The sequence below is a fragment of the Tursiops truncatus genome, chromosome 2 (assembly GCF_011762595.2).
Source record: "Tursiops truncatus isolate mTurTru1 chromosome 2, mTurTru1.mat.Y, whole genome shotgun sequence".
Taxonomy (NCBI): Eukaryota; Metazoa; Chordata; class Mammalia; order Artiodactyla; family Delphinidae; genus Tursiops; species Tursiops truncatus.
The window spans coordinates 121,839,364-122,127,721 of record NC_047035.1 but is presented as its reverse complement, the minus strand read 5'-3'; the positions used below and the strand labels follow the sequence as shown (position 1 = coordinate 122,127,721).

Here is a 288,358-nt window from a genome sequence, read left to right as displayed (position 1 = left end):
ACCAATGTTTTTCGTTCTTATATTTGTCTTCCACACTCTGTCTGCCTTCTGTGGTTTTGATTGAGCATTATATATGATTCCATTTTCTCTCCTTCTTCACTTATCAATTATGCTTATTTTCTACTTTTTAATTTGTTACTCTAGAGTTTGCAATATACATGTGCAACTAATCCAAATCCACTTTCAAATAACACTATACCACTTCATGGGCAATGCAAGTACCTTATAATAACAAAATAATCACACTTTCTCCCTCCAGTTCCTTGTATTATTGCTGTCATTCATTACACTACATACATAAGCATATATAGAAGCATATACATAAACATACATAAACATGTAATGTATTGTTCATAATATTGTTAATAGTCTAATATATTGTTGCTATTATTATTTTTGAACAACTGTTATCTGTTAGATCAATTAAGAATAAGAAAAGTAAAGTTTTTTATTTTATCTTTACTTATTCCTTCTGATGCTCTTCCTTTCTTTATGTAAATCCAAGTTTCTGACCTATTTCATTTTCCTTATCTCTAAAGAACTTCTTTCAACATTTCTTGCTCACCTTGTCTACTGGCAACAAATTCCTTCAATTTTTGTTTGTCTGAGAAAGTCTCTATTTCTCCTGCACCTTTGAAGGATAATTTTGCAGGGTACAGAATTGGTGACCTCACTTCTCTGATGGATCTGAAAAGAGTTGTTGATTTTTTAAAAAATTTGTTCAGCTGTTTCCTTGCTGTTAGAATGGACTGGTGACTTCTAAACTTCTTGCATGGAAGTCCCATGCTGTTTTTAAAATGTTGTCTTTCTCTCAAAAAAACAGTGTAATTATGGTTGACTCAGTTCACAAATCTCCCCTGCCTCAGATTGTCCTAAATGTACAGAAGTAGTCTTTGGACAGCCTAACCCACACAAAGGGTGGGCACTGACTAAACTGAATGACTAAGAATCTCCACCCTAGGAACTTGGTCAGAGAAAGTCTGTATCCCCTAATAGACTATCTTTCCTCCTTGTGAAGGGTCAAAACAAAAATTGGTCTTGAGTGATTTTTTTTTTAATGAATAAATCAGAAAGAAAGAGTTGCAAGACAGATTCAGGATGATTTTCCTGTTCTTGGGTCAGTACAAGCCTGGTCTCCAGCTGTGCATCCTTATTTACTTAGGACATAAAAGGACTCACCTTTTTTACTCAGCTTCTCCAAGAAAATTTCTGTTTCTTACAACCAAGAAGTCAAATTCAGTGAGTCTGAATCTGTCCATAAACTAAAGTGGGCACGAGTACCACATTTCCATATTGTCTGAGGTAGTGGGAAAGTCATCCACCATCTGGGTAGCTCCAAGGTCTAGGGTCTTCCCTAGCCCCAGACAATGGGAAAGAGCCAGCTGCCAAGACCAGAAGAGCCAGGGTAGCCACACACACAGCTCCAGGATCACCTATTGTGTGAAGTCAGTGGGAGACGTGAACACAGATTGTGTGGCCATCAAATGAACTACTCTGGAGAGAAAGCAGGAAGACTGTTTCCCAGAAGAGAAAACCATTTCTAGAAGGAAACCAGAAGGCTCTGCCTAACTGGACATCTGAGTAATCCTGAGGGCAAGGGAGTGTAATTGCCCATGGTTTTGCTGAATCTGAAGAAATAATAGATATATCATGGCAGGTCACATGCAAGAAGAGAATTGCAATGAACTACAAGGGACCTAAGACATCTTGGAGTTTGAAGGTTTAGAAAAATACAAAGACACCGCAAAGTCTCTCAGTTCCACAAGACTCTAGGCACTGTTTCTCTTCTCTCAGATCAGATGCCATCAGCCAGGAAAGGGAATGAAGAAGAGGCTGGTACATGGTGATGCCACCATGCAGGCTGTGGGGCCTGCTCCCTTCCAGCCTCACCCCTAAGGGTCAGGACATTTAATTTAAACATTCATTTGTGTTTGGTTACCTAATATAATAGTATTCCCTCCCTCTGAGGCAGAGGGGCCCTTAGTCATCAAAAATGCTGGGAGTCTCTTCTCATTTTCATAAGAGCTACACACTCATTGAATATGTCATTCTTAGGGTCTGAGTGGAGGTGGAGGCACAGAAGAGAGCATGTATTAGTACTTCATTCCTTTTTATTTTTTAATTGTTTTTAAATGGTGAGTTAGGTTCCTTTTTTAAGAAAAATATTTATTTATTTGGCTGTATCAGGTCTTAGTTGCAGCATGTGGGATCTTTCACTGCGGTGCACGGGCTCTTCGTTGCAGCATGCCGGCTTCTCTCTAGTTGTGGCACGCAGGCTCTAGGCTACAGCACGCAGGCTTAGTTGCCCAGTGGCATGTGGGATCTTAGTTGCCTGACCAGGGATTGAACCCACGCCCCCTGCATTGGAAAGCAGATTCTTAACCGCTGGACCACCAGGGAAGTCCCAACTTCATTCCTTTTTAATGTTGGGTAATTTCCATTGTGTGGATATACCTCATTTTGTTTATCTATTCATCACTTGATATACATGTGGGTTGTTTCTAACTTTTGATTATTATGAATAATGCTGTTTTGTGTAAAGTTTTATGTGAACATATGTTTTTATTTTTTCATTTGTAATTTTTCTTGTGTATATATCTGAGAGTAGAATTGGCAGGTCATACAGAAACTATGATTAACATCTTGAGGAGCTACCAAATTGTTTTCTGTACTATTTTAAATTATGCCAACAATGTATGAGGAATCCAATTTCTCCTCATCCTTGCCAATACTTGTTATTGGTTTCTTTTTTTATTTTAGGCAACCTAGTGAGCACAAATAGGTATCTCACTGTGGATTTGATTTGCATTTTCCTAATGAATAATGACTAATGCTGTTGAGAATCATTTCATGTTTTTATTGGCAATGTGTATATCTTCTTTGGAGAAATGTCTATTCAAATCCTTTCTCCATTTAAAAAAATTGAATAGGCTATTTACTGTGGACTGTAAGATTTCTTTATATATTCTGGACACAAGACCCTTACCAGACATGATTTGCAAATATATTTTCTCATTCTGTGGGTAGTCTTTTCACTTTCTTGATTGTATCCTTTGAAGCATGAAACATAAAAGTTTTATTTTCATGAAGTTCAAATTAGTTTAGGATTTATCTGTGAATGGAAATTATTTTACTTTGTCCTGTCTACTCTGAACACATTTCTTTCTTTCTTTTTTTTAAATTACAAGATAACTTGCATGCTATTTTTTTTACTGAAATATAGCTGATGTACAATATTATGTAAGTTACAGGTGTACAATATAGTGATACACAGTTTTTAAAGGTTATACTCCATTTTTAGTAATTATAAAATATTGAATATATTCTCCGTGTTGTGCAATAAGCTACAATCCTTGTGGCTTATTTTATACGTAATAGTTTGTATCTCTTAATCCCCTACCCCTATATTGCCTCTCCCCACTTCCCTCTGCCCACTGGTAGCCACTAGTTTGTTCTCTATATCTGTGAATCTGTTTCTTTTTTATTATATTTACTAGTTTGTTATATTTTTTAGCTTCCACATATCACAAATACTGTGATGTCATACAGTATTTGTCTTTCTCTGTCTTATTTTACTTGGTATAATACCCTCCAAGTCTTTCTATGTTGTTGCAAATGGCAAAATTTCATTATTTTTTATGGCTCTGTAGTATTCCATTGTGTACATATACCACATCTTCTTTATCCATTCATATGTTGAGGAACACTTAGTTTGCTTCCACATCTTGACAATTGTAAATAAAGCTGCTATGGGGACTGACATATATACACTACTATATATAAAATAGGTAAACAATAAGAACCTTCTGTATAGCACAGGGAACTCTACTCAATACTCTGTAATGGCCTATATGAGAAAAGAATCTAAAAAAGAGTGGATATATGTATATGTATAACTGATTCGCTTTGCTGTACACCTGAAACTAACACAACATTGTAAGTCAACTCTACTCCAATAAAAATTTTAAAAAATAAAACTGCTATGAACATTGTGGTGCACGTATCTTTTTGAATTTGTGATTTTGGTTTTTTTCAGATATACACGCAGGAGTGGAATTGCTGGGTCATATGTGTCTCTTCCTTGACTAATTGCGGAGGCTCTAACCTCCAATACAATGTGGAATAGAAGTGGTGAGAGTAAACATCCTTGTCTTGTGCATGATCTTAGGTGGAAGGCATTCAGTCTTTCACCATTAAATATGATGGTAGCTGTGGGTTTTTCATAGGTCACTTGGTTAGTTAGAGGAATTTGCATTCTTTTCTTTGTTGAATGCTTTCTCAAGAAAAGCTGTTGGATTTTGTCAAACACTTTTTCTGTGTCTATTCAAATGATCATGTGGTTTTTGTCCTTTATTCTATTAAATGGTATATTATACTGATTGATTTTTAAATTTTAAACCAACATTACATTCTGGGAAAAAAATCTCACTTGGTCATTGTGTATAATCCTTTTTATATATTTGTGGATCCAAACTGATAGTAATTTTGGAGGATTTTTGTGTCAATATTCTTGTGATGTCTTTGTTTGGTTTTAGTATCTGGGTAATAATTGTCCTTGTAGAATGAATGGAAAAGGTTGTGTTCTTTTTATTTATTTATTTTTTGAAGAGTTAGTGAAAGAAAAGTATTAGTCTTCGCATGTTTGGTAGAATTCACCAGTGAAGCCATCCAAGCCTGGAATTTTCCTTGTAGAAAGTTTTTAAATTACTAGTTCAATCTTTTTACTTTTTAATAGGTCTATTCACATTTTCTATTTCTTCTTGAATCAGTTTTGGTAGTTTGTATCTTTCTAGGAATTTGTCCACTTCACCTAGTTTATCTAATTTATTGGCATACAGTTTTCACAGTATTCCCTCATAATGCTTTTTATTTCTGTAAGTTTGTTTCTGTATTTTAAAACTTGTGTCTTCTATCTTTTGTCTTGCTCAGTCTGGCTAATGGTTTGTAAATTAGGTCTATTTGTTTCACAGTGTTGTTCAAGTGTTCTATTTTCTTGTTGATCTTCTCCCTAATTGTTCTTACCATTATTGAATGTGATACTTCAAAAGAAGTCTCCAACTATTGTTGGATTATCTGTTTCTTCATTCTATTCTGTCAGTTTTGCTTCATGTACTTTCAGGTTTTTTTACTGTGATCTGTTATATATTTGCATATATAGGTAATTTTGTTGTGTCTTCTTGAGGAATTAACACTGTGTCAGCATTAAATATCCTTCTTTGTCTTTAGTAACAAGTTTTGTCTTAAAGTCTATTTTGTCTGTTGTTGGTATAAACACTCCAGCACTATTTTGATTACTGCTTGCATTGTATACATTTTTCCAAGTTTTCATCTTCAATCTGTTAGACTTTTTAGTCTAAAGTTTCTCTTGTAGACAGGTTAGATTATGTTTTTAAATTTTTCTTCTAGACTCTGCCTTTTTTTCTTAGAGTGTTTAATTCATTTTTATTTAATGTAATTACTGAAAAGGTAAGGTTTATGTCTGCCATTTTGCTATTTGTTTTCTATATGTTTTATGTGGTTTTTGTTCCTGTACTCTTTCATTACTACCTTCTTTTATATTAATATGCATTTTCTAGTGTGCCATTTAAATTTCCTTGTTCCTTTTACTGCAGATTTTTTAGTTATTTTTGAGTGGTTAATAACCTGATTACTTAAAACAATCTCATTCAGACTAATATCAACCTAATTTCAATAGTATGCAAAAGGTTTGCTCCATTATAGCCCCATTCTCTCTTTTTTTTGCATTATTATCATATAAATTATATTTATACATTATAAGCTCATCAGTACAGTTTTAGAACTGTTGCTTCATGAAGTTGTCTTTTAAATTAGAGAGGAAAAGGAGTGTTACAAACTCATGTGAATTCAAGTTACTCTCAAGTGTTTTTTAATTTTAACTGAAAGACTACTTTCTTATTTCTTATAGAGCAGCTCTGATAGTGATGAACTCTCTCAGTATTTATCCACGGTTCCCTTAATTTCTCCCTTGTTTTTGAAAAATACTTTTGCTGTCTATAGAATTCTTGATTGACATTCCTTTTCTTTCAGCACTTTGAATATATCACTTCAAGGCCTTGGTTTCTTATGGAGAGTCTGTCATTAATCTTATTGAGGATCACTTGTATATGATGAATCATTTTTCTCTCTCTCCAAAATTCTCTCTTTATGTTTTAACAGCTTGACTATGATATGCATATGTATCAGTTTATTTCCATTTATCTAATTTGATATTTTTGGATGTGTCCATAAGTGCTTTTCATTAAAATTTGTGAGTTTTTGGCCATTATTTCTTCAGATAATTCTTCTACCCTTTTCTCTCTGTTCCCTTCACCTGGGACTTCTACTGTGGACATGTCGGTATCCTTGATGGTGTCCCATAGATTTCTGCAACTCTGTTCATTTTTTTTTTCTATTCTCTTATCTTTCTTTTACTCAGACCAAATAATTTCAGTTGCCCTGTCTTTTAAGTTCATTGATTCTTTCTTCTGCCACCTTAAACCTGAAGTTGGATTTCTCTAACGAATTTTTTCATTTAATTTATGTATTTTTAGCTATAGAATTCAATTTGGTCCATTGTTTTTATAATTTCTGTCTCTTTATTGAGATAGAAATTTGAGACTTGGTGAAACATTGTTCTCATACTTTCCTTTCATTCTTTAAACATGCTTCTTTCAGTTTTTTGAGCATATCTGTGATTTAACGTTTTTGTCTAGCAAGTCCAGCATTGGGGTTTCCTCAGAGACAGTTTCTATTGACTGCCTTAGTCATGTATGTGCCATACTTTCTTACCTCTTTGAATGACTTTGTAACTTTTTGTTGAAAATTGATCATTTAAAGTAACATGTAATGTGGTAAATCTAGAAATCCTATTCTCCCCTCCCATACCACAAGGTTTTTTTTTGTTGTTGTTTTTTGGTTTTGCTCTTTGCTGTCGCTGTTTGTTAATTTAGTGACTTCATGGAATAATTCTGTAAATTCTGCATTCCTTGTAGTAGGCAAGGAACGTCATCTGCAAAGTGTTGCGTTTGTGTGTGTGTGCACGTGCGCGTGTGTGTGTATGTGTGTGTGTGTGTGTGTTGGGGAATGCCTTCTTTCAATGTCTGGCAGTTTACAACTCTTCCTTAGCCTTCACTTAAAGATCTCAAGGTCTTTCCTGAGCACGCACACATGCTTACACATGTGTGTACATTTTAGATCCCCTAGAACAGAGTTTTTTAAGACCCCTGTGACATCTTCATTTTCCTGACCTTGATCTTCCTTTTAAGTTCTGGCCAGGTTCTTTTTGTCCCAACTTGTTCTGCAGTGTTGGGCAGCTGCAATGTTAAATACTTGCTGCTGTTTGTTTCTGACAAATGCCCTGGGAATAAGACTTTCCCATGGAGCAGAACTCCAAGTCAGGTCAAATGACAATAATACCCTGAAAAATGGGGTTTTCCGGGACACTGTGAGACAAACCAAATAGTGATACTACTCTGAGGATGGAACTTTTTAAGGAGTTCCAAACCTGGTGTCTCTCCTCCAGTGGCTACAAGGTTACTGCCTTTGACAGCTACTGTGGTTGTAAGGCTGCTGGTTTTCAAGTTTACTGCCCAGCTGCATAGAGGGAGATGGGTTTAGATTACTTAACAAAGTCTAAAACCCTCCTGTTCTTACACATTTTCAGCAGTTTTTCCTGAGTAAACCCTCTTCAGATTAATGCAGGGCTCTGGTTAATTTCAAGAGTTCTTTTAATGGTTGATTTTGACAGTTTTTGTCAGTGTGTTCATCGCTTCTTTGGAGAGGTACATTTGCAGAATTCCTCACTCTACCACTCCAGAAAAAAAATTTTAATTCATTAAATTGCAGGAGAATAGACCCACAAAGAGTATGTAGTTTACTTAATAAATGTTTGTTGAGCAGCTAGTATTTGCTGGGCACTGGATTAAGTCCTAGAGATTTAAATGTGGGAAAGAAATAGCACTTGCTCTCAAATGTTTACCATTCACAAAGGAAATGGACACATGGATGGAGATAAGTGAGCTGAGGAAGGAATCAGGCTTCTCCTTCAGGACTAAAAGAGCAGTAGTCTGGCCAGGGAATGGAGTAAAGGGGCTGACGTGTCTGCTTCTATTTCCATTTTGTGCATCCCAAATAAGAACTATAGGGACATTGTGAGTCTATTTACCTGTTGAACTTTGCCCACATCATTGTATTTTTCACTTTATTTCTCTTTATTTCCACCTAAAGGATAATAAAATTCTTAAAATTTAAAAGTCTACAATATGCTTTGATCAGAACAGCAGAAAAGGACTGGTAGATGCAGAAAAAGGAATTTATTCCATTGCTAGACTTAGAGGAGACAGAAACCTCAAGAACAAAGCGGAAGTGGCAGCAGCTGTAGAATACAGATAGAGAGAAAAGATAATGGGTTTGATGCTCCATGTGTGGAAAAACAGCACTTTGGGTTCAGCCATGAATGGGGAGTTTGCTCCAGGGGCTTAATAGGCCAAGGTAGCTGTGGTTCCCTGATTCAGAGGTCCAAGTGTCATCTAATTTCATTTTGAAGTGATTTCACTTTCACCAATTCAATATTGTAAAAAGGTGCAGTTTCCTTTGTCACAATTTGACAGAAAGTATTTCTGCATCCTCATAAAAGAAAACAGGCTATCCTTTCCTCCGTACAAATTACATTAGGAGCATTACAGAATATCTCAAGGCCAGCTTAACCTAATAAACACCACCTAGTAATAACATAAATGCTGTGGGTTTACCTAAGGGTTCCTAGAGAAAACTTGATTTCTCTCCTCTAAGATGGTATTCAGTTTCCCTACCTATGGCCGTGTTCATACCTGGAGGCTGTACTTGTGGTCTGGTACAAGCTGAACTGATCCTGTCACTGACCTGTGGAGATCCCAAAACAAGCTATGAGATGGAGACAAAATTTTGCAGAAGAATGACAAAGAAATGCAAATGCTATGGGTGGAAAAAGTTGGGGGATAAGCACAGAGCCACAAAGTCAATGCTGGAGTCCATCCTGGGAGTAGTATCTTTGTCCACTTGGGCTGCTATAACAAAATACCAGAGATGGGGTGGCTTATAAACAACAGAAATTTCTGGAGTTCTGGAGGCTGGAAGTCTAAGATCAGGGTGCCAGTACAGTCAGGTTCTGGTGTCGCAGATGCCAACTTCTTGCTATGTCCTCACATGGTGGAAAAGGAGTTCTCTTGGGTCTCTTTTATAAGGGCATTAATGTCATAATTAATGCAGAGCCCTCATGACCTTGTCACCTCCCAAAAGTCCCCACTTCTTAATACCATCGCATTGGGCTTTAGGGTTTAATATATAAATTTGGTGGCGGGAGGACACATTTAGACCATAGCAGGTGGAGACAGAAATAAAGCTTTCCTGGAAAACAGTCCTGCCCTCCATTCTCTGACTGGAAAACACACTATATTGCAAATGTCTTCATAGACCTCTCAGGGACTCTAATATAGACAGATGTTGCCTCACCAAATTTATGGATTCTCATTCCTCTACAGTAAAATCCCATTTGTTATTGTAAACTAAGGAACAGAAGCTAAATTATAAAATGTTTAATTTATATAATATTTAAGATGTATGGTTTTATGCATTTCTAATACCCTCCAGGGCTATCAAGATTTGCCTCTTCCCTCAATTTTTTCTTTAAGCAAAATTCACTGCAGAATAAGCCAGGTGATGTGGTGGTGACAAACAATGCCCCAGATCTGCACAGTTCACACACAAAGGTTCCTGCTCATTTACATCATTCACATCACATGTCCTCCCAGCCCTGCGGGGGCTCTGCTCTAAGCTGTCATCATCCGCACTCTGGGACGTGGGCTGATGGAACAGCTGCCATCTGACACATTGTCAGTGATCATGACAGGGAAGAGTACGAAGCGAGCTCCTCCTGGCTCTCAAAGCTTCCGCCTGTAAGTGACATTCATCATTCCTGCTTGCTTCTCATTAAGCAGGTGAGTCACAGGAATAAGCTGACTCTCAAAGAGGTCCTGGGTGTTGGGGAACAATACACAGCCAGCCTACCACACACACCATCACACAGTATGTCCTGTGCCACACACACTGAGGCTACAGCTGCATAACTACAGCCAGATGTGGATTTCCCCACAGGTTTACAGCCCAGTGAAAATATAAACAAGAGACCCCACTCTGCAGAGACTCACCCACATACCTGGTGTGTGGGCAGAACCAGAAGAGGGCTGCCACCATGGCAAGTGGCCCAGCTCAGGAAGCTCCTTTGTCCCCATATACCTGAGACCACCCGCTCTTCCAAGACACTTGGTAGTCCAACTTGGGGAATCCTGTTCCACTCCCTCAGACAGCACTAAAACGGAGAGGGACTCCCAGCACCAGCAGATAAATCAGGAGACCAAAGATTAAAATATAACTGATTTGGAACCACAGCCTGGAAAAATAAGCCAGAACTTGAGTGCTAAACCTAAACAGGGTGACTGCCTGCTAAAATTAGAGGTTTAAATAGGACCCTGAGTCTCCTAACACTATAGACAAAATGTCCAGGGTACAATAAAAAAATCACCTGTCATGCCAAGAACTAGGAAAATCACAACTTGAGTGAGAAATGACAATGAACTGACATTAACACTAAGATGAATTAAGATGCTGAAATTATCCGATAAGGATTTTATTTTTTTTAATTTTTTTAATTTTTAAAAAAAATTTTTTAGTTTAAACTGAATTAACTTCCCCCTCACATTCTTTTTTTAAGACCAAATTTTATTTTATTTATTTATTTATTTTAACCCCTTTATTGGAGTATAATTGCTTTACAATGGTGTGTTAGCTTCTGCTCTATAACAAAGTTAATCAGCTATACACATACACACGTTCCCATACCTCTTCCCTCTTGTGTCTCCCTCTCTCCCACCCTCCCTATCCCACTCCTCTAGGTGGTCACAAAGCACCGAGCTGAGCTCCCTGTGTTATGTGACTGCTTCCCACTATCTATTTTACGTTTGGTAGTGTATATATGTCCATGCCACATTCTCACTTTGTCACAGCTTACCCTTCCCCTCCCCATATCCTCAAGTCCATTCTCTAGTTGGTCTGTGTCTTTATTCCCATCTTACCCCTAGGTTCTTCATGGCCTTTTTTTTTTTTCCTTAGATTCCATATATATGTGTTAGCATACAGTATTTGTTTATCTCTTTCTGACTTACTTCACTCTGTAGGACAGACTCTAGGTCCATCCACCTCACTACAAATAACTCAATTTCATTTCCTTTTATGGCTGAGTAATATTCCATTGTATATATGTGCCACATCTTCTTTATCCATTCATCTGATGATGGACCTTAGGTTGCTTCCATCTCCTGGCTATTGTAAATAGAGCTGCAATGAACATTTTGGTACATGACTCTTCTGAATTATGGTTTTCTCAGGTATATGCCCAGTAGTGGGATTGCTGGGTCGCATGGTAGTTCTATTTGTAGTTTTTTAAGGAACCTCCATACTGTTCTCCATAGTGGCTCTATCAATTTACATTTCCACCAGCAGTGCAATAGCTGTTATAAAAATGCTTCAACAATCAATAGCAAGAACAATTACAAAAGCTCAGCAGATAAACAGAATTACAAAAAAAGAACCAAAGGAAAATCAGAGCACTGAAAAATATAATAGAAAATTTTGAAAAACTCACTGGATGGGCTCAACTGTAGCATGGTGATGACAGAGGATAGAATCACTGAACTTGAGGAAACAATTTGCCCAATTTCAACAACCAATCTAAACAACAGAGAAAAATAGACTTCAAAAAATGAACCGAGTCTCAGAGACCTAAGGGGCTATTAAAACAAACAAATGAACATTTCTGTCATTGGAGTACCAGAAAAAGAGGAGAAAGAGAGTGGAGCTGAAAGAGCATATGAAGAAGTAATAACTAAAAATTTCCCAAATTTGGTGACACACACAAACCTGGATTCAAGAAGCTGAGTGGATCCCAAACAGGATCAACTGAAAGAAACGCATGCAGAAGACAGAGAAAAAAGAATCTTGAAAGAAGCTAAAGAGAAATGATGTGTTATTATCTGGAGGGGAAAATGATACAAATGACAGTAGAGTTCTCCTGAAACAGTGGAGCCAGAAGAAAGTGCACAACACTTTTCAAGCATTGAAAGGAAAACAATTCAACCACAAATTATGTCTGGGAACACTATCCTTCAGGAATGAAAGGAAAATAAAGACATTCTCAGGTGAAAGAAAACTAACAGAATTTGTTGATAAGCAAACCTACCCTTTAAGACTGACTGAAGTAATTCATCAAACAGAAAGGAATGGATGAAAGAAAATCTTGGAGCATCAGGAAAGAAGGAGCAACAGAAATAACAGATATGTGTACACACAGTGAACTATTCTTCTCCTCGTGTGTTTTATAAATCATCAATCATGTTTGATAACTGAAACAAAAATGTTGACACCACCTGATATTCAAGCCAATGAAATTTAAAAGAGGAGAAAGTAAAGAGATCTAGATGGACGTGAAACTCCACAGTTAACACAAAGTAAAATGTTGTTACTGGTAGACTCTGATAAGTCACATATTTCTATTATAATACCCAGAACGGCCACTAAAAAAAAAACTATACAAAGAAATATACTCAAAAATATTATAAATAAATCAAGGTGGAATAAAAAAAATTGTTCAAGTAACCCCAGGAAGGCAAGAAGAGAGAAATAAAGGAACAAGAACCAGAGAAACAAACATAAAACTAATAATAAAATGGCTGACTCAAGCATAACATATATTTACCTTCAATATAAATGGTTTAAATAACAGCGATAGACAGAAATTGGCAGAACAAATAAAAATCACATAACCCCTTTATATGTTGTCTGGAAGAGACTCACTTCAAATATAACATAGGTAGCTTGAATGGGTGAATGATTAAAGAAACTGGTTTATCCATACCCTGGATAACTATTCAACAATTAAAAAGAACAAATTATGTATGTTCACAATGACTTGCATGGATCTCAAGAGAATTATGCATGCTGAAAAAAAAATCTCACATGTTACATACTGTATGATTCCATTTACAGAATAGGTTTTTAAAAATATTTATTTATTTATATATTTAGGCTGCGCTGGGTCTTAGTTGCAGCATGTGGGATCTTAGTTTGCAGCATGTGGGATCTTTAGTTGCAGCATGCAGACTTCTTAGTTGCGGCATGCATGCGGGATCCATTTCCCTGACCATGGATCGAACCCGGGCTCCCTGCATTGGGAGCTTGGAGTCTTACCCACTGGACCACCAGGGAAGTCCCTACATAATAGTTTTGAAATGACGTAAGTTTAGAAATGGAGAGCAGTTGTTGCCAAGGGTTAGGGGGCGGCATAGGAGTGGAGAAAGAGGTGGTGGTGAATGTGGTTATAAAAGGACAACATAGGGGATTTTAGTGATGATAAGGCATTCCGTATCTTGACTGTGGCGGTGGACACACAAACATATGCACGTACATGTACAGTAGTCAAACTGTATAGAACTAAACACACACACATAAATGGGTACAAGTAAAACCAGGGACTCTGAACTAGATGGTGGATTTTATCAATGTCAATATACTGGCTGTGATATACTATAATTTTGCAAAATATTATCATTGGGGAAAACTGGGAAAATGTATATAGGGGGGTCTCTCTGTATTATTTCTTATAATAATTTGCATGTGAATCTATAATTATATCAAATTTTCAATTAAAAGTAATTTGTACGTTCAGTTGTTTTAAAACACATGTGCGCATGTGCTCTCGCACTCCCCATCTTCCCCCTTCCTCCCCCGCAGTAAAGCCTGCAATCTTCCCTTCTCAATGAAACAGTATTTTTCCCCTTGGGAGTTCACACCTATCTAATTGTCCCTGACCTCTCCACTCAGGCATCTGTAGGAGATTGAACAAAGAGAAGCACTCTAGGAAGCAGGCCTGGCCCAAGGGTTTGGTCCCTTTTCTGTCCTCAGTTCTAGGTACAGTGCTGATCTGGCCCTTTGGTTCTGAGTCAGCATGAGTTGGCTCCTTAAGAGCTGCGGTATTACCACCACAGCACTGACTAAGCCCAAATTGGGAAAGCCAAAAGAGGGGGAAAGAACAGAGAGAGGAAAGCCAAGACAGCAGGGAGGCAGGGTTGAGAATAGGATTTAAAGACAAAGCTGCACCAGGCAACAGAGTTGCTTTTACAGGTCTTTCAGGGCTGCTGGCTCCTTTCTTGGCGACAGGAAACAACAGAAGGACCAACACTGTTTGTTCAGCTACATCTTTATGATTAATTATAACCGTCTGTATTTTCAGGACAAGCAGAAGGCACAGGTTTCCCCTCAGGCCACTTAAATTCTCCATAAGTCTAACAGGTTAGATCAGTGACTTGGTGTATATGTAACTATGGTGCAAGACTGTATCCCCAGCGGGATAGGATTGTTATTAATTGCCTTTATGCATTTGGTAGTTTATTAACATTGACAGCCATTATGGATATAGTTTATTCAATCCCTGCCCCTTAATTAGGGCAGTAACCTCTCCTGCAGTACAGACATTGATATAAGGCAAGGGAGACGCAGGCATCCCAGGGAAAACACCACCAGGAATATGCGCTTCTCTAGGCTGATTCTGGCTACAACCTGCTCGCCACCAGCACCTGTGAGGAGGAAGGGACAAGCAGATGAGGGGGAAGGGGAAGCATCACTGGCCCTTGAAATGGCATATCTCCTTCCAAGGATATAGAGGTCTTAGTCTCCTAGTCTCCTGTCCTTAAAACCTTTCTTGTTCCCCCCTGGTTTTTCTTGCCCTTTCTGCCACCACTTATCTCCCCAGCCTAGGTCATTTTAAATCACTAGACTCTTTGGATCCTACAATTGCTGCTCTTCCAGCCTACCATCCATTTCTTGTCCAAGAATTTCTGGAGGAAGTCACAGAGCTCTGCTGTTTTGATTCTCGGAATGTGTGCTGACTATAATTTGGCCCTCAGAGGAACTGCACAGCTTTGTTCATCTTTTCTTAACTTTTTTGTGCATTGTCTAAAGTGACTGCTCTAAGCATGTGTCACTGCCTTCAATACCCTCAGCGACACCTCTGCCCCTTCCACTTCTATCAAATTACCTGTCCTCCCAATTTTGTAAAGTGATCGAGGACACCCAAGGAAAGCCTTCCCTCTTTTCTCTTCTCTCTATCTCATCTCATGTCTTCTTATCTCTACCAATCTTTCTCCTTGCTTTCTACTGCAGTCCAGCCTCCATGTGGAGAATCACCCATCATCTCCCAGCATCATCAGTCTCACTTACTCCCACATCCTCCCTTCTATCTACCACCAACATCGCCCAGACCAGAGCTCTTGCAGCCTCCACCCTTCGAGCCTTGACTCCTTAGCCCTTGGCAGAGACTTTTCCCCTCCTCCCTCTGATGAACAACTGTCTCCAGCATCTCTCATCACAACATCAAAGCCATTCTCTGGACTTGCTGCCTTACCTGCTACTGATGTGTCCTTGTGCCCAAGCCTTCATGGAACTCGCCCTGGCCCTGTTTCCTGGGCACTTTATTGGCCCTCACAACTTTTCTAATGACCTTGGCTTCTTCTCCACTGTTTTATTTCTTCCTGAAGCCCCCAACTCATAAGCTCTATTCAAGTTCTGTTCTCAGGAATTTCCCCCTTTTCTGTGTGAATTTCCTTAGGGAACTAGCACCAACTAACAGAACTTCAGTGACGGCTTTGGGCCTGGCTCTGGAGTCCATCTCAGACTCTGGCCTCTGTCTCTGATCCAGTCCCTTGTTCCCAGTTGTTTATTGGGCATCACCCTCTGGATTGCTCTTTGGAAATGCAAGTCCTTGGTGTCCAAGTCTGAACTCACTACCTTTCCCCAAAACTCTTTCTTATTCTGTGAATCCTACTTCTGTTCCCATCAACAAATCTGGGAGTTTCGGCACACCTTCCGCTGTATGTCCCTGGGGTAGCACTGGGTCTTTGTCACTCCAGTCCAGGCATCTAGCACAGAGCCTAATACAGAGCAATGATGTTAAGTATATTTATGAATGATCCTTTGTCCTCATTTGATCAGCTATTAAGTCTTAGTAATGGGAATAGTTCACTTCCAATAATTCAGATAAAATATACGAAGGGCCTGGATTAAGTTGCCAGTGATACTGGAAATTGCAAGAAATATCAAAGACTTACAAGGAATTGACTTGTGTAAGCATTGAGCTCCTCTATCTGTTCAGCATAATAGAATGATATCTATAAGCATATAGTAAGTAAGCCATGTTATAATGATTTTTAATATTTGTTTTATTTCACATCCAGCCACTCTACTAAACTAGTTCTAGGCAAGTGATTCTTATGGGTTTTCCAGCCCTGTTATTTAGCAATAGTGGTCATTTACTTTCCTCTTTTGAATAATTATATGTCTTATTTCTGTTTTATTTGTATTACATTTCAAAACATTCCTGAATAATAAAGGAAACAACAAAGTGTCCAGTCTCACCCAGAGTGTCTCATCTGCTAAGAAAGCATCTTGAAGGGCAGTTCTAATGATCTATTAAAGTTTTTGTTGTAGGATGTGTGTGTGCATACACTTTAGGGATCTAGGTAGGCTCAGCTTTTTTTTAAAAAAAAAAGGTTTTTAAGGGCTCCCTTCAAAATAGCAGTTAAATCCCATCAACATTTAACATTGTTAGGAACACTGATAATGTACATTGCATATGTTATTACCTGGTTGGCTATTTGTATTGCTAGCAGATTTACATCCCCAAAGAAGGAAAGGTAAATGCGGCAAAAATGAGAACATTGTAGGCACTGCACTTGGGAGCCAGGGTGGCACATGCAGGGATGCTGAGCATCAAAGCCCTCGAATCCAGCAACTCTTCACTTCTAAGGGGACCATGGGAATCACAGCTCCACATGGGAGGATGGCACCTGGTGGGTGCTGCAGTGCTCCCTTGGTTTCATTCATTCATTCATTCTGCAAAAACAAGCAAACCAAGATTTCAAAAGATTTATTGAGGTTATCCTGTAATCACAGAGTAGCATCAGCAGTACCATCTTTCTGTACAGAGGAAGAAACCAGACTTTGGGATTTTTTTTTTTTTTTTTTTAGAGTGAAATCATTAAAAACAAAACTCCCAAAGGCTTTTCCAGCTGGGCGGGGGTGGGGGGTTGAGAAGGTGGGGGTGTTGCTGAGTCATGGATTTTCTGCTAGCTCACTTATGCATCCAGGCACAGAACCTGGAAATGATGGGGTCCTTGGTGGCCTCTGAGAAAACAGCTTAATTCATTTGCTCTTTCTACAAGTAAGGCAACTACTGTGTTCTAGGAACCGGGCAAGGTACAGTGATAACCAACACTAATGTAACCCCTACCCTTTTGAAGTTCATAGTCTAGAAACAGACAGTATAGATAAACAAGTAAAATATATATAAACTAGGAAATGCACTCTCAAGGAAAAGAACAGGAGCTGAGCTGAAAAAAAGGAGAATTAAAGGGAACCTTACTTTAAATCAGATGGTCAGGCAAGGCCTCACTCTGATATCCAAGTGACAAGCTGGGAGGAAGAAGCAGGGAGAGGGCATCATAGTCCAGACAGCAGCAGTGCAAAGGCCCTGAGGCAGGAAAGAGCTCTGCACATCAAGAAACTATAAGAAAGCCCAGGGCTGTAGGGCAGCAAATGATGGGAAATGGGACAGAGCTGCATGAGGGGAGGTGGCAGGCTGAGTCATGCAGGGCTCTGGGGGCTTCATTAGGGGGTTTGTGTTTGGGTTGGTTGGCAGATTTTGTTTTAAGCGTATCAAGAGTATATGTGACGTGGTGGGAACAGACACTGGATTGCAGAGAACTGAAGAGTGAATGAGAACTGAAGAGACAAACAACATGGGCTTATTTTTTCAATAGATTTTGGCTATAAAAGCAAAACGATTGAGCAAGGATTCTCTTTTTAGTGGGGAAAACTTGAGCATACTTACAGACCAAGGAATGAGTCAGTAAAAATAAAAAGAATGCAGAATGGATGTTTCCTCTCCCGGGAGCAGGAAGCGTTTCTCAAGGAAGGCCACCAAACTCTGTGGGAGGATCCCCTGAGGGGCTAGTTAAAAATAAAAACCCCTGGGCAACTCCCAATATCTAATGAATTTGAGGAGAATGTAAAAGAAACAAAAGTCATAAATGATTCTAAGATCCCCAGTTTGAGTCGCAGGATAGATGATGGAGTCAGTAATCAACACTGGGAATTAAGGACAAGAATAGGTTTGAATGGGAAGTGTCATGAATCGGGGTTTGGATGTGTTGAGCAGGCTTTGAAGCATGAACGCAAGTTGTAAATATGTATCAGGAGCTTAAGAGAGGGATGTGGGCTGGAGCTACAGATTTAGGGTAATTGAAGACAGAAGAGCATATGTTTTAAAAGCTTTGAAACAACGGGATGAAAATACCATACAACTATTCACTTAGAAATACTTCTCAGAACGATTTTTTTTTTTAGATTCCATATATATGTGTTAACATATGGTATTTGTTTTTCTCTTTCTGACTTACTTCACTCTGTATGACGGTCCATCCACCTCACTACAAATAACTGAGTTTTGTTTCCTTTTATGGCTGAGTAGTATTCCATTGTATATATGTGCCACATCTTCTTTATCCATTCATCTGTCGATGGACACTTAGGTTGCTTCCTGTCAAGGCTACTGTAAACAGAGCTTCAATGAACATTGTGGCACATGACTCTTTTTGAATTCTGGTTTTCTCAGGGTATATGACCAATAGTGGGATTGCTAGGTCGTATGGTAGTTCTATTTTTAGTTTTTTAAGGAACCTCCATACTGTTCTCCATAGTGGCTGTATCAATTTACATTCCCACCAACAGTGCAAGAGGTTTCCCTTTTCTCCACACCCTCTCCAGCATTTATTTGTAGAGTTTTTGATGATGGCCATTCTGACTGGTGTGAGGTGATACCTCATTGTAGTTTTGATTTGCAATTCTCTAATGATTAGTGATGTTGAGCATCCTTTCATGTGTTTGTTGCCAATCTGTATATCTTCTTTGGAGAAATGTCTATTTAGGTCTTCTGCCCATTTTTGGATTGGGATATTTGTTTTTTTGATATTGAGCTGCATGAGCTGCTTGTATATTTTGGAGATTAATCCTTTGTCAGTTGCTTCATTTGCAAATATTTTCTCCCATTCTAAGGGTTGTCTTTTCGTCTTGTTTATGGTTTCCTTTGCTGTGCAAAAGCTTTGAAGTTACATTAGGTCGCATTTGTTTATTTTTGTTTTTATTTCCATTACTCTAGGAGGTGGGTCAAAAAGGATCTTGCTGTGATTTATGTCATAAAATGTTCTTGCTATGTTTTCCTCTAAGAGTTTTATAGTGTCTGGTCTTACATTTAGGTCTCTAATCCATTTTGAGTTTAGTTTTGTGTATGGTGTTAGGGAATGTTCTAATTTCATTCCTTTACATGTAGCTGTCCAGTTTTCCCAGCACCACTTACTGAAGAGGCTGTCTTTTCTCCATTGTATATTCTTGCCTCCTTTATCAAAGATAAGGTGACCATAGGTGTATGGGTTTATCTCTGGGCCTTCTATCCTGTTCCATTGATCTATATTTCTGTTTTTGTGCCAGTACTATACTGTCTTGATTACTGTAGCATTGTGTATAGTCTGAAGTCAGGGAGATTGAGTCCTCCAGCTCCATTTTTCTTTCTCAAGGTTGCCTTGGCTATTCGGGGTCTTGTGTTTCCATACAAATTGTGAAAGTTTTTGTTCTATTTCTGTGAAAAATGTCATTGGTGGTTTGATAGGGATTGCATTGAATCTGTAGATTGCTTTGGGTAGTATAATCATTTTCACAATGTTGATTCTTCCAATCTAAGAACATGGTATATCTCTCCATCTGTTTGAGGGCAGGACAGCAATAAAGACGCAGATGTAGAGAATCGACTTGAGGACACGGGGAGGGGGAAAGGATGAAGTGAGAGAGTGGCATGGACATATATACACTACCAAATGTAAAATAGATAGCTAGTGGGAAGCAGCCACATAGCACAGGGAGATCAGCTCAGTGCTTTGTGTCCACCTAGAGGGGTGGGATAGGGAGGGTGGGAGGGAGATACAAGAGGGAGGAGATATGGGGATATATGTTTATGTATAGCTGATTCACTTTGTTATACAGCAGAAACTAACACACCATTTTAAAACAATTATACTCCAATAAAGATGCTAAAAAATACTTTTCACCCTGTTATCTAGCTTGTTATCATAAAATCATATGAGCTCTTCCATGGTTCTGTCCAGCTCCTCCATGCCATCAGCCCGGCACCAGGACTCTATGGCCAGTTCAGAGTCTGGAGCTGGATTTCTGCACCTTTAGGAGCAGAGAAAAGTGCAACTGCAGCTGTGGGAGGAGAGGTGGGAGCTGGAGAGAACCAGGTAAGTTCCACTGGAACGGAGGAAAACTAGGACTTGGCTAGTGCACAGAGGACTTCTCTCCCCACTTGTCTGGGCATTCCTCTCAATGCATATATCAGACTTTTTTGACTGCAGACTGATTTCATATTTAACCAACGAGTGAAGAGCCTCTTTATACAGACTTAGGATTGGTTATAGTTTTCTCAGGACTTAGATAGGCCTGAGTGAAAATTACAGCTCTCAGTTCCTAGAGCTGAAAGCAGCTGTGGAAAGAAAGAATTCATAATCTTTCCATCTAGAATCTTTTTTCAACATTTTCTGCCAAGTTTATACACACTGTTTTTGGTTTTCTATTAAAAGACAAAATATGGAAAAATTATGTCCAATTCTCACACTGACAGGCTATACTATATTTTATAATTTCTGTTTCTCAGAAATGTTTTTAGAAGGAAGAATCAAAGCAATAATTTTAGTTATAGCCCTTTTCTGAATTTTATTTTATTTTGTCTTTAAACCACTTTATTGAAGTATAATTGACATACGAAAAGCTATACATATTTACTGTATACAACTGGATGACCTTGGGGATAAGGGCACACCTGTGAAACCATCACCACAGTCAAGGCCATAAACATATCCATCACTTCCCAATGTTTCTTCCCATGCCTTTAATATTATTATAAGTTTTTGTGGTAACAACACTTAACATAAGATCTACTCTCCTAGCAGAGTTTAAGTGTACACATGCTATTGCTAGCTATAGGCACCATGCTATTTAGTGGATCGCCAGAACTTATTTATTTTGCATAACTGAACACTTGTAGTCCTTTTTTTTTTTTTTTTGGCTGTATTGGGTCTTCGTTGCTGTGCTTGGGCTTTCTCTAGTTGCAGCGAGTGGGGACTACTCTTCGTTGAGGTTCTCTTGTTGTGGAGAATGGGCTCTAGACACACGGGCTTCAGTAGTTGTGGCACGTGGGCTTATTTTCTCCGCAGCATGTGGGATCTTCCCTGAGCAGGGCTTGAACCCATGTCCCCTGCACTGGCAGGCGGATTTTTAACCACTGTGCCACCAGGGTAGTCCCTGTGTCCTTTTGCTTGATGAAATTATGACAGCACTCCTTCTCTTTCTAGTTTTATTCCATCACTAAAAAATTAGCATTTAAAAATAACCAGAGATTAATGGTGAAAAGCATTTCCTCTAAGATCAGGAACAAGACAAGGATGTCCACTCTCGCCACTATTATTCAACATAGTTTTGGAAGTCCTAGCCACAGCTATCAGAGAAGAAAAAGAAATAAAAAGAATACAAATGGGAAAAGAAGAAGTAAAACTGTCACTGTTTGCAGATGACATGATACTATACATAGAGAATCCTAAAGATGCCACCTGAAAATTACTAGAGCTAATCAATGAATTTGGTAAAGTTGCAGGATGCAAAATTAATGCACAGAAGTCTGTTGCATTCCTATACACTAATGATGAAAAATCTGAAAGAGAAATTAAGGAAACACTCTCATTTACCATTGGAACACAAAGAATAAAATACCTAGGAATAAACCTACCTAGGGAGACAAAAGACCTGTATACAGAAAACTATAAGACACTGATGAAAGAAATTAAAGATGATACAAACAGATGGAGAGATATACCATGTTCTTGGATTGGAAGAATCAATATTGTGAAACTGACTATACTACTCAAAGCAATCTACAGATTCAATGCAATCCCTACCAAATTACCAATGGCATTTTTTACAGAACTAGAACAAAAGCTCTTAAAATGTTTATGGAGACACAAAAGACACTGAATAGCCAAAGCAGTCTTGAGGGAAAAAAACAGAGCTGGAGGAATCAGGCTCCCTGACTTCAGACTATACTACAAAGCTAGAGTAATCAAGACAATATGGTACAGGTACAAAAACAGAAATATAGATCAATGGAACAGGATAGAAAGCCCAGAGATAAACCCACGCACATATGGTCACTTTATTTTTGATAAAGGAGACAAGAATATACAATGGAGAAAAGACAGTCTCTTCAGTAAGTGGTGCTGGGAAAACTGGACAGCTACATGTAAAAGAATGAAATTAGAACACTCCCTAACACCATACACAAAAATAAACTCAAAGTGGATTAGAGACCTAAATGTAAGACTGGAAACTCTAAAACTCTTAGAGGAAAACATAGGAAGAACACTCTGACATAAATCACAGCAAGATCTTTTTTGATCCACCTCCTAGAGTAATGGAAATAAAAACAAAAATAAACAAATGGGACCTAACGAAACTTAAAGCTTTTGCAAAGCAAAGGAAACTACAAACAAGATGAAAAGACAGCCCTCAGAATGGGAGAAAATATTTGCAAACAAATCAGTGGACAAATGATTAATCTCCAAAATATATAAACAGCTCATGCAGCTCAATATTAAAAACACAAACAACCCAATCAAAACATTAAAAAAAATAAATATAACCAGAGTATGAGTAAATGCTTCAAAATTAAAAATAGGTTGTTTTCCTGTTGTCTTATATTTGGTGTGTAAAATATCTACATTTCAGACTTATCATCAAGCCATTATTGCCCAACCTAGCCATGGTAAGTCACTGTCTGAGGAATTACTCCCTGGTGAAGAATTCATGGGCTGGCTCGCTTTATAAACACATCCATCATGCTGCAAGCACTGAAAAGCCCAGATGCATGCATTTTACCACAGCACCTTGACTACTGCTTGCAGTGTAATTGCAAGCATTCTTTGGATCCAACACATTTGGATTTGAATGTTTTTACTGTTATAATTGTGCTCCTGGTAACTAAAAGCCTTACTAAATGGAGAGATTAATAGTACCCACTGGGGTATTGGGAGTCTGCTTTAAAAGCCACAGATAACACATAAGTACATGAAAGAAAATGTAAGTTTATTTTCTGATACAAGTGTTGTTCGTTAGCAGCATCATTTACAAATATTTTCCATCAGTACAATTTTGCCATCAAAGAGGTGCTTTGAACTGTTTCCTAAGGTTTTACTTCACAGAGAGAAATAACTTTAATTCATGTGTTTTGCTGATAAAGTACTATTCAGTATGAAAAAAATACCTTTTAACTGAGAAGATTTCCACTTAGAATCATTTATCACTGGAAATTTGAGGCAAAAACACATTTATTTTTCTGGTAAAATAAGACAGAAAATGTCTTATGAATCCAGAGCTGCCTGTCTAATATGGTAGCCCCTAGCCACATGTGGCTATTTAAATTTAAGCTACTTAAAATAAAATTAAAACTTCAGTTCTTCAGTCTCACTCGCCACATTTCAACTGCTCAGTAGCTACAAGTGGCTCATGCTACTACATTGGACACTGCAGTAACAGACCATATCCACCATCTCAGCTCACTGGGCTACTCCAGACACTACATTTGACATTGCGTCTCTACCCAGGTGGGTTACCTGGGAGGTGTGAGTTGCATCACATTGTGGACACTGCTGCTTTATCAAGCAGTCCTCAACGATAGCTGCACAATAGAGTCACCTGGGGAGCTTTTTAAAAAGCTTGATGCCCAGGACTCACCCTTAGAGATTCTGATTAATCAGTCTGGAATGTGACCCAGGCATCAGCATTTTTTTTTCTTGCGGTACGTGGGCCTCTCACTGTTGTGGTCTCTCCCGTTGCTGAGCACAGGCTCCAGACGCGCAGGCTCAGCGGCCATGGCTCACGGGCCCAGCCGCTCTGCGGCATGTGGGATCTTTGGGGACCGGGGCACGAACCCGTGTCCCCTGCAATGGCAGGCAGACTCTCAACCACTGTGCCACCAGGGAAGCCCGGCATCAGCATTTTTAAAGCTCCCAGATAATTCTAGTATGCAGCTCTAGCCCTACACAAAATGTGTATGTGGTAAAATCAAGTTAAGTGGAATATCAAGAGCAGTTGTAATGAGGAAACAACACCAAAGGTTATAACATTAATAATAGAACTGCCAGACAGAAAATTATTAAGAATATAGAAGAAATGAACAACACCATCAGCCAATGGGACCTAATAGATATCTATAGAACATAATGATCAATAACAACATAACAGTCAATATGGATAGGATACAGATGGTCCCTGACTTACAATGTTTTGACTTACAATTTTTTGACTTTACCATGGTGCAGAAGCTATACACATTTGGTAGAAACTGTACTTTGCATTTTGAATATTGACCTTTTCCGGGGCTAGTGACGTGCAGTACAATACTCTCCCACGATGCTGGGCCGTGGCAGTGAGCCACACCTCCCAGTCAGCCATGCAATCATGAGGATAAACAACCTATACTTAATAATAATTCTGGTTTTTACTTTCGGTACAGTATTCAATAAATTACATGAGATATTCAGCACTTTACAATAGGATTTGTGTTGGATGATTTTACCCAACTGTAAGCTAATGTGAGTGTTCTGAGCACATTTAAGCTGGGCTAGGACAAGGTATAATGTTCAGCAGATTAGATGTATTAAATGCATTTTCAACTTGTGATATTTTCAACTTATGGTGGAACATTCATCAAGGTAGACTATAGTTGCTCCTTGCTATAAATGGGGGATTGGTTCCGGATGCCCTGTCCCCAAACAACAGATACCAGTATCCAAGGAGGCTCAAGTCTCTTATATAAAATTGTGAAGCATTTGCATATAACCTACAGCAGTCTCCCATATAATTTAAATCATCTCTAGATTACTTATAATACCCAATAAAATGTAAATGCTATGTGAATAGTTGTCAGCCTACATGGCAAATTCAAGTTTTACTTTTTGGAACTTTCTGGAATTTTTTTCTTTTTATCTCATATTTTTGATCCATGGTTGGTTGAATTTGCAGATGCAGAGCCTGTGAATATGGAGGGGTGAATGTATCGATATATCCTGGATCATGAAACAAACCTCAACAAACTTAAAAGAATCAAAATCATGTAGAGTATATTCTCTGACCATAAAGAAATCAAACTAGAAGTCAATAAACAGAAAGATATGAGAAAAATCTCCCCAAACTTGGAAATTAAACAATGCACTTCTAAATAATCCATGGATGGAAATGGAAGACACAGAGGAAATCTTTAAAATACATAGGGCTGAATTAAAATAAAAATACAACATCACAATTTGTGGGATGCAGCTAAGGTGTTGCTGAGGGAAATTTATGGCACTAAGTGAACTAAGAAAAAAAGTTCTCAAATCAATAATAATAAGCTCCCACCTCAAGAAATTAGAAAATGAAAAACAAAATAAACCTAAAGCAAGCAGGAAAAAAGAAATAGAGCAGAAATCAATGGAATTGAAAACAGAAAAGCAATAGAGAAAATCAATCCAACAAAAAGTTTGTTCTTTGAACACTTCAATGATGACATACTTCTGGCAAAACTGACAGAAATAAAGAGAGAAGAGATACAAATTACCCACCTCAAAAATGAGGCAGGAAACATCATCATCTTATCCTGATTGTGATATTGTGTCTATTCATACAAGATCTTACCACTGGGTGAAACTGGGTGAGAGGACCTCTCTGTACTATTTTTTGCAGTTTCCTGTGATTCTACAGTTATTTCAAAATTTTTAAAAATTCAGTTTAAAATAAAAATTTCATGAAATTCCAAAATAGTTTATAATAAAATTAAGATTAATTGAAGATTAATTGAATCAATTGAAGATTCATAAACTTTAGAAAAAGGTGAATGAATTTTCTTCTTTTTCTTCATTTTTTTCAATTTGTCTAGCGGATTAAAGACAGAGTGATGTGTAGGCTGCCTCCTTCCCCAGGAGCTGCCTTCCAGCGCAATTCCTGTCCACCAACAACAGGAGACTGAACCCTGAAACACAGGGCCCAGAGGAAGCCCAATTCTCCATGCTTGATGCATAACTCTGTCCCAGTGGAAGGGGGTTCGCAGGACCGAGGTGTCCCATCCTCCCATATGAACCCCTCAAACAGCATAGCTATCAGGAAATCGTGTAGTAGCTATTTTTGTCATAGACCTTACAATTTAGCAGCTGGAAAGGCCTGTCCTCATCCGCAGAAAGTCAAAGGCCAAGTCCCGTCTCCTTGGCCAAACCCATCCCCCCAGCCAGGTGGACACTAGACCTCGAAGAGGTGGCTTCCTGCTGTGACAGTTGTTGGCTAAGCCCTGGATGAGATGCTGCAATAACATGACGATCGGTTAGCCCTGGTCTGTGTCCTGGAGGACGAATAATCACATCAAAAAGACAGAAAGAGAAATACTTACACTCTGTGTTTAGTTCCAGAGGGAAATGACAGTGTGTCTCAGAAAACAATGGGAAAGGGATTCTTAAGTCCCTACCAGAAAGTGGAGTGTTCCTTGCTATGAGGTGTTTCCAGGGGAAAAACAAAAACAGAAACTCTGAGCATTTCTGGCTAAATAAGATTTAAAAACACTTCTTAACCTGAGGACTTCTCAGGGCCCACAGTGAATGTCTGAGGAGGCTTCTAATGCTGCGGTCAGTGTTATTTGACAGGATCTACCCTGGGGCGATCCAGGGGCCACTGGTGTGGAGAATACAATTGGGAGCACGTTGGAGACCACCCCAGGGTGGTCCGCACATCTGGGCTCCATGTCACCACATCTGTGGGAGGAGCCTAGTGTTGTCAGGCCAACGTGACGTCTACCTGCATTGATTGAACAGTAAATCTCTCTCTTTTTTTTTATCAGCAGCTATATTTCATCTGCATATCACGCCAATAAACCCTGAAACAGGATACAAAGATTGTTTTAAATGCAGTCCTTTCCTGGGTCTAGAAATAGTGTAATGGCTACTGAATTCATTTAGTTGTTAAAACGTTGGTTGAACATGTTCTTTCTGAAATTTTATAAATTCTGTCCTGGGGAAGGGGGATCTGAAAATAGTACTCTCTCAGTAAATAAACTCTTTCTCAGGAGAGCAGTCTTTTTGTTGATTTGGTCATTGACTTTAGCACCTGTCCTGAGGAAGCCACCTATGGCCACATCAAGATGACAGGTCTTCAGATGTCTCACCAAAACCGTGGGCATCACGTTGACCTCTGGCCTGATCTGCATTCAAGCACAGTCAGGCTTCCCCAGTCACATCAGGAAGTTCTTATTCACGTGACAAACGTTTCAATCAATTTTTGCTTCACTTTAATGCACCTGCCCTTGGTTTGAATGGGCTGTAGCAAATGGTCATGACCTTGTCTTTAACAGGGAGGTGTTTTCCTGATGCTGCAAGCCTGCCTCTCCTTAAGTCATCTTGGGCCGGCCAGGCAGTTGGCCCATCTGCCAATTTCCCTCACAAGGACCCCAGCAACCACCAGCTGCTTTGCCAGCTGTGGTACTTAGCAGGACCATATAACAAACTAAAAACTGTGCCAAGCTTTAGGCTGAATTCCAATGGTTGTAGAATTCCTTGCTCAGTCATAAATGCATCATCTTTCAGGTGTTAGTAACATAACCTCTCACTGAGCCTCCATCAGCCTTTGATCACAAAACAAGGCCACCCTTGAGGGCTTGAAATGAGTTGGCCTCAAGGTTTGCCCTGTTATTCTGGGTCCTGAGAGGAACCTCATTCTCACCCCCACAGGAGCTGTACCTGCCCTGGTCTTCAGCTGCAGCTCCCACTTGTCCAGACACCTGCCCAAAGGGGCCTCACTCTGACCTTCTCACCCCAGCCTTGCCTATCATCCGACAATGCCCACACCAAGCCTGTGGTCCCAGGATGCTCTGATGCCAGACAATCGCTTGGCTTTTGTAGAGGGAAGAGTGGGTTCCTCCCACTGTTGTGCCACCTACAGTCTCTCAGGCCCATAAACAGTTCTCCCTATGGCAGACCCAACCAAAGTTTTCCTTTGGTAGTTCTGTCCACTTCTGACCTCTCATCTCTACTGAGTCTTCCATGGAAAGTTGCTCTGTCCACTTCTTGTGTCCCTCCTCCTGCTGCAAAAACTCAAATCCAGCCTCTGTCCACTGACTCAACCAAGAACTCCCCTCTAATAGAACAAAAACTCTCGTGCATAGCAATGGATACAAATAAATACCTAGAGTTCAATAGTTTAAGGGGCAGTTAGAGAAATAACGGAGATTTTTTTTCATTTATAGTTCTGGGCTCCAATTCAGCCAGATAAAATTGTCCTCTTATAAAAGTAACAATTTTATGATAAAAATCATTTGTTTTCATCCTAGAAGAAAGATCTAAAGAAGGGATAAACATTGCTTGTCTCCCACCTCCCAGAGATAAACAAATTTGTTCTTTGATGTGCCTTTCATACATAGACAAAATTAGATTCACACCATCCCCTGCAGGTGTCATTTCACTGGGATCACTTTCATCTCCTAATTTTCCTAAACCTCCCCACATTAATAGAATAAACTGTTCTTACTCTTGCACTGAGCCCCTTTACCATCTTTTGTAGAGTTACAATGGGGCAAGCATTTGCTCAGGCATGAGTATCTCATGGAAACTTGGCCAGCACCTGGCACGCAGAAAAATGCTCAGTAAACATCAGCTGTTATTATTTAGCCACAAAATTGACCTATCATTCGGGAGATAGTTTAAACAGATTAAAGAGTGATTAAGATTTGGAAAGAATCCAGGAATTTCTGTCCCAGTACTAGTTCATTATCATCTTATTTTTTTAACTCTGAGTAGTCCCATTTCCTATTAATGATATCTCTCCCATCATCGTCTTCTCTTCAGGTGGGACAGGTATGGTTCCTTGGATGTTCAGCCTGAGGCTGAACATTGAGACATTGTGTTTTTCTGGCTTGTTTTCTGTGTTAAGGTTTCTTTTGGTGGAAGGATGCTAACTGTAGGGTACAATGGTACTGCCTTGAATTGGGTTGGACACAGAGGCTACCGCAGCTCACATATTACAAAACCCAGATTAGTCAATGGGATTAGGAACAAAGCCTAGAGCAAACCTATGTTTTCTATGTTGGAGGATGGCTATGTCATCTGAGTCATCTGTTAGAAAGTTCCCTTTGCATCTGAAATCAGGTTCATGCTCTTGAGCACACAATGCCCTTCACAAGCTTGCTCTCTGATTCACTTCTCCAGCCTCATCAAATGCTAGTGTCCCTCTTCCAGCCAGAGAAAATGACTGCTTGGACTCGCCAGATTCTCTTGCACCTCCACGCCTTTTCACATGCTGTTCCCTCTGCCTGATGGGGCTGTCTCCTCCCTATCATGCCACTTCATTGTAACTTGTTTCAAATTCTCTCTGTCCCAAGAAGCTTCTCTCACCTCTCGCTCTTCTGATCTTCCTCTCTGCTATCACAGCATGGCCAGTTCCAGCCTGTATCCTCTGTAGGATGCACACTTCTGAAAGATGAGAACGGTGTATTTTAAAGTTTGTATCCCAGCATCTAAGAGTGTATCTAGCACACAGTAGAGGATCAATAAATACTTGTTGAATGTGTGAATGCTCAAATACATTATTTTCTCTATATTAGGGAAGTAGATCTCTTTGAAGATATTTTCTTACTTCTCTTCATCGCGGTGCGCAGGCCTCTCACTGTCGCCGCCTCTATTGTTGCAGAGCACAAGCTCCAGACACGCAGGGTCAGTAGTTGTGGCTCACGGGCCTAGTTGCTCCGCGGCATGTGGGATCTTCCCAGACCAGGGCTCAAACCCATGTCCCCTGCATTGGCAGGCAGATTCTCAACCACTGCGCCACCAGGGAAGCCCCCTGTTTTACTTTTATAATCAGAAAAGCATAATAATATAAGCCTTTACTGCTTTTCTAATCAGATAAATTATTTTTATAATAAACATCCAAAAATTAACGATAATCATTTATAACATTTACACAATTTGTCCTAAAATTGGACGATTATTTCAAGGTTTGTGGCATTTTTAACACTTATGCTTCAAAATGTATTTTTCTAAAAATAAGAATATAAAAAATGTTCTGATAACTAAATATTACATGACACAGTCTAAACACATACCCACATAAATCTACCCTTTCCAACCTAAAATTTTCCTGATAATCCTCATTGAGGATAAAGAATTTTGTTCCAAAGTCTATTTTATTTTCTTTGAGCACATCTTTTCTCTTTACTCTTCCATTTATTATACATGTTCAAGTCATATCCTGGACAGTTCTTTTCAATAAGTGCTCTGAGAAGGTGCATGTTGCTGGGGAATTTTGTGTACTCAGGTAGATGTTAAACTTAGCTAACTGGGCTTTCCTGGTGGCGCAGTGGTTGAGAATCTGCCTGCTAATGCAGGGGACACGGGTTCGAGCCCTGGTCTGGGAGGATCCCATATGCTGCGGAGCAGCTAGGCCCGTGAGCCACAACTACTGAGCCTGTGCATCTGGAGCCTGTGCTCCGTAACAAGAGAGGCCGCGATAGTCAGAGGCCCGTGCACCGCGATGAAGAGTGGTCCCCGCTTGCCACAACTAGAGAAAGCCCTCACACAGAAACGAAGACCCAACACAGCAAAAGTAAATAAATAAATTACTAAATTCCTACCCTCAACATCTTCTTAAAAACAAAACAAAATAAAACAAAACTTAGCTAACTGCTTTCTTAGAGTTTCTAAAATAAGTTTCTTTAATTACATCAACATCTTCTAACATGCCCTGATAGACTCATCTGCTGACTCCAGAGCAGACACCAGGATGACTTTCAGGATTCTGATCAGAAAGAACTCCAGTTGCTCTGTGCTACAGAAGCTGCCACTGGTGGGCATGGCGTCTACAATGAGGTCCTCAGGCAAGGGTGACCCTGCCGAGCCATCACTGTGATGCCCCTCGGGGCAGTGATGCCTTTGAGGGCAGTCTTATTGCCTTGATTCGGTTCCCTTCTCTGAGATCTACTGATTCCAAGTGCTGTTTGACACTGTCACTGATTTAGACACACTGTGTGCTCTGTGCTGACCTGACCTTCACAAGTCACTGGACACTGTATCACTCAGGATATGGGGCACTGGAGCGTGGTTTCCGTTTCCAGCAATTCCACTACAGATTTTAGTGTGAGAGTCATAATATATCACTAATCTCTTAACCTCTATTTAAAAATCCTCCAGTGGCCAGGCTGCTGTAACCTGTTCCTCATCTAAGAAAAAGCATAATCATCAATACCAGCCACCACAGCCAGGCCTGAGAAAACAGCTCAGAGAAAGTGCCAGCAGACACACCCTTCCTGCAGGCTGGTCCTGTCTGCTTTGTGAGCTGCTTCACGCTGGGTCCAGTGGAATTATTTTGGGATTATTTCTGAGGGTGGAGAGAACATTAGACACCCAGCCTTCTCTCCTGGTTTCTGTGCCAGAGGTTGGCTGTGTTCTTTGGCAGTGGATCAAGGAAGTGTGATGCATTCTTAGTAAGCTAAGATGGCTGGGTGATGTCAGGGTTTATTTCCCGGGCACAGTTTTCAGCAATGTGCCAAACTCAATGGCTTCACCTGCTACTTCCTAAAATATGTGCTGGGGACTCAGATCTGATTCTAGACCATGGTTAAAGTGACATTCCACATAATACAAAACATCCCAGGTCTTAGTAATATAAATTAACTTTCAATACTATAGGATTTCAGTCCCCAAAACTAATGTGGACAATACGTTAAGCTTCACTGACTTCCTCAAGACCTTTTCCACTGGCACAACCCTCACATTTTACATTATATAAACTTTATGCTTACTTTTTTTTCCCTATTGGGATATTTAAGATTGGAGAAAATGTTTAAGCCTTATAAAACCAGTCTCCTGGAATCCATGCCCCAGTTATTCTCTTTTTCCCAATTCTCCACCTATACATGCAAAGCAACTGTCCTGTCCCCTGCTGACAGCAGGTGCTCCTGTCCTATGCCACTCACGACCCTATCAAAGATGTTGGCATCTGCCCCACCATGCACACCATGCCCTGTGGAGATGCTCGTTCCTTCCTCCCTCCCTCCGGTGGTCCAAAGAATAATAATTCATAGTTTATAATCAACACATGTCTTCCTGGTACCATCTCCATGAGGCTGCGTGAACAGAGTTATCACATGGGATCTCAGTGCTCACCAGTCAGAGCCTCCCAAGATGGCAGCTTCTGCCAATGGCATTCTCATGCTCTTTGTCAGTCAGTGCAAAGCTTTGATGGGACCTTGAACTCTCTCCCTCCTCTTTGTCCAAATATGCCATCAGCCACCCGTGTTGGCAGTTCTTCCATCAAAAACACTTGTTGTATCTCTTCCTCTAACCTCAGGCTTCCTCTCTAATTTGGAACCACATCTGTTTGCTCCAGTATCATTCCCTGAGTAGTCCTGACTCCAGGCTCTGCTTTTAAACTGTCATGATGATGATTATTTTTTAAATACATTTATTTATTTTATTTTATTTTTGGCTGCATTGGGTCTTCGTTTCTGTGCGTGGGCTTTCTCTAGTTGCACGAGCGTGGACTACTCTTTGTTGCGGTGTGTGGGCTCTAGGCACGCGGGCTTCAGTAGTTGAGGCTTGTGGGCTCTAGAGCACAGGCTCCGTAGTTGTGGCGCGTGGACTTTGTTGCTCCGCGGCATGTGGGATCTTTCTGGACCAGAGCTCAAACCCGTGTCCCCTGCATTGCCAGGCGGATTCCTAACCACTGCACCACCAGGAAAACCCCTATAAATTGTCATGATTATTATCACTTTCCTCACACCCCTTCTCCATGCAACAATCTGGGCTTCTTAATTTCTACTGCTTACATTTATATAATAATTTCATATCATGAAGAAAATAATTTAATACCCAATTATTTTGGACCTAGAAACAATTTTTTCCAGGGACCATTCTACCCGCTCTACAATAGCTTTAATGATTTAAATACCTTAAGGACCTGGAGAAATTCTGCTATAAACATGTTTATAAATTGTATGCATACTATGCTGGCCTTTCAACTTAACTATTTAACCTGCTATTCTACATTATTGAATTATCAGCTTGAAATATTTTGAAGCTGTTTTATCAGGTGCATACATGTTTAAAACTGAGATAGCAACCTGGTGCGCTGAAGTTTTTACCATTATGTAGTGACCTTTCTTATCTAATAATATAAGAATAGGGTTTAAGACCATAAGTATTAGTGGAGTTGGAGAGGGTCATTATACAATTGTGTCTTTTTTCCATTCTTATATTTTCAGCTTTTACACATCCATGTAGTTTTCACTGTAGGTTTATTTCACTTATATTTATTGACATTATTGATCAATTTGCACATTTGTAGCAGACAATGTCGTGTTCTGTCCAGATCCATTCTCATATCAGAGTGTGCTTTGGGGGAATCTGATCTAACAAAACCTATTTTTACAGTCTCAGTGTATTATTTTAGTTCTCTCTCACATTTTCCATTATTTTAATGTCTCACTTTTTTGGGGGGATATTGATGTTTACATTTCCTCCACCCCCCAAAAGAAAGAAGTTTAACACACTTTTAAATATTCCAGACTCTTCAGTCCTTATGTTGGTAATACCTAGATTTAAAATTCACAGATATTACGGTATATTTTTCTTTCTCTTTGATCTTATTTTTAAAGACAAATATTACCAAGGTATGAAATCTCTTGTTCCCTCATATATCTCCTATAGCACCTCCTAGACTTTTCTCTCCACTTATACAAATACTTCACCCTAGTTTCCAATGCAGATCTTTGTTTGGCAAACCTTCTAAGACCTTCTATTCAGAGAATATCTTATCATGTCTCCAAGTTTGAATGACAGTTTATTTGGATATAAAATTCTAGATCCTAACTTGTTTCCCTTCAATATGTTGAATATCCTACTTCATTGTCTTCTTGCAGCTAGTTGGTAGTGAAAAATAAATCTAATGTCAATCTGATTCTTGGGCTCGTCTGTGATTTGTTTTGTCTATGAAGCCCTCTAATTTCTCTTTACTTTTGATATCTTATGTTTTACTATAAGGTACCTTCATGTCAGCTTTTCTTTACCTCTCTTTGAGGGCACTCTATGAGGCCTTTGAAACAGAGGTCTTTCATCTTTATTTAATTTGGGAAAATTTAATCTCCATTATTCCTTCAATTATTTCCTCATCTCCATTTATATTTTATCTTTCTGGGACTCCTATTCTCTGGATATTGGCACTTCTATTTCTCTCCTTCATATATTAAAAAAATTTTTTTTTGGCTATTCTTCCAAGAGATTTCCTCAGTCTGTCTCCTAACTCATTAACTCATTCCTCAGACACATTCCATTGAATGTATTCTTTATTGTAAGTATTATTTTTGTTACCTAATATTTCTGCTTATTTTCAGACTTTTTTTTCTTGTTTCACATTGCCAGTTTTGTCTTTTGTCTCACTGAGTATGTTTATTGGGATAATTTGATTTATTTGTCCTCTTTTAATATTTCTACATCTGACACAATCTATAATTGAGTATGTTATTTTTAGTTTTGAAATAATTGTGTTCCTCAAATGACTTCTTCTTTTGGTGTAAGTACATGTAACATTAAAGTTTTAGCTCATCTACTAGGCAATGTGGAAGGTAAAACCCTAACTTGCCTCAGCCCTGGTGTGGGAGGGAGATGTGTCCAGAATGGAGAATCCTGGGTACTAATCACTTCACACGGTCAGGACTTCACCACTGTGACCAGCAAGAAGTACAGTTGGTTTTCTTGTAATCTTCCTACATCTTTTTGGTCTTCTATGGTTTTCTCCTCCTGTTTTTGTTTATTGACAGCTCTGCCACAGCAGGGTCCAAAGAACACTTGCACTGATGTCTCCTCTGGGTGCTTGTTAAAAGTGTGTTATCTGGGCTCTACCTCAGACTTGCTGATCCAGACACTGAGTAGAGCCTGGGAAGCTGAATGTCAGCAAACTATCCAGGTGAATCTTACAGATGTCTACAATTCAGTCATTGCTAGTTCTTACTATTAATTTTGCTCTCAGAAGGTTTATTGAGAAAGTTGGAGGAGAATATACTGTATGACTGAACTGTATGACTGAAATGAGATTTTAATGTGTTGATATCACGTATCTGTCCTACACCTGGATCCCATTAGTATAAGTAAGCAGGGAGTGAATCTAGTGCATGTCTCCCAAGGGGCTCAAAGGACTTCAGGAATCTTAAATCTCCTTAATTATCAAAATATTCTCTAGTGGGCAAACATATTAATAGAGCAATAAGGAAAATAAAGCTTATTTTGTGTTGATGAATTATGCTGTCTATGGAAGAATATAGTCAGTCAAATAGCTATTGAAGATCATAAAACTGGATGGTAATAAGCAAGCCTGGAGAACCTGGGACACTGTTTCTGTGGCAGAAGAGTCCTTTGGTCATGATTCAAGCAGAAGCAGTTTACATCCACTTCAAGAATCTTCCTAGCAGCATATTCATTATATCCAAAAATAAGAAAGAACTCAGATGCCCATCAACAGTAGAGTGGATTAGCAAAATGTAGTATATTTGCAGTGTATGACAATAGAAATAAACTACAGACCCATGACACAACATGAATGAATTTCACGGACATAGTTTTGAGTGAAAGAAGATAGGATTCCAATTCCATTTATATGAAGTTCAAAAAACAAGAAAACTAAACTACAGTGTTTAGGAATTCAAACTTGGGTAGCTAAAGTATAAAGAAATGCAAGGTAATTATCTCCATAAATGTCTCCTTTAGGGAAGAGAGAAGGTTATGTCAAGTTTGTCTATCATTTCATACTGGCCTTTCCTGGCCAGGGATCTTGCCTGTTTATGCTGATGGGGGAGCTGAGGATACTGTGTTTGGGTTATATCAGCAATTCTCAGTGAATGTCCTCCTGACTGGAAAGGGAATTCGAATCCTCCTTTCTTTGTATAAAGGACAGCGCAGGTTTGAAGTGAGCAGTCAAAAATCTGCCACGGTTACCAGAACACCGAGTAGAGTTCCCTGTGCAGTGTAAAGCAACTATACTCCAATAAAAAAATACATACAGAAAGAAAGAAAAAAAAATCTGCCAGGGTTTACTTATCATGTCCCACTTCTGAGGCCACATTTCTTACAGAATGATTGAAAGTGATTGAGTTATTCTTCATTCATGCACATACCTTAATGTCACTTCTGGGGCTTTTAGGACTTTCTAACTTAAAGTGCTCTTCCCCATCATTTATTCACAGACTCGACTGATAGTTATGAGTACCTACCCGATGCCAGGCAGTCTTCTGGCTGTGCTAAAGATACAACATGTGGAAGAGACAAAATTTCAGCCTTTATAGAACTTGCAATTGAGATGGGAAGATAAAAGGCAAATAATAAATAATAAAAATTATGTATAGATGTAATTTAAAGTAGTAGCTAGACTTGAAAAAAATGTACCATGGAAAAGAGGTAGAAGTAAAAGTGTGTGTGGGGGAATATGATTTCGATTTTTACAAGCCAGGGGAGACCTTTCTGAGGAGGCAATGGAAGTTTTCCATGATTTCCTTGTATATGCTATGAGGTGATTTTGTTCATTTTTTTGCCCTAGTCCTTAGGGTTGAACAGATAAACTGCTTTAGATCACTAGATCTAAATAGTGTGCATTATTCATAGTTCTTTTTAATATTAGCCTGCAAACTATGGCCTGTGGGCCAACCTGGCCTGTTGGCCAACCACCTGTTTCCTAAATGTCTATGAATGTTCTTACTCTACAATGGCAGAGACGAGTAGTTGAGACCAAGACCATATGACCCAAAAGCCTGAAACACTTACTATCTGGGCCTTTACAGAAAAATTTTGTTGGCTTCTGGCTCAGATCATTGATTTTTTTTTTTTTTTTTTGTGGTACGCAGGCCTCTCACTGTTGTGGCCTCTCCCGCTGTGGAGCACAGACTCCGGACGCACAGGCCCAGTGGCCATGGCTCACAGGCCCAGCCACTCCGTGGCATGTGGGATCTTCCTGGACCGGGGCACGAACCCGTGTCCCCTGCATCGGCAGGTGGACTCTCAACCACTGCGCCACCAGGGAAGCCCAGATCATTGATTTTTAAATTTCATTGTATTTAAAGCCATTAATCTCCCTCTAAGCATTGCTTTAGCTGCATTTAACTGGCTTTGATATGACCTACATGTTACCATTCAGTTTAAACTATTTTTTAAATATTCACTATAATTTATCCTTTTAATCATGGTTTAATTAGATGCAAGTTGTTTAATTGCTAAACTATTAAGGATTTGTCTATTTATCTTTCTGTTCTTTATTTCCAGTTTAAATTCAAAGTGGTTAGAGAGCACACCTTAAATCTTTTCATTTATTTTTTTTTTCTGAGGCTTTGATTGAGGGACCAGCATATGGTATATTTTGGTCATTGTTCCAACTAATAAAAAAATGGATCTAAGTCTCCAATAAAAAGAAAATTGATATGCAACTGTTAAGCATGGTATTTTACATAGGTAAATTTGATTAATTTGATTATGTTGTTCAAATATTCTATATCCTTGTTGATTTTTTGACTGCTGTTCTAATACTTACTTAGAGATATGTATCAAAATCACCAACTGCTATTACATGATTTTAGCTGTTTCTTCTTTTAGTTCTGTTAAGTTTTGCATTGTATATTTTCGAGTTATTACGTACACATATGTGAAACATTAAGTACAGAAAATTTTAGAATGACTATCTGTTTAGTTGATATTTTTATTGTTATGAAATATTTCTCTTTGCTTCTAGTGATTTTTTTTGCCTTAAAGTCTATTAATTTGATATTATATACAAATAACCAGTTTTCTCTTGGCTACTGTTTACATGATATAATTTTTTCTATCCTTTTACTTTCCATTTACCTGTGTCCTTATATTTAAACTTCTCCTCTTATAGATAGCACATACTCAAGTCTTGGTTTTGTGTCCAGTGTGACAATCTCTGTCTTTAGTTGGAATATTTAGTTATTCATACATGATGCAACAAATAAAATAAATGGATCTAAGTCTCCAATATTGCTATTTATTTCTGTTTATACTATCTGTTCTTTGTTTCATATTTTTTCTTAGCAGGCTTCTTTTGTATTAGTTAAACATTTTTTGTTATTCGATTATTCATCTCTATTAGCTATTCTCGAAAATTTTAGTAGTTACCTAGAGATTCAATATGAATCCCTCACTTACTATAGTTTACCTTAAGTTAGTTATTTTTACCACCTGAGCAATGCAAAAACTTTGTAGCATTTTTAATCTATTTAATGTTCTTGTTTATTGTGCTATTGTTGTCATATATTTTTATTTATTCTGCTTAAGGTTCACCAGTCTTCAATCTATGGGTTGATAGCTTTCAACAGTTTGAAGAAATTGTTGCTAGTCTATTTTCAAATATTCATTCTACTTCATTTTTTTTCTCTTCTTTTCTGCTGGAATTCACATTAAATGTACAGTAATTAGTTGACTGTTTAGATTAGTTGATTACTTATTTCACATATATTTTATGCTCTTTATTTCCATTCTTCTTTTCTCTGTGCACTTTAGTTTGGATACATTTTATCAACTTATTTTCAACTGCATTGTTCCTGTCTTCTGCTATGTCTGGTTTGCTATTAAATTCATCCAATGAGTTCTTAATTTTAGACGTGGTATTTTTCATTTCTAGAATATACATTTCATTTCTAGAATATTCATTTCTAGAAATGTATATATATTTTAGAGTTTCAGGTCTCTGTTGAAAGTATTCCTTCTATAGTTTCAATTCTCTGTTGAAAATCTTCAATTTTTTGGTCTTTTCATCTCTTACTTTTTTAAAAAAATCTATTAATCATAGATGGTCCTCCCAGCCCTTTGATTAAGAGACTGTAAAATTTTCCATCTCCTCAAACCTGGAAATTTTGCCCTTCGTAGGGTTTGAACTTAGCTATTATTTTACCCTGTGCAGGGTCAAAATCTGGCCAATGTCATGAGGTTCAAAATCTAGACCAATTATCTGTTTATTGCAGGTCTCTCTCTCTAATGGAATTTAGCACCATGAGACCATGGGAGACTCCATTCTGCCTTTCAGGCTCAAGTTTCTGGTCGCATACATTGTCTCATAAATCAACAACTGCCCTGTGAGGAAAACCGATATATATGTCAATTAGGTTGGATTTGCTAATTGTGTTATTCAAATCTTCTATATGCTTATCAATTTTTGGTGTACTTGTTTCATGAGTTACTGAGAGGATTATATTAACATGTTCCACTCTGAGGATTTGTCCTTTACATACTTTGAAGCTCTATTATTAGATACATAAATATTTAGATCAATTCTACACTCTGAGTAACTTGAAATTTTATTGTCATGATGTATCCCGGTTTATCTCTATTTAGTATTTTGCCTTAAAGTTTATTTTATCTCGTATTAATATGGTAATATTAGCTTTCTTTTCATTAGTGTGTATGTTTTCCTTCCTTTAACTTTCTCCTATTTCTTTTTATCTGTATCCTTATATTTAAGATAATAGCATAAGTTGGGTTTTATTTTATTCAGTGTGACCATTTTTTCCCCTTTTCTGAAACATTTGGTCTATTTTCATTTAATGTATTTACCAACAAAATTATTTTTGTTCTCCCATCTTTTTTTTCCATCTTTTCTGCTTCTGTTTTCTCTTTTTCTCTTATATTTAATTGATTGGTTTTATATTGCAATTTTCACTCTAAATTTTGAAGTGTTTTTTTTTCTACTATTCTATAAGTAGTCATGATGGAAATAATCCTGCATCCTTGCCTTGTAACATTTTTTGTTTTGGTCATCTTTCTGGACTCTACAGGGATTGTGGAACACTTTAACTCCATTAACCCTCTCCAAACCTATAGGTATTGTTGTCATGTATTTTAATTCTATACATATTTTTAAACCCCACTAGATTTTCTTATTTCTTTATTATTTCAGCATCCATTTAGATTTGCCACTTACATTATATTTAAATCCTTCCTGAGGATACTAATAATCCTTGGTCAACTTAATTAAATTTCAGGTTTGCAATTTTATGGAATATCTTGGTTTACTTATGTTTGCCCTTACATGTAAGGTTCCATCCTTCAGGGTCTCATCTCAAAGCATGGTGACTCCATCCATGATAGGCCCTGGATTCTAACTTTTGTCTGCCAGGCTTACAAGTTTTTAAAAAGTGATGCTTATTTTCAGCCATTTCTTCTGGTATAAAAGTCTCCCTGGTAAGAAGTTCCAAATGCCAATTTTACCTCTCTAGATTTCTGTTTATTCCCAGATACTTCTCAGCCCTCTGATGCCTTCAAGAATACACTCTTCCACTATAAAAGAATTTGGGGAGACTGTGAAAAAGATTGGAGATTACTAGAGGAATGTTGGGAGAGAGCTGTTGGTAGGCTGCAGAGTATTGCATCCCACTTCATCATCAGTCAAGAGTTGAGCTTAATGCATCTCCTCACAGTCTCACAGAGTGACCTGGTAGCTAATTGTTATGCATTGAGTTGTGTCCCCTCCAAAAAGATATGTTGAAGTCCTAACCCCAGTACCTTGGAGTGTGACCTTATTTGAAAATAGGATCATTTCAGATGTCATTGTTATGATGACGGGATACCAGAATAGAGTGGTCCCTTGGTCCAATATGACTGCTCTCCTTATAAGAAGATGACCAACTGAAGACAGAGACACATAGGAGGAGGCCATGTGAAGACAGAGGCAGAGACTGAATTATGCTGTCACCAGCCAAGGAACACCTGGGGCTACCAGAAGCTCAAAGACTCAAGGAAGGGTCTTCCCTTGGAGATTTCAGAGAGAGCACAGCCCAATCAACACCTTGATTTCAGACTTCTAACCTCCAGAACCATGAGAAAATAAATTTCTGTTGTTTTAAGCCACTCAGCTTATGGTACTTTGTCATGATAGCCCTAGGAAACTAATACACTTATTCATACCTAAAAATCTTAAAAGGGAAAATGGTTAGCTAGTCACTCTGTGTGGCAAGAAAGTGTGACTGGGTTGGACAACCTTCAGGCCTATATTTCTCAGGGAAAAGAATGGATAAACATTTCCCAGGGATTAGAGATGGGTCATACCTGAGAAAGAGCTGTTGTGGAGTTATCTTAGATCCTGTCCAAGAGAGCCACGAATATGTTAGGAACTCAACAGCAGAGCAAAATTCCAAAATCCCAGAAGCTAAAAAACAATCAGTCACAGAAGATCTATTTTTCTATATCAAGGGACCTACAGGGGAGAGATCCTCAATGATGTGGATCAACAGTCTCAAGGCAACCCACTGAAATATCCCTGAGATAGTCAGTTAAAAAAAATCCATGTATCTCCATGCCATCTCATAACTAGTCAGGTAAGAATTCCCTGCTCCTTTTGTCTGAGTGAAGTAAAAACAGATTTGAGAGATGGAAGGAGGAACAGTAGAGGAGGATCAGTAGAAGCTCAAGGAGATGAAGACAGAAGATGGAAATCACACCTCCTTTTCCAATGCAGTTGGTCAGTCTACAATAAACCTAAGTTGGAGGAGGAGGAGAATATGCCACAGCAATAAAGTTTGGCATTTCTGATTACTACCTTGGATTAGACATTTTAATTATTAAACTGAGACTTTGGAGGAACTGGGGTGATCAAGGAATATTTTCTTACCCAAGAAGGGCCCAAGAAGTCATTGAATCTTCCATAAATTTCATCCAGGGACAGAGAAGAAACAACCCTACATTAAAAAATGCAAGGAAAGAGAGAGCGATGAAAATAAAAGTAAATTTGCCTGCCTCTTGAATGTAACACCTACATGAAGCAAGTAGAAAATTTTGGAGTCAGCCTACTGAGAGAAGTAGGTAAGAGACAGAGTCCAGTGACATTTGAATTTCAGCTTCTGGTTCTCCCTGCTTCTAAGTTGTGCCCCTCCCACCTTGGTGCAAGATAATTGTTCAAGTGGTCACAAATAATCTAAAATAATTTTCCTCTTTGGGAAATCACTCCTTTTCTGTTATGGGCTGAATTGTGTGCCTCTCCCCACCCCCCACCCGCCATGCATATGTTGAAGCCCTAACACCCAGGACCTCAGAATGTAAATTTACTTGGTGATAGAACCTTTAAAGAGGTGATTAAGTTAAAATGAAGCACTAATCCATTATGACTGCTGTCCTCATAAGAAGAGGAAATTTGGACAGAGAGACACCAGGGATGCATGTGCATGGAAGAAAGACCTTGTGAACACACAACAAGAGGATGACCATTGGAAACCACAGAGAGAGGTCTTGGCAGAAACCAAACCTGATGACAACCTGATCTGGAACTTCTAGTCTCCAGAACTATGAGACAATACATTTCTGTTGTTTAAGCCAACCAGTCTTTGGTACTTTGTTATGGCAGCCTGAGCAAACTAACACATCTTCCATGATTCTATCCATGTGGTCTGAATGGCAGCTTTCATTTTCATAAAGATCTTATTCTCTTAGTCACAGACATAAGACATGACGTAGGCCAATCATGGTACTTCATAGGCCCCAGTGATTAAACCAGGATATGGGTTTGTGATCCAAATTAGGACAATCAGGGACATTTTCTGTAATTTTTCAAACTGGAGCTGGGATAAAGGATTTCCAATTTCCTTTCAAAAGTGGGTATTTAATCCACTATTCATTTTCCTCTCCATGATGGAATAGGACAAATATATTTTATTGCCATCAGGTGGTTTTTGCCTTTTTGCAGGGCTCAAAGTTGTTCAGTTGTTCTTTGCTGTTGACAGATTAGGCACTCATTACTAATTATAGCCAGACAACCCTGGTGAGGATAATTTCATGTTGTTGGGTCCATGCATAATGTCCACCCTTGCCACATTGGCTGATTGTTCATGAGTCCATTGAGGAAGCACTTGAGGTGGCTGAGGAGAGAAGACTGACTTCTACAGAATAGTTCGCTGTGTTCACCAGGTCATTGACAACTTCTCCTAGGCCTATGATTTATTGCCTCTCAGCTCCAAATTTACTCTTTTTTGCCTACTCTGTGAAAATGGATCTGGACCCTTTAAATTTTCTTTCTTTTCTCTTCCTTTTATTTATTTATTTATTTTGCCAGCTGGTATATATTAAACTTTTTCAGTAAAGGGTACTGAAGAGATATTTCAGGAGGAAAGGGTTCTAGTGCTGACACAGTGGGCTCCTGTAATGTGGGCAACTTTTCCATTGCCCAGTTTCTGTAGTGCTTTGTAGTCAGCCACCCAGCAACTTCCATCAGCATCACTCTCCATTAGGTGGTGCCTCTGGTGAGACACCTTTCCTGAAGAGCAGAAGGTACCATCAGCACAGCACCACAGCAGCTTCTCTGCTCTTCAGTGAGCCATGGCCATGCCATCTCCAACAAGGTCTGCATCCTCAGGCTCTGGGCTCTTCATCAGCCCAGGGTCAGCAGATCTTCTCTTTATCCACTATCCATGTATACTTTAGTGTTCTTTTTACTTCTAATTAGCCAATTCCTCAGTACTCCAATCCCCTATATAGTTAATAATTCTTTACACTCAACTTTCCCTGCTCCAATTATTAAGTGAATTTTCTCCTGATTGGACCCTGACTGACACACTGCACAAGGGGTCTTTTTGGTGGCATTCACAGGGGACACTGATATGCTCACAATGCAGGCACATTCTTAGAGTTCCACCCTCAAACCAAACCATCTTGTCACTGATATATCCATGTTGTTCCTTACAAGTCCCTGGCCATCTAGCTATCCTTTAGCCACTGCAGTTGACTCTATAAGTAGAGGAACAACTCAGTGAGCCACTCAAGCTTCTTCCCATCTGAAAGATTTATTTCCCACTAATCTTCAGAGATTCTCTGTAGTAGAGATAAAACAATGCAATGATTAATCATTTCTGGCTGGTGAGAGCATCTCATGCAGACCAACTGTATACTAGGCTCAGATCAACTGGTAATGGTAAAACCTTCCATAAGTCTGTAGGTGAAAGTTGAATGAGAGGTGGCAATGGGTCAAGAATTGGCCTACTGGGAATGTGAGCCAGCTGCTCAAGCAACTTACCAAACCCTCATAGCTGCTTGAATTCATTGTCCTGTAGACCACCCATATGGTGGAACTTTATTGTTTAGTGGGCCAGATAACCTGCAGAACAGGAAGGCCACTCAGCATGGACATATGATGTCCCATCTACCTAAGCTCAATTACAAGAGAAGAGCTCTTTCTGAAAGGGAGAATAATTACCAAAGAAAACTTAGCTTTGTTTCAAAACCCTGGGTTCTTTGCAGTGATTCTCTAATTGTGACTTGCCACAGACTCCATGTAGTATCTAGTCAATCACAGGCACTCAAGTTTAACTGGATCCATTGCCTCTTAATGGCTAGATGGCAGAGATGCTTTCTTGAAGCCTCCAGCTGGAGAGCCTTCTCTTGCTCAAGATCACTAAGAGCTGGCAGCCTAATTGATTCCTCAGTAAATAGTTTTTGGAGCAGCATGCTAAAATGTGGCATATGTTGCCTCCAAAACCCAAAGAAGCCCAACAACCACTCTTTCATCATAGCCCTTCCAGTTAGGAGATTATTTTCAGAAAAAGCAGATAGTCAATAAACATACAAAAAGATGCTCAATTTCATTAGCAATCACAGGAATGCAAAGCAAAGTCATAATGATATAAAATTACTACCCTGCCAACTTGGCAAAAAATTTAAAGTCTGAATAAAACAAGAATTGGAAAGGCTGTAGACTAGTGAGTATTTTCATGCTTTGCTGGAGGGAGTATAAATTGGTAAATGACTTTGAAAACAGTATGTCATCACCTAGTGATGTTGGACACATACATAACCTATGAACAAGCAATTCTACTCCTGGTTACTTACCATAGAGAAACTCTTGCACAAGAAGTTTGTAACAAGACCCGTAAATAAAAATGTTCATGGTAACTTGTTTGTCATAATAAAAATCTAGACAATAACACAATTGTAAATCAACAGTAGAATGGTAAATGAATACTATAGATATAATGGGATAACAGAGCAATTAAAATAAATGAAGTATAAATATCATGTTTAGTGCTGTAGGCAGAATTCTAAGATAGCCCCAAGATTCCAAAGCCCTAGTATACACACAATAGTCCCCTCCACTTGAGTGTTGATGGGACTTGTGAATATGATGGGACAGTCACTCCCTTTATTATGGTATGTAATATGACTCCACTGTAGCAGACTGGTGAGAAATTCTCCTGCTGGCCTTGAAGAAATGAGCTGTCATCCTGTGAAAGGAGGGACCCACATGGCAGGGATGTAAAAACTGAGAGTTGTTTCCAGTTGGCAGCTAGTAAAAAAATGGGAACCTCAGTCCTATAACTGCAATAAACTGGATTCTGCCAATAACCAGTGACCTTGAAAGAGGATTCTGAATTTCAGATGAGACTGCAGCCCTGGTTGACACCTACATTTCAGCCTGGTGAAACTCTGAGCAGATGACTCAACTAACTCGGATGATCTGACCCATGAAAACTATGAGATAATAAATGTGTGTTTTTAAGTCATTAAGTTTGTGGTAATTAGTTACAATGCAATAGAACACTAATATATTAAGGTAAAGAAAGAAATCACAAAGCAAAATATATAGTATGATTTTATTTATGTAGTGTTCAAAATACTATGTTCCCTGGAGGTACATATATGGATAACAAACCTATAAAGAAAAGCAAAGGCATGATTGTCACTTAAGTCAGCATAATGATTCCCTCTAGGTTCGAGGGAAGGTTTACCATTAGAGAAGGGCATGTGGGAAACTTCTAAGTTTCTAGCACTAGTTCATATACTATCTTGGGTAGTGTTTACATGGGGATACACTTTATTATCACTGATGAAACAGTGCTTATAGAGTTTATACAGTTCTCTGTAAGTATGATATATTCTACAACGTAAAATTTTAAAACGTGAGAGAAGGAATGGAGGAAAAAATGAGGTAGGAGAGAGAGAAGGGAGGGAGGCAGATAACCATTTTAGGAATGGCAACTGCAATTGAAATCACCATCTGATTAGACCTATTATAATTACACTGTGACTCCCCAATATCCATCTGATTTTTGCACAGGACATACAGGCAAGTTAAATGGGAGAGGTGGTAAAAATCAACACTTCTGTATCCTTCAAGTTTTGGGTGGTAACACTAATCACCAACATTCCCATTGTAAAATGGCACTACTTTGGGTTTATGTTTTGAGTACAGGGTAGGTGCATATGTTTATACCACAATAGCCCCTCACTCCATGGGTCAGGGAGCTGATGTGAGAATCCTGCCAGATGACAAGCATGCTTATTACAACTGACATTCAGAATCTGGAGAATTAATCTCAGGATGGCTTGTGGACCTACTGGAACCACTGAGAAATGATGCAGCTGGTGCTCACAAGTCCCCATTCTGATTGAGGGACCATGGTGTCTTTCTAGGAAGTATGTTGTCTCTATTCAGATGGCATCAGTCAAGCTTTGGTTAACCAGAACTAGCATTGTACTTATCAAAAAAGGCATAGTGGACTGCACAACTATTTCAGTCCTTGGTACTTTCTGACCAATTAGCCTCTGTTAAATATCCGTGTAGGCCAAACCATTCAGATTTCTATTCTAGCTCTTTTATGTAAGAATTCTTCTCTTAAGGTGGACTTTGTAAATGTCATCTAGGAGCCTTCTTAATGATATGGACAAAGAATCTCTTGGTTCATCAAAGTCTTTTTTTCAATACCCACTTTAGTCCAGTTGACTACAGGCTATCATTTAAGTAACTACTTGGTTACTAGCTGCTGTGGACTACTGTCCCATTCTCTAACACTACCTAGTGTTCTTACTGCCTTCAACCAACCATTTCAGACACTAGTCCCAGATTTCTATTTCTTTGAGGATCTTTCTGGATCAATTCTGTGTCAGTAATAGTTCTTGATTGAAGACAACAGAATCCACTGTAACCAGTTTAGGCAGGTGTGTCAGAGCTTCCCTAAACTACCCTCAGGCTCGATGATTTGCTACAAGGACTCACAGGACTCAGAAAAGCTGTTATATTCATGGCTACAGTTCATTGTAGCAAAAGAATACAGATTAAAATCAGCAAAGAAAAAAGGAGATGAGACAAAGTCCAGGAGAAACCAGGCACAAACTTCCAGGTGCCCTCTCCCATGTATTCACATGGGGATGTGCTTAATTCCCCCAGCAACGATGTGCGACAACACATATGAAATATTGCCAACCAGAGAAGCTCACCCAAGCCTTGGTGTTCAGATTTTTTATTCAGGGTCAGTCATGTAGACATGTAATGCCTTACAAGACAGACTGTTACAAGGGCTCAAAGATTATTTCCCAGGGTTCCAGTCAAGGGTTAGTCTTGAAGGCAGGCCCTTCTTTAGAATGTGCAGTGTTTGAACTACCCAGGCTTATTGAGTTAACCCATTCCTGCCCAGCAGTTAAAGATTTATAAAGAAATATCACAAAGATCACAGTACAATCAGAAGGGACTGCCTCTAGGTTAGGTTTCTGAGAACATTTCTCAGAACCATATCATAGAGATGGCCTGCTAATGGAGATGCTGTCTCAGACAAGACTATTTTTGCTGCAAATGGAAGGCTACCACTAACTAATATGTACAGCCTAAGTCCCCCTGCACAGAAAGACAGAAGACTGGGGAATGTAAGATTGTTTCAATTCCACTTTGGGAGGTAGAATTCAAAACGTCAGAGCATATCAAAATGACCGCAGGGAGTTCAAAAGAATTGGGGGCAGCCATTAATGATTAATGACAGTTGTTCTCTGAAGTGGGTTATTGTTGGGAGGATGAGTGGTGGGGGGTGTCTGGATAATTACCATTGAAATCACCTAAAGCATTTGGCAAAAATTCAGATTCCTGAGATTCATCTAAGACCTACTGAATCCCAATCTATGGTGTTAACTCCCCCATTCCCAAATATTTTAGTAAGTTAGTCCAGTACTACAGTGCTTGAATTTCTGACTTCATTAATTCTCTGCTTTCACTCAGATACTTATTATAGCAAAATGATAAAGCAGAGGCAGAGTAGCAGCAACTCACTGCCAGAGACAAGGTGAGTGTGAAGCTACAATATGCAACAAGCCCAGAATGATAATTAGCAAGGCTTACCCTACAGGGGGTCTTTGGTGTTGGGCAATCAATCACAAGGTACATAAAAGAAAAATATAGGAGCAATCCATAAAGCAAATTAACTTGATCCATATTGCAAAAGGAATTCTTAGTTGGGGAACAAATACCATGAGGATTCAAAATCCTTCACCAAGTCCCAAGTTGTAGTTATTTCACAGACCCAGAGCCCCTTGAATTGCTTGAGGAAGCAATTTCTGATAATATCACGAGTACAAATGGTAAATATTCCTCCTAACATTTCCCAGTCTGAGTAGCAGACAATTACAAGGCCAATTGTGTGCTGAAGAAAGAGAAAAACCCAGGTCTTCTGTGGACACTTGGAATTAATTCTGTGGTTCACTAAACAGATAGGTAACACTAAGGGTCAAAAAAAAAAAAAAAAAGACTTTGAGCCTGTGTCTAAGTCTCAGAGGACCATGAAAACAAGCTGAAATTATTTTCCTAGATCTTGAGAGTGTGATTGGACTAACCTTAGCAATTGACAGAATCCTCAACTGGTTCCTTAGTCAGTGGAGCAAAGCATATTATTGGATGAAAGACCAAAGGAAATTATGGAGCTGCCTCTCTAAAAAAACAGAAAAACACACGCCTGTGAAAATTTCAAAGATCATACCACATTCAAAGGCTTGAAATATATAGTAGTTGGTGATTCCTATCACATCTCCGGAGATCAAATTGTTAGGGGAACCACTGACTGAAACTGCCTACCCTGGCCAGGCCCACAGTAACTGTTTGCATGAGTTATCTTGTGACAGGAGGTCCTGGTAAGGAACGCAGAAATAAGAAGCCACCACCAATGGTAAGAATTCAGGAAAGCTCAAAAGGAGAGAGAAGAGGCCAGTCCATATGTCCTACCAACCTCCCAGAATCCTTCTTGCTGGAATTCATCTTGGCTGAGTGATGTGCAGGCCACCAGGAAGGACCCTGAGTCAGAATGATTGGCCAGAGACAACCCGGAAACTAATCCCATCACCGCGAAAACTGAGACTGCAAGCCACGTGGCAGAGCAGTCCTCCTAGTTTCCCTTACCCTGCTGCTCTCCACCTGGGTTCCCCTTCCCAACAAAGTCTCTTGCTTTGTCAGCACATGTGTCTCCTTGGACAATTCATTTCTGAGTGTTAGACAAGTGCCCACTCTCGGGCCCCAGAAGAGGTCCCCCTTCCTGCAACAAAATAGGTCTTGAAGAATGACAGCAGATTACTATAATGTCAATCAAATAGTGATTACAATTACAGTTGCTATCCCAGGTATATTTTCTTTACCAGAGCAAATAAATACAGTTCTTGGTTACTGGTACATAGTGATGAATCTGCAAGATGTAAGTTCTGTGTCTCAATGACCAGAAAACATCTGAATGAATTCATTGTGTCTGGCAGGAGTAACCTCTACAACTCTGTGCCAGAACAACCTGCAGAGGATTTGCTTATCTTGTCGTTCTACAGGAAATCATCCTTGTCTGCTACATTGATGACATCTTACTGAGAGACACTGGAAACCTGGGAGTGGCAGATACCAAAGATGCCTGGGTAAGACATAGAGATAATAGAGTAGATAAGTGAGATTTCATTTTAAAAGGAAGGTTTTTCCCAACATTTATCACCTTGGGAAGATGCATGATCGCAGTCAGGAACTGTAAGCCATGGTGACTCTTGAGTAGACAGTAAATGATATTTATCCTATTCTGAAATTTTCCAATTAGCTTGCTACTTGGTTCTGAAAGAGACTAAATGCGTGATAAGGGGACATCAAGTTACTTCATGAACTGAAATTTCCATGGTGGACTATTATTTAATCTACCAAGCCATAAAGTTGGCCGTGCCCAGCTGCACTCCATCAGAAATTGGAAGCAGTTTATATAAGATCAAAAGCCTGATAAATTAATCTTCCTGCAAATAATAGCTATGAACTCTGAACAATAACAACAACAATACAAAAATGCCTGAGGGCTCTAGAGACTGAACAAATAGATTTGGGGAAAGAGCTGAAATTGGGAACAAGTGACATGAAGGGAGAGAGTTCCCATGTTTTCCAGCTTTGCCCCGAGGGCAGCCACAGTTAGGGAGATGACAATGTGGGGCAGATAACATTTGATAGAAAGGTTGCTATCTTCTGGAGAGAGGAACCAATAAAAGGAGACCAAAGTAATCAGGGTCATCAGAGAATAAGGGGGAACCCCATAAAGAAGAGAGAGAAGGCAAACCGCAAATTCTGTGTTTAAACTCAGCCAAACTTTCTTGCTGATCACTGAAACATGAATGGATGAAGCAAACTGAAAACAGTGTGCACATGCTCCCCACATCAGCTATGACAGCTTTCAGTTTGAGTATAACCAAGTTAAATGCCTGCACTATTCAGAACAATATAACATGAACCAGAGTCTCCATAACATAAGTCTTCCTGATGTCCAGGATATAATACAAAACTATTTGATACATGAAGTACCAGGAAAATATGACTTAGCCTCAGGGGAAAAGAAGTTGACAGATGCCAACCAGAGATGACCCAGATATTATCAAACAAGAATTTAAAAACAGCTGTTGTATCTTTGCTCAGTGAAGTAAAGGAAAATACACTTGCAATGAATTTAAAAAAATTAATTTTTCTTTAAAAAAGAAAACTTTAGAACTGTAAAAGTACAGTATCTGAAATAAATTAACTACATGGGTTTAATAGCAGAATGGAGATGACAGAGTAAAGAATCAGTGAACCTGAAGATAAATCAGTAGTAATCATCTAATATGAAGAAGAGAGATTGAAAAACAAATGGATAGAGTTTCAAAGAGATGAAGGGCAATTTCAAAAGGCTTAACAGAAATGGAAAGATATCTGGTGCTCTTGGATTGGAAGAATTAATATTGTTAAAATGAACATACTATGCAAAGCAATCTACAGATTTAATGTAATCCCTATCAAAATGACATTTTTCACAGAACTAGAACAAATAATTCTAAAATTTATTTTGAACCACAAAAGACTTTGAATTGTCTAAGCAATCTTTTTTTTTTTTTTTTGAGCAGAAGGAATTCAGCAAGAGGCAAAGTGAAGTCAAGAAGTAGATATATTAATATAGGATGCTAGTGAGGGATAAAAGCAGGCAGGTGAGGGGGCTTTGCCTGCCAAAGCAACCTTGAGAAAAACAGAAGAAACCTTCCCAGACTTCAGACTATACTACAAAGCTACAGTAATCAAAACAGTATGGTATTGGCACAAAAAAAGACACAATGGAACAGAACAGAGAGACCAGAAATAAACTCACACACCTATTGTCAATTAATCTATGACAAAGGAAGCAAGAATATACAATGGAGCAAAGACAGTCTCTTCAATGGTGCTGGGAAAACTGGACAGCCACATGTAAAACAATGAGCAACCCAAGCGCCCATCAACTGATGATTGGATTAAGAAAATGTGATATATATGTGTGTGTGTGTGTGTGTGTGTGTGTGTGTGTGTGTGTATACAAAATCTCCAAATAAAGATAGCTCTAGGCTGAGGCCATGAACCATTGAGGTACAATCTCACTCTACTCTCAAAATGAAGGTTCTTTCTTACTAATCCAACCCTAATTACGTACCTGCAGGTGCCACTAGCAGTTTCAACTTCTCCTCTTGGTACTTGTTTCCAAATGCCAGTCCCTATGCATGTATCTTCTCAGCCCAACATTGTGGCTAAGAAAGATATTATGGTGTTTTCTCATACTATATCTCTTAGGAACCCAGGCATGCCCAAATCCTGCCTTACCAATTTCCCTTGCCTGAATACTATTTTCCTACTGTGGTAATCAACAATGGAATCCTAACTAAAATAGAATCGTAGTGTGTCTTTATTAACACACCAACGTATTCCTAATAACTCTCAGTGTAGATTCCAACAAATGCTATATTAAAGCACGAAGCTTAGACTACCTATTGTCCTTTATATTTAAACTCCTGTGACCAGTTTGGTCGGGCAATAAGCAACCAAATATACAGAGTACAATGGCTGGGACCCCAGGGGATCCCCAAGTGAACGTATATATCCTGGCACATGGAATGAGACACAGAGGGAGAGAGAAAAAGAGAGAGAGAGAAGCAACTTTTAACATACAATGACCCTGGGACTTCCCTGGCAGTCCAGTTGTTAAGACTTCATCTTCCAATGCAGGGGGTGCGGGTTCAATCCCTGATTGGGGAGCTAAGATACCACGTGCCTCATGGCCAAAAAAACAAAACATAAAACAGAAGCAATATTGTAACAAATTTAATAAAGACTTTAAAAGTTGTCCACATTAAACAAAATATTTAAAAAAAAATACAAGGGCCTTGCCTACTAGTAAAAATAATCTAATGATTGTCAAATATTTTATGTTTTCATGTCTCTTTAATGAAGTATAATTTACATACGTGAAATTCACTCATAAGTGTCAGTTAAACAATTTTTAGTAAATATATACAGTTCTGCAAACATCACCACAGTATAATTTTAAAACAATTCCATCACTGCATGAGGTTCTCTCATGTCCGTTTGCAACCAATCTCTGCTCTCACTCCCAGTCCTAGGCAGCCTTTGATCATCTTTCTGTCTCTTCAGTTTTGCCTTTTCTAGAAATTTTATATAAATGGAATTCTATATAATTTATATAAATGGAATATACAGTGTTTTCTGTCTGGCTCCTTCCACTTTAGCATAATGTTTTGACATTCATCCATGTTGTATGTATCAGTAGTTTGATACTTTTTATTGTTGATTAGTATTCTGTTGTACAGATATACAAACTGGGGGAGATTTGCACTGCTTCCAGTTTTTGCTATTATGAATAATGCTATACAAGTCTTGGTGGGTATGTATGTTTTCATTCCTTGTGGATAGAAACTTAGGAGAAGAATTGCTGGGTTATATGACAAGCACATGATTAACTTTTCAAGAAAGTTCCAAACTGCTTTCCAAAGTGACTGCACCATTTTATATATCCACCAGAAATTTTTCCGCATTCTGGACAACAGCCTTATATTATCAGCCTTTGTAATTGTAGTCATCCTAGTGGGCATGAAGTGGTACCTCTTTGTAGTTTTAATTTGAATTTCGCTAGTAACTAATGATGTTGAATATCTTGTGTTAATTAGCAATTCGAATATTATGTTTGGTGAAAGGGCTATTCAAATATTTGGTCAATTTCAAATTGGATTATCTGTCCTCTTATTATTACTTATTTATTTATTTTTATTTTTTGGCTGCACCATGGCATGTGGGATCTTAGTTCCCTGACCAGGGATCAAACCCGTGCCCCCTACATTGGAAGCGCAGAGTCTTAACCACTGAACCACCAAGGAAGTCTCCCTGTCCTCTTATTTTTGATTTGTAAGAGTTCTTTATATGTTCTGAATATATCTTCTATTAGATAGATAATTTTCAAATATTGTCTCCAGTCTGTGGCTTTTCATTTTACTAATAATGTATTTTGATAAAAAAAATTTTTAATTTTGATGATGTTCAATTTGTTGTGTTCTTTTATGGATTGTGCTTTTGGTGTTGTCATATCCAAGAAATCTTTACCCATTCTGGGGACAAAAATTTTTCTCCTATGTTTTCTTCTAGAAGTTTTATAGTTTTAATTCTTACATTTAGGTCTATGATTCATTTTGAGTTAATTTTTGTATATGGTATAAGGTAAGAGTATAAGTTCATATTTTGCCTATGAATATCCAATTGCCCCAGAATCCCATTAGTTTAAAAGACTATGCTTTCCCCACTGAATTTCTCAGGCACTTTTGTTGAAAATCAGTTGACCATAAAAGTGAATTTATTTCTGGACTCTCTATTCTGATTCATCCATCTATAAATCTATCCTTATATTAATACCAAACTGCCTTGTTTACTTTAGCTTTATCATAAAATTCAAAATCAGGTAGTATACAAAAAAAAAAAACAGGGAGAAGGCGGAAGATGGCGGAAGAGTAAGACGTGGAGATCACCTTCCTCCCCACAGATACACCAGAAATACATCTACACGTGGAACAACTCCTACAGAACACCTACTGAAGGCTGGCAGAAGACCTCAGACCTCCCAAAAGGCAAGAAACTCCCCAGTACCTGGGTAGGGCAAAAGAAAAAACAGAGACAAAAGAATAGGGACGGCACCTGCACCAGTGGGAGGGAGCTGTGAAGGAGGAAAAGTTTCCACACTCTAGGAAGCCCCTTCGCGGGCGGAGACTGCGGGAGGCGGAGGGGGGAGCTTCGAAGCTGCGGAGGAGTGCACAGCAACGGGTGCGGAGGGCAAAACGGGGAGATTCCCGCACAGAGGATCGGTGCCGACCGGCACTCACCAGCCCGAGAGGCTTGTCTGCTCACCCGCCGGGGCGGGCGGGGCTGCGAGCTGAGGCCGGAGCGCAGGGAGAGGACTGGGGTTGGCGGCTTGAACATAGCCTGAAGGGGTTAGTGCACCACAGCTAGCCGGGAGGGAGTCCGGGGAAAAGCCTGCACCTGCAGAAGAGGCAGGAGACTTTTCCTTCCCTCTTTGTTTCCTGGGGCGTGAGGAGAGGGGTTTAAGAACGCTGCTTAAAGGAACTCCAGAGACGGGCGCGAGCCGCGGCTAAAAGCGCGAACCCCAGAGACGGGCGCGAGCCGCGGCTGAAAGCGCGGACCCCAGAGACGGGCGCGAGCCGCGGCTGAAAGCGCGGAATCCAGAGACGGGCGCGAGCCGCGGCTGAAAGCGCGGAACCCAGCGACGGGCGCGAGCCGCGGCTGAAAGCGCGGAATCCAGCGACGGGCGCGAGCCGCGGCTAAAAGCGCGGACCCCAGAGGCGGGCGGGAGACGTTAAGGCTGCTGCTGCCGCCACCGAGGGGCCTGTGTGCGAGCACAGGTCACTCTCCACACCCCTCCTCCGCGGAGCCTGTGCAGCCCGCCACTGCCGGGTTCCCGGGATCCAGGGACAACTTCCCCGGGAGAGCGCACAGCGCGCCTCAGGCTGGTGCAAAGTCACGCCGGCCTTTGCCACCGCAGGCCCGCCCCGCACTCTGTGCCCCTCCGTCCCCGCCGGCCTGAGTGCGCCAGAGCCCCCAATCAGCGGCTCTTTTAACCCCATCCTGTCTGAGCAAAAAACAGACGCCCTCCAGCGATCTACACGCAGTGGCAGGGCCAAATCCAAAGCTTAGCCCTGGGAGCTGTGAGAACAAAGAAGAGAAAGGGAGATCTCTCCCAGCAGCCTCAGAAGCAGCGGATTAAAGCTCCACAATCAACTTGATGTACCCTGCATCTGTGGAATACCTGAATAGACAACCAATCATCCCAAATTAAGGAAGTGGACTTTAGGAGCAAGATCTATGATATTTTCCCCTTTCCTCTTTTTGTGAATGTGTATGTGTATGCTTCTGTGTGAGATCTTGTCTGTATAGTCTTGCTTCCACCATTTGTCCTAGGGTTCTATCCGTCCATGTTTTTTTTTAAATTTTTTTCCTTAATAATTAATTTTAATAACCTTATTATACTTTACCTTCGTTCTTTCTTTCTTTCTTTCCGTCCTTCCTTCCCTCCTTTAGACAACGAATCATCCCAAATTGAGGAGGTGGTCTCTGACAGCAAGATTTAGGATTTTTCCCCATTTACCTCTTTTAGTGAGGGTGTATGTGTATGCTTCTGTGTAAGATTTTGTCTGTATAGCTTTGCTTCCAACATTTGTCCTAAGGTTCTTTCCGTCCCTTTTTTTTTTTTTTTTCTAAATAAGAAGTTTTTAATTCAATAACTTTATTATACTTTATTTTATTTTTACTGTATCTTCTTTCTTTCTTTTTTCCTTCTTTCCCTCCTTCCTTCCTTCCTCCCTCCCTCCCTCCCTCCTTTCTTTCCTTCTTGCCTTCTTTCCTTCTTTGCTTCTTTCTTTCTTTCTTCCTTCCTTCCTACCCTCCTTTCCTTCTTTCTTTCCTCATACTTCTACTAATTCCCTCTACTTTTTCTCCCTTTTATCCTGAGCCTGTGGATGAAAAGCTTTTGGTGCTCCAGCCAGGAGGCAGGGCTCTGCCTCTGAAGTAGGACAGCCAACTTCAGGACACTGATCAACAAGAGACCTCCCAGCTCCACATAATATCAAACGGCGAAAATCTCCCAGAGACCTCCATCTTAACACAAGCACCCAGCTTCACTCAACGACCAGCAAGCTACTGTGCTGGAAAACTTATGCCAAACAACTAGCAAAACAGGAACACAACCCCACCCATTAGCAGAGAGGCTGCCTAAAATCATAATAAGGCCACAGACACCCCCAAACACACCACCAGACGTGAACCTGCCCACTAGAGAGACAAGATCCAGCCTCATCCACCACAACACAGGCACTAGCCCCCTCCACCAGGAAGCCTACACAACCCACTGAACCAACCTTAGCCACTGGAGACAGACATCAAAAACAGGAGGAACTACAAATCTGCAGCCTGCAAAAAGGAGACCCCAAACACAGTAAGATAAGCAAAATGAGAAGACAGAAAAACACACAGCAGATAAAGGAGCAAGATAAAAATGCACCAGACCTAACAAATGAAGAGGAAATAGGCAGTCTACCTGAAAGAGAATTCAGAATAATGATAGTAAGGTTGATCCGAAATCTTGGAGATAGAATGGACAATAGATTGGACAAAATGCAAGAATCAGTTAACAAGGACCTAGAAGAACTAAAGATGAAACAAGCAACGATGAACAACACAATAAATGAAATTAAAAGTATTCTAGATGGGATCAATAGCAGAATAACAGGCAGAAGAACGGATAAGTGACCTGGAAGATAAAATAGTGGAAATAACTACTGCAGAGCAGAATAAAGAAAAAAGAATGAAAAGAACTGAGGACAGTCTCAGAGACCTCTGGGACAACATTAAACGCACCAACATTCGAATTATAGGGGTTCCAGAAGAAGAAGAGAAAAAGAAAGGGACTGAGAAAATATTTGAAGAGATTATAGTTGAAAACTTCCCTAATATGGGAACGGAAATAGTTAATCAAGTGCAGGAAGCACAGAGAGTCCCATACAAGATAAATACAAGGAGAAATATGCCAAGACACATATTAATCAAACTGTCAAAAATTAAATACAAAGAAAGCATATTAAAAGCAGCAAGGGAAAAACAACAAATAACACATAAGGGAATCCCCATAAGGTTAACAGCTGATCTCTCAGCAGAAACCCTACAAGCCAGAAGGGAGTGGCAGGACATACTGAAAGTGCTGAAGGAGAAAAACATGCAGCCAAGACTACTCTACCCAGCAAGGATCTCATTCAGATTTGATGGAGAAATTAAAACCTTTACAGACAAGCAAAAGCTGAGAGAGTTCAGCACCACCAAACCAGCTTTACAACAAATGCTAAAGGATCCTCTCTAGGCAAGAAACACAAGAGAAGGAAAAGACCTATAATAACGAACCCAAAACAATTTAGAAAATGGGAATAGGAACATACATATCGATAATTACCTTAAATGTAAATGGACTAAATGCTCCCACCAAAAGACACAGATTAGCTGAATGGATACAAAAACAAGACCCTTATATATGCTGTCTACAAGAGACCCACTTCAGACCTAGAGACACATACAGACTGAAAGTAAGGGGATGGAAAAAGATATTCCATGCAAATGGAAGCCAAAAGAAAGCTGGAGTAGCAATTCTCATATCAGACAAAATAGACTTTAAAATAAGGACTATTAAAAGAGACAAAGAAGGACACTACATAATGATCAAGGGATCGATCCAAGAAGAAGATATAACAATTGTAAATATTTATGCACCCAACATAGGAGCACCTCAATACATAAGGCAAATACTAACAGCCATAAAAGGGGAAATCGACAGTAACACATTCATAGTAGGGGACTTAAACACCCCACTTTCACCCATGGACAGATCATCCAAAATGGAAATAAATAAGGAAACACAAGCTTTAAATGATACATTAAACAAGATGGACTTAATTGATATTTATAGGACATTCCATCCAAAAACAACAGAATACACATTTTTCTCAAGTGCTCATGGAACATTCTCCAGGATAGATCATATCTTAGGTCACAAATCAAGCCTTGGTAAATTTAAGAAAATTGAAATTGTATCAAGTATCTTTTCTGACCACAACGCCATGAGACTAGATATCAATTACAGGAAAAGATCTGTAAAAAATACAAACACATGGAGGCTAAACAATACACTACTTAATAATGAAGAGATCACTGAAGAAATCAAAGAGGAAATTAGAAAATACCTAGAAACAAATGACAATGGAGACACAACGACCCAAAACCTGTGGGATGCAGCAAAAGCAGTTCTAAGGGAGAAGTTTATAGCAATACAAGCCCACCTTAAGAAGCAGAAAACATCTCGAATAAACAACCTAACCTTGCACCTCAAGCAATTAGAGAAAGAAGAACAAAAAAAACCCCAAAGCTAGCAGAAGGAAAGAAATCATAAAAATCAGATCAGAAATAAATGAAAAAGAAATGAAGGAAACAATAGCAAAGATCAATAAAACTAAAAGCTGGTTCTTTGAGAAGATAAACAAAATAGATTAACCACTAGCCAGACTCATCAAGAAAAAAAGGGAGAAGACTCAAATCAATAGAATTAGAAATGCAAAAGGAGAGGTAACAACTGACACTGCAGAGATAAAAGAGATCATGAGAGATTACTACAAGCAACTCTATGCCAATAAAATGGACAATCTGGAAGAAATGGACAAATTCTTAGAAATGCACAACCTGCCAAGACTGAATCAGGAAGAAATAGAAAATATGAACAGACAAATCACAAGCACTGAAATTGAAACTGTGATTAAAAATCTTCCAACAAAGAAAAGCCCAGGACCAGATGGCTTCACAGGCGAATTCTATCAAACATTTAGAGAAGAGCTAACACCTATCCTTCTCAAACTCTTCCAAAATATAGCAGAGGGAGGACGACTCCCTAACTCCTTCTACGAGGCCACCATCACCTTGATACCAAAACCAGACAAGGATGTCACAAAGAAAGAAAACTACAGGCCAATATCACTGATGAACATAGATGCAAAAATCCTCAACAAAATACTAGCAAACAGAATCCAACAGCACATTAAAAGGATCATACACCATGATCAAGTGGGGTTTATTTCAGGAATGCAAGGATTCTTCAATATACGCAAATCTATCAATGTGATAAACCATATTAACAAATTGAAGGAGAAAAACCATATGATCATCTCAATAGATGCAGAGAAAGCTTTTGACAAAATTCAACACCCATTTATGATAAAAACCCTGCAGAAAGTAGGCACTTTCCTCAACATAATAAAGGCCATATATGACAAGCCCACAGCAAACATCATCCTCAATGGTGAAAAACTGAAAGCATTTCCACTAAGATCAGGAACAAGACTAGGTTGCCCACTCTCACCACTCTTATTCAACATAGTTTTGGAAGTTTTAGCCACAGCAATCAGAGAAGAAAAGGAAATAAAAGGAATCCAAATTGGAAAAGAAGAAGTAAAGCTGTCACTGTTTGCAGATGACATGATCCTATACATAGAGAACCCTAAAGATGCTACCAGAAAACTACTAGAGCTAATCAATGAATTTGTTAAAGTGGCAGGATACAAAATTAATGCACAGAAATCTCTGGCATTCCTATATACTAATGTTGAAAAATCTGAAAGTGAAATCAAGAAAACACTCCCATTTACCATTGCAACAAAAAGAATAAAATATCTAGGAATAAACCTACCTAAGGAGACAAAAGACCTGTATGCAGAAAATTATAAGACACTGATGAAAGAAATTAAAGATGATATAAATAGATGGAGAGATATACCATGTTCTTGGATTGGAAGAATCAACATTGTGAAAATGACTCTACTACCCAAAGCAATCTATAGATTCAATGCAATCCCTATCAAACTACCACTGGCATTTTTCACAGAACTAGAACAAAAAATTTCACAATTTGTATGGAAACACAAAAGACCCTGAATAGCCAAAGCAATCTTGAGAACGAAAGAAGGAACTGGAGGAATCAGGCTCCCTGACTTCAGACTATACTACAAAGCTACAGTCATCAAGACGGTATGGTACTGGCACAAAAACAGAAAGATAGATCAATGGAACAGGATAGAAAGCCCAGAGATAAACCCATGCACATATGGACACCTTATCTTTGATAAAGGAGGCAGGAATGTACAATGGAGAAAGGACAGCCTCTTCAATAAGTGGTGCTGGGAAAACTGGACAGGTACATGTAAAAGTATGAGATTAGATCACTCCCTAACACCATACACAAAAATAAGCTCAAAATGGATTAAAGACCTAAATGTAAGGCCAGAAACTATCAAACTCTTAGAGGAAAACATAGGCAGAACACTCTATGACATAAATCAAAGCAAGATCCTTTCTGACCCACCTCCTAGAGTAATGGAAATAAAAACAAAAATAAACAAATGGGACCTAATGAAACTTCAAAGCTTTGCACAGCAAAGGAAACCATAAACAAGACCAAAAGACAACCCTCAGAATGGGAGAAAATATTTGCAAATGAAGCAACCAACAAAGGATTAATCTCCAAAATTTATAAGCAGCTCATGCAGCTCAATAACAAGAAAACAAACAACCCAATCCAAAAATGGGCAGAAGACCTAAATAGACATTTCTCCAAAGAAGATATACAGACTGCCAACAAACACATGAAAGAATGCTCAACATCATTTATCATTAGAGAAATGCAAATCAAAACTACAATGAGATATCATCTCACACCAGTCAGAATGGCCATCATCAAAAAATCTAGAAACAATAAATGCTGGAGAGGGTGTGGAGAAAAGGGAACACTCTTGCACTGCTGGTGGGAATGTGAATTGGTTCAGCCACTATGGAGAACAGTATGGAGGTTCCTTAAAAAACTACAAATAGAACTACCATATGACCCAGCAATCCCACTACTGGGCATATACCCTGAGAAAACCAAAATTCAAAAAGAGTCATGTACCAAAATGTTCATTGCAGCTCTATTTACAATAGCCCGGAGATGGAAACAACCTAAGTGCCCGTCATCGGATGAATGGATAAAGAAGATGTGGCACATATATACAATGGAATATTACTCAGCCATAAAAAGAAACGAAATTGAGCTATTTGTAATGAGGTGGATAGACCTAGAGTCTGTCATACAGAGTGAAGTAAGTCAGAAAGAAAAAGACAAATACCGTATGCTAACACTTATATACGGAACTTAAGAAAAAAATGTCATGAAGAACCTAGGGGTAAAGCAGGAATAAAGACGCAGACCTCTTAGAGAACGGACTTGAGGTTATGGGGAGGGGGAAGGGTGAGCTGTGACAGGGCGAGAGAGAGTCATGGGCATATACGCAGTAACAAACGCAGTAAGGTAGATAGCTAGTGGGAAGCAGCCGCATGGCACAGGGATATTGGCTCGGTGCTTTGTGACAGCCTGGAGGGGTGGGATGGGGAGGGTGGGAGGGAGGGAGACGCAACAGGGAAGACATATGGGAACATATGTTTATGTATGACTGATTCACTTTGTTATAAAGCAGAAACTAACACACCATTGTAAAGCAATTATACCCCAATAAAGATGTTAAAAAAAAAAAAAAACAGAAGAACCATTTTTCAAGAAATTATTTTGCTGTTAGTTCCATATAAATTTTAGAATAATCTTGTTAATTCTACAAAAAAAAAAGTTTCATTGCATCCATAGATTAGAGAGAGACTTGACATCTTAAGAAGATTGAATCTTCCAATCCATGAACATGATATATCTCTCCCTTTATTTAGTTCTTGTTTAATTTCTTTTAGCAATGTTTTGTAGTTTTCAGTGTACATGTCTTGCACTCCTTTTGTTAAGTTTATCCTAGGGCTTCCCTGGTGGCGCAGTGGTTGAGAGTCCGCCTGCCGATGCAGCGGATGCGGGTTCGTGCTCCGGTCCGGGAGGATCCCACATGCTGCGGAGTGGCTGGGCCCGTGAGCCATGGCCGCTGAACCTGTGCGTCCGGAGCTCCGCAACGGGAGAGGTCACAACAGTGAGAGGTCCACATACCGCAAAAAAAAAAAAAAAAAAAAAAAAAATTTATCCTAAATATTTTATTCTACGTGAATTTTAAAATCAGTTTGCTAATTTCCACAAAATAATGCTGAGATTTTAAAATCACATTTGCATTGAATCTGTACATTGATTTAAAGATAATTGACGTCTTAAAACTAGTCAATTAATCTATAAAGATGGAATAAATTTCTATTTATTTAGATCTTTAATTTCTCCCAGCAATGTTTTGTAATTTTCTATGTTAAGGAGTAGTATATCACTTATTACACTTATTACTAAGTATTTGTTGCTTTTTCAATGCTATAATCAATAATGTTTTCAAAATTTTTCATTTTCTAATTTCTTGTTACTAACATATAGAAAAAATTTGATATTTATATATTGGTTTTGTTTCAAACAATCTCGCTAAATTCCTTACTAATTCTAAAGGTAGGCTTACAGATTCATTTGGATTCTCTTTATTATAGCAGAGTATATAATTTTGTCATCTATGAATAATAATAGTTTTACTTCTTCCTTTCTAATTTGTATGCTTTCTATTTCTTCATCTTGCCTTATTTCACTGGCTAGGACCTCCAGGAAAATATTGAAGAGAAATAATGAGAGTGAAAATCCTTGTCTTAATTTTGAGGGAATGCTCTTAGTCTCTTGTTATTTAGAACAATTTTGTCTATAGCCCCTACAATCAGCTAAGTCATTTGCTATTGCCCACGAGTCCAGGTGTATCTCTCTCCCCCAAAATGGATGACGTACCACCCAAAGCTCTACCCGTTGAGAGGCTTTCCACTACCCTACACCACTGTTTTTCATTTTCTGATCATACCAACACCACAAGTTGACCCATAGTGAATCAAGCTCAGGTCTTTTTCTTCTTTGTTAGCTGGCTATAGGGAATACTTTACTGGGTCAAAGGTGTGAGCTCAGGGAGTGGGAACAGTGCAACAGTGGTGAGTAACATGGGGGTGAGAGACAGATGTTCTTTCAGCTTATTTGTGATGTTTGGATCTGCTTAAGACTGATCTTGGATATATCACTTCCACTGTTGCGATGAACTGTTGCTAGTCCTATCTGATCCTATGACTACATTTCAAAAAAATATTATGGAAATAAAAGATCTGAATCTATATGTTGAAAAGGTCCTCACTGTGAACTTGGAAAACTGGTCATCTCCAAATCATATCTTAGTAAAACCTTTAGACATTAAAAATAAAGAAAAATCTGGACTCCACACTAAAAGACCAGACAAAGGACAGAAAATCCAGTTGCCATCAGATTTCTTAAAAGCAACAAAAGCTAAGAAGGAGTGGAGCAACATATACATGAAGATCAAAGATAAAATGTGAACCAAGGAATTTTTTAGAGCCAACCAAGCTGTGCTTTGAATATCAAAGCTGTAGGAAAACAGTTTTAAACATAAACAAACTCAGGGAATACTGTATGCCTGATCTCTTCCTGAGGAATTTACTAAAAGACAGCCTTTATTAAACCAAGATATGACTGAAGAAACATCAGTAAAAGGACTGATTATAAGAGTTAAATATATTTAATTATAGCTCTAACCCTAAAACAAACTGTTGATTAGGTGTAAGAATAGTTTGTAAAAATATGTTGTTACAAAGTAGAACTAACACCCTTTTTAAAATAAGAAGGGAGGGGAGAGAGAACAGGGAAAGAAGAATATGCTTATTTATTGTTACAGAGACAATAGGTAGAATTCAAAGGATATTGCATAGCTGTTGAATCAAATAGTAGAAATCTCAATAAAGGATCCTAAGGGGATTATATAAAGTATGAGTGTAAAGTTTTCTGTCATAATTTATGTTTCTTAAATACCAAAAGAGATAAACTTAGTAAATATAAAGGAAAAAGGAAGAATAATTATAAGGATATATAATATATATTACATATACATATAAAAATGTGTGTGTTTTGGGGGTTATTTCTGTAAAAGGAAACTCAGGATGGATAACCTTAAAAAAATAAAAGTGGCTACTTATAGAGAGTGGGTGGGAATGGGGTTGAAGGAGTGGAAATTAGAGTGAAACATCTCCAGGTATATCTTTTATGTAGTTTTCATATTTGAAACATCAAAATATTTTACATATTCAAAAACTAAAATTAAACTAATGTAGATGAAAGAATCACGCCCTAAAATTCCTACAGACAGAAACAAAAAAATCTAATTATGTATCAAACTAATAAGAATTAATTCAAGAAACTTCTGAACATAATACTCTGAACATCTTTATGGGAATTTAGTTTAAGGACTAAAAGAATTGCAAAGAAATCTTAAACTTAGTAGATTTGTTGTTGATAGTGGTATTGGTAATTTGTGTGTATTGTAAGATGGAGCCTGTGATAAATATATTGGGTTCTCACTGTGGGAGAAGAGAAATAAATATGGAATGAGAGGAAATGCAAAAGAATCCAGCATTGGATATGAAACATCATTATGAATATATATATATGTATATGTATATACTCCATAAGTATGGCCATTGAAGAAGTGACAAGTTAGATGCAATGACTAGTGCCCAGATTTACTAAAAGGAACCAGGTTTCTGAGAAATGGCTGAAATGGGGCAGAATAAATCTGAACATTATATTGTGCCAAAATCAAAGAAATGCTCAGGCGGATAGGGACATGTCAAAAGGATACACAGTTGGCTTGAGGGGCCCCAACTGGACAAATCTGGGACAATTTGAGCACCAAAAAGAATAATGATGTAATGTATTATGCCATATGGATAAAAAGGGAAGCTATGAATCCAGATTAATACTAAAGAAAAGTGGTGGTTAGGCAGAAAATTTCTTCCTTTCTGAAGAACACGACTAATAAACCTAGAAGGAATGGAGGAAAATTTATCATTGTACAATCACCAGTGTAAAGTTGAGTTAGGCAATGATCACCCATGGATGCTAAAACTAGTGGGTAAAATACTGAAATATTTACTCAATTCTCAAAGTATCACCACTCAGATTACTTACTAATTACAACATATACATACTAGTTGCCCATACTGGATGCTTGATTCATAATCCACCCTTTATTGGTTGTCTCCCTTCCCTAACTTACTTCCTTACTTCCCTACTGTTTTTTGGGGGGGATCAGTTCCCAAATAAACTACTTGTACCCAAATCATTTTCTCAAGATCTGTTTCTGGGGCAATCCCAAATTGAGACAATTTCATCCATTCACGCATTTATTCATAAACATTTATTGAGCATTTATATTGTGCTAGGCACTGAGCCAAGTCATTAGCAGAACATTGTCTCTTTAATCATCACAATATCATCCACTTTATAGATGAAGAAATTGAGGCTTAAAGAAGATAAGCAGCTGGCCCCAAACCACACAATTAGGACTGAGTACTGGAAGGGAGTGGTGGCAGTGCTGGCTGGCTGAGGCTCTCAGAAGCCTGGTTTTGAACTGAAGAGTATGGAAAAGGGGCTTTCTGTTCAGGTAATAATTTGAGAATATTGCTCTTTTTTTTCTTTTTTTACATCTTTATTGGAGTATAATTGCTTTACAATGCTGTGTTAGTTTCTGCTTTATAACAAAGTGAATCAGTTATACATATACATATGTTCCCATATCTCTTCCCTCTTACGTCTCCCTCCCTCCCACCCTCCCTATCGCACCCCTCCAGGCGGTCACAAAGCACCGAGCTGATCTCCCTGTGCTATTCGGCTGCTTCCCACTAGCTATCTACCTTACGTTTGGTAGTGTAAATATGTCCATGACTCTCTCTCGCTTTGTCACGTCTTACCCTTCCCCCTCCCCATATCCTCAAGTCCATTCTCTAGTTGGTCTGTGTCTTTATTCCTGTCTTACCCCTAGGTTCTATATATATATATATATATATATATGTTAGCATACAGTATTAGTCTTTCTCTTTCTGACTTACTTCACTCTGTATGACAGACTCTAGGTCTATCCACCTCATTACAAATAGCTCAATTTCATTTATTCTTATGGGTGAGTAATATTCCATGGTATATATGTGCCACATCTTCTTTATCCATTCATCCGATGATGGACACTTAGGTTGTTTCCACCTCCGGGCTACTGTAAATAGAGCTGCAATGAACATTTTGGTACATGACTTTTATTTTTTTTTTTAAACATTTTTATTGGGGTATAATTGCTTTACAATTGTGTGTTAGTTTCTGCTTTATAATAAAGTGAATCAGTTATGCATATACATATGTTCCCATATCTCTTCCCTCTTACGTCTCCCTCCCTCCCACCCTCCCTATCCCACACCTCCAGGCGGTCACAAAGCACCGAGCTCATCTCCCTGTGCTATGCGGCTGCTTCCCACTAGCTATCTGCCTTAAGTTTGGTAGTGTATATATGTCGATACCTCTCTCTCACTTTGTCACAGCTTACCCTTCCCCCTCCCCATATCCTCAAGTCCATTCTCTAGTAGGTCTGTGTCTTTATTCCTGTCTTTCCCCTACGTTCTTCATGACATTTTCTTTTCTTAAATTCCATATATATGTGTTAGCATACGGTATTTGTCTTTCTCTTTCTGACTTACTTCATCCTGTATGACAGACTCTAGGTCTATCCACCTCATTAAAAACAGCTCAATTTAATTTCTTCTTATGGCTGAGTAATATTCCATTGTATATATGTGCCACATCTTCTTTAACCATTCATCCGATGATGGGCACTTAGGTTGTTTCCATATCCGGGCTATTGTAAACAGAGCTGCAATGAACATTTTGGTACATGACTCTTTTTGAATTATGGTTTTCTCAGAGTATATGCCCAGTAGTGGGATTGCTGGGTCATATGGTAGTTCTATTTGTAGGTTTGTTTTTTTTTTTCTGTACGCGGGCCTCTTACAGTTGTGGCCTCTCCCGTTGCGGAGCACAGGCTCCGGAAGCACAGGCTCAGTGGCCACGGCTCACGGGCCTAGCTGCTCCGTGGCATGTGGGATCTTCCCGGACCAGGGCACGAACCCACGTCCCCTGCATCAGCAGGCGGACTCTCACCACTGCGCTACCAGGGAAGCCCATATTTATAGTTTTTTAAGGAACCTCCATACTGTTCACCATAGTGGCTGTACCAATTCACATTCCCACCAGCAGTGCAAGAGGGTTCCCTTTCCTCCACACCCTCTCCAGCATTTATTGTTTCTAGATTTTTTGATGATAGCCATTCTGACTGGTGTGAGATGATATCTCATTGTAGTTTTGATTTGCATTTCTCTAATGATTAATGAAGTTGAGCATTCTTTCATGTGTTTGTTGGCAGTCTGTATATCTTCTATGGAGAAATGTCTATTTAGGTCTTCTGCCCATTTTTGGATTGGGTTGTTTGTTTTTTTTGTTATTGAGCTGCATGAGCTGCTTGTAAATTTTGGAAATTAATCCTTTGTCAGTTGCTTCATTTGCAAATATATTCTCCCATTCTGAGGGTTGTCTTTTGGTCTTGTTTATGGTTTCCTTTGCTGTGCAAAGGCTTTGAAGTTTCATTAGGTCCCATTTGCTTATTTTTGTTTTTATTTCCATTTCTCTAGGAGGTGGGTCAAAAAGGATCTTGCTGTGATTTACGTCATAGAGTGTTCTGCCTATGTTTTCCTCTAAGAGTTTGATAGTTTCTGGCCTTACATTTAGGCCTTTAAACCATTCTGGGCTTATTTTTGTGTATGGTGTTAGGGAGTGATCAGATCTCATACTTTCACATGTACCTGCCCAGTTTTCCCAGCACCACTTATTGAAGAGGCTGTCCTTTCTCCACTGTACATTCCTGCCTCCTTTATCAAAGATAAGGTGACCATATGTGCATGGGTTTATCTCTGGACTTTCTATCCTGTTCCATTGATCTATCTTCCTGTTTTTGTGCCAGTACCATATTGTCCTGATAACTGTAGCTTTGTAGTATAGTCTGAAGTCAGGGAGACCGAATCCTCCAGCTCCATTTTTCATTCTCAAGATTGCTTTGGCTATTCGGGGTCTTTTTTGTTTCCATACAAATTGTGATATTTTCTGTTCTAGTTCTGTGAAAAATGCCAATGGTAGTTTGATAGGGATTGCATTGAATCTGTAGATTGCTTTGGGTAGTAGAGTCATTTTCACAATGTTGATGCTTCCAATCCAAGAACATGGTATATCTCTCCATCTATTTGTATCATCTTTAATTTCTTTCATCAGTGTCATAATTTTCTGCATAAAGGTCTTTTGTCTCCTTAGGTAGGTTTATTCCTAGATATTCTACTCTTTTTGTTGCAATGGTAAATGGGAGTGTTTTCTTGATTTCACTTTCAGATTTTTCATCCTTAGTGTATAGGAATGTCAGAGGTTTCTGTGCATTAATTTTGTACCCTGAAACTTTACCGAATTCATTGATTAGCTCTAGTAGTTTTCTGGTAGCATCTTTAGGATTCTCTAAGTATAGTATCATGTCACCTGCAAACAATGACAGCTTTACTTCTTCTTTTCCAATTTGGATTCCTTTTATTTCCTTTTCTTCTCTGATTGCTGTGGCTAAAACTTCCAAAACTATGTTGAATAAGAGTGGTGAGAGTGGGCAACCTTGTCTTGTTCCTGATCTTAGTGGAAATGCTTTCAGTTTTTCACCATTGAGGACAATGTTGTCTGTGGGTTTGTCATATATGGCCTTTATAATGTTGAGGAAAGTTCCCTGTATGCCTACTTTCTGGAGGGTTTTTATCATAAATAGGTGTTGAATTTTGTCAAAAGCTTTCTCTGCATCTATTGAGATGATCATATGGTTTTTCTCCTTCAATTTGTTAATATGGTTTATCACATTGATTGATTTGCGTATATTAAAGATTCCTTGCATTCCTGGTATAAACCCCACTTGATGATGGTGTATGATCCTTTTAATGTGCTGTTGGATTCTGTTTGCTAGTATTTTGTTGAGGATTTTTGCATCTATGTTCATCAGTGATATTGGCCTGTAGTTTTCTCTCTTTGTGACATCTGTTTCTGGTTTTGGTATCAAGGTGATGGTGGCCTCGTAAAATGAATTTGGGAGTGTTCCTCCCTCTGCTATACTTTGGAAGAGTTTGAAAAGGCTAGATGTTAGCTCTTCTCTAAATGTTTGATAGAATTCGCCTGTGAAGCCACCTGGTCCTGGGTTTTTGTTTGTTGGAAGATTTTTAATCACAGTTTCAATTTCAGTGCTTGTGATTTGTCTGTTCATATTTTCTATTTCTTCCTGATTCAGTCTTAGCAGATTGCGCTTTTCTAAGAATTTGTCCATTTCTTCCAGGTTGTCCATTTTATTGGCATAGAGTTGCTTGTAGTAATCTCTCATGATCGTTTGTATTTCTGCAGTGTCAGTTGTTACTTCTCCTTTTTCATTTCTAATTCTACTGATTTGAGTTTTCTCCCTTTTTTTCTTGATGAGTCTGGCTTATGGTTTATCAATTTTGTTTATCTTCTCAAAGAACCAGCTTTAAGTTTTATTGATCTTTGCTATCGTTTCCTTCATTTCTTTTTCATTTATTTCTGATCTGATTTTTATGATTTCTTTCCTTCTGCTAATTTTGAGGTTTTTTTGTTCTTCTTTCTCTAATTGCTTTAGGTGCAAGGTTAGGTTTTTTATTCGTGATGTTTCCTGTTTCTTAAGGTGGGATTGTATTGCTATAAATTTCCCTCTTAGAACTGCTTTTGCTGCATCCCATAGATTTTGGGTCGTCATGTCTCCATTGTCATTTGTTTCTAGGTATTTTCTAATTTCCTCTTTGATTTCTTCAGTGATCACTTCGTTATTAAGTAATGTATTGTTTAGCCTCCACGTGTTTGTATTTTTTACAGATCTTTTCCCGTAATTGATATCTCGTCTTATAGTGTGGTCAGTAAAGATATTTGAAACAATTTCAATTTTCTTAAATTTACCAAGGCTTGACTTGTGACCCAAGATATGATCTACCCTGGAGAATGTTCCATGAGCACTGAGAAAAATGTGTATTCTGTTGTTTTTGGATGGAGTGTCCTATAAATATCAATTAAGTCCATGTTGTTTAATGTATCATTTAAAGTTTGTGTTTCCTTATTTATTTCCATTTTGGATGATCTGTCCATTGGTGAAAATGGGGTGTTAAAGTCCCCTACTATCAATGTGTTACTGTTGATTTCCCCTTTTATGGCTATTAGTATTTGCCTTATGTATTGAAGTGCTCCTATGTTGGGTGCATAAATATTTACAATTGTTATGTCTTCTTCTTGGATCGATCCCTTGATCATTATGTAGTGTCCTTCTTTGTCTCTTCTAATAATCTTTATTTTAATGTCTATTTTCTCTGATATGAGAATTGCTACTCCAGCTTTCTTTTGGTTTCCATTTGCATGGAATATCTTTTTCCATTCCCTTACTTTCAGAGTGTATGTGTCTCTAGATCTGAAGTGGGTCTCTTGTAGATAGCATATATATGGGTCTTGTTTTTGTATCCATTCAGCCAATCTGTATCTTTTGGTGGGAGCATTTAGTCCATTTACATTTAAGGTAATTATCGATATGTATGTTCCTATTCCCATTTTCTTAATTGTTTTGGGTTCATTATTGTAGGTCTTTTCCTTCTCTTGTGTTTCTTGCCTAGAGAAGTTCCTTTAGGATTTGTGGTAAATCTGGTTTGGTGGTGTTGAACTCTCTCAGCTTTGGTTGTCTGTAAAGGTTTTAATTTCTCCATCAAATCTGAATGAGATCCTTGCTGGGTAGAGTAATCTTGGTTGCAGGTTTTTCTCCTTCATCACTTTAAATATGTCCTGCCACTCCCTTCTGGCTTGCAGAGTTTCTGCTGAAAGATCAGCTGTTAACCTTATGGGGATTCCCTTCTGTGTTATTTGTTGTTTTTCCCTTGCTGCTTTTAATATGTTTTCTTTGTATTTAATTTTTGACAGTTTGATTAATATGTGTTTTGGTGTATTTCTCCTTGGATTTATCCTGTATGGGGCTCTCTGTGCTTCCTGGACTTGATTAACTATTTCCTTTCCCATATTAGGGAAGTTTTCAACTATAATCTCTTCAAATATTTTCTGTCCCTTTCTTTTTCTCTTCTTCTTCTGGAACCCCTATAATTCGAATGTTGGTGCATTTAATGTTGTCCCAGAGGTCTCTGAGACTGTCCTCAGTTCTTTTCATTCTTTTTTCTTCATTTTGCTCTGCAGTAGTTATTTCCACTATATTATCTTCCAGGTCACTTATCCGTTCTTCTGCCTCAGTTATTCTGCTATTGATCCCATCTAGAGTATTTTTAATTTCATTTATTGTGTTGTTCATCATTGTTTGTTTCATCTTTAGTTCTTCTGGTCCTTGTTAAATGTTTCTTGCATTTTATCCATCCTATTTCCAAGATTTTGGATTATCTTTACTATCATTATTCTGAATTCTTTTTCAGGTAGAATGCCTATTTCCTCTTCATTTGTTAGGTCTGGTGGGTTTTTATCTTGCTCCTTCATCTGTGGTGTGTTTTTCTGTCTTCTAATTTTGCTTATCTTACTGTGTTTGGGGTCTCCTTTTTGCAGGTTGCAGGTTCATAGTTCCCATTGTTTTTGATGTCTGTCCCCAGTGGCTAAGGTTGGTTCAGTGGGTTGTGTAGGCTTCCTGGTGGAGGGGACTAGTGCCTGTGTTCTGGTGCATGAGGCTGGATTTTGTCTCTCTGGTGGGCAGGTCCATGTCTGGTGGTGTGTTTTGGGGTGTCTGTGGACTTATTATGATTTTAGGCAGCCTCTCTGCTAATGGGTGGGGTTGTGTTCCTGTTTTGCTAGTTGTTTGGCTTAGGGTGTCCAGCACAGTAGCTTGCTGGTCGTTGAGTGAAGCTGGGTGCTGGCATTGAGATGGAGATCTTTGGGAGATTTTTGCTGTTTGATATTATGTGGAGCTGGGAGGTCTCTTGTTGACCAGTGTCCTGAAGTTGGCTCTCCCACTTCAGAGGGACAGCACTGACTCCTGGTTGTAGCACCAAGAGCCTTTCATCCACACGGCTCAGGATAAAAGGGAGAAAAAGTAGAGAGAAAGAATTAGTAGAAGTAGGAAGAAAGGAAGAAAGAAAGAAAGAAAGAAAGAAAGGGAATAAGGAAGGAAGGAAGGAAGGAAGGAAGGAAGAAAGAAGTAAAGAAAGGAAGAAAGACAGAAAGAAGGAAAGATGGAAGGGAGGGAGGGAGGGAGTGAAGGAGGGAAGGATGGTGGGAGGAAGGAAGTAAGGAGGGAAGGATGGAAAAACAAAAGAAAGAAAGAAGATAAAGTAAAATAAAATAAAGTAAAATATAATAAATTTATTAAATTAAAAAATAATTATTAAGAAAAAAAAAAACGGACAGACAGAACCTTAGGACAAATTGTGGAAGCAAAGCTATACAGACAAAATCTCATACAGAAACATACACATCCACACTCACAAAATGAGGAAAAGGGGAAAAAATCATAAATCTTGCCCTCAAAGTCCACCTCCTCAATTTGGAATGATTCGTTGTCTAAAGGAGGGAAGGAAGGAAGGAAGGAAAGAAAGAAAGAAAGATGAAAGAAAGAAAGTAAAAAGAAAGAAAGAAGATAAAGTCAAATAAAATAAAGTTATTAAAATTAAAATTAATTATTAAAAAAAATGGATGGATAGTACCCTAGGACAAATGGTGTAAGCAAAGCTATACAGACAAAATCTCACACAGAAGCATAGACATACACACTCACAAAAAGAGGAAAAGGGGAAAAAATCATAAATCTTGCCCTCAAAGTCCACCTCCTCAATTTGAGATGATTCGTTGCCTATTCTTGTATTCGACAGATGCAGGGTACATCAAGTTGATTGTGGAGCTTTAATCTGCTGCTTCTCAGGCTGCTGGGAGAGATTTCCCTTTCTCTTCTTTGTTTGCACAGCTCCCAGGGCCTCAGCTTTGGATATGGCCCCGCCTCTGCGTGTAGGTCGCCGGAGGGCATCTGTTTCTCGCTCAGACAGGACGGGGTTAAAGGAGCCACTGTTTCGGGGGCTCTGGCTACTCAGGCCGTGGGGAGGGAAGGGCACGGAGTGTGGGGCGAGCCTGCGGTGGCAGAGGCCGGCGTGACGTTGCACCAGCCTGAGGCTCGCCATGGGTTCTCCCGAGGAAGTTGTCCCTGGATCCCGGGAACCTGGCAGTGGCGGGCTGCACAGGCTCCCCAGAAGGGAGGTGTGGATAGTGACCTGTGCTCGCACACAGGCTTCTTGCTGGCGGCAGCAGCAGCTTTAGCGTCTCCTGCCCGTCTCTGGGGTCCGCGCTTTTAGCTGCGGCTCGCGCCCGTCTCTGGAGCTCCTTTAAGCGGTGCTCTTAAAACCCTCTCCTCGCGCACCAGGAAATAAAGAGGGAAGAAAAAGTCTCTTGCCTCTTCGGCAGCTCCAGACCTTTTCACGGACTCCCTCCGGGCTATCCGTGGCGCACTAACCCCTGCAGGCTGTGCTCGCTCCACCAGTCCTCTGCCTGCGCTCGGACCAAAGTCCGAGCCTGAGCTCGCAGCCCCGCCCGCCCGGGCGCGTGAGCAGACAAGCCTCTCGGGCTGGTGAGTTCCGGTTGGCACTGATCCTCTGTGCGGGAATCTCTCCGCTTTGCCCTCCGCACCCCTGTTGCTGCGCTCTCTTCTGCGGCTCCGAAGCTCCCCCCCTCCGCCACCCACAGTCTCTGCCCGTGAAGGGGCTTCCTTGTGTGTGGAAACCTTTCCTCCTTCACAGCTCACTCCCACTGGTGCAGGTCCCGTCCCTATTCTTTTGTCTCTGTTTTTTATTTTCTTTTGCCCTACCCAGGTGCGTGGGGAGTTTCTTGCCTTTTGGGAGGTCTGAGGTCTTCTGCCAGCGTTCAGTAAGTGTTCTGTAGGAGTTGTTCCACGTGTAGATGTATTTCTGGTCTATCTGTGGGGAGGAAGGTGATCTCCACGTCTTACTCTTCCGCCATCTTTCCCTCGTCCCCGGTACATGACTCTTTGAATTATGGTTTTCTCAGAGTATATGCCCAGTAGTGGGATTGCTGGGTCATATGGTAGTTCTATTTGTAGTTTTTTAAGGAACCTCCATACTGTTCTCCATAGTGGCTGTATCAATTTACATTCCCACTAAACAGTGCAAGAGGGTTCCCTTTTCTCCACACCCTCTCCAGCATTTATTGTTTCTAGATTTTTTTGATGGCCATTCTGACTGGTGTGAGATGATATCTCATTGTAGTTTTGATTTGCATTTCTCTAATGATTAATGAAGTTGAGCATTCTTTCATGTGTTTGTTGGCAGTCTGTATATCTTCTTTGGAGAAATGTCTATTTATGTCTTCTGCCCATTTGGGGATTGGGTTGTTTGTTTTTTTGTTATTGAGCTGCATGAGCTGCTTGTAAATTTTGGAAATTAATCCTTTGTCAGTTGCTTCATTTGCAAATATTTTCTCCCATTCTGAGGGTTGTCTTTTGGTCTTGTTTATGGTATCCTTTGTTGTGCAAAAGCTTTGAAGTTTCATTAGGTCCCATTTATTTTTGTTTTTATTTCCATTTCTCTGGGAGGTGGGTCAGAAAGGATCTTGCTGTGATTTATGTCATAGAGTGTTCTGCCTATGTTTTCCTCTAAGAGTTTGATAGTTTCTGGCCTTACATTTAGGTCTTTAATCCATTTTGAGCTTATTTTTGTGTATGGTGTTAGGGAGTGATCAGATCTCATACTTTTACATGTACCTGTCCAGTTCTCTCAGCACCACTTATTGAAGAGGCTGTCCTTTCTCCACTGTACATTCCTGCCTCCTTTATCAAAGATAAGGTGACCATATATGCGTGGGTTTATCTCTGGGCTTTCTATCCTGTTCCATTGATCTATATTTCTGTTTTTGTGCCACTACCGTACTGTCTTGATTACTGTAGCTTTGTAGTATAGTCTGAAGTCAGGGAGCCTGATTCTTCCAGCTCCAATTTTCATTCTCAAGATTGCTTTGGCTATTTAGGGTCTTTTGTGTTTCCATACAAATTGTGAAATTTTTTGTTCTAGTTCTGTGAAAAATGCCAATGGTAGTTTGATAGGGATTGCATTGAATTTGTAGATTGCTTTGGGTAGTAGAGTCATTTTCACAATGTTGATGCTTCCAATCCAAGAACATGGTATATCTCTCCATCTATTTGTATCATCTTTAATTTCTTTCATCAGTGTCTTATAATTTTCTGAATACAGGTCTTCTGTCTCCTTAGGTAGGTTTATTCCTAGATATTTTACTCTTTTTGTTGCAATGGTAAATGGGAGTGTTTTCTTGATTTCACTTTCAGATTTTTCATCATTAGTGTATAGGAATGCCAGAGATTTCTGTTCACTAGTTTTGTATCCTGCTACTTTACCAAATTCATTGATTAGTTCTAGTAGTTTTCTGGTAGCATCTTTAGGATTCTCTATGTATAGTATCAGGTCATCTGCAAACAGTGACAGCTTTACTTCTTTTCCGATTTGGATTCCTTTTATTTCCTTTTCTTCTCTGATTGCTGTGGCTAAAACTTCCAAAACTATGTTGAATAAGAGTGGTGAGAGTGGGCAACCTAGTCTTGTTCCTGATCTTAGTGGAAATGCTTTCAGTTTTTCACCATTGAGGACAATGTTGTCTGTGGGTTTGTCATATATGGCCTTTATTATGTTGAGGAAAGTTCCCTCTATGCCTACTTTCTGCAGGGTTTTTATCATAAATGGGTGTTGAATTTTGTTGAAAGCCTTCTCTGCATCTATTGAGATGATCATATGGTTTTTCTCCTTCAATATGTTAATATGGTTTATCACATTAATTGTTTTGCGTATATTGAAGAATCCTTGCATTCCTGGAATAAACCCCACTTAATCATGGTATATGATCCTTTTAATGTGCTGTTGGATTCTGTTTGCTAGTATTTCGTTGGGGATTTTTGCATCTATGTTCATCAGTGATATTGGCCTGTAGTTTTCTTTCTTTGTGACATCCTTGTCTGGTGTTGGTATCAAGGTGATGGTGGCCTCGTAGAATGAGTTTGGGAGTGTTCCTCCCCCTGCTATATTTTGGAAGAGTTTGACAAGGATAGGTGTTAGCTCTTCTCTAAATGTTTGATAGAATTTGACTGTGAAGCCATCTGGTCCTGGGCTTTTGTTTGTTGGAAGATTTTTTTTTCTTTTTTTGTGGTACGCGGGCCTCTCACTGTTGTGGCCTCTCCCTTTGCGGAGAACAGGCTCCGGATGCGCAGGCTCTGCGGGCATGGCTCATGGGCCCAACCGCTCTGCAGAACGTGGGATCTTTCCGGACTGGGGCACGAACCTGTGTCCCCTGCATCGGCAGGCGGACTCTCAACCACTGCGCCACCAGGGAAGCCCTTGTTGGAAGATTTTTAATCATAGTTTCAATTTCAGTCCTTGTGATTTGTCTGCTTATATTTTCTATTTCTTCCTGATTCAGTCTTGGCACATTGTGCGTTTCTAAGAATTTGTCCATTTCTTCCAGGTTGTCCTTTTTATTGGCATAGAGTTGCTTGTAGTAATCTCTCATGATCGTTTGTATTTCTGCAGTGTCAGTTGTTACTTCTTCTGTTTCATTTCTAATTCTATTGATTTGAGTCTTCTCCCTCTTTTTCTTGATGAGTCTGGCTAATGGTTTATCAATTTTGTTTATCTTCTCAAAGAATCAGTTCTTAGTTTTGTTGATCTTTGCTATCGTTTCCTTCATTTCTTTTTCACTTATTTCTGATCTGATTTTTATAATTTCTTTCCTTCTGCTAACTGTGGTGGTTTTTTGTTCTTCTTTCTCTAATTGCTTTAGGTGCAAGGTTAGGTTGTTTATTCGAGATGTTTCCTGTTTCTTAAGGTAGGACTGTATTGCTATAAACTTCCCTCTTAGAACTGCTTTTGATGCATCCCATAGATTTTGGGTCGTCGTGTCTCCATTGTCATTTGTTTCTAGGTACTTTCTAATTTCCTCTTTGATTTCTTCAGTGATCACTTCGTTATTTAGTACTGTATTGTTTAGCCTCCACGTGTTTGTATTTTTTACAGATCTTTTCCCGTAATTGATATCTAGTCTCATAGTGTTGTGGTCGGAAAAGATACTTGAAACAATTTCAATTTTCTTAAATTTACCAAGGCTTGACTTGTGACCCAAGATATGATCTACCCTGGAGAATGTTCCATGAGTACTTGAGAAATATGTGTATTCTGTTGTTTTTGGATGGTATGTCCTATAAAAATTATTTAAGTCCATGTTGTTTAATGTATCATTTAAAGTTTGTGTTTCCTTATTTATTTTCATTTTGGATGATCTGTCCATTGGTGAAAGTGGGGTGTTAAAGTCCCCTACTATCAATGTGTTACTGTTGATTTCCCCTTTTATGGCTGTTAGTATGTGCCTTATATATTGAGGTGCTCCTATGTTGGGTGCATAAACATTTAGAATTGTTATATCTTCTTCTTGGATCGATCTCTTGATCATTATGTAGTGTCCTTCTTTGTCTCTTCTAATAGTCTTTATTTTAAAGTCTATTTTGTGTGATATGAGAATTGCTACTCCAGCTTTCTTTTGGTTTTCATTTGCATGAAATATCTTTTTCCATCCCCTTACTTTCAGTCTCTATGTGTCTCTAGGCCTGAAGTGGGTCTCTTGTAGACAGCAAGTATATGGGTCTTGTTTTTGTATCCATTCAGCCAACCTGTGTCTTTTGGTGGGAGCATTTAATCCATTTACATTTAAGGTAATTGTCAATATATATGTTCCTGTTCCCATTTTCTTAATTGTTTTGGGTTCGTTATTGTAGGTCTTTTCCTTCATGTTCCTTGCCAAACAACTAGCAAAACAGGAACACAACCCCACCCATTAGCAGAGAGGCTGCCTAAAATCATAATAAGTCCACAGACACCCCAAAACACACCATCAGTGATAGGCCTGCCCACCAGAGAGACAAGATCAAGCTTGATCCACCAGAACACAGGCACTAGTCCCCTCCACCAGGAAGCCTACACAACCCACTGAACCAACCTTAGCCACTGGGGACAGACATCAAAAACAATGGGAACTACGAACCTGCATCCTGCAAAAAGGAGACCCCAAACACAGTAAGATAAGCAAAATGAGAAGACAGAAAAACACACCGCAGATGAGGGAGCAAGATAAAAACCCACCAGACCCAGCAAATGAAGAGGAAATAGGCAGTCTACCTGATAAAAAATTCAGGATAATGATAGTAAAGATGATCCAAAATCTTGGAAATAGAATGGACAAAATGCAAGAAACGTTTAACAAGGACCTAGAAGAACTAAAGAGGAAACAAACAACGATGAACAACATAATAAATGAAATTAGAAATACTCTAGATGTGATCAATAGCAGAATAACTGAGGCAGAAGAACGGATAAGTGACCTGGAAGATAATATAGTGGAAATAACTACTGCAGAGCAAAATGAAGAAAAAAGAATGAAAAGAACTGAGGACAGTCTCAGAGACCTCTGGGACAACATTAAATGCACCAACATTTGAATTATAGGGGTTCCAGAAGAAGAAGAGAAAAAGAAAGGGACAGAAAATATTTGAAGAGATTATAGTTGAAAACTTCCCTAATATGGGAAAGGAAATAGTTAATCAAGTCCAGGAAGCACAGAGAGTCCCATACAGGATAAATCCAAGGAGAAATACGCCAAAACACATATTAATCAAACTGTCAGAAATTAAATACAAAGAAAACATATTAAAAGCAGCAAGGGAAAAACAACAAATAACACAGAAGGGAATCCCCATAAGGTTAACAGCTGATCTTTCAGCAGAAACTCTGCAAGCCAGAAGGGAGTAGCAGGACATATTTAAAGTGATGAAGGAGAAAAACCTGCAACCAAGATTACTCTACCCAGCAAGGATCTCATTCAGATTTGATGGAGAAATTAAAAGCTTTACAGACAAGCAAAAGCTGAGAGAGTTCAGCACCACCAAACTAGCTTAACAACAACTGCTAAAGGAGAATATTTTCCTTATAATACTTTTAGGAAGCAATGAATAAAAGTGATGACTGGAAAATTGAGAAAACATTTCAAGGAAACATATTTTTGCAATTGAAAAAACTTATCTTTGTTTTCTGGGAAAGCTGCAACACACACACACCACCCCTATCCCCCCCCCACCCCCCGCCCACGGATTTACACCCTAGCTCTACTAGGTTTTAGGTGTGGGACATGGGCAAGTTACTTATTTTAAGCTCAATTTCCTAATCCATGAAATGCATAATAGCAAAGATTGTTGTCAGTATTAGTACAATGTATTTAAGCAACTAGCACTTAATTGGTTCAGAAATGCAATTTGTGGAAATGAATTCATTTTCAGGAACTTTGCGTTAAGTACTGAAATATATATGCAATCACTATCATGCTTAGCAGGAACTAAAAAAAGAAGCAATAGAAAATATTTTATGTCAAGAATAATATCAGCGTTAGAATTTTTAAAAACCTTTGTCTTTTTATATTATAATGATGGTTTACTGTCACAACGAAAAAATAAAAACAAAAAGAAGGCAAGCTTTGTTTCAAGGAATACCAAAAAATTCCAATAGTAAATTTTATCATTTTGATAATTTTTTATTCTCTTGTGTTGAGTAAGAATAAGAAAGTATTGCTTATCAATTGCAAACTATATTCACGATTCTTCCCTTGCTAGATATTTTCTTTAGTTGAGGTATCCCAAAGAAAAACAGTAAGTATAGTTGTCTACATTATTTTTACTAACCAAGATTTTATTTAAACAACGCACTTCCTTAGTTTTAAAAAATTGTTAGAATTTCTGTTAGGATCAGTATGATATGTGTTAAAAATTGTATTAGACGCATGAATTCAGTGTGAAAGCAGCAACCGCTGTTCAATAAAACTCCTCTTTTCCATCTACTCTCCAGCTGGGTAAGGCTGGCACAAAGACTGAAATGACCGTAGTAAAAGCATGATTTAATGACTTGCAGGGTTTTGCTTGAGTGACTTTTTTTTTTTTTTTTCGGTACGCGTGTCTCTCACTGTTGTGGCCTCTCCCGTTGCGAAGCACAGGCTCCGGACGCGCAGGCTCAGCGGCCATGGCTCACAGGCCCAGCCTTTCCGTGGCATGTGGGATTTTCCCGGACCGGGGCACGAACCCGTGTCCCCTGCACTGGCAGGCGGACTCTCAACCACTGTGCCACCAGGGAAGCCCTTGAATGACTTCTTAAGTAGTCTTGGATATATGTGCAATTAGTGAAATTTAGTGGTTGAATAAGTTGTAGATTTAAGAGAATTTTGTAGGTTATCTTGCTATCTTAATTTTATACATAATAGTACTAAGGTCCCAAAAGATTAAAAGACATATATTGTTGCTTACTTAGTTGCTGGAGTTCACAAGTTAAAATATATTACTTTGATAATTTATCAAAACAAATTTATTTGCCTGATTTTTCTGTCCCCACTAAATTGTATAGGCAGGCACTTCTGCACCTTGTATCTCTGCTTGGCACAGTTGAAAAGTGAAATATCCAAAGATACACTACTTTACCATATATTAGCTCATTCATTCAAACACTTTTTGAGGACTTGCTAGGTTTTAGCTACGGAGATAGATACTGGGAACAAAAAGCAAACCAAAGGCACTCTCCTCTCTCAAGGAACTTAAGGGGAGACAGAATTGTAAGCACAGCACATAAACCAACAGTATGTGAAAAGTGACATGATAGGAAGAAGTGGCATGAGCAACAACCCTGCCTGGAAAGATTAGAGAGGCTTCTCAGAGGAGGTGCTTGAAATTGTTTAAAAGACAGAACGAATTGCAGGCAAAAGGGCTCCAAATGACTGTAAAGTACTGCTCCAGGAAGGGATCCATGAGGGGAGTGGAAGGAAACGGGGCTGGGAGGCAGAGCCCACCTCCAGTGGGCCTTATTCTTGGAGTTTGAACATTTTCCAGAAAGCTATGAAGAGCCACTGCTATATTCAAGCAAGGGAGCAATAAGATTCACATTTGTTTCTTTAAAAAACATTCCATGATGAGATGCTTCAGTAGGAAAGTATTGGACCAGCATTGTGTTGGGTGTTGGGGATACAATAATGAGTAAGATAAAATGGCCCTGCCCTTCTGGAGCTTATATTCTGGTTCAAGTAAGAAACACTAAGGATCTAAATTATGGTAGCAGCAGTGGGATTATACAGAAGGAAATGGATGTTATAATAATAATGACAATAACAGCTATTAATAGTAATAGTAGTGCCTATTCCCATTTATTGGACGCTTCCCATATGCCAGGCACTAAACACTCCACATATATTGTCCCTGTTCACTCTCCACAGTAGCCGGATGAGGTCAGTACTATTATTTTTCCTGCTTCACTGATGAGGAAACAGAAAGATTAATTGAATATTTAATTGAAGTTTCTATATCTGGTAAGCGGCAGAACTGGAATTTGCATGGGATTAAAAAAAAGCTCACCTTTACTGAGCTTGTACTACGTACCCAGCATTACTCTAAGTGCTTTTATGTATACTAACTTGTAATCCTTACAACAACCCAATTTTACAGATGAGAAAACCAAATCACAGAGGAGTTTATGATTTTGCCCAGCATTTTTGCAGTTGTTAACCTATGCTTTTAACCACTTTGCTATGCTACCTAATTCTAAAATCAATTCTTTAAGGAATATGTAACTTTGCCTCCTAAATGTCAGGAGAGTGAGGAAGAGGAAGAAATCTAGGATTACTAACATTATGATTGGGGACTGCCACAGATGGTAGAGTCATCAATCAAGTCAAAGAATGTAGGATGATTTGGTTTCATTCACCCCTAACTCCAGATGCCTACGTCCACCTGCTTCCTTGATTTCTTCATTTGGATATTAGGATACAGGGTCAGCTGCAGTGAAAGGTATCTAGAATAACCATGGCAGATTATAGAAGTTAGTAGCTGTCTGACACCAAAGTTCACTGGTATACAAACTGTGACTCAGGAAGTCCTCAGGGACACATCTTATTGCTCTAGCTCACAACCCCACATTCCAATCATCAGAAAGGGACAAAGGGAAAGGAGCATCTCATTTCTTTTAGAATATGATCTGGAAGTTGCTCACATCATTTCTGCTCACATCTCACTAGTCAGAACTTAGTGACATGGCCACACTTAGCTTATTACAGGCAACTGTGTATCTGGCTAGATATTCCATTATCATGTATGAAGAGTAGAGTAGAGTGCATATTAGGGGCCAACTAGCAATCAGTCTGTACTACAGAGATATAGGCATCTCAAATTTAACATTTGCAAAAACCAATTCCTGCTTATTCTTCCAAAACCTGCTTCTCTCCACAATTCTCCACATCTCAGCTAATGATGAAAAATGGGACACAGTCAGCAGTTCGATTTCAGATGTGGATGAATTTGAGGTGCCTGTAGGATATTCAATACAAATTTTCAATAAGGGGCTGAAGATACATGTCTCAAGTTTCTGAGTGAGGTCAGTGTTCAAGATTCAGATTTCATTCCTGACTTATATAAGTGATAGAGAAAGAGTATACATAAACAGTTCTGTGAGAGACTGTAATAATGGCGGGTAAAGAGAACCAAAAGCAGAGAGGATAAGCATTCTGTAAAGAAGACTTGAGAAAGAGTGGTCCAAGACACAGAAGATGGAGAATTCACGGTGATGGAAACCAAGGGACCAGTTTCCAGTAGGTAGTGGTTAGCAGTGTGGAAGGCTGCAAAGTGGTCATATACCATGAAAATTGAGAAGCAACTTTTAAATTTGATCATTATGCCATTACTGACATTAATACTAGCAATGTATATGTTGCTAGTAAAGTGGGGGCACATGCTAAATTTCAGTAGTTGAAGAGGGACTTGGAAGAAAATGGCAATCTGGTAGCTTTTCCAAACAGAAAGGACAAAGTTAATAGGAGAATTAATGAACAGGAGAGGGAATGACTGAGGGATTAAGTCTTGAGGGGCACCTCTCCCCATATATATATAATATATATATTAGCTGTAGAAAGGAAGAAAGATGGCTCATACTTTAGGACAGGAGATCAGGGGGAGTACAGATTTGGGTAATCTGTAGGAATAAGGGTGAAGGTGTGAAGGAGTTAATGCCTGAAGTCCGTAATGATAAACAATGATACAGATAATGCTAATATCACTACAGCTATTACTAAGCACTAACATTTACTGAGCACTTGTCATATGCCAGGCAACGTTTTTCATGGAATTAATTTTGCTACAACAGTATTTCTTAAATACTGAGAGCTACTCATATACTGAAAGCCTAGTCTTTTTCAATAGTTGAGTGTGTAACATTTTGATGCAACCTAAATATAGCAACAGTAACTTTTATCCCACCATATCCAACCATTTTTTGTTCCATTCTTTCAGCTTCTTCCTGATCCCAGGGGCATGCTAGGTAATAAAAAATTGTGTTTTTGCATTTTGATTCATCTGTTGTGACTCACATCAAAAAGAAATCTTGAGCAACAAAACAGCCCTGTTGAAAAACCAACTTCATCAGCAATTTGGGGAACACTGTTCTATAAAAACTGTTGGGTTACTCCAAAATAAATTTCATTTTACTGGTGATTTCCTCTTGGACTGTGAGTTCTTGAGGGCAAGGATAGGGATTGTTGATCTTTTATTGTTTTCCAAAGCCTGGCACAGTTCTGGGTAAATAGTAGAAGTTCAAAGTTTGTTAAAGGAATTAATGCACTATGCTAAAAAAATTAAACTGCTCCTTTCACTTTATACCTGAAATGAGAAACTTAGAAACTACTGGGTCTCATTTTGCCTACAATAGTCTAACAAATTTACTACTTAACTTGGTAGCTACTAAGTTGTTTTTCTGGGAAAACGTACCTGAAGAAAAATATGGGTTTGACTTGGGAAAAAAAATTATTCATAAAAACTGATATATATGGAGATGGAACACTATTAGTATTCTAACGATTCCTGACAATGTTCCATACTGGTAATTTTTACCAGCAAACATTTTGAAATTTGAACATGGACAAGGCAAACAGCACAGTGGGTTCTTGAAACAAGTCTGACACTAGCATCACACATAAGAATGCCTATTTAATATTAACGAGCTAAAAGGGCTATGGGTAATTTCTCCAGATTTCAAGGAGGAATTGGGATCCTCTTTGATCTTAGTAAAGAACTGGCATTTAACTGACATTTAATTAAGAGGTTTATTTCTCTTGTCTTTAATTTTCTTGGAACTCATGGTTTTCTGCCACATTTGATATACCAGTTTATTACAAAAAAAATTACATTATTCAGACAATTTTTACGTAAGAGGAAGTAGAATTGCTAAAAGAATCTTCATATGCTAGATATTGTAGTAATATTTTACTTTAATGAAGTCTTTAAAGATTTACACTTGCCTATTTTGATAATATGCAAAGATAAATCCTTAAGAGACTGATTTTAACTAATCTCTCCCATAAAACATAACTGCAAAGTTTCCAAATGAGAATCTGTAATGGAAGAAAATGAAAAAATAAGGAACTGAGTTAAAATTGGGCATGCTTTAATAGTCATTTATCATCAGTTGTCCTAGAATAATTTAAATTCCACTAGCTTATTTTTTGTTGTTGGGAAGCAGTATACAAATATATATTATATATATACATATATACATATAAATATATAAAAGATGTTCTAAGAATGACAGTTAAATTCACTGTTATGTACTATTGTTGATATAAAAAGTTTGAATACTAGATGAATGGGATCTCATACAGTATTCTATGCAGCAAAAGCCGCAAACCTTAAGGATATGAATTGTTAGTGACCCCATTGCAGCTTTGCTAGTAAGTAGTAAGTCTTGCAGAGCCACAAAAAAAATCCTTTTAAATAAGATGGTGACCTTGGTGCTAAATATGAAGGCGCACGGCTTTAAATGGATTCAGTCGTCATACGGATCACAATTAGCCTGTATCCAGCCGGGGTCAACTAAGGGGCCACTTTCTCTTTATCGACAACCTACTGAAGGTCAAAATTGCAGGAGACAGGCTTTCACCTTCATGTAAACTAGTGACACATCGTGTGTTGGCAAAAGTCCTAAGCAGATGACCTTGGTCCCCTGAAAGCTGGTCCGCACTCTTGGGCTACCTCTGCAATGTTTACAAAGCAGCTCAGGGCGTAAAAGGATTGGGATCGGAGACCTAGAATATGGAGTGTTCTGCCCCACCGCGGGGCTAGCAGCTATCAAAGCCCCCTTGGCGCAATTTCGGAGCCGATTCATTCCCCAACAAAATCGGGAGCGTCCAAGTTCAGGCACGTTCCTCGGTTGGGTTGACCACGGGACTCGCCAACACTCCAGAGGGCTCCAGGGCGTTTCCGGAGTGTACCGCCTGCTTTCTGTCGGGCCACAGACCACGGTGGCTCAAAAGAGGCATCGCCCCCTTTTCCCAGTGCCAACATGGCGACCAACCTGGTGGGACTCCGGGAGGCACTAGCTACTTCCCCTTCCCAACAGCCCCTGCGCTGGCGACGACGGCAAGCAGGAGGGGAGCGGAGCTGGCGGTGGAGGGCGGGGCAGAGCGCGGCGCCCTCCCGCCCGCACACCGGCCCCGCCCCGCGTCCGTGCGTCCAGGCCTGGAGCCCTCGCCCGGCCGGGTGGCGCGCGCTGCCTGCCGGGATACTCGGCCCGCCCAGCCAGTCCTCCCCGCTTACGCCGCGGCCGCGAGATCCGCGTTTTTCCCAAGATGGTGGCGCTGGGCTCGGGGTGACTGTAGGAGACGATAGAGCCTGACTCGCCTTCGCCGGAACCTCGACACACCGCCCTTCTCTTGCTCGCGCACCCCGCCTCCGCGTAGCCTTCCGCCGGCTCGGGCGCCTGCCATCCGCCGCCGCGCCGACTTGCGCTTCACCTCTGCCGACCCGGCGCTCACGGCCGCGGGCGGCGGCACCTCTCTCGGCTCTACTTCGGGGCTGTGCTCGGACCACCTCGCACCTAGCCCTGGCCAGGCGGGCCGCGTAGCCCCCCGGTGCGGACAGGCAGCGGCGGAGCGGCGGCTGGCGACGAGCGCGGGGTTTTCTGCGGCCCCTGCGCCTCCTTTCCCGGTCTCGGTCTCCGGAGAAGGAAGCGCGGGTCCCGCATGAGCGCCGGCGGTGGCGGCAGCGAAAGGGAACGAGGCGGTGGCGGGCGGAGGCGGCGGGTGAGGGCTGCGACGACCAGTGAAGCGGCTGCTGCTGCTGCGGGGGCCGCAGCCCAGGCGCGGGGGCGACGACAGGTCAGTGTGGCTGAGGACTGGGCCTGGGCCGGGGCGGCTGGGTGGCATCTCCCATCGTCTCCTCGGCCGCCCAAGTCCCCCTTCGGGGCAGGCTCCGGCGAGGGTAGGGACGCCCCCACCCCCGCCGGGGCGAGTGTTTGGGGGCGCGCGCGGTCTGGAGAGGCCGGTGCCAGAAGTAGGCCTCTGCTAGCAGCGGCTGCTGCTGCTCCTGCCGTGACTGTCAGTCCTGGCTGGGCGCCGCAGGGAGGGAGGGTTTTGTCGCCCGAGGGGACACGAGCGGGCCCGGGGCGGGGCGTGCTGGCGATCTAGAGGTGGCCCTTCTTGGAGTGGGGCTAGCAGGGCCGGCCTGGGCCTCAGGCTGGGAAGGGCTGGCCTTTTCCTTCCAAGGGGAGCTCTTCCTCGCTGCTTTCGAGGTTTTGGCCTTCTTGGTGAAGAAATATTTAGACGTGTGCTTTGGTGGGTTGGGGTTTTGGGGGTGGACTGGTGGGGAGGGAGGGCGGATGAATTGTTAAATCAAGCCCAAGGGTTGTGTTCACAGATTACTCATCGAGGTTCTGAAATTAAACGTGAGCTACTGGGTTTGCTGGAGACTATTAAATGCAAACCTGCAAACAGTTGGCCCTTATTTTTTTACAGTTGAGAAAATGAAAAGGACTCGTCATGGTGTGGAGGATTTTGTTGGTAAAGTCAGAATTTAATGCGACAGATGTTTTGATCCATAAAATTGTTAAAAATAATTTTAATATGACGCTGGTTGGTTAATCTTAGAATTCTTGAAAGATAATTTAGTTTCCGAATTTTTTAAAACGTTCTGTGGATATGTTAAAAAAGAAACATTACAAAGTCTGTTATTATATTTATTAAGTGGCTAGGGTGCCGTCGAAAATGTCAGCTAATGGCATATGGGATTTACAGTCCGAAGTTACCCTCCATCAATCAGAAAGGAATACAGGTATGACCCATAATTTCAGATCATTCCACTATCTGCAATATTGAGAGAAGCAGCAGATTACCCCAGAATTTTGTCTGGGGTCGGGGGAGAAGGGGGATTGAAATGGAAACGACCTAAAGTTCAGAAGTACAACTGTTAAAAAGTTACTTGTGAAAGACACTTGAGATACCCAGTAAATGTTGTCAAGTGATTTGGACAAGAGGGCTGAGAAGTGTTTATCTCACACCTCTGACGAGTAAGTACCCTTACTTAAGAGATTATTTTGTAAACCATGTAAAAAAGTTTAGAGTTTAGGAAGATAAAAAGAAGTGGAAATAACTTTGGAATTAGACCCTGCTTGTAAATCTGAACTGCTTATCACATTTTTAATGAAAAAATACAATATTAATGATGGTGCTGCTAAATCCAAAGAATGACCAGAAGCCCATTAAAGAAATTATTAATCATGACAAAACAGAAACAAGAAGTAGCTTGAAGAAATAATGATCTCAGGACTTCCCTGGTGGTCCAGTGGTTAAGACGCTGGGCTCGCAATGCAGGGGGCCGGGGTTTGACCCCTGGTCAGGGCACTAGATCCCGCATGCCACAACTAAGAGCCCGAATGCCACAGCTGAAAGATCCCACATGCCACAGCTGTAACCTGGCGTAGCCAAATAAATAAATATTAAAAAAAAAAAAGACTTAAACTCCTGTGGCACTAAAGGAATGCTTTAAATAGCAAACCAAAAACAGTTTTAAAAAAATTTAAAAATTAGAACGTAAACTATGAAAGTCTTATTGTGTCAGTATTTACTAAGTAGCATTAATGTGCTGAGTAGCATGTACACCATCTTCTGACATTGCTGGGTTACTGAGGAGTTTACACAGAGACACAAATTACAATGTTCTGATTCATTTTCACAGGTTTTATATGCCGCTTGTATTTCATATCTCTTAAATTTACACTTTTTTTTCATGGCTTAAAAAAAAGCTTCTTAAGTAAGTAGTCAGAAGCGAGAGGAAGACACATTCTCATCCAACTTGCCCAGTCCATTTAACAAGATTTGTTGGGTACCTACAGTGTCTTTGACACGTAACATTTAATGTTTTATTCCTTAAACCATAGATCATTTCTAAATGACTCCTCCTCTCTCCCCTCCAAAAACAATCCTCTCTCCCCTTAAAAAAATATTTGGAATAATTTGCTGTTTCTTTCAATATGCAGTCAGTGGAATAATATAAAACTATGGATCATACCTAAATTTTTCAGCCCAAACACTTAAAGTGTCTGTTTTCTTAAATGATTACTGGTCATGTTCTTCAGTCATGTTTTGCCCTTTTGTTTAGACCTGTAGTTGTATAGGTCAAAATGTAGAAACATGACATTAAATATACATATGCAGCTGTTAAAAAATTAGTTTTATGATTTTTATGAGTGAAGACCAATTTTCAGAAGTGATTTTTTAAGTAAAATACTTGGGTAAAGTTTTAGATGCTCTTTTCATAATGATTCAGGATGACAAAATTTTGGCTGATTGTGATAGTCCCTGCTCTCTCCCCACTGCAAATGTAAAGGTAAAGTATAAAAACCAAAGACATTATGGTATGTATAGTGGAAATAGCTTTGGAGTTAGATCCTGCTTTTAATTCTGGCTTACCCTGGTTGTCTGACCCTTGGCAAGTTACTTAATCTCGAGCCGCAAGTTTTGTCATCTGTAAAATGGGGTGGTGAGACTAACTCAGAGTTGTGAGGATTAAAGCATGTGCAATGCCTAACACATAGGCACTTAATAAGTATTATCCTTTGAAGTCTTCCTACCCAGTTTTTCCGAATGTTCTCAAAGCACCTTATAGACAGTGGACTCTAACATATTATCCTTTACATTGTTACTTTGCTTACTGGTTTTGAACTCACTTTTTAAGGACAAGGACTTCTAGTGTTTACCAGAGAGTGTGTTACCAGAGTATGGATGACTTAGTTATCAGCTAACATTTATTAGGAATCTACTGTGGCTACTCTGAGCTGAGCTTGGTGTAGGGGCTATAAAGACAAGACTCATGTCTCTGTCTTTTGGAAGTGTATAGTCTAGTGACTTTCTCCATATAACACTTTTTGTGAAACCCTGTCAAATAATGGAGCCCCATTCTCCTGGTGCCCTTCCACTCCTCAGGCAGTTCTATGGACTCAACACCTCCTACTCCCAGCTCCTGTTCTAAAGAATATTGTTTTACTGCTTCCTTTATACACTGTCTGGCACATGTTAGATGCTTCATATCTTGGTCCCAATCCTCCACCCAGTGTCTGGCACATAGTATGTTAGTGTTTGTGTGTATGTATATGTATAAAAAAAATAAATTTACTTTGGCAAGTTGCCTGTAAATACTCTGGTATTTTTCTGGGACAGTCGTCATTCTGTCTTCTGGTTATAAATTCACAGAAGTTGTGAGCCTGAGTAGGGCTATTCCTGTTTTACACATGAGGAAATTGAAGTGCAGAGCTTTAAGATGGTTTTCTTAAAGTCACCAGGTGGCAGAGCCAGGGCACAAATTGAGCCTCTGGACTCCAGGTCAGGACTCTGCACATAATGGTACATGTTCTGTCTTACCAGTTAGGAGGAGTGTTACTTTGCTTTGAGAATGCCCACCCACCTTATTGCAGTTAAGTGAGTGTTTTCTATGATATTAGTAGAAGGCAGCCTTCAACAAGATGCCTTTTCTGACCATAGCAGTTACTGGAGGAAGTGGGGCTTTTTCTTCTAATAAAGAAAATAAAGTAAAATTACAGTAAGTGGAAATAGTGTTAATCTACAAGCCTATATCTATGTCCAAAACATGAGATGTTTGAAATACTTAAAGATGCTACATAAATAGGTTTTTCTTTTTTCTTTTTTTTTTTTCCGGCTGCACCATGCAAGGTGCGAGATCTTAGTTCTAGGGATCGAACCCACGCCCCCTGCAGTGGAAGTGCGGAGTCTTAACCACTGGACCACCAGGGAAGTCCCTATAAATAGTTTTTTAATGAGATTACTTACAAATACATGATAAATTTCTTTGCCAACTTTTCATTTAATCTCAAAATTGTCACAGTGCTTTGATCTGAGTTATCTGTTATCTTTAACATAAATACCATTATGGATAGTAAGTTAAAAAAAAAGATCATTAAGTATAAGGTCTATCTGAAAGTGAAATAAGGCTAGTACTTTTTTTTTTTTTTTTACTGTTGTTTGCACATGAGATTTAGCTGACTGTTATTACTGTTTGATTCTAAGCCTTGTGACTGTGAACGCCCTAAAATTATATATAAAAATTTAAGTGCTTTAGAGTCTCAACAGGTTCTGTGAACGAAAGTCATGGAGAACCATTGATGTGGAGGAAGAAACACTAACTTTGGTGTCGGAAGATTGTGGGTTCATCCTTCTTCTCTAGCTTCCTAGCTGGGCATGAGTAGGCCATTTAGCTTTCTAAGCCTTGGCTCTGTTCCTTCTGTCAAGTAAGGGTGATACTTGCTTTGTTTCTGAGGAATGATTTTCAAATGAGATCATTCTTGAAAAAGTAAATTAATGGTACTCTATAAAGTGACCTTATAACTGATTTAGTGACTTGCCCAAGAAAACAGCTTGGTTAGTGGTAGACAGACTGTTGGAACCTTGGTGTATTTTCATGCTTTTCTTTACTAACATTTTTAACCTTTCCATAGAAATATTATTTTTGGAAATACTTAGTATGTGAATTTATTTTATATTTGGTAACTACATTTGAAATAAACAGTAGATCTTAATAGTTAGTGATGCATTATTCAGTATTATTAGTCCAAAGTCAAATCACTTCTGTAATTTGCTTTACTTTTGACCTCTCCTGTTAATGTGATAAAGGCAAGTGAATCATAAGGTTGACCTGAAAGGAAAAGAGGTTTTGGAGACTTAGAACCTTACTAGATTAAATTATTCCTGAAGTTCAGTTTTAGGAAATCTTCTGGAATCTCACATAAGATGTCATATGTGGATTGTGGAAGAGAATCCTAAGTAAGACTTCATTAATTAAAGTCAACATCTGTGCTGCAAATAAAGCAAGGAGGTGGTGTATGAGCCCTGAACACTTAACCCAAGTAGGATAAAAATCTTCTTTCAATGAAACTCTTGGCTTGCCAGTGTGGAGACTACTGTGGTGACTCTTTAACAGTTCATTGTGTTCCAGAAGTTGATCTTCTGTACCCTTTGGGAAGAGATGAGGTTAGTCAAGCACAGATCCCTTTATGTTACAGAAATAAAACATGAAACTTTTTTTTTTTTGACCTGTCTCTTTGTGGTATGCAGGCTTGTAGCTCTTTTTTAGGTCTTAATAGGTGTCCATTTTTTCATACTTTCAGTAATTCAGAATGTTCCTTTTCACATTTGAGACAAGTAGTGCTACACACAAATTACATAGCTAGGGGCTGAATGAAGATGCTACCAGTACTTTACACATATTCTTTTCATTTGTTGACTTTTGTCTCCTTGTATCAAAAAGAATGGCTTATCCATTTCAAGTCTCTAATAGACGTCTACCTCAGCAGTCTCCTTGAATGTGAGAAATAGTCTTAGGATTAATTGCCCTTGTGAGCTGTAGCCAATATGCTAACTCGGTTATTTTTATATTCTTTGTGATACAGTGTAAATTCTGAATTTTCCTTACAAATTAAATACACAAACAGTAGAAAGAATAATATAACAACCATGTATGTACCACTCAGTATGGACAAATGTCACATTTTGTCACTTGCACTCTTTAGCACCCTTTCTAAAAGGGATGTTCTTTATTTTCTTCTCAGATGATAGCTCTAGCACTGCAGATACCACTACAGGAATTTCTTCATACAACAAATACTTTCCTATCTTTTATCATATGTAAAGCATAATCCTGTTTTTTGGAAGGGAAAGGATGAGATGCCCAGCAGTGTTTTCTATATAAAGCTAATGGGTCACAGGGAGAAATTTGGGTTATTTCCAACTTATTAATTACCTTAGTACTTTTTTCTTAGGAATTCTGCTTATTGTGCCTTGTGTTTCTATTTGCCAATATTGATAACCTTACAGTGTGTCATGAATAAGGATACTAAATATTTACCTTTGCTAAATAAAGTTTTTGTTTTGAGAATTAAAAAATACCTGTCTTTTGAACACCTATTGTATGTGACATGTATACTAATTGATAAATCCCATTTCACACAAAGAATATTTAGGTAACATTTTTTCTAGTTTTCTGAAGTGAGCTGATAATGTGCCATATTCCATGTTGGTGATAGAAAACTATGCTGTTTAAGATAATCCAAATTTAGAGCTCCTAAGAAATGAAAACCTTCCCTAATTAGTTAAGCTGCTTCATTCATATTCAATTTCTTACACATTTTGCTATGTCTGTAACGTATTGTTATAGAATGTTTATGTCCCCCCCAACCCCCAAATTCATATGTTGAAATCCTGACCCCCCATTGTGATGGCATTAGATGGTAGGGCCTTTGCGAGTTGATTAGGTCATGAGAATGGAGCCCTCATGATGGAATTAATGCCCTTTAAAAGACTCCAAAGAATTCCCTCCCTCCCTTCTGCCACTGCGAGGATCTAGCCAGAGGATGGCCATCTATGAAGCAGGAAGGTGACTCTTGCCAGACATCACATCTGCCGGTGCCTTGATTTTGGACTTCCTAGGCTCCAGAACTGTGAGAAATTTTTGTTGTTTATACACCACCCAGTCTATGGTGTTTTGTTGTATAAGCAGCCTAAATGGACTAGGACACATATCAAACATGTTTAAAGAACAGAGGAGGAAAATAGGAAATAGATAAAGTTTGGTAGCTAACGTAGGGGTACATTGTGCTTGATAAAATGGAACTGCTTTTTTTTGAATTTTATTTTACTTTTTATAGAGCAGGTTTTTATTAGTTATCTATTTTGTGCATATTAGTGTATATATGTCAATCCCAATCTCCCAATTCATCCCACCACCACCACCGCCCCCGCCACTTTCCCCCTTGGTGTCCATACGTTTGTTCTCTACATCTGTCTCTATTTCTGCCCTGTAAACGGGTGGAGCTGTTTCTTAAAAGTTGACTTTAATGTTGACATGAGAACACTTAAGTATAATATATTAGAAAAGCTGAACAAACATTAGACTTTCATATACATAAAACTAGATTTCTGCATTTAAAATCATCTATTTCTTTAAATTTAATTATTACCCAGTGTACTATATTTCATATTATCTTCAAAATAAAAAGTAAAATCTTAGGGTTTCATTTAACTCAGTATCTGAGTCAGTCTCCTCCCTCCTCAAAATTCCTCTTACATGTTTTGGGTAGATGAAGGGTAGGGAGGGGTGAACTTAAAAATAGATGGATCCAAGTTGTAAAATATTGATAGGTCACTTATCTCAGCTGAAATTAAACTATTTACTCCTGGATTGAAGATTCTGTGTGAACACTAAATATTTGCTGTCTCTCTCTCTCTTTTTTTTTTTTCCGTGTGCTGTTTTAGGTATTTATAAGTGCTGGATGAATGAGCTACTTTTTAGTTAGTTCAGGACTACTTTTAGATATGTGCTGTGGGCTAATGAACTATGATCAGGATATAATGAAGTATGATCTGGAACAATCCTCTAGGCCTCAGAACTTCAAGTAATTTTAAGTAAAGATGGACTAGGGGTCAGCCTGGATAGTGGGCCAGAGACCCACTTTACTGCCTATTCCTGTGCTGAATTTGACAAGGCACTCCTAGGAGAGAGAGAGAGAGAGAGAGAGAGAGAGAGAGAGAGAGAGAGTGTGTGTGTGTGCGCGCGCGCATGTGTTCACACATGCCCATTCCATATTACTAGCTGACACCAGATTTTGAGAAATTGGGGCTGATCGCTGTTCAGCCTACCAAGGTTTTCTCTCCAGCGAACAAGGTCTAACCCCCTTAAGTGCTTTTTTAGCTATGTAGTATGTGTTTAAAATGGCGATGACTCCAATAGTATTTATTTTGTGTTCTTATTCTGATATCTTTCCTTAGTTCTTTTATCAAGGAAGTAGGTTGGATTAGAAGATCTCCAAAGTAATTTTCGGCTTGTATATTATATGCTCACTTTTTTCTTTTTAAAATATATGTATATATTTTAATTAAAAAAACATTTAAAACAGTAAATATCAGGTACTTATTTACCCATCACTCAGAACTATAAATTACGCCAATTTTGATCCTTAGCGAACCAGATGCAGTCTTACATATGCACTTGTAGCCACCTCACCCCCAAGTCCTATTACCTTCTCTCTTTACCCAAGGTAATAACTATCCCGAGGTTCTTGAATTTCATATCCTTGTTTATACTTTTACTGTATATGTGTACTTGTATCTGTAAATGCTATATATGGTGTTGGATTTTGTGTTTTAAAATTTTTACAGAATGGTATTGTTACTGTACATATCTTTCATCAGCTTTTTTTTTTTTAAACTATTTTTTGGGATATGTATGTTGATGCATGTAGCTCTAGTTTAGTTTAACTGCTGTATAGTACTCCATTGTATGATATATCAAATATATGTGTCCCACTACTAATGGATATTTTGAGTTTTTTCCTTTTTCGCTATTATAAATGATGCTGCAGTGATCATGTTGACACATTTCTTTGTGCACATATTTCTTTGGGAAGATTCATGGAAGTGAAACTGCTGGGAAATAGATTGTGAATAACTTTACTGGATGTTGCTAAATTCTTCTCTAAAATGGTTATGTCAGTATATACTTTTTTTTTTTTTTTTTTTGCTTTACGTGGGCCTCTCACTGTTGTGGCCTCTCCCGTTGCGGAGCACAGGCTCTGGACACGCAGGCTCAGCGGCCATGGCTCACGGGCCCAGCTGCTCCTCGTCATGTGGGATCTTCCCGGCCCGAGGCACGAACCCGTATCCCCTGCATTGGCAGGCGGACTCTCAACCACTGCACCACCAGGGAAGCCCGGTTATGCCAGTATATACTTTATCAGCAGCGTACGGACATTTCTTTTTCCAGCATCCTAGCCCATACTTGAGATTGTCAGATTTTAAAACTTTTGCAAATTTGATGGGTGTGAAATTTTAGCAAAATATTACTCTCATTTTAGCATTTCCTTGATTATTCTGGGTGGTGGATATATGGATATGAATTTTATTATTTTCTGTATGTTTTAAATGTTTCATAAAGAAATGGTTTAAAAGAAAGTAAGAGACAACGTGTTATACAACGTTTATGTTGTAAAGGATCTTGGAGATCATCTCATCCAGCATTCTTTATGATGCAGCCGGGAAAGTTATCAGAATAAGAATAAAATATAAAACCCTACTTATTGTCCTTTGTGATATTCTCTTTTGGGATATATCTCAATTTTTGAAGTGAAGCTCATGAGTCTTTTCTTTTATGATTTCTGTTTTTTATTGAAGAAATCCCTTTTAATATTGTCTGCAAATAGTTGAGAGGTTTTTGTTGTTGTTTATTTTTTTGCATTTAGGTCCATCTGGGAGGGAATTAGGAATCTTTTTTTTTTTAAATGAAAAACGAGTTGTCCCAACATTAAGTATTGAATCTTTTCCCCATTAAATTTTTTAAATATCACCTGTATCATCTGCCAAATGCTTGGGTTTGATTTTAATTTTTTTTTTAAACACTGGTAGTACATTGTTTTATTTCAAATAGCTTTATGTTAAGCTTTGAAGTGTGAGTCAAAGCCTACTCCTTTATTCATTTTCAGAGCTTTTATTCTTAGACTTTCACTTTTCCATAATAATTTAAAACCAGTGTATCAAGTTTGTTTGCGGATATTAATTGGAATTGCATTGAATACATCAATTAACTTGAGAATTGACATAGTTTATCTTGCCATTTATTCTGTATTTTACAGTTTTCTTCCTAAATTCCTTTTATACATACCTTGTTAAATTTATTCCTAGATATTTGATCTATACATATTTTTTTGCACTGTAAATAGGATCTTTTTTCTGTTACATTTGATCATTGCTGATGTTAATTTTGTATCCATTAACTTGGGTGAACTCCATCAGTTTTATTAGTTTATAATTCTTTTAGATTATTATAAACAACAATTCTGTCTTTTCCAGTGAACTTTTAAAAATACAAGTCTAACTTTGTTACTTTCTGTTTAAAATTATTCTTTGGCTTTCTGTGGCTTTTAGAATAAAATGCAGAATCCTTAATTGGTCTACAAGGTCCCATCTGATCTGGATTCTCTCTGCCTCCTAAGATTTAATTCACACTCTCCTTTTTTTGGAACCACCTAACAATATTGGCCTTTTTTTCAGTTTTTTGAACTATCCAGGCTCCTTGTTGCAAACCTTTTGCCCAGTGCATTTCAGTCTGCCTAGAACACAGTTAGCCAACAAATTTTATCCATCCTGTAGGGCTCAGCCTAAATATTACTCAGGGAAGCCTTCCTTTTAGAATCTCTTTGTACTTACTAGTATTAGGGCTTTCTTGTATGGTATGGTTATTGAATTCTGTGTTTCCTGGATAAGTACTTAGCTCAACTGATATTAAATAATTACTTTTGAATTGAAGATTCAATGAGAAAAACAAATGTCGGTCTCATTTTTTTTTCACGTGCAGTTTCAGGCATTTGTCAGTGTTGGATGTTTACTGATTGATCAGAATTGCATTTTTTTTCCAGTTAGAGAAATATTACTCCAGTTGGTAACTGCTCAAAAGAAAATTCGTAATTAGGCTACACTTTAGTATTTTACTAGACATTAATAGAAAATTAAATGTTCTCAATGTTTAATATTTATGTCCTTCGAGTATGGATGGTCTTTAGAAAAACAATTTTCTGTCTTTTAACAGATGCAATCTAGTTCACTTAAAATTATATGTTGTGAATTTTTTGTTTTTTTTTTTTTGCGGTATGCGGGCCTCTCACTGCTGTGGCCTCTCCCGTTGCCGACCACAGGCTCCGGACGCACAGCCTCAGGGGCCATGGCTCACAGGCCCTGCCGCTCCGTGGCGTGTGGGATCTTCCCGGACCAGGGCACGAACCCGTGTCCCCTGCATCGGCAGGCGGACTCTCAACCACTGCGCTACCAGGGAAGCCCATATGTTGTGAATTTTTAAAAGCATTTTGAAGTTAAATTAGAAGCTAATGGTCTTTTATCCTTAATTCAGATTTTATGACTTTAGATGCTACATTTGATAGATGAAATGTAATAAATTAAACATAAAATAGTGTTCATGATTATTTCTAGGAAAACTCACCTACCTTTAGTTATTTTAGTATATTGCATTATAAATATTTTTTGTGTGTGCGCTGAATACTAATGTAATTCTGTGTTTAATTTTTGGTTAAGTTCTATGTAAGATTGAACTCAATTTAACTACTGTGCAGAAAGAACCCAGAGGAAAATTTCAGAATAATAAGTCATTGGGACTATGTGTGTGGCACATTGCTTCTGTTTTCAGATCATGGAATTGTTGATTGCAATAAGTGATTTATAATTAAAGTCAGGAAATTGAAATAATTCTGGTACTTTGGAATTTTTAAAGGCTTTCCATAGATGACACTTGGGATCTACACTGAGATAAGATTCTCTCACTGCTAGTAAGTCACATAATAAACACTTAAGTAAACACTGGGGAAAGAGCATTTTAATGTTGGCAGATCATGGGTTTACCTTTTATAGTTTTTCAGACAGGTAAATAAGCATAGTTTGTTTACTTTTGAAAATGTTCACAGAACCCAGAGAGAGGGGAGGGCCAAGGGTCACATTAGAGAGTTCCGTTCTTTTCTAATGCACAGTGCTTGTGATCCTAAAATTTTACTCCTGTATATAAACTGACCATACACCGAGATTTGCCAGCATGGCCTCAATTTTAAATGTTAGGTTATTCCTGTAAATCATAAAACCAGAAATCCTAGAACTTTCATATTTCCAGAGAGCCTTTTATATGTCATGGTTGGTTGCCCCTCCCCTCAAATATTGGTGTGTAGAATTAATTATTTTTGAGAATAAGGAAATACAGAAAAAAATACGTATTTTTAAAGTATAAAAAGAAGTGAAAGTTTTCTCTTCCTTTTTTAGCCAATTCCAAAACTTAACTGTTGTTCAATTTAAATGTAGAAAAACATAAAAACATCTGGTGAATACCAAACAAATACATCTGTGTAACAGATACTTGTAGTTTTATTCTTTTTTGGGGTGGTTTATAAAAAATCATTCCATACACTTTTTATAATTTCCAACTTAATTGAGATATAATTCACATACCATAAAATCCACCATTTAGAGTGGGTTTTAGTATATTCAATTGGCAACCATCACCATTATCTAATTTTAGAACATTTTCATCATCCCCAAAAGAAACCCTGTACCTGTTAGCAGTCATTCACCATTCTTTCCTTCTTCAGCCCCTGAAGAGTGGCAACCACTAATCTGCTTCCTTACTTTATGGGTTGCCTATTCTGGACGTCTCATATAAATGGACTCATAAAATATATGTCCTTTTGTGTATGTCTTCCTTTACTTAAATGATATTTTGGAGGTTCATATTACATTGTATGAGTATACACTTACTGTTTATTCAGTAATCAGTTGATAACTGGATTGTTTCCATTTTTTGGTTATTATGAATCATGTTACAAACATTCATATATAAGCTCTTTTGTGTGGACATATAAATTCATTCTCTTGGGTAAGTACCTAGGAGTGAAACTGTTGGGTCTTAGCTAACTAACTGTGTTTAACATTTTGAGGAACTGCCAAACTTTTTTTCCAAAGTGGCTGCACTATTTTACAGTTACATCAGCAGTATATGAGGGTTCTTTCTAATTACTTCCTTGCCAAACCAATTGTCTGTCCCTTTTATTTTAGCCATCTTGTGGATGTGAAGGCATCTTTGTGATTTTGATTTGCATTTGCTAAATGACTAATGATCATCATTTCATGCCCTAATTGTCCATCTTCAGAGATCTATTTAGATCCTTTGCTGTTTTAAAATTGGGTCATTTTTCTTTTTATTGTTGGCTTTTAAGCGTTTTTATATGTTCTGGATACAAGTCCCTTATCAGATATATGATTTCCAAGTATTTTCCCCCAAAAGGTTGTATTTTCACTTTCATGATTGTTTCCTCTGAGGCACACAAGTTATAAATTTTGGTGAAGTCCTGTTTGTTTTTCTTTTGTTGTCTTTGGTGTTATTTATTGTGTTGGCCAAAAAGTTTGTTCAGGTTTTTCCATACATCTTACAGAAAAACCCGAATGAACTTTTTGGCCAACACAATAAGAAACCATTGTCTGACCAGTCATATAGATTTATACCTGTTTGCTTCTAAGAGTATTGTAGTTTTAGCTCTTACATTTATGTTTGTCATCTGTTTTGAGTTAATTTTTGCATATGGTGTTATATGAGGTAGGGGTCCAACTTTATTATTTTTACATATAGATATCCAGCTGTCTCAGAAACATTTGCTGAAAAAGACTATTCTTTCCCATTGAATTGTCTTGGTACCCTTGTTGAAAATCAACTGGCCATAAATGTAAGAATTTATTTCCAGACTCTCAGTTCTCTTCCATTAATCTGTGTGTCTGTTCTTCAGCCATTAATACACATTCTTGGTTACTGTAGATTTGTAGTAAGTTTTGAAATTGGAAAATGTGAATATTCAAACTTGGCTCTTCTTTTTTTGGCTGTCTGGGTTCCTTGAATTTCTGTGTGAATTTTAGGGTTAGCTTGTCAATTTCTGCAAAAAGGGCAGATGGGATTTTGATAAGATTTGTGTTGAATATGTAGGTCTATTTGAGGAGTATTGCTACCTTAGTATTATGTCTTTTGATCCATGAACATGGGATGTCTTTGTTTGTTTAGGTCTTTACTTTTTTGGTGTGTTTTGTAGTTTTCGTTGTACAGGTCTTACACTTCTTCTGTTCAAAAGAAATGTATTTTATATATTCCTAAGATTCATTCTTTTTGATTTTATTGCTTATGGAATTTTTCTTAATTTTATTTACAGATTATTCATTGCTTGTGTATAGATTTTTGTCCTGAACTTGTATTCTGTACAACTTGTTTTTTTTCCCTCTTAACTATTTGTTATAGAAATCTTTTCCATGTGAGTGGTTACATGTGCATCTACCTCATTCATTTAGCAAATATTTATTGAGCACCTACTATGTCATAGGCATTTTTCTAGGTGCTAGTGGAGACAGCAGTGTACAAAATCCACCAAAACTCCTGTTTTCATGGAACTTATACTTAGTAGGGAAAGAGAAATCATAAACATCAAAAACAAGATATGTAGAATATATCGTATGTTGCATAGTACTTCTAAGGAGAAAAATAAAGGAAGTGGTATATGAAGTATTTGAGAGTGCAGGGGATGAGTGCAAATTTTAGTGTGGCCAGAGAAAGCCTCGCTGAGATGATAACTTGAGTAAAGAACTGAAGGAGATGCGAGAGCTAGCCATGTGGATGACTGGGGGAAGAGCATTTCAGGCAAAGAGTGTAGTGAATAAGGAAACACTGAAGTGGGAGAGTGCCTGATCTGTTTGAGGAACAGTGAGGTGGCCTGTGGGGCTGTAGAAAAGTTAATGATGGAAATCGAGTCAGAAAGGGAATGTAGGTTGCAGATCATTTGGTCATAATAAAGAGTTTGACATTTACCTTTGAGTGAGATGGGAAGCCATTGAAGGTTTTTGAGCAGAGTGGAAAGTTCTGACTTAGATTTTAGCAAGATCACTCTGGCTGCCATGTTGATCGTAGATTGAAAGAGAAGGGCAGAATCAAGAGACCAGTTGGCAGGCTATTACAGCAGTACAGATACAGACAGGCTATTACAGCAGTACAGACGGTGGGTTGGACAAGGTGAGGCCTGTCAGGTTGGTGAGAAGTGGCTGAATTATTGATACGTGTTGAAATTATAGTCTGTAGGGTTTGGTAATAGGTCAGATATAAGTGTGAAATAAAGGGAGGAGTAAAAGATGACACTGAGGTTTTGGCTAGAACAACTGAAAGTATGGAGTTGAACAGTACTTTTTAGTTACTGCATTAAATCTATGTGTGGTATCACATGCCCACATAACTACAGGTAATTTTACCGTATCAGCTTGGTGGAAAGGGAAGCAAAAGAAAAAACTCAAGAAAGGAAAAGAATGTTAGATGTGGAACATATGTCCTGAAGTAAACTTGATAGAAGACTATCAATCTTTTGACTTCTATCAGCCTTTAGAACTGAACTAGGAAACTAACTCAGAGTTCATAATATATTTTGAAACTCTTTATTGTGGAATTTAGGTTGTTTAAAATTTTTTTTTTTTTTTTTCCCGGTACACGGGCGTCTCGCTGTTGTGGCCTCTCCTGTTGCGGAGCATAGGTTCCGGATGCGCAGGCTCAGCGGCCACGGCTCACGGGCCTAGCCGCTCCGCGGCATGTCGTATCTTCCCATACCGGGGCACGAACCTGTGTCCCCTGCATCGGCAGGCGGACTCTCAACCACTGCGCCACCAGGGAAGCCGTGTTTTCAATTTTTGATATTACAAATAATGGTACATATTATTTCTGTAAGGTAGATTTCTATAAAATGTTAGACCATGAGGCTATGTCAGCTTAAAGATTTGATAGATACTGTCAATTACTCTTTAAAAAAAAGCTTTTTAATCAAGTTTCATTCCCAGCACATTGTGTAGGACTGCTGATTTACCTCATTGCTTATTATATAGTATCTAGTCATGAAATCAGAATTTTTTGATATAGGTAAATCTATCTATCCTTTATAGCTTCTGAGTTTCACCATGCTTACAAAGATAATACAGAAATCTCATATTTTCTAGGACTTCTATGAGGTTACTTTATAGATTTAGATTTATAGATTTAGATCTGAATACATTCAGCATTTTTTTGAATATTGTATGATTTAGGTTTAGATTTGGATTGCATTTGGCATATGTTTGGATGTTGTGTGAAAATATCTAACTTTTCTAAGTTCTAATATCTAAATATCCCCACTTGGGCAGCTAATTCTCTAGACCAGCGGTTCCCAACCTTTTAGGCACCAGGGACTGGTTTTGTGGAAGACAGTTTTTCCACGGACAGGGGGTGGGGGTGGGTCGGATGGTTTAGGCGGTAACGCAAGCGATGGGGAGCTGCAGATGAAGCTTCTTCGCTTGGTCGCCTGCCGCTCACCTCCTGTTGTGTGGCCCTGTTCCTAACAGGCTGCAGACCAGTACTGGTCCGGGGGTTGGGGACCCCTGCTCTAGACCACCTAAGGGATCCTTTCCCCACTGATTTAAATTACCATCTTTTTATATATTGTTTTCATAAACTAAGAAAAAAATCATGTTTATTGAAGTACTGAATTTATATCCAGTAAAGTGCACTTATCTTTTTTTTATTTTTAAAATTTATTTATTCATTTATTTAATTTATTTTTTTGGCTGCATTGGGTCTTCATTGCTGTGCGTGGGCTTTCTCTAGCTGCAGCGAGTGGGGGCTACTTTTCGTTGTGGTGGCTTCTCTTGTTACGGGGCACAGGCTCTAGGTGCACGGGCTTCAGTGGTTGTGGCATGCGAGCTCAGTAGTTGTGGCTCACGAGCTCTAGAGCGCAGGCTCAGTAGTTGTGGTGCATGGGCTTATTTGCTCCGTGGCATGTAGGATCTTCCTGGACCAGGGATCGAACCCATGTCCCCTGCATTGGTAGGTAGGTTATTTTTTTTTTTCTTTTTTGCGGTACGCAGTCCTCTCACTGTTGTGGCCTCTCCTGTTGCGGAGCACAGGCTCCGGACGCGCAGGCTCAGCGGCCGTGGCTCACGGGCCCAGTTGGTCCGCGGCATGTGGGATCCTCCCGGACCAGGGCACGAACCTGTGTCCCCTGCATCGGCAGGCGGACTCTCTCAACCACTGCACCACCAGGGAAGCCCGGCAGGTAGATTCTTAACCACTGCGTCACCAGGGAAGTGTGTGGTAGTTTTATGTTTAAATTTATAAGGAACTGATGAACTATTTTCCCAATGGTTATACCATTTTGCATTCTTACCAGCAACGTATGAGAGTTCCGTTTCTTCCAAATCCTTGTCAGCATTTGATACTCTCAAATAAATTGCAGACATTCTCATGGATGTGTAGTGGTATCTCACTGCAGTTTCTTTTTCTTTAATTGTAGTAAAATATGCATAACATAAAATTTACCATCTTAACCATTTTAACTGTACAGTTCAGTGGCATAAATTATACTCACATTATGCAACCATCATTCTTAACCCATTTTTGAAACTTGCTCATCATCCCAAACTGAAACTCCATCCCCATTAAACAGTAACCCCCCAGTTTCTTCTTCCTCCCTCCAGCCCCTATTCTACTTTCTGACTACGAATTTGACTTTTCTAGGTGCTCATGTAAGTGGAATCCATATGCTGTTTGTCCTTTTGCTTTTGGCTTATTTCACTTAGCATAATGTCCTCAGGGTTCACCCATGTTACATCATATATCAGAATTTCCTTTTTAAAGCTGAATAATATTCTATTGTGTGTATATACCACATTTTGTTTAATCATTCTTTCATTGATGGAGACTTGAGTTGCTTCCTTCCTTTGGCTATTGTGAATAGTGCTGCTATAAACATGGGTGTTAAAAATAGATCTCTTCAAGTCCCTGCTTTCAGTTCTTTTGGGTATATATCTAGGAATGTAATATATCTAGTAATTTTGTGTTAAATTTTTTTGAAAACCAGTATACCATTTTCCATAACAGCTGTACTGTTTTACCTTCCTGCAAGGGTCCCAATTTCTCCACATCTTTGCTAATACCTTGCTAATATGTTGTTTTTATTTTTAAAAAATAATTGCCGGATAATGGGTGTGCAGTGTCATTGTGGTTTTAATTTACATTTCTGTGATGACTAATGATGTTTTCATGTATTAATTGGTCACATGTATGTCTTCTTTTGTGAGTATCCAAATATTTTGCACATTCTTTTTCTTTTCAGGATACAGGTCCTTTTTTAGACAGGCATGTATTCTGTATCATTACTGATTTTTTTTGGGGGGGATACTTACTTTATTAATTAACAAGAGGAATGTTGAAATCTTTAACTATAGTTGTGAACCCGCTATCTTTTCTTTCACTTCTCTTCATTTTTGCTTCCATGTATTTTCTTTATTTATTCTTTAATTTTTTGGCTGCGTTGGGTCTTTGTTGCTGCGCGTGGACTTTCTCTAGTCACGGCGAGTGGGGGCTACCCTTTGTTGTGGCATGCGGGCTTCTCATTGCGGTGGCTTCTCTTGTTGCAGAGCACGGGCTCTAGGTGGGCTTCAGTAGTTGCAGCACACGGGCTCCGTAGTTGCAGTATGTGGGCCCCTAGAGCGTGCGGGATGTGGTAGTTGCGGTGTGCAGGCTCTAGGGCATGCAGGCTTCAGTAGTTGTGGCATGCAGGCTCAGTAGTTGTGGCTTGTGGGCTCTAGAGCTCAGGCTCAGTAGTTGTGGCTCATGGGCTTAGTTGTTCCGTGGCATGTGGGATCTTCCCGGACCAGGGACCAAACCCATGTCCCCTGCATTGGCAGGCTGATTCTTAACCACTGTGCCACCAGGGAAGTCCCCGTGCTTCATATATTCTCAAGTTCTGTTATTAGATGCATTCACATTTAGGACTGGAAGATCTCCTTGATGAATTGATTCTTTATCATTAAGAAATGTCTCTGTTCTCTGGTCATGTTCCTTGTCCTAAAGTCTGCTTTGTCTGGTATTAATATAGCTACTTCTCCTTTCTTAGGATTCGTGTTTGCATATTATATCTTTTGCTGTCTCTTTATTTTCAACTTATATGCCATTATATTTAATAAGTCTTTTAGATAGTGTATAGTTGCATTTTTTGGATTTTTTACAATCTCTGCTTTTTAATTTGAGCGTTCAGTCCACTTATATTTATTGTAATTTTCAATAGTAACACTACCAGGTTACTATTTGTTTTCTAGTTGTACCATTTATACTACCTTCTTTTTTTTCTTCCTTTCCTGCTTTCTTTTGGATTGAGCATTTTTTCGGAAGTCTGTTTTATCTCCAGTATTAGCTTATACCTACCTCTGTTTTTTTTCCAGTGGTTGCACTAGTATTTACAGTATGCACCTTAGTTTATTTCAGTCTGCCTTCAAAATTAGACCTCTTAGAGTATAATGTAAGAATTCTAATACATTATAAATTCGTTTACCTTTTTGCCATTGTAGTCTTCCATTAATTCCCGAATAGAATTTCTGATTATTTCTTTAAACAGTCAGTTGTTTTATAAAGAAATTTAAAAACGAAAAGCAGCATTCTTTGATGTTTTGCCCATATTTTCCATTTTCATTTCTTTTCCTTTGTGTAGATTTGTGTGGACTTTTTTCATGGACCTAAGTTTCTATGTGGTGTTGTTTTCATTCTACTTGAAGAATTAAAAAATTTCTAAAGCATCAGGTCTATTGGCCAAAAATATATTTCAGCTTCTATTTGTATGAAAATGACTTTATTTCACTCTTCAACATTTTATTAGGTAAATTTTCAGACTTACATGGATGTGAAATAATTCCAGAATGTAATTCCACAATTAACACTTTACTATATTTACTGTCTTATATCTATCCATCTATTAATTTGTCTTATTTTTTTTGATGCTTTTCAAAGTAGGTTGTGGATGTTAGAACATCTCATCCTTAACTTCATCATATATAGTAAAATATCTCATCCTTAACTTCATCATATATAGTCATATAGTCATCATATATAGTCAACTAAAACTTAGAAATTTAGTATTATTTAAATTTAGTATTATTAACTGAATTTAGTATATTGTTCTGGTTATCTATTGCTCCCTAACAGATCACTCCAAACTCATTGTACCCCAAACATCAGCAGTCATTTCTTTTGCTTATGAATCTGTACTTTTGGCAGAGACTGGCAAGGATAGCTTGTCTTGACTTCAAGCATGTGAGCTGGAGTTGAGGTTACCTGATAAGTTGAGGCTGTTATCATCTAAAGTCTTGCTCACACATCTGGATATTGATGCTGGCTGTCAGGACTTCAACTGGAGCTCTGGTCTAGAACACTTAGATGTTGCTTTTGTATATGGTTGCTTGGCTTCATTGCCAAGTGGCTGGCTTCATCACTGTAGAGTGGCTACGTTCCAAGAGTGAGTAGTATCTCAAGAGACCAAGGCAGAAGTGCATGGCATTTTTATAACCTAGCATCAAAAGTCTAGCTTATAAAAGAGCACACACTTCCACCGTACTTTCTTGATTGAAAGTCACCGAGGCTGCTCAAATTCAAGAAGTCACATAGACCCTACCAGCTGATGGGAGAATGCCAATGTTAACCTTGTAAGAAGAGCATGTGGGATGGATTATATTGTGGCTGGCCATCTTTAGAATATACAGTCTGCCACATATACCATTCCATGTGTTTTGACAAATGCTTACAGCTTTGCAACACAAAGTCCTATCAAGTTATGGAATCTGTACCCCTTCCTAGCCATTTCCTGCCCCCACATTACCCACACCCCTAAGTCAATCATTGTTGTGATCACTTTAACATAGATTAGTTTAGCTTGCTCTAGAATTCCATATAAATATAAATCATGGTACTTATTTATATAAGGTTTCCCTTAGCATAATGTTTGTGAAATTCATCTATGGTACTGCATGTGTCAGTAGTTTGTAACTACATTCTTCTCTTAAGGGACACCTGGGCTATTTTCAGTTTCTAGCTGTTGTGAAAAGCCTTCAGTGAACAGCTGTATGAAAGACTTTGTGTAGATATGTATGGTTTCTTTGCTCTTGGCTAAATACCTAGGAGTGCAGTTTGGGTTATAGGATAGTTGCCAGATCTTTTCCCCAAATTGGTTGTTTTGTTTTATACTCTTACCAACAATTATATGAGAGTTTCCAGTTGCTCTACATTCTTGTCAGCATTTGGGACTGTCAGTCTTTTTGATGTAGCCATTCTGGTAGATGTATAGAGCTTTATCTTCATATTTTGAAGGATATTTATCCCTTGATATATAAGTGATATATCAAGTGATAAATATGTCTAGGTTGACAAATTTTTTTTTCAGCATTTGTTTCTGATGAGAAGTCTGCGGTTATACTTATCTTTCTTCCCCTGTACTTAAAGTCTTTTTATTTACCTCTGGCTTTTCTTTAAGATTTTCTCTTCTTTGCTGGTTTTCTTTGTGATTATCCTGCTTAGGATTTATTGAGTTTTTGGTTTTGTTTTTTTGGTCTGTGTTTATGTTTTCATCAAATTTGGAAAAGTGTTAGTCATTATTTCTTCACATGTATTTTTTTAAAGTTAGCTCTCTTCCTTCTACACTCTTTTCCAGGGTTACTCTGGTTATATGTATAATGTTAGACTATTTGATATTATCTTCAGGTCATTAACATTTTTAGTTTTTTTGGTCTCTCTGTGCTTTAGTTTACTTTGTTTTGTATTTCACTGTCCTTTTTTTTCCCCCCTGCAGGGTCAAATACTTTCAGATATTTTATATATTTATATAAATATGTATATATTTATTTACTTTTTGTATTTCTAGAAGTTCCGTTTGATTTGTTTTCATGTATTCCTTTGAATCCTTGAGCATATTTATAATAGCTGTTTGAAAGTTCTTGTCTACTGATTCTATCAATTCTTTCATTTCAGGGTCTATTGATTGGTTTTTCTGTTGGTTATGGGCCGTCTTTTCCTGCTTACATATTTAGTACTTTCCTATTGGATACTGAACATTGTTATAGTCTATTGTTGAGTGGCTGAATTTTGTTGTCTTTTAAAGTGTTAAACTTTGTTTTGCCAGCGAGCTAAGTAACTCGCTGGTCAGCTTGATCCCTTCAAGGCTCTATTAGGGTGTATCTAGAGAAGGCTTTACTTTAAGGCTGGTAGCTACTACAAATGCATGGCCCTTCTTAGTTCTCTACTAAATGTCCCCAGTGTCAGCATATTCTCTTCACTCTGGTTGGGAGAAACTTAGGGATCTCCTAGTCCTGTATGATCACTGGGGATATTTCAGCTCACAGCTCCTCTTTCCCCGGCTTCATATAGTCTTTCCCTTTATTCATGCAGTTTTGTGTATAGTGGCAGACTCGAAAGGACCCCCAAGTGACAGATTTCTGGACTTTCCTCTGCATAGCTCCCCTCTGTGGCAGTCTGTCTTATTAAAAATTCCACCCACTTCAGCCTCAACTCTGACCTCTTGCTTCTTACCTCAGTGAGACTGCTGTCCTCTGACTGGATTTCCCCTCCATTGACTCAGGTTGGAAAGCCTCCTCCATGAAGAAATTCAAGCATTGGAAGGGTTCACCTCATTTCTGTTCGTTCTCATGGATCAGTCTCACACTGCCTGTTATCCAGGGTCTGAAAACAGCTGTTTCATGTGTTGTCCAGTTTTCTTGTTTTTGACTAGAAGCAACTCTTATATACTTTTGGATCTTTCTCTGGACTTAACTTTCTGTTCCATTTAAACATTTAGCTAATGCTCATACTGTACTGTGCTTTTTAAAATAAACTTTTGATTGAAGTATTAGTACACATACAAAAGTGTATAAATGTGCACGTAGCTTGTTTAACTTTCACACACTGAGCACACACGTTTAGCCAGCATTCAGATCAAGAAACAAGATCAGCTCTTCTGAAGCCCCTTGTGCTCTCTTTGTCACTACCTCTCTTTCCCCAAGAGTAACCACTATCCTGACTTCTACTAGCATAGATTAGATTTTCCTGTTTTTATATTTTATGTAATTAGAAACAGTCACATTTAGTTGTGTCTGGCTTCTCTCAAATAACATTTGTGAGATTCATCTACATTGTTGGCTGTAGTCAGTTGCTTATAATTTCTGTATAGTACACTTGACCCTTGAACTAGGTAAGGGGCTGGGGGTACCCATCCCCTGCATAGTCGAAAATCTGCATATATAACTTTACAGTAGGCCTTGAGAACTTTACATTTCTGTATCTGTGAATTCAACCAATTGCAGATAGTGTGGTACTGTATTAACGTATTTACTGAAAAAAAAAATCCGCGTAGAAGTAGACCTGCATGGTTCAAACCTGGGTTGTTTAAGGGCCAACTATATTTTGTTTTTCATTTTGCTGTTGATGGACATTTTAGTCATTTTTGGTTTGGGGCTACTAAGAATATAGTTACTCTCAATATTCCACTGAACGTCTTCTAGTGAACATATGTACTGATTTCTTTTTGATGTGTACTTAGTGGAATTTTTAAGTCATAGGGTAAATGACTAAACTAAATGATTTAGTTTTAATAGATACTGTCAAAGTTTTTTGAAGGGGTTGTATTGATTTTAATTATACTAAAATATTTTATGCTTTAGTCCCTGGTAGAACAAGTTCTTGGGAGAGAGGCATTCTTCTCAGAAAAATGAAAGTTTCATGGTTATTCTTACATGTTTGACCTTCAAAATAAACTTTTGTTAGATTGGCATTGGGTTAAATTTGTGTTAATTTGGAATTAAAGGATACCCTTGTTTGTGCATCCATGAATTGCATTTGGAGCTGGTTTAGAATCCTTTGTCAGGCCATGATCCTTATTCCTTTTTTTTTCCTTGTAGAGGGAGGTGTGGTGTCAAGAAAACAATCCCCATTACTATGAAAATAAACATGGATGAGATGAGCACTACCTTCTACCAGCTTATAGCTAGAGGCACTGAGAAACCTATTCAGATAGCTATAATGTATAAAATAATAAATTTAGGGTGGAAATTAAGAAATTATTTTATAGTATTAGGAACATATAGTTCCCAGACAAGACTGGTTATTTACAGAAGAGCTTAGAGCACTCTGTGAGATACAGCCTTTAAAATGAGTAGAGTTTTTTTAAACAGGGCATAATAGGTGGGTGGGGGGTGGAAGTTAGCAAAGGAGAGAGAAGTATTTCTGAGTGAAGTGTCCTGAGAAACAGAAGCATTGAAATTAGAAATACAGATGGCCAGTATGTGATAGCCAGTAATCCAATGATGGGACTAGATCAAGTACTTGGTAATGATGTCATAGAGTGGGCAGTAAGGCTTGTATGAATGGGTGGAAGCCAGTGGCAGGGACTTCATATGATAGTTTGAAATTTATCCTGTGGGCATTGGGAAAGTATAGATTTTGAGTATGAGAGTGATATGGCCAAATTTGGGTGTTTAGGAAGATAATTCTAGTGGCAGAGTCAAGGATAGAGGAAAAAGTAAAACTAGGTGAAGTAATGAGCATCTATAACATGACTATGCATGGGGAAAAAAGGATGCAAGTGATATTTCAAAGAAAAAATTTACAGGATTTGGGTATAAATTAGAAGTGTACAAGAGAAGGAGCATGGCCTTTACAATCAGACAAGTTGTTTTTAATCTTGTATTCACTAGTTAAATGACCTCTAAAGCAAGTCATGTAAAAGAAAACTTTCCTCTTCATAAGATGTTTATCCTGTGAAGTATATTTTGTGAACATTTTCAAGCACTGGAAGTGTAAAAATAAAAATGAATGATATATGTGTTCTCTACAAGTGTGGTCTAGTCTGAGAGAAGAGGCTGGACTGGCAGGTTTTGGCCAAATTTTGTATAGTTTTATAGGAAATGTTACTCTGGAACAAAGCCAACAAAGGAATAATTGGGGGCAATGTTGGAGTGTGGGGGAATTTCTGAGGTAGAATTGATAGCACTGGGTGAACGGTTTGTTGTACTGCAAAGAGAGGGGCCTTCTCTTTAGAATATGACTCAGAATTTTCTAATGGGTGACTGGACTGGCAGTGGTACTGTTATACCTTCCACGGTTTTTCTTAATATGTCTGGGATAAACCTTGCTCATGCCTCAAAGCTCAGTTTATATGTTACTTCATGAAGAACGTATTTCCGTTTTCCCCAGACTAAGTCAGAGTACTGTATATGTACACTTAACCATATCCTGATTTCTTCTTCACAACACTTAACTATGCATTGCAGTGACCTAGTTTATTGTGGTTTTTATTGTGCGCATTTCCCCCATTACATGGAGATACAAGATTGTCTAGTTTCTTTACCACTATGTCTTCATCCACTTAGTAGACACTCAAACATATTTTTAAACTGAGTTATAATTGACATATAACATTGTATTAGTTTTAGCTAGTAGACATTCTTTGAATGACCTTTAGTATCAAACCATACATTGGTTAGGCTAAATAAAAATGAGGGGGAGATAATAAAGAATGGCACCAATTTTTTTCATTCTGTAACTAGTAGGACAACAAGATTAGGCACATTCAGGGTGGAGTACGTTTTTTGGGAATAATTGAGCTTGATTTTAGATGCTAATGAAACAACCAAGTGCATGTGTACTATTGGTAATTGAGAGTAGCAGGCTTATGACTCAAGAGATGAAGGCTTAAAGATGTAGAGTTAGGGATCCTAAGTATAGAGAGGTGCTATAGGAATGGATGATGACATTGCACAGAAAATTAATTCTTAACCTACGAAAAGGGGCTATTGATAGAAACTTGGAGAGTGGCTATGATTGAGGGGTAGGAAGATGAACTAGCAGAAGACTTAGTTCCTGTCAGAGGTAGAAGAACACAGGCAGGTACAGCATTATGGAAGTCCAGGAGGGGTGAGAAATGGTTAGCAGTGTGAAATGCTGCAGAGAAAAAGTAGGATTGAGAGGCCACAGGATTTGGGACATATAAGAATGATGATGACTTTTATAAGAAAAGTTTCAGTATGTGGAAGGTTTTGTATGTTAGCATCTGAGCTAACCGTTTTCAGGCCTTTCTGGCAGTTAAAGGAAGGAGAGTAAGGAAATGGTACTGTAAAGAGTTAATGGAGTTGAGGGAATTATGTTGAAAGTACTATATGAAAGCAGTGTTTTGAAATTTTAGTCTAACTGCAGAATGGACTAGAATGAGGAGAGCCTAAAGACAGGAAAATTTACACAAGAAAGTTATTGGAACAGTCTTTTGTTGTGAAATTTACAAATGTACAAAACTTAATGAGTTTCAACAAGTAGCTTTCCCATAAATTTAAGACACCATAAACATGGCATAAAGGAGAACAAGATTGCTGAGTGGACACAATAAAAAAGTGATAGAAAAGGTAGTCTGAAATTAAGTTTGACCTAGGGTTACAAGGAGGTGAAGGAAGTAGGCTGTTGGAGAGGAGATAAAGGACATGACAGATGTAATAATAATATGTATGCACCTGTGTAGAGAGGGAGAGAGAAAGAGAGCAGGCAGATGGGCTATTTTAAGGATAAGTGAAAACGTTACAGGGACAGGTGGATTGGTATAGGCATTTCTTATTATTTGATTCCTTTCTTATTAGATTATTAGACTGAGCCCTCTGTTGGAAAGGAATGTGTATATAAATAAAATAAAGGCACTAGGTCTGGTGTAAGAGTGCTAATGGTTAAATTTGCCAAGAGTGCAGGTAACATTTCTGGTGCTTACAGTTTCTGTTACTTATCCTATATCTTCGTAGATTTGGTACATTCTGTGATTATGTGTTCCTAATCTTCTAAGGCAAAGTTTCTCAAATTGAGGTATGCATATCACCTGAAATGTATGTTAAAAATACAGATTCACACACCCCCATTTTATGTACTGAATCACAGTCTCTGGAGGTTGAGATCAAGTAAGTATCTGCATTTTTTGTTTTTTTTTTTTTTTGCGGTACGCGGGCCTCTCCCGTTGCGGAACACAGGCTCCGGACGTGCAGGCTCAGCAGCCATGGCTCACGGGCCCAGCCGCTCCGCGGCATGTGGGATCTTCCCGGACCGGGGCATGAACCTGTGTCCCCTGCATCGGCAGGCGGACTCTCAACCACTGCGCTACCAGGGAAGCCCAGTATCTGCATTTTTTACAGGTTCCTTAGGTGATTGTATTATAGAACAGAGTTTGAGACTCAGTCCTCTTAACACTTGGTTAATTTTAAAAAAATATTTATATGCAGTATAATATATTCATTTTCTGCCATCAACCTGTAGGATGCTGGGTGGGTTTCCTTATTTGGTGGGGGACTTGGTTTCTTCATATGCAATAAGAGGAAATGTATTAAAAGACTTTAGTTCCTGTTCAACTGAGGAATGCTCTGATAATATACAGATGAGTTAAGAATTTACGGTGATTATTTGGATGCATGCTTTAAGCTTCAGAATTTGGTTTTTGATAAGTTAAGTTCTGATAGATATATGAAATGTTTGATTTAAGAAATAATGTTTGCTACCATACACTGAGGCCCTATTATGCTCCAGGCGGCATTGTCCTACATACTTTAAAAATATTTTCTCTATTACAACAACCTGACACCTAAGACTTACAGGTCAAGGGACCTGCCAAAGGCTGCTACTCAGGAGGTAGTTGGGCAGATGCCCATATATGTACCTAATACAGCAGGTCCTCAGCATAGGGAATTTAATTAAAAGCTTAATTGCTGTAGGTATCTGAAGGAATTACAGGCACGTAGTTAAACAGTTTTCATATATTTTCAGCCATTTTGGAGGGAGGGAAGAGTAAAGAAACGGCAAGCAGTAAGTTCTTTGGATGAAAATGGGTATCATGGTTCTGCCAGCTGAAAGCACTCAGACCACAGGGCCTGCCTAACCACCTTTCCATGCATCCTGGCAACAGCATTAGGGGCATTTGTCTCTTAATATGTTTCTGGATATTCATAAGTATTACAAATGAATTTGCTTTTATAATAAATTTTAGAAAAAATATTTTCTATGAAAGTTGTCCATCCAGTTGTCTGTGTAAAAAGAATTGAGTGAGGTGTTTTATATTTTAGGTTAAAAATCTGTAAGAGCCTGATTTTAGAATTCACCAGCTCCTCAGAAGTTTGGCGAAATATGGTATGTTTCCGTTTTATTTTTTGGAATTCAAAATTGCATGTATATCTTAATGCCATGGTTAGAATAATGACAAATGTATTCAGCAAATTTGGGTGTCTGCCATTTTTAAAGCATGTGCTAGGTGCTAAATCACTGTGCTACCAGGTAGACTGTATGGGGAATCCAGGTGGGATTCTGAAGAATTTTAGAAGAGGTTAGTATGCTATGAGAAGTAAAATAATTGCATAAGAAGGTTGAGAGGGTAAGTTTGGCTGTTAGGCTATGAGTTAATAATAGCTTCCATTTGTTGGGCTCTTACTATGTGCCAGACACTGTTGTGAACAATATATATGTTTGTTCATCCTCATGACAGCCCTCTGAAATAGATACTACTGTTATCTTAGTTCTGCATATCAGGATACTTAGGCTTGGAGAGGTTAAGTAACTTGCCCAAGATTTTCCATCTAGTAAGTGACCAAACAGGGACTTGAATCCAGACTGACTCTGGAACCTCTGCTCTGTGGAGCACTGGACCTCATGAAAACGGAGGTCTAGAAGAGAGGACTTGCCTCAGTAATTTTCACAATACACGTAGCTCTTTAATGAATTAATTCATCTCAATTAATTAATCAGTTAAAAGGTATTTTGACTTTCTCATTTTTATGTTTACAGGTTGGAAAGTTAGACTTGCAGCTTTTAAATCCACATACACTATTAGTCTTATGAGGACCCCACAGGAAACACTGTTCATTTCAGGGGCGCCTTACCTCTTTCCCATATGACCTCAGGAATATTCTAGGTTTTTATTAGAAAACATGCAACTATGATAGGAAAATCTGGGGAATTTGAATATATATTTATATATATATTAAATATATATTAATATATATATTTAATATATATATTAAAAATCCCAGTTATAGGCATACCTCAGGTATTTCAGGTTTAGTCCTAGACCACCGCAATAAGGCAGATAAAGGTAATCAGGTGAATTTTTTGGCTTTTCAGTGCATATAAAAATTATGTCTACACTATACTACAGTCTATTAAGTGTGCCATAGCATTATGTCTAAAAAAGTAATGTACATACCTTAATTACAAAATACTTTATTGCTAAAATATGCTAACCATCATCTGAGCCTTCAGCGAGTTGTTGTAGTAACATCAAAAGTTACTGATCACAGATCACCATAACAAATATAATAATGATGAAAAAGTTTGAAATATTGCAGGAATTACCGAAATGTGACACAGAGACATGAAGAGAGCAAATGCAGTTGGAAAGATGGCACCAATAGACATGCTTGATGCAGGGCTGCTACAAACCTTCAGTTTGTAAAAAACACAATATCCGTGAAGCACAATAAAATGAAGTATGCCTGTATTGGAGTCCCCTGAAGTTAATGTATTCTTAGGCAAACTCTCACCCTTATCTGAATTTGAAGCCCAAGTTCATAGGCTGCAGAGGTATGGGCTCAAGCATTGATGTTTCATCCCTTCTCTTAGGGTTCTCAGATAACTTGCTATTTTATATAGGGCTCTGGATCCGTGCAGTAAACCACCTTCTGTGGTTGTCTGTTGTCACTTGGAAGGTGTTAACTATCAAGGATCTTTTTTTTTCTTTCCTAGTTTTCTCATCTTTCCTCAGTTCACTTTTCAGATTTGGCCGGGATATATAGTTTGGTAGGGAAATCATCAGGGGAAAAACTAGTTGCAGGACATGAGTTCTTGATTCTGGGATATTTTGGATGTGTATCTTTGCCTGAAACTACAGTGTGATTAGGATGCCTGATAAATGTGAACCATGATAATCAGGAATCAGGAAAATTCAGCTAAGGCCAAGTCAGAGGATCAAAAGATACTAGGTTGAAGGAGGAGGAAATGTTTTCATATTTTGCCATTCTCTCTCATGAAATTGAATATTAGTGGGTTTATGGCTGATGTGGAGAACATGTTTTCATGAAATACCCAAGGAGTTTTGGCTAATGTTAGATTATCCTATTTTAATATGGAATAAGTAGGAATAGACTGGGGTGTGTGTGTGTGTGTGTGTGTGTGTGTGTGTGTGTCTGTGTGGGTGTGGGTGTATAACTGTTCCATTAAGCATTTGACTACCTGGAAAACTGTGCTACTATTAGTCCCATTTAAATTATTGTAATGGTGGGGTGTCAATCCATATTTTAAATCTTTGTTCATATATTTAAATCATGAGACTCTATAGCAAAACTAAATAAAATCACAGAATACTAACTCTGGATAGGCAGTCAGTATATCTGGGTTTTTAATCCTAGTCCTGGCTTCAACGCTAATACTAAAATCTTGGGCAAGTCAATTAATCACTCTAAGGCTGCTTGGTTTTTTCTTTTTCTTCTTTTAAATTCTTTCTATAGTATCTGCTCTGAATAGGTAGAGCCCAAATTATCTTTAGATTTAAGATGCCATTGACCAAAGTGCTTTGTAAACTGTAACATTTCATAAAAGTACAGGAGATTATTATATTTTCTCAAGTGAAGAAATCATTAAGGAAAAAAAAATGCTGGAAAATAGTCCTTAAAAACATTTCTATAATTACTCTTCTGATGGTTGTTGCATTGGCACCTAATTTGAACCTTTGAAGATTATTTTTGAACAATGAATTGGGTTTATATATTAAAGTGTTCTAACTAAAGATTTGTTTAATTTATTAGAGTTATTAAACCTACGCTCAGATCAAGTTAGCAGCTAGACTGGTGTGACAACCTGTTTTTAATCAGTGACTCAAAGCTGTGATCACCCTGATGTCACCGAATGGCCACAGCTTGTAAAAGGTAATTTTGAATGTTATTTTACAGCCTTTAAAAGGCTGTCATTGTAAAATACGTGCTGTAAAAAAAATGAAGAAAATGTACAGTTGGCAGGAATACTGCCTGCTAAGAATAGTGGACCTAAGAGTTGACCTGTTTCTCCATTTAATCTCCTTCCTAAAATATTTTGTGCCCTTTCCCCAGACCTATCTGTATGAATAAACAGGAAAGTATTTCTAAAAAGTTTCTAGTTTTTAAATAAACATTTTATTATGAACATTAAAAAAAACTATGAAAAAAGTCTTAATATGCCTTTTAAAGTGTGCTTTTTACGTGGTGAGAGTTTTAATAAATCTAGTATACTTGTCTCCTAGAGAGTTACAGTAGAAGGGCTTGGCTTGCAGGCTAGAGAAGCTGGACCTCATAGAAATCTCTTTTCTGATTTGTTATTCTGATGAACTTTAGGTTAACCTAAGTCAATACTTTTTGGGTTTTTTTCTCCTTTGGTTATATGTCCTCAATTTGGTAAAATTAAAATATGTACCAGATCCTTACTTCCAAGAACTTGAGAGTAAAGAATAAAGAGACTCTTCAGGGGCTAAATTGAAGCTTGGAAACTATTGTTAGATCTTAGGTATTTTATAATTTTGAGAGTTTGGATCCTAATTTTAGGATATTCTTTAGTAAATTATTTAGAAAATTAGTAAAATATTTAGAATAAATAATATTCTAATTATTTAGAATAAAACAGAATACAATAAGCAGAATGACTAGAAATTTATTCAGGCAGGTACTGTTATTGCTCACTGTAAGGTAAAAGGTGCTTCTATTTGTTCAGTGTATATTCACCTTTCTCTGATTAAAAAACAATTTTTGTTTTGAGTAAAAAACAATTATGCTAACTCTGTTTAAGAGACCTAGGATAGATCGTTTTAAGGTAATAATCTTGAGTCCTTATTCTTTTGTTCTTCTTATTGACTGAATTGGTTTAAATTACTTGGTTTGACTTAAAGTGGTTTTTGGTAGCTCACGTTAATATATGTTAATGTTAAGTGATCTAGTTTATTTACAGTAATTTCATGACATTTTGGTGCTAATGTTTACATATCCTCTTGTTTAGAGAATAGACTTTGGAAAATAGAATGTAGTTACCATTTGATGTATTTAACCTCTATCCCATTTCAGAATCTCAAAACTTTGCAGCAGTTAAAAATTGTGCTTCTGAGACTTGGATTTGTTTTTCCTCTTGCTTGTATCTTACCTTTTTGCAGTAGTAGTTTAATTTCCCTGTCATTGTGTCCTCAGTTTTTCCCCTCTCTCTCTTTCCCTGTTAATTTTGAAAGTTTTGCCGCCTACATGTATGAAAGCTTCTAATCTGCCTCTCTTCCCTTAGTGCCAGCAGGTTTATTTTTTGTTTTGCAAGCCTGCTCTGCCTCCTTACAGTATGACATCTGATGCTGGAGGGTCGCACTTTCAAAAATGAGTCAGCTGGTACATGGGGTTATCATCACTTTTTAGCTCTTCTGTCTGAGAGATACAAGTTTGGAAGCAATCTTGGGGTACTTACCCACAAGGCTGGTGGAGACCAGGTGTGTCACAAAGGTGATTTGCTTGCTCCCTGGGGGAGAGGGTGGAGTGAAATTTTTGCATTTGTGTCACTGCCAAGTCACTGCCACCTCCAGCATGCCCCAGTTTTTAGTTCTAATATCATTTTGTGCAAAATTGAAAATGTAAATATACTGCAAAGAAGATCTAAAATAAATATTTGAGCTGCTGGATTTTTTTTTTATTTTTTATTTTTATTTTTTGCATTCTTGTCCTTGGACCACTGCAGTGAGGGGTAATTTTGAAAGTCTGATAAAGAAGTGAGTTTTTTAAAATCTAAGAAATATGGAAAACAGATTCTTTTCTTTTCTGGTGGCTCTGATTTTAAGATTCTCTTGTTAAAAGTTGTTTAGAATTTGAAGTCTCAAGTCAGTTATAAATTTACAAATCAAGTCCTTGTAATGTCAGTTTGAAAATTTAGCTTTTGACCTCTAAAAAATATTTTACCTGTTTTGTGAATTAGAAGTGTTAGAAATCAGTATTATGTTGATTCACCTTAATACAATATATATTGACTGATGCTGGTTGTAAAAGTGAATAGAGTAACAGGAATTTATTTTTAACAGCATGATGGGGTAGGCAAAATTGGTTCATGCCCCAAAATGAAAATAAAAGGCTTCTTAGTGTCTTAGAATTTTCAGTATTTCTACTTAAAATAGCAGCAGTATATTTAAAAAAAAAAAAAGAAAATAACTGGCAACTATTTATAACTGAAGTCAATTCACAGTTATCCACAGCAAAATTTTAATACCCTAGGATGGTACAATTTTGACAGGTAGTACATCCTGCCCGTGTATTTTCAGGGAAAGCTGCTTTCATTGTTGAAATAAGGTAATCATGGTTAGAATGGTAAAACAGACTTAAGTGTCTCAAAATTCAGAAGGGTATTAGATTGAAATTTGAATTATCTACAGCAGAGGTTGGCAAACTTTTTCTTAAAGGGCTAGGTAATAAATATTTTAGGCTTTGTGAGCCACATGTCTCTGACAGAGTTTCTCAGCTCTGCTTTTGTAATGTAAAAGCAGCCGTAAATAAATGAGCATGATTCTGTGCCAGTACAACTTTACAAAGATAGGCGGCCAACCCAGGCCTTAGTTTGTCATCCCAGGCAGTAGTTTGCTGATCCCTCATCTAAAGTTTGGGACTGTTAATACCAGTGAATACTTTTGATATTGTGGGTAACCAGTACTTGGCTGTAGAAGGTTTCATAGTTGTGGGTTTTTATTATAAATATTTGACTTTGTGAGTAATTATGATTTATTACACTGGTTTGTATGTTGGTATCTAAATATAGTGTTTACAGTTTCCTTTCCTTAAAAAAAAAAAAGAGAACTGAGTTTTTATTAGTCTAGCCCTTACAATAAATGTGTTGTATGGCAATCTGATTTGATCACTTTTTCACATGTTGAACTTTTAAAACTGTTAACCATTAAATCTTGTTGTCAAATTTGTCTTCCAAAATAAAATGTTTGCCCCTTTTTGAAATATGGAATATTTTGCTTAACTTTACTGAATTGCATTTTACAGATCATCAGGAGAACCTCAGTCTGACGACATTGAAGCTAGCCGAATGTAAGTATAACTTGGTTGAGGCTGTGGTGTCTTTTAAGTTGCTCTAGATTGCTTTAAATGGTATCACATTATTTGAAAATAATTTCCAGTTAAAGAGAGTATAATGCTTTAAAAAGTAAATTGGAAGATAGGAATACGCATGTCTAATATTTTCCCTACCAAATAAATACCTCTAAATCTTGGTAACATGCTACTAGATTTCTACTTCTGGATAGATAATTGCATGCCCCTGGATTCTTACATATTTTTGCTCACCTAGCAGTTTTGGGGAAATAGATGGGGAGGAGTTCAGCTTAACAATCATTTATTAAGTGCCTGCTGTGTATAAGATATTGGGTGCTGTTTTGTGGATACAGAGATGCATAAGATTAGTTAAGCTAAATTAACCTACATAAATTTAGTCTAGTCAGTGTGAAAGACCCAGAAGCAAATCATTTCAATCATTGTGGTAGAAGGATACCCAGGATGGAACATGAACATAAAGAAGTACCAGGGTACTCAAGTACCCTGATGCAATAGGGACCTAATCCAGATGGCAGGGAAATAGGGGTGATCAGGGAAGGCTAAGTTAAGTCTTGAAGTGTGACTGGGAGTTAGGTAGCACGTTCTAGGCAGAAGCAGGAGCAGAGTTACAAAGCAGCATAGTGAATGTAGGGAACAGTAGGCAGTTGAGGATTTTTAGATCATAGACTGACTGAAATGTAGGAAATTGAAGGAGGTGAGACTTGAAAGAAAGGACTAGGTGCTTGCATACTATGTAAAGGACCTTGGCCTGTCTCTCATAGGTATTTGGGAGTCAGTAAAGAACTTGCTAAGTAGGGGTAGTAACCTTGTTAGGTGTATATTTTTAATAACTTTGCCAACAGGGAGGCAGGATTGAGGAGAAATCATGTGGTGGTACGTTGACCAGGGCTTCAGTCAATGAGGGCCTAAATAAGGGCAGTGGTATATTAGGAATTCAAGATAAAGTTTTCTGGATGAAAGAAAAATAGAAGGTAAAGTAGGTAAGACTTCAGTGATTAGTTGTGAGAATATAAGAAGTTTAAGATAATATGAGAAGTGATAATTGTTGAAGCAAGGTTTTTAAGATAGTAAGGGTTGGAATGAAGAATATAGGTGTAGGGATTTCTCTTGAATAAGAGCAAAGACCCAGATCTTATGAAACTAGAAGAAGGAGGTAAAAATGGATATGTGATGTTAAATGTATTGGTAGGTAAGAATGGGGAAGTCAAAGTCATTTGTGTCTGAACTGTCAATTTTCTTAGTAAATTAGGTAGCTACACCACTGTGTGCTTCTTGAAAAAGTGGTTGTGGATTAAGCTTGGGACATGCAGACTTAAACAGCAGATTTCTCTACTGAAAATAGTGGAAATCCTTTAAAATGCTGATGTACATTGTGCATCTCCAAGAAGGGACTATAAAATGTATTTCTCAAATTTATGTGTCCATGTAACCGTTAAAAAAATTTTTTTGTGGTAAAATGCACATAACAAAATTTACCATCTTTACTATTTTTAAGTATACAATTTAGTGGTATTAAGTACATCCATATTGTCGTGCAGTCATTGCCACCATCATCTGCATAACTCTTTTCATCTTGCAGAACTGAAAATGTACCTGTTAAACAATCACTCCCCATTCACCCTTCTCCCTAGCCCCTGGCAACCACCATTCTACTTTCTGTCTTTATGATTTTAACGACTCTACCTCATTTACTGTGAGCGCCCACAGTATTTGTCTTTTTGTGATTGGCTTATTTTACTTATGTAGCATGATGTCAGGGTTCATCCCTGTTGTAGCATATGTCAGAATTTTCTTCCTTTTTAAGGCTGAATAATCTGTTGTATGTATGTACCGTATTTTGTTTATCCGTTCATCTGTTGATGGACACAGGTTGCTTATGTTTTAGCTATTGTGAATAATGCTGCAATGTACAAATAGCTCTTTGAGACCCTGCTTTTATTTCTTTGGGTATATACCCAGAAGTGGGATTGCTGGATCATATGGTAGTCCTATTTTTAATTTTCTGAGGAACCTCTGTACTGTTTTCTACAGTGGCTGCACCAAATTAGCATTCTGACCTAATAATGCACAAAGGTTATAATTTCTCCACATTCTCATCAGTATTTGTAATTATCTGTTTTTTTCATAGTAGCCATCCTAATGGGAGTAAGGTGATATTTCTTGGTAGTTTTGTGACCCTGTAACTTTTTTTTGTAATAAATTTATCTATCTATTTATGGCTGTGTTGGGTCTTTGTTTGCTGCCTGTGGGCTTTCTCTAGTTGCGGCGATCAGGGGCTACTCTTCGTTGCGGTGCGCGGGCTTTGCATTGCGGTGGCTTCTCTTGTTGCACAGCACGGGCTCTAGGCACGTGGGCTTCAGTAGTTGTGGCATGCGGGCTCAGTAGTTGTGGCTTGTGGGCTCTAGAGGGCAGGCTCAGTAGTTGTGGCACACGGGCTTAGTTGTTCACAGCATGTGGGATCTTCCTGGACCAGGGCTTGAACCCATGTCCCCTGCATTAGCAGGAGGATTCTTAACCACTGCACAACCAGGGAAGTCCTGACTATGTAACTTTTTAAGAAATATTTTCAAGTAGTTCTCATGGAACATGGAGTTTGGTTAGGGGATTTGAGAAGACTGAAAACTTGGAAAGTTACTGGGGGAAATGGGTGAAGAAGTGGACCAGATATTATTGAGAGTCTCATGCTACTGAGTGGCCAGCTAAGGTTAGCTTACTGCATACTTGCAGTTTAAAGACTTTTCTTTAATAGCTAGACGAAAATGCATGGTATTTCAGGGTTGGCTATTAGAGCATATGGGAAGTGGCATATGTGTAGAGTGTTAACATTGGAGTAGTTGAACTTATATGTCATTGGCGATGGCCACTGTTGGAAAGGTTGTGATGCCAGGTGAAGATGTTGGGTTGGTTACAAAAAGCCTGATGGGTCAAAGAGATAGTTCAGTATAAGTGAAACTCTTACAAAGATAGATGATAATGATCAGAGCCTAAGGTGGTGATTGGCTGAAATTGAGAGGAGGTGAGGGACCCTCAAGTTAAGAAAGTCAAATATTTTGGGGGCTAGAGTGTTGGGATAGATCATGCACACAGACATTGAAGTCACAATGCCAGCAATATAACTCGGGAAAAATAGAGCCTTTAGTATATGGGTATAATTTACCAGGCCAGAGAGGGAAAGAAGAAGGATTTCAGGTAGATAACATGAGTTTCAAAGAATAAGTTGTGTTTGTGCTGTGCTTTGTTTTGTTTGGGGGGATGGGCATTATTTTTAATATAAGCAATTAGAATAAAAATGGTGCACTTAGGGGTTTGAGTTGTCTATGGAACCCTCACCTAAAAGGATTGCAACGTAAGAAAAGCCTTCGGGGGTAAATCAGGTTTTAGTGAAAGCTAAGAGATTGAGGAACTATTATATAAAGCAGTTGAAGATAGGTGACAGCCTATATCATAAATGTATTTCTAGACATCTTGGTGGAGGAGGTTAGATGGTTGAATCAAGAGTAAAGAATGGAAAAGGAAAGATGGAGGCTTGCATTTTGTAGTAAAAACCAAGGATGGCAAGAATGTGAGGTTGATACAGTTTCTCAAATTCCTATACCTGTAGAAATTGTAACCAGGCAGTAGTTTAGTAAGATTTGTTCTACCTTAATCTTGTGGGTCTTGATTTACAAAATAGGTGATGAAGGAATCTTGTTTTTACCTAAGAATTAGCTAGTGTGTTTTATTAATGGCAACATCTTAAATTTATTAAAGCATGATTTTTTTTTTAGCACTTTGAGATGCATTTGCATTTGACATCCTTTAACTAGGGAACACCTTGAGTACATTTAAAATAGTAATTTATATAAAATTAAAGAATATGCCTGTTTTTAGGAATTCCTAGTGTCACCCATTTCCTAGAGTGCAGAAAAACATAGTAAAAGTTTTTAACAGCTGCATGCTAATTTATAGTTTAGCCTAGAAATAGAACTAACACAATAACCCAGATCTTTTTATTCAATTATATATGTATTATATACTTGAATTTTGTTTAAATTTATATATACCATGTAGTAGTCTTTTTGCACATATTAATTTAGACTCTTTAATTTTCTTAATGATTTCAAAGCAGTTTCTAGTAACTTCAGATTTCTTATCTTTGGTAGTTACTCCCCAACCCTATCTCTAACACTTAGGCTATGTTTTCAGGTCTATAACTAATACAGTAAGTGGAACCAAGGGTAAATGTATCAAGTGATTTATGGTTCAGTGTTTGGAAAGCCTATTTTTTCTAAATGTTGGATAATGACCAAGGACCTAGTTCTCAGGCCATCATTATCTGTTCTCTCTAGGTAAGAACTTTAACATATATACTATGACAACTTGCATATTTTCATCTCCAACTCCGACTTACCTTCTGAACTGTAGACATATATATCTAATAATTGGATGCCTGATTCTCACACTTAAGTCCAAAACAAAATAGAGCTCTTGATTTTCATCCTCTCAAATCTGCTTCTCTTGTAATCTTTTTGCCATTTTAATCAGTGGCAACTCTTTTTTTCTTCCAGTTCATCCAAAGTTTTGTTTTGGAAGCATCCTTGTTTTCTCTTTGTCTTACTCACATCAGCAAATCCTATTGACTCCACCTTTAAAATTAATTGATACTTCAACAACTTTTTTTTTTTAAACACCATTTCCACCTCAACCACTCTGATTAAAGCCATCATTTGCCAAAAGAATGAAGTTGTTTCCCAGTAGTCTTGCTGCTTCCATACTTACCCCTTACCAAGGTATTTTCTGTGTAGCTGCCAGAGTGATCTTTTTTAAGATCGAAGTTAAACCATGTTGCTTATACTCAAAACCTTTCAAAGGCTTCCCGTCTCTCTCAGAGTAAAATCAAAGGATCTACAAGGCCCTGTATGAACTTCCTTTCACTTCTGTGACCTTTCCATTTTCTCTTGACCATTTTTGTCTACACTGGCTTTATGCTCTTGCCCTTAATGTTTTGTGTTCTTAAGATTTGTGCCTGTTTTCTGTGACCCTTCTCTGTGATATCCACATGGCCTCCTTTCTTACTTGCTTTAGAGCTCTTAAATGATACCTTATCAGAGAGGCCTTCCTTGACCAACTTTCTTCAAAGAATGGTCATGCTCTGTCTTCCCTGTGCCCCTTTCTGTGCTGTATTTATCTTCATGGGATTTAATGTCATCTGACTGGTTTCCTATTGATTTCTTTGTTGTCTGGCTCATTTAATACTGTCAGTAGCCTGGAAGCCTAATGAGAGTGCCGGGCATACAAGAGGTAGTAAGTATTTATTATGTGAAAGAGTGAAATGACTACATTTATGTAAAATGTTTATTTCTACCTTTTCAATTCCCTTGTAGAAATGTAGGAAGAATATTCTAGGATCAGTTAAATATAAATAAACTGATATATGTACATAGCCTACAGAACTTGGGTAATAACATCTTCTTGAGCACTTACCATATGACAAGCCATAGTGCTCAGTACTGTACATGCATTATATCATGGGAGAAGTAAGCCTTTTATCAGAGTAGACTATGGTGATATAACTTGTGTCCTCTGAAAGAGATTGTAGAGAATTGGTATAGTTTTTTCCTTAAATTTTTGTTAAACCCTTCTGGTAGTGGTGCTTTCTGTTTTGGAAGGTTATTTTTTTTATTTTTTTATTTTTTTTGCTTTACGCGGGCCTCTCACTGTTGTGGCCTCTCCCGTTGTGGAGCACAGGCTCCGGACGCACAGGCTCAGCGGGCATGGCTCACGGGCCCAGCCACTCCGCGGCATGTGGGATCTTCCCGGACCGTGACACGAACCCGCGCCCCCTGCATCGGCAGGCGGACTCTCAACCACTGCGCCACCAGGGAAACCCTGGAAGGTTATTTTTTAATTGATTTAATATCTTTAATAGATATAGGCCTACTCAGGTTGTCTGTTTCTTGTGAGTTTTGACAGACTGTGTCTTTCAAGGAATTGGTCCATTGCATCTAGGTTATCAATTTCGTGGGCATAGAATTGTTCATAGTACTCCTTTATTGTTTTTTTAATGTCCATGTGATTTGTAGCAATGTGCCCTCTTTCATTTCTGATATTAATAATTTGTGTGCCTTCTCTTTTCCTTAATTAGCCTGGTTAGAGGATTACCAGTTTTATTATTGATCTTTTCAAAGAACCAGATTTTGGTTTTTCTCTGTGGATTTCCTTTTTTCAATTTCATTGATTTCTGCTCTAACTTTTATTATTTCTTCTGCTTACTTTGGATTTAATTTGCTCTTTATTCTAGTTTACTAAGCTGGGAGCTTAGATGATTGATTTTTTTTTTTAAGATCTTCTTTCCTAATAAATGCATTTAATGTTATGAGTTCCCTGTAAAGCACTGCTTTCACTGCATCTCACAAATTTTGATGAGTTGTGCTTATTTCAAAATATTTTTTAGTTTCTCTTGTGATTTTTTCTTTGACTTGTGTTACTTAGAAATGTGTTGTTTAATCTCCACATATTTTGAGATTTTCCAGTTATATTTCTGTTACTGATTTCTAGTTTAATTCCGTTGTAGTCTGAATGTAGACATTGTATGATTTCTGTTCTTTTAAATGTGTTAAGGTGTGTTTTTTGGCCCAGAATGTGGTCTGTCTTGGTGAATGTTCCATGTGAGTTTGAGAAGAATGTGTAATCTGTTGTTGGATGAAGTAGTCCAGAGATGTCGATTATATCCAGTTGATTGATGGTGCTATTGAGTCATCTGTGTCCTTAATGATTTTCTGCCTGCTAGATCTGCCCATTCCTGATAGAGAGGTATTGAAGTCTCCAACTATGGTAGTGGATTCATCTGTTTTTCCTTGCAGTTCTATCACTTTTTGCCTCATGTAATTTGATGCTCTGTTGTTAGGGGCATACACGTGAAGGATTATAATATCTTCTTGGAGAACTGACCCATTTCGCATTATGTAATGCCCCTTTTTTAACCCTGATAACTACTTTGCTTTGAAATCTGCTCTGGCTGAAATTATTTATTTTATATTATTTTTGGCTGCATTGGGTCTTCGTTGCTGTGCATGGTCTTTTCTCTAGTTGCGGTGAGTGGGGGCTGCTCTTCGTTGCAGTGCACAGGCTTCTCATTGTGGTGGCTTCTCTTGTTGCAGAGCACAGGCTCTAGGCGCACGGGCTTCAGTAGTTGCAGTACGTGGGCTCAGTAGTTGTGGCTTGCGGGCTCTAGAGCACAAGCTCAGTAGTTGTGGCACACGGGCTTAGTGGCTCCGCAGCATGTGGGATCTTCCCAGACCAGGGATCGAGCCCGTGTCCCCTGCATCGGCAGGTGGATTCTTAACCACTGCGCCACCAGGGAAGCCCTCTGGCTGAAGTTAATATAGCTACTCCTGCTTTCTTTTGATTATTGTTAGCATGGCATATATTTTTTCTATCTTTTTAAATTTATATGTGTCTTTATATTTGAAGTATAGAAAACATATAGTTGGGTCTTATTTTTTGATCCACTCTGACATCTCTTTTAATTGGTGCATTTAGACCGTTAATGTTTAAACTGATTATTGATACAGTTGGTTTAATATCTAACATGTTTGTTACTATTTTCTATTTGTTGCCCTTGTTTTTTGTTCCTATTTTTGTCTTCTATTCTTTTTCTGCCTTTTGTGGTTTTTACTTGAGCATATTATATGATTCCATTTTCTCTCCTTTGTTAGCATATCAGTTATCCTACATTTTTACTTTATTTAGTGGATGTCATAGAGTTTGCATTTACATCTACTCTTAGTCCACTTTCAAATAATGCTATATCACATTACAGGGAGTGTGAGTACCTTGTAATAACAAAATAACCCTAATTCCTCCCTCCTATTCTTTGTATCATTGCGGTCATACATTTCACTTGGATAATAGCATACATACACATAAATACATATATAAGCATATATATACAGATATATGAGCATATATGTACACACACATATATGTACACACACATAAGTATTCGTAACCAAATACATGGTGGTATTATTTTGAACAAACTGTTACCTGATAGGTCAGTTAAGATAAAGAAAAATAAAAGGTTTTACTTTACTTTCCACTTATTTCTTTTACAGTGCTCTTCCTTCTTTATGTAAATTTGAGGTTCTGATCCTGTATCATTTTCCTTCTCTCTAGAGAACTTCTTGTAACAAGAAGGCTGGTCTACTGACAACAAATTCCCTGAATTTTTATCTGTCTGAGTCTTTATTTCTTCCTCACATTTAAAGAAGAATTTCACAGGGTACAGAATTCTAAGTTGGTGTTTTTTGTTTTTTGTTTTTTGAGCTACGCAGGCCTCACTCTTGTGGCCTCTCCCGTTGCGGAGCACAGGCTCCGGACACGCAGGCTCAGCAGCCATGGCTCACGGGCCTACATGGCCTAACTGCTCCACGGCATGTGGGATCTTCCCAGACCGGGGCACGAACCCACGTCCCCTGCATTGGCAGGCGGACTCTCAACCACCGTGCCACCAGGGGAGCCCTAAGTTGGTTTTTTTTCCTTTCTTTTTCCCCCCTTAATACTCTATATATTTCATTTCACTCTCCTTTCATAGTTTCTGAGGAGAAGTCAGATGTCATTCTTATTTTTGATCTTCTGTAGGTAAGGAGTTTCCCTCCTCTGGCTTCTTTCAGAATTTTTTCTTTACCTTTGATTATCTATAGTCTGAAAATGATATGCCTAAGTGTAGGGTTTTTGGGGGGGCATTTATCCTGCTTGGTGTTTTCTGAGCTTCCTGGATCTGTTGTTTGGTGTCTGATATTAATTTGGGGACATTCTCAGTCATTGTTTCAAGTATTTCTGATGGTCTTTTCTTTTTCTGGTATCCCTTGTATGTGTATGCTACACTTTTTATAGTTGTCCCACAGTCCTTAGATAGTCAGTTTTATGTTTGTTAGTCTTTGCTCTGTTTGCTTTTCAGTTTTTGGTGATTGTATTGATATATCTTCAAGTTCAGAGAGTCTTTTCTCAGTCTACTGAGAAAAGTTGTTTCCAGTCTACTATTAAGCCCATAAAAGACATTTTTGAATTCTGTTTCAGTGTTTTTGATCTCCAGGTTGGTTGGTTTTAGTTCTTTCTTAGGATATCCATCTCTCTGTTTACATTGTTCATCTGTTCCTACATGCTGTCCACTTTATTCATTAAAACTAGTAAATTATATATTAACTAGCCCTTAGTTGGTTTAAATTTCTGGTGTGTTAATTCCAACATCCCTGCCATTTCTAGTTCTTATGCTTGCTCTGTGGTTGCAAATAGTGTTTTTTGCCTTTTAGTATGCTTTGTAATTTTTTCTTAATAGCTGCACATGATTTCCCAAGTAAAGGAATTGCTATAAATAGGGCTTTAGTAATGTGATAGTGAGATATAAGGGGAAAGGAAGCATTTGATAATATCCCATCAGGGTAGGCTCTGGTAAACTAGTTTGCTTGAGGACAGGCCTTGGTAAGAAGAATAGAGGGCTCTGGTGTGTCTCAAAATGGTTCCTTTTCTCCTATCCCTGCTGGAAGTATGAGAGGATTATCCCCAGTACTTGCTTTGAGAACCTGCTTGAGCTTCTTGGGGTAAGTCTCATAAGAACTGTGGGGGCTCCCCTGTGACTGGGCCCCCCTAGAGTTTTTAACTCTAGACTTACCTATGCTCAGTCTCATGTCCTGTCACAGATTCCTGCTTGTGGATCTCTGCTTCAGTAAAACTGTGTTTGTCTCTTCAGTATTAGGGACAACAGTTTGCAGTTTATGTTCTCCCTCCCTTAGGGATTCAAGAAGAGTTGTGGATTTTTTAGTCTCTTTAGCTTTTTACTTGTTATTGGATTGGAGAAGTGATTTCCTAGCTCCTTACTTGTGGAACCAGAAATCAGAAGTTGAGATATAGCTTGGATGCTGTTTTCAATGTGGAGTGGGAGAAAATATTTCTATACGACTTTCAACTCAAATATACTTATATGTATATAAAAACATTTATGGATTAAGTAACATCTTGAAATACATTCTGAAGTAAAAGATACAAATCTCTTCAACCAAATAAAGATAGCTCTTCTGTTTTCAGGTTTCTCTCCTATGGGTTCTGATAGCACGTTCTTCTTCAGACTGAGCCTTTGCATATTCTTTTGTGTGCATCTGATATACCTAAGAAACTGGGAGGTATCCTGACATCTGTTTCCCTTTATGGTTAAGTACTAGAAAAAGATAGAGTTAATTGACACTGTTATCTAGACAATATCAGGAGAGAAATTGAAGACTCCTCATTGAGGCTCTGAAATTCACTGGGTTATTTATTAATTTATTAATAAATAAATTACCGGATCATGTGTCTCAGGGAGCTTACCATGTAATTAATAGGCAGTTATTATAAGGCGTACTGAGAGTAGGTACAAGTTACTGTGGGAGCAGCAGTCGTGATCCTGGAAATGATAGCTAAGCTGAATCTTTGAGGATGATTAGTTATAAATGTTGAGATCATAGTATTCTAGGCAGGAAGAAAAACTTTTTTAAGACCTGGAGCCAAGGAAGACAGCAGACCAAATCCTCTGAACTGTTATGCTGGAATACAGAGTTACGAGACGAGAGAAGTGGTGAAAAATGTAGTTGGAATTAGAAAGCTAGAACCATATAGTGAAAGGCCTTGACACTACTGAAAAGTCCCTGGTTTTCTCCTGATAGACATGGGAACTAATGAAAAGTGTTAGGCATAGAAGTGACATGAGTCATAGTCTGTCCACTTTTCTACCACAAAGCATTGTAGAAACCTATATATTCTGTTTTGTATACAAGGAAACATGCTTCTGGTTCATGGTAGGGATGGATGAATAGATGAACTGCCTCTGACTGAGTCTTCTCAGAAGGCAGAATGAGCAAAATTCTGCTGTTTTGTTGAAGTACTCCAATGAAGCAGTTTTTAGAATCAGTGTGAATTTTGCATTTTATTCATTATATCTTACGTGTCCTTAAAAAAAGTTTAAGAAATGTTAGTGGGAATAGTTTACAGTCCTCGCTCTTAGGATAATTTGTGAAGATTAAAGGACATAATTTACAAAAACCACTCACTGTATGTTAATGAATGTTTATCGTTATCATTTCAGCTTGTAGCGCTACCTTCTACCCAGGTGTCCATCTTAGAAACCTAGGTATTAGCTGTTTCAACTCATTTGCCCCTACATAGCAGTATGTAGTAGCAGTATCTTTTAAATGTTTCTTGCATCAGTTTCCTCTTCTTTCCTGCTACTTCTTCATTCTTTGCCTGGTCTATAATAGTAGTCATCACTTAACTCGATTGCCTGTCTCCAGTTCTGCCAACTTTGGTCCCAGTTTAGAAAATGGAATTATCATAAAGGCAGATTTGACTTAGTCACTGACCTGCTTAAAACCCTTTAGTGACTCCTGCTGCAAGTGTTCTTATCTAGTGGCTTATGAATAGTGTGTGAACGTTCTGAAACTTTTTGCCAGATGGAGTATATGTGCATGAATTTTTATGTGGAGAAAGTTATTAGCCTTTGTAAGATTACTCCTCTGCTGGCTAAAATCTGAATTTCTTATCATATCTTATAAAGTCTCCCATAATGTGGCTTCTCCCTGCCTCTTCATATTTTTTGAGTCCTTCTTTGAACTTTTTACTGTTGAACTGCTTCCAGTTGTCATAAGACCATGTTCTTAGGCTCTTCTGCCTTCACTCACTCATTTCCCTCTTATCTGAACCAGTCTTCCCACCCTTTGTGTTGTCAGTTCCTAGTCATCCTTTGTGATTCATCTTGGTCAAATTGCCTCTCTTTATATTGCCATACCTCTTGAGTCCCTATGATGTTAAAATCTTCTGGTTTTTTTCCCCTTTAAACAGTAAGTTCCTTGAAGAAAGAGCCCATATAGAAATAGCCATAGGAGCTGGAATAGTACTAGTTTCTCAAGCAAAGTTTGAACTATACTGAAGGAGACATTTGGAAGTCATCAGGTGTTCCTAAAGCCTTGAAAGATGAAACTGTCCGAAGAGAAATACAAAAGAAAAAGTGTCTAATGGCTGGTCCCTGGGGAGTATAATAAGCATTTCTAGATTAGGAAGGGAAGTATCTGAAGAACAGCCAGAGAGAAAGGAGGAAATCAGGAAATAGTGTCCTGAAAGCCCACAGTCAACAATTTCCAAAAGGCCTACATTTCTCAGCAAGGTTAAGTAAAATAAGGAGTGAAAAGTGGTGACTTGGTGAGAACAGTCTCTACATTACTGGATACAGGGTGCTGTAAGCCTTGACTTTGTTTCCTACACACTGTTACTCGTTTTTTCCACTAAGGCTTCTGGACTGTTTCTGTTATTTTCTCAGTATAAGAATCCCTGTTCCTTTGAGGCTGTGCTTTTCTGGCTGTGTCATCTTCTCTCTTCATTATCTAGTTATCTCCCAGGCCTTTCTCAGTCTTTGAAGAACTCATACTTTTGTACTCTGCTGCAGATCCGCTGTCTTTGTTTACATGGGTAACCTCTAACAACATCTCAGTTCCCCACCCATTTTATCTTCAAAAACCTTCACCTCTGCTTCCTGCTCCTTCCCATTCCCATAGGCAGGTAGGTCTGAACAGTTTTACCCCTGAAACCTTTAATTAAAACACCCACCTCTGGTTGCAGACTTTGTGTGCTTTCTTACTTGCGTTCTGTCATCCCATCTGTCCTTCCTTGTCTTTAAGAGATGTCCCTTGGCCCCTCTACTATCTTCCAGCCTCAACCCTCTGGTTCCTGTACTCCTGACATAGACTGTTGAGCCCAGAAGATTGAATAGATTGTATTCCATAGGTTGCCTTTTCACTCTATTGATTGTTTCCTTTGATATTTTTTATTTTTAAGTTTGATATAGTCCCATTTGGCTATTTTTGCTTTCATTGCGTATGCTTTTGGTGTCAAAGAATTCATTACCCAAATCCAGTGTCCTGAAACTATCCCACTATGTTTTCTTCTAGGAGTTTCATAGTTTCAGGTCATATATTTAGGTCTTTAATCCATCTTGAATTAACTTATATATTGTATAGTATAAGTTAAGGGTCCAACTTCATTCTTTGCTTGGGGATATTCAGTTTTCTCAGCACCATTTGTTGAAGAGACTGTTCTTTCCCATGTGTACCCATGGCATCTTTGTTGAAGATCATTTGACCGTATGTGTAAGAGTTTATTTCTGTATTCTCTGTTGTATTCCATTGGTATGTATGACTTGTCTTTATACCAGTACCATACTGTTTAATTACTGTAGCTTTGTAAAGATGTTTTGAAATCAGGAATTGTGAGGCCTCTGGCATTGTTTTTCTTTCTCAAGATTAGTTTTGCTATTTGGGATCCTTTGAGATTCCATATGAATTTTAGGATTTCTTTTTCTGTTTCTGAGAAAATGCCATTGGGATTTCAATAGGGATTGAATTGAATCTGTAGATTGCTTTGGGTAGTATGGACCTTTTAACAACATTAACTAAGTCTTTGAGTCCATGAACATAGGGTGTCTTTCCATTTGTTTGTGTCTTTAGCTTCTTTCAGAAATTTTTTGTCAGTTTCACTGTAAAAGTCTTTTGCCTCCTTGGTAAGTCTGTTCATAAGTATTTTATTTTTGATGCTGTTGCAAATGGGAATATTTTCTTAATTTCCTTTTCACATTGTTCATTTTTCGTTTATAGAAGCACAACTGATTTTTGCAAGTTGATTTTTGTATCCTGCAACTTTACTGAATTCATTTATTCTAACATTTTTTTGTGTGGGATCTTTATGGTTTCCTGCATATTCATGTCATCTATGAACAAAGATAATTTTGTTTCTTCCTTTCCTATTTGGATGCCTTCATTTGTTTTTCTTGCCTGAATGCTCTGACTAGGATTGCCAGTACTGTGTTGAAAAGAAACGGTGAGAGTGTGCATCCTTCCCTTGTTCCTGATGTTAGAGGAAAGGTTTTCAGTTTTACACCATTGGGTATAATATTGACTGTGGGCTTTGCTTATATGGACTTTATTATGTTGAGGTAATTTCCTTTTGTGTCTAGTTTGACTTTTTGTTATGAAAGGGTGTTTGTCAAATGCTTTTTCTGCATCAGTTGAGATGATCATGTTATTTTTGTCCTTCAGTTTGGTAATTTGGTGTATGACATTGATTGATTTTCATATGATGAAGCATCCTTACATTCCAGGAATAAATCCCACCTGGCAATGGTATATAATCCTTTTCAGGTGTTGTCAAATTCTACTTGCTAGTAATTTATTGATTTTTGCATCCATATTCATCAGGGATATTGGCCTGTATTTTTCTTGTCTCGTAGTTCTGTCTCATTTCAGTATCAGGGTAATGCTGGCCTCATAGGTAAGTTTGGAAGTGTATGTATCCTTCTCTTCATTTTTTGGGAAGAGTTTGAGAAGTATCGGTGTTAATTCTTCTTTAAATCTTTGGTAGAATTCTCCAGTGAAGCTATCTTATCCTGGGCTTTTGTAGAAATATATTCATTTTTTTCCTAGGTTATTCAATTTGTTGGTGTATACTTGTTGTTAGTAGTCTCTTATGATTCTTTTTATTTTTGTGGCATCAATTATAATTTATCTTCTTTCATTTCTGATTTTGTTATTTGAGTCATTTCTCTTTTTTCTTGGTCTGGCAAATGATTTGTTGATTTTCTTGAAATTCTCCAAAAACAACTCTTAATGTCATTGATTATTTTTTCATTTGTCTATGCTCTATTTCATTTCTCTGTAATCTTTGTTTCCTTTCTTCTGAGTTAGTCTGTTTTTCTGGTTCCTTGAGGTCTAAAGTTAGGTTGTTGATTCAAGGTCTTTTTTCTTTTTTAATGTGGCTGTTTACCACTATAAACTTCTCCAGTACTGCTTCTGCTGCATCCCATACATTTTGGTATGTTGTGTTTCATTGTTTGTCTCAAGATATTTTCTGATTTTTCTTCTGATTTCTTCTTTGACTCATTGGTTGTTCAAGACTATGTTGTTTAATTTCCATAAATTTGTGGATATTCAGGTTTTCCTTTTGATTTTGATTTTTAACTTCATTCCATTGTGGTTGGGAAAGATACTTGGTATGATCTCTGTCTTCTTAAATTTTGTTAAGACTCGTGCTCTTTCCTGGAAAATGTTTTATGTGCAACTGAGAAAATGTAGATTCTGCTGTTGTGTTGGAGTGTCATTTATTTGTCTGTTAGGTCCATTTGGTCTATTATGATGTTCAAGTCCTCTGTTTCCCAAGTGATTTTCTGTCTGGTTGATATATCTACTATTGAAAGTGAGGTACTGAAATGTCCTACTGTAATTGTGTTACTGTCTATTTCTCCCTTTGATGCTGTTAATGTTTGCTTAGTATGTTTCAGTGCTCTGCATATATATTTATAATCGTAGTGTGTTTCTGGTGAATTGACCCTTTTATTATTATATAATGTGTCCTTTGTTTCTTGTGACAGTTTTTGACTTTATTTTCTTATATATAAATATTTTCTTTATTTTCTGATCATATGTATCTCTTCCCTCTTTCGGTTATATTTGCATAGGATGTTTCTTCTGTTCTTTCACTTTCTGCTTGTGTATGTCCTTGTATCTAAAGTAACTGTTTTGTAGACAACATATGGTTGAGTCTTCTTTTTTAAATCCATTTAGCCAATCTATGTCTTTAGATTGGGAGTTTAATCCATTAACATTTAAAGTAAGTACTGATAGGGAACGACTTACTATTGCCATTTTGTTAATTGTTTTTTTGTATATATTGTAGTTATTTTTTCCCCTCTTTTTCTCTGAGATGCCTTCCTTTGTGTTTTGTTAATTTTTTTTTTTGTAGTGACATGTTTTGATTCCTTCCTTTCTTTTGTGCATCTTCTATAGGTATTTTCTTTGTGGTTACCATGGCAATTACATAAAATCTTACAGTTGCAATGAAGTATTTTAAACTGATAACAATTTCAGTTGTGTACAAAAACTTTACTTCTTTACATCTCTCCCATTTTTGTTAATGACACAAATCACACCTTTTTATATATCATATCCATTGACATATAGTTGAGTTTTTTAAATGTTTTTATATTTTAACTCTCTACCTGAATTAAAAGTGATTTACTCACCACCATTATAATATTACAGGATTTTGTATTTGTCTATAAATTTACCTTTACCAGAAAGCTTTATGCTTTCATATGCTTTTGTGTTGTGTTTTGTGTCCTTTTGTTTCAAGTTGTAGGACTCCCTTTTGCATTTTTTGTAAGGTGGGTTTAGTGGTGGTGAACTATCTCAGGTTTTGTTTATGCTAGGGGGTCTTTATATCTCCTTCATTTTTAAAGTCAGTTTGCCAGATAGTAAATAGTGTTTTGGTTGGAAGGTATTTTTTTCCAGCACTGTGAATATGTCATCCCACTCCTTTCTGGTGTGGAAGGTTTCTGCTGAGAAATCTGCTGATAGTCTAGTGGTAGCTTCCTTGTACATGACCAGTATTTTCCGTTTTGTTGCTTTCAAGATTTTTCTTTACCTTTGGCTATGGACAGTTTGATTATAATGCATCTTAGTATGGGCCTCCTTGGGTTCATCCTAGTTGGAGTCCTTTAAGCCTCTTAAAATTAGATACCATTTTTTTCTTCCTCCTATTTGGAAGGTATTTGGCCATTATTTTTTCAAATAAGCTGTCTGCTTCATTCTCTCTTCTCTTGCTGGTATTCCCCTAATGCATATATTAGTCATCTTGATGATGTCCCATAAGTCCCTTAGGCTTTCTTCATTTTTCTTTTTCTTTTCTTTTCTTTTTTTCTTCTGACTCAAGAATTTCAAAGACCCGCCCATCAGGTTCATTGATTCTTTTCTTTTGCTTGATCAAATCTGCCATTACCTCTTGAGAATTTTTCAGTTCATTTATTGTATTCTTCAACTCTAGAATCTTTGGTTCTTTATATATATATTTTTTGATATTCTCATTTGTTCATGCATCATGATTTCATCTATTTTTCTCTGTGTTCTCTTGTAGTACTGTGAGTTTCTTTAAAGCAATTAGGCTGAATTTTTTGTCATTTAATTCACACAGCTCTGTTTCTTTAGGTCATTTTCTAGAACTTTATTTTGTTCATTTGACTGGGTCATGATTCCCTGTTTTTTTATGTGCCTTATTTTTTTTGTTGTTATTGATGTGGATTTTGCATTTGGAAAACAGCTTCTCTCCCAGTCTTTATGGTCTGGCTTCATAGAGGGGAAGATCACCATCATTCAGCCTAGCTAGAGATTCTTGGTACCTCTAAAACCTTTTAGGGAGTGCATCTTCTCTGGACTTGTGCTTGTAATTTCCCAATTGAAGAGGTTTATTGGTGTTTTTTCAAGAGCTTATAGTATTTTGCCTTCTCTTGTGTCTTTCTGTAGCACTTACGGTTCTCTGAGCAAGCCAGAGAACTGTCTTTTGTTTTCCCTAGGCATCCAGTGTATGCTAGTTCCATCAGTTTTCTGAGTTAGGCAAGACAGAAAATAGTTCTTTGGGCAGCCCCCTTGAGAATGTTGGACATAATTCTTCTCTTTTTTTTTTCTGTTCCCAAGGGTGATGCTGCAAGTTGGGCTTTTCATCACTATTGTGAACTGTGCCAGTTTGAGGAGGGGTTGAGGCAATTGATATGAAACAACTTTTCTTACACATTTCTGGCTGGTTTAGGCTTTGAGCTTGCTTGAGGTACTGCAACTTTCTAATTGGTTTTGGAGGTTTCCTAAAAGGTTTTGGGATCACATATAAGTCAGAGTTTCTGTGGGGGAATCAGTTCTGGTGCTTCTTTTTTCTCCATCCTGCTGTCCTTTCTGGTTGGCTGGTTAGTTTTTTTTTTTATCTTTGTTCAGATAAATGTAGTAATTCTACAGTTCAGTTGATAGGAATGCACCTATAAGCTCATTTATCACCTATACAAAGCTAACTTTGATGTGTATTGAATCTTTAGTATAAATTCAAAGTTAAGTCTTAAGAATTTTCTCACCCTAACACTGAAAGAACTCTAGGTGTTTCTCAACAATATTTATAAAAGCTATTAAGTTTTTTAATAACTCCAAGGTTTTCTTAGCTCCCTAACCTCCTAGAAAAGATTATTTTATAAGAGTGATCCAGTTATCTAGAATGCAGAATAGTCTGCCAACCAGACCTTTATCACAGAATTTACAGCATATTGCCTGATCCATGGTAGACACTCAAGTGTATAGTCAAGGTACAAGTTTTGTCTTGATTGTCTTTGAATCAGAAATAAAAATCAAAGACCATATTTCATGATCATCACAGAGAATTAGTAGTTGCTCTACACTAATGCCAACGTGTACTTTGTATTCCTTTCCCTTTAGGATCTTAATTGGAGGGAGGTGGATGGATATATTTTTTATTTTGTTTATTCTTCACTCTAAAATGTCACACTGTTTTAAAAAACAAAAAGTTTTTTTAAGGTGAGTAATTTTGTATAAATATTTAGTTGTACAGTTGTGTTTACTGTATAATAAACTCTCTAGGCATTGAGATTATAAGCCTCAATAAAAGAATACTCAGGAGTTATTACAGTAAACATATTTCTAACAGTAAAAAAATACCAATTTAAATAAAAACTTTTTTTTGTGAAAACTGTATCTTATTCTATAGTTAATGGCTTGTTGCTTGGATCATGGTAATAATGAGTTCACAATTGAAATAATCTAATAATTCACTCAAATCCATTGTAATAGACCCAGCCATAAACCTGATCATGGCTGTGTCACAGATGTATTTTTGGTCGGATCTATTTCTGTAAGGCCTAATACTATCTAGGATGACATTGGTCGTTCTTAAAATTTTTTTATGTTAAATAAAACTTTGGGGAAGGGGTGGAGGATTTACAAAGGCAACATCCTAGAAGGAACAAAGGTGTTCTACTTTCTTTGAGGCTAGTAAGCAGTGGTTATTAGCTTTATAGACTGATTATATAAGCCTTGGGCCCTTTTCTGTTTTATCTCTGGCTTCTTGATTCCTCACGTCTTCATTTGACTTCATTTTCAATTAAAGCCCCTCTACTTAACGTTCACATGTTCTTTTGATCTTTGCCTTTTAATCTCCTTTCATTATTCTGTACTTCCTCCACCAATAGTTCTTAGGTTGCACGTCACAGTTAATATTTCTTTTAAGTTCTGTCGTTTTGTATTATAATTAACAGTCATGTTTGCTCACTGTTCACTGATACATCTTCACTTTCTGACAGTTGCTTTTTTTTTTTTGGCCATGCCATGCAACATGTGAGATCTTTAGTTCCCTGACTAGGGAATCAAACCTGTGCCCTCTGTGTTGGGAGCTCAGGGTCTTAGTCACTCGACTGCCAGGGAAGTCCCCTGACAGTTACTATTTTTATTTCTTCATTTTCTTTGTTCTTGTATTCATTGTTTATTTTCCAACTTCCTACTAAGTTCAATTTAAGATCATTTTCCACTAACATCTCTTATATTGTTGGCAGCTGTTTCAGTGGTTCTGATTCCAGTGGTTTGCCATTGGTATAGGAACATTAAACATACTTTCCTAGTATTTGTGTCCTCGACAGGCAAATTAAGTTGCTGTGTATAATGTGGTCAGAGTTTAACTCTTGTATTTATCATTATTATTATAGGGTTTTGTTTGTTTTTGTTAAGTACCGGACTGTTCCAAAAACAGAGTCGGCAAATGTGGTATTAGTACCATTGATGATGTTGACATTGGTTTTCCTTTTCCTCCCCTGATGGCTGAAACCATTTCCTCTGCCATTTGATCTGCTGTCTAAAAAGTTACAATACGGCAACAGTATTTTCCCCTAGTGTTTTACTTCGAAAACTTCCAAACATGCAGGTAAATTGAAAGAATTGCACAGTTGATGCCATATGCCTGTCATCTACATTCTACCTTTAATATTTACAGTGCTTTATCATATGTCCACCCTTCTATTTATCAATCCATCTTCCCCCCCCCCCATACATTTCAAAGTTAATTGCTGACATCAGTACACTTCCCCCTAAGGTGAAACCATTTTTAAAAGATTTCCGCCAAGTTTTCTAGAGTAACTCTGGCTCTCTATATTATTATTCCACAGAACATTTATTTGTAGGACTGTCTCACTGATTCAGTCATAGAAGTAAAAGAAGTCAGTGGAAAGTATTACCTGTTTTCAATGTGTAAGTAATCTCAAGAGCGTTGAGAGCGCTATCACTAAATGTCACTTGACTTGATAAGAAAAAATCCCTTTGTAAAAAATCAGTATATTATAAAGTATAATACTTGGTTTGTTTTTTACATAGAAGAAAAGGCAGTGAGATGTGAGGAAATTATAGAAAGTTAGCCATAGCCCCTCTTGGGGTAGTTTTGAATGACAGATAAGGTGTCACTAAAGGGGACCCCATTGGGAAAAGATGTCTCTTCATTTCTTTCCTTTTTTCTATTTCACTTTCTTCTTCTTTTTCTCTCCTCATCTCTTCTTTACCTTTCTTTTTCCCTCTCTCCTTTGTTTTTTGAAATCATACTTGAGGGAGTTATACATTTTACTGCATAAAATGATTTGCTGAGGGAAAAGAAAGAGTAGGAGGCCATGTGATTGGATGGAAGTGTCACTGGAGGGCAGAAAGCACAGTCTCTAAATTAAGAGTTGGGAAATTTTTTCTGTAAAGGCCAGGTGGTATTTATTTTAGGCTCTGCAGGCTGTACAGTCTCTGTTAAAACTACTCAACTCTGCTGTTGTAATGTGGAAACAGCAGTAGACAATATGTAAATGAATGAGCTTGGCTATGTTCTAGTAAGACTTTGTGGATGCTAAAATTTGAATTTCGTGTAATTTTTACATGTCACAAAATGTTATTCTTTTACTGACTTTTTCAACCATTTAAAATTTAAAAACCAAACAAGCTATAAAAAAATAGGTGGCATGCTAGATTTGGTCCATAAGCTATGATTTGGCAACTTGATGTATAGGGATTAACCTTGTACAGGTTATTTACCAAAATGTCATTATTAGTGTACATATTCCCAATGTAGAGCTTTTTTATGTGCTCTAAATTAGATGGGGATACAGAATTATATACAGGTAGTTCAAGGTGTCACTGAAGTGAGGAAAGAAGAAAAATACTTGGTGTAGTTGATTCCACTAATAACATGGAGGTTCTGTCTTGGCCTCCTTTCAGTCCTGTTTCATCAGTCTAGCTGCCGTTTCTAAGTCTTGGGGCAGCAAAGCAGATCAAATAGAGGGGCCTACTTTTATATTAAATCTACCCTTAGTGGTATTAAAATCCCAAGTTTTGAGTCAAACCTGGGTTCAGATCTCTTACTAGATATGTAACTTGTTAGGTAGCAGCTCTGAGCATCAGCAGAATGCAGGTTAATATAGCTAATCATAGACTTGTGAGGATGCTAATAAAAATTGTAACAATAATGGTGGCTAACTATGTGCCATAATTACTATGTGCCATGCAGTGTTCTAAACACTTTATTATATATTAACTCATTTAATTCTCTCACAGCCATAATAATTCTTCTGTATGCCATCATTTTTAAGATGAGGAAACTGAGACACAGGAAGTTAAGTAAACTCATTCAAGGTGACATAGTTATTAAGTGGCAGAGCCAGCATGTGAACTTGGGCAATCTGGCCTCAGAGTGTGAACTTTTAACTTCTAGGGTTTATTGTCGTCTAAAGCAAGAACATCTGTAAGCCTAGCACGTAGGTCTTCAACAAATTATAAATATATTAAATTTACAGAATATAGTGCTACCTGTTCTTCAGGAAACTGTGTTCTTGTGTGATACCAGGTATGCATAAATTTGAGATTCAAATTATGATTTTTCAGAAGGCATTTTACTTTTTTCAATTACACATTATTTATGGGATTTTTTTTCCATAAAAGTTTTTAGTACTACTATTGTTAAGAATTATTTTGAAATGTATCACCTGTAAGACAATATAGTAGAAACGACTTACACTCTGAAGCTGGAAGACCTCTGGACTCCTGCTCTCATCCTAGTTCTGCACTTTCCTTTGTGCAACCTTGGATACGTGATTTGACTCTTTCAGTTCTGTCTCCTTTTTTGGCTGTGGCCTGAAGATCATCCTCAAAGTCATGGGATTCAGATGAGATAACCTATGTGAAAGTCCCTTGCAGTGTGTCCAGTATGTTACCAGGCATTCAACAAATTATAGTTCCTTGCTCACCTCCCTATTAACAGATTTAGAACTGAAAGGAGTCTTAAAGATGGGAAACTTAGGCCCAGAGTTGTTCAGATAGTACAGCTACTTTGATTCTTAAAGCCGGTTTTCTGATTTCTCAGTCTTGTTCTGTTTTTAATGTTCACACTTGTTTATGTATTACATTCAGAAGCATTATGTGTATGACCGGTATTTTTTGGTTTGTTTGTTTTTTTAGGACAATAAGAAAAATAGCTAGACTGTTTTGGTATTTTGATTTTTGAAACTAATCTTTAAAAACTCATATGGACAATTTAGTAAACCTTGAGGCCATTCAAATCATGTATATGAAGTTTTGAAACCACTAACATTTTCCCTTTTCATATTCATTAATTTTAATATACAAGTAGCATGTTATAGAAAAAATAAATTGCAAGCAAAATGATAGAATAATTTAAAAAACTGATTCAATCACATTATTCAGGGAAATGACGGTTAACACTTTGAAATAAAAATGGCTTCATATGACACTACTTTGTAACAGTCTTTTACAATTAAAAGATCAATTAGTGATCTATGCCAAATTCAGATCTTGATAATTTTTGTTTATTCCATTGTGTGAATGGTTATCAGTTCATTTTAGTAATCTATTTTTGGGCATGACAATTTTTTTTCCAGGTTTTGTAGAAACAAAATTGTCCAATTATTTTCACCCAAAATGGGATCTTTGATTCATATGGTTCATCCTCTGATTCATTTTTAAGACTTTTGATAAATGTTCATAATTTTCTTCCAGAAAGGAAATACATACTTATTTACATTCTCACTAGGGAAAGCTATAGCGTTTTGGAAGAAGAATAGCAGTGTATGGTATAAGCCTTGTAAATTCTATATTTCTCTTTCTTTACATGTTGTCACTTTAGTATTTTGCACAGTGATATATCTGAAATAATACGTTTTAATTTTCAGGAGTGGAATTGTTTATAGCTACATATAATAAAATATCTAAGTGCGTTTTGTGGGTTTTTCTTTTTTCTCTGTTCGCATGCATTGAGTGGTAAATTTGCATGGAACATATGAAAAACAGCACCAGAATGAATTGAATGTGTTTGAGTTATTACTGTTTGTCACTTACCTTGATAGTTTAGAGACAAAGTCCTACTTTTGACACAAAATTGGACTTACTAGTCTGTCTCTTATTTGTCGTCTTGTAAGTTGTTCAGTTTCTCATGATTAACAAGATGTATCTCATGATTAACAAGATGTATCTCACGATTAACAAGATGTAAATTCTAATACCATTTGCCATTTAGTCCTACATGTTTGTGAGATCATTGTAGGAACATTTTGAGAATTAAATTAGATAAATTATTTTTTAAATAGTTTTGATTATTTGTAGTTTTTATTCCTGCATGTCTATTTGGAAACAAAAGGAATAGCTGTGAATTACGTTTTTTTGGATCCAGTCGACTACTCAAGTTATGGTGATCTCATATCATCAATAGTAGAAGTATAGATCTTAAGAGTTGGAATAAGCCATAGAGATAGAAATTAGTCCAGCTTCTTGCTTGATGAAATAACCCCTTCTTCAATATCCTTGCTAGGTCTGCTAGAAGAGCCATAATGGAACATTAATTCGCATACTTTATGTTCACAAAGTAAGAGTAACATAAGATTTTGCTCTAAAAGGAATTTAAAATATTCCATGTTCCTATGACATGGTATTAATGAGGAAGTTTACTGATACCTTTTGGGTTCAAAATTGTATGTTTTGAGCCACTTTCTTGTAATATAACACAAGGTTTGGATATTTTATTTATAAATTTCTTTTTAAATCTTCCGTATAGTAGATAATGGGGGGGGGTCCTTCTTTGTTCCACATAGAAGTTCTATGTTAACTGTAAGTCAAGTATTTACAGGCTGCTGAAACAAAATGGTGATTATATAAAGGAAAGCTGGATTGATACTTTAAATAGACTCTCATTTTCTTAATGTTAATTTTTAAAGTGATAGAATACTAAAACTCTTAGTCATAAAACTTGTGATTTTCAGCTGTGGTGCTAAACAATTGAAGCACATCAAACAAGCGCCCCTCCACTGCGCCCCAAACCAAAGGAAAGCATATTATATTAAAACAATGATTTTTGACAAGCATTGATATTCTTTATCATATGTCTTAGGAAATAAGTATCACATATTTCACCAGTTAAAAGTTTTGTGTAAATAGTGTATCTCCATTTTCTATACCTCATCTTAATACACAGGTTTATTACTTCAGTGCTTGACTAACTTCTGCCTTGTTGATGATCTGTTGAGCTTTGTACCTGAGAGCTCTACTAATCACTGTGCTTATTGTTTGAATGTTTGGTACAGGAAGCGAGCAGCTGCAAAACATCTAATAGAACGCTACTACCACCAGTTAACTGAGGGCTGTGGAAATGACGCCTGCACGAATGAGTTTTGTGCTTCCTGTCCAACTTTTCGTCGTATGGATAACAATGCAGCAGCTATTAAAGCCCTTGAGCTTTATAAGATTAATGCAAAACTCTGTGATCCTCATCCCTCCAAGAAAGGAGCAAGCTCAGCTTACCTTGAAAACTCTAAAGGTGCCCCTAACAACTGCTCTGACATGAAAATGAACAAGAAGGATGGACAAGGAGCAAGAGATGATTTTAAAGGTAAGACGTTCTATTTTTAATTGAGAATTTTGGACTGAAAACCACATTGGAGATTTTCAAAATGTGTGAGGTGTTGCTGTTTGCTTTTTTTGTCTCATTTTTGACCTTCGGACATGATAGTATGGTGGAATCGATTTTTTATTGTGATAGAGGACAGAACTAATAGTTGAGTTAATGATTTCACTCTGTTTTACTGTTCCGATGATCTTTAATTAGAAGCAGATTATATTCCCCAAAGTTCCTTTGCTAATGGATTGATTAGAAATTTTAAATATTTTCCACTAGGAAAAATGTATTAAGTAGTAGTTAATAACCTAAACTAGGCCACAAAGTCATTTAGATGTTGGAATAGCTGGACTAAATATCTGGCATGCATTTTGGAACCCGAGCACTATACAGTGAAAGTAGCAGACTGATTAGTGGTCTTTTTCTGTTTCTGAAGGCAAGGCAAAATGTTGTTAATAGTTACCTGAGAAATAATCAATTTTTCTTTCTAATGTATTCTTCCTATATCCTGCTCACCTTCTCCCAGGCATTTGGCACGCTCATACTGCCAAGAATCATTACCTAACAATGGTGGTCTTGCCCAAGCCTTATTTTTCTTTCTAAATGATGCTGTATTTCAATACTTTTAAAATTTTTTCTCTTTTTAATAAACTTCAAGCTTTCTTTTTCCCAGTGAAGGCAAATCGGTATTAGAAACAAGTTAATCAGATTTTTGAATGACTGACAGTCCTACCAGAGGTAATTGTATTTTAAAAGAGGAAGCTTTTTGTTTAGGATATATAGAAGTTAGATACTACCTCTAAAGTTTTCAGTAACGTCATTTGAATCAAGTTTAAATTAATTAGTGAAATGGAATTGTGTTAATAGCTTCTACTCTGTTTCCATAATAAAGCTGTTTTCATAACTTTATTACAGCTTATTGCATGAATATTTCTATTCCATGAATTAGCTCACACACCAGATAAATAAGTGAACGTTGTCAATATGTTAATGTGGAAGTTGCATTATACACATTTCCCCAGCAAGTGTGCACCATAAGAACAGCCGTTACTGTGAATGTAGGATGTGCTGCCACAGTTGAAGGCAGGAAGCCATATGGGGGTTATAGTGCAGGATGGACGTACCCATCTTCTTTTTGGCTATGTGGTTCATTTTAGAGGTACTTATTGGGTGATTATCCTCAGTCTTTGTGTACTGTTTAAGCTCAAGTTTATATAATTTAGCAGTTCATTGTACTTTCTTCCAACATACTACACTCTTTCCCCCCTGCGCCCTTTTTCCTGCAACATCTGTATTTACTATAGTATATTTTTACTAGGAATTATAAATATATTAACTGCACTAGTACTTTCATTTTGAGTGTTAATTATATATGTTAGCTCTAGTTACAAAGTTTCAGGTGTTGAATAGTCTGCCCCAAACTCTCTTTTTGCATAAGAATTTAAGTTTAAAATTTTATAGATTGAGTATTTTTCAAATACACATATATCATAAAATATACAGGTATGTCATACAAAAATGTCTCATTTATTGTTTTCTCAGTAGAATACCTCCTTTTATTGATACCCAAACGTTAATGAATGTTTATATTTCAAAATGCAGTGTTTTTTAACTAAGTTACATTTATGTCTGAAAAACTCAGTTTAACATTTTAAACAAAACACCACGTGAATAAAGTATTGGTATATTTTATGTAGAATTAGTAGAATGTCAGAATCACTTGAAGATGTTCTGAAGAGCATGTCATGCCAACAGAGGGTGCGTGGGTCTAGAACGCTGCTTATCCGTAAGATAAGCCATATTTACTACATGCAAGGCAACTCTTTGTTAACGTTATTATTTGATGATTAGGATACAGAGTGTCCTATGTCCTAACTGGATAGTTATTTATAATAGATAGTTACTATGTTTTGGTTACATTTTAAGAAATTAGGTGTTTTTTGTTTTTTGGGCCTGGTCTCATAAGAACATATTATAATTTTTTCCAACTAAAGTAGTGCGAAATAAGCTCCCAGTTAGCAGTTTCACACACTTCAGGAAGAGGTTACTGAAGTTTAGCAGAAGATGCCTAAATATCCTGAATAGAACAAACCTTAAGGATCCGTTCTTAAAGAGTTATGGCCCATAAAAGAAGGTGTTGACAGTCTGGTAGCAAGGACCAAAGATTAGATTCGTGGTGTGATAAAATTTGGTATTTTTGTGGTTCAGTTTTTGGAAGCTGCTCATTCACTGACCATTTGCATTTTGTATTATCTTTTACTATGAAGCAAATACAAAAGCAGAAGTAGGAATCATATTAAGAAATTTTATATGTGTTCATTACAAGTATAAGGGTCCATTTGACACAATGAAGATAGGATTATCTACATGACTCTAAAATTATCCTCTGCCTAAGTATTTGATGACAAGGCTGTCACTCTTTTGATTAAAGGGATTAAGACTTTTGTCAGTAATATTGTTTTACCAGTACATCTTCTTAGAGTTAACAGACAAAATACATCATTTGTTCTCTTTCCTGTAAAATAACATATCTGAATAGTTAATTCAAAATGGCAAAACCTCTTTATTTGGGGTGCTACATTTTTATTTCTTCCACAGTTCGATAATTTTTACTGGCCTGTATGAAAAGTGGTCTCAAAATATTAGTAAACACTTTTTTTTTTTTAATTTGAAGGACAGTTTTATAATTTGTAGAGACCTGTATAGTCTTTGCTTGGGTAATTTGAAAATTATATTAGTTAGCTTATTTTGTACATCTGCTAATAAGAATAAATGATTTTTTTTTCTACTCAAAGTATGAGTTAGTCATATTTGTCTCATTTATCAGGAAAACAAATCCTGAGAAGTCCACCAGTAGGCTTCCACTTAGGTCACTGGCAGACCTGTGTCACATACCGCCCCCAATGCAAGTGAGGATTGGAATACTAGTGTTTAGTTTTCAGTTTCTATCACAATGGCATGTCGGGGTAAAGATGGTGAATAGATTTGGAGTTAGCCAGCCTAAAGTGTCTGCCCAGATATATTAGAGAGCTGGAGGTTGAGAGAGCAGTTTCAGAGGATCACATTTCAGATACAGAACAATGATAGCACTTGCTTTGGAGTTAGAAGTAATTGCAATGAAAATTTAAGTTGATATAGCCATGTAAACTAAACTGCTATTAATCAGGACACAAAAGTCTTGGGGTATTACCCAGCGTTACTCAGCTTTCTGTTAGTTGAGAATGAGATCTTGTGGTCGGTCATTAGAGGTTTCATATCCTTTTGGTAATCGGTTAGTCTTACCTGTCAAACATTTGAGTACTTTGAGTAATGCCAGACATGTTTTATAGTCATTAGGGATCACACACAATGCGCGTGCGCGCACACGCACACACGCTTGCGCACATGCGCACTCCCAGCCACCCCCTTTCAGGGTTTTTGAATTATCTCTGCCCAGAGCATTCATTGTTTTCTTTGCTATTAGAATTGATTTATAAAGTGAAATTTGGTTATCTTCTGTTTAAAGGCTGTTTTCACTTCTTTTATTAATGTAGTTATTTGACTACAGGATTGAAATATTTTTACTTCTGTATTTTCATTTAAAATACAATCGTTTATGCTCCTGTTTATTGCATGCAATAAATTGTTGACTTAAAACATTTTATTTTATATCTAGTAATCTAATATTCATGCAAGTCATAACAAAAAATAGTGTTATTGGGTTATATTTCTCAGCTTTGGTAGGTGAAATTTTGTAATTATATAGGCTTATCTCAGAAAATAAGTGAGAGAATGTAGGGTGGGTTTGGTTTTTTTGATAACATTATGAGGGTAGAGTACATTATAGCTAAGCTAATTTTCATTTTAAAATTGTTAGTTTTTTTCTTTTTTTTTCTTTTTTTTTTTTAGTTGAAACTCATGGTAAGTGCCAGGGAGTTTTATGATATGAGGTGTTGAATCAACCCACTGCCTATTGTATGATATTCCCAACCATTGGGATTTACTACTCTTTGAGTTTGAATGTTTTACATTGTTTTTCACTCCAGTCATTGTACTCGGTAACTTCTTTGAAAAAAGTCAAACATTATGAAAGCTCATATTAAATTGCACAAAATAAATCAACATTTGAGTAAGATGAGAACTTGCAGTTTTAGGAAACAGCATGTTAAAATTCATTTTTGTGTGTGTGCTTGTATTTTCTCGAGTAAGAAAAGTGTAAGAGAAGGAACACATGGAGTTTTTCTTTTTCTGATGTATTTCATGCAGTGGCACTCACCTTAAGCACTCATGCATTCTGTAACCTCCAAACTTACTCTGTTCCTCTCAAGGGAGTATATGTATAGATTTAAATTTTGTTGTTAAAGAGAATGGGAGCTGTAGGTTTATCTGGTTTTGTCTGAAAGCGAATAATAGCAAATGTAAAAAGTCTAATGGCAAAAGCTGACAGTGGAGGCCTAAGCCACTATATTTTAAGACAGATATGAGAAGGAAGTAAAATGAATTCCAGCAAACTGCAACAAACTCTTTCACCCCTGCAACTGTCCATGGCTCCAGAGATTTTTATCTCAAAAAGTCCTTGAAGTATTTTCTTCTTTGTTTCTTCTGTGACTTCATTAGAATTTTAATTTGTTAACATTACGGTAACTCTGAAAATGTGTAGTAAGTTGATATTCAGTCTGGCCTTTCAGGGCCTGCTGTCATTTTTGCCTTTTATGATGTTATTTCTTTATGGGGAAGAATGGATATAATAGAAAATCATAATAAAACTCCCATGGATTTGAATACTACAAGCTGTAAAAACAGTGGTAATATATCATTTTAGGGGGGAGATGGTCATTACGTGTACTTTAAAGACTCTGAAGGCAAGATGGGGAAAATGAAAGGCTTCTCTACTTGTAAGGATCAGCTAGAATACAATATTAAGTAGACCCCAGAAAGAATACTAGCTTATTACAAACAGTGGAAATTTGTTTCTAGCTCATCTAACAGCCATAATATTTTAGACTGGCAGAGAGTTCTGGTTCATGCAGTCATTCAGAGTTGCAGCTGTAATGGCACTATCTTTAACACACGAGTTTCAGAACCATCCTGGAAGCATCATCCCATTAGCCAGAAGGAGAAAAGCATTAGCCTGAAAGTAGCACTTATCTCAAAAAGCTGGGAAAGCTGGAGAATGTGTCCAACTCTGTGCCCAGGAAGGAGACGAAACAGATTTTGGTGACTACATAGTAGTCTGTTTCACTTGTCTGCTCATAAGTTGCCTTCTTCCCACCCTATTGTTTTCACTGCTTTGTAACTATTTCCTGTCACTGTGTAAGATTTATTCCAACCTGGCTGCAGATGGCAGTGTCTGTCAACTTCAGAGCTTATGGGAAATGATATATTAATCCTTCTCAGTCACCCACAGAATGGCCACCCTGAAAAAAAACTAAGACTCAGAAAGGAAGACTCAGAAAGGAACTAGTCTGGTTTTAGGACAAGGGCTGTTTCCAAAAGAGGACTCTGAAGAGATCTTTATTAAAACCTTGCCTTCCTAGTCTTTTGAAACAGAGTAGTGAAATAAGGAAGAAACCTCTCAGAAAAATAGTGGTGTTTCTGCTCCAAAGTAAAGCGAAGTTGTAAGAGGTATATTGTGATGAGTCGGCACATGATATCTTGGTTCATATTTACAGTTAAAACTGCACGTTAATATATACCATCATTGTGAAAATGAGCTTGAGCTCATTAAAAGCTATATATAAGAATACATATAGAATGTAAAAGAATGAGTAAAGTTGTTAATATTAGTAGTACATTGAAAAAAATAGGTAAGCATATTTTGTTGGTTGAACCTAAGTATTAAGATACTTTTTAAGAGTTGTAAATCATAAATGGTATTTATTGCAAAATGTTTGGCAATTTTATTTTTCACTAGAACTTATTAAAAGAAAGCAAACATACATATATATTATGAAAATAAATGTTCTCTTTTTTCCTAATTTTCTAGATGTGACTTACCTAACAGAAGAGACGGTATATGAAATTCTAGAATTATGTAGAGAGAGGGAGGATTATTCCCCTTTAATTCGTGTTATTGGAAGAGTTTTTTCTAGTGCTGAGGCATTGGTACAAAGCTTTCGGAAAGTCAAACAACACACCAAGGAAGAACTGAAATCTCTTCAAGGAAAGGATGAAGACAAAGATGAAGATGAAAAGGAAAAAGCTGCATGTTCTGCTGCAGCTATGGAAGAAGATTCAGAAGCATCTTCCTCAAGGATAAGTGATAGCTCACAAGGAGATAACAACTTACAAAAATTAGGTCCTGACGATGTGTCTGTGGATATTGAGGCCATTAGAAGGGTCTACACCAGATTGCTCTCTAATGAAAAAATAGAAACTGCCTTTCTCAATGCACTTGTGTATTTGTCACCTAATGTGGAATGTGACTTGACATATCACAATGTATACTCCCGAGATCCTAATTATCTGAATTTATTCATTATTGTCATGGAGAATAGAAATCTCCACAGTCCTGAATATCTGGAAATGGCTTTGCCACTGTTTTGCAAAGCAATGAGTAAGCTACCCCTTGCAGCCCAAGGAAAACTGGTCAGACTGTGGTCTAAATACAGCGCAGACCAGATTCGGAGAATGATGGAAACATTTCAACAGCTTATTACATACAAAGTCATAAGCACTGACTTTAACAATCGAAATCTAGTGAACGATGATGATGCTATTGTTGCTGCTTCCAAGTGCTTGAAAATGGTTTACTATGCAAATGTAGTGGGAGGGGAAGTGGACACAAATCATAATGAAGAAGATGATGAAGAGCCCATTCCTGAGTCCAGTGAATTGACACTTCAGGAGCTATTGGGAGAAGAAAGAAGGAACAAGAAAGGTCCTCGAGTGGACCCACTAGAAACTGAACTTGCTGTTAAAACTCTGGATTGTCGAAAACCACTTATCCCTTTTGAAGAGTTTATTAATGAACCACTGAATGATGTTCTAGAAATGGATAAAGATTATACTTTTTTCAAAGTAGAAACAGAGAACAAATTCTCTTTTATGACATGTCCCTTTATATTGAATGCTGTCACAAAGAATTTGGGATTGTATTATGACAATAGAATTCGCATGTACAGTGAACGAAGAATCACTGTTCTCTACAGCTTAGTTCAAGGACAGCAGTTGAATCCATATTTGAGACTCAAAGTCAGACGTGACCACATCATAGATGATGCCCTCGTCCGGGTAAGTTGGGCTACTGTTTAAAAATTAGTACTAGATTGAATACCTAATGATGGGGAGACTGTGATACAGTTCAGTGAATTCATTTTATAAGTGACTCTTTGGGGGGAAAATGTATGTATATGATTATATAGTATAGGAACACATGGACTTTTTTATTGTAAATGTAAGTACTATATTTTTGTTGCTCCTGTCCAAGTTCATAAATGTTCCACAAAATATTGGTTGTCTTGTGTCATGATCACTCTCTCTTTGAAAAAGAATAAATTTTCTAAATCTTGACAACTAACCCCCAAAGTTTTGTCATTCAGAAGAGAAGTGGATGTTGCAGAGCACAGAAACTAGGGGGTTGTGGAGATACCCAATAATAAGTATGAATGTAAAGTCTTAATAGGGAGAAATGGTAGAATAAAACCACACCATGAAATAATAAGTGGTGTCTAAAAATGCCATCATGTGAGGTTGAGTATTGCATTATTGTGAGGTTAATGAAGTGACCCGGGCAGGTGGTGCATGCTGCTGCTAGGAGTTCCTGCGGGGTCACTCAGAAGGTCCCTGTTTGGCACTGCCTGACTGTAGTAGTTTCTTCCTACTTAAATATACATATGGACTACACCAGGTCTTGGAGTTGGTTGGAACTTCTGGGAAAACAGCAACGATTCCAGGAATCTTGTAATTAGTGATGTCTGTATTATCAACCCAATCCAGGGAGATTGAACTGGGAGAATACTGAGAACACAGGTACCCACCTTCTAGTTCCCTGTTTCTCCAGATGGGTTGCTTTTTGTTCATTCCTTCCCTCCACAGAAAATAAGAATTTTAGTGCCCCCATTTAAGAATGTAAGCCTTTCCAGAAGACAGAAACCAATTGCCAATCACATTGTACCAACATTTACATTTGTTATAGGGTTCTTTATCACAGGATTTTATTGTATTTATAATATTAGATGTACCTGGCATTGCTAGTTCTTTTTCATCAACTTCAAGTAAAATTTAATGGCAACTAAAATTAAGATATAGTCAGTCTTCTATACTAATAAAGGAAAAGAACCCATGACACAGATAACTAGAAAGTAATGAAATTTATTTCAAAATATATTTTAGTTGTAGAATGGATTTATCTAAATCTGAGAATTTATAAAACTAAACCAGTGGAAAAAGTTGTTTGACATCTTAGAAATTTAAAAGTTGCAGAGGTTCTGTGCTTCTTTTCTTTGTTACCGTTTTTTTTTTTTTTTTTAATACCAAATAGGTCTCTAATGTTGAAAAAGGATTCTTCATTATTTAAGCAACTCAGGCAGTTTTTCACCAGAGACAGAAAGGGGCAGTAGTTGCTTAGAGTAATTATTGCTTGCTTGCTTTCTGGTGCCCTTTTAATTTTACTTTAGTAGTTTTGAGCTACATGAATAAGTCTGACTTAATATACTTAATAACAGATCATCACACAGCCAGCAACTTATTTTCCATAGTTTAGCAGAATGATAGGGTATTGTATAAGGGTGTGATGATATTTTATGGAAAGCACGTTGAGGTCTATCTATGAATTTCCATTGTTAGAGCAGAACTACAAATCCCCAAACTACACATTTTATCTTTGTCTTCTTGGGTTAGGATCTTTTCATCTGTTTCCAAAAGCTGTACCTGGCCTTTAAAAGCAATGAAATTACTCTCTGTGCCATTCAATCCAGAATTTTAAAAAAAAGTCTACCTTTCTTAGCTGCCTTCTCAGAAATCTACTGAGCCTTACTGTCTTCCCCCACACCATCCCATTTCCCCCCCCAGTAAAGCAAGACTAAGAACCTACGAAACTTTAGGTGCTTATTGTATACTTACTTTATTCTATTTTTAAAATTATCCTCTAGAATTTTGAGGAAACAACCATTTTAGTTTATAAGGATGTCCTTTGAGCAAGTGTTAGGGTAAAGTTAACTGTGAGCTTTTAAATTATGCTAACAAATTGTTTTTTTAGTGAGTTCAGCTTAATTATGTCAAAGCTAAATATTATCAATTTACCTATTATAAACTAGGATTCACTAGATAATATCTGTACTTGAATATTACCACTTCAGAAACCCTTTGTGTGAGGCACTTTGCTAAGCAATAGAGATGTAAAGATGAATCATGACCACTGAGGAGCTTCTTAGGGGTACACATTAAGCAGATTTTACTGCTAACTTTCTTCCTCCCATCTCGTCCCTCCCTTCCTTCCTCCCCACTCCCTCCCTCCCTCCCTCCCCTTCTTTCCTTCTTTAATAACACAGCGTGAAAAGGTTAAAAAATAAAAAGCATCAGAATAGGTCTTGGAAGTCAAATTGATAATCTGCCAATTTTGGGGAAACATTCCTAGCAGGTGATGATAATGATAAAGTTATAGTGTTTTAGTAACAAAAAGTAGTTTAAGGTGATCCTCTCAGGTACACTCTCAGAAGTACTGATGGATTTTCAACATCTTATTCCCCAGTAAGATCTACTTTGCCTTTTTTTTTTTTTTTTTTTTTTGCTGTACGCGGGCCTCTCACTGTTGTGGCCTCTCCTGTTGCGGAGCACAGGCTCTGGACGCGCAGGCTCAGCAGCCATGGCTCACGGGCCCAGCCACTCCGTGGCATGTGGGATCTTCCCAGACCGGAGCACGAACCCGTGTCCCCTGCATCGGCAGGTGGACTCTGAACCACTGTGCCACCAGGGAAGCCCTACTTTGCCTTTTTTAAGCCTCATCTTTTTATATAACAGTTTGACAAACAAAATAAACCTATTGACCACTTTCTTATGACCTGCTAATTTTGAACTACAGAGTAGGGTCAGGAAGAGAAGAGGAAATGAGAAACTTTGTGGTGTGCTCAATATTAATAATTAAATAATCAAGGTTATAGGACCTTAGACTTTAAGAGCTAAAGGGAGCCTTGGAGCTCATCTACTCGTTAGTTTATAAATGAGGCCTGGAAAATAGTGACTATTTCCTGGAAACAATGGCACTCTTGAGTATTTCTGTTGGGTCTTATTTTTCAGTTATTAATTGTAAGACTGACTAGCTTGGAGGGAGCGGTAGTAACTTAATGATTATAGATTTTTTTTTATTTAAAGAAAAATATATTCCTTGCTTTCATGTACCATATAATTCAAACCAGAGTAGCAAATTGTTTCCTAACTGGAGTTTTTAGAGGAACTGTTTTTGATGACAATAAGAGTATTAGTGTTTACAATATTTTATCAAACCTGAGATATCTTCACTGGTTGTAGGACACACTTTTATTTTAATACAGCTAAAAAGAACAAATGCTGCCAATTTAGTTTTGAGACGCTGTCAATTTTATGTTATATCCTGATTTCAGAGACGTTAAAATATGAAAACAAAAGCAAATTTTAAAAATCAATGAAATGTAATATATAAGTTGTCTTTCCACAAATAGATATCAGAATCGTTTAAAAACTACCCCTACAGGGGCTTCCCTGGTGGCGCAGTGGTTGAGAGTCCGCCTGCCGATGCAGGGGACACGGATTCGTGCCCCGGTCTGGGAAGATCCCACATGCCGTGGAGTGACTGGGCCTGTGAGCCATGGCCGCTGGGCTTGCGCGTCCGGAGCCTGTGCTCCGCAACGGGAGAGGCCACAGCAGTGAGAGGCCTGCGTACTGAAAAAAAAACTACCCCTAACCCTTAAATTACTGGAATATTTCTCCCTAGGACTTATTTTCACTACTTTTTGTTGTTCCGTAGGAAATAGTACAGTGATAAACGGGCTCAGAACTCAGCTTTCATTTGAATGAGAACGATCCTAATGTGATGAGGTTTTTATGGTATTTTGCTAATAACATTTATCTATTTGTGTGTTCTTTTAAATTATCTTTTAGATAATTTGTCATTTTTTTCTTAGACAAAACATCTTCAAGGTAAGAAGATGTAAAAAAAAATTTTTTTTAATTACCTTTTATGTTAGGAAATTGAGTTAAGGGTATGAGTATTTTGGAAGACAGTGTTGCTTGTCTGTGAGGTGCCCCAAACTGCCTTCATATCTGAATGAGAGATTTGTTGAAAAAAAAAAAAAAATCCAAAGTTCAACCCTCTAGAGATTCAGATTAGGAGCTCTCGTGTATAGCCTAGGAATATATATTTCTGTTAGTAACCCCAGGTATTCTGATAAAGCCAGACTGGAAACCAGTATTTGGGAGATGGCTGTTTGTACAAGTTTATATATACATATTTATTGAGGCCATTTTTATATACAATTACATGTTTAGGAACTGGCAGGCTTTAAGAGAGTGATGAGGATTGTAGGCATAGGGGTAAGGGGTGATATGAGACTTGGTTCAGATTAGTCAGGGAGTCCTAGAATTTTGAGTAGAGATCTAAAGACCAAAAGAAATGGCTGTGATGTAGAATTGGATAGGAAAGTCCAAAAATAAGAACTAGAACATATTAAAGGTGATAGGTACAAATGCAAGCCCTACTGCCAAGAGGTTATGCTCAATCTCTTCTAAAAATCACTCACTCATTTTATTCTGGGCTCTGCTATACCAATACTGTCTAACCCAGTCCCCAGCATTTTTCTTGATAGACACCCTTAGTTATTATTGAAACAAAACTTGATTCTTGTCAATTGACCTACAGTGCTTTAGGAGTAAGATTATTCTGTGCTCCTTTAGGTATGTTTAATTGTATCATCTACATTCACTATATTGTGCTTAATGCAATGGCCATTATAGTTTCTTAAGATTTATTCTAATTGAATTGAAGAATTTCATACCTGATTTTTGTCCTTTAATTAGAACAAGAGAGTGAAATAGATCTACATAGATTCATCGTAAAATAGTTTAAAGCAATGAAACTTGTCAAACTTCTTAGTTGTTACATGCGAGGAAAATGAAACTCAGATTCTGACCTACAGAAATTAATAACAGAATTGGAAGTAGAACTCAGGGTTCCTGGTCTCACAGGCAGATGTGATTATATGATTTGGCTGTTACCCAGACATCTAAACTTTATGTTTAAGATAAACAACTTTTCCTAATCTCTTTACAGAGAAATGAAAAAGCTAAATATACCCAGGTGATCTAAAAATCTCATTCCAGTCAATAGTTTTAATGTACTCACTAGCAAAGTGTTTAAACGTAGATTCTAGTAAGTTGACTGAAGTAGTTTAAGCCAGCCATTCTTATGGATCCTAAGCATTCTTAAGTATTAGGTCTGTTTTATCTGAATACTGCTACTTCTACTTAAATATCCATACCATTAGGAATTTTTTTTTCGACTATGAATCAGGATACATTTGACATAATCTGTCTTTTGCCAGTCTCCATATTTAATTAATACAAAGTGTACTCTAAGAAAACCTATATGTAAAAATCGAGGTCTGTGTACTAAATGAATTTAATTAAAGGATGCATGCAAATTCTCCTTTTTCAGACTGTTCATTGACATATGCTTCCAATTTCCAAATATTCTCCTGCCTTCAAGATAGTTTTTGATTAAAAAAATTGAATTTTAAATGGTATGTGTCTATTACATAAAGTGATATACCTTTACTATTTAATTCTTAAGTCTTCTCTAATTGAACAATGAATTAGAAGTGCTTGTTTTTAAGAAAAATAAATGCAGTCCATTCATAATGGCCTTTGTCAAAATAATTATTGCTAAATTTTGTTATGTGTTTGTTACCACAAATGTAATTTTTATAAAAGATAGGCTACTGATGTCATAAATTATACCATATTTTAGAGAACCATGTAGTATATCTGAGAATGATAATCTAAAATAAATAATAATGGGAAATTTTCACCCACGGAATTCAGTTGCAGTCTGTTTTTCAAGCCATTCTTTCTGTGAATATTTACATTTGAATATATCCTGATTCTAAAAATAATATATATTTATTGTAATAAAAAAAGATTGAAACATACAGAAGAGCATAACAATGAAAATCACTCAATATTTTAAAAAAGATTGTTGCTAGTCATTGAGGAGAGGCAGTAAAGCATGGTAAAGAGCTTGGTGCCCGGACTAGAATTTCTGTTCTACCATTTACTGACTGACTTGAGCAAGTTTATGAATCTCATTACTTCAGGGTATGCATCTGTAAAATAGGGTTAATAATATTACCGACCTGATAAGATTCTTATGAAGATTAAATGAGTTGATACGTGTAAAGTGTCCTGGCATATTAAGTGCTATATATTGTTTTGTTGTTAATACCGGAATATTTTTGTTCTGTTATAGCTGAGTCGTTAAATTTTCAGCCAAGCCTGAAAAAAATTTGAGAGCCAATAAAACAAACGTAATAATAAGAGCTAGTATTTTTTTTTTTTTTTTTTTTGTGGTACGTGGGCTTCTCATTGTTATGGCCTCTCCCGTTGTGGAGCACAGGCTCTGGATGCGCAGGCTCAACGGCCATGGCTCACGGGCCCAGCCGCTCCGCGGCATGTGGGATCTTCCCGGACCAGGGCACGAAACCAAGTCCCCTGCATCGGCAGGCGGACTCTGAACCACCGCGCCACCAGGGAAGCCCAAGAGCTAGTTTTTATAAAGAATTGTTGTGCAGGGAATTCATCTGTGCTTCGCATACATTAACTTATTGATATATTTTTATGCTCATTTTACAGATGAAACTAAAAGAGATAAAGTGACTTGTTTATAATTATCATAATAATAGAACATATTGCATTAAATTCTTTTGGCATTCAAGGTGTGGAACGGAGTGAAGATTGGTGGGAATGGAGAGACATGTAATATTTTATTAAGACTGAAGATAAATTTGCTTCACCTGTGATACGAAGTGTCTTGTGTGGAGCTAAGACTAGAACACGGGGCCTCTGAATTCTTTAGAAACTACACCAAATTCTTTAAAAAGTATGTCACATTGACACAGAGTCAGCTCTCAGTTACCAATGTTAGTGAGGAAGAGATACAGGACACATAATTAAATAACAGATAATTATTTTTTTCCACCTTGGAATAGCTGTACCTGATAGAAGCAGGTTTGTCTTTGTGTTGTAAGGGTGTACATAAACATTGATGTACATTTCTATAACACCTAGGCAGGTGGAAACTGGGAGAAGGAAATTAGCAATGCGTTTCATGGCAATACAGGATATTGGCCTGATGGGTAAACCACATTTGAGCTAAGATGATAATTCTGACTTAGTCCATGGAATTCTTTATAGCCAGTGACTTGAAACAGGTTTCCAACTGGAACTATTTTTTTTCCCCTAAGTTATTTTCAAAATTTGAGACTAGGCTATAAAATCAAATTGAGAATTTTTTGTTCAAAGAGTAGAGGTGTTTTAAAAGGTAACAGTATGATGTGTTATCTTAATATCACCCACTCTAGAACTCTTTCTCATACATTCTTATTAAGCCTTCACAACTTCGCAGTGTGAAGAATACCATCCTAATTTTTTTCCCCCTTTGCAGATGAGGAAACAGGCTCAGCTGAGTTCCTTGCTAAAATTTAAAGGTTAAAAATTATGTTAAGTGACAGTTGGGACTAATGCAGAGTATTTGACTCAATCTTTCCACAATGGCACTGTCTCAAAGATAAATTATCTTAATACAACTTGGCATAAAAATGATTTTGCAAATGGTAGATAACCACTGTTGTACGGGATAGACATTCCTTAAAGCTAAAGATTCTAAATTCACAGAATCATAGAATCCAAAAGTCGAAGATATCCAGGAGATCATTTTGGCTTTGTTCAAATGTTTTTGATTGCAGCCCCTAGTAAGAGATATTTTACATAGCATTCCAGTACTCATGTGCATATCTGCCTGTACATATAATTGAAGCAAAAGTTTCACAGAACAGTAGGTGCCAGTACTTTGTGGAATGCATTCTGATTTTTTCCCTTATTTGGTTTTCATTACATGGATTGGACTACCCACTAATGAATTGCAGTTGGCAGCTTGAAAAACATTGATCTAGGGCAACTGACCTGAATCATGAATTTGTGAGATTTTATTTTATTTTTTATAGACACACTAGAATGTACAAAATAGTGCTGTTACTTAAAGTAATTACTTTAGGACTGACTATAGTACACTTACTCTGATGATGTTTGCATTGCTCAAAACCATTTTAAAGATTCTAATTGGAATAGTTGCAAAAACCTGAACACCCTTAAATATGTTCTGTTTTGACAGATTTAAAGTCACTTTAGCAAATAAGGTGGATGATCAGTCAGGCATGCTGTTAGTAAATTTCAGACACATAAGACAACAAATTACAGTATAAATATTTCACATTAGAATACAGTGTTGATTTTATGATTAATCTCAATAACTGAGAGCAATCATTATATTATTCTATAGATACAAAAAGTATTTGGGAAAGATTTATAGTTGAAGAAATGTTGAAACTGGGGTTTGATAACTGTTAGAAGTTAAGAGTAAGGATATAGGCAAGTGTATGTCTCATCTGCTTTAAAAAAAAAGTGGATATAAAATATGTTCTAATCCATTAAAATGGTAATTTGTACCTAAGGTGCTATTAGGAGACCATAAACTGCTTCCCTAAATGTATTTTTCTTAATTGAAATTGTTTTATTTATGGTTTAATAGATATTAAGACTTAATTCTTGAGTTTCTATTTTAGTAAACATAAAGAACTACAAGTGAACAGTTTTGAAGTCAAACTTCTATAAGCCGTTGTTTCTCCTGAAATAATTTGAGTAGTTACTTAAGGCATTTTTGTTATCTTGACTTTTTTCCATGTCCTAATCTTACTGCCCAGGTTTGTTATATACATAATTAACAGAAAACCTAATTCTAATTTTCTACTGTATGTTAATTTCATAACAGATCAGTAGTTAGAAAGTAACCCTTTAGAATTGGATGCCGGTTTTTCTTCTGTCCTATTTTTCCATTATCTGTGAGACTGAATCTTTGCCTTCGCTGGCTTTTTACCAGTTTGCTTCCTGTTTCCATTTAAAATATATCAAAAACGTTATCTTTTATTTGCTCCCTACCCCTACACCTTATTTTTATTTTCTTTCATCCTAATACTGGCATTCACCTTTTCACTTTATCTTTTCACTCACTAGCTAGAGATGATCGCTATGGAAAATCCTGCAGACTTGAAGAAACAGTTGTATGTGGAATTTGAAGGAGAACAAGGAGTTGATGAGGGAGGTGTTTCCAAAGAATTTTTTCAGCTGGTTGTGGAGGAAATCTTCAATCCAGATATTGGTAAATATTTTAGTGATGTGATCATGGTGTCATATCTTTTTGAATTAAGAATTTATTTACCTAGGTTTATAAATATTTTCAGTTATGAAGAGCAGCAGAAGGAGATTTTGGTATGGATTACCTAGAGTCACAGATAATGACTGAATTTGTGGACTTTGGGGATTGGTCCTGCATCACTCATTTATTCAAGTTCTTATTTAGATAATTATTATTATTATTATTATATATATTTATAATATATATAATATATATTATATATATAATTATATATTTATATATATAATTATATATATAATTATAATTATTATTATTATTTTTTATTTTTTGGCTACATTGGGTCTTCGTTGCTGCGCATGGGCTTTCCTCTAGTTGGGGCGAGCGGGGGCTACTCTTTGTTGCGGTGCGCAGGCTTCTCATTACAGTGGCTTCTCGTTGCGGAGCATGGGCTCTAGGTGCGTGGGCTTCAGTAGTTGCAGCATGCAGGCTCAGTAGTTGTGGCTCGCGGGCTATAGAGCACAGGCTCTGTAGTTGTGGCACACGGACTTAGTTGCTCTGCGGCATGTGGGATCTTCCCAGACCAGGGAGTGAACCCATGTCCCCTGCACTGACAGGTGGATTTTTAACCACTGTGCCGCCAGGGAAGCCCCTGGAAGGTGGATTCTTAACCACTGGACCACCGGGGAAGTCCGACCCATAGCATTTCTGAGACAAGAGTTTCATAGAATAATGGTCTGAAGACTGTTGAGAATGTCTCACAAGTGTATCATGCTCAAAGTTTGGAAACACTGGCTGATATCAAATTAATTTGGTTTATTTGCTACAGGATTTCTTGGGCTTAATATTGTAATGTTTTCCCAAACTTTTTGAACTCCAGAACCCTTCTTCCATCCTGTATCTAATAGTATTTGCTTCCCAGAAGAGTTTTCATTGAACACAGTTTGGGAAAAACTGATCTATAATATATCAGTCTAAAAGTGAAGAATTTGGGTTTCACTGATAGACAAAGTAATAGACAGACTTGGCAAAGTAGAACAGGAAAAAGATAACAGCTTCTTAGGTAGTATACTATTGTATAATTGTGATCTGATTCAATTTCTACAGTATAACTACTTGATTACTGGGTTTGCTTACTTTTAAAATTGATTGCATGACAGTTACAGGAAAAGAATTTCTCAAAAGCTACCATCATAATTGTGAAGAATGTGGCAGAGAGTACTACAGATCATTTCCCTTAAGCTTTGAGAATTGAACCGTTAAAGTCTATTGATTCTCAGTATGTACAGTGAATTGACTTTTCTGTAATTGTTCTTAGTCTACTTGCAAATGAAAATAGACATTTTGAGTTCATGACATAAATATAATAGTTAAGACTTTGTATTTTAGCTAATGTTTGTTAATCAGAAAGCTATGCCATTTTGTATGTAATTCATTCAAAGTAAACCTAGACACATAGAACCATGCCCTTTTTGAGACAGAAAATTTATGACCTTCATAAATTTGGTAAACTTTAGCTGTAGGTTCTGATGTATCTAAAAAAGTTAAACATTAGCTATAAAGTATATTTACATTATATGCAGAAATACTTTTAAGAAAAACCATACATTAAACAGATCCACTTGATAGTAAAACAATTAAAATGATGACAATAGAAATATCAAAAAGGAATATTTTAGAAGAGCCACGCTTTATGGAGCTTTTCTTCCAGGGACCTGAAAATAAATGTGCCCCAAATGGTATCTCCTTGAACTTTAATATTATTATCTTTCACACAGAAAGATGAGAGTAGTGACCTATGTAATTTACATTCTGATTAATTTGTAATTTATTGCCCTTGAGACCAAGGACATGCATTTGTGATATTTCATCAAAGTTATTAATTGTAATTATTTTTAACTGTTCTGACCCTGTTAATACCATATTTATAATTAAATGAAGTTTTTAAGCACTTCAGTAGATGTTGTAACTTAGGCCTGTAAAAAAATTTGGATGTAAACTGTGAAATTCAAGTATGAATTGGATAATTTATAAAATGTTATTTCATGAACATTAAATTGCATTAGAAAAATGTCTTAGTTTAATTCATGTTCTTATGATCAAGGGGACCTTTTAAATTTCCCTTTACATTTAACTTAAACTGCATGTGAAAATGAAGAAACATTTTCAAAACTTTTAAAAAACTTATAAATTGATTTATATGCTCTATTGATTTCTAAAGTTTGTTCTATTGGAACTTCCCCCTCTTTTCCAGACCTAATTCTTAAAATATTTTCATTCAGTTTCACAGTAGCAAGTGAAAAACATTTTAGTAAAATGAAATTGTTAATTCAATTAAAATATCATTTAACTTTTATCTTAGATATTTCTTTAAAGGGAAGGAGATAAATCTACCTTGGTAATGGCTATTCAGATTCCTATTTTTAAATGAGTGATATCAAAAAGGTTTCCAAACTTGCGTTTAAAATAGTGAAGACCATGTGAAACTGAAAGACGACTACAAATACAAATTACTTTTGTTTTACTTACTGGCTCACAGTTAATGTGTGTATTAAATGGGTTTGATTTTGGGGCATAATCTAAGTTTATCAAGTTTACCTGAGTTTAAGTACTTGGCATCTTTGTTAGAAAGGTGCTGGAAAAACTTCATGGAACCGTTGTGCAATTTGGGGAGAAAACAGACTTTTACTTAATGAAATTCAAAATTGTTTTTTAAAACGGTATGTATGGATTGAATATGTTTTTATAAGTGAAACATTTTCAAAGTATGATTAGCCTTTTTTCCGTTTGCATTTATTTTTCAACGATTGAGTAGATAAAGTGTGAATGCAGATTAACTTTTCATTTGTGTTAGTAGAAGATTAGAGAACTTGAATTTAATGAACATTTTCCCTAAATTCTTAGAAAATGCCACCAAAATGCCTTATTACTTTATTTCTTTGGCTTCTTAAAAATATATGCTACCATTTGCCACAATTTATAACATTCATATGTATTTGAACTTTGTTTTCTCGTGTTAATCTAAGAGAAAAAATATTTCTATACGTAGTGCACATAAGCTTACATGTATAATTATTGTATATTTTTATATTTTATATGTATAAATATTTGTTCATCAGTCTGTAATAAAATGTGAAAGTAATGTATTTTTAAAAATCATTTCTTATAGGTATGTTCACGTATGATGAATCTACAAAATTGTTTTGGTTTAATCCATCCTCTTTTGAAACTGAGGGTCAGTTCACTCTGATTGGCATAGTACTGGGTCTGGCTATTTACAATAACTGTATACTGGATGTACATTTTCCCATGGTTGTCTACAGGAAGCTAATGGGGAAAAAAGGAACTTTTCTTGACCTGGGAGACTCGCACCCTGTAAGTCTTTGGTCATTTTTTCTTCTCTCTTTTAGATTTTATTTAAAAGCAAATACAGAGTTTCATTTATATAAAAATTTTAAAGCTTTCATTTGGAACCTTTGTTAATATCTATACCTAGTAAAATAAAGTTGCTTTAATCTGTCTGAAGTACCATAAACACTTAAAAACTCGAAGGGGAACTTTTTTACATATTGCTGTCAGCAAGCTGGCTTTGTAAAGATTGATTCTGTAGGAAAGTGTTTTTAATTTTTTGTTCGTTTGTTTGTTTTTAATGAAATCATGAAATTGCCCAGTTAAATCAGAGCTGCACTGAGTAAGGGGCTGGTGGCTACAGCCGCTCTTTAACCTTGAGACACACCTCTAAGGTTCTCATGAGAGCACAGTGTGAGATCCATTGCTAAGTAGCTAGTGTGGGGTTTCTCAGCAGAGAATGGGACATCACCAATGACTGACAGTCTTTCTTTAGTTTCTACATATAAACTATTGGGGCAGGAATACTATCTATGCTTTAATTTTTATTGTTAAAGGCTTTTTTTTTTTTAATCTTTTCCCAAGAAGAGTGATACAAACTGTTGTATTTTGTAGTTCTGTGGTAGCCTTAATTTTCCATTTCTGATTGTTAGGTTCTATATCAGAGTTTAAAAGACTTACTGGAGTATGAAGGGAATGTGGAAGATGATATGATGATCACTTTCCAGATATCTCAGACGGATCTTTTTGGTAATCCAATGATGTATGATCTAAAGGAAAATGGTGATAAAATTCCAATTACAAATGAAAACAGGAAGGTAATAAATGTTTTTATGTCATCCTTGTCTTTTCTCTTTATTAACAGAATTTTAAATCATATATGCTTCTAGTTTTTAAAGGAGTATCTAATATCCGTACAGAGACCCAAGAAATCAAGTAACCAAGTTATTATAAAGGAAATAACCACAGTTTCCTAAATTTTGGCTGTAAGCTGTATGAGAGCACATGGTTGGGCATTAAGCCCCTTTTAGAGAAAGAAGGCATGCGTAGGAGGTAGTGAATGGCTCAGTGTGGCTGTGGTATAAAGCATGAAGTGGGGTGTTTCTCATATTAAGCTGTAGAGGGGAGGGAAACAGGGACCTTGTAATTAAGGTCCTTATAACCAAACAGATGATAATTGCATTTAATGTACTCACACATACATGTGCCTTAAGTATATGTCTGAAAAGTATTAAAGAATACTTTAAAGAAATCAGTTTTGTGTTTTCTGTTGACTAGAAAAGTATGCATCTGTAAACAGAGGGGAATAACCCAGAGCATAACAGGGAAATTATGATATATATAAAACCTTTAGTAAGTGTGATGTTAATATAATTTTTGATAAAATATTATATTCACTAAGTTAGGATACAAAAGTATATTTTCCATTTATGATTTAGTATAGTAGCTTGTGCATCAATTAAAACCAATATTTTTGTTGAACTGGATACAGTAGGCAGCTCCCCAAATATTCTAGAATAGAAAACATGAGACTTTCTTGTTTGCTTATACATATCCAGTACATTGCACTTTATTAAAAATGTTAATTTTTATAAATTGATGTATAAATGGTTTAAATGTCTCTTTGTTTGCATACCTAATTGAGAGAACTTTAAAATTGTATCAACTTATTTGTGCATGGCCTTTTTACAGTTCAGAATTGACTATAATAGAGAGCTGTGAAATTGTTAAAGGTATTTTCCTTTGTGTGTGTAAAGTTTGAATTTTAAAAAATATTCTTGAATGTTTTTTCTTTGGGAAAATAAAAACAAAAAAGTTATGCAGCCCTGTAGCTCGTTGTGTTTTGTTGTACTGCATATTATAAGATGCTCTTGTGGTTAATATTTTCTGCAGGAATTTGTCAATCTCTATTCTGACTACATTCTCAATAAATCAGTAGAAAAACAGTTCAAGGCTTTTCGGAGAGGTTTTCATATGGTGACCAATGAATCTCCTTTAAAGTACTTATTCAGACCAGAGGAAATTGAATTGCTTATATGTGGAAGCCGGGTAAGAAAGCAAGGGTTTGCAAAAATATCTTCTATTGATTAATTGTTTGTAATGGTGTGGTGTAGATGTTAAGACATGTTTTCTTGAATTTGCAGAATCTAGATTTCCAAGCACTAGAAGAAACTACAGAATATGACGGTGGCTATACCAGGGACTCTGTTGTGATTAGGTAAGTGCTTAATTCTTAAAAGGAAGATTTAATTCACCAAAGGGATGTGTGCTTTATGCTTTAGACCTTTGTCTCCAGGTTTTACTTCCCAAATAAGCAAACTCACAAATTCTCAATCTATAAAATTGGAGGTATATTTGTAATATAATCAGTCACCAGTTCTTATTGTTAATCTTGTGGTTTATTTCCTGACTAATGTGTTTTATGTAAGTGGCATGTTTTTTTCTGCATTGGGGGTATAACGTATCTAATATTCCTAGTAATTCTGGTTAGAATGTGCTTACTGCCAGTTACATGATGAGGAAAATAGAACTATCACTTCCGAGTATTTCTCCTTTCTTTTGAACTCTGTGAAATGTTACTTACCTACCCTATATGAAGCATCTTTTGTGTGAAATGGTACATTCTTTGATTTAATCCTTACAACATGGCAAGGTACATACTAGAATTGTTATTGTACATCTGAAGCCTCCAGATTCTCACAGAAAGAAGCAGAGATTCCCAGTCTTAACTGCTTCCAAGCAAATGCTATTGTCTTCTTTTCTTTACTACTGTCCAGTCCTGAAAGACATAGGCTTCTTCCTCTCCTACTAAGGTGGGTTTAAGGGGACAAAGATGCCCTTCTGGTAGTCACTGGTGGAGTGAGGTGGGAAGGCATTCCTGGAGGTTGTCTCTGAAGGTTATTACTCTAAGACTCAAGTGTGTGAAAACCATAATGAATATCAGTTGTATCTAGAAATAAACAATATGTTATTTTATGTTCTCTTGTTTACTTTTGTTCTGTTACTTTATTCTTCATTCTGGTTTGTGGGAGGTTACTGATATTTCCTCTATTTAGCACACCCTTGGTCATTTCTAGCAGCAGTCGTGAGCTTTTTTTACTTTTAGCAACCACGGTTCTGCTATTTACTTGAAGTTCAAAGGTGACCCATAAAAGGGTTGAGATAACATGATGAAAGGATAACCTCACTTGTGAGTATTATCACAGCAGCATCTCTGTTAGTGATATTATTGATCACAGATAGTTATGACTGTGTAGCGTCTTAATGTTTCCCTTAGAATAGTTGAAGATATCTTGTGCTCCTCCTTATGGAGAAATTACTTTTAAGTTAAGGTCTTAATTTTATTTCTATCTTTTATAATAACATAATTGCTACTTGATACATATCTTAAGATCATATGTGAATGCTTAAAAAAAATTTTTTTTGAAGTATAGTTGATTTGCAGTATTGCAATGTTGTGTTAGTTTCAGGTGTACAACGTGATTTTTTTTTGCAGATTATATTTCATTATAGGTTATTATAAGATTGGGTATAATTCCCTGTGCTGTACAGTAAATGCTTGTTGCTTATCTATTTTATGTATAGTAGTTTGTATCTGTTAATCCCATACTTCTAATTTGACTCCCCACCCCACCCCCCATCATTATGTAAGGTCTCTCTTTATGTCTTGTAATTTTCTTTGATCTGAATCTGATATGACTGTAACCATTCCTGGTTTTGTATTGCTTTGCTTTTTGTTTGCATGATATATCTTTTAATGTCTTTTTACTTTTCAACCTATCTATGTTGCTGAATTTGAAATGAGTTTCTTAAAAATAGGTGAGTCATGTCTGTCAATCTTTGCCTTTAGGTATATTTAGGCCATTTGTATTCAAGGTAATTATTGATATGTTAGGACTCAAGTCTGCCATTTTATTTGTTTTCTGTTTCTTTCTTCTTTATGGTTCCTTGTTGATATCTTTTTGCCTTCTGTGGGATACTTAGTTATTTGAACATTTTAAGGATTTCATGATTTTAGTGTTCTTTTTTTGTGTATGTTGCTTAGTATAGTGTTCTTCATGGTTGCTGTTGGTATTACATTGTACATATGTGATATTGCTATCAAAATCTCTTCCTGTGAAGTATGGAAACCCCACCTTTAAATATCGTTGTCTTGAATATTACTGCTGTTATAATTTTTGTAGCAGTCATCACATATGATTTATAAAATTCATGAGGAGGATGGTAGTCTGTTGTATGTACCTGTATTTCTTCTATTTCTGTTCTTTCTTCTGTTTGCCTCAGAGTCCATCTTTTATCACTTCCTTTAGTTAGTCTTCAAAGGCAGATCTGCTAATGACAAATTCTTTTAGTTTTCCTTTGCCTGAGGGTGACTTCCCCTTTATTTCTGAAGAACAGTTTTGTTTGTGCTATTTGGGGTTTCTTAGCTTCTTAAGTCTGGGTTTGTGTCTTTTTCCAAACATGGGATGTTTTCAGGCATGATTTCTTGAAATACTTTTTCAGTACCACTCTGTTTTTCCTTTTTTTTTTTTAAATATTCCTTTATTTATTTATTTTGGCTGCACCAACTCTTAGTTGTGGCATGCGGGATCTTCATCGTGGATGTGGGATCTTTAGTTGTGGCTTGTGAACTCTTAGTTGCGACATGCGTGCGAGATCTAGTTCTCTGACCAGGGATCAAACCCAGGCCCCCTGTATTGAGAGTATGGAGTCTTACCCACTGTACCACCAGAGAAATCCCTCTTTTTCCTTTCTTTCTATGCCTCTCATGATACCAACATTCAGTCATTTGTCATTGTTCACATGTACCTGAGGCTCTATTTATCTTTTTTCAGTCTATTTTCTCTTTTGTTCAGATTTTTATCCTTGGTCATCTTGACTCTACTATTGAGCCCATCTCGTATTTTTCTCTTACTCTGTTTTTTAGTTCTGTAATTTCCATTTGGCTCTTTTTTATTATAACTTATAATTTTTGCTGAGAGTTTCTGATGTTTCAGTTTTGAAACACTAGAACTTGTAATTGCTTGTAGAATCATTTTTATGACGACCTCATTAAAATCTTTGTCAGTTAATTCCAGTATCTTATTCATCACAGTGTTGACATTGGTTGATTCTCTTTCTTCCTTGTGATTTTCCTGGTTCTTGGTTTGACAGGTGATTTTGGATTGTATGGTGGACATTATGGCTGTTTTGTTAGGAGACCCTGGGTCCTATTACATTTTTTACTTTAGCAGTTTAAAAAAAAAAGTGTGTCTAAATACTGTCGTATTGTGTAGACAGACATGTTGGTTATTTCCAACCCTGTTAGGAGAAAGTCACAGTGAATCATCTTACATACGGATTATTCCATACATATGTAGAGACATCATTAAATTGGGAATTGGTGCTAAAAGTGGGATTGTTGAACCAAATGGTAGATACATATGTAATTTTGTTAAATACTGCCAAATTCTCCTTCACAGAAATTGTGACATTTTGCACTCCCACCAGTAATATATGAGTATCTCATTTCTTACAATTTTCCCAAACCCATTGTGTTGTTAAACTCAGCTGTTTACCTGTCTGTTAGTTGAGAAATGGCATTTCAGTGTAGTTATAATTTGTGGTTTTCTCATTATGAATGAGGGAGGTTAGGCATCTTTTCTTATATTTAAGCTATTAGTAATTTTTATAGTTCTGCTCATTTTGCTGCTCAGTCATTTTGATTTTTAGAAACTTTATATTTGTATTACGGACATCAGCACTTGAATAAATTGGCAGATATTTTTTCCTAGTTTGTCATTTGACTTTGCTTACAGGGGTGTTTTGCAAATGAAAACTATTATGTTTATGCAGTTAAATACTTTGTATTTCTTTAGTTTTTTTTAAAATACTTTTTATTTTTGCTCTTCTGTTTCTGACCTCCTATGTCCATAGTAGAAATTTTAGTCATACTGTTTCTCCTTTAGTCACCACATAAATTAGCTTTATTTCCAAGTTTATTTTGCATATTTCTTGAGTATTTTAGAGACTTCTAATTTCTATTTCAGATTTGTCCATCTCTCACTGAGTTCCATGTGTGTTTATGTGGCCCAGTGCCTTCTACCTGACTAGGGCCAATTTTTGTCACCTGCTTTCATCCCTTTACAACCAGAAGCTACTTTTAGGGGACACCTCTGCTTTCCAGGGTGCCCCCTATCCCTTTCAGGCATGATGTCTTCCTAAGACTGCCATATTTGGTCCAAGATACTTTCCTCTTGCCAGTGCTCTTACCTGCCCTTAGTAGTTCACTCTTGGGGTGCCCTTTTGGGGTGAACCCTAGCCCATGTAATTCTGCACACCCCATTCTTCCACATAGCTGCTGCTGGACTCTGCTGGTGTGGACTCAGGTGTATATAAACTCCAGTTTACATGTCAGTTTGAGTTTTCCACTCTGTTTTTCTAGTTAACTTAGGCATAGATTATGGGTGTTTTTATTGGAATTTGTCTCCTTTATGTACTGGATAGGTTTTAGAAGATGTGAGTGGGATGCAATCCATACAGCTACCACTTTAATGTAGAAACACAGAAGCTTCTTTTTTTCATTTTCAGTTTTCTAAATAGTTGCATTCTTAGTTCACAGTTTTAATGTAGAACGTAACACTTATAGGAAAAGAAGAATTTTGCTCAGTAAGTGTTTTCATTATATAAACTGATAGGAGTAACCCTAATATTTTAAGTTCTAATTTTTTAGAAAGAACCAAAAAAACAGCTAAACTTGTCACAGTGACCACTGCTGGTCTGCTGTTTTCCTTCAGGGTTTGTCTCCTCTACTCAAGGGCACCCGTTGGTCTGCCTCTTCAGGTGTGGCTGATTCAGTATGGCTTTAGAACACTCCTGAAGGGTGAGGAAGCTTTTCTGCCCTGACAAAGGGCTCTGGGTTACAGCAGACTTGCTTTTTCTTGCCAGCCACCCAAAAGGAATGACCTAAACTGTGGTATGATTTCTCTCCTTCCTGAGAGATGTGCCTATACATTCCATGTCCAATTTCCTCTTGTGTAGTTATTTTAAAATTCTTTTCTCTAGGTGAATAGGGGGTTTGCAAGAACTGAAGGGTGGGGAGGATATTAGAGTGTCAGGGAAGGGAAGTGGAGAGAGCCAAGAATGCTAATAAAGCTGCTAAGCTATGTTAGAAATAATGGCATTGCACCAACAAAAATACTAGCATTTTGGTAATAGAAATTGTATTCTAGAATACTAGAATATCAAAAACTAGAATTGTAATTATGGATGTAGGAAGTATGACATTCTCTGCCAAGTTTCTGGAAAGAACTTTCAAATAAATATTAAAATGCATTCTTCAGAAAACTAGAGCTTATCAATGAATTCGGTAAAGTTGCAGAATACAAAATTAATATACAGAAATCTCTTGCATTTCTATACACTAACAATGAAAGATCAGAAAGGGAAATTAAGGAAACAATCCCATTTACCATCGCATCAAAAAGAATAAAATACCTAGGAATAAACCTACCTAAGGAGAAAAAAGACCTGTGCTCCGAAAACTATAGGATGCTGATGAAAGAAATCGAAGACAACACAAACAAATGGAAAGATATACCATGTTCTTGGATTGAAAGATTCAGTATTGTCAAAATGACTATACTACCCAAGGTAACCTACAGATAATCCAATTCCTATCAAATTATCAATGGCATTTTCTAGAACAAAATTTTAAAAATTTGTACAGAAACAGAAAAGACCCCAAATAGCCACAGCAATCCTGAGAAAGAAAAATGGAGCTGGAGAAATCAGGTTCCCTGACTTCAGACTATACTACAAAGCTACAGTAATCAAAACAGTTTGGTATTAGCACAAAAATAGAAATATAGATCAATGGAACAGGATAGAAAGCTCAAATACAAACTCATACACCTATGGTCAATTACTCTATGACAGAGGAGGCAAGAATATACAGTGGAGAAAAGACAGTCTCTTTAGTAAGTGGTGCTGGGAAAACTGGACAGCTATATGGAAAAGAATGAAATTAGAACATTCTCTAACACTATACACAAAAATAAATTCAAAATGGATTAAAGACCTAAATGTAAGACTATACTATAAAACTCTAGAGGAAAACATAGGCAGAAAACTCTGTGACATAAATTGCAGCAATATCTTTCTGAAATAATGAAAATAAAAACAAAAATAAACAAATGGGACCTAATGAAACTTAAAAGCTTTTTGCACAGCAAATGAAACCATAAACAAAACAAAAAGACAACCCACAGAATGGGAGAATATATTTGCAAACGAAGTGACCAACAAGGGATTAATCTCCAAAATATGCAAACAGCTCATGCAGCTGAATATCAAAAAACAAGCTAATCAGAAAATGGGCAGAAAATCTAAATAGACATTCCTTCGAAGATGACATACAGATGACCAAAAAGCACATGAAAAAATGCTCAACATCGCTAATTATTAGAGAAATGCAAATAGAAACTGCAATGAGGTATCACCTCACACCGGTCAGAATGGCCATCATCAAAAAATCTACAAAAAATAAGTGCTGGAGAGGGTGTGGAGAAAAGGGAATCCTCCCACACTGTTGGTAGGAATGTAAATTGATATAGCCACTATGGAGAACAGTATGGAAGTTCCTTAAAAATTAAAAATAGAGGTACCATATGATCCAGCAATCCCACTCCTGGGCATATATCTGGAGAAAAGGATAATTCAAAAGGATACATGCATCCCAGTGTTCATTGCAGCACTATTTACAATAGCCAAGATGTGGAAGCAACCTAAATGTTCATCAGCAAAGGAATGGATAAAGAAGATGTGGTACATATGTACAATGGATATTACTTAGCCATAAAAAAGAATGAAATAATGCCATTTGCAGCAACATGGATGGACCTGTAGATGATCATACTAAGTGAGGTAAATCAAATAGAGAAAGACAAATACCATATGATATCACTTATGTGTGGAATCTAAAAAAAAATGATACAAGTGCACTTATTTACAAAACAGAAACAGACTCAGACTTCTAAAACCAACTTAATGGTTACCAAAGGGGACAGGTGGGAGGAGGGATAAATTAGGAGTTTGGGATTAACATATATACACTACTGTATATAAAATAGATAATCAACAAGGACCTATTCTGTAGCACAGGGAACTCAGTATTTTGTAATAACCTATATGGGAAAAGAAGCTGAAAAAGAATGGATATATGTATAACTGAATCACTTTGCTGTACACCTGAAACTAACACAACATTGTAAATCAACTATACTCCAATATAAAATAAAAATTAAATTTAAAAAATGCATTCTTTCACCAATTAAAAATGTTTTTAATTGTTTTCCAAAATCTTAAAAATTTTTATCTGAGAAGTAGTGTGTATGTTAAATTTATGGATTATTATTCAAACAAGCATGCCAGGATTGCTCTTAATGTGCTTGCATTTTGTTTTTAGAGTAAGTTTAACAAGCATCATTATAACATGACTTTTATCACATAGGTTTTAGGAATGCCAGGGATTAAATTATTCTCTTAAAATAACTGCAGATGACAGATATATCAGAATAATACCCATCTCCCCTTCCCCAGCACACACTATTGATATTGATTATATAATAATTGTATACTTTTTTATTAGTACTTTTAGGTGTGTGGGTTGTTTTTATTTTTTTCTTTTCCTTTTCTTTTGTCTCTTATCTGTATCACCTTCTCCCCAATGTTGTGTAAGATATGAGCAGACAAAGAAAATAAAGGACGGGTAAATACAATGTATACACACATGCACACACGTAGACAAAGAAAATAAAGGAGGGGTAAATAAAATACACACACACACACACCCGAAGACATCAGGAGTTAAGTTTTCACAGTACACACATTTTGTCTTTTGTTTGTTACTGATTATATATTTACAGTTTACATAATTATTTCCTTTTGTTGGACACTTAGGTTTACCAGTTATTGCTGTTGTAGATAATGTAGTGATGAACAAAAGCTTTTATATTTTTAAAAACTGTTTCCTTAAGATAAATTTGCGTAGTGGAATTCCTAGGTCCTAGATGACCAGAAAAGAATCTTCAGGGTACTTGATATTAACTTCCAGGTTATCTCCTATTATGGTTTTAATGCAAATCATAAACTTACATTAGTGCTCGTTATAATGAATGCCAAACTAAAATCAGTATTTTATCTTTTCTTATTAGGGAGTTCTGGGAAATCGTTCATTCATTTACAGATGAGCAGAAAAGACTCTTCTTGCAGTTTACAACGGGCACAGACAGGGCACCTGTGGGCGGACTAGGAAAATTAAAGATGATTATAGCCAAAAATGGCCCAGACACAGAAAGGTAATTATTAAATTGTGACTGTATACTGAAAACCTTGCATTCCACATTACACATGTGTGACGTATCCAGAAGCTTCTGAGCACTTTTGCAATTTTATATAGAAATCTCCAAATCACATGAAACATTAGTTCAGAGAATATTTTGCTGTTAATGTTTGAGAAAATTTTTAAACACTGGCCAGGTTAAAAATTATTATGGAGTTCACTTGATTTGAAATTTTAAAAATTGGTGTGATTAGTTTTTGGTTGAGAATTTTTTAATTGAAAGCCATATTATGTCATCTATTTAGAATAGTAAAGTTGAGGCTCAGGAGATTGTCTATTCAGCCGTATATTATGCTAGAATGACGAATTTCATAGTCCTTACATTGTGTTTCCTCTCCGTCGTGTAAGTTAACATTTGGTGCATAGTGACCGTATGTGAGCAGTAGTATATTTAATAGCTTGAATGTATAGAAACATTTCTATTAGTTTTCTACATTATTTGATATTATTTGGTATTGTCTGTATTATTTGGTATTAATGTAAGTTTATTGGTTATCAAATCAATTACATAGTCATACAAGAATATTTCTAATAAGCATTAAAGAGCCCAGACTTTGAAATTTTGGAAACGAGGTTTGAATATATTACCTCCATCTTTGAGTAAGTTACTTAATTTCTCAGTGACTTCAATTCTACAGTGGGGAAACTGACACCCAGTCTGTAGGTTTATTGTGAGAAAATTTAGTTAAATGAGCTCTCAGGGTTAAGTACCTAAAACAGTATCTGGTATGTAGTAATAATTTTGGGGATGCAATATGTTATCATCAACCATCATCATTATTAGCACTGAGTAATTTATGAGATAGAGACAAACTGCAGTTTGGTAGTTGTATGGCAAGAGCAGAAAGATTATCCATGACTTGTATTAATGTATAGTCTGCATTGCAAACCATCTCAACATATATACCATCTAAAGTAGGATCATTTAATACTGAGCGTATTTCCCATGACTTATTTTCCTATTTTTCCCCTTTCTCTCTATATAGGTTACCTACATCTCATACTTGCTTTAATGTCCTTTTACTTCCGGAATATTCAAGCAAAGAAAAACTTAAAGAGAGATTGTTGAAGGCCATCACTTATGCCAAAGGATTTGGCATGCTGTAAAAAAACAAAAAAAGGGGGGGGAGAAATAAATTTAAAATTTTAATAAATATAACAAGAGGGATAAAATTGGTGGTGATAGTGACCCAGTACAAAAAGGCTGTAAAATAGTGAACCACAGTAGTCACCTATGTCTGTGCCTCCCTTCTTTATTGGGGATATGTGGGCTGGAACAGCAGATTTCAGCTACTTATATGAACAAATCCTTTATTATTATTATTATTTTATTTTATTTTTTTGCGTGAAAGTGTTACTTTTTCTTTCACTTGTATGTACAGAGAGGTTTTTCTGAATATTTATTTTAAGGGTTAAATCACTTTTGCTTGTGTTTATTACTGCTTGAGGTTGAGCCTTTTTGCATATTTAAAAAATATATACCAACAAACTACTCTCCCAAGGAAAATATTGCCACCATTTGTAGACCATGTAACCTTCAAGTATGTGCTACTTTTTTTGTCCCTGTATCTAACTCAAATCAGGAGCTGTATTTTTTTTTTTAAACAATTTGCTTTTGAAACTTGAAGTCTTGAAAACAGTGTGATGCAGTTGCTGCTGTTCTAGTCCCCAAAGAGTTTTCTGTGCAAAATCTTAAAATCAATAAAGATGGAAGGGAGAACTTGAAATGTTTAACTGCAGCCCTCAGAACTTTAGTAACAGCACAACGAATTAAAAACAACTCATGCCACAGTATGTTGTCTTCATGTGTCTTGCAATGAACTGTTTCAGTAGCCAATCCTCTTTCTTAGTATATGGAAGGACAGGGATTTGTTGTTGTCGTCACTGTTGTTGTTGTTGTTGTTGTTTTAAGTTTACTGGGGAAAAGTGCATTTGGCCAAAAGAAATGGTAGTCAAACCCTTTGCAAGAAAGGTAGGAAGTTTGTTGTTTATTATAAACATAAAGCATGTGAAAGTGCACTTAAAATAAATTTTTTATTAATTGCTTATTACCCGCATTTTAAATAGACAATCCAAAGTCTTCCCTTCATGTTGCCATCATATCTAATCAGCCATTTTATCAAGGCACATGATCAGTGTTGGAACATAATGGAAAGGATGGCTACTGTGCCTTGTTTTACCTAATCATACAGTAAGCAGAGACCTGGAAGTGAATGGAACTATTACTCTTTAGTCCTATTTACATTGTCTATCCCCAAAGATTAAAGTTTATTTCAAAAAGTAAGTGTTAAATAATACTTTCATGTACTATGGAAAAGTACAGGTTGGTTTAAATTACTGGACATTCAGAAGTAAGTAGTTTCTTCCCCTTTCTAGTCTTCTGTGTCTGTGTTGTTAATTTCTTTTATTGCAATATAAAATAAAAGGATTATGTATTTTTAACTGAGAAGAGACATATTGATATATCCTTTTACTACAAGTTACAGCTAATGTGCTGAGCTTGTGCCTCGATGATTGTTTTAACTGACTATGACAGATCAATTTGATGATTTGTTTGAAATTGGCAGGAAAAATACAGCTTTCAAATCATTGGAGGGGGAAAGAGGATGTCTTTAAGAATTATTTTAATTCTTTTAGTAATTGAGACTTAACTGTTATGTACCATAATGCTAAATAAAAGTGACATTTTTCACCATAATTTAGTGGAAAAAGAAGACATTGCTTTCCATATTGTGATAAAGTAACATGGGGTTTTTCTGGGCCAGCCTTTAGAACACTGTTAAGGTATGTACACTACCTTGATGCAAGGGACCCTCATGCTACTACAGTCATCTTAAAAGGCCTCTCATTCCTGTGCTTCTTGTGTATAAAGAAAGTGAGAATAAGAGAAATCAAATACTCTGGGGGCGTTTTGTATAATAAATTCATGAAGAAATTTGTGTTCTTTGGTTCTCAAGTTTTATTATCACTACAGTATTGAAGTTCTACAGTTGTAATAATATCTGTGTGAAGTTTTTGAATAGTAATTGAGTATAGGTTATCAGACATAGAATTCACATCAAATAGACTTTTAACAAACAGTTGAAAATAAACCTACTCTTGAAAATATTTTAAGAGAAAAATTCATTGGTTGTCTAGACTAATTGCTCTCACTTGCTTAGTAACTAATTATCCTGGGCATGTTACCACTTCTTTTTATCATTGCCTCCTTTTCACTACTGTTTACAAAACTGTCACGGAACAATATCTTTAGGAAGAGGAAAAAAAATAGAAATTTTGACTGTAGTAGATATCTACCCCAGATGTCATGTTATAAAGTACTCTTTTGCCTGGATCAGCAGGAAGCTCTGGAGGAAATAAAGAACCATAAACTAAAGTAATTGGTTTTCCAAATAAAATACAAACTTTCTCTTATATATCATTGTTACTGAGTATTTCAAACATACAGTAAAAACACGGCCTGTAGCCAAACTTCTCTGGAGCCTGGCCGCTTCAGCAAATTGAGTTGGATTTCCTCCCCTATATACTTTCCTGGACTGTGCTTAGTTGTGTGATGAAAAAAAACACGGCCTGTAGCCAAACTTTTCTGGAGCCTGGCTGCTTCAGCAAATTGAGTTGGATTTCCTCCCCTATATACTTTCCTGGGCTGTGCTTAGTTGTGTGATTAAAAAAAAAACACGGCCTGTAGCCAAACTTTTCTGGAGCCCGGCCGCTTCAGCAAATTGAGTTGGATTTCCTCCCCTATATACTTTCCTGGGCTGTGCTTAGTTGTGTGATAAAATCCAATGACAACTTCCCTAGCTTTATTTTGGGATACATACCTAAGCAGGGAGATACACGAAATGAGGCTTCAAACAGCACTTGCTGATGGTATTCATTTCCCCATTGGCACAGGTCCATCTTACTAGAAAAGACATGATTGTAACCTGGCAACATGACTCCCTGTTCCCATAATACCATGACTGTGCTGGGATTTCAGGCCCCTTTAAGGGGTTTTCTCAAGAATTTCATTCAAACTGTCATTGGAAGGAGTGTCTTCCCAAGGCTGCTCTCTGTAGTCATGCTCCCCTTACCTGTTTACCCTTAAATTTCTTTTTTGACCTTCCACTGGCTTCTAAGGACCATCTTTACCCTCCCTACCCCTTCCCTGAGCTGCCAGAGAATTCAAAGCACAGCTTCCTCTGGCTCTCTCTCGTTGTCTTTTACTACAGTGTTAGTGTATAATTTCCTGGGGAGGCTAGAGAGTGTTACTAGTGCAGAGTCTCAAGACTTTTTCTTTTCCCCTATTCAAATCCAGTAGTTGACTTTTGTTAACCACTGTAGGAAGATTTTGGTGCAGATGTGTCCCTGTGAGAAATGCTGCTAAACTATTGCTGTACCACTAAAAATGCTCTCCTGAAAGATACTCATAGCCTCCTACTTGCCAGTGAGAACTCCAGTAACCTTGGCAGCACCCTGAACTTGGTTCATCTGCTACTGTCCCTTTTTCAGTTGGATGGATACTACTATAATTGTAAAGTTCTGGTCTGTACCTGCCCAATTCTGTCTGTTACTCCTCCACCACTCAAAAAGATTCTTCCTCAAATCCATGTCTTCTGCTCAGTCTCTATCCCCAGAATATGTTTCTGGTACCTCAAAATCAATGCACTTAAAAATGAAACTCTTATGTCTGTACCTACCATTTATTGTTTCTTCCTTAAAAGCATCATTTTCAACTCAGAATCCCTCATCCCTCAGTTATCACTGCTTGTATCATTTCTTTCCCCCTCCATCCTTCAACATACTTCCTTTCAGCCCCTGATCCTCTGACTCACCTGGATGCTGTTAGTAGCTTCCTAACTCATCTGCCTAACGTCCTCTTGCATTCTTTTTTGTTCTGCCAAAACACAATTTTGCTAATTTAAATATCCTTTGCTTCAAAACTTGTTCCCCTTTGAATAAATCTGCAAGCCTGCATCCAAAACCCTCCATAGGCTCAGCCCCACCTCCTTTTCCAATTTTACCATCAGTTACAGGCATGTCTCCCTGCATCCCCACCCACATCTTATTTACCATCAGTTACAGGCATGTCTCCCTGCATCCCCGCCCACATCTTAGCATGCTGTGTTTAATTATTTCATATTTCTCAAGTAACCTTGAAGGCCAAAATTTTAAAAGCGCCTCACCCATAAAGACTTCTTCATCAACCCCCAGAGTGTCTCTGTAACCTAACAGCAACCCAAACTTCCATGGTAGTTCATGCATGGTTGGGCACATCGAACAGTGAGGAATCACTGGGATTTTTCTTTTTTTCCCATAATCATTACCTGATCTGGGCAGATTCATGGGGAAGATTGTTTATCTTTGTGCCTCTGCCATGTAGTAGTTGCATAATAACTTTGTTAAAGGATTAGCTCTATTTTTCCACTAGCTTGTCAATCACTACCTGATGAATGATTGAAAATGACTCAGCGTGCCGTAGAATGTTCAATGAAGCTTCTCTTTTTTCCGCTAAAGATGGCCTCAGTCTCCTGTCTCCTCTCCCTCCTCCCCCAAAAGGGTTTTTATTTTAAATATTTGAATATTTAGTGGCTAAAGAACTTGCTCTTGGAGGAAGTGGCTCCCCAGAATAACCGGCTCTGTCATTTCAACCTGTGAAACTGTAGGTTACTAAGAGGGGAAGGATGAAAAGAACAAAGTCCTTGAAGGCAAGATTTTCCTGCTTTATGGATGTGCTCTGGCAACCAGGAGCCTCTGTGCAGCCAGCCTCTGTGGCTACACTCCTCTCCCAGTGGAGATGGGAGCGGGTGTCTTACACCATCCTGTTGTTGCCAAACCCTCACATCAAGGAGCTATTCTTTGCTAAATACTGTGTTTTTTATATTAAATGAAGCACTCACCATGATGAATACCTGTTTTGCCAGAACCTTATAACCATTGCTACAAATTGACCCTTAAATCAGGATTCTTATGTTCAGCTGAACAGGATCTGGAATAATTATCCTATCTTCCAGTCTCCAGGAAACCATAGAAAATGTGATGGGCATGTGTCTAGTAAATAGTGCACAGATTGAGGGTACAACCTTCAGAGTTGGATGACTGGGTCTCAGTCCTGGCCCTGCCCTTCCTTCAGCTTGGATTATCATATCCAAGACTCAGTGAAGTTGAGATACAGATGCTAGGCAACCTGTTGCAAGACAGAAGAGGGAATCCATTGAGAGGCTGGAGATGCTTGTAGTGATTTCTTTTACAGGAGTTGACCCTCATCTACCTCAAAATGGAGGAGGAGTGTTTTCCCTCATCTTTGTTTTTTTAATTAAGATAATTCACATAATAAAATTCACCCCTTTAAGGTATATAATTAGTGGCTCTTAGAATATTCACAAGATTGTGCAAGCATCACATATAATTCTAGAGCATCTTCATCACTGCAAAAAAAAAAAATCTTGTACCCATTAAAAGTGACTGTCTCTCCCCGCTCTCCAAGTACTAACCACTAATCTACTTATCTACTTTTTGTCTATAGATTTGCCAATTTTGGATATTCCATATCAATAGAATCATACAACGTGGCCTTTTGTGTCTAGCTTTCTTCACTTAGAACAATGTTTTCAAGGTGCATCTATGTTGCAGTATGTTTCAGCACTTCATTTCTTTTTATAGCTGAATAATATTGTATTGCTATACCATATTTTTGTTCATTTGGTAGATATTTGTGTAGTTTTCACTGTTTGGCTATTATAAGTACTACAACCATGAACATTGTGTACAAGTTTTTATGTGGACATAAGCTTTCATTTCTTTTGGCTATGTACACAGGAGTGAATTCCTGGGTCATATGCCCAATCCTTTCAAGGAACTGCCAACTGTTTTCCAACGTGGCTGCACTATTTTACATTCCCACCAGCAACTTGAGTTCTTATTCCTCCACATCCTGGCCAACACATATTATCTGACTTTGATTCCAGCCGTCGTAGTGGGAGTGAAGCGATATCTCAGTTTTGATTTGCATTTTCCTAATGACTAATGTTGAGCATCTTTTCATGTGCTTTTGGCTGTTTTATCATCTTTAGAGACATGTTTATTCAGAACATTTCCCCATTTTTTGATTGAGTTGTCTTTTTATTATTGAGTTGTTTAATTCTGATGCAAGTCCCTTACCAGATAAGTTATTTGCAAATATTTTATCCCATCCTTTGGATAGTATTTTCACTTTATTGATGGTGTTCTTTGAAGTACAAAAGACTTTAATTTTGGTGATATCCAAATTATCTATTTTTTCTTTTGTTGCTTGCGCTTTTGGTGTCATATCTTAAAGAATCATATGTGTCTTGTAGTTTTAGCTCCTATATTTAGATCTTTAATACATTTTTGCATATGGTGCCTTGTAGGAGTCTAGCTTCATTTTTTGGCATGTGGATATCCAATTGTCCAGGCACCAGTTGTTGAAAGACTTACTTCCCTGTGACTAGTGTTGGCACCCTTATGCAGAAATAATTGACCGTAAATATAAGACTTTATTTCTGGACTCTCAATTTCATTCCATTGACCTATATGTCAGTCCTTATGCCAGTACTACATTGTCTTGATTACTGTAGCTTTGTAGTAAGTTTTGAATTTGGGATGTGTGAATCTTCTTTGTTCTTTTTCAAGGTCATTTTGGCTATTATGGGTGCCTTGCAGTTCCATGTGAATTTTGGGGTCAGCTTATCAGTTTCTACAAAACAGGCAGCTAGGATTTTGATAGGGATTGTGTTGAATCTGTAAATAAATATGGGGAATATCACTAATTTGACAATATAAAGGTATTCAATTCATGAACATGGTTGTCTCTGCACTTATTAAGGTCTTTAATTTTTTCATTGATGTTTCATAGATTTCAGTGTACAATCTTGGTTTCTTTGGTTAAATATTTTCCTAAGTATTTTATTCTTTTTGTTCTTTTGGATTTTCTATATACAAGATCATGCATCTGCCAAATAGAAATAGTTTGACTTCTTCCCTTTCACTCTGGGTTCTTTTTATTTCTTTCTTTTCTAAGTGCCCTGGCTAGCACCTCTAGTACAATATTGAATGGAAGTGGCAAGAACAGATATCTTTATCTTAGTCCTGATTTTATGAGGAAAGCATTTAATCTTTCACCATTGAGTGTGATGCTAACGGTAGGTTTTTCATAGCTGCTTCAGGTTGAGGAAATTTTCCTTCCCTTTCTAGTTTTGAGTGTTTTTTCTCAAGAAAGGATATTAGATTTTGTCAGATGCTTCTTCTGCTTCTGTTAAGATGGTCATGTGGGTTTTGTCCTTTATCACATTGATGGATTTTGGTATGTTGTACCAACCCTGCATTCATGGGGTTATCCTACAGGTCCATGGTACACAAACCTTCTAATATGCTGCTGGGTTTGGTTTGTTTGTATTTTGTTTAGAATATTGCCGAATAAAGGGCACATTTACCAATGATGAGGCTGAAGTGTATGTTTCCTATAGGCCACACCCACATGGGGTCGTTGTAAGAGACTGGTCATGAGCCGTCTTGAAAATTACCCTGCACAAGTGGGCTTCCTGCTCTGGAGCAAGGCATCCAACATCTGAGTACCATCAGATGTAGAAGCTGTGTGAGGAGAAGAAATTGGAAGCTACCAACCAAGCCAGATGTTTCAGTTGGGGTTCCCTGGAGAGTCTGCTTCATGAAAGATAGACATTAACCCCCACCTCTGCCTGAAGGCTCAGTATCCTATTACAGTTGCACCAACTGGATAAGGCAGGATTCTTTTCTCTAATTCCCTCCCTTCCAGAAGGGCCAGACATAGCTTTTGAGTGAGAAAGTAGGTAAAGTGAGGAAGAGCCTATCTTCAGGCTTCCCACTCAGAAGAAGCCCTGAGCAAGAGTTATGTCTTCAATTAGGGGAGAGAGTGGCCTTTTGACGTTTCACTAGTGCGGATTTCATACCCAGAAAAATAGATGCTTTGTTTATTACCTGAAAGTGACCAGAAAAACTACATGACCTGAGAATTCATTCCTAGAAAAACAAATCCAGAGCCAGAGAGCAGACTTGCAAAAAGAAAAACATTGTGTTCTGCTGCACCATCCCCCTTACTTCCTTCCTGACACACAGGTTCCTCATTATGTAGTAAATCAGACCTATAGAAAGGACTTAGGCACACTTAGGATGGTGCTAAGGAAAGATCTCTAAGGGAGATTTCAAACCTACCTCTAGTCCTATTCCAAATGAAGTGTGAAGTTTTTTCTGTTCACTAACATTTACCTGGCAAATAGCAGTTGAATGCTAATCATGTTACAGGTTTGCTGAGGTTTCAGATTGATTTCAGAGCTGCTTTGTTCACTCAAGGAATCTTTTATGGGGAGACAGAATCTAGTGGGCCAGACATACATATAAACCACAAAGCGTAATAGACGTATGTAGAAATACAGTTCGGACAGAGAATTCAGATCCAAAAAATTTTCAGTTAGGAGGTGAAGGATTAGCTGAATCTTAACGGGTGGGTGGGTGTATACTAGGCAGACAAGTGGAGGGTGTTCAGTATGCCTGAGTGTAGGGCTCAAAGGGATCAAGACAGGATTGGAAAGGAAGACAGGTCAGATCATGAAAGACCTTGTAGACTTTACCAATGACTTTGGACTTTTATTTTGCAGATACTGTAATACAAAGATAATTCATTTTGCATTTTATATGTATTATAACACGGACTGGAGGAGCATAAGTGCCACGCGGTCTTTGTAGTTAGGAGACCACTGCCATAATTCTAGAATGGTATATAAGAGCCTGAAGATAGAAGGGAGGGGACAGTCTAAGATATATTAGGAACTGAGACTGGGTGACTGATTAGATATTCCTGGGAGAGAGTAGTCAAAGATAAATCCCACATTTCTGGTTTGGGTTAATGGGTTGGTAGTGGTGGTGTGGGGTCTACAGGGAAGAGAAGCAGGTTTTGGAGGGAACATTAATACTCTTGGATTATGTTTCAGTTGAAGTGTCTGAGAGATACACAAGTGGAGCTGTTCAGAGGCAGTTAAAAAAAAATAAGGGTTTAAAGAAAAGCCTACACAAGATTAAAATGTATGGTTCTTCAGTATAGATGAGCCCTTAGGTAATCACCAGGGAAAGGGAATAAAGGAAGGAAGAAAGAACATGGACAGAATCCCTGGAAAATGCTAGCATTTGAGGGTTACACAAGGAAAGGAAAATGAAAAGCAGTTCACTTATTTGCTCATTTTTATCTGTGTTCCACTAGAAACCGAGCCTGATGAGGGCAGGGACCTTGTCCTTTTTTTCTTTTTTTTTTTTAGCGGTACGTGGGCCTCTCACTGTTGTGGCCTCTCCAGTTGCGGAGCACAGCCTCCAGAAGCACAGGCTCATCGGCCATGGCTCACGGGCCCAGCCGCTCCGCGGCATGTGGGATCTTCCCAGACCGGGGCACGAACCCGTGTCCCCTGCATCGGCAGGCGGACTCTCAACCACTGCACCACCAGGGAAGCCCAGGGACCTTGTCTTAATCATGGCTGTGCCCCCAGTGCCTAGAGCAGAATGTAAACAAGCTTTGTAGAGCTACAGAGCAACCAGGTTGCCTCAGAAACCCCTTCCCATCCTCTTCCCTTCTGTCCCTCGCACACTTCTGGCTGATACCCTCCCCCACCTCAATTCTTACCGCAGTTTTTAAGAAGGTCATCCCAGGAAATATATCAGCTATGTGAAAATATTTCAAAACTTTTGAAATGTGATATATATTAACTTGAAAATCATCAATTACAGCAAATGTCCAGCTTTCAGGACTGATCACTGCCTAACACTGCTGGGTTCGGCCCACTTACCAGTGGGTCAAAAAGTTCACAGTAGTGAGATCAAATCGGTTTCTTGAGGCAACTAAGAAGGCAGCCTTGCTCTGGAGATAATCACCAAGGGCAGGAAAATAACCTCCAGTGCTTCAAGCTGAGATTGAGCAGGAGAATCCCAGCTCACCACAACTACAGTGTATGCTTGGGCCTGTCAAATGGAAGTTAGCCTATTACCTAAAAATGCATTTCAGAATTGCCCCCATGTGCTTGCATCCTGTACCCAGACCCAAAGAAAATGCCATTTGCCTTCAATATGTATTGTTAAAAGGACTGAAATATTTTTCAGATTTAAACTATAGTCCCTAAAATATTCATAATTCCAAAGTGCCTTTCACAGTGTGTTATTTTGCTTACTTCATTATTGCCTAACTCTTTGCTTAAATTCTACTCCATGAGAGAGTAGGAATGTGTCTGGTTTTTTCACCCCAATGTTCAGAACGTATTTGTTGAGTGAATGAAATTATGCTTGTATGAATGAAATTATGCTTGTAAAACCAAAGGGCCTGATTTGTCAACTGGACTTCCAGATCTCCACAGAAGCTACCAGTAAAAGTAGTGTAAGAGCTGTTCCTGCATGTGAAGAGGGGGTCCTGGATGGAGCTTTTCTGGCATTCAGGTGCCCCTCACATGTTCCACTGTTCAGGGATAGCACAACCTTATACTGCTTTTATAAATGTAGCTGGTTTTGGAAAGCAATAAGAGGGAAACCAGTTTTCCATATATTCCTAAGAAGATGGTGAGTAAACAATCATGTTTTCCTAAGTAACTTTAGTTTTATGAGCTTCTTTCTCTCTACTGCAGGTCCCCACCCCACTCCCCACTCTAAAATCATGCTTGTAATCCCATTATTTATATAAGGGTGGCTTTTTGTTTCTCATCACAACCACCTGTGTGCTTTCGATACTTCTATGCAAGTAACCCATAGAGGAAATTAGTAAAATTCACACTGAATCCACATGAAGTGGATGCAGTCATTTGGGACAGTGCAGACCACTGCAGTGGACAGGAGTAGCCTCTGTCTGCAGATATGATTTCAGGTGACATTAGCCTGCAATTATTTAGCCATGTGCTTTATAACATTAATTCCACTTATGTTGCTGTCATCATGGGACTTAAGTATTTAGGAAATACAAAGAAATAACATTTAAAGAGAGCCCTACCATTATTCATTTTAATGTAAAATTGCCACTTCTCTGTATGTTTACCTCATGACCATCTAATTGATAACGAAGACCTCAACTTCCTTATATTACCTCAGAAAAAAGTCTGACATGTTAACCAACCACTGGACTGACCACTGGAAGGAAAAAAGACTGAAGATGTTTTATTTTGCTCAAGGGCAGTCATCCAACATCTGCTTTTGTGACAAGTTAACGTAATTGTATTGTAGAGGTGTAAGGATAAAAATGACCTTCTAAAAAATCATCTTCTCCAACCCTCTTTTTATAGATGAGGAAACTTAGGTCTCAAGCTGTGAAGCACTTTGCCCAAGATTACTCTGGTCATTACATTTATATGAATTTATATGAAGCTAGAAAGTAGAACCTCTGCCTCCCGTTTGGTGCTCTTATCACATCATCAGGCCACTTGCTTGCTTAAGTCAGCATTTCTTTGCTTAACTAAATGTAAGGAGGCTCCCCATAGGGCTTGCCTGCTGAGGATGGGGTGCAGAGGGAGAGTAAAAGAGAGAGCTCTCTCCTAGTTTTCAAGTCGACTAGTTTTCATTGGTTTGATTTTATTGAAAAAGATAAAAAATTAGGGCCAAGTTCCTATTCCTGTTCCCTCCCCAAGCCACTGAAGAAACAAATTTGCTAACATTCCCCAAATTATTGTCTTTTACTCTCTCTTTTTACAGTAAGAGCATTACTGGCAAAAAGTTTCCCAGAATCATGTTCCTCTTAGATATTCCTCCTTGATGTGGATATGAAGGCTTGCGTGGGAAGCTCCAGATGCGGGCCCAGTCCAGCCTGCTCTGCCTCTGCTGCTCGTGCTTGCTGCTTGTCTCCGTGTCTCCATTTGAAGGGCTGCAGGGCGAGTCGTGACCCAGGTCCACTTTCTTACTGTTAAATCCTGCCTTGGTTGTCATGTTTTTATAGAAGAGGAAAAGCATTTTCTCCCTGAGTTCCGGAGCAGTCTTGAGGTCAGGGGTAAGATTTTTCTTGGTAAGTATTAAGAAGTAGTTGCTGAATGATAAAGGGGTGGAAAGGGGAAGGGTGCCTTAGGAAAAAAGGTGTTCTCGGTGATGGGATTGCTTCCAGTTTGTTTTCCAATCTCTTCAGGAATGATTTTCTGCCCTCTTCCTGCACCCTGTGTTCTGATTCCTGGAGCATGCAGTACTCCTTCACTTCCTTTCTCCCAGGGGCTGTTAGAAGAATAACCTTGAAAGAGAAAACATGTGGGCTGTGGTAGACTTTGGATTCTGTCCTCCAGATACTTGGCTCTTTCACTCATGAGAAACTCCTGCCTTAGGCTGACTTGGATCTGGGTTAGCAGTGCCCAGTCCATTTGCATATCCTCTGGGCCATGTGGGCTGTTCTGGGGTCTTGACCTTTTCTTCTTGGGGTGATCCCCACTTCTGTTGCCATAGACTATGTATTTAAGAAGCTTGTCTTTCAATTTCCTGCCAATGGCTGGATCTTGGAAATGACTCTGCACAGTGCTGAAGGGCCTGCTAGGGGAGTCTCTAAGGATCACTTCTCCCCTGAATGGTGGCCTGCTGTCCACAGGAAGCTTTCTCTGTTTTTCTCCCTGCTCTGGATTATCCAAAGACTCTAAAGATAAAACCAGAGCTAGTTTGCCCTCCCCTCTGGAGGGAGACCCCCTTATTTTTACAGTTGCCCTCCCATTCTTATCTTTAGAGTCTGCCTTTAAGGTTGCTCTGGAAGCTGTGGGTGGCTAGAGTCTGTCCTTGTCCAGGCTAAGTCTGAAGAGCATCTAGTTCTTCTCCCCCTCTCTCCTGTTCTGGATTATTGCCTTCACTGCTGCCTCACTCTCATCCACCAAGTTGGTGGTGTAGTTACACAACATATTCTTGGAGGTGAGCTGTTTGACCAAGTCCTTGTTGCCTAGCAACCAAGCATGCACCAGCTCTGACTTTCAGAGCTTCGAATGGCATCGTTTATAAAAGGCTTTCTGCTCCATTAGCCAGGCATTAGCTTCGTATTTCTTCCTGGAGTCCAGAAAACTGAGTTTCTTTTTCAGCAAATTCTCTTCTTTCCAATTGAAGGACAGAAATGAGTAGGACTTCTCTGTTTCCATAAGCTTTATGTTCTCTCCTAATATGGATTAGCACCTATGTCCCTGATTTTTGGTGCTAACAAGCTCTGATGGTCACTCTGTTGGTGGCTTTTCCAGGAGATGCCCAGTTTGGTCTGGAGCTCTGACATTTCTCTGCCCACTTGGAGACCTGGCAGCCAGTGTTCTGTCAGCAGACCTGTGAAGGAGCTTAGTGACGTGTGGGCACTATGACCAGAGGGTTCTATTCGAGGCTCCAGTGTTTGTTGTTAAGGACTGTGGATCATCAAGGGCAAGTTCTTCTCCCAAGGACAGAGGTCCTGGGAGGCTTCTTCACTGACCTGTTGAGCACAGGCCCAGCTTCTACCTGAGAACTGTCCCCATTCCAAGGGGAAGGAGACTTAAATGCCATCTACCGTCTCTGAGTGATAGGACCTGAATTGGCAATATCTCCCTGGCAGGTGGTAATGGGGAAGTATTTAATAAGATTAACAACAGAGATATGAAATTTAGAAGTATAATAGGAGAACTTTTATGTAGGTGGTTGAAAAAAGAACTTTTTATAGTTTTATTGTATGAATATCTCAAGGATAGAGTTGGTCAATTGGTTAAAATTGGGCCCTTTCTTTAATTGTGTTATATAAGAATTTTATTCAAAGATGAGGCCTTCCAAAAGTTAAAAAGGGGGGCGGTGGGGAGGTGGGAGGTAGAGGAGGAGGAAGAAGAGAAGGTAATAAATGAGGATACATTTGCTGAGGTTGCATCAGCTGTTGACAGACTGTCCCTGGATCCTGAGCTCAAGAAATGTGGCCCTAATTGTAGACCTTCTCTAGATAGACTCAGAGAGGGTGACAACAGGGTGGCTCACAGAGCCTGCTAGAAGGTGCTTCTGCCAGCCTGCAGATGTCCCAGATTCCTAATCCTGGCTCCCTTATTCCTCAAACTGTAGCTCCATTTACCTAAGCACCTTCAAATAAACTGCTGCGTTTGTTCTACCAGGAATTTAGTGTGTTAGTGACCCAGCCACTTTGCAACTCAGAATGTTACTTGTTATGGTTTCTTTTTTTTAGCAACTGACCTTTTAACAACTATTATCTTCCTCTCCTTAGGGGTCCATTGATTGTTGCCCATGTAGTATGTAAATCATCTGTCCTCTTCCTCTTCCTCCTATCCCTTTTACTCCTGTTTCCCAGTCTATCCTCAACTCTCCTCAAGAGCAGCAGACCCCAACCTCTTTTATGTAAACGTTGTATTCCCGAAACAGTGCTGAGCCTTCCTTCAGCATACCAAACCTTCTCTAAACCTTAGACTTCCTCTGTGTTTGTTCCCCTTAAGAGTTACCGCTTTGCCAAACCCTGCCGTGTAAAATCACAAAGCTTTGATAGCTCCCACACCTTTCTGGACCTTATCCTTTACTTACATTTAAGGTAAAAGTGTTATTTTTATTAGTAAAATTAAATTCTATAAAAGTGATTTCTAAATTAGAAAGTATTATATAAATCTAAATGAGTTTTCATGAATTCAGGTTGCCTCCCAAATATCCAGGCCATGTTTCTCCAACTGAATGACTATCATTCAGTTTGGAGGGCAGACCCAGCCACAGGGGTAGATAGGTCCATCTAAGCCAATCAGAATAATGCCACCTGCCTTACCACAGTTGATTGCCTTGGATTGGGTCCGACCAAAACCACTATGACAGAATGTTTACTATAGCTTGAGGAAAAGAGCATGCTTCTCTTATGTGGGTTTTAAGAAGCAACAAGCTGCCTGAACAAGGAAGCATGTTGTTCCAGTTGCTATTAACTCCAGGTGCTGTCATGCCTTCCTACCAACACACACACCCAGCCTTGAGATGATGCTGACCCATGGATGGTTGTGTGGTGGGACAAAACCCAGATTTTAAATCACATGGCTGAGCCATTTCATCAAATCATCCTGGAAGTCTTCAGCTAATGGTATTTTAACTGACATAAGAAAATTTTACTTCTTAGCAAAGTATCAGAACTCCTTTGTAGGGGTAAGTGGCTGTGGGAGAATGATGTTGACCCATTGCACACTGTAGAGGAAGGTCCCTCTTTCACTTCACTGACTTTAAATAGCAGGACAACCATCACAATGGTTTGCATGGTTTGGTTGTATTATTGCAACTGGTGAATGAGCTGAATTAACCCAGTTCTCGTTTATTGACTGTCTTTCCCTTCTCTATCAGGGTTGTTTCCCCTAGTCTGAGCCCCTACAGATTAGAAGTGCTAGTTTGTTTTATAGTCAACAGAGCCCATCCAGGGATAATCTTCAAATATTTAACAATGTGGCACCAACCAATTGGAACAGATGCCAGCTGTAAACAACCATTGAAGCTGAGAACACTTCTCTACCTGAAATGCTACTGCCTTTAATTATACATGTTTTATAAAAGTATATAACTTTTAATTTAAAAAGTATTATCAAGTATTATAAGGCTTTTAAACTATACACTGTGATAGGTATAATATCACTTGTAGGTACACTGTAATAAAGAGGTATATAATAAACCCTAAGGCAACCACTAAGTTAATAAAATTGTAATTAGTAAGCCAACAAAGGAGATAAAATAGAGTCATATAAAACACTTGTTATGGGTTGAATTGTGTCCCCCCAAAAGGTATGTTGAAGTCCTAACCCCTGATACCTGTGAATGTGACCTTATTAGGAAATAAGATCTTTGCAGATGTAATCAACTGAAGGTGAGCTCATTAGGATGAGACCTAATTCAATGTGACTGGTGTCCTTATTAGAGGATGAGAACAGCACACACAGGGAGAAGATGGCCATGTGATGATGGAGGCAGAGATTGTAGAAATGAATCTAAAAGCTAAAGAATACCAAGGATTGCTGAAAAATATCAGAAGGTAGAAGAGGCAAGAAGAATTCTCTCCTACAGGTTTCAGAGAGAACATGACCCTGCTGACACCTTGATTTCAGATGACTAGGCTCCAAAACTGTGAGACAAAAATTTCTATTATTTTAAGAAACCTGGCTTGTACTACTTTTTTACATAGCTCTAGGAAATGAATACAATACTCAACCCAAAAGAAGGCAGAAAAGGGGGGAAAAAAAAAAAAAAAACGATGAGACAAATACAAACCAGATAACAAGATGATAGACTTAATATTAGCCATAACAATAATCATATTAAGTGTAAATCATATAAAAACTGCAGTAAAATGGTAGAGAATATCAGATTGGATTTTTTAAATATATATATATACACACACACACACACAGGAAGGAATAATAAAGTTTTACTTCATAATCATAAAGGAGTCAATTTAATAAGAGGACATAACAATCTGAAGTATTTATGTACCTAACAGGCCTTCAAAATGCTTAAAGTAAAAATTGATAGAAATGCAAATAAAAACAGATCAGCTCCGTGCTTTGTGACCACCTAGAGGGGTGGGATAGGGAGGGTGGGAGGGAGGCACAGAGGGAGGGCATATGGGGATATATGTGTACATATAGCTGATTCACTTTGATATACATCAGAAACTAACACACCATTGTAAAGCAATTATGCTCCAATAAAGATGTTAAAAAAACAACAGATAAATCCACAATTAAAGTCAAAAATTTTAATACATCTCTTTCTATTATTGATAGAATAAATGGACAGAAAATCAGCAAGGTTATAGAAGACTTGAACACCACTATTAACCACCTTGACTTAAGTGACATTTGTAGAACACTCCACACAATAGCAGCGGAATACACATAATTTTCAAGTGAATGGGATGTTCACCAAGATAGATCATATTCTGGGCCATAAAATAAGTATCAATATATTTAAGGTTGAATACAGAATAGTGATTTCAGCAAAATGGTGACCAAGGAAGCTCTAAACTGTTTTTCTCCCATGGAGATGTAAGAAAAGAACCAGAAACTGGCTAAAATAACTTTGTACGAGCTCTGGAAAGCAGACAAAAGTCTATAGCAAACATGCAAATGCTCAATCAAGGAAAAAATCACATTCAAAATAGTAGAAAGTTTTATTGCTGTTTTACTCCTACATGCACCACTGACTCCCTCATGTGGTGTGGTCTTGCTTTGATAAGGTGAAAGTTCAGTTCCCAATTCCCTCCTTTAAACCAGAGGGAGCAGAACAGACCTCTTTGCAGCTTTCTAACCTGCCTGGGGGCTTCCTGAAGGACTGCTGTCTGTCTCAACTAACTGAAATCTCAGATGGGGAAAATTGGCAGGCACTGGTCGTGAAAGTTGCAATGATACTACAGCTGTGCAGACATCCAGAGCAAGAGATTATGGATGGAGACATACAACAGACCATTTAAAGTCCTGGGGAGAAGCCGAGGTGAGACTCTTTGAGATATTAAGACATGAGAATTGAGAAAGTCATAAACAGGCATGAGCAAGGTACATGCTCTAAGAAGACCTTAAGCTTTTATCTCAGCTGATCCCTAGGTTCAGAACATGCCCAACTAATCAGTGAAGGACTGCTCTGGCACAGAAACAGTCTACAAAGACTGGGAAAGCTGGCTGTTTTTACAAATGCAAATTTTCAACAAAGAGAACTTACAAGGCATACAAAGAAACATGGCCAATTAAAAAAAAGAAAAGAAATTGGCAGAAACCACCTCTGAAGAAGCACAGACACTGGACTTACTAGGTAAAGACTTTAAAGGAACCGTCTTAAATATGCTCAAATAGGTAAAGGAAAACACACACACACAAACTAAAGGAAATCAGGAAATTATATATGAACAAAGTGAGAATACCTACAGAGAGATATAATTATAAAGAGGGACCAAAAAGAAATTCTGGATCTGAAAAATACAATATCTGAATTGAAAAATTTACCAGAGTGGTTCAACAGCAGATTTAATAAGGCAAAAGAAAACTTGGCAAACTTGAAGGCAGGACAATTGAAATGAATCAAGTCTGTCAGGCAGAAAGAAGAAAGATTAAAGAAAAGTGAACAGAGCCTTAAATACTTGTGAGCCATCATTAAATAAACCAATATAGGCATTATGGGAGTCCCCTATGGAAAAGAGAGGAAGATTTAAGAAATAAGGTTGAAAACTACCCAAATTTGTTGAACGACATGACTATAAATCTAAGACTCCTAACAAACTCTGTAGGATAAGTTGAAAGAGACTTATGCCAAGACACATTATAATCTAACTGTCAAAAGACAAAGACAATGGAGCTCCAATAAAATTATCAGTTGAATTAATTCAACAGAAATTTTGGTGGCCAGAAAGCAGTGGAATTATATATTTAAAAGGCTGAAGGGGTGGCGCTTCCCTGGTGGCGCAGTGGTTGAGGGTCCACCTGCCAATGCAGGGGACATGGGTTTGTGCTCCAGCCCGTGAGTATCCCACATGCTGTGGAGCGGCTGGGCCCGTGAGCCATGGCCGCTGAGCCTGCGCGTCCGGAGCCTGTGCTCCACAACGGGAGAGGCCACAGCAGTGAGAGGCCCGTGAACCACATAAAAAAAAAAAAAAAAAAAAAAAAAGGCTGAAGGGGAAAACAAAAAACAAAAACCTGTCAACCAAGATTTCTATATCCAGCAAAACTGTCCATCAAAAAACTGAAGGACAAATTAAGACATTTGCAAATAAACAAAAGCTGAAAGAGTTAATTATCATGAGACCAGCTCTATAAGAAATGGCTAAAGACAGTCCATCAGGTTGAAATGAAAGGATGCAAATAATTCAAAACCATATAAAGATATAAAAATCTCTGGTAAGAGTAGATACATGGACAAATATAAAAATGTCTATTCAGAATATCTAAAGAATTCTTAACAATTCTACAATAAAGACAACTCAGTTAAATAATGGGAAAAGTACATAAATAAACATTTCTCCAATTAATGTGTACAGTGGCCACCAAATGCCTGAATCAATGCTCACCATCATTATTCACTAGGGAAATACAAATCAAAACCATGAGATAACACTTCACACCCACAAGATGGTTATAATTTTTAAAAAAAGGAAATTAACAAATGTTTGTGAGAATGTGGAGAAATTGCAACACTCATCCATTGCAAGTGGGAATATAAAATGATGCAAGCACTGTGGAAAACAGTTCGGTAGTTCCAAAATAAACTAAATTTAGAATTACCATATGACCCAACAATTTCTCTAATAGATATATGCCCAAACGAATTGAAGTTTTAAACAAAAACTTGTACACTAATGTTCATAGCACTATTCACAATAGTCAAAATGTGGGAAAAACACAAATGTTTATCAATTAATGAATGGTTAAACAATATGTGGTATATCCATACAATGTAATAGTATTCAATCATAAAAAGGAATGAAGTACTGATACGTGCTACAACATGGAAGAACCTCAGAAACATTATACTAACTGAAAGAAGCCATATGCAAAAGGCCACGTTTTATATGATTCCATTTATATGAATTGGTAGATCTATGGAGACAGAAAGCAGATTACTGGTTGTCAGGGGCTGTGAGAAAGAGGAATGAAGATTGACTGCTTAATGGGTATGGGGTTTCCTTTTACATTAAAAAAAATATTTGGGAACTAGATAAAAGTAATAGTTGTAAAAAATTGTGAATGTACTAAATGCCACTGAATTGTGAATTGTACACTTTAAAATGGTCCATTTTGGTAATTACCTGGCAGTCCAGTGGTTAAGACTCTGCACTCTCACTGCCAAGGGTGCGGGTTCAATTCCTGGTCAGGGAGCTAAGATCCCACAAGCCACGCAGTGTGGCAAAAAAAAATTAAAAGTTCATTTTAGGTATGTGACTTTTTACCACAGTAATAAAAATTAATTCTGAAGGCATACAAAGCATGTTTCCAGACCACAATGGAATTAAATTAGAAATCAATAACAGAAAAATCTCTGGAAAATCATGGATATTTGAAATTAGTTACCAAATATACAAAAATTCAAAATGAAATTAAGAAAAATTTTGAACTAAAGAAAAATGAAAACACAACATGTAAAAATATATCTTTTTTTGATATTGAGCTGCTTGTATATTTTGGAGATTAATCTTTTGTTTGCAAATATTTTCTCCCATTCTGAGCATTGTCTTTTTGTCTTGCTTATGGTTTCCTTTGCTGTGCAAAACCTTTTAAGTTTAATTAGGTCCCATTTATTTATTTTTGTTTTTATTTTCATTACTCTGGGAGGTGAGTCAAAAAAGATCTTGCTGCGATTTATATCAAAGAGTGTTCTACCTATGTTTCTTCTAAGAGTTTTATAGTGTCTGGTCTTACATTTAGATCTTTAATCCATTTTGAGTTTATTTTTGGTGTATGGTGTTAGGAAGTGTTCTATTTTCATTCTTTTACATGTAGCTGTCCAGTTTTCCCAGCACCACTTATTGAAGAGGCTGTCTCTTCTCCATTGTATATTCTTACCTCCTTTGTCAAAATAAGGTGACTGTAGGTGTGTGGGTTTAACTCTGGGCTTTCTATCAAAATGGATGGAAAACCTAAATAGACATTTCTCCAAAGAAGACATACAGATGGCCAACAAACACATGAAAAGATGCTCAACATCACTAATTATTAGAGAAATGCAAATCAAAACCACAATGAGGTGTGGACAATGAGTGCATTGACATATATACACTACCATGTGTAAAATAGATAGCTAGTGGGAAGCTGCTATATAGCACAGGGAGCTCAGCTCCATGCTTTGCAAATGATGTGGCTGACAATGGGTTAATATCCAAAATATACAAACAGCTCACAAAACTCAATATCAAAAAAAAGAACAACCCAATCAAAAAATGAGCAGAAGAACTAAATAGACATTTCTCCTAAGAAGACATAGAGATGGCCAAGAGGCACATGAAACAATGCTCAGCATCACTAATTATTAGAGAAATGCAAATCAGAACTACAATGAGGTATCACCTCACACCAGTCAGAATGGCCATTGTCAAAAAATCTACAAATGATAAATGCTGGAGAGGGTGTGGAGAAAAGGGAACCCTCTTACACTGTTGTTGGGAATGGCAATTGATACAGCCACTGTGGAGAACATTATGGAAGTTCCTCAAAAAACTAAAAACAGAACTACCATATGACCCAGCAATCCCACTACTGGGCATATATCTTGAGAAAACCATAATTCAAAAAGACACATGTACCCCAATATTCATTGAAGCACTATTTACAATAGCCAGGACATGGAAACAACCTAAATGTCCATTGACAGATGAATGGATAAAGAAGATGTGGTACATATATACAATGGAATATTACTCAGCCATAAAAAGGAATGAAACTGCGTCATTTGTAGAGATGTGGATGGACCTAGAGTCTGTCATACAGAGTGAAGTATGTCAGAAAGAGGAAAACAAATATAGTATATTAATGCATATATGTGCAATATAGAAAAATAGTACAGGTGAACCTATTTCCAGGGCAGGAATAGAGATGCAGATGTAGAGAAAAGGCATGTGGACACAGGGGAGGAAGGGGATGGTGGGATGAATTGGGAGATTAGAATTGACATATATACACTACCATGTGTAAAACAGATAGCTAGTGAGAACCTGCTGTATAGTGCAGAGAACTCAGTTTGGTGCTCTATGATGACCTAGATGAGTGTGATGGGGTAGGGGGCAGGAGGGAGGTGACATATGTATACATACAGCTGATTCACTTTGTTCTACAGCAGAAATTAACACAACATTTTAAAGCAATTATACTCCAATAAAAAAATATTGTTGAATTTCACCAAAGTAATAATTAGGGCAAAATTTATAACACTAGCATCTATATTAGAAAAGAAGAAAGAGATCTCAAATGAATGACATCAGCTTCCAACTCAACAAACAAGTTAAACCCAAAATAAGCAGAAGAAAGGAAATAATAAAGAGCAAAGCAGAAATCAGTGAAATGTAAAACAAAATAATAGAGTAAAATCAATATAAAAATCAATAAAATTGACAAACTTCAAGCCAGATTTATCAGGTCAAAAAAAATGGAGAAGACAAAATTGCTATTTTAAAGACTAAAAGTGTTGACCTCACTTCAGATTCTACTGATGCTGAAAGGAGAACAAGTGAATATTGTGAACATTTTGTCAATGAATTTGACAACTTAGATGAAATGATCAAACTCACCCAAGAAGAAATAGATAAATGTGAAGAGCCCTATGTCTATTAACGTAATTGAATATGTAGTTGGAAACTTATCCACAAAGAAAACTTCAGACCCAGATGTCTTCCTTCCTGAATTCTACTCAACATTTAAGGAAGAAATAATACAGATCCTACACAAAATCTTCCAGAAAATTGAAGACAGTAGAATATTTTTCAAATTATTGAGTCCAGTGTTACCCTTGTAGAAAATCCAGACAGTTTTTAAAAGAGAGAAAATTATAGAACTATAACCCTCATGAATATAGATACAAAAATTCTTAGCAAAAGTCTATCAAATTGTACCCCATAATATATTAAAAAGGTAATGTATCAAGACCAAGTGAAGTTTATCCCAGGAAAGCAAGTTTAGTTTACCATTTGAATGTCAATCAATGTTATTCACCGTATTAATATACTAAAAAGGAACCACATATTCATTTCAATAAGCACAGAGAAAGCATTTTAACAAAATCCACTTTCAATCCTCAGTAAGCTAGGAATAGAATCGAACTTCCTCAACCTGATAAAGGTTATCTATAAAAATCCACAGCTAACATCGTACTTACTAGTGAAAGATTGAATTATTTCCCCCTGAGACTGAGAATAAAGCAAATAAGTCCAGTCTCTCAATTTTGATTTAGCATTTGTACTAGAGGTTCTGGCCAGTCAAATAAAGAAATCAAAACAAGTCATTTAGGTAAGAAAGGAAGAAATAACAATGCCATTATTCACAGATGATATGATCATCTCTGTAGGTAATCTGATGGAATCTACAAAATTGCTCTTAGAACTAATAAATGAGTTCAGCAAGTTTTCAGGATACAAGATCAATATAATAAAAAATTATGTATTATATACCAGCAGTGAACAATCACAAGTTGAAATACAAGCTACCATTTACCATCAAAAATCTGGAATACTTAGTGATAAATCTGAACAAAAGGTGTGAAAAACATGTATAACAAAAACTAAAATCGGGCTTCCCTGGTGGCGCAGTTGTTGAGGGTCCGCCTGCCGGTGCAGGGGACAGGAGTTCGTGCCCCGGTCCGGGAGGATCCCGCATGCTGCGGAGCAGCTGGGCGCATGAGCCATGGCCGCTGAGCCTGCGCGTCCGGAGCCTGTGCTCCGCAACGGGAGAGGCCACAACAGTGAGAGGCTCGCTTACCGCAAAAAAAAAAAAAAAACTAAAATCATCACTGGAAGAAATTTAAGAACAGCTAAATACATGGGGAGATATGTCTTGTTTATGGGTTGAAAGACTCAATATTTTTAGTTTCAATTCTCCTCAAACTGATTTAGAGATTCAATGAAATCCCAAACAAAATTGCAAGAAGTTTTTCGTAGATATCAATAAGGTGATTCTAAAATTCGTAAGGAAATGCAATGGACTTAGAAGAGCCAAAATAACTAAAAATAAGAAAAAAGTGAGTGGACTAAAACTGGCTTTGAGACTACTTATAAAGCTACAGTAATCAAGAATGTGCTTTTGACATAAATATAACAAAATGGAATAGATAATCTAGATATAGACGTAAACAAATATTGACAGTTGATTTTAAGCAAGGAATCAAAGGTATACTTCAGTGAAGAAAGATTAATCCTTTCAACAAATTGTACTGGAACTATTGGATATCTACATGCCAAAAAAGAAGAAGGAGGAGGAGAAGGGGAAGGAGAAAGAAGAAGAAGAACTTTTATCTGTACCTTGTACTATATACAAAAATTAAGAAAAAAAATGGATCACTGATCTAAATATAAAACATAAAATTCCTAGAAGAAATATTTTTGACCTGGGGCTAAGCAGAGACTTAAACACGACACAAAACTCCATTGCACAAAAGAAAAAAGTTTGATAAGTTGGAATTAATAAAAATTAAGAACTTCTGCCCTTTGAAGACAGCAAGAGAGTGAAAAGACACTAGTTTCTTCTAGTAAACTAGAAGAAAATATTTGTGTATCACATATCTAATAAAGGACTTCTATCAAGAACATATTTAAAAACTATTAAATCTCCACCATAAGAAAACACAACCCAATTAAAAACTTGGCAAAAGATGAAAATACATTTCACCAAAGAAGATATATGAATGGCAAATAAGCACATTTAAAATACTCAAAATTATTAATCATTCAGGAAAAACACATTAATGTGCAATTGAATACCACTGCACACTTATTGGAATACTAAAAATAAAAAGACTGACCATATCAAGTATTGACAAGGTTGTAGAGAAACTAGTTCTCTCATACACTGCTGATGGAAATGTAAAATGACATAATTTCAGAAAACAGTTTGCCAGATTCTTAAAAAATTTACACATACACCTACCATATACATAATCCAGCCATTCCCACTCCTAGGTATTTATCTAAGAAAAATGAAATCAGATGTCCTTACAAAGACTTGTACATGAATGTACATAACAGCTTAACTTGTATAACTCCAAATTGAAACAATCCAAGTGTCCATTAACAGGTGAATGAATAAATAAATTGTGGTATATCTATTCATAAAAAGGAATGAACTGCTGATTCTCATAACAACATGGATGAATCTCAAAATAAATATGCTGAGTGAAAAAAGCCAAACCAAAAAGTACATACTGTGAGATTCCAATTATATAAAATTCTTCACTAATATATAGTGACAGAAAGTGGCAGTGGTTTCCTGGGGAGGGGAAGAAAGAGGAAACTTAGTGGAAGAAAAGAAGTTGTGGAAGAAAAGTTGTGAAAATAGTGGAGTGATGGATGTGTTCAGTGTTAAATATGTGTAGTTTATGATATGTCAATTATGCCTCAATTTAAAGAAAAATGTTGAGGTATAGCTTGGCCTTTGGCACAGCTGCATGCAGGGCTTTCATGAGGTCTTCAGAAGTTTATCCCTCTGGGTTTTTTTCCACATGGTGAGTAGGACAGCCAGCAGCTCAAGATTTACCCCAGGAGAAAGAGAGTTTCTCCCCTATTGGATTTTTTGGGTGGAAAAAAATCCCAGCGAAGACACTGAATGCTCAACGTTGTGTCATGTGCCTATCCCTAGACAAATCACTATGTCCAGGGCAGTGAGCAGACCTAAATAGCCTACCCCATTCCCCTGGCTAAGGCTATGAAAGTGGATTGTCTGCTTTTCTCCTGGCACACACATATCCAACAAAGTAAGTATGTTTAGGGATCATGAAGAGGCACAGACCATAGCAGAGGCAGCAGTCTCTCCTCCTCACACTCATTTCACCCAGAAGCTGTGGACCAGCTGCCACATGGCATCAAGAATGGATTCTTTCTAGACTGTATTTGTTCCCCACAAAGGGACCGTGCTACATTGCTGAGTCCTATAGGTGTGCTAGACTGAGATAATCCTTGAGCCAAAGGCACCAGAAACTCATGCTATAGTCAATTATAGGTGATTTTGATTAAGCCACCATTAAAGATTATCTGCATTCCCATTAGAGAAGTTGTTTGAATACTGACCCCACCTAGCAATTTTATGTTTATGTACTTAGCACAATGAGGTCTGCATCTTAACTGAGAGCTGTTTTACCTGTAAATAGGCAAATACAAAGGTCTGCTCAATTTAGAAGTTCTTGCAGTAGATGGTTAATCTTTTCCTTGGACACTAGCAAAAGAGGTGAGTGGCATTAACAATCCATCAGTATTTACAGAGCTCAGCTTGATTTCCAACTCTGAATTCCATTCTCCCAGAACCTGGTTGATTAAATCACTTTTGGGGGCAAGTTCAGTGTCTGCAAGTGTATGAGAACATTGTCAATCCCCCTGCCTAGGGCCTTCAGTGACATCTCTCTCTTGGCAGTGGGAAGCATGAAAGCAGGGGAAGAGGACTGGTAGCTCTCCTTGGAAATGATATGCCTTTTTCTCAGCTCTCTCTCACCCCAGTGTAACCAGGGCCCTTAGCCCTGAGGATTATATCCTCAGTATGGCTTTGAGAAACACTTGCAAGATAATGGCACATGAACGTCATATGGACATGGGCAGTGGATTAAGAATTGTACTTAGATTTTAATTCCAGATCTACCCTTCAGATTGTCATGGCTTCTATAAAGTTACTTTAACTTAACATATATCATCCATAAAATCCATTTTATTCAGCAAATAAATTTTTAGCAAGTATTCATTGATCTCTTACTACAGCCACATTGTACTAGACACTGGAGACATAAATATTGTATTTGCTTTCAAGGAGCCTAAAGTGAAGTTGAGGAAAAATGTGCCAGTTTATAATTGCACACTTGAATGTGGCAAAGTGACCCATCAAGTGTGTTTATATGAGGCAATGAAAACATAAAATTGGTGTTCAAGTCTGCCTCCAGTAGTGGATATCCCGGGAAAGAAATGTCTGCCCTAGTTTTGAGAGAGCAGGGAGGAGTTGGAGAGAAGTTACTCTAGGCAGAGATGCTCATAGATGATCTTGGAAGGTCAGTGGGTTAAAGGGCCTGGAGAGGATGGTGTATGTCAGGAGGTATAGTATATGATAGGTAAGCAGAGGCAGATGATGAGTTCACATATTCTGCGGGATTCAGATTTTATTTGGAAGCAATTAAGAATCACAGAGGGTTTCATTGGTCACCCTGGCAAGAGCATGTAAGACTGCAGCAGGAATACAGGGATAGAATCAGGGATGCAGAGGAAGGGGGAAAATATCTTGAAATTCTAAGGTAAGTTTCCTGTGAATGTGCATAAGCACTGTTTTCTGAGAGATTGTCCAGAGACTCCATCAGATCCTGTCAGTTAATCTCCATGGGACTAGACACAGGAGACCAGAAAGAATGCTGATGTAATAATCCCAGTGGGAGATGATGAAGCTGAGGACCAAGGCAGTGTCACTGGGGTGGGAATGTACTCTGTGAACTGAAGAGCATTCTATAAATGTTAGATGCTGTCACAACTGACCAATCTCATTCATTCAGACTAGTTGAGGGAAAGGCAAATTTAATTCTCTGCAAATGCAAAATGAAAACTATAATTCCTCCACCTCTGTCAGATGGCCATCCATTTAAGCCCTTTAACTTTTTATAAGAAACTATTTGCTTGAATCTACCTTCTGCCCCAGTGAACGGGAAAGCAAAAAACTTCACCCTTGATTAGCAACAAAGAAGAGCTGTTTTTCCTCTCCCCCCCCCCTTCTTCTCGTTCTCCTTCTCCTCCTCCCTCTCCCTCTCTTTCTTCTAATGCTGCTGCTTCTGCTACTACTACTACTACTACTACTACTACTACTACTACTACTACTACTACTTTTGCCAGCAGCATTACATTACATTATTTATTGCTTGCATTTCTAAATCTTAATTTTGGAAAGTAATAGTTAAGGAGGATTTTTTTGGAGAACACACAGTCCGGCTGCTCCACTAGTATCCTAAGTTTACCCTTAGATGAAACTATATCACCAGAGATTTTTTGTTCAGTCCTTCATAGAAGTGTCACGATGACTGTGCTCTGGAGTGATCGTGGTTTGCCCTAAGAAATGTGCACTTTGACAGCATGTAAGTAAAGCTTTAGGGAATGAACTAGCAATTCAGCATACATGAATTCATCCTAATGAAATAATTGGATAAAAGAGAGTAGATGAAAGAGCAGAACTTGAACCTGACCTTACGTTGGACATTGTTCTTGGACTTCAGATCTAGATAATGATGTTGGAACTAGACCTCAGACCTGGACCTGGTCCTTATATTTGCATTATGGTTCTTGACCTTGGCCCTGGTCATGTCCTCGGACCTGGATATTGTACCTGAATTTGGACGTTGGATCTAGAACTTTCACATGGATTTGAATTGGACCTTTGATCTGGACTTCAGACAGGAACCTGGACCTTGGACCTGTACTTGTTCTTGGATCTTGACTTTGGACCTTCAACCTAAATTTTGGATCTGTACCTTGGATATTCTCTTCTTGTTTTTTTTTGTTTTGTTTTGTTGTCTTGTGGTACGTGGGCCTTTCACTGTTGTGGCTTCTCCCGTTGCGGAGCACAGGCTCCGGACGCGCAGGCTCAGCGGCCATGGCTCACGGGCCTAGCTGCTCCGCGGCATGTGGGATCTTCCCGGACCGGGGTACGAACCCGTGTCCCCTGCATCGGCAGGTGGACTCTCAACCACTGCGCCACCAGGGAAGCCCCGGATATTCTCTTCTTTTCCATCCCCAATTCCCCATTCTGACATCTGCCAATGTATCAGCATTTTCTCTCACATCCTCACCACTTCTTACATCTGTGATTCTCCCAAATTTTCACTACCTTCTTTCCCTCTACTCTACTTCTGTATTTGGTACCTGCCAATTTTACTTGATTATCTCTAGTATTCTTCACCCATCTCCTTTTTCTAGAGCAAGCCAATTCTCCAAGAATTTCTTCCCTCATTTTCCCAATGTCGTCTCCAAATTTCCCTTCCTACTTCTTCCCTTTTCTACCCTTACTTGTCCATGCCACTTTTATAAGATTTTATCATCCCTTTTTCTCATTCTCACTCTGGAAAATTCTCCATGATTTTTTCCCTCTTTGTCACCCTTCACTTGTCTTCTAATCATTGCCAATCTTCACTATTTTCTCCCTTTTGAAATCTTCTGATTCTTTAAGATTTTCCTTCTTTTTCTCTCTCATCTTCCCATTATGACACCAGTTGATTCCCCAAGATTTTACTCCCTTCTTTTACCTCATCTAATACATGGTGACTGCAGAATTTCTTCCCTCTCCTTTTATTTTCTGCTTCTGCTATTTGCCTATTCTCCAAGATTCTCTTGTTCCTTCTCCCCTTTGTTCCCCTTCCTTCTAATACTTGCCAATTATAAATATTTTTTAAGTTTTATATTGGCAATTAAATTAAAAACAATAATCTCATATTTGCTTTCTTACTGTAAGAAGAAATCAAGATGAATCTAAGCAGTATTTATGAAAATGAATTCAGAATCACACATTGTCCTCATAAGTTCTCTAGCTCAAAGTTCCTACTTTGAGCTAGAGAAAAATGAGTCAAAGTAGTATTTAAATTAACATAATTGTAAATGATCTCAATATCATATGTTTTTCTGACAAGTATATTTTTATTGCTAATAGAAGAAATTTGGATGAAACAAGAAGTGTATGTGCACCAAAAATAAATGAACAAAAAAATCCACCAAAACCCCCAAATAACAACAACAAAAAACCCAACATGAAATGAAGCTCAGAATCAGACATTTCTTGCTAGAGAGAAAGGTCTCTTTAGCCATTAGAAAAAAAAATGACATGACTCTAAGTTTTACATGAGCAAAATAGCTCAGAAACACACATTTGTATCAAATGAACTTTCTTGTTAGAGCAGGTTGAGATGAATCTAGCAGTGTGTTTGAACGTCATCTCAATTATTATGTTGTGCTCAGTACAAAGGTGCTTCTTACTAAATTTACAGCAAATGCAGTGTTTGTGAAAATAGGCAGTATTAGAGCAAAGAAGTTACATCTCAGACAGTTTTCTCAAAAGTAACTTCTTTTTTCTTCTTAGAATAGAGGTGAACATGAAAAAAGATGGCCAAAAACACACCATTGAAAGAGCAGTTTTATAAAAAAATGGACAAAACCTTTACTCATAAAGCTTATGTGTTTATAAGGTGATAACCTTATAAACTTATATGCTTATAATCTGACAAGATAGTTATCAAATGGCATATCAGACTGTGACAAAATCTCTGAGGGAAAATAAACCAGGATAAGGGAGAGGAAATGCTGCGCTTCCAAATTTATGTAGTGGGAGCCAAGGAAGACTTCAATGAGAAATATATGTACATATATCCTTGTACTGAGCATCTCTGACTGGACTGTAGCCTCAGTGTGAAAACTCAAGAAAATTGTGTCCATTGGCCAGAAATTATAGAATTGTCCTCAGGCTCAACCATGCCACTGTAGAAAAAGAGCATAATATTAATCAGTATTTTATACCTACATTAATCATAATAGTATGAGGGGGAAAAATCTCAATATCTATATGAAGAGGTACTCTATGACAGATTTCAAAATAATGGAACATTCACTATCTACGTAAGGTGAAAATTCTACTTATTTCCACACGTTATCCAATCATATGATGAACTAAAAAGAGAAAATTGGGAAGAGAACATGCGCACAACTTTGGAAAAACTGTATACCGTCAAAGAGATGGAGGGATTCGGTATGAATTTTTTATAAAGTTTCTTCATTATGCAAGAAACAATTTCTCTGTAAAACAAAATTTTGTTCTCTTTACCTATGATCAGAACTAACCTTAAAGTATTTTCCTCCTTGCAGAATTATTTAGGACCATGATTTTCTTTCAACTGGCATACTGAATTTATCTGAAGCCACAATACTCTAAACTGTGCCATAGTATCTAGAGGAATGGATTTACTGAAGGCATAAAGTACTGTCCTGCTGGATAGTTTTATGCCAGAGACACTGATCATTAGTTCACCTTGACTTGAAGTAAAAAGACCATCACAGGCTGGAGAAATTTCTCCAAGCAAGTGTGCTGCTCTTCTGGAGTGAAATACATAGAGTGTCTAGAACAACTGGAGGAAGGAGACCAAGATTTAAAAATAATGCTTAGATTTGCCAAGGAAAAATTCTGGAACTGTAAATTTCTCAATCTATAAAATATGGTATGCTACTGAATGTGTCTGTGGGGACTTTGGGAGCTCTGGGAGGCCTGCAGCATGATGTTTGAACATACTGTGTTGTTCCCTGTTTTGATGGACACCTCTGAATGGAGGTGATGTATGAATTTCTTAGAAGATTGTAAAACATCCATGAGCTTTATTACAAAGTTGAGTCAAAAAGTCAATGAGACACAGCAGTGAAGGAAGTCACACCAGGAAGACCAAAATAATGTCCAGTTGGCTTTTACATAAAACCTCAAAACTTTTTGCTAAATCACAATGAATCATTTCAGTAGAATGTGATCACAATTTCTTGAGTTCAGGCAATTGAAATATGGAAGGGAGATAAATTTTAAGCCAATAAAGTAGTAAGAGATTTCTGATTAAGGCCAAAAGAGAGTATCCCCCTTATTCTCAGATTCTCCCCCTTTCAATCAAAACTCCCTAGACATAACATAACAAACAAGCATAGGAGGACTCCAACAGTCCTACTGTGTGGAAGGAAGACGGTGGACTACCTAAGAAACTTGAGACTTGAGGAATGTTGTAGTGAGGTCCCCGTGTTTCTTTAATACTTCCCATATATTCTAGGTAGGGCACTGCTTCAAGCCTCCAAATTGAACTGCCAATAGGCACAGACATAAGGGAAAAAATCTGTTCCTATTAGACAAAGAACCTAATAACAGACTCTTTGGCAGTATCCATCTTACTTCAGCCACATACCAATGGAATAACTGTAGACCCCTTCTCTGAATGGGGAATTGTTATTCCATTACATTTCCCTGCACCATGGAATAGGTGATAAGACTTTGATTACCTGGCAGGGTGGTATTACTGTGCTGATCTTCCACCCTCTATCTGGTAGAAGCATGCAGTGTACATCAATTCCCCAGCTAGAGTAGTGTAATCAAGACTGAACAGAGAGCTGAACTTCCATTACTTACCAGGAGGAAACAGTGATGCCACGTTCCCAAGTTCCCACCCCCCACACATGGTAGTGTCAATGGAGTTCAGTAGCAAGCTGAGCCACCATGTAGAATGAGACTTAATAAGATACTGTGAGGCAAGACTAGTCACCACTTTTCACTCTACCCCATATAAAGTGAACCTTGATAACAATGGGCCCATTGGACATCTGAGATTCTACTATCACCTGATATAAAGTGAGAATGAACAGGGCATATTTTTTCCTCAGTGGGATGTCAGCAGGGTCCAGTAGGGAAGTGCCATTTCACCCCCACTTGGAGACAACAAAGTGGTGTGAGTTGGCACCTTACTTTTGCTGGGGTGTCAACAGGGCTAAGAGGGAAGCTGAACTTCTCACACACCATAGCAGTGTGAGTCACCACTCCACTTTTGCTGAAAAGGTGTATATGTAGGAGGAATGGGCAATAGAAAGCCTACAATACACCCTCACCAAAACCTTGAACTACACCTAAACAAAGGAACTGCCTAATAAAAAAGGATTAAATAGGATCCAGAGTCACAAAATATAATATCTAAACTGTTCAGGATAAAGTTGAAAGTCACTAATCATACCAAGAACTAGGAAAACCCCAACTTGAATGAGAAAAGAGTCTACAAGTGTTAACACCACCATGGATGAGATGTTGAAATTATCTGACAATTTTAAAGCAGCTGTCATGAAAATGTTACAAGCAATCATGAATTCTTTTAAAACAAATAAAAAATAGAAAATCTCAGCAAAACAATAGGATTTATAAAAGAGAACAAAATGCAAACTTTAGAAAGGAATAATACATAGCCAAATTAAAAAACTGATAGATGGGATCGAATAATAGAGTGGTGATGACAGAGGAAAGATTTAATGAACTTGAGAGCAGATAAAAAGAATTTGCCCAATCTAATCTGAACAATAAACAAACAAACAAAAAGACTAAAAAAAAAAAAAAGTAGTCTTGTGGACCTGTGGGCAATAACAAAAGAACTAGCATTCAAAACATTGGAGTATCAGAAGAGAGAAGAGAGTGGAACTGAAAAATATGAAAAAAAATAATGGCTTAGAATTCTCCCAAATTAGAAAAACACATTAACCTATAGATTTAGGAAGCTAAACAAACCCAAATAAAATAAACCGAAAGAAATACATGCCAAAACGCATCATAATCAAACTCTGAAAGTTAAAGAAAAAGAAAACATATTGAAAGAAGCTAGAGAGAAATGACACATTTAAGTGTGTTAAGGAAAGAAAATAGATTCAAATGACAGTGCATTTCTCACTTGAAAACATAAAGACCAAAGGAAATAGCAAATGTTAATGTAGAAAAATGTTAATTTTTCAGGTACTAAAAGACAATAATCATCAACTACTTTTTTTTTTAACCCAGCAAAACAATCTTTCAGGGTAAAAAAGAGAAAATAAACACATTCTCAGGTGAAGGAAAACAAAGAGAATTTCTCTAACAAACCTATCAGTAAAGAAAGTTTAAAGGAAGTTCTCTAAACATAAAGGAAAGAATAAAAGATATCTTAGAACTTAAGAAAGAAAAGGAGAACATTGGAATGGGTGAATACAAGAGTAAAAATATAATAGATTATCCTTTTCATGAGATATTTAAACATGTTTGATGGTGGAAATAAAAATTATAATACTATCTGATTTGGTTCTTAAAATAGGTAGAGGAAATACTTCAGATATGTGTATTTTAAAAGTGTGGATGGTAAAGGAACCTAAATGGAAGTAAGGTTATCATTTGAAGTGGCAAATGCCAATATCAGAAGATTATGACATGGTATATGTTTATAATGTTATGCCCAAGGAGGGGTAAAACTACAAAAAACAACTATAAAAATTCAAAGACACTCATAGATAAATCAGATTGTTCCTTAAAAAATATGTTCAAGTGATCCATAGGAAAGCCAGAAAAGGGAAACAGAAAATAAATAGGAAACAAATAAAGTGGTACATGTAAGCCATAAAATAATAATTTCCTCAAATGTAAATGGTCTCAAATACCAATTAAAAGACAAAGGAGCAACATCACCAAAAATTGCAAAGTAGAGAAAAACAGGGCTCCGGCCCTTCAAGCTAACAACCCTTCAAAGAAGAAACTAACAAGCTAACAAAAACTTGCCTGTAAGGAGCTTAGAAACCACCATTCCTAACAACAAGTAAAATGCTGAAAAAACTGAAAAATCAACAACTATTCTTAGATCCATCAGAGAAGAGAAACCACAAGGCAGACCACTGCCTGAAAAATTGGAAAGATATACAGGCACATACAGAAAATCACAATTTACTACAGGAGAAATCCATGAGCAGAAACCTCTGTGGGAACCAGTGCTGAGTTAGGAAAACCTGAACTGTAATTGATGAACTGAAGGAGGTTCAGAGTGGACAATTTTGAGAGTTCAAATCTCCAGTGGAACCAATACTTTTGTCAGTTTTCTCTCCAGGAGCTCAACCTCATTCTCATAGTATATATCAGAGGAAAAATCCCCTCATATTTTTAAGCAGAGGAAGGGAAAAATAAACCATTTTGAAATTGGCCAGAGCATTCTGCTCTTCTTAGTAAGGCCTGCCAATAGGAGAAACTATTTTACCTACATTGGGAAAGGGAAATATCCAACTCCAGCCTTCTCTAGTGCTCCTGTTCCACTTTAGGGAGAAAAAAACTGAGGAGCATCTGTGAAGTTGACAGTCCAGGGGCACAGGCTCACCAAATGACTGAGACCTAATCAGAGAAGTATAGAATACTTTTCCTCCTAACACACCACACCACCACATTACTACAGGCCTGTTTAGTGCAATTCCTTTTACCCAGTATATCAGGTTCATCTTTCAAGAATAAATTACAAGCCACACTAAAAGGCATAAACACAATCTGAAGAGACTAGGCATCAGAACCAGAGTCAGCTGTGACAGAAATGTTGGAATTATCAGATGAGGAATTTTTAAAACCTGTGATTAACATTCTAAAGACTTTAATAGAAAAAGAAGATAACATGCAAAAACAGATAGATAATGTAAGTAAGAGGTGGAAATTCTAAGAAAGTTTTAAAAGGAAATATTAGAGATAAACACTGTAACAGAAATGAAGAACACCTCATTAGTAGGCAGGACATGGCTGAGGAAATAATCTCCAATTTTGAGAATATGAAAAATTCTCCACAGTGAAAGACAAAGAGAAAAATTGTTTTTAAAAACATAACAGAATATCCAAGGACTATAGGACAACTACAAAATGTGTAACATACACTTAGTAGGAACAAGAAGGAGAGAAAAGGGACAGAAACATATTTGAAACAATAATGACTAAGGATATCCCCAAATTAATGTCATGCACAAAACCACAGATCTGGGAAGCTTAGAGAACACCAAATGGTAAATAACAACAACACAGGTAGGCATATCATTTTCAAACTACAAAAAAATTGAAGATTAAAAAAAAGTCCTGAGGGCTTCCCTGGTGGTGCAGTGGTTGAGACTCCACCTGCAGATGCAGGGGACACGGGTTCGTACCCCAGTCTAGGAAGGTCCCACATACTGCGGAGCGGCTAGGCCCGTGAGCCATGGCCACCGAGCCTGCAAGTCCGGAGCAAAAGAGTGGAGTGAAATATTTAAAACATTGAGGAAAAATCCCAAACTAGATTTCTGTACCCTGTGAAATTATCCTTCAAAAGTGAAAGAGAAATAAACAATTTTTTAAATGGTTGGTAGAATTCACCAGGTTCTCTACAATTTTGTTCAGAAGTTACAAGCAGAAGAAATAGTTCCTAATTTACTGTGTGTGGCCAGCATTATCCTAGTACCAAAACCAGAGAAAGGCATTGTAAAGAAGGAAATTACAAAAGAATGTCTCTCATGAAGATACGTGCAAAAATCCTCAAGAAAATATTCACAAGTTAAATCCAAAAAAGTGTAAAAGAAATTATACATCACAGGGACTTCCTTGGTGGAGCAGTGGTTAATAATCCACCTGCCAATTCAGGGGACATGGGTTCGAGCCCTGGTTCGGGATGATCCCACATGCCACGGAGCAGCTAAGCCCACGAGCCACAACTAATGAAGCCACAAGTCTAGAGACCATGCTCCACAACAAAGAGAAACCACCACAATGAGAAGTCTTCACACTGCACTGAAGAGTAGCCCCTGCTCGCTGTGACTAGAGAAAGCCTGTGTGCAGTAACTAAGACCCAATGCAGCCATAAATAAATAAATTAATTAATTTTAAAAAAGAAATTATACATCACAACCAAGTGGGATTTATCCCACATATGCAAGGCTAGTTCAACTTTCAAAAATTAGTTAATGTAATCCATCAAATCAACAGACAAAAGAAAAGTCTCATGATCATATCAACAGATGTATTGATGCATAAAATGCATTTGACAAAAAATCCAATTCTCATTCATGATAAAAACTCTCAAAAAACTAGGGATAGAGGGGAACTTTCCCAACTTTATAAAAAACATCTACAAAAAACCTTACAGCTAGCATCATACTTAATGATGATAAACTCAAAGCTTTCTCACTAAGATCAGGTACAAACAAGGATGTGGTCTTTCACCACTGCTCTTCAATATCATACAGGATGTTCTACATAATGCAACAACAAAACGAGGAAATAAAAGTTATACAGGTTGTGAGGGAAGAAATAAAACTGCCTTTGTTCACTGGTGACATAATTGTCTGTAGAAAATCTGAAAGAATTGAAAAAAATTTTTTTCCTAGTTTATAGAAACGTTGCAGAATACAAGATTAATATACAAAAGTCAATTTTTTCTAACATACCAGCGATAGACATGTGGAATTTGAATAAAGACACAGACCTACTAGAGAATGGACTTGAGAATATGGCGAGGGGGAAGGGTAAGCTGTGACAAAGTGAGAGAGTGGCATGGACATATATACACTACCAAACGTAAAATAGATAGCTAGTGGGAAGCAGCCGCATAGCACGGGGAGATCAGCTCGGTGCTTTGTGACCACCTAGAGGGGTGGGATAGGGAGGGTGGGAGGGAGGGAGATGCAAGAGGGAAGAGATATGGGAACATATGTATATGTATAACTGATTCACTTTGTTATAAAGCAGAAACTGACACACCATTGTAAAGCAATTATACTCCAATAAAGATGTTAAAAAAAAGAATACATTACATTAACATTCCCCCATATTAAATACTTAGGTATAAATCTAATAAAATGTGTAGAAGATCTATATGAAGAAAACTATGAAGCTCTGATGAAAGATATCAAAGAAGAACTAAATAGAGAGAGATTTCATGTTCATTGATAGGAAGGCTCAATATTGTCAATACGTCAGTTCTTCCCAACTTAATCTATAGATTCAATGTAATTTTAATCTGAATATTAACGTTATTTTAAGGATATTAAAAAATAATTCTGTAATTTATATGTAAAGAAAAAAAGCCCAGAATAGGAGGTAACATAGGAGAAAACCTAGATGACCTTGAATACGGCAGACTTTTAAGACACTAGGGATATAATTCATGAAAAAGACAATTGATAAAGTGGGCTTCATTAAAATTAAAAACTTCTGTTTTCAGAAAGAAAATGTCAAGAGAATGAGGAAACAGTCCATAGACTGGGAGATGGTATTCCAAAAGACACCTCTGGTAAAGAACTCTTATCCAAAATATACAAAGAACTCTTAAAATTCAACAATAAGAAAATAAACAACTGATTTTAAAAATGGGCCAGCTCAGTGCTTTGTGGCCACCTAGAGGGGTGGGATAGGGAGGGTAGGAGGGAAACACTAGAGGAGGGGGATATGGGGTTATATGTATACATAGAGCTGATTCACTTTGTTATACAGCTGAAACTAACACAATATTGTGAAGCAATTATACTCCAATAAAGATGTTTTAAAAAAAAATGGGCCAAAGACCTTAACAAACACCTCACCAAAGAAGACATACACATGGCAAATAAGCATATGGAAAGATGCTCCACATTATTGTCATCAGGGAAATACAAATTAAAACAACGAGATACCACTACAAACCCACTAGAATGGCCAAATTCCAGAACATAGACAATACCAGATGAGATTGGCATTGGTGATGATATGGAGCAATAGGAAACTCATTCATTGCTGGAGGAAATGCAAAATGCTACAGTCAGTTTGGAAGACAGTTTGGCAGTTTCTTACAACACTAAACATACACTTAACATACAATCCATGTATTGTGATTTTTGGTATTTAACCAAATAAATTGAAAACTTCTGTCTACACAGATGTTTATAGAAGCTTTATTCATAACTGCCAAATTTGGAACAACCAATATGTGCTTCAGTAGGTGAATTTATAAACTGTGGTGTCCACAGACAGTGGACTATTATTCAGCAGTAAAGGAAATTATTTGTCAAGCCATGAAAAAACATGGAGGAAAATTAAATGCAATGTGAAAAAGCTCTCTACTGTTATATTCCAACTACGTGGTATTTTGGAAAAGGCAAAACTATGGAGATAGTAAAAAAGATTAGTAGTTGACAGGGATTAGTAGGGAGGAAGTGATGAATAGGCAGAAAGTAGAGAATTTTTAGGGCAGTAAAATCATCCTGTAAGATACTACAATGATGGATACATGTCATTATATGTTTGACAAAGCCCATAGAATATACAATTCCAAGGCCAAACCCTAATATAAACTGGACTTTGCATAATAATGATTTGTTGATATAGGTTTATCTTATAAACCTTTTAGTACATTGTACATTGTCTTTATAGTACATTATAAAAAATGTACTGCTCTGGTGAAAGATGTAAGATAGTAGGGAAGGTGTGCATGTGTGGGAACAGGGGATGTTTGAGAAATCTCTGTATTTTCCACTTAGATTTTCTGTGAACCTAAAACTGATCTAAAAAATAAAAATTTTAGGGCTTCCCTGGTTACGCAGTGGTGGAGAGTCTGCCTGCCAATGCAGAGGACACGGGTTCGTGGCCCGGTCCGGGAAGATCCCACATGCCGCGGAGCGGCTGGGCCCGTGAGCCATGGCTGCTGAGCCTGCACGTCCAGAGCCTGTGCTCCACAATGGGAGAGGCCACAACAGTGAGAGGCCCGCGTACTGCAAAAATAAAATAAAATAAAATAATAAAAATTTTAAATTAAAAATTGTCATAATCAACTTGACTAGAATTCTGGATTTTAGGTAAAAAACTCACAAAAGCCAAGGGAAAGCTTGTTGAAGGAAGGAGCAGGTGCTTTGGGGTAAGAGTATTATGGCATTTTTAACTGCCTACCTACCATCTCACCACATGCCAGATCTGTAGTAGAATTATGGACTGAATTGTGTCCCTCCCAAATATGTTGAATTTCAGTTCAGTTCCTCAGAATATAACTCTATTTGCATATAGCCCTCAAAGAGGTAATTAAGGTTAAATAAAGTAATATGGGTAGCACCTAATCCAGTCTGACTGGTATCCATATAAGAAGAGGAAATTTGGACACATAAAAGAGACAAAAGGGAAGTGCATGCACAGAGGAATGGCCATATGACAATGCAGTAAAGGGAAAATCTGCAAGCCAAAAAGAGAGTTCTCAGAAGAAACCAAACTTACTAACACCTTGAGCTTGAACTTCAAGCCTCCAGAACTGTGAGAAAATAAATTCCTGTTAAGCTACACAGTTTGTGGCATTTTGTTATGGCAGTTCTAACATAATAATACAGATTTTGGTGCCATGAAATGTAACAAATGTAACAAAACCCAAAAATGTGTAAGTGGCTTTTAAACTGGATTATGGATAGAGGCTGGAAGAATTTTGAGGTACGTGTTAGAAAAAACCTAGACTTTCTTGAAGAGACTGTTAGTAGGAATGTGGACGTTAAATGTGATTCTGTTAACGTCTCAAATAGAAATGAATAATATGTTATTGGTGACTGGAGGAAAGTTGATCTTTGCTACAAAATGGCAAAGAAGTTAACTGAATTGTGTTCTAGTGTCTTGTTGAAAGTAGAAATTGTATGTGATGATCTTGGATCATCACATAACTGAGGAGATTTCTAAACAAATTGTTGAAGCTATACTTCAGTTTCTCTTTGCTGTTTATAGGAAAATGTGAGAAGAGACGGAAAAATTGAAGAAATTGTTAAGCAAAAAGGAACCAGAACTTGAAAATTTGGAAAATTATCAGCCTATCCATATTTCAAAATATAAGAAGGCATGTTCTGAAGAGAACACCAAAGTGTGACTGGAAAAAAACTCCATAAAGAGACTTACAGGTGTGACTCACTGACTAACAAGCAATCTCAGCTGAAGCCAAGAATTGAGATGTGTTTTAACAGCAAAAACACTTCCAGGTTGGACTAAAGGAGGTAGAGATGGGGCAAAATGAGGGAAAGCTTTTGGACTTCTGGGATTCTACAGGATATGACAATAGACTTATTTACCTGTGAACATGATTTTTCCTTCAAGTAAAGGGGAAAATGACCCAAAAGGTAATTCAGTGATCAACACGGCTGCCATCGACGACCCAGAACCATCACCCTGATAGTCCAGGAAGTCAGAACACTGAGCTAAGGAGGACTATTCTTGAGTCTTAAAATATAATGGAATTTTCCCTGATAGGTCGTGGACTTCTTGGGACTCATCTTTCCTTCTTTCTGATATCTTCCATTTGGAAAAGGAATGTCTATTCTATCCCTGTTTGTATTTTGTATGCAGATAACTTGCCTGGTTTCACAGGTTCACAGCTGAAGAGAAATGTTGCCTCAGGATGAATTATACATAAAGTCTCACCCATACCTGATTTAGATGATATTTAGATGAGAGTTGGAAATTAGAGTTGATTCTGAAATGAGTTAAAACTTTTGAGTCTCTTTGGGATAGAAAGAATATATTTACATGTTAGAAGAAGATGAACTTAGGGGATCCAGAGAGTGGAATGTTATAGAGTGAATTGTGTACCCTCAAAATTAATGTGTTGAGGTTCTAACCCCCATTATTTCAGAATGTGACTGTATTTGTAAATAAGGTCTTTAAAGATGCAATTAGGTTAAATGAGGTCATATGAGTTGAGCCTAATCTAATCTAACTGGTATCTTTATAAGAAGATAAAATTTGGGCACACCAGGGATGTGCATGCACAAAGAAAAAGCAGTTTGAGGACACAGAAAGAAGATGGCTATATGGAAGCCAAAGGGAGAGGCCTCAGAATAAGCCAAAGAGGCTGATATCTTGATCTTTGACTTGTAGCCTCCAGAACTCTGAGAAAATATAAATTCCTGCTATTTAAGTCACCCAATCTGTAGCATTTTATTATGTAGCCCTAGCAAACTCATACAAGCAACCATGAGGAGGGCAGCCCCAATCTCCTAATGCAGGTTATTAGGGCCACAGAAACCAATTCAGACCTTATTTTCAAAGAATTGTGGTTGTGAGCTTTGGTTTGTCTTGTGCCTCCCTGAAAGTACAGTGCATGGACTTGCCTTTGTTTTACCCAACTCAGAGCAGACCCATGGCTGGGAAAGCTTCCAGATAGGTTGTGCTGAAAACATTTAAAGACACAGTACTTGCTGCAGCAATCTGGGGGCAAGAAACAACAGTTGGGACAAACAATAAGCAGACTGAATATGGTGGAAAGAAGAGATTAGGAAAAGAGATATATGGAAAATGAGGCCTTTTAAAAGCTCCTGCATATACCAAAAAATTGAAAAGACCATGCACGTACCCAAGGGAAGAATCATGCTCAGAAAAGACCTGAGAAGATGCTAAGCTTTTACCCCTTCAGATACCACACAAATAGGAAGTGAAGGCTAAGGTAGAGTTGTAAATGGCCTGGCTATATTTTGGAGAAAATCCCACACACAGAGCCAAAACTGGGAGAGTTTTTGTAAAGGTCTTTTATTTTTCCTCCTTTTTTTCTTATTTTCTTTTAAAATTTAATTTAATTTCTTCTTTGCTCCAATAATTTGAGAAAATTAAAAAAACACTAGCTTACCATGAGGTTAACAGAACACAGAATTCAGTAGCCACAAATGACAAATAATATGGTTTTTCAAAAATGGTTTAGAAAAACCACTAAACAAGAAAACAACACACAAAAATCAGTAAGTACTAAGGTGGAGAGATCATCTGATTTCCAGAATGAACATATTAAATACTAGAAATGTCCAGTTTTCAAACAAAATATTACATGGGCCACTCACAGAAGAAAATAATAGAAATTATGTTTGAAAAAGCCCAGCCATTAGACTTAGCAGAAAAATACTTTTAATCAATTGTCTTAAATATGCTCAAAGAGCTAAAGAAAATTACACACAAATAATTAAAGGAAACCAAGAAAATTATGTCTCTCCAAATAGAGAATATCAATAAAGCCATGAATTTTATGAAAAGGAACTAAATAGGAATTCTGGAGATGAAATGTACAATAAATGAAATAAAAAACTCACTAGAGGGATTCAAGCAGATCTGAACACCAGAAGAAAGAACAAGTAAACTTGAAAAAATGGATCAATTGATATTATCCAGTTTGAGAGGCAGAAAAAGAAAAGTGTGAATAAAATGAACAGAGCCTGAGACTTGTGTATATCATAACCAAATGGAATTTATCCCAGGTTTGTGAAGGTGGATCAACATATGAAAATCAATCATGTAATATAGCACATTAATAAAATAAAGGAAAAATACATGATAATCTCAATTGATACAGAAAATAATCTCACAGTATCAAACCCCTTTTCTTGTAAAAACACTCAACAAACTAGGGATGGAAAGAAACTTACTTAATGTATTAAAGGATATTTAACAAAAACCCACAGCCAACATTATATTCAATTGTGAAAGACTGAAATTTACTCCCTTAATATTAGAAACAAGACAAGTATGGCTGCTTTTACCACTTCTATTCTATTTTATATTGGAAGTTTTAGGCAAGGAAAAGAAATTAAATATCCACATTGAAAATTAAGAAGGAAAAGTACCTCTATTCACAGATGGCATAAATATATATAGAAAACCCTAAATAATCTTAAAAAACCTTTAGAGATAATAAATGAATTCAGCAAAGTTGCAAATAAGTAGATCAACACACAATGTATCAGTTGTATTTGTTGTATTTATACACCTGCAATAAATAATCTGAAAGTAAAATTAATGGAACAATTTGATTTAAATAGTACCAAACAGGATAAAATACCTAGGAATAAATTTATTCCAGGAGGTACAAGACTTGTACACAGAATATTACTAAATATTGCTGAAAGAAAGTAAATAAGACCTAAATAAAGACAAAGATATCCATGTTCGTGCATTGGAAGACTTAATATTGTTTAAATGACAATACTATCCAAAGTGATTTACAGATTTGATGTAATTGCTATGAAAATCCCAACTACAATTTTTTGCATAAATTGGAATGCCAATCTTGGAATTCATATGGAATCACAAAAGACCCCAAATAGGAAAAAAACCCTAGAAAATGTAAAACAAAGGTGGAGGATACACATTTCCCATTTTCAAAACTTACAATAAAGCTACAGTAAATAAAATAGTGTGGTACTGACATAAAAATAGACATATTATCAATGGAATAGAATTTAGAGTCTGAGATAATCCAATATACCTATTGTCAATTGATTTTTGACAAGAGTGCCAGACCATTCAGTACTGTAAATAGTCTCTTCAGGAAATGATGCCATATATAAAAGATAAGGTTGAACTTCCTTCTTTACAGAATATACAACAATTAACTCAAAATGGATTATCAACCTAAATGTATGAGCTAAAACTGTAAAACTCTCAGAAGAAAACAGGGAAAATTCTTCATGACATTGAGTTGGGCAGAAGCACAAGCAACAAAAGAAAAAAGAAATTGACTCATCAAAATTAAAAATTGTGCATCAAAGGACACTATAACAAAAGTGAAAAGACATTCCATAGAATGGGAGAAAAAATTTGCAAATCATAGATCTAATAAGGGTTTAGTTTTCAGAATATATAAAAAAAAAACTTAAAATTCAACACAAAAAGACAAACAACCTAACTTTTTATATGGGCAAAGGACTTGAATAGACATTTCTGCAAATAAGATATACAAATGACCAACAAGTACATTAAAAGATGCTCAGCATCATTTGTCATTAGTAAAATGCAAGTCAAAATCACAATGAGATACAACTTCACACCAACTAGATGGCTATAATTTAAATAAAACTGGAAAGTAACAAGTGCTGGTGAAAATATGAAGAAATTGGAACACTTGTCCATTACTGGTGGGAATGTAAAATGATGCAGCCACTGTGGAAAACAGTTTTGCAATTCTTCAATAAGCTAAACATAGAATTACCATATAACACAGCAATTACACTAATAGATATAGACCAAGAGAGAGAGAAAGAGAGATTCAAACATAACTTGCACACAATTTTTCTAACAGCAGTATTCACAATACCCAATAGGTGGACACAGCCCCAAAGCCCATCAAATGGTAAATGGATAAACAAAATGTCATGTAGCCATTGAATGGCATATTTTTGAGTCATACAAAGAAAGAAAGTACTAATAGATGCTACTACATAAATGAACATAAAAAACATAATGCTAAGTTAATAAAGTTAGACACAAAGGTCACTTATTATGATTCCATTTACGTAAAATATTCAGAATAGGCGAATCCATAGAGACAGAAAGCAGATTTGTGGTTGTCAGAGGCTGGAGGAAGGAGCAATTGGAATAAACTCTTTAATGGGTATGCGGTTTTCTTTTTGGAGTGATGAAAAGTTTTAGGAACTCGGAAGAGTTAATGTTGCATGACATTGTCTATTGCTAAATGTCACCGAATTGTACGTTATTTTTATGTTATGTAAATTTCACCTCAGTATAAGAGAAAGAGATTGGCAGAGAGGATTAAAAAACATAATTCAATAGTATGCCTAATTTTTATGTTAGAAGACTTTTTATATTAATCATAGTCCATTTAAAAGTCATGATCTGATAATTTCTAATTTCTGTCATATCTGAGTATCATTCTGATGCTTGCTTTGTCTCTTCAGACTGCGTTTTTTCCTGTCTTTAGCATGCCTTGTAGTTTTTGTTGAAACAAAACATGATACATTGAATAATAGGATCTGAGATAATAGACCCTTGTGTGAGGTTTTCTATTTATCTGATTAGGGGTTATGCTATGTTTAACGTTTTCTGTAGCTATAGGTGTAAGAAGCTTCAATCTCCTCTAGTATTTTTGTTCCCACATTGTTTTGGGGTTTTTCTAGAAATTTCTTCTTGAGTAGAGTCTGTGTCTTCCATCTCTCTCAGTAGTAATCCACTGCTATTAAACTAAAGACCTGTTGATGTCGTAGTATGGTATTAGGGATGAGTGTTCTATAACCTTATGATTAAATCCCTCTGGGCTATGACTTTCAGAAGAGTGACTTAGACTATATTTTTCTTCCCTTATGTGATAAGTGGAGGCCAGAGGGGGCTCATGTCATCCAGTTGCATTTCCCCTAGTTCAGACAAGGCTCAGGTGAAGTAGTTTCCCCAGAGGGCAGACCACTTCCCTGGAGAACAGAATGCTCTGAGAATTTTTCAAAATGGCTGCTTTCCCTGTAGGCACATTTTAAAATGTTTGCTTTTCCTTAAACATGACTGAAGCATGAGGGCATTTTTCTGCATCTTAAATGTGAGAATCTCTTTAGGCTTCTCTAGGAAAAGCTCACAGATATGTGGAGCTCTTCTAAGACTGGGCTTTCAGTAGTTTTTAAGTCTCTACCGAGTCCATACCCCAGCAATTCATCAATTATCCTTTTTTTTTTTTTTTTTTTTTTTTGCGGTACGCGGGCCTCTCACTGTTGTGACTTCTTTTGTTGCGGAGCACAGGCTCCGGACGCGCAGGTCCAGCGGCCATGGCTCACGGGCCCAGCCGCTCCGCAGCATGTGGGATCTTCCCGGACCGGGGCACGAACCCGTGTCCCCTGCATCGGCAGGTGGACTCCCAACCACTGCGCCACCAGGGAAGCCCATCAATTATCCTTTAAATGTTTCTATCAGTTGCTGTTTTCAGCAGTTTCTACTCCCAGCAAGCTGATTCTCTGTATTTGCCTATCTCTTGAGCTTTTGCATGGTGGTTTGCCTTCTGACCTCAATTCTCTGATTAGTTTAAAACAGTTATTCACTTTAGTTTGTTCATACTATTTCCCATGTAGGTGGTAGTAATGACTTCTAATCTCATTATACGTCAGAGCAGAAACCATAGTCTGTAGTTTTCTTTCCTTGTGATGTCTTTGTCTGGTTCTGGTATCAGGGTGTTATGGGCCTCATTGAATGGACCACATAGCTGTGAATTGTTTCTTCCTCCTCTTTCACTTAAAAGAGTGTGTAAAGGATTAGTGTTATTTATTGAACTGTTTGTTAGGATTCAATCTCTTGAATTGTAAATTATCTATTCTGATTTTTCTATTGCTTGAGTTTTGCTAGTGTGTGCCTCTCAAGAAATTTGTCCCTCTCTTGTGGAGAAAAGGGAACACTCTTGCACTGTTGGTGGGAATGTGAATTGGTTCAGCCACTATGGAGAACGGTATGGAGGTTCCTTAAAAAACTACAAATAGAACTATCATATGACCCAGCAATCCCACTACTGGGCATATACCCCGAAAAAACCAAAATTCAAAAAGAGTCATGTACCAAAATGTTCATTGCAGCTCTATTTACAATAGCCCGGAGATGGAAACAACCTAAGTGCCCATCATCGGATGAATGGATAAAGAAGATGTGGTACATATATACAATGGAATATTACTCAGCCATAAAAAGAAATGAAATTGAGCTATTTGTAATGAGGTGGGTAGACCTAGAGTCTGTCATACAGAGTGAAGTAAGTCAGAAAGAAAAAGACAAATACCGTATGCTAACACATATAGATGGAATTTAAGAAAAAGAAAATGTCATGAAGAACCTAGGGGTAAGACAGGAATTAAGACACAGACCTACTGGAGAACGGACTTGAGGATATGGGGAGTGGGAAGGGTGAGCTGTGACAGGGCGAGAGAGAGGCATGGACATATATACACTAACAAACGTAAGGTAGAGAGCTAGTGGGAAGCAGCCGCATGGCACAGGGATATCGGCTCGGTGCTTTGTGACCTCCTGGAGGGGTGGGATAGGGAGGGTGGGTGGGAGGGAGACGCAAGAGGGAAGAGATATGGGAACATATGTATATGTATAACTGATTCACTTTGTTATAAAGCAGAAACTAACACACCATTGTAAAGCAATTATACCCCAATAAAGATGTTAAAAAAAAAAGAAATTTGTCCCTCTCATAAATTATCTAATGTTTTAACATTGCTCACAATATCCTTATATACTTAAAAAAGTTTATTGGAGTATAGTTGATTTACAATGTTGCTTTAGTTTCAGGTGTACAGCAAAGTGAATCAGTTATACGTATACATATATCCACTCTTTTTTAGATTATTTTCCTATATAGGTCATTAAAAAGTATTGAGTAGAGTTCCCTGTGCTATACAGTAGGTTCTTATTAGTTATGTCTTTTATATATAGTAGTGTGTGTTAATCCCAATCTCCCAATTTATACCCCCCCCCAACTTTCCTCCGGGTAACCATAAGTTTGTTTTCTACATCTGTGACTTTATTTGTTTTGTAAATAAGTTCATTTGTACTATTTTTCAAGTTCCACATATAAGAGATACCATATGACATTTATCTTATTCTATCTGACTTACTTTACTCAGTATGGCAATCTCTAGATCCATCCATGTTGCTGCAAATGGCATTATTTCATTATTTTTATGACTGAGTAATATTCCATTGTATATATATTCCACATCTTCTTTATCCATTCATCTCTTGATGGACATTTAGGTTGCCTTCATGTTCTGGCTATTATAAATAGTGTTGCAATAATCATTGGGGTGCATAATCCTTTCAAATTATGGTTTTCTCCAGATATATGCCCAGGAGTGGACTTGCTGTATCATATGGTAGCTCTATTTTTAGTTTTTTAAGGAACCTCCATACTGTTCTCCATAGTGGCTGTATCAATTTACATTCCTACCAACAGTGTAGGAGGATTCTCTTTTCTCCACATCCTCCTTGGCATTTATTTTTTGTAAATTTTTTGATGATGGTCATTCTGACTGGTGTGACGTGATACCTTATTGTAGTTTTGATTTGCATTTCTCTAATAATTAATGATGTTCATCATCTTTCATGTGCTTTTTGGCCATCTGTATATCTTCTTTGGAAAAATGTCTATTTAGATCTTCTGCCCATATTTGATTGAGTTGTTTATTTTTTTGATATCAAGCTGATAAGCTGTTGTATATTTTGGAGATTAATCCCTTGTCGGTTGCTTTGTTTACAAATATTTTCTCCCATTCTGAGGGTTGTCTTTTCATTTTGTTTATGGTTTCCTTTGATGTGCAAAAGCCTTCAAGTTTAATTAGGTCCCACTTGTTTATTTTTGTTTTTATTTTCATTACTCTAGGAAGTGGATCAATTGCTGCAATTTATGTCAGAGCGTGTTCTGCCTATGTTTTCCTCTAATACTTTTATAGTATCCAGGTTTACAGTTAGGTCTTTAATCCATTTTGAGTTTACTTTTGTGTATGGTGTTAGGCAGTGTTCTAATTTCATTCTTTTACATGTAGCTGTCCAGTTTTTCCAACAGAATTTATTGAAGAGACTGTCTTTTCTCCATTGTATATTCTTGCCTCCTTTGTCATAGATTAATTGACCATAGGTGTATAGGTTTGTATCTGGGCTTTCCATCCTGTTCCATTGATCTATATTTCTGTTTTTGTGTCAGTACCATACTGTTTCGATTACTTTATATTTGCAGTATAGTCTGAAGTCAGGGAGCCATATTCTTCCAGCTCTGTTTTGCTTTGGCTATTTGGGGTCCTTTGTGTTTCCATACAAATTGTAAATTTTTTGGTTCTAATTCTGTGAAAAATGCTATTGGTAATTTGATAGGGATTGCATTGAATCTATAAATTACCTTGGGTAGTATAGTCATTTTGAAAATACTGTTTCTTCCAATCCAAGAACATGGTGTATCTCTCCATCTGCTTGTGTCATCTTTGATTTCTTTCATCAGTATCTTATAGTTTTCTGAGTACAGGTCTTTTGCCTCCTTAGGTAGGTTTATTCCTAGGTATTTTATTCTTTTTGATGCGGTGGTAAATAGAACTGTTTCCTTCATTTATCTTTTTGATCTTACATTGTTAGTGTACAGGAATGCAAGAGATTTCTGTGTATTAATTTTGTATCCTGCAACTTTACCAAATTCATTGATGAGCTCTAGTAGTCTTCTGGTAGCATCTTTAGGATTTTCTATGTATAGTATGTCATATGAAGTTTTACTTGTTCTTTTCCAATTTGGATTCCTTTTATTTCGTTTTCATCTCTGATTGCCACGGCTAGGACTTCCAAAATTATGTTGAGTAAAATTGGTGAGAGTGGACATCCTTGTCTTGTTCCTGATCTTACAGGAAATGCTTTCAGTTTTTTACCATTGAGAATGATGTTTGCTATGGGTTTGTAATATATGGCCTTTATTATGTTGAGGTAGGTTCTCTCTATGCCCACTTTCTGGAGAGTTATTATCATAAATGGATGTTGAATTTTGTCAAATTATTTTCTGCATTTATTGAGATGATCATATAGTTTTTATTCTTCAATTTGTTAATGTGGTGCATCGCAGTGATTGATTTGTGTATACTGAAGAATCCTTGCATCCTTGGGATACATCCCACTTGATCATGGTGTATGATCCTTTTAATGTGTTGTTGAATTTGATTTGCTAGTATTTTGTTGAGGATTTTTGCATCTATGTTCCTCAGTGATATTGGTCTGTAATTTTCTTTTCTGTGGCACTTTTGTCTGGTTTTCATATCGGGATGATGGTGGCCTCATAGAATGGGCTTGGGAGTGTTCCTTCCTCTGCAATTTTTTGGAAGAGTTTCAAAAGGATAGGTGTTAACTCTTCTCTAAAAGTTTGATAGAATTTGCCTGTGAAGCTATGTGTTCCTGGACTTTTGTTTGTTGGGAGTTTTAAAATCACGGTTTCAATTTCAGTACTTGTGATTGGTCTGTTTATATTTTCTATTTCTTCCTGATTCAGTCTTGGAAGGTTGTACCTTTCGAAGAATTTGTCTATTTCTTCCAGGTTCTCCATTTTATTGGTGTATATTTGCTTGTAGTAGTCTCTTATGATCCTCTGTATTTCTGTGGTGTCAGTTGTAACTTCTCTTTTCTCCTTCCTAATTTTATTGATTTGAATCCTTTCCTGCTTTTTCTTTTCTTAAAAAAATTATTTATTTATTTTTGGCTGCGTTGGGTCTTCATTGCTGTGCATGGGTTTTCTTTTATCTGTAGTGAGTGGGGGCTACTCTTCATTGTGGTGTGCGAGCTTCTCATTGCGGTGGCTTCTCTTGTTGCGAGCACAGGCTCTAGGCACACGGACTCAGTAGTTGTGGCTTGCAGACTCTAGAGCACAGGCTCAGTAGTTGTGGAGCATGGGCCTAGTTGCTCCGTGGCATGTGGGATCTTCCCAGACCAAGGCTCAAACACGTGTCCCCTGCATTGGCAGGCAGATTCTTAACCACTGTGCCACCAGGGAAGCCCTCCCCCTTTTTCTTAATGAGTCTGGCTAAGGTTTATCAATTTTGTTTATATTCTCAAAGAACCAGCTTTTAGTTTCATTGATCTTTGCTATTGTTTTCTTTGTCTCTATATCATTTATTTCTGTTCTGATCTTTATGATTTCTTTCCTTCTACTAACTTTGAGTTTTGTTTGTTGTTTTTTCTCTAGTTGGTTTAGGTGTAAGGTTAAGTTGTTTATTTGTGATTTTTCTTGTTTCCAGAGGTAAGATTGTATTGCTATAAATTTCTTTCTTAGAACAGATTTTGCTGTGTCCCATAGATTTTGGATCATTGTGTTTTCATTGTCTCTAGATAATTTTTTATTTCCTCTTTGATTTCTTCAGTGATCTGCTGGTGGTTTAGTAACATATTGTTTAGCTTCCATGTGTTTGTGTTTTTCACATTTTTTTTCCTGTAATTAATTTCTAATCTCATAGCATTGTGGTTAGAAAAGATGCTTGATATGATTTCAATTTTCTTAAATTTACCGAGGCTCAATTTTTGGCCCAAGATATGATCTACCCTGGAGTATGGTCCATGTGCACTTGAGAAGAAAGTGTATTCTTCTGCTTTTGGATGGAATGTCCTAGAAATATCAGTTAAGTCTATCTGGTCTAATGTGTCATTTAAGGCTTGTGTTTCCTTATTTATTTTCTGTCTGGATGATCTGCCCATTGGTGTAAATGGGGTATTAAAATCCCTCACTATTACTGTGTTACTGTTAATTTCTCCTTTTATGGTTGTTAGCATTTCTGTTATATATTGAGGTGCTCCTATGTTGGGTGAATATATATTTACAATTGTTGTATATTCTTGGATGGATCCCTTGATCATTATGTAGTGTCCTTCCTTGTCTCTTGTAACAGTCTTTATTTTAAAGTCTATTTTGTCTGATACGAATATTGCTTCTCCATCTTTCTTTTGATTTCCATTTGCACAGATATGTTTTTCCATCCCCTCACTTAGTCTGTATGTGTCCCTAGGTCTGAAGTGGGTCTCTTGTAGACAGCATATATACGGGTCTTGTTTTTGTATCCATTCAGCCACTCTCTGTCTTTTGATTGGAACATTTTGTCCATTTACATTTAAGTTAATTATCAATATGTATGTTCCTATTGTCATTCAATTGTTTTGGGGTTGTTTTTGTCGGCCTTTTTTCTTCCCTTTCTCTTTTGTTCTCTTCTCTTGTGGTGTGGTGACCATTTTTAGTGTTGTGTTTGGGTTGCTTTTTCTTTTGTGTGTGTGTATCTATTGTAGTTTTTTGGTTTGCACTTACCATGAGGTTTTAACATAGGAGTCTATATATGCAAAGTTGTTTTAAGGTGCTGTTCTCTTAATTTCATGTGCGGTTCCCATTTCCTACACTTGTACTCTCCTCTTCTCACAATTGCTGGTTTTAATATCATATTTGTGTGTGATGATTTCCTACTTGTACTGTATGTTTGCCTTTACCAGTGAGCTTTTGCATTGGTAATTTTCTCGTTTCTAGTTGTGGCCTCTTCCCCCCCGCCCCATAGAGAAGTTTAGCATTTGATTCAAATCTGGTTTGGTGTTGAATTCTCTTATTTTTTGCTTTTCTGTAAAGCTGTTGATTTCTCTGTCAAATCTAAATGAAAGCCTCACTGGATAGCGTATTCTTGGTTGTAGGTTTTTTCCTTTTATTACTCTAAATATATTGTGCCACTCCCTTCTGACCTGCAGAGTTTCTTCTAAAATATCAGCTGATAACCTTATGGGGATTCCCTTGTATGTTATTTGTTGCTTTTCCCTCTTGATTTTAATGTTTTTTCTTTGTATTTAATTTTTGTTAGTTTGATTAATATGTGTCTCTGCATATTCCTCCTTGGGTTTATCCTGTATGGATCTTTCTGCACTTCCTGGACTTGGGTGACTATTTCCATTCTCATATTAGGGAAGTTTTTGACTATAATCTCTTCAAATATTTTCTCAGGCCCTTTTGTTTCCTATTCTTTGGGGACCCCTGTACTGTGAATGTTGGCGTGTTTAATGGTGTCCCAGAGGTCTCTGAGACTGTTCACATCTTTTCATTCTTTTTTCTTTATTCAGTTATGTGGCAGTGATTTCACCACTCTCTATCAGGTCACTTATTCTGTATTCTGCCTCTGTTATTCTGCTATTGATTCCTTATAGTGTATTTTTCATTGCAGTTGTGTTGTTCATCTCTGTTTGTTCTTTAAATCTTCTATTTCTTTATTAAACATTTCTTGTATCTTCTTGGTCTGTGCCTCTATTCTTTTTCCAGGATTTTGGATTATTTTTCCTATCATTACTATGCTAGATTGCCTATCTCTTCTTCATTTAGTTGTTCTTGTAGGTTTTTACCTTGCTCCTTCATCTGCAATATTTCTCTCTCATCTCATTTTGTCTAACTTACTGTGTTTGTGGTCTCCTTTCCACAGGCTGCAGGATCATAGTTTCCCTTGCTTCTGTTGTCTGTCCTCTTGTGGTTAGGTTGGTCCAGGGCCTTGTGCAGGCTTCCTGCCTGCCTTCCAATGGGTCTTCCTGCCACCCTCTTGTGGGCAGGTCTGTGTCAAGGGATATGTTTTGGGCTGGCTGTGTACTTAGTACCATTTTAGGCAGCCTGTCTACTGATAGGTGGGTCTGTGTTCCTGTCTTGTTGGTTGTTGGCCTGAGATGTTCCAGCAATGGAGCCTGCAGGCTGTGGGGTGGAACCGGCTCTTGGTGCTTAAATAGGGACCTCCAGGAGAGCTCACTCTGATTAATATTCCCTGGGACCTCTGCTACCGGTGTCCTTGTCCTCACGGTGAGCTACAGTCAACCCCCACCTCCCCAGGAGACCCTCTAACACACCTAGTTAGGTATAGCCCAGGTTTCTATGGATGTACTGCTTTGTGCTGGGTCCCAGTGCATGTGAGACCTTGTGTGCACCTTCCAAGGGTGGAGTCTCCATTTTCCCCAGCCCTGTGGGGCTCCTGCACTAAAGTCCCACTGGCCTTCAAGTTATATGTGCTGGGAGCTCTTTCTCTTGAAGCTAGACCCTCAGGCTGTCTTGGAGAGCTATTTTTATGTGGGAACATCACTGTTTAGCCTGAGTGGGATATATATATATACATATAATTTGTTGTTGTTTTGTTGTTTTTAGTATGTGGACTGTTTTTAATGTGGATCACTGTCACCTCTTTCCTCAGTGTATGCTGGCCATTATCCCCTTGATAGTGGGTTTGACTGGTGTTCTGGTGACCACAGCCTGCCCTGGATATAGAGTAGGGCCTCCCCTTTGCTCTGTGGTTGTCCCTCGCTGCCCTATCATGGGCAGGGTCTGCTCCCTAGTTGTTGAAGTAGAAGCCCCCAAATGTGTTTCTTAGTTATGTTTCTGATCTGTGGTGTGAGGAAGGTGGGATTGGAGTACTCTCACTGGGAGAGAGGCAGCTCAGACTCTGGCCTGGCCCAACACCCACAGGTATGTGCCCACAAAGCCCACAGCTGCTAAAGCCAGACCCGTCTCAGCTGTAGGAGCACTTGTCCATTTGAATGTTCCACAGGCACTGAATTTACAAAGCCACCAGTGGAAGTGTAAATCCACAGTTCATGCAGCCATGAGGAGAGATTTCAGCTCTTCTTCCTTAGTCACACAGCCCCTGGGGCTCAACTGTGGTTTCAGCCCCACCTCTGTGTGTGGGCCATCCACGTGCATCTGTTCTTGAGACTGCCAGAGCACATACACCCACCCATGGCTGGAGTGGTGATCAGGGTACAGAAGCCCTCTCAGGCAGGAGGGGGCCAGAGTGACAATTGGGGAACACGAGCTCACCTAGGTGGGAGAGTGCTGGGGTTGTGATCAGGACTGCAGGCCCATCAGGTTGGAGGGGGATGAGGTGGCGGCTGGGGAGAGCAGGCCACCCAGGCAGAGTGGGGACAAAGGAGGCAACAGTCAGGGGCACATGAGCCCACTCTGGCAGCAGCCCTCCCTAGTGCCTGGGGAGGCAGGGCTGGTGCTTGAGGAGAGAGGCTGCAATGGCAGCCCTGACCTTTGCACATCACTCAACAATGGCCCTTCACTTCTATGCAGTCTGGTCTTCCTCCATGAGCCTTCCCAGTTGTGGAATTCCTCACTCACATCCCCTTAGGCTGTCTCCTCACAGCCAACAGCAATCTTCTTCCTGGGTCTGCTCTCCAAACCCCATGTTCCAACACCCAGCCCCCGTGTGCATCAGCAGACACACGTCTCAGGCTGGGGCATGCAAGGCCGTACCATGGACCATCTGTGTAAGTCTCACTCTGTCCTGCCTGTCACAGACCAGTTTCTGCCCTCTCCTCTGAGACCCCAATGCTCCCTTTCTGTCCCAGATAATCTCCCCACTAGTGAGGGTCTTCCCCAGATACAGGAACCTTTCATCTCCTTCAGGGTCCCCCACCCCAAGGGTGCAAGTCTCGTCCTGCTTCCTCTCCTCTTCCTTTTCCCTTCTTCTTTCTTTCATCATACATGGTTACATGGGGATCTTTCTTGTCCTTTTAGGTGTCTGAGGTCCTATGCTAGTGTTCAGCAGGCACTCTTTGAGAACTGTTCCATTTGTAGACGTATTCTTGATGCATTTGTAGCGAGAGATGAACTCCATATGCTCCTACTCCTCTGCCATCTTGACTCCCTCCCCCTTATATAATTTTTATTTCTGTAAGGTGAGTAGTTATGTCCTTACTTTTATTTCTGATTTCAGTAACTTGAATCTTCCCTCTTTCTTTCTTGTTCAGTCTAGCTAATGGTATGATAATTTGATTGATATTTACAAAGAACCAACTTTAGTTTCATTAATTTCCTCTATTGTTTTCTTTTCACTATTTCTTTACTAACATGCTAATTTTTATTATTTCTTCCTTCTACTTATTTTGAGCTAAATTTTCTCTTTTATTGTTTCTTATGGTGGAAAGTTAGCTTATTGATTTATTTCCTCTTTTTAAATATAAGCATTTATTGTTATAAATTTCCCTTTAAGTACTGCTTTAGTACATCCACAAAATTTTGGTATGTTGTTTCTTCAATTTTATTCATCTCAAGATATTTCTAATTTCTCCTGTGATTTGTTCTTTACCTCATTGGGTTTTTAAGAGTGTATTGTTTAATTTTCACATCATTGTGATTTTTCCCAAGTTTTCTTCTGTTATTGGTTTATAATATAATATATCTTTGTGGGCATAGAATATGAGTTGTATGATTTCAATTTTTTAAAAAATTATTGAGATGGGTTATATGGCCTAACATATGCTTATTCTGGAGAATGTTCCATGTGCACTTGAGAAGAATGTGTATTGTACTATTTTGGGGTGGTGTAGTCTACAGATGTCTGGTAGATGTTGTTATGTTTTCTATTTTTTTCTTCATTTGTCTAGTTGATCTATCATTTTTTTTCAGGATTTGTGGAAGCATAATTGACAAATAAAATTGTTGTATATTTAAGGTTTACAACAGGATGGTTTGATATAAGTATACACTGTGAAATGATTACCACAATTAAGTTAACTAATGCATCCATCACTACATATTGTTACTTTTTGTGTGTGTGGTAAGTACACTTAAGATCAACTCTCTTAGCAAGTTTCAAGTATGAAATACAGTAAAAACTAAGTCACCATGTTCTGACTTAGATTCACAGAACTTAGTCATCTTATAAGTAAAGCTAGTACCCTTTGAACAACATCTGCCCACTTTCTACCCACTAGCACTGGTAACCACCAATGCCATTCTCTGGTTCTATGAGTTTGATGTTTTAGGTTCCACATATAAGTAAGATTATACAGTATTTGTTTTTCACTTTCTGGCCTATTTCATGTAGCATAATGTCCTCCAGGTTTATTCATGTTGTCACAAATGACAGGGTGCTCTTTCCTTTTATGGCTGAATACTATTCTTATATATGTATGTATGTGTATACATATATATATATTTTTTTCTTTATTCATGAACAGTTTATCTGATGAACCAACTTTAGTTGGTTGTTTCCCTATCTTGGCTATTGTTAATATGCTACAATGAACATGAGAGTGCAGATATCTCTCTGAGACCCTGATTTCAGTTCTTTTGGATATATACCCAGTAGTGGGATTGCTGAATTTTATGATAGTCCTATTTTTAATTTTTAAGGAACCTCCACACTATTTTCATAATGGCTGTACCGATTCACATTCCCACCAATACCAATGGTTTCAAGCCTTATGTTTCAGTTTTTAGTTCATTTTGAGGTTTTAAAAAATATGTTATAAGAAATTTTATTGTTTTGCATGTAGATATCTAATTTTTGCAACACCATTTATTAAAGAGACAGTCCGTTCTTCATTGTCTATTCTTGGTGCCCCAGTCATAGGTTGGTTGATCATATATGTGTGAGTTTGTTTCTGCACTATCGATTCTGATCCACTAGTCTATGTGTCTGTTTTTATGCTAGTGCCATACTATTTTGATTACTACAGCTTTGTAATATAATGTGACATCAGGAAGTGTGATGTCTTCAGCTTTGTTGCTCTTTCTTAAGTTCACTTTTGTTATTTGTGGTCTTTTGTGGTTCTATGCAAATTTTATGATTGTTTTTTCTATTTCTGTGGAAAATGCCATTGAAATTTTGATAATAATTGCATTGAATCTATAGATTGCCTTGAATAGTAATAGACATTATAACAATATTAATTATTCCAATCTGTGAACATGGATATCTTTCCATTTATTTGTATCTTATTCAATTTCTTTCACCAATATTTTAGTTTTTATTGTACAGATCTTTCACCTTCTTGGATAAATTTTTTCTGAATATTTTATTGTTGTTGATGCTGTTGTAAACACTACTTTCTTAATTTATTTTTCAAATAATTCATTGTTAGTGTGTAGAAATACAACTGATTTTTGTACATTAATATTGTATTCTTCAACTTTATTGAACTTGTTTATTAGTTCTAACAATTTCTGGGTGGAGTCTTTAAGATTTTCTATATAAGATCATGTCATCTGCAAAGAGAGACAATTTAATTTCTCTTTTTCTAATTTGGATAAATTTTATTCCCTTTTCTTGCCTATTCACTCTGGCTAGAACTTCCAGTACTATGTTGACTAGAAGTGGTGAGAGTTGGCATCCTTGTCTTGTTCCTAATCTAAGAGGGAAAACTTTCAGCTTTTTACCATCAAGTATGATGTTAGCTGTAATATTGTCACATATGGCTCAATATTATGTTGAGGTACCTGTTTTCTAATTTCTTTACAGTTACTATCATGAATAGATGTTGAATTTTGTCAAATGCTTTTTATGCATCTATTGAGATGATCATATAATTTTTATGTTTCATTTTGTTGATGTGATATACTACATTTATTGGTTTGTGTATGTTGAGCCATCCTTCCATCCCAGGTATAAATCTCACTTGATCATGGTGTATAATAATTTTAATGTGCTGTTGAATTTAATTTGCTAGCTTTTTTTGAGGCTTTTTGTACCTATATTCATCAGGGATACTGGTCAATATTTTTTTTTTCTTGTAGTGTCCTTATCTGGCTTTCTCATGAGGGTAATGCTGACTTCATAAGGTTAGTGTGGAAATCTTCCCTCCTCTTTATTTTTTAGTAGAGTTTGAGAAGAATTGGAATTAATTCTTCTCTAAATGTTTGATGAGATTCACTCGTGAAATCACCTGGTTCTGGGCTTTTCTGTTTTGGAAGATTTTTGATTACTGATTCAATATCCTTACTCATTATTGTTCTGTTAAAATTTTCTATTTTTTCATAATTCTGTCTTGATAGATTGTATGTTCCTAGGAATTTATTCATTTCTTCCAGGTTATTCAAAATGTGACATATAATTGTTCATATTGGTCTCATATTACTTTATATTTCTGTGGTATCAGTTGTAATATCTCCTTTCTCATTTATGATTTTATTATTTGAGTCCTCTTTTTTCAAAAAAAAATTTTATTATTTGAGTCCTCTTTTTTCAAAAAAAATTTATTTATTTATGCTCTAATCCTTATTATTTCCTTTCTTCTGTTGACTTTGGGCTTAGATGTTCTTCATTTTCTATTTATTTGAGGAGAAAATTTAGGTTCTTTATTTAGATTTTTAATTAATGTAAGTGTTTTTTTGCTATAAACTTCCCTCTTAGAACTGGTTTTGCTTCATCCCATAAAGTTTAATTTGTTGAGTTTCCTTTTTTTTTTGTCTCAATATGTTTTAAATTTCCCTTTTGATTTTTTCTTTAACCATTTGGTTGTTCAGCAGTTTGTTATTTAATTTCTACATATTTGTAAATTTAAAAATTTTTCTCCAGTTATTGACTTCTAATTTCATGCCATTGTGGTTGGAAAAGAAGCTTGATATGATCTCAATATTCTTAAATTTGTTAAGACTTCCTTTATTGCACAACTTATGATCTATTCTGGAGAATGTTCCATGTGCACTTGAGAAGAATTTTGTTGCTGTTGGATGAAATTATGCTGTATGTTTGGCTTATAATGTGTTCAAGTGTTCTGTTTCCTTATTGATTTTCTGTACACATGATATATTCACTGTTGAAGGTGAGATATTAATGTCCCCTTATTATTACTGTATTGCTGTCTATTTTTCTGTTAATATTTGTTTAATTATATAGGTGTTCCAAAGCTGGTTGCATATATATTTACAATTATTATATTCTCCTGATGAATTGCCCCTTTATTATTATATAGTGACCTTTGTCTCTGACCAATATTGACTGAAGGTTTATTTTATCTGATATAAGTATAGCCACTCCTCCTCTCCTTTGGTTACAATTTGTATGGAATTTCTTTTTCCATCCCTTCACTTTTAGCCTATGTGTGTCCTTAAAGCTAAGGTGTGTTTTTTTACAGACAACATACTGTTGGATTAAAAAAATTAATTTAACCACTGTCTTTTGATTGGAAAATTCAGACTATTTGCATTTAAAGTAATTATTGATAGGTGAGAACTTACTCTTGCCATTTTGTTGTTTTCTGTTTTGTAGTTCCCTTGCTCCTTTCTCCTTCTCATTCTGTCTTCCTTCGTGATTTGTTGTTTTTTTGTTTGTTTTATTTTGGTTTGGTTTTGTTTTTGTAATGGTGTGCTTTTATTTCTTCCTCTTTATTTTTGTGTAACTATTAGAAATTTTTCCTTGTAGTTACCATGAGGCTTACATAAAACATCTCATAATTGTAACAATCTATTTTAAGCTGATAACATCTGACCTTCAATTGCATATAAATTATGTGTGCAAAATACTCTATGCTTTTAGTCCCCTCCCCCTCATTTTATGTTGTTGAAGTCACACTTTGCATCTTTTTACTTTGTGCATCCATTAACAAATTATTGTAGCTATAGTTATTTTTAATCCTATTATCTTTTAACTTTTATACTGGAGTTAAAATTTGTTTATGCACCAACATTACAGTATTGGAGTATTCTGAATTTGACTGTATATTTACATTTACCAGTCAGTTTTATACTTTCATATGTTTTTATGTTGTTTCTTAGTGTCTGTTCCTTTCAGTCTGAAGAACTCTCTTCTAGCTTTTCTTCTAAGCCACGTCTAGAGGTGATAAACTCAGCTTTTTTTTTTGGTTAGGGATTGTCTTTACCTCTTTTTCATTTCTGAAGAAAAGTTTTGCTGAGTGTAGTATTTTTGTTTGCCAGTTTTTTTCTTTAAACACTTTGAATATATCACCCCACTCTCTCCTGGGTTTTCTGCTGAGAAATTAGCTGATCACCTTATAGGGGTTCCTTTATATGTAATAAGTCACTTTAGTCTTGTTGCTTTCAAAATTTTCCCTTTGTCTTTGACTTAAAAATTTTTATTTATTTTATTTTTGGAGACATTGGGTCTTCATTACTGCATGTAGGCTTTCTCTCGTTGCAGTGAGTGGGGGCTACTCTTTGTTGTGGTGCACATGCTTCTCATTGTGATGGCTTCTCTTATTGCAGAGCACGAGCTCTAGTTACGCAGGCTTCAGTAGTTGTGGCACTTGGGCTCAGTAGTTGTGACTCATGGGCTCTAGAACACAGGCTCAGTAGTTGTGGTGCATGGGCTTTGTTGCTCTGTAGCATGTGGGATCTTCCCAGACTAGGGATTGAACCCATGTCCCCTGCATTGGAAGGCAGATTCTTAACCACTGCACCACCAGGGAAGTCCCTGTTTTTGACTTTTAACTATTTGATTTTAATATATCTCAGGCTCATCTTTATTTTGCTTGGGTTCCTTTGAATTTCACATACCTTCATGTCCATATCTATTCCAGATTTTGGAAGTATTCAGGTATTATTTCTTTAAGAAATCTTTCTGCTTCTTTCTCTCTTTCTTCCTCTTCAGGGACTCTGACAAGGTAAATATTTGTTTGTTTATTGACATCCCATAATTCACGTAGTCTTTCTTCATTCTTTTTTTGTTCTTTTTGTTATTGTTCTTGTCATTGTCTAATTCCAAATGATCTCCCTTTGAGTTTGCTGATTTGTTTTATTCTGGTTTTACATAATCAAGGCTCCTGTTGAAGCTCTCTGTTGAATTTTTCAGTTCTATCATTGTATTCTTTACTCCAAAATTGTGTGTGTGCATGTGCATGTGTGATTTTTGCTTCTTTATTAAACTTATTATTTTGTTCATGCATTACTTTCTTGATTTTTTGTTTTCTACTGTGATGTAACTCACTGAGCTTTGATGATTATTTTGAATTCTTTGTCAAGCAATTTATAAATATACACTTCTTTGGAATCTGTTACTGGAACTTTATTGGTTTCCTTTGTTTGAGTCTTCATGGTTTGTGTATCCTGTATTGGGGTGTGCATTGGAAGGAGAAAACACTTTTTCAGTTTTTCCAGAGTGTTTTTGGCAAGGAAATAAATTCTGTAGATTCCTTGTACTTATGGGATTACCCAGGGAATTGTAGGTAAATTGGGTTAGAGCCAGGTCATGTATTGCTGGGTCTGCAGTGGTGTTTGTAGTTGGTGGGCCTGTTACAAGGTGCTCTGGCAGGCATAGCTCCTGTCTTGTGTCTGGAAGATGGGACTGTCTCCAGGACCTTTTTCATAAGTTCTAGAACTGGGAAAAGGGTCCACAGTTGGATCCACAGATGGTGAATCTGTTACCAAGTGTATGGACAGGGATGGTTCCCAAGAGATTCTTTGGAGAGCTTCAACCATGTAACTGGGTTAGTCCCTGGGTAGGCAGGACTGGCATTGGACCATGACTGAGAGGGTTTGGAACTGAGTCCAAGGGCTGCATCATGATCCACAGCTGGAATTGGAGTTTGTATGCCTGACTCTGGAGGCATGATGAGGTGTCTCTTACCAGGTCCCTGGGCAGGTAGGACTACTCCCTGACCATATCTGATAAGAATGGGACTCAAGTTACAGGGCCATTTCAGACCATGGTGGACTTACTTTTGAGGGCATAGATGGGTCTTCTGGTGGATCTCTGGGTGGACAGGATTGCTTGTGGATTATGGCAGGGAGGGGCTTGAGCTGATTCACAAAGTTGTTTCAAGATCTGTTGTGGATTAAGGTTGGTTGGCCTGCCACCAAGGGACACTAACTGGCATGTCCTCTGGTAGGTCACTGGGCTAGCTGGACTGCTTAGAGAATGTGGTTAGAAGGATCTGGATCTGAGCCACAAGACTGCTTCAGGGTCTACTGTCTGACTAAAGTTCACTGGCCTCCCTCCAGAGACATGACAGGTGAATTTTCCAGTGGGTCCCTGGGCAGGTAGGACTGCTCATGGGAAGTGGCTGGCTGGGTGCGGGGGAGCTGGAGTTGAGTTACAGGGCTGTTTCCCGATCTCCCAAAGTACAGATGGGTATGTTTCCAACTTATTCCCTGGAATGGCAGGACTTCTCACAGACTTCAGCTAGAAGGGGCTGGAGCTGAATTATAGAACTATTTCAGTATGTTTGGGGACAATAATTGGTGTGTCCCCTGCCAGATCCCTAGGCTGGCAGTACTGCTTGAAGACAATGGCTGACAGGGCTAGAGCTGGGTCATGAGTCATTTCAGGGTCCACAGGCAGGACCAAGGTCTGTGGGCTTATTGCCTGAGGCAAAGTCATGTGTGATGTTTCCTGGGTACCATGATATATGGTTATGGTGGCAGGATCAAAACCATATGGGGTTGTAGCTGAGCCCATTGAGGCATGGAGATGTTTTGGGTTCTGCAGTTGGATCTATCGTTGGCAAGTCAGCCTCCTGGGCATTGGCTTGTTTTCTCAACGTGATCCTCCTTGATCTTGAACCCTATTGGTGTTTCACAATTTCCAACCTCAGTCCCAAAGCTCCCACAAAGTCACTTTTGTCTGTAAATGGCTGCCAAGTTACTGTTCCTGAGTGAGGATACAAGCAGGGGACTTCCTATTCTGCCATCTTGCTGGCATTACTCTGTTCTGTTTATTATTGAAAATTGGGTTTTGAGGTCTCTAACTTTAAGAGTTGAATCATCTATTTTTTCCTTTTAATTCTAGCAGTTTTTGCTTTGTGATTTTGTGCTTTGTTGTTCAGTATATATGTTAATAATTGTATGTCTTATAGATTGATCATTTTAAAATGCTCTTTGTTTTTAACAATAACTTTTGTTAAAGAATATTTTGTCCGAGCTGCTCCAGCTTTATTTTAGGTACAGTTTACATGATATATCTTTTTTTTAATCCTTTTACTTTCAATCTATTTGTGCTTTGACTCTAAAGTATATCTCTTGTACACAGAATATAGTTAATCATGGTTTTCCCCCCAATTTAGAAATCTCTGCCTTTTGATTGGAATGTTTATTCATTTTACATTTAATATAATTACTTATAAGGTAGGATTTATGACAGCCAATTTGCTATTAATTTTCTATATGTCTTATGTGTTTTTCCCCCTGAATTTGTCCTTTATTCTTTTTTTTTTTTTGGTTAAATAGATATTTTTAACATCAATATAGCTTCATTTCCTCCCCTTATTTTGTGTTATTATTGTCATATAAGTTACAAATATATAAATTACAAGACCATCAGCACAAATTTATAATTGAAATTATATTTTTAATCAAATAGGAGAAGAAAAATGTTACAAACAAAACATATTTATTTTTATACTTACATATGTAGTTTCAGCTAAGGTAACTAGTTAAAGTGCTCTTTATTTCTTCATGTGGATTTGGGTTACTCTCCTGTGTCTTTCTATTTCAGATGGAAGAAATCCCTTTAACATTTCTTGTAGAACAGATCTCATAGCAAGAAATTCTGTCTCTCTTTTTTTAATCTGGGAGTGGCTTAATTTCTCCCCTTTTAAATGATGGATTTTGTGGCTATAGAATTCTTGGTTGAGAATTTTTTCTTCCATCACTTTGAGTATGTCATCACATTGCCTTCTGGTCCACATGGCTTATTAGAAGTTAGTTTTTAAGCTTACTGAGGATCACGAGTACATGTTGAGCCATTTTTCTCTGTGTTTATCTTTCAACAGTATGACTATGATGCATCTGGGTCTGGATCTCTTTGAGTTTATCTTACTTGGAATTTGTTGATCTTCTTGGATGTGTAGATTAATGTTTTCATCAAGTTTGGAAAGTTTTTAGCTATTATGTTTTCAAATATTTCTCTATCTTCTCCTTCTAGGGCTTCAATTTATAAGTACATTGGTATGTTTGATGATGTCTCACAGTTTTCTGTAGCTTAGTCACTTTTTTATTTTTCCTTGTGTTCCTCATACTGGATAATCTCAACTAAGCTATCTTCAGGTTCATTCACTCTTTCTTCTATTCACTCAGATCTGCTGTTGAAACCCTTCTTGTGTAATTTCAATTTTAGTTATTTTATTTTTAAGTCCAGAATTTTCAGGTGGTCCTTTCTTATAATTTCTATCTCTTTATTAGTATTCTGTATTTGGTAAGATATAATTCTTATACTTCCCTTTAATTCTTTAGACATGCTTTACTTTAGTTCTTTGAATAGATTTTTAATAGCTAATTTAATGTCTGTGTCCATTAAGTCCAACATTTGGCCTTCCTCAAGGATACTTTCTATTGACTTCTTTCCTGTGTATGTGCCATGCTTTCTTGTTTCTTTGCATGCCTTGTAATTTTTTTTGTCATTAAAAACTGGACATTTTATATAAAATGTGGCAATTCTGGAAACCAGATATCCTCAGTTCCAAAAGTTTATTGTTGTAGTTGTTTGTTGTTATTGCTGTTTGTCTTAAAAATGATTTTCCTGGACTAATTCTGTAAAGTCTGTATTCCCAGCAATATGTGGACACTGAAGCTTCTGCTTGGTTATCTTAGTGGTCAGCTAATAATTAGACCAATATTACCTACAATGCCTCTAATCAATATGTCTCTTGCCCTTTGCTAAGAGGCTGTGTGTGTGTGTGTGTGTGTGTGTGTGTGTGTGTGTGTGTTAGGACTTACATTTAGTGTTCAGATAGTTTACACCTCTTCTTTAGCCTTCACCTTTTGATTGCACAGAGCCTCAAAGAAAGCCAGAGGCAATTGATTAGGTCCTTCTCAGGTGTTTCCTGGCATGCAGCTCTGCACATGTATATAGCTTTCTAGATCAAAAAAGAATATTCTGAGCTTTTCAAAACATACTTTGAATATCTCATTCCCAAGATTTCCTTTTTTAGTTTTTTGGCCAGTCTCTTTGACCCAGTTCATATCAACACTTCAGGGACATGTCATACTCAGAAATTTCCATGGATTCCTTTTAACTAATGTTCTGGAATTGGATTTACCCCACTGAGTGAGCTCTTAGTCCAAAGAAATACAAGTCCTGTAAATGGAGTTTTTCAGGGACCTTAGAGAGGTCAACTGGTAACAATTCTCTGAAGACAGGACATTTTGGGGATCTCCAAACCTGTTCTTCCTCCCTTGATGGCTGTTAGCCTACTATTTTCAAGCCTGCCACAGTGATAGGGAGAGAGGTATTGGAAGTTGGAACATTAAAATGCTATAAAACTTGCTGTTCTTAGTGAAAGTCAGCCAGTTTTCTTGAATAAATGTTTTTTGACATTCTATATGCGTTTGGTTAATTTCCAAAGTTCTGCAAAATTAATTCTGACCATTTTTGGTCATGGTTCTTGTTAATTTTATAGAGGAGCAGATTTTTTTTTTGTATTTTTGCGGTATGTGGGCCTCTCACTGTTGTGGCCTCTCCCGTTGTGGAGCAACAGGCTCCGGACGCGCAGACTCAGCAGCCATGGCTCACGGGCCCAGCCGCTCCGCGGCATGTGGGATCTTCCCGGACTGGGGCATGAACCCATGTCCCCTGCATCGGCAGGTGGACTCTCAACCACTGCACCACCAGGGAAGCCCAGGAGCAGATTTTTTGAAGGTTTTTTTACTCTGACTTTCCAGAAGTGCTTTTCCTACATTGATTGATTTTTAAAGGTTAAAACATCCTTGCAGTCCTTGGATATACCCTACTTGGTCATGCAATATTTCTATATATTGTTGGATTTCATTTACTACAGTTTTGATTAGACTTTTTGTATTTATGCTCATGAGGAATATTTTTGTGTATTTTTTAAATTGCATGTTTTTTTAAATCAAGTTAAAGTTGTTCATATAGAATGAGTAGAAAATGTTCCCTTCTTTTAAATTTTATAGACAATTGTGTAGAATTATTTTTTATTTCATGTGAAGCTATATGTCCTGGAGTTTTCTTTGTGGAAAATATTTTAACTACAAGTTATTATTTCACTGAAGGAGGGTTATTCAGATTATCTATTTCTTCATGATTGAATTTTGGTAGTTTGTATCCTTCAATAAATTTTTCCATTTCATTTTTTAACTAAGCAGGATTCTATGGTCCCTTCCCAGGACAGGGCCCTCCCCCCATGTCCTCTGACTGCTTGTTGTTTGTAGAAAAGCTGTAGTCTCCCAAGGCCTCCCATGAGTCACAAAGGTCTGGCTCAAGAATTAATGATTGAAAGGATGTGAACATGTAGTGACAAAAGTAGCAGTTGGGCTAGGAGAACTGGTAACAATTTAAACAGTAAATCAGCCATATGGCAGTCTCAGAATCTTTAGTTCCTCTCTGAAGTACCTAAACAGTATGTGATGCACATTTACTGAGTTGTTTACTGATGTTAAGACCTCCACAAGTGGAAGAAATTAACAACTTGATGACCATGAGCACGTAGCCCCCAGACAGTAAAGTCTGAGGATTGATAATGTTAACCCTTGTGACAATACACTGTTACCTCTTCATCAACCAATCGGAGGATTGTACACAAGCTGATCACACACACTGTGACTCCTCTCCCTCACCTTGCTTTTTAAAATCCCTCCCTAAAACCCATCTGAGAATTGGGGTCTTTTGAGCATGAGTCACTTCTTTCTCCTTGCATGGCCCTTGCATTAAAATTTTCTTGGCTCCAAGCTCTGATATTTTGATTTGTTTGTCCTCACTGTGCATTGGGTACATGAACTCGGGTTTTTCAAATTTATTGGCATATGTTTTTCATAAATTCCACTTATTAACATTTTAATATCCATAGAATCTCTAATGATACCCCTTTCTCACATTTCCAGATAATGGTATTTGCGTCTTCCACCCCCCCTTAATCTGGCTATAATTTTGTCAATGTTATTCTTCTTCTCAACTGACCAGTTTTCAATTTCATTTATTTTTCTTTATAAATATATTTATTTTCTATTTTATTGATTTTGCTCTTATCTGTATGATTGCCTTTCTTTCTCTTTCTCTGGGTTTAGTTTGCTCATTTAAAATGTCTTAAGGTGGAAAATAAAGTCATTGGTTTGAGATCTTTCTTCTTTTCTAATATAGGCATTTTAGTGCTATAAATTTCCCCCTAAATACAGCTTTAGGTGCATCCCACCCATTTTGACATGTTATGTTTTAATCTTTTCCATTTCAAAATACTGTATAATTTTCTTTGACGAATGAATATGTTAGAAATGCTAATTTCAATTTCTAATTCTTTGGAGGATTTTCAAGAGATATTCTTTATTGATTTCTAATTCCATCACATTGTGGAATTAAATTAACATGGTTTATATTAATTTAATTGTTTTAAATTTATTAAGACACAATTTATGGTCCTCCCAGTATATGAAGAATTCCAAAAGGCACATGGACGGAGCTGCTTATTTCTATTCTCTTATGTGCTGATACTAGTTGTAGCAATTCTATGCAAAAAAAAAAAATTGTCAGAAAAAGTAAATATTAATTGAGAAAATGCATAAATGATAATCATAATAAAATAAAATTTGGTCTCATTGCCATTATGTAACATCTAAATGTTCTATATTCCCTTATAATTTCCCAATATTACTGATAACACTCATAATCTATAGTCACGATGACTTTTTAAGTTATTTATATGTTTCTATATTTAAACTTTTATTTCAATATTTGTTCACAGTTAACAACAAATAGTTTAAAATATATGACACCAGAACTCTGTTTAATGTGAAACTCTGAGAATGAAGTCTGCCTAATGAAGGTATTATGACAGTGCAATTTGATAAGAGAATGGAAAAGCACGTGCATAGAGGCATCATAAAATTACTGAGGAGGTCACCATATTGGTCCAATTTTTAAAGTGTTCTCTTCCTATGAATAGACATCCAGCTGGAACCTCTGATTAATGTCTGGAAATAATCTAGAATCCCCAGACAAGTATGCTTACCATTGATCTTGGTAAGGTAGCTCTTGACAAATTAGCATTTCTATAACTGTGTTACATTCCTACAGAGTTATTATTTGTATTAAGACAATAAATGCTTCAGCTTTAGTAAATGTTTCAGCTTTAGTTTATTGAAGCTAGCAATTTGGAAACTGCATAAACTTCTGCAGAAACACTTCTCTCTATGGGGATGGCACAGTTTGGAATACGGTAATGTTGACACATGCAAAAATTAGAACAGAATAAATAATGTGGCAGAAATCAATTTAAAATATTTATCACTTAGATTATTGGAGCAAAAAGCAATCAACACCACAACTACATCCCATATAAGCTTGCTGTTAGCAACTTTATCTTTTCTCACTCTCCTAAGCAATATTTGTTCACATTGGAACAATACTGTTATTGTCAAGTGCTGATCTACTGATTGTATCACTCGATCTAACTATATTTTTACTTGATCTGCACTTACAATTTTTTCATTAATTTTCTCTCTCCACTAATACTTTTTTAAAAACTTTTACTTTTTCTATTTAGGGACAACACCCATATTTCTAATCTGCAAAAATTTAGCCAAACTCTCTAGATGGAATCATATTAATGCTTTCCTGCCATATATGCTTTTCCATTTTTCTTAGACCTGCTTAGCCAAACCAAGAGCGTCACTAACTTACACTCCAATCTCTATTCAATCATGCCCACTTTGCCACAGTCTCTCAATCTAATTAGCATTTTTTGTAAGTAAATAATAAGTTTACCACAAAACTAAAGCTGGCCTGGAGAAATGACCTTGGATTTATCTTCACACAAATAGTATACTTAGAAAATACTGACAAGATAACCTGTGAATATTGAGGGCAAGGAGACTTTAACCTATGTTTATTGGAAATGCTTGATTTGTGGGCACACCCCAGAGTTAGGTAAGCCATGTTTGATATGTAAGTTTGAGTCGACATGACCGTAACCTTATATATACAAAGCACACTGGCAACCATATGTTCTTATTTCTCTGTGTCAAGTTCACAAACACACTCATACATACATAAACATACATCTAGGCTCTCATCTGAATAAACCACACAATGTTTATAGGGTGGTTGGTGCAAAATAAGAGTGTTTCAGTAGCTATTAGACTTTCAATGAAATGATAATAATTTTCAAGATTTACCACTAGATTAAAATTCTTTGTATTCTGTGTCATTAATCTACTACTTTAACATGACACCATAACTTATAGCTTTATATTTATTTTCTTATTTGTTCATTCTCAAGCATGAATTGCCAGCACAAAGAAATGAAAAGAAAAATCCATATACCAAATATAAATCTTCTCAAGTTATCTGGAAAGAAACACACGTAGTACCAGAATCTTAAAAATTCCTACTAGGAAGCTATCCTGAGTAATTTCTTCATGTTAACACTCTTTTAAATACAGTGTAATCAATTTTGTCCTCTCATTGTCATCTTAAATTAATTATCAGAATTTATTATTATAAATAAAATCTTGTATGATTTATCTAAACAATAGCTTTTTCAGAACATCTGAACCTTAGTATACAAATTTTGTTTTGAAATTAATAATAGTATTCAAGTGATTGGAATTGAAAGGCTGTTATGGCATGGCTGTGAGTATTTAACGTTACTGCAATGTTTGATTTACTGAAATATCTGTGTTTAAAAGAGAACTTCTTGACTTATCCTAAAGACATCAATTGTTAGTCCCCAAATAACACATTATTTAGTAGACAATATTCCTAGGAAATTTATTAGCTAACATTTGGTCTATTTTGATGGGATATTTTAAACTTTCTACTAAAATATATGTGTAGAAAAGAGCATGCAGTATAATTGTAAAGCTTAATTAATTTGCCATCCAAACAACACAGCAACTAATCAACACACACAGGTTGTAATACAAATATTACAGGCATTCCAAAAACAACCCAGGTGCCTTATTTCCATGACAATCTCCTACATGACTTTCAATGACTAACTCATTTTCAGATCATAGGTTAGTAAATACACATCAGATATGGATGTGGCAATTTCAAAATGGAAATAACTGGCAAGATAGAATACTGCATCCACAATGATATAATTACATGCTAATGTAATAATCAGTGAAAATGGAATATTCACTAAATTATGCCACCCTCTGGGCCATTAGAGAGATACAAAATTATTCCAAAGTAATAAAATATATTCAAAGTATTTTTTATCATATGGAATCAAGTTAGAAATCAGTAATAAAAATCGATAGAAAAAGTCCAGCTGTTTGGAAATTAAGCAATGTCCTTCTAAATAATCCATAATTCAAAAATAAATCAATATGAAATTAGAAAATACATTTATGTGAGGAATAAGAAGGATGAAGAATGCCAAACTTGTGCTCTTGTGACTTATAAGGAAGTTTAGAGTAAAAAGCAATATATGAGAATTGAAGAAGGCTGAAAATCAATAGATTATATATCACAAGAGCTAGATCAAGGAGACTGAATCAAGCTCCAGAAGAGTAAAGAAAAATTAATGAGATTAAGGGCAGAAAAACACCAAAATAGAAAGCAGACAGGTAATCGGAAATACTAACAAATATTAGTAATTTGAAATAGTTAGTATGATTGAAACCCTCCTGGCAAGATTAATCAAGAATTAGAGATAACACAAAATGCTTAATCTAAAAGACATACTGCTATTTTAAAAATAAAATACCTAAAAAATAAAGACTTACAAAATAAGAAGAGCATATTACTAACACAACAATGAATTTGATGTTTCAAATAAAATGTTCATCTGATTAGTAAGAATCTTGTGCAAATGATGTAGTCACAAAGAGAAAAAAATTATACAGTTCATTTTTATAAACTTAAAAAAACATAAAAATAAAGTACATTTTTCAGAAGGAGTAGCATTTGGGGAGAAGAGGTTGGAGCTGGTCATAAGGAAGGGTTTTATTATGCCAGTCCTATTCTGCTTCTGTGTCTGAATCCTGTACTATTGTAGAGTAATAATATGGGCAATTTACTGAATATATATTATGCATCAATATAGTGTTATACTCTTTGGATTGAGACAGTATCCCTGACTTCATGGCTCTGTGAATCTACTAATAGTAACAAATATGCAAAAAAGGGTTTGCGAGAAGACATTTTTAAAAGTAAAAACATGTCCCATTTTTCCTGCTATTCATATGCTTGCTCAAAAGCTTGTTAATGATCAAGGTTCTAGAGTTCATTTCAATATCTGGCTAAACCAATTTCCTTTTTTGATCTATGACTATTTTTTTTAGTTATTATCAACTCTTTAGAATTATCTTCTATGGTTCTATAGAATAAATATAAATAAACAATACATAATAAATATAAACATAAGTACTTCTTGATAGAATCTGTGACAGAACTTTGTCAAGAAAAATGTTTACCTGTCCTTAGGGCATTCATCTCAAAGTACCAGGTAACACATAATCTTCAACATAGCTTGCCAGGAAATATATAGACCACTCTTTTTAGTGATGCATATTTCAACTTTCAGAAATAATGATGCCATATATGATATTTCATATTTCTCCATTTGATATCTCTAACATAATACCTTTTCTTTTTAGCCCAACACAGTATTGAAAACTGAACTATTTTGGGTTTCAAAAGAATATGGCAACGTTTATTGTATAAAAACTTCATGGTCTTAAAGAGATCTAACAAAATTTCTCATACAACTTTCCATGTTGCAAAAATGAGAAACAACTAATTTATGCCAATCCACAAATATTAAAGTAGAAACAAAAAAGCAATGCAGTGTGACCACAAATGCCTATGAATAATTGAGCCTGTGTCCTGAAATCCCAACAATAAAACAGATGAGGAAAATCTGATAATATTTTGGAAGATTCCAAATAAAATATTTGGAATATTACTACAATAATTTTTTGATCCAGTATGAAATTACCAAATATTCTCTAAAATTCTACATTTTTCCATCAAAGCAGAAAAGAGTTAAAATGAAAGAAGAAATTATAAAGATTCAATAATGTAAGTGACCTTAGTGAGGGTCTCAAATAGAAAAAGGACACATCATCAAAATATTCTCAAATAAGCCTCTAAAAAGATAAACAGAGAGACCTCAGGACCTGGCACAGAGCATATGAAATATGAATTTCAAATAGCTACTCACCCCTGTCCTCTGAATTGGAAGACCTGATTCCAGTCCTTCTATTTCAGCAAAACATAACAAAAAGAAAAGCAGAGTCTTAGAAAATATTCAGTAGTAAAAATAACAAAGAACTAAAATTTGATACCATTACCATTATTTACTGTACACATGCAGTGTTTCCTTCTTTTAGTTCAACATTACTGAGACTTTCAGTACCCATCACAGTTGCTTGTCCCCTTCTTAATTCAATCCTTTTCATTTTCTAATTCATTACACAAGAACATATTTCCCATATACATGTATATATAGTCATATTTATGACTCTGTTCAAAGTGACCAAAATAAAGCAAAATGGATCACTGATCGTAAAGGTACATACTGCCTTATAAGATAGGACACTAATGCCCTTTTCTGTGAGAAAGAAAAAAGCATGCTAACATTGACATTATGTTGTTACTCAGGGGTCACCAAATAGAGCCAGGCTCTGAGAGTCTTATTTGTCTTATTAGAGGGGCATTCATATGGACCTCAGATTGACATCTGGAATGAGTCCTTCAGCATCCTCAGACAGTTGTGCTCATCATTGATCCAGACAAGCACCCTCCCAACAAATAAGCATTTCCACAGCCAGGCTTATTTCCTTCAGGCTTATCTACTGCACTATGAATAAAGAACAGTACATGGTAGAGTAGACATCCTATTTAGTACCTGAATAATGGAATTCTTATATATCTAACTGGAAAAAAGTGACCTTGGATTGTTCTAATAAAATTAGATAAAATCCATTGGGAAAACACAGAAAAAACTTAATCAACTAAAAATTTGAAGAGTAATTAGTGTAGCAAAGTTATATGTAGTATAATTACAGTACAAATATAAGTAGAAGCATCTATGTTCTGAATGTTCCAGATATAGATTAAAAATATCAATGTTTAGCACACTTGTATTTAACTACAAGATTATTGTCATTCAATACAAAATAGTGAAAAAAGGAATTACAGCAATGACTCTCCAAAATTATTCAGGTTACTTTTTAAAAACATTTTAAAAAGGGAAGAAACAATAATGAGAATTCCTTGAACTATGTAGAGACATTCACAAGAAAAAATATATCTATCATAAAAATATTCTTCCTTGAGTCTCTGAACGATCTCACATTGACTACTGACATCACTAGTCATAAAACACATAAGAATTTTGAATGTACCAGAGTAGCTGCTCACTTTTCTTCCCTGAAAATAACTTGTTCACTTGAAAGAAGAGTAATTTGTTCTAGTTTTTGACCTGCAGCAAAATATCACAAAGAAAATAGATCAGATCATACAATGAATTAAATTAATTAAAAATAAAGCATAACATTGGTTCCATTTTAATTAATCATATAGGCTTTCCTTGCCAGAAACATCACAGTTGCTTCATCCATTGTCACCATTGCCATTTCATTTATCCACTTGTTTCCTCTCTGAGTTTTTTACTTTTTGCAAATTGCCTATAATCCTCTGTACTGAACTATGCAAATAAGTGACACAGCAGTTATCTCAAATGGAAAATTCTAAAGTTGTATTCCATCCAATAAAGACTTTATAAATATCTTATGATGTAAAAGTACCTCTGACTTAAAAATGCAAGACACATGGTAAGAGTATTGTGCTATTATTGAGGAGGTTAAAAATTAAGCCAGTTCTGAGAGTGTTGTCTTATTAGAAGGCCACTCAGCAGGATCTCAGTAACCTTGATACTTATGCTCATCCTTGATCCAGACAGGACAACTACCAACAAATAAGCATTCCTTACACACACTAATGCTCTTGACAATTTACCAGTTTCATCCAACTTGTAGTGGAAAATGGCACAGGTAGACATTTGACTTGATTTTAGTAACACTGGTTATAATGGCAACTCGGGAAGCTTCCCAGTATTCTTCTGTCTAGAATGATACATGAAGTGATATTGCACTGGGGCAATTTTCAATGCTGATATATTTATCCAGTATGATAGAAACAAAGAAAGAGTAGTTAACTGTGAACTTGGGTAATATCACTTAAAAGATTATTAAAGTATGCAAAGTATAAAATATGATACTCCTTTTATCCAATAGATCTGTACTCCCTAGCCACAGAATATATGTGTTCATATAGAAATCATAGGATAAAAAAAAACCCCACAAAACAACCAGGAAACAATTAACAAAGTGGCAATAAGTACATAACTATCAATAATTACTTTAATTGTAATAGACTGAATGTTCCATGCAAAACACATAGAATGGCACTGAGTAGATACAAAAAAAAGACCCATATATATGCTGCCTACAAAAGACTCATTTCACATCTAAAGATACACACAGACTGAAAATGAGGAATGAAAAAATGTATTCAATGCAAATGGAAACAAAAGAAATCTGGAGTAGCAATACTTGTATCAGGCAAAATAGACAATAAAACAAATACTGTAACAAGAAACAAAGAAGGACATTATATAATGATTAAGTGATCAATCTAGTAATAAGATATAACAATTGAAAATATCTATGCACACGACATAGGACCATCTAAATACATAAAGCATATATTAACGAACATAAAGAAAGAAACTGACAGTAACATAATAATAGTACAGGACTTTAACACCACACTTACCTCAATGGACAGATCAACCATACAGAAAATCAATAAGGAAACACTAAGCTTAAATGAAACATTATATCAGGTGGCCTTAATAGATATATGTAGAACATTCCATAAAAAAGCAACAGAATAAACATTATTTTCAAATGCACATGGAACATTCTGCAGGATAGATCACATGCTAGGCCACAAAACAAGTCTCAATAAATTTAAGAAAATTGAAATCAGATCAAGCATTTTTTGCAACCACAGTGATATGACACAAGAAATCAATTACAAGAAAAAAATAGCAAAAATTCAAAAACATGGAGTCTAAACAATATGCTACTAAATAGCCAAAGAGGTACTAAAAATATACCTGGAGACAAATGAAAACATAAAAACAATTTTCCAAAATCTTTGCAGCAAAAGCAGTTCTAAGAGGGAAGTTTATAGTAGGCTATACAAACTTACTTTAGAAAACCAACAAACAAATCTCAGAGAATAACCTTACACCTAAAGGAACTAGAAAAAGAGCAAACAAACCCAAAAGTTATTAAAAGAAATAACATAAGAGCAGAAATTAAAAAACATAGAGACTAAGAAACAATAGAAAATTCAATGAGACAAAGAATCATCAAGAAAGAAAGAGAGCAGACCCAAATAAATAAAATCAGTAATAAAAATGAAAAGTTACAATCAGCACCACAGAAATACAAAAGGTCATAGAGATTACTATGAACAACTATACACCAATAAAATGGAAAACCTAGAAGAAATGAATAAATTCCTAAAAACATACAATCTGCCAAGATTGAGTCAGGAAAAAATAGAAAGTATAAACACCCAATTACCAGTAATAAAATTGAATCATTAATGTTAAAACTCCTAACAAACAAAAGTCAAGGACTAGATGGCTTCACAGGTGAATTCTACTAAACATTTAAAGAATAGTTAATGCTCATCCTTCTCAAACTATTTCAAAAAATTGAAGAGGAAAGTACGTTTTCAAACCCATTCTACAAGGCCAGCATCACCTTGATACCAAAATCAGACAAAGACAATATAAAAAAAGGAAAATTACAGGTCAATATAACTGATGAACATAGATGTAAAAATTCCCAAAAATATATTAGCAAACTGATTTCAACAATACACCAAAAGGATCACACTTGACCATAATCAAGTAGGATTTATCCCAGGGATGCAAGGATGGTTCAATATTAACAAATCAATCAATGTGATACTCCTCATTATCAAATTGAGGAATAAAAATCATATGACCTTCTCAATAGATACAGAGAAAGCTTTTGACAAAATTCAACATCTATTTAATATAAAATACCAACAAATTAGGTATAGAGGGAACATAACATAATAAAGGCCATTTATGACAAACCCACAGCCAACATCTTATTCAATGGTGAAAAATTAAAATCATCATCTCTAAGATAAGGAGCAAGGCAGGGATGCCCGTTCTTCCCACTTTTATTTAGCATAGTATTGGAATATCTAGCCACAGCAATCAGACAAAAAAAAAAAAAGGAAATTAAATTGGGAAGAAGTAAATCTGTCACTGTTTGTAGATGACAGGATACTATATATAAAAAATCCTAGGGGGCTTCCCTGGTGGCGCAGTGGTTGGGAGTCCACCTGCCGATGCAGGGGATGCGGGTTCGTGCCCCGGTCCGGGAAGATCCCACATGTCACGGAGCGGCTGGGCCCATGAGCCATGGCCTCTGAGCCTGCACGTCTGGAGCCTGTGCTCTGCAATGGGAGAGACCACAACAGTGAGAGGCCCGCATACAGAAAAAAGAAGTCCTAAAGATTCCACCAAACAACTACTAGAACTCTTCTATGACTTCAATAAAGTTGAAGGATATAAAATTCACACACACAAATCTGTTGTATTTATATACACTGATAACAAGCTATCAGAAAGAGAAATTATGAAAACAGTCATTTACAATTGCATCAAAAAAATAACATACCCAGGCATAAATCTAACCATGGAAGTAAAAGATTTGTACTAAAAAATCTATAAGACATTGATGAAAAATCTTGAAGATGACATAAATAAATGGAAATATACTCCTTGCTTATAGATTGGAAGAATTAATATTTTTAAAATGACCATAGTACCCAAGCCAAACTTAGATTCAATTCAATCCCTATCAAAATACCAATGACATTTTTTACAGAACAAGAAGAAATAATTCTAAAATTTTATTTAAACCTTAAAAAAAGCCAAAACAATCTTTAGAAAAAGAACAAAGCTAGAAGTATCATGGTACCTAATTTCAAACTATAATACAAAGCTACAGTAATCAAAACAGTATGGTACTGGCACAAAAACAGACACAGAGGTCAACTGAACAAAATACAGAGCCCAGAAATAAGCCCATGCTTATATGATAAATTAATCTACAACAAAGGAAGAAAGAATATACAGTGGAGGAAAAGAGAGCTTCTTCAATAAATGTTTTTTGGAAAACCAGACAGTTACATGCAAAAGAATAAAAATGGACCACTTCCTCACATCATATACAAAAATAAAAAAATTAATTAAAGACTTAAATGTAAAAGCACAAACCATAAAAATCCTAGAAGAAAACCTAGACAGTACATTCTTTGACATCATTCTTAACAATGTTTTTTTGGATTTGTCTCAGGCAAGGTATAAAAAGCCAAAAAAAAAAAAAAAAAAGGGTGGGTGGGACTACATTAAACTAAAAGCTTTTGCATAGTGAAGAAAACTATCAACACAATCAAAAGGCAGCCTAATAAATAGTAAAAGATATTTTCAAATGATATATCTGATAAGAAGTTAATATCAAAAGTATGTAACAAACTCATACAACTGAACATCAAAAAAACGAAACCACCCAATTAAAAAACGAGCAGAGGACCTGAACAGCCATTTTTCCGAAGAAGATATACAGATGGACAACAGATACATAAAAAGATGCTCAACATTACTAAACATCAGGGAAATGCAATTTAAAAACATGAGATACCACCTCACACCTATCAGAATGACATTAAATAATCAAAACGACAACAAATAAGCATTGGTGAGTATGTGGTGAAAAATGAACTCTTGGGACTTCCCTGGTGGCACAGTGGTTAAGAATCTGCCTGCCAATACAGGCGACATGGGTTTGAGACCTGGTCCGGGACGATCCTACATGCAGTGGAGCAGCTAAGTCCGTGCACCACAACTACTGAGCCTGTGCTCTAGAGCCCATGAGCCACAACTACTGAGCCTGTGTGCCACAACTACCGAAGCCCACACACCTAGAGCTTGTGCTCTGCAACAAGAGAAGACAATTCAATGAGAAGCCTGCACACTGCAGTGAAGAGTAGCCCATGCTCACCGTAACTAGAGAAAGCCTGTGCCCAGCAATAAAAACCTAATGCAGCCAAAAAATAAAGAAATTTATTTTTAAAAATCATTGAAAAAAATAAAGAAAAGTGAACCCTCATGCACTGTTGGTGGGATTGCAAATTGGGGCAGCCACTATGGAAAACAGTATGGAGGTTCCTCAAGATATTTAAAATACAACTGTTATATAATCCAGCAATTTAACTTCTGAGTATTTACATAAAGAAAAAAAAAACCTCTAATTCAAAAAAATATAGATGTAGTCCAATATTTATTGCAGCATTATTTATATAGCCAAGATGTGGAAACAGTATAAGTGTCCATTGATAGGTGAATGAATAAAAACAATATGGTATATGTATGCAATGGAATATTATTCATCCATAAAAAGAATGAAATCTTGACATTTATGAAAACATGGATGGACCTATAGGGCATTATGCTAAGTGAATTAAGTCAAATAGATAAAGACAAATACCATATGATCTCAATTATCTTTGGACTCAATTAACAATACAAACAAAAAACCAAAATAAAAACAGACTCACAGATACAGAGAAAAAAATGGGTGGTTTCCAGAGGGATGATGGGTGGGGGATGGGCAAAATAGGTGACGGGAATTAAGAGGTATAAATTTTCAATTATAAACTAAATAAACCACTGGAATGTAGTATATAGCATAAGGAATATGGTCAATAACATTGTAATAAATTTATATGAGGACAAATTGTTACTAGATTTATTGTGATTATTTCATAATGTATGTAATAAATGTCAAATGACTGTTAGTACACCCGATACTAATATAATATTATACATCAATTGTATTTCAATAAAAAATAAAATATATTAAAAGCTACAGTGACATCATTTTATGTAAGGGACTTGAGCATCCCAGGATTCTATTATCCTCATGGGTCCTGGAAAAAATCCCCTGTGAACACCAAGGGGCAACTGTACTTACTGCTCTGAAGCTAGCATGGTTGCTGAATGCTTATTCAAAAAATATCTTCATAGGAGTGGAATGGCTATTCAAGGGCTGAGCTGCCCAGTTCAGTCTTTCAGATGTCTCATGTGGTGAGAGCTGAACTGACCTGAGGGAGCCAGCAGCCTGGATGCAAGGCTGATGGTGGAGTAGAAGGACCTGATCTCACCTACTCTCATGAAAACACCAAAATCACAACAAACTGCTGAACAACCATTGACAAAAAAACCTGGAACCTAGAGAAAGGATATTCTACTTCTGAAGAGGAAGCCACAACAAGATGGTAGGACAGGCACATTCATGATACAATCAAATCCCATAGCCACCAAGTGGGTGACCCACAAACTGGAAAATAATTATACTGAAGAGGTTCTCCCACAAGAGTGAGAGTTCTGAGCCCCATGTCAGGCTCCCTAGTCTGGGGTCTGGCATTGGGTGGAGGAGCCCCCACAGCATTTGGCTTTGGAGACCAGTGGGGCTCGATTGCAGGAATTCCACAAGTTTTGGGGAAACAGAAACTACACTCTTGGAGGGTGCACATAAACTCTTGTGTACACCAGGACCAGGGGAAAAAGGAGTGACTTCAGAGGAGCCTGGGCCAGACCTACCTGCTGGACTTGTAGGGTCTCCTGAGGAGGCCTGAGGTGACTGTGGCTCACTAAGGTGACAAGGACACTGGTGGTGGAGGTACTGGGGAGTACTCATTGGCATGAGCTGTTCTAGAGACCATTTAGATATCAAGATGTGACCCCACCCAAGAGCCCTTAGGCTCCAGTGCTAGGATGCCTCAGGCCAAACAACCAACAGGGCCAGAACACAACTCCACCCATTAGCAGATAAGCTACTTAGAGTCTTTCTGAGGCCACAGCCACCACTAAACACATACCTTGTCATGGCCCTGTCCACCAGAGAGACAAAACCCAGCTTCACCCATCAGAGGGCAGGCACCAGTCCCTCTAACCAGGTAGCCTGAACAAGCCTCATCCACAAGGGGGCAGACACCAGAAGCAAGAGGAACTACAATCTTGCAGCCTGCTGATTAGTTAGACAAAATAAGATGGCAGAGGAATATGTTCCAGATGAAGGAACAAGATAAAACTCCAGAGGAACAACTAAGTGAAGGGGAGATAGGAAATGTACCTGAAAAAGGATTCAGACTAATGATAATAAAGATGATCCAAGATATCAGAAAAAGAATAGAGGCATGGACTGAGAAGATACAAGAAATGTTTAATGAAGAGCTAGAACATATAAAGAAAAAATAGAGATGAACAATAAAATAATTGAAATGAAAAATACACCAGAAGGAATCAATAGCAGAATAAGTGAGGCAGAAGAACAGATAAATGAGCTGGAAGACAGAAAGGTGGAAATCACTTCTGCAGAACAGAATAAAGAAAAAAGAGCAAAAAGAAATAAGGACAGTTTAAGAGGTCTCTGGGACAACATTAAATGCACCAACATTCACATTATATGGGTCCCAGAAGGAGAAGAGAGAGAGAAAGGGCCTGAGAAAATACTTGAAGAGAAAATAGCTGAAAATTTCCCTAACAAGGGAAAGAAAACAATCACCCAATTCCAGCAAATGCAGAGAGTCCCAGGCAGGATAAACCCAAGGAGGAACATGTGGAGACACATATTAATCAAACTGAAAAAAAATAAACACAAAGAGAAGATATTAAAAGTAACAAGGGAAAAACAACAAATAACATATAAGGGAATTCCCATAAGGTTATTAGCTGACATTTTAGCAGAAACTCTGCAGGCCAGAAGGGAGTGGCATGATATATTTCAAGTGATAAAAGGGAAAAACCTACAACAAATAATACTCTACCATCAAGGCCCTCATTCAGATTCAACAGAGAAATCAAAAGATTTACAGACAAGCAAATGCCAAGAGAATTCAGCACCAGCAAACCAGCTTTACAACAAATGCTAAAGGAAGTTCTCTAGGTGGAAAAGAAAAGGTCACAACTAGAAACAAAATAATTACAAATGGGAAAGCTCACTGGTAAAGGCAAAGAAAAAGTAAAGGTAGGAAATCATCCACATACAAATATGATATCAAAATGAGCAATTATGAGGAGTGTACAAATGCAGGATATTGAAAATGTGTTGAAAATTAAAAGACCAGCAACTTAAAACAATCTTTTGTATATATAGACTGCTATATCAAAACCTCGTGGTAATGACAAACCAAAAAACTACAATAGATACACACACTAAAGAAAAAGGAATACAAATACAACATTAAATGTAGCCATCAAAAAGAAGAGAAAGGAACAAAAGAGGAAGAGAAGAAAAAAACCCTACAAAAACAAATCCAAAACAATAAACAAAATGGCATCATGAACAAACATATCAGTAATTGTCTTAAATGTAAATGGATTAAATGTTCCAACCAAAAGACACAAACTGGCTGAATGGACACAAGAACAAAACCTGTATATATGCTGTCTACAAGAAACCCACTTCAGATCTAGGAACACATACAGACTGAAAGTGAGGGAATGGAAAAAGTTATTGCATGCAAACGGAAATTAAAAGAAAGATGCCATAGCAATACTCATATCAGATAAAATAGACTTAAAGACTGTTACAAGAGACAAAGAAGGACACTATATAATGACCAAGGGATCAATCCAAGAAGAATATATAACATTTGTAAATATATATGCACCCAACATAGGAGCACCTCAATATATAAGACAAATGCTAACAGCCATAAAAAGAGAAATTGACAGTAACACAATAATAGTGGGGGACTTTAACATCCCCCCTTACATCAATGGACAGACCATCCAGACAGAAAAGCATTAAGGAAACATAGGCATTAAGTGACACATTATACACTTAATTGATATTTATAGAGCATTCCATCCAAGCATAAAACACATTCTTTTCAAGTGCACATGGAACATTCTCCAGGATAGATAATATCTTGGGCCAAAATTTGAGCCTCAGTAAATTTAAGAAAATTGAAATCATATCAAGTATCTTTTCCACCCACAATGCTATGAGATTAGAGATCAAGTACAAGAAAAAAAACTGTAAAAAACACAAATATGTGGAGGCTAAAAAAATGCTACTAAACAACCAATGGATCACTGAAGAAATCAAAGAGGAAATCAAAAAATACTTAGAGGCAAACAAAAAAGAAAACACCATGATCCAAAACTTATGGGACACGGGAAAAGCATTTCTAACAGAGAAGTTTATAGCAATACGATCTAACCTCAGGAAACAAGAAAAATCCCAAATGAATTATGTAACCTTACACCTAAAGCAACTAGAGAAAAAATAACAAACAAAACTCAGAGTTAGTAGATGGAAAGAAATCATAAAGATCAAGGCAGAAATAATTGAAATAGAGCCAAGGAAACAGTAGCAAAGATCAATGAAACTAAAATCTGGTTCTTTGAGAAGATAAACAAAATTGATAAACCTTTAGCCAGACTCATTAAGAAAAAGGGGGAGATGATTCAAATCAATAAAATTAGGAAGGAGAAAGGAGAAGTTACACCTGACACTACAGAAATACAGAGGATCATAAGAGACTACTACAAGCAAATATACACCAATAAAATGGAGAACCTAGAAGAAATAGACAAATTCTTCGAAAGGTACAACCTTCCAAGACTGAATCAGGAAGAAATAGAAAATATTAAAAGACCAATAACAAGTACTGAAATTGAAACTGTGATGAAAAATCTTCCAACAAACAAAAATCCAGGACCGGATAGTTTCACAGGCGAATTCTATCAAACTTTTACAGAAGAGTTAACATCTATCCTTTTGAAACTCTTCCAAAAACTTGCAGAGGAAGGAACACTCCCAAGCTCATTCTACGAGGCCACCATCACCCTGATACAAAAGCCAGACAAGGATACCACAAAAAAGGAAAATTATAGGCCAAATCACCAAGGAACATAGATGCAAAAATCCTCAACAAAAATACTAGCAAACCAAATCCAACAATACATAATAAAGGATCATACACCATGATCAAATGGGATGTTTCCAAGGCATTCAAGAATTTTTCAATATCCACAAATCCACAGCTTTCAAAAGAAAGCTGGAGTAGCAATACTCATATCAGACAAAATAGACTTTAAAATAAAGACTGTTACAAGAGACAAAGAAGGACACTACATAATGATCAAGGGATCAATCCATCAATCAGTGTGATGCACCACATTAACAAATTGAAGGAAAAAAAATATGATCATCTCAATAGAAGCAAAAATATAATTTGACAAAGTTCAACACTCATTTATGATAATAACTCTCCAGAAAGTGGGCAGAGAGGGAACCTACCTCAACATAATAAAGGCCATATATGACAAACCCATAGCTAACATCATACTTAATGGTGAAAAGCTGAAAACATTTCCTGTAAGATCAGTAACAAGACAAGGATGTCCACTCTCACCAATTTTATTCAACATAGTTTTGGAAGTCATAGCCATGGCAATCAGAGAAGAAAAAGAAATAATTGAAAAGAAGAAGTAAATCTGTCACTGCTTACAGATGCATGACACTATACATAGAAAATCCTAAAGATGCTAGCAGAAAACTACTAGTGCTCATCAATGAATTCAGTAAAGTTGCAGGATACAAAATTAACACACTGAAATCTGTTGCATTTCTATACACTAGCAAGGAATGATGAGAAATTAAGGAAGCAATCCCCTTTACCACTGCATCAAAAAGAATAAAATACCTAGGAATAAACCTATCTAAGGAGGCAAAAGGCCTGTATTCAGAAAAATATATGATGCTGATAAAAGAAATCGAAGATGACACATACAGGTGGTAAGATATACCATGTTCTTGGATTGGAAGAATCAATATTGTCAAAATGACTATACTACCCAAGGTAATTTACAGATTCAATGTAATCCTTATCAAATTACCCATGACATTTTTTCCAGATCTAGAACAAAAAAATCTTAAAATTTGTATGGAAACATAAAAGACTCAAATATCCAAAGCAATATTGAAAAAGAAAAAAGGAGCTGGAGGAATCAGCCTCCCTGACTTCAGACTATACTACAAGGCTACAGTAATCAAAACAGTTTGGTACTGGCACAAAGACAGACTTATAAATCAATGGAACAGGATAGAAAGCCCAGAAATAAACCCGTACACCTATGGTCAACTTATGTATGCCAAAGTAAGCAAGACTATACAATGGAGAAAAACCTCTTCAATAAGTGGTGCCATACAGTTACATGTAAAAGAGTGAAATCAGAACATTCTCTAACACCATACACAAAAATAAACTCAAAATGGATTAAACACCTAAATGTATGACAAGATATTATAAAACTCTTAGAGGGAAATATAGGCAGAACATTCTTTGACATAAATTGCAGCAATATCTTTTGGGACCCATCACCTAGAGTAATGAAAATAAAAATAAACAACTAAGACCTAATTAAGCATAAATGCTTTTTCACAGCAAGGGAAACCATAAACAAAATGAAAAGACCATCCACAGAATGGGAGAAAATATTTGCGAATGATGCAACTGACAAGGGCTTAGTTTCCAAAATATACAAACAGCTCAGGCAGCTCAATATAAAAAAACAAACAACACAATAACACAAATGGGCTGAAGATGTAAATAGACATTTCTCCAAAGAAGACATACAGATGGCCAAAAAGCACGTGAAAAAATGCTCAACATTGCTAATTATTACAGAAATACAAATTAAAACTACAGAGAAGTATCACTTCACACCAGTTAGAAAAGCCTTCATGAAAATGTCTATTAACAATAAATGCTAGAGAGGGTGTGGAGAAACAGGAATCCTCCTACACTGTTGGTAGGAATATAAATTGGTATGGCCACTATGGAGACTAGTATGGAAGTTCCTTAAAAATTAAAAGTAGAGGTACCATATGATCCAACAATCCCACTACTGAGCATATATCCAGAGAATATATATCCATAATCTGGAAAGATACATACACCCCAATGTTCATTGCAGCACTATTTACAATACCCAAGACATGGAAACAACCTAAATGTCCATTGACAGATGAATGGATAAAGAAGATGTGATATATATATATATATATATATATATATATATATATATATATATATATATATATATATATATATACACACACACACACACACAATAGAATATTACTCAGCCATAAAAAAGTATGAAATAATGCCACTTGCAGCAATATGGATGAACCTAGAGATTAGCATACTGAGTAAAGTAAGTCAGACAGAGAAAATTATCACATGTTATCACTTATATATGGAATCTAAAACATTATAAAAATGAACTTATTTACAAAACAGAAACAGGTTCACAGACTTAGAAAACAAACTTATGGTTACCAAAGGGGAAATGTGGGGGGAGGGATAAATTAGGAGTTTGGGATTAACAGATATACTCACTACTATATATAAAATAGATAATCAACAAGACCTACTGTATAACACAGGGAACACTACTCAATACTCTGTAATAATCTGTATGGGAAAAAATGTGAAAAATAATAGATATAAGTATATGTATAACTAAATCACTCTGCTGTACACCTGAAACTAACACAACATGGTAAATCAACAATACTTCAATATGAAATAAAATTTTAAAAATAAAATAAAAGCTACAATAATTTAAAAAGTATGTTACCAGCATAAAGACAAATATATAGATCAATTGAATAGAATAGTGAGCCCATAAATAAACCCACAGATATATATTCAACAGACCTTCAACAAGGGAACTAAGAATACACAATGGAAAAATCGTCTCTTCAACCAGGGGTGTTGGGAAAACTCCATCACCACACGCAAAAGCATGAAACTGGACCCCTAACTTATACCACCCACAAATGTTAACACAAAATGTATTAAAGACTTAAACATAAGACCTGAAACCATAAAATTCCTAGAAGAAAACATGGGTAAAATGGTTCTTGATGTTGGTTTTGGCCATAAATTTTTGATATGATACTAAAAGTGCAGGCAACAAAAGTAAAACTAAACAAGTAGGACTACATCAAATTGAAAAGCTTCTGCACAGCAAAGGAAACAACTAGTAAATTGAAAAGACAACCTACAGAATGGGAGAAAATATTTTCAAACCATGTATGTGATAAATGATGAATACACAAATACATAAGGAACTTGTACAACTCAATAGCAATCATCATCATTCAATTAAAAATGGGCAAAAGACCTGAATATATATGTTTCCAATGAAGCAAATGCAAAAGAAGCTCAATATAATTAATCATTAGGGAAATACAAATCAAAACTACAATGAGTTATCACCATTATGAAAAACAGTATGGAGTTTTCTCAACAAATTTAAAGTAGAAGATTATATGATCCAGGAAACTGACTCCTGGGTATATAGCCAAAGGAAATGAAATCAGTATCTCAAAGAGATATCTGCACTTCCATGTTCTTTGTAGCATTATTTACAACAGGCAAGATATGGAAACAATATCCATTCATAGATGAATTGAAAAAGAAAATGTATACATATATAAAATAATGAAATATTATGCATAGAAAATAAGAAAATTCTGTGATTTGTTATTACATGGATGAACGTGGAGGGCAGTATGTGAAATGAAAATACCCAGACAGAGATACAAAAATACAGTATGGTATCACTTATATGTAGAATCTTTTAAAAGGCCAATTTTATAGACACAGAGAATAGAATACCAGTGGATAGAGGAGAAGGGGAATTAGGAAGATTAGATCAAAGGGTACAAACTTTTAGTTACTAGATTAGTAACTAATCTAATCTAGTATATAGATTTAATATACAGCATGGTGAATATAGTTAAGAATACAGTATTGCATACTTGAAATTTGGGGGAAGATTTTAAGCATTTTCAACACACACACACACACACGTGAATTAACTGTGGGGTGGGGGATGGAGGTGTTAATTGTCTGGATCTTGGTATTTATATTATGATGTAGAGTGTATCAAACCATCATGTTGTACACCTGAAATATATTCAATTATATTTGTCAATTATTCCTCAATAACTCTGGGGAAAAAGAAAAGCTCTTATTGATTTGAACTATAAAACTACCCACAGATATAATCATTTTGTCCTGAAAATTCTTACCAGATATATGTATCCTTAAGCCCTGGTGTCAGAGTAAACTGGAGACTGGAACATTTATTACAACATTCCTGGGTAGCTACCAGGTACTTCAGGAGATTGAGATTTCATTTTTTCATTATTATTCGATTTGAAAATAACAGTAGTCAAGGATGAGAACTATATCTCTCATGTATGTATTGTTCATGTGGACTATTCTATAATTTCTACACAAAGAATATTTTTCTTACTCTAAAAAGTCCAAAATACTTCTGTTGTAGACTAGAGATATATCAATCACAGACATAAACAAATAGATATTTGACAAGTCCTTGGACTTGCATATCTTCAAGGATGCAATATCAAGAACAACAATAATTAATCACATCAGGTACTTCCTTTCTAAGGAAAGAAGTAAAGCAATGTAAAAGTCAGAAACATTAAAAGAGATGTCAGTTTGCATATATTTTATCCAAGATCACATATCATAGGCAAAGCATATATATGAATCTCAAACTTGAGGCCTCAATTGCCTGGGTCTCTTAATTGTGAGTAGTTTGCCAGTGATTAAAACATATCACAACACTATAACCACCCTGGAAATATACAATAAGAATGAATATGTCTAAGCATTTTTAGGTTATAATAAATATCACTATAGAATAACAAAACTTCTCAAGTTTCAATTAAAGCAAATTCAGAAGAAAAACAAAAAAATTCTCATAAGAATCTTGGAAAGTAGGCCAGTCTTTTATGAGAAGAAAACCCATTATAATATTTATGTTTCCCAATTGAATAAAACTATCAGAGAGCCCTGCTTTTCACTTGTCCAATGTTTTATTTGGAACTTTACAGCCACCACGTTGTACATTGGTGCTGTCACTCACATAACATCATAGACTGGGATATCACCTATTAACCAGACATGCAGAAAGAAAAAATGAGAACAAAAAGCACCATGAATTAGTATCAAAATTCCAAAGAATTTAAAACTGAAGAGTACTAAAATCAGACTGAAACATTTGGAAACTTCCTGCTAATTAGGATCAGATATTAAGAGTTTATTCAAGAAATAACTAATTTTTATCATAAACACAAAACATGACTATTCACAAATATAAATAAAACAGTTCCAGAAAAGTCTTACCCAGAATGGAAAGCTTTAATTTTGGTGTACAAGTGACCAGATTGAATGCAGGAAGATCTGATGGTAAAAGTAGAGTCAAAAACAATGTCCAAAAAGTCATCTTACTAAATAGTCTTTAACTAAAAGAAAAATAATGGAGAGTATTAAATGATTAGACATAAAATTTTTATAGGTAAATGACTTATGTTTGACATTCCTTCATATCTAAAGAGAAATATACATTAAATGCACAAAAAGAATCATTAATTATGCAATAGTTGGTTCATTCAACATAGGATGATTAAAGAATGAAGAAATTCATACTGGTTCTTCATTGTCTCTTAAAACAATGGGTAGCAGATGAGACATTGAGGTTGTATTCTTGTCAATAAACACACAGACAATGTGGCTGTGAAGTCACGTGGATTTATACTCTAGGAAGCAAATATCTGGAGACTGGCCCATGGGCTTACCATCAGTCAAACTGGCAAAAACATGCAAGGGAACTTTCAGGCCTGAAAAGAGAGCCATCAACTTTTAGTTTTGGGACCCCGTCATGGCCAGACAATGAACAACAAAAAACAGAAAGGCAACTACTCCCCCACTAGGACCACATCTTGGGCCACCACTCTAACTCCTGCCTCAAAATGGTCTAAAGTTTGAGATGATACAATGGCACCAAAGAGCTGTAACAGATTTTCCAGAACTGTGGGAGTGGGAGGCAATATAAGAGGGCAGTGTCCACAGAGAAAAAGATTCCACATGAAATGCAATGGGCCCCACTGAAAGTAGGAAAACAAAGAGAAGGGCCCATCAAAAGCAACTGGCATTAATTAGAGCCCACTATCCCTGAAAATGTCCTGGCAAAGCCCTACATAATATCAGGGGTCACATTTCAGCTCAAGTAATAGCCAGCAGTGTCTACAAACGAAGATCGGTGGACTGGTTCATGAATGTATCTGAATGAGTCCAGACTGGGACTAGATCACACCATATAATAGATTCTTGGGAGACCACAAAGCACACACCACAAGTGACTGTCCCCTCAATAGATCTGCATTCTATGCCTCCAAATGTGCAGAAACATGTGGGGATGTAGTTCAGGGTGCCAGGGAAGGAAACATTGACTCCATGTGCAATCTGACCAGAATTCAAGTCTAACAAAAGGCTATTCAGAGCCTGAGATCCTAGAATGTAGAAAAGACACCAGAGAAGGAATCCCATCTTTATGAGGATTGCGGTTCCCAAAATAACTCCCACCTCCAGATGTTTTAAGATGGGCCTCCCTCATAGTCCAAAGTCCTCTGAAGCCTGTGTCAAGGACCAAAGAGAGTCTCTCAACTCGAAACATTCAGGTCATGGAAAAACCTTGCCAGAAGGTATAAGAGAAAAACACAAATAAAAAGAAAGAGATAAGGAAAAGCCACGCCTGTGGCATCTGGGTGGGGCGGTGGAACTAGGGATCAGGAAAAAAAGCCAAAGACAAGACCACGTCTTGGCCATGTGGCAGCCCCTAAACATGGTAGAGTCTCAAGGGCTTTCCTTCCTCCATACCCACAGCCCAGGGCTCTGTAAGGGACAGGGGTATCCCCAACCTCCTGCCCATGGATGACCACCTCCATTGGACCTCAGTGTAATCCTATTGAGCATGATGTTTAGGTCATTCTCTGTCTTCAGGACCATATGAGTTCTCATCATAGAGCCAACCGAGGCACTCCCCACACATTGGGGCACTGGCACCCGAGTAGCCTTACCTCAGATGTTTCTGGAAATGAGGGTGCCCAAAAGGAAGTTGGTATCTGTCTCTTCCAGGTGCTGGATCAAGGCTGACATTGATTGACCCACGGGAAGCAGGCCAAACAAGGAACTGAATTCCTCTGGGGAGTTGTCTAGCTAGAGAGGAGTAGGACAGCAGTGAGAACTCCTACTCCATCACTTTAGGAATTGGGGGTCATGCATTATACACCTTCATGGATCAAATGATGCTACAAGACACACCAACATTTATACATTCAGGAACACAAAGAGTGACAAAATGCACTTATACACATTACATAAACAAGTAGCTGAAATGCATATCTAAAACCTAAGTATCTACCTACATACCTACCAAAGCAAACACCTACCTCTCTACTCCTTACCTCCCTAAATCCTTACTTTTGTCCCTCCCTCCCACTCTCCATACATTATTACAAACATGAAGGAACCAGTGGACGAGTGGATCAGTGCATGAATGTATATATGAATAATATGTCAAGATATGTAGAAATGACGAATCCCTAAAAAACTTCCAAGAGAAGGCAGAGCATCATTGGCTCTCCTTCTAAAGCGAGAGACTCTCAGCCAGCAAAGTTCTAAGGATGAGTCTTGGGGAACAGAGGTGTTCCTCTGGGCTTGATCCTGGTCTGTGCAAGCACGGCTGATGGCATATTGGGCTTGGCCACTTGCCCACCAACACTCAAAAAACGAGGACATGAGTCCCAAAATTGCATGATCAAGGAAGCAGATATATGGAGATGGGCAAATGGGCTCAGCACCAGTGAAACTGGCAAAGCCCTGAATGGGAATGTTTAGGCTGGGACAAGAACCTTGACTATTGGTGCAGCGTCTCCATCCATGGCATGCCCAAGGCCTACAAACAACAGCACTGCAATTACTCCGTTCTAAGCCCATAACATGGGGCCATGCCTCTACTTCAAGCATACAGGGGCTCATGATGGAGATGATACCAGGGCTCCTAAGGGCTCTCAACAGCTTTACTAGAAATGGACAGTCAGGAGTTTCTACTTTGGTGGGTGCTCTCTTCAAAGGCATTGACTCCCACAGAGGAAGAGCTCCCCAGGAGGATCACTGGATGGGAGTGGGAGGCAAAACCCATCAGAGGGCCCATCAGGAGCAATTGGCCTCACTGAGACACCACCATCCCTAAAAGTGACCTGGCCAAGTCCCATTAAAGCTCAGGGGCTGCCCTTCAGCTTCTCAAAAGCAAGCAGTGTCTACCTGCCAAGGGCAAGTGGATGGGTTCTTGAATGCCTCTCACCACCTCCTGGCCTGGGGCATGATTCTTCCCTACCAATGGTTCTTTGGAGATGGCAAAGCACACATAACAGTGACTGTCCCCTCAGTAGATCAGTGTGCTCTGCCTTGAAGTGGGCACGAACCAGTGTGGATGTTCCCCAGGGGCCCAGGGAAGGAAATGTTGTCTCCATGTGCAGTCTGACTATGTCATTAGATGTGGTGACATAGCAGAAATCAGCTGACTGAGTCCTTAGATGTGGTGCCATAGCAGAAATCCCCCATTTGCGAGGATTGAGGATCCAGAAAGGACTTCCCCCTCTTGACGCCTTTGACGTGGGCCTCCCCCATAACCCAAAGTCCATTGAGGCCTCTGTCAAAAATCAAAGACAGCCACTCCCTCAAACCATTCTGGCCATGACGAGACCCTTGCCAGAACATCTGACTGAAAGACACAATTTGAAGAGAAAGAGCTAAAGAAAGGCACCACCTAGGACCTCCGGGCAGGCAGTGGAACCAGGGATCAGGAAAGAAAGCTGAAGACAGGATCACGTCTTTGCCACGTGGAAGCCTCTAAACATGGTAGAGTCCCAAGGGCTCTCCTCCAGGGATAGGTGGCCTCTACACCCACACTCCAGGGTTCTGGAAGGGACAGGAGAATCCCTAAACTCTGGCCCCTGGATGGCCACCTCCTTTGGGCCTCAGTGTAATCCTATTGTGCATGATTGTTAGGTCATAATGTCTCTTCAGGACAATATGAGTTCTCACCATTGACCCAACCGAGGCACTCCCCACTCATCTGTGCCCTGGAACATGAGTAGGCTTACCTCACATGCTTTCTGGAAATGAGGATGCCCAAAAGGAACTGAGTTTCTGTTTCTTACAGGTGGTGGACAAAGGCTGACATCACTTGCTCCATGGGCAGTGGACCAAACTCAGATCTTCCTTCCCATGGGGACTTTGGCTAGAGAGGAGCAGGACAGCTGTGTCAACTCCAAGTCCATACCATTGGCATTAGGGGGTCATGCGTGCACATGTACATGCATCGAATGATGCTATGAGACATACCAACAGATGTCTTGTACATCTAGGAACACTTCCACGAACACAAAGTGTGCCCAAATGTACTTGTATGCATTAACATAAACACCTACCTGAAATGCGTACCTAACACTCATCTACCTACCTATCTGCCTACTTACCTACCAACCCATGTACCTACATTTCTAGCTCTCCACCTCTCTACCTCTTTGCCTTTCTCTCTCCCTCCCTCCCTCCCTCCATACAAACATAAAGGAACCAGTGACAAGTGGATCTGTGTATGAATAGTTACATAACTAATGTGACAGGGAAGGAAGAATTGACAAATCACTAAAGACTCCCAGGTGAAGGCAGAGCATCGTTGGCTCTCCTCCCATCAGAAGGCCTGGGGTAAGGGCTTCTTGGCCAGTAAAACTCTATGGATGTGTCTTGCAGAATGGAGATGTTCCTCTGGGCTTGATCCTGGTCTGTGCAATCATGGGGTGGTCGATTGGACACTGGGCTTGACCACTTGCCCACCAACACACAGAAAATGGGGCCAGGAAATCCCACAGAATGGGTGCTGGAAGAATCAGATATGTGGAGACGGGCCCATGGGCTCAGCAGCAGTCCACCTGGCAAAACCCTTCATGGAACGTTCAGGCCAGGGACAAGAGCCATCGTCTGTTGGTTCAGTGTCCATTCTTGTGGCCCATGGAAGGCCCCCAAACAACAGCAATGTAAGTACTCCCTCCTCAGCCCATGCCATGGAGCCACCCCTCTTCTTTGGTAAACAGGCCCTCAAGATGGAGATGATCTCAGGGCTAGGAGGGTTCTCAACAGCATTACTAGGAATGCACACTCAGAAGGGGTTTCTCCTCTTGAGAGTGCTCTCTTTGAAGGCAGGGGCTCCCAGGGAGGAAGAACTCCCCAGGAGACTCATTGACCACTAGTGAGTGAAGCAAAATCCATCAGAGGTCTCATCAGGAAGAACTGGCCTCACCGAGACCCCACCATACCTGAAAGTAACCTGGCCAACTCCCATTAAAGCTCAGGGGCTGCCCTTTAGCTTTCTCAATAGCCAGCACCATCTACCTACCAAGCCCCAGTGGAAGTGTTCTTGCCTGCCTCTCAACTTCTCCTGTCCTGGGGCACGATTCTTCCCTACTGATGGTTCTTTGGAGATGGCAAAGCACACACCACAAGTGACTGTCCCTTCAGTATGTCAGTGTGCTCTGCCTTCTGGTGCACACAGACCTGTGTGGATGTTCCCCAGGGGCCCAGGGAAGGAAACATTGCCTCCAGGTACAACCTGACTAGAACTCAAGTCTAATGAAAGGCTTTTCAGTGCCCAAGAAACTGGTCCTTATATGTGGTGCCACAGCAGAAATCCGCTCCTTTGCAAGGACTGAGGCTCCTGAAAGGACTCCCCCTTCTTGACGACTTTGAGGTGGGCCTTCCCCATCGTCCAACTTCCAATGGGCCTCTGTCAAAAATCAAAGAGAGCCACTCATCTCGAATCATTCAGGCTGTGGTGAGACCCTTGCCAGAATGTCTGACTGAAAGACACAATTTGAAGAGGAAGTGCTAAGGAAGGTCCCGCCTATGGCCTCTGGGCAGGCAGAGGAACAAGGGATCAGGAAAGAAACCCAAAGACAGGATCACATCTTCACCATGTGGAAGCCCCTAGACAAGGTAGAGTCCCAAGGGATTTCCTCCAGGAATAGGGGGCCTCCAAACCCACACTCCAGGGCTCTGGAAGGGACAATAGAATCTCCAACCTCCAGGCCCTGGATGGCCACCTCCTTTGGGCATCAGTGTAATCCTACTGAGCATGATTTTTAGGTCATCATCTCTCTTCAGGACCATATGAGTTCTCATAACTGACCCAACCGAGGCAATCCTTATACATCCGTTCCTTGGCATGTGAGTAGGCTTACCTCAGATGCTCTCTGGAAATGTGACTGCCCAAAGGACATGACTTTCTGTCTCTTCCAGGAGCTGGACCAAGGCTGACATCGCTTGCCCCATAGGCACCAGACCAAAGTCAGATCATCCTACCCTTGGGGACATTGTCTGGCTAGAGAGGAGTAGGACAGCTGTGTCAACTCCTAGTCTATACCGTTAGGCATCAGGGAGTCATGCATGAACCCCTATATACATCAAATGATGCTACGAGACATACCAGCATATGTCTTGTACATCCAGAAAGACTTCCACGAACACAAAATCTGACCAAATGTGCCTGTATGCATTTACATAAACACCTACCTGAAATGCACAGCTAATACCTATCTACCTACCTACCTCCCGACCCAACTACCTTTCTAGCTCCCTACCTCCCTATCTCCTTACTTTTCTGTCTTCCTCCCTCCTCCCAGACTTACAAACATAAATGAGCCATTGGCCAATGGATCTGTGCATGAATAAATACAGAACTAATGTATTAGGGAAGGAAGAATTGATGAATTGCTAAAGACTCCCAGGTGAAGACAGAGCATCATTGGCTATCCTCCCATCAGATGCCTGGGGCAAGGGCTTCTTGGCTCACCAAACTCTATGGACTTGTCTTATGGAATGGAAATGTTCCTCCAGGCTTGATCCTGGTCTGTGCAAGCACGGGGTGGCTGACAGCACATTGGGCTTGGCCACTTGCCCACCAACACTCAGAAACAAGGGCATGAGTCCCCAAAATTGGTTGATCAAGGGAGCAGATATATGGAGATGGGCAAATGGGTTCAGCACCAGTGAAACTGGCAAAGCCCTGAATGGGAATGTTCAGGCCAGGAAAAGAGCTACTGTCTATTGATGCACAGCCTCTCCATCCATGGCATGCCCAAGGCCTACAAACAACAGCAGTGCAATTACTCCATCCTAAGCCCATATCATGGGGCCATGACTCTACTTCAGGGAAACAGGGACTCACAATGGAGATGATACCAGGGCTCCTAAGGGCTCTCAACAGCTTTACTAGAAATGGACAGTCAGAAGGAGTTTCTACTCTGGAGGGTGCTCTCTTCGAAGGCAGTGGCCTCACAGAGGAAGAACTCCCTGGAGGATCACTGGATGAGAGTGGGAGGCAAAACCCATCAGAGGGCCCATCAAGAACAACTGGCCTCACTGAGACACTACCATCCCTAAAAGTGACCTGGCCAAGTCCCATTAAAGCTCAGGGGCTGCCCTTCAGCTTCTCAATGGCAAACAGCATGTACTTACCAAGACCCGGTAGATGGGTTCTTGAATGACTCTCACTATCTCCTGGCCTGGGGCATGATTCTTCACTACCTATGGTTCTTTGGAGATGGCAAAGCACACATCACAAGTAACTATCTTCTCAGTAGATCAGTGTGCTCTGCCTTGAGGTGTGCAGGGACCTGTGTGGATGTTCCTCAGGGGCCCAGGGAAGGAAACGTTGCCTCCAGGTGCAACCTGACTAGAACTCGGGTTTAATGAAAGGCTTTTCAGTGCCTGAGAAACTAGTCCTTTGATGTGGTGCCACAGCAGAAATCCGTCACTTTCCTAGGACTGAGATTCCTGAAAAGAATGCTCCCCTTCACAGCTTTGAGGTGGGCCTCCCCCATAGTCCAACCTCCATTGTGGACTCTGCCAAAAATCAAAGAGAGCCACACACCTCGAATTATGCAAGCCGTGGGGAGACCCTTGCCAGATTGTCTGAATGAAAGTCACAATTTTCAGGGAAAGAGCTAAGGAAAGGTCCCGCCTATGGCCTCCAGGCAGGCATTGGATACAGGGATTAAGAAAGCAAGGTGAAGACAGGACAACATCTTTGCCACTTGGAAGCCCCTAGACACGGTAGAGTCTCAAGGGCATTCCTCGAGGAATAAGGGGTCTCCACACCCACACCCTTGGGTTCTGGAAGAGACAAGATATTCCCCCAAACTCTGACCCCTGGATGGCCACCTCCTTTGGGCCTCAGCGTAATCCTATTGAACATGATTTTTGGTCCTCATCTCTCTTCATGACCATATGAGTTCTCATCATTGACCCAGCTGAGGCACTCCTTACGTATCGGTGCCATGGCACCTGAGTAGGCTTACCTCAGATGCTCTCTGGAGATGTGGATGCCCAAAAGGACGTGACTTTCTGTCTCTTCCAGGTGCTGGAACAAGTCTGACATCGCTTGCTCCATAGGCAGCAGCTCAAACTCAGGTCGTCCTTCCCCTGGGGATGTTATCTGGCTAGAGAGGAGTAGGACAGCTGTGTCACTTCCTAGTTAGGCATTGGGGGGGTAATACATGTACCCCTATATGTATTGAATGATGCTATGAGACATACTAACACATGTCTTGTACATCCAGGAACATTTCCACGACCACAAAATGTGACTAAATGTACCTGTACGCATCTACCTGACATGCATACCTAACAATTATCAACCTACCTACCTCCGGACCCACCTACCTGCCTTTCTAGCTCCCTATCTTCCTATCCTTACTTTTCTCTCTCCTTCCTTCCATCCAGACTTAGAAACATAAAGGAACCAGTGGACAGTTGGATCTGTGCATGAATAGGTACTAAACTAATGTTTCCGGGAAGGAAGAATAGATGAATCCCTGAAGACTCCCAGGTGAAGGCAGAGCATCATTGCCTCTCCTTTCATCAGAAGTCCTGGGGTGAGGGCTTCTTGGCCAGCAAAACTCTACAGACGTGTCTTGCAGAATGGACATGTTCCTCCAGGCTCGATGGTGGTCTGTGCAAGCATGGGGTGGCCGATGGGACATTGGACTTAGTCACTTGCCCGCCAACACAAAGCAAATGTGGCCATGAATTCCATGGAATGGATGCTGGAAGAAGCAGATATCTGGAGATGGGCCCATGGGCTTAGCACCAGTCAACCTGGCAATGCCCTGAATGGGAACTTTCAGACTGGGGACAACAGCCATCATCTGTTGGTGCAGCATCCCCTCTAGTGGCCCACTGAATGCCCCCAAATAACAACAGTACACCTACTCCCTCCTCAGCCCACATCATGTGGCCACCACTCTACTTCTGACAACAGGGCCTAACAATCAAGATGATCCCCGGGCTCAGAAGGGCTCTCAACGGCCTTACTAGGAGTGCCCCCTCAGAAGGGTTATTTCCTCTTGAGGGTGCTCTCTTTGAAGGCAGTGGCTCCTAGAGAGGAAGAGCTCCCCATGAGAATCACTGGACCCGATTGGGCAAAGGAAAATCCATCAGATGTCCCATCAGGTGTAATTGGCCTCACCAAGACACCACCATCCCTGAAAGTGACCTGGCCAAGCTCCATTTAAGCTCAGGGGCTGTCCTCCAGCTCTCTCAGTAGCCAGCAGCATGTACTTGCCAAAACCCTGTGGACAGTTTCTTACCTGCCTCTCAATTTCTCCTGTCCTGGGGCTCAGTTCTTCCCTACCAATGGTCCTTTTGAGACTGCAAAACAAACACCAAAAGTGACTGTCTCCTCAGTAGATCAGCATCCTCTGCCTTGAGGTACACACAGACCTGTGTGGATGTTCCACTGGGGCCCAGGAAAGGAAACGTTGCCTCCATGTGCAGCCTGACTAGAACACAGGTCTAATGAAAGGCTTTGAAGTGCCTGAGAAGCTAGTCCTTAGATGTGGTGGGGCAGCAGTGTTCCCCCCTTTGCGAGGACTGAGGTTCCCGAAAGGACTCCTCCCTCTTGAAGGCTTTGAGATGGCCCACCCCCATAGTCCAACATCCACTGGGCCCACCGTCTAAAAAAGAAAGCCATTCACCTCGAATCATTCAGGCCGTGGTAAGGTCCTTGCCAGAACATCTAACTGAAAGACACAATAGGAAGAGAAAGAGCTAAGGAAAGGTCCCGCCTATGGCTTCCAGGTGGGCATCAGAACCAGGGATCAGGAAAGCATGGTGAAGATAGGACTACGTCTTTGCCATGTGGAAGCCCTTAGACTCGGTAGAGTCTCAAGGGCTTTCCTAGAGGGATAGGGGGCCTCCAAACCCACACCCCTGGTCTCTGGGAGAGACAGGAGAATCCCCAACCTCCTGCCTCTGGATGGCCACCTCCATTGGGCCTCAGCGTAATCCTATTGAACATGATTTTTAGGCCATCATTTCTCTTAACCATATGAGTTCACATCATTGACCCAATTGAGGCACTCCCCACGCATTCGTACCCCCTCACTTGAGTAGGCTTTACCTCCAAAGCTTTCTGAAAATGAGGATGTCCCAAATGACGTGAGTTTCTGTCTCTTCCAGGTGCTGGACCAATGCAGACAACACTTGCTCCATACGCAGCAGGCCTAACTCAGATCTTTCTTCCCCTGGGGATGTTATCTGGTTAGAGAGGAGTAGGACAGCTGTGTCACCACCTAGTCCAACCCTTAGGCATTGGGGTCATGTGTGTACACCTTCATGCATCGAATGATGATACAAGACATACCAACACATGTCTTGTACATCCAGGAACACTTCCATGAACAAAAAATGTGACTAAATGTACCTGTACACATTAACATAAACATCTACCTGACACGCATACCTAACGACTATTTACCTACGTACGTCTGGATGTTCCCCAGGGGATCAGGGAAGGAAACGTTGCCTCCATGTGCAACCTGACTAGAACTCAGTTCTAATGAAAGGCTTTTAAGTGGCTGAGAAGCTAGTCCTTAGATGTGGTGCCACAGCAGAAATCTTCCCTTTGCAAAGACTAGGGTTCCTGAAAGGATTTCCCCCCTCTTGACAGCTTTGAGATGGGCCTCCCCAACTGTCCGGGCCTCCCCAACTGTCCAATGTCCACTGGGGCCTCTGTCAAAAATCAAAGAGAGCCACTCTCCTCAAATCATTCAGACCATGGTGAGACACTTGCCAGAACGTCTGACTGAAAGACATAATTTGAAGAGAAAGAGCTAAGGAAAGGCCCCGACTATGGCCTTTGGCTGGGCTGTGGAACCAGGCATCAGGAAATAAAGCCAAAGACAGGACCATGTCTTCGCCACATGGAAGGCCCTTGACATGGTAGAGCCTCAAGGGCTTCCTTGAGGGCTCCACACCCACACCTCAGGGCTCTGGAAGGGACAGGAGGATTCAAAAACTCCTGCCCCTGGATGGCCACCTCCACTGGGCCTCAGCATAATCCTATTGAGAATGATTGTTAGGTCATAATGTCTCTTCAGGACCATATGAGTTCTCATCGTTGACCCGACCAAGGCAATCCCCACACCTCTGTGCCCTGGCACTTGAGTAGTCTTACCTCAGATGCTTTCTGGAAATGAGGATGCTCAAAAAGACGTGACTTTCTATCTCTTCCAGGTGTTGGACAAAGGCTGACATTGATTTCACCATAGGCAGCAGTCCAAACTCATATCTTCCTTCTCCTGGTGACGTTTTCTGCTTAGAGAGGAGTAGGACATTTGTGTCAACTCCTAGTCCATAGCGTTAGGCATTGGGTGTAGTTGCATGTACATCTTCATGCATCGGATGATACTATAAGACATACCAACAGGGATACATGCATAAACACAGAGTGACCAAATGTACCTATATGCATTGACATAAGTATCTATCTGAAACGCATACCTAACACCTACCTACCTACCTATCTACCAACCTACTTACCAACCCACCTACCTACCTTTCTAGGTCCCTACCTCCCTAGCTCCTTATTTTTCTCCCTCCCTCCTTCTATATATACTAACAAACATAAATGAACCAGTGGACGTGTGGATCTGTGTATGAATGCATACATAAAAAATGTGTCAAGGAATGAAGAAATGACGAATATCTAAAAGACTGCTGAGAGAAGGCAGAGCATCAGTTGCTCACCTCCCATCAGAAGGCCTGTTGCCATGGCTTCTTGGCCACCAAAACTCTCTGGACGTGTGCTGGGGAACAGAGATGTTCCTTTGGCCTGATTCTGGTCCATGCAAGCATGGGGCAGTCAATGGGACATTCGGCTTGGCCACTTGCCTGCCAAAACACAGAAAACGAGGCCATGAATTCCCATGGAATGGATGCTTGAAGAAGAAATTATCTGGAGATGGGCCCATGGGCTGAGCACTAGTCAACCTGGCAAAGCCCTGCATGTGAACGTTCAGGCCGGGAATAAGAGCCATCATCTTTTGGTGCAGCAGCCCGTTTTATGGACCATCGAAGGCCCCCAAAGAACAGCAGTGCAACTACTCCCTCCTTGGCCCACATCATTTGGTCCCCCTCCACTTCGGGCAACAGGGCCTCACAATGGAGATGATACCAGGGCTCAGAAGGGCTCTCAACAACCTTACTAGGTAGGCACACTCAAAAGGGGTTTCTCCTCTTGAAGGTGCTCTCTTTGACGGCAGTGTCTCCCCTAGTGGAAGAACTCCACAGGAGATGCAATGGCTGCTAGTTGTTGAAGCAAAATCCACCAGAGGGAGTATCAGGAACAATGAACCTCACTGAGACCCCACCATCCCTGAAAGTTACCTGCCCAAGTCCCATTAAACCCAGGGGCTGCCCTTCAGCTCTCTCAATAGCCAGCAGCGTCTACATGCCAAGACCTGGTGGATGGGTTCTTGCCTGCCTCTCACCATCTCCTGTCTTGGGGCATGATTCTTCTCTACCAATGGTTCTTTGGAGACTGCAAAATACACACCACAAATGACTGTCCCCTCAGTTGATCAGAGTACTCTGCTTTGAGGTGTGCTCCTCAGGGGCCCAGGGAAGGAAACATTTCTTCCATGTGCAATCTGATTAGAATTCAGGTCTAATGAAAGGTTTTTCATTTCCTAAGATCGTAGCCCTTAGTTGTGGTGCCACAGCAGAAATCCCCCTTTGGGACGACTGAGGTTCCTGAAAGGACTCCTCTCTCTTGACTGCTTTTAGTTGGGCATCCCACATAATCCAATGTCCTTTGAGGCCTGTGTCAAGGACCAAAGAGAGCCACTCACCTTGAATCATTCAGGCTGTGGCGAGACCCTTGCCAGAAAGTCTGACTGAAAGACACAATTTGAAAAGAAAGGGCTAAGAAGGCCCCGCCTAAGGCCTCTGGGCGGGTTGTGGAACTAGGAATCAGGAAAGAAAGCCAAAGACAGGACCATGACTTGTCCACATGGAAGTCCCTAGACAAGGTAAAGTCTCACATGCTTTCCTAGAAGGATAGGGTGCATCCACACCCACATCCAAGGGCTCTGGAAGGGACAGGAAGATTGCATCCTCCTGCCCCTGGATGACCAATTCCCTTGTGCTTCAGCACAATCCTGTTGAGCATGATTTTTAGACCATCATCTCTCTTGACGATAATATAATTTTTATTTTCTAATCTTTTCTGCTATTTTCATGTATCATTTTCCTCTTTCTTCAACATGCGTACCACAAAATATTTTAAAATTAATACATTATGCTGAATATTATTTCCATAATATTTTTTGACATTTAGAAGAAATATTTTTAGTGTTATTTTTTATTATATACAATATTTTTTGTTCTTTCCTTTTTTACTTTCTCAATTTTCGGGTTGATGTAATTGTATATGTTCATTTAAACATCCTAAATATTTCTGTTTTTTAATTATCATTATATATTTTTTGAATGTTATTATAGTTTTGTTTACCTTTCATTTTTTCCTGTAGAATTAGAATGTTTGTGAATTAGTTTTCCTTTTTTCCACCTTTAGTGTTTAGGAAACATGAGGTCATTTCACTGATCAATTTTATTTTATTAAACACTGATCTATATTGTTATCTCTGTATTTTTCTCTTTGCATAAGAACTTCCTCAAGTTCTATTTTTGAAGCCACATGAGTCTTTGGATTACAAATAAAATAACAGTACAGTTGTCATTTTGATTTTTTAGTGATGCTTGAACATGAATTTTAGCCTTTTTGAACATGGTTAATAAGCCATTGTTATATTGTGTGTTTTCTTCAATATCTTACCCACTTTGTAGGTACAGAAGAAATGAATTTCATAATCAATGTAAATATGCCTTCTTATATATTTAGTTAAAAAAAATCACATCATCACCTGGCAACCACAGATCAGTAAATATCTCATCAAAAATATTGGATTTGCCCTTGATAATTCTTTAAAGTTAGTTGGTCACTCATTGAGAAAAAATACTTCTCATTCAGTGACACTAGCATAGTCAATTGTAAATGAGAATCTTCTGGCATCATTTATAGCAGGGGTTCCCAACCCCCAGGCCACAGGCTGGTACCAGTCCTTGGCCTGTTAGGAACCAGGCCACACAGCAGGAGGTGAGTGGCCGGTGAGCGAGCTAAGCTTCATCTCTATTTACAGCCACTCCCCATTGCTCACACTACCACTTGAGCTCCTCCTCCTTTCATATCAGTGGCAGCATTAGATTCTCATAGGCGTGTGAGCCCTACTGTGAACTGCACATGCCACGGATCTAGGTTGCATGCTTCTTATGAGAATCTGATGCCTGATGATCTGAGGTGGAGCTGAGGTGGTGATGCTAGAGCTGGGGAGTGGTTGAAAATACAGATTATCATTAGCAGAGAGGTTTGATTACACAGAGACCATAATAAATCAATTGCTTGCAGACTCACATCAAAACCCTATCTGTGAGTGGCAAGTGACAATTAAGCTGCATCTGGTGGCAGATTTATAGTGGCAAGTGAGTTGATGTACTTCAATTGTACAGCTGCATCTGGTGGCAGGCTTTAAGTCAGAATTCAACAATCATTTTAGTCTGCGCGTGGCCTGCCCATTATTTTATTTACTACTTCCATCCACAACTCTTTCCCATACTGCGCACTTTTCTCAGTCACAGTTTTGGTAAGCCCACAAGCTAACCCTAGCCAAAATGAATAAAAAACAAACTTTGCTGGAGAGCTTCTTTGAAAATTGGGAAAGACCCAATGATGAGACAGCAGAAGACTCCAATACTGCCAAATAAAAAAAGCTGTATTTAAAAGAAAATACTAAGAGTCCTACTTAAATTATGGGTTCATTGCGACAGGTGATTCACATTCTCCAAGCCCACTTTGTATTATATGTGGCAACTGACTATCCAACAAAGCCTTGAAACCTTCAAAACTGCTTCACCACATGGAAACTAATCACCCTGAATTAAAAGACAAGACTTTGGAGTTTTTCAAAAGAACAAAACATGAACACGACGAACAGAAGTAATTATTGAAGGCCACAACTTCATCAAATGTGTCTGCACTGAGAGCATCATTCTTAGTGGCTAACAGCATTGCTAAAGCTAAGAAGCCCCTTACTATTGGTGAAAAGTTGATCTTGCCTGCTGCTAAGGACATTGGTTGTGAACTTTTAGGAGAGGCTGCAGTTCAAAAGGTGGCACATGTTCCTCTTTCAGCTAGCATCATAAATAGACAAATGGATGAAATAGCAGAGGATATTGAGGCACAATTGTTAGAGAGGATTAATGAGTCACCGTGGTACGCAATCCAGGTTGAGGAGTCTACCAATGTTGACCACAAGGCAACAATGCTTGTTTTTGTGCAATATATTTTCCAGGAGGATGTGCATGAGGATGTTATGTGTACTTTTGTTGCCAACCAACACCACAGCTGCAGAACTATCCAAGTCTTTGAATGATTACATATCAGGAAAACTGAACTGGTCATTTTGTGTTGGTATATGCATGGATGGAGCGGCTGCCATGACTGGACGGCTTTGTGGTTTCACTGCTCGGGTCAAAGAGGTCACTTCTGAATGTGAGTCTACACACTGTGTCATCCATAGAGAAATGCTGGCTAGCTGGAAAATGTCACCTGAACTTATTAGCGTTTTACAGGATGTGATTACAATTATCAACCGTATTAAAGTACATGCCCTTAACTCACGTCTGTTCGCGCAGCTCTGGGAGGAGATGGATGCAGAGCACATATGTCTTCTCCTATACACAGAAGTGACATGGCTTTCTAAAGGTAGATCATTGGCCCGAGTTTTTGAGCTATGAGAGCCGCTCCAGGGATTTCTTTTAGAAAAACTGTCACCACTGGCAGCACACTTCAGTGACACAGAATGGGTCACAAAATTTGCTTACTTGTGTGACATATTCAATCTGCTCAACGAACTCAATCTGTCACTTCAGGGGAGAATGGCAACTGTGTTCAAGTCAGCAGATAAAGTGGCTGCATTCAAAGCCAAACTGCAGTTATGGGGGCAACAACTGAACATGGCTTTTTGACATGTTTCAAACATTAGCAGAGATTTTGAAAGACACTTAGCCAGGGACTTCTTCCTCCCAGCTGGTGCATGATCACCTATCTCAGCTTTCAAAAAAGATTGAGCATTACTTCTGAACCACAAAAGACCCTAAACTGGGAAGGAATGGATCCGTGACTCATTTGTGAATAAACCAGGTGAATTGACTGTCCGTGCTAGAAGAGGATCAACTGCTTGAGATCGCAAATTACGGTGGCCTTAAAAGTATGTTTGAGACAACTTCAAATCTCCATACGTTCTGGATTAAAGTCAAGACGTAATATCCTGACATTGCCACAAAAGCACTGAAAAGCCTGCTTCCATTTCCAACATCCTGTCTTTGTGCAGCAGGGTTTTCTGCAGTGACAGCAACCAAAACGAGATTATGGAGTAGACTGGACATAAACAACACACTTCAGGTGTCACTGTCTCCCATCACCCACAGCTGGGACAATCTAGTTGCAAGAAAACAAGCTCAGGGTTCCCACTGATTCTGCTTTATGGTGAGTTGTATAACTATTTCATTATACATTACAATGTAATAATAATAGAAATAAAGTGCACAATAAATGTAATGAGCTTGAATTATCCCCCAAACCATCCCACCCCTCCCCCACTGTCTGTGGAAAAATTGTCTTCCACGAAACTGGTCCCTAGTGTCAAGAAGTTTGGGGACTGCTGATTTATAGAAAATTGTTTATTATATTATATACAGTTGGTCCATATTAAGATCTGTAATTTTGTGTTGTTCTTAGTGTAAGTACTAAATTTTAAGCTTAAAATTTTAGCTCTTTAACAGTCCAACTACTGTATCTCAAATCTCTTTAATGGCATTTTCCTTCAGCTATGGGAGATTCTTTAGTACTTCAAAGTAGTGCAAAGCTACTTTTAGAATCCTGTAAAATTATAAAAATATTGTTTTCATCTTGTTTGTTGAAGTAGATTAAACATTGTACTGGGGACCAGTGAATCAAAATTTCTCAACTTCAATATTATTAATTTCATGTTCAAATGAAACTTATAAATTTACATCAAGTAAGTCAGTCACTGTTTCAAAAGGAAATTCCATATTCCTATTCAGTTTACCTTCTGCTTAAATCTATTATTCTTAGGAGTGCATCTTCTCCAGTCAATTTTCTATTTGGAATATAACTATGACTAAAGGAATCTAGACACCTATCATCAATGCAGTGTTGCATTCCTTGGTTTAATGTCTTACTCAAAGACACATTGAGAAGAAAACAGTGGACTAATCCCTGAATGTACCTTACTATTAAAAATTATAAATTTCTGAAACAAAGTTTATAGGATGAGTATTTCTTTTTACTTTTTAGTAGATAGACAGGATTGGTTTACATAAGTTTCTTTTAAGGTTTCATTGTCTCAAGCACCAAACAAAATGCCTATAAAGGAAATAATGATTCCATATATATTTCCTTGTATTGTCACCTAGGTTTACCTTCATTTCAATTCTATTGATCATGATTTCCAAGTCATCATCTCACTTCAAGACTGTAAGTTCTCATCGTTGACTGAAGCCCTGGCTTTCCATACACATATATACACTTGGACCTGAATATATGTACCAGCCAATTATGGCACCAATTTGGACTGGCATATTGACATATTCAGTGGTAGGTACCTGACTCACATTAATTCTCCAAGGCTGCAGGTCAAACCATGCTCTTCCTCTGTACTCATTATTTAAGTGTACAGGAGTAGGACAAGTATCAAAATATAGAACTAAGTCTTTCATGGAACATGGCTCTTGAAAGTTTTTCCTTAATGGAGCAATATGATAAATACTCAGAAAATGACCTAGTATAGAGGTTGTAGACTATTGACAACCCTACACAAGAATGACACAGAACACAAGTTTCTTTGGAGAACCACTCAGAACATGTCAGGAAAACACAAGAGCATCCCAATTATCATCATTTATCTATATATCAAAAGATGCCATACTGGTAATATTTGGCATTGTCTATTGCATATGAACTCTCCTAAAATGGCACACCTGAAGCCACTTGAAACTTGGAGTTTACAAATCAAGTATCAGGTTACCGGAAATAGTATTCATTTCCAGGCAGCCTCCATCATTCATAGCACATACATCATTATACTGAAAATAATGCATTAACATGATATTCAGGCACTGAAATTTATATATGGGTTTCCTCATTAATATAATCAACTTTAGGGTTAATAGAAACAGAAAATTACTGAATTTCACATTTTAATCTATGTTGGCAGAATTGTCATTTATTAAAAGTTATTCAATGGTCCTAAAGCAGCAAGACACTATTAGGATCCCATTCAATATTATATAAATATTGGTCTAGTCATTATAGAGACCTAGATGAGCATTGAACATTGATCTATATGCCAGTTAACAAAATTTTTCTTAACTGTTAATCATGTAAAATTCAAATAATAAGCAAATATTTTGTCATAAGATTACATCAAGTAGATCAGTCAATCAATAAGAACACCCCATATCAATATTCAGGCTGACTAAATGAATAAGTCTAAGTGTTTTAGGGTGAAACTTCTCTAGTCCAGTGATCTATTTGGAATGAATTTATGAGTAAGGCTGTCATTTGTCACTTAATGAGAAGGTGTAACTCTTAGCAGTATATCTTACTGTAATATGTAAAGAGAGAAAAAGAGCGAAGGATAGAACCCAAAGGTGCAACACTATTAGGAATTATAAATCATTAAACATAGCTTAATAGATGAACAATTTTTCTTTACTTATAAGCACATAGATTGATTTAGACACATATGTTTTTCTTAAGGCACCATTGTCTCAATTCAAATATATCTCCTTGAAGGACTGGCACCCATCTAACATATTAGTTTCACATATGTATAGGAGAAAACTTATGTTTTTTAGTGAAGTTAGTTTTAGTAGTTTTGTTTTCAGAAGTTTCAGTCTGCAATTGCCAAGTTTCAGCTCTTCTATGATTAATCTTTTTACAACATTATTTAATCTCTCCATATATAGTAACACGCCCAAATCTAACTGTTGTTCTAAGTATGTGCAATCTTGTATTTCAGTACTAGTAAGTGTATATTGCAATTGTTGAATAACTAATTGTTCAGTTATATGAGTGAAGGCTTGTGAAAAATATTTAGGTACATTTTTTTTTTGCAGCAGGGTTTCATTCCCAGGTGTCCAATTCCAAATTATTTCTCAATTCCATTTTCACTTTTCTCTATAGTTGTATTCTGTATTAGGTTTTGATTCCACCCTGTTTGCATCTGAATTACATCTTTCTGCAATTGTCCCAAGGCACTAAGTATGTTTGTCCATATTTCTATATCAATAGAGTTTGCAATTGTTGTCCCAGCTTCTATTTACCTATAAATATGGTATTTAGTAAATCTCTTTTAGTTTGATCATGACACATTTTAATATTCATGTAAACACTTTTCATAGTCATAAAGCCTATTGCATACAAGTAGAATTGAGTTGAATTGACTCAAATTAGAAGTAGTAATATTAAAAGCAATAGTCCATTTAATGACCCTAGAAACCTTAAGTATGGAGACTGGAGATTGCTAAGTTCTAAATAAGGTAGGCTTATTTTTAATGGGACACTATATTTTGGGACTTTTAAAGGAAATATGCTATATAATTTGGGCTGGGATATGTCTTCCTCATTGTACATTCATTCCAGTTTTGTCAAACTGGGCTCCAATGGCTATATAACGTAGAGAGCAGTTGGAGTTTTGTGTTATTGTTCAAGGACTTTCAATTTGAATATACTTGTATTTAGTTCGACTGGTTAAAAATTTCTTCCCATTAGTATATTCAATAACACAAAGGGTGATATTTAAGATTGTTTTATTTGGGTAAATAGATCAATAGATAGTCTGTGGGTTTCATTCTTCTAAATTTAAACTATCCAATTGAAGGATCTGAAGTATTATGGCAAAATATGTATTTCGTGAGTCCTCACTCCATATTCAGAACATTTGTAATCAATTCAAAATTCCCTGAGGTTAATATACTCACTTTTAAAGGAAGAAGGTCTAATACTATAAGCTTCATGTTCAACTGATATAAAATAGAATAAGTATCAAAATTATAATGGTCAAGGTAATTAAGAAGTAACACAAAAATCTATGTCTCCTACTGTCTGTCCACTAGACAAACTTTTTCTTCAGCCTGCATATTATTTTAAATTACTATCTAGAGGATTTAACCTTAAGGTTCTTAATGGAAATTGTGGTCCACTCAATCATAGGTGTTGGTCTCACAAGAGAAGCATGCATCTACTTGGGTTTCTTCTTCACCTTGATGTGAATTATCAACAAACCTTGATGTGAATTATCAACAAACCTGGTAGGATTCTGTCTGGTGTGACGACCATCAGTCTGATATTGGAACAATTTGATATATACCAGGTCTCCTGTTCAATATTGATGGCATACCTCCTCAGGGAAATTTTTCCAGCATCTGGCAAAATAAGTCCAGGGAAGCCTGCAAACTCTTTAAGTATTATATTTGATCATGACTACTTTTTATTGCATCAGATAATGAGTTAGGCTTAAACCCTAAATTCAAATATCTTCTAATTGAAATTTGAAATTTGCTTACTAGAAGGAGTTAACCTAATTTTAATGAAACTAATGGTAAGGCTTTGAGCCACTGCAAGTGAGTGGTTTGATGTAATTTAGCCAAATAAATTTTAGGATATGGTTCATTAATTCCACTTGTCCAGGAACTGGAAATGATAAAAAGTAGGCAAAATTTGAGTACTTGTAGGATGTTACAAAGCTCCTAAATTACAAAATATATAATTACTTTCTCTATTGGATTCTAGATATTTAGGAATTCCAAAAGTTGAGACGATATAATTTAAAAAGGTGTTTTTCACTGCTCGAGCATCAGTTTTAGCCTATGGAAACATGTCTGGCCGTCTAAACATCATACTCAACATTACTAAAAATATTTGATACCTTCTAAAGGTCTAATCTTGATCAAGTCCATTTGCCACCGTATTCCAGGTAACATTGGCTTTAGATGGCTTCCTTGATTTATCTTAGGTGTTACCTGTAAATAATTTTTTTCAAACAACACATCTTTGTATTATTTACTGAATTATAGGTGTTGCAATATTCCAAAATATTCAGTATATTCCTTCTGTTTGAAAAAGCATGGAAAAGCCACCCAAGCATACAATGGAAATATTGTAAAGAAAAATTCCCATCATGTAATTCCCATTTTCCTATGGTGTTATTCTTATTTACCCTTGATTTATAATTTTCTAATTATTATAGAGTTAGATATTTCTGAAATTATGAATAGGAGTTTCTGGGTAGAAATAATGGGCATTTAATTTTTCCGGTCCAAAACTCAGTAGCTCTTTTCACAACTTGGTCTGAAAATTCTTTTTTTAGATAATTTTTTTCCAGAGTATGAATTTTACAATCAATAATATAATTCTGTTAGAGAATTTTCAATGACTCTAATACATTGGTGATTCATTTCCCATGTAATATTTTAGTTTCTACCAACGTTTGAAAACCTCCATTCTTCCAAAGTTTGCTGGTGGCCTAACAGACCATAAAGATATTTATTATCAGCATAGATATTCATTTTAAGACTAAAGGCTAGTCTAAGGTAACATTGGCAAGATGGTAAATAGGCATCCCTGTCCCTAGTTCCTTCACAGAAAAACAATTTAGCAACTATACACAGATGAAAATGCTGTCCTGAATGCCTGACACCTCAGGGGTAAGGCTATATATAGTACACTGGTGGAGCATGAAAAACAAGAAAACTACATCAAAAAGGGTTAGAATAAACATTTCACTTTTTACATGTCACCCCTTCCCTGAGCTGGAACAGCAACACACTGAGAAGGATCTCTTTGGCCCATGATTTCTCCAGTTGGGGAAAGAGAAATTAAGACATACATCCAACTTCCCCAGGGTTTCAGGGCATTGTCTGAGAGGCCCACTTATCTCTCAGCTCACATGGAACACTGAGAGAACTGGCATTGGTATACCACCTGGGGACAGCTAGGAACAAGGAAAAGGGTTATGGGTTCACAGTAACTTATACTGCAGATCTTTACAGAAGCCTTGTGCTCCTAACAACAACATTGCCTTGTCCAACCAGGGCCCTTGCTACCAGCATTGTTAGAACAAGGAGTCTCCCACCAATCCCACCCAACCAGAGAACACAGGTGCAGCCCAGTCCAACTATAAGGCCCAACTCACACCTCCCCCTATGACAGATCCCAGCAAGTGTCCTCACCCAACATCAGAGTATTGGTAGTTTGCCTCTCCTGTCTATGGGTGCCAAGAACTGGCCTTCCCATAATCCCAGGTTGAGCTGACTGGTGAATGACTTTCTTCTGAAGCCAAGATTTAATGAGTTGCTTTAATGAATTTGTATAAAGGAAACTAATACAGCCACAATAACTAACCCTAAAGAAATAGATATCTACCAACAACCTGATAAAGAACTTAAAATAATTGTTTTAAAGGAGCTCAGAGAACTAAAAGAGAACACATATAAACAATTGAATGAAATCAGAAAAATAATACCTGGACAAAATGTGAAGTTCAATAAATAAATAGAAACAAGAAAAAATCAAACAGAAATTCTAGAGCTAAAGAATACAATCATTGCACTACAAATTTCAACAGAGAGCTTCAGCAGTGTACTTGATCAAACAGGAGAAAGAATTAGTGAACTTGAAGACAAGTCATTTAAAATTATTCAGTCAGAGGGATAAAAAGAGAAAAGAATTTAAAAAAAAAGAAAGCCTACAGGAGTATGGAATACCATCACATGGAACAATATTTGCATTATGGGAATTCTAGAAGGAGAAGAGAAAGAGAAAGAGACAAAAATTCTATTTTTAAAAAAATGGCTGACAAATTACCAAATTTGTGGAGAGAAATGGATTTCATGAAGCTTAAGAGTCACAAAATAGCTTGAACCCAATGAGATCTACACCAAGGCACAGTATAATTAAATTGGAAAAGGCAAAGGCAAAGAGATATCCATGAAATCAGCAAAAGATAAGTGACTTATCACACACAAGGGAATTCACATACGACTATAAGTGGATTTATCTGCAGAAACCTTGTAGGCCAGGAGAGAAAGAAATAATATATTCAAAATACTGAAAGGAAAAAACACTTTGCCAATCAAGAATATTAAACTGGTAAGACTGTCCTTTAAAAATAGAGGTGATATTAAGACTTTCCCAGTTAAATAAAAAATTGAGGGAGTTTGTCACCTACCTTACAAGAAAAGTTTAAGGGTGCTCTTCAAGTTGAAATGAATAAACACTAAACAGGAACACAAAAGTGTATGAAAGTACAAATCTCACTTGTAAAAGTAAATATATAGACAAACACAGAATAGTGTTAATAGTTTTAATAACGTATAAATTAGTTTCATCCTGCTACATAGTATAAAAATGAAAAGACAAAACTATTAAGAATAACTATAACCACAAGAACTTTTTAATAGATTCACAATTTAAAAACAGAAATAAAATCCAACATCAATAAATAAAGTTGAACATATGGGGGAAAATAAAAGTGT

The 288,358-nt window shown here is 37.6% G+C and overlaps 1 protein-coding gene and 10 non-coding genes across 19 annotated transcripts; 1 reads left to right on the top strand and 10 right to left on the bottom strand.

The window, feature by feature from the left end:
* Positions 1 to 86,483: 86,483 nt before the first annotated feature.
* On the top strand, positions 86,484 to 183,666 carry UBE3A (ubiquitin protein ligase E3A). Of its 9 annotated transcripts, none has more exons than XR_012330242.1 (14): positions 86,484 to 86,620; positions 114,299 to 114,362; positions 117,029 to 117,148; positions 120,257 to 120,301; positions 144,816 to 145,120; positions 151,092 to 152,338; positions 161,363 to 161,507; positions 164,671 to 164,876; positions 165,503 to 165,667; positions 166,743 to 166,898; positions 166,994 to 167,067; positions 175,043 to 175,186; positions 176,217 to 180,245; positions 180,295 to 183,666. XR_012330242.1 is itself a non-coding variant. In XM_073801330.1 (14 exons), coding segments are annotated over exons 5-14 (2,565 nt in total). In that variant the 5' UTR covers positions 86,484 to 86,620; positions 114,299 to 114,362; positions 117,029 to 117,148; positions 118,643 to 118,713; positions 120,257 to 120,299; the 3' UTR covers positions 176,338 to 183,666. The 9 variants fall into 9 exon arrangements, 8 of the variants coding, with proteins under 8 accessions (XP_073657431.1, XP_073657432.1, XP_019801409.1 ...); XM_073801330.1 differs by adding an exon at positions 118,643 to 118,713 and having other exon boundaries at positions 176,217 to 183,666; XM_073801331.1 differs by adding an exon at positions 118,643 to 118,726 and having other exon boundaries at positions 176,217 to 183,666.
* Positions 183,667 to 244,201: 60,535 nt separating this feature from the next.
* Positions 244,202 to 244,265, bottom strand: LOC117311506 (small nucleolar RNA SNORD109A). Its single transcript, XR_004525701.1, has one exon. It is a non-coding gene; the product is annotated as a small nucleolar RNA SNORD109A (small nucleolar RNA).
* Positions 244,266 to 248,922: 4,657 nt separating this feature from the next.
* LOC117311505 (small nucleolar RNA SNORD109A) lies at positions 248,923 to 248,989 on the bottom strand. Its single transcript, XR_004525700.1, has one exon. It is a non-coding gene; the product is annotated as a small nucleolar RNA SNORD109A (small nucleolar RNA).
* Positions 248,990 to 266,227: 17,238 nt separating this feature from the next.
* On the bottom strand, positions 266,228 to 266,308 carry LOC117311314 (small nucleolar RNA SNORD115). The gene has a single exon (XR_004525528.1). It is a non-coding gene; the product is annotated as a small nucleolar RNA SNORD115 (small nucleolar RNA).
* A 2,007-nt stretch (positions 266,309 to 268,315) lies between these two features.
* On the bottom strand, positions 268,316 to 268,396 carry LOC117311311 (small nucleolar RNA SNORD115). Its single transcript, XR_004525525.1, has one exon. It is a non-coding gene; the product is annotated as a small nucleolar RNA SNORD115 (small nucleolar RNA).
* Positions 268,397 to 270,448: 2,052 nt separating this feature from the next.
* LOC117311310 (small nucleolar RNA SNORD115) lies at positions 270,449 to 270,529 on the bottom strand. Its single transcript, XR_004525524.1, has one exon. It is a non-coding gene; the product is annotated as a small nucleolar RNA SNORD115 (small nucleolar RNA).
* Positions 270,530 to 272,567: 2,038 nt separating this feature from the next.
* LOC117311309 (small nucleolar RNA SNORD115) lies at positions 272,568 to 272,647 on the bottom strand. The gene has a single exon (XR_004525523.1). It is a non-coding gene; the product is annotated as a small nucleolar RNA SNORD115 (small nucleolar RNA).
* Positions 272,648 to 274,670: 2,023 nt separating this feature from the next.
* LOC117311313 (small nucleolar RNA SNORD115) lies at positions 274,671 to 274,748 on the bottom strand. Its single transcript, XR_004525527.1, has one exon. It is a non-coding gene; the product is annotated as a small nucleolar RNA SNORD115 (small nucleolar RNA).
* Positions 274,749 to 275,724: 976 nt separating this feature from the next.
* On the bottom strand, positions 275,725 to 275,805 carry LOC117311312 (small nucleolar RNA SNORD115). Its single transcript, XR_004525526.1, has one exon. It is a non-coding gene; the product is annotated as a small nucleolar RNA SNORD115 (small nucleolar RNA).
* Positions 275,806 to 277,825: 2,020 nt separating this feature from the next.
* LOC117311315 (small nucleolar RNA SNORD115) lies at positions 277,826 to 277,903 on the bottom strand. The gene has a single exon (XR_004525529.1). It is a non-coding gene; the product is annotated as a small nucleolar RNA SNORD115 (small nucleolar RNA).
* Positions 277,904 to 282,238: 4,335 nt separating this feature from the next.
* LOC117311318 (small nucleolar RNA SNORD115) lies at positions 282,239 to 282,317 on the bottom strand. Its single transcript, XR_004525532.1, has one exon. It is a non-coding gene; the product is annotated as a small nucleolar RNA SNORD115 (small nucleolar RNA).
* Between the last annotated feature and the right edge of the window lie 6,041 nt (positions 282,318 to 288,358).

Excerpts from the sequence above, each read along its gene's own strand:
- UBE3A (XM_004316755.4), top strand. The coding sequence starts at position 117,129 with ATGGCCACAGCTTGTAAAAG. Across the intron at positions 120,302-144,815 it reads GACATTGAAGCTAGCCGAAT|GAAGCGAGCAGCTGCAAAAC; the intron begins GTAAGTATAACT and ends TGTTTGGTACAG. Across the intron at positions 161,508-164,670 it reads AATCTTCAATCCAGATATTG|GTATGTTCACGTATGATGAA; the intron begins GTAAATATTTTA and ends CATTTCTTATAG.